The sequence below is a fragment of the Vigna unguiculata genome, chromosome 1, assembly GCF_037176805.1.
Source record: "Vigna unguiculata cultivar grain cowpea cultivar isolate G323 ecotype 2 chromosome 1, ASM3717680v1, whole genome shotgun sequence".
NCBI lineage: Eukaryota > Viridiplantae > Streptophyta > Magnoliopsida > Fabales > Fabaceae > Vigna > Vigna unguiculata.
Window position 1 is genome coordinate 40640102 of NC_140792.1, and position 274155 is coordinate 40914256.

General features: G+C 29.5%; 23 protein-coding genes, 1 non-coding gene and 2 pseudogenes across 36 annotated transcripts; 11 read left to right on the top strand and 15 right to left on the bottom strand.

Moving 5' to 3' along the window:
- The first annotated feature begins 25469 nt into the window (after positions 1–25469).
- Positions 25470–29403, top strand: LOC114184652 (short-chain dehydrogenase TIC 32 B, chloroplastic-like). Its single transcript, XM_028071970.2, has 8 exons — positions 25470–25739; positions 27687–27918; positions 28036–28115; positions 28207–28360; positions 28460–28538; positions 28703–28787; positions 28881–28927; positions 29027–29403. Exons 1-8 carry the CDS (start codon positions 25619–25621, stop codon positions 29198–29200), a joined length of 972 nt encoding a protein of 323 aa, XP_027927771.1. The 5' UTR covers positions 25470–25618; the 3' UTR covers positions 29201–29403.
- A 636-nt stretch (positions 29404–30039) lies between these two features.
- LOC114184658 (uncharacterized) lies at positions 30040–31066 on the bottom strand. Its single transcript, XM_028071976.2, has one exon. The coding sequence runs from the start codon at positions 30691–30693 to the stop codon at positions 30334–30336; it is 360 nt and encodes a 119-aa protein (XP_027927777.1). The 5' UTR covers positions 30694–31066; the 3' UTR covers positions 30040–30333.
- A 151-nt stretch (positions 31067–31217) lies between these two features.
- LOC114184645 (Major facilitator superfamily protein) lies at positions 31218–35595 on the bottom strand. Its single transcript, XM_028071962.2, has 10 exons — positions 35027–35595; positions 34732–34895; positions 34161–34224; positions 33961–34074; positions 33815–33862; positions 32995–33245; positions 32788–32878; positions 32325–32437; positions 32102–32225; positions 31218–31680 (listed from the first exon to the last, which is right to left on the bottom strand). The coding sequence occupies exons 1-10, from the start codon at positions 35273–35275 to the stop codon at positions 31489–31491; spliced, it is 1410 nt and encodes a 469-aa protein (XP_027927763.1). The 5' UTR covers positions 35276–35595; the 3' UTR covers positions 31218–31488.
- Positions 35596–37111: 1516 nt separating this feature from the next.
- On the bottom strand, positions 37112–43803 carry EIF3A (eukaryotic translation initiation factor 3A). The gene is made up of 14 exons (XM_028061765.2): positions 43674–43803; positions 43037–43110; positions 42449–42930; positions 41740–41955; positions 41264–41632; positions 41131–41160; positions 40029–40256; positions 39757–39918; positions 39294–39515; positions 38907–39113; positions 38620–38826; positions 38398–38478; positions 37988–38189; positions 37112–37747 (listed from the first exon to the last, which is right to left on the bottom strand). The coding sequence occupies exons 2-14, from the start codon at positions 43080–43082 to the stop codon at positions 37326–37328; spliced, it is 2874 nt and encodes a 957-aa protein (XP_027917566.2). The 5' UTR covers positions 43083–43110; positions 43674–43803; the 3' UTR covers positions 37112–37325.
- Positions 43804–48412: 4609 nt separating this feature from the next.
- LOC114174173 (organelle RRM domain-containing protein 2, mitochondrial-like) lies at positions 48413–51946 on the bottom strand. 2 transcript variants are annotated; one of them, XM_028058959.2, is made up of 4 exons: positions 51754–51946; positions 50616–50730; positions 48954–49022; positions 48413–48874 (listed from the first exon to the last, which is right to left on the bottom strand). In XM_028058959.2, the coding sequence occupies exons 2-4, from the start codon at positions 50728–50730 to the stop codon at positions 48639–48641; spliced, it is 420 nt and encodes a 139-aa protein (XP_027914760.1). In that variant the 5' UTR covers positions 51754–51946; the 3' UTR covers positions 48413–48638. The 2 variants fall into 2 exon arrangements, with proteins under 2 accessions (XP_027914760.1, XP_027914768.1); XM_028058967.2 differs by having other exon boundaries at positions 51748–51944.
- Positions 51947–57583: 5637 nt separating this feature from the next.
- Positions 57584–61020, bottom strand: LOC114182046 (uncharacterized). 2 transcript variants are annotated; one of them, XM_028068792.2, is made up of 4 exons: positions 60421–61020; positions 59187–59534; positions 58477–58518; positions 57584–58252 (listed from the first exon to the last, which is right to left on the bottom strand). In XM_028068792.2, exons 2-4 carry the CDS (start codon positions 59508–59510, stop codon positions 57830–57832), a joined length of 789 nt encoding a protein of 262 aa, XP_027924593.1. In that variant the 5' UTR covers positions 59511–59534; positions 60421–61020; the 3' UTR covers positions 57584–57829. The 2 variants fall into 2 exon arrangements, with proteins under 2 accessions (XP_027924593.1, XP_027924602.1); XM_028068801.2 differs by lacking the exon at positions 58477–58518 and having other exon boundaries at positions 60421–61016.
- A 1492-nt stretch (positions 61021–62512) lies between these two features.
- On the bottom strand, positions 62513–65654 carry LOC114177142 (uncharacterized). The gene is made up of 2 exons (XM_028062429.2): positions 64951–65654; positions 62513–62757 (listed from the first exon to the last, which is right to left on the bottom strand). The coding sequence occupies exons 1-2, from the start codon at positions 65556–65558 to the stop codon at positions 62739–62741; spliced, it is 627 nt and encodes a 208-aa protein (XP_027918230.1). The 5' UTR covers positions 65559–65654; the 3' UTR covers positions 62513–62738.
- A 4465-nt stretch (positions 65655–70119) lies between these two features.
- Positions 70120–74712, bottom strand: LOC114193130 (soluble inorganic pyrophosphatase 4). Of its 6 annotated transcripts, none has more exons than XM_028082850.2 (11): positions 74529–74712; positions 74366–74390; positions 73874–73917; positions 73376–73520; positions 72169–72197; positions 71648–71713; positions 71459–71566; positions 71149–71214; positions 70936–71056; positions 70723–70804; positions 70120–70482 (listed from the first exon to the last, which is right to left on the bottom strand). In XM_028082850.2, the coding sequence occupies exons 3-11, from the start codon at positions 73901–73903 to the stop codon at positions 70440–70442; spliced, it is 690 nt and encodes a 229-aa protein (XP_027938651.1). In that variant the 5' UTR covers positions 73904–73917; positions 74366–74390; positions 74529–74712; the 3' UTR covers positions 70120–70439. The 6 variants fall into 6 exon arrangements, with proteins under 6 accessions (XP_027938651.1, XP_027938645.1, XP_027938664.1 ...); XM_028082844.2 differs by having other exon boundaries at positions 74366–74431; positions 74529–74671; XM_028082863.2 differs by having other exon boundaries at positions 74371–74390; positions 74529–74657.
- A 19807-nt stretch (positions 74713–94519) lies between these two features.
- On the top strand, positions 94520–97433 carry LOC114187928 (WAT1-related protein At2g37460-like). Its single transcript, XM_028076389.2, has 7 exons — positions 94520–94787; positions 94871–94933; positions 95022–95138; positions 95838–96078; positions 96191–96352; positions 96731–96882; positions 96969–97433. The coding sequence occupies exons 1-7, from the start codon at positions 94591–94593 to the stop codon at positions 97156–97158; spliced, it is 1122 nt and encodes a 373-aa protein (XP_027932190.1). The 5' UTR covers positions 94520–94590; the 3' UTR covers positions 97159–97433.
- A 492-nt stretch (positions 97434–97925) lies between these two features.
- Positions 97926–103859, bottom strand: LOC114176714 (type I inositol polyphosphate 5-phosphatase 8-like). Of its 5 annotated transcripts, XR_014994920.1 has the most exons (12): positions 103672–103859; positions 102687–102743; positions 102513–102594; positions 102346–102420; positions 102132–102210; positions 101931–102035; positions 100444–100753; positions 100047–100243; positions 99845–99953; positions 99623–99771; positions 99151–99508; positions 97926–98377 (listed from the first exon to the last, which is right to left on the bottom strand). XR_014994920.1 is itself a non-coding variant. In XM_028061845.2 (11 exons), exons 2-11 carry the CDS (start codon positions 102714–102716, stop codon positions 99235–99237), a joined length of 1410 nt encoding a protein of 469 aa, XP_027917646.2. In that variant the 5' UTR covers positions 102717–102743; positions 103672–103858; the 3' UTR covers positions 98839–99234. The 5 variants fall into 5 exon arrangements, 4 of the variants coding, with proteins under 4 accessions (XP_027917646.2, XP_085529139.1, XP_027917654.2 ...); XM_028061845.2 differs by lacking the exon at positions 97926–98377 and having other exon boundaries at positions 98839–99508; positions 103672–103858; XM_085673013.1 differs by lacking the exons at positions 97926–98377; positions 103672–103859 and adding an exon at positions 103452–103549 and having other exon boundaries at positions 98839–99508.
- A 14732-nt stretch (positions 103860–118591) lies between these two features.
- Positions 118592–119386, bottom strand: LOC114166950 (zinc finger protein ZAT11 pseudogene; annotated as a pseudogene).
- Positions 119387–124207: 4821 nt separating this feature from the next.
- Positions 124208–124926, bottom strand: LOC114167024 (zinc finger protein ZAT11-like). The gene has a single exon (XM_028051967.2). It carries the CDS (start codon positions 124819–124821, stop codon positions 124354–124356), a length of 468 nt encoding a protein of 155 aa, XP_027907768.1. The 5' UTR covers positions 124822–124926; the 3' UTR covers positions 124208–124353.
- A 2285-nt stretch (positions 124927–127211) lies between these two features.
- LOC114192265 (diaminopimelate epimerase family protein) lies at positions 127212–133514 on the bottom strand. Its single transcript, XM_028081931.2, has 9 exons — positions 133132–133514; positions 132890–133057; positions 132467–132537; positions 132128–132185; positions 131770–131949; positions 131302–131386; positions 130793–130852; positions 130603–130676; positions 127212–127434 (listed from the first exon to the last, which is right to left on the bottom strand). The coding sequence occupies exons 1-9, from the start codon at positions 133396–133398 to the stop codon at positions 127318–127320; spliced, it is 1080 nt and encodes a 359-aa protein (XP_027937732.1). The 5' UTR covers positions 133399–133514; the 3' UTR covers positions 127212–127317.
- Positions 133515–136133: 2619 nt separating this feature from the next.
- Positions 136134–137994, top strand: LOC146888983 (uncharacterized). The gene is made up of 2 exons (XM_085670848.1): positions 136134–136154; positions 137173–137994. The coding sequence occupies exons 1-2, from the start codon at positions 136134–136136 to the stop codon at positions 137992–137994; spliced, it is 843 nt and encodes a 280-aa protein (XP_085526974.1).
- A 9450-nt stretch (positions 137995–147444) lies between these two features.
- On the top strand, positions 147445–148798 carry LOC114177448 (uncharacterized). Its single transcript, XM_028062796.2, has 3 exons — positions 147445–147809; positions 147955–148060; positions 148327–148798. Exons 1-3 carry the CDS (start codon positions 147771–147773, stop codon positions 148467–148469), a joined length of 288 nt encoding a protein of 95 aa, XP_027918597.1. The 5' UTR covers positions 147445–147770; the 3' UTR covers positions 148470–148798.
- An 18260-nt stretch (positions 148799–167058) lies between these two features.
- Positions 167059–168548, top strand: LOC114163322 (Tetratricopeptide repeat (TPR)-like superfamily protein). Its single transcript, XM_028047569.2, has one exon. It carries the CDS (start codon positions 167179–167181, stop codon positions 168268–168270), a length of 1092 nt encoding a protein of 363 aa, XP_027903370.1. The 5' UTR covers positions 167059–167178; the 3' UTR covers positions 168271–168548.
- Positions 168549–179131: 10583 nt separating this feature from the next.
- On the top strand, positions 179132–184812 carry LOC114182338 (uncharacterized). The gene is made up of 5 exons (XM_028069231.2): positions 179132–179508; positions 179906–179994; positions 180217–182124; positions 183042–183225; positions 184054–184812. The coding sequence occupies exons 1-5, from the start codon at positions 179493–179495 to the stop codon at positions 184671–184673; spliced, it is 2817 nt and encodes a 938-aa protein (XP_027925032.2). The 5' UTR covers positions 179132–179492; the 3' UTR covers positions 184674–184812.
- Positions 184813–186529: 1717 nt separating this feature from the next.
- Positions 186530–186612, top strand: LOC114165670 (small nucleolar RNA R16). Its single transcript, XR_003599750.2, has one exon. It is a non-coding gene; the product is annotated as a small nucleolar RNA R16 (small nucleolar RNA).
- A 2206-nt stretch (positions 186613–188818) lies between these two features.
- LOC114173125 (protein SODIUM POTASSIUM ROOT DEFECTIVE 2-like) lies at positions 188819–190988 on the bottom strand. Its single transcript, XM_028057357.2, has 3 exons — positions 189916–190988; positions 189521–189596; positions 188819–189195 (listed from the first exon to the last, which is right to left on the bottom strand). The coding sequence occupies exons 1-3, from the start codon at positions 190507–190509 to the stop codon at positions 189020–189022; spliced, it is 846 nt and encodes a 281-aa protein (XP_027913158.1). The 5' UTR covers positions 190510–190988; the 3' UTR covers positions 188819–189019.
- A 15525-nt stretch (positions 190989–206513) lies between these two features.
- On the top strand, positions 206514–208855 carry LOC114170288 (exocyst complex component EXO70H1-like). Its single transcript, XM_028056044.2, has one exon. It carries the CDS (start codon positions 206801–206803, stop codon positions 208709–208711), a length of 1911 nt encoding a protein of 636 aa, XP_027911845.1. The 5' UTR covers positions 206514–206800; the 3' UTR covers positions 208712–208855.
- Positions 208856–217446: 8591 nt separating this feature from the next.
- Positions 217447–219732, top strand: LOC114190882 (ankyrin repeat-containing protein ITN1-like). Its single transcript, XM_085670015.1, has 3 exons — positions 217447–218052; positions 218203–218612; positions 218702–219732. The coding sequence occupies exons 1-3, from the start codon at positions 217548–217550 to the stop codon at positions 219524–219526; spliced, it is 1740 nt and encodes a 579-aa protein (XP_085526141.1). The 5' UTR covers positions 217447–217547; the 3' UTR covers positions 219527–219732.
- A 7213-nt stretch (positions 219733–226945) lies between these two features.
- Positions 226946–230032, top strand: LOC114185705 (ankyrin repeat-containing protein At5g02620-like). Of its 2 annotated transcripts, none has more exons than XM_028073591.2 (4): positions 226946–227311; positions 227530–228069; positions 228475–228884; positions 228959–230032. In XM_028073591.2, the coding sequence occupies exons 2-4, from the start codon at positions 227775–227777 to the stop codon at positions 229817–229819; spliced, it is 1566 nt and encodes a 521-aa protein (XP_027929392.1). In that variant the 5' UTR covers positions 226946–227311; positions 227530–227774; the 3' UTR covers positions 229820–230032. The 2 variants fall into 2 exon arrangements, with proteins under 2 accessions (XP_027929392.1, XP_027929383.1); XM_028073582.2 differs by having other exon boundaries at positions 227533–228069.
- Positions 230033–233776: 3744 nt separating this feature from the next.
- LOC114181288 (putative membrane-associated kinase regulator 3) lies at positions 233777–235385 on the bottom strand (annotated as a pseudogene).
- A 6989-nt stretch (positions 235386–242374) lies between these two features.
- LOC114183629 (phosphatidate phosphatase PAH1-like) lies at positions 242375–249899 on the bottom strand. Its single transcript, XM_085673045.1, has 11 exons — positions 249574–249899; positions 247630–249428; positions 246962–247548; positions 246797–246870; positions 245895–245979; positions 244838–244924; positions 244016–244088; positions 243312–243355; positions 243092–243220; positions 242905–243003; positions 242375–242815 (listed from the first exon to the last, which is right to left on the bottom strand). Exons 2-11 carry the CDS (start codon positions 249221–249223, stop codon positions 242762–242764), a joined length of 2826 nt encoding a protein of 941 aa, XP_085529171.1. The 5' UTR covers positions 249224–249428; positions 249574–249899; the 3' UTR covers positions 242375–242761.
- A 440-nt stretch (positions 249900–250339) lies between these two features.
- LOC114196116 (protein CANDIDATE G PROTEIN-COUPLED RECEPTOR 7-like) lies at positions 250340–252137 on the top strand. Its single transcript, XM_028086651.2, has one exon. It carries the CDS (start codon positions 250428–250430, stop codon positions 251748–251750), a length of 1323 nt encoding a protein of 440 aa, XP_027942452.2. The 5' UTR covers positions 250340–250427; the 3' UTR covers positions 251751–252137.
- An 8408-nt stretch (positions 252138–260545) lies between these two features.
- On the bottom strand, positions 260546–261340 carry LOC114194952 (uncharacterized). The gene has a single exon (XM_028085356.2). The coding sequence runs from the start codon at positions 261080–261082 to the stop codon at positions 260645–260647; it is 438 nt and encodes a 145-aa protein (XP_027941157.2). The 5' UTR covers positions 261083–261340; the 3' UTR covers positions 260546–260644.
- Between the last annotated feature and the right edge of the window lie 12815 nt (positions 261341–274155).

A 274155-nucleotide genomic window follows, 5' to 3' on the forward strand; every position in this document is an offset into this window, starting at 1 on the left:
AACTTCTTGAATAGTTATTTTTACACTTTCCTTACTTAGTTTTCTTTTCTTAAATTTTATTTTCTTCAACTTTTTGAATTCTTTTTTAAAGTTTTTATGAGCTTCTTGATCCTTTTCAAATCTTTAATTCTTGATCACTTTCAAATCTTTAACTATGTTCTTGAAATGGTTTTTGCAAAATTTTACTCATCATATTGAGTTCTTCGCTTAAAGTTTTTAAAATCTTTTTCTTGAAATCTATTTTCTCACTTTTCCTAATTTTTTTAAATTCTTCATTTTCATTAACTTCTTGAATTACTTATTTTTACATTTTCTTTACTTGGTTTTCTTTTCTTGAATTTTATTTTCTAAAACTTTTTCAATTCTTTTTAAACTATTTATCAACTTCTTGATCTTTTTCAAATCTTTAACTATGTTCTTGAAATGGTTTTTGCAAAATTTTACTCATCATATTGAGTTCTTCGCTTAAAGTTTTTAAAATCTTTTTCTTGAAATCTATTTTCTCACTTTTCCTAATTTTTTTAAATTCTTCATTTTCATTAACTTCTTGAATTACTTATTTTTAAACTTTCTTTACTTAGTTTTCTTTTCTTAAATTTTATTTTCTTCAACCTTTTGAATTCTTTTTAAAGTTTTTATCAGCTTCTTGATCCTTTTCAAATCTATAATTCTTGATCATTTTCAAATCTTTTAAATTTTATTTTCTTCAACCTTTTGAATTCTTTTTTAAAGTTTTTATCAGCTTCTTGATCCTTTTCAAATCTATAATTCTTGATCATTTTCAAATCTTTAACTATGTTCTTGAAATGGTTTTTGCAAAATTTTACTCATCATATTGAGTTCTTCTCTTAAAGTTTTTAAAATCTTTTTCTTGAAATCTATTTTCTCACTTTTCCTAATTTTTTTAAATTTTTCATTTTCATTAACTTCTTGAATTACTTACTTTTACACTTTCTTTACTTAGTTTTCTTTTCTTGAATTTTATTTTCTTAAACTTTTTCAATTCTTTTTAAACTTTTTATCAACTTCTTGATCTTTTTCAAATCTTTAATTATGTTTTTGAAATGGTTTTTGCAAAACTTTACTCATCATATTGAGTTCTTCTCTTAAAGTTTTTAAAATCTTTTTCTTGAAATCTATTTTCTCACTTTTTCTAATTTTTTTAAACTCTTCATTTTCATTATCTTCTTGAATTACTTATTTTTACTCTTTCTTTACTTAGTTTTCTTTTCTTGAATTTTATTTTCTTAAACTTTTTCAATTCTTTTTAAAGTTTTTATCAACTTCTGGATCCTTTTTAAATCTTTAATTATGTTCTTGAAATGGTTTTTATAAAATTTTACTCATCATATTGAGTTCTTCTCTTAAAGTTTTTAAAATCTTTTTCTTGAAATCTATTTTCTCACTTTTCCTAATTTTTTTAAACTTCTTGAATTACTTATTTTTACACTTTCTTTCCTTAGTTTTCTTTTCTTGAATTTTATTTTCTTAAACTTTTTCAATTCTTTTTAAAGTTTTTATGAACTTCTTGATCCTTTTCAAATCTTTGATTATGTTCTTGAAATGGTTTTTGCAAAATTTTACCCATCATATTGAGTTCTTCTCTTAAAGTTTTTAACATCTTTTTCTTGAAATCTATTTTCTCACTTTTCCTAATTTTTTTAAATTCTTCATTTTCATTAACTTCTTGAACTACTTATTTTTACACTTTCTTTACTTAGTTTTCTTTTCTTGATTTTTATTTTCTAAAACTTTTTCAGTTCTTTTTAAAGTTTTTATCAACTTCTTGATCCTTTTCAAATCTTTAATTATGTTGCTGAAATGGTTTTTGCAAAATTTTACTCATCATATTGAGTTCTTCTCTTAAAGTTTTTAAAATCTTTTTCTTGAAATCTATTTTCTCATTTTTTCTAATTTTTTTAAACTCTTCATTTTCATTAACTTCTTGAATTACTTATTTTTACACTTTCTTTACTTAGTTTTCTTTTCTTGAATTTTATTTTCTTAAACTTTTTCAATTCTTTTTAAAGTTTTTATCAACTTCTGGTTCCTTTTTAAATCTTTAATTATGTTCTTGAAATGGTTTTTGCAAAATTTTACTCATCATATTGAGTTCTTCTCTTAAAGTTTTTAAAATATTTTTCTTGAAATCTATTTTCTCACTTTTCCTAATTCTTTTAAACTCTTCATTTTCATTAACTTCTTGAATTACTTACTTTTACACTTTCTTTACTTAGTTTTCTTTTCTTGAATTTTATTTTCTTCAACTTTTTCAATTCTTTTTAAACTTTTTATCAACTTCTTGATCTTTTTCAAATCTTTAATTATGTTTTTGAAATGGTTTTTGCAAAACTTTACTCATCATATTGAGTTCTTCTCTTAAAGTTTTTAAAATCTTTTTCTTGAAATCTATTTTCTCACTTTTTCTAATTTTTTTAAACTCTTCATTTTCATTATCTTCTTGAATTACTTATTTTTACTCTTTCTTTACTTAGTTTTCTTTTCTTGAATTTTATTTTCTTAAACTTTTTCAATTCTTTTTAAAGTTTTTATCAACTTCTGGATCCTTTTTAAATCTTTAATTATGTTCTTGAAATGGTTTTTATAAAATTTTACTCATCATATTGAGTTCTTCTCTTAAAGTTTTTAAAATCTTTTTCTTGAAATCTATTTTCTCACTTTTCCTAATTTTTTTAAACTTCTTGAATTACTTATTTTTACACTTTCTTTCCTTAGTTTTCTTTTCTTGAATTTTATTTTCTTAAACTTTTTCAATTCTTTTTAAAGTTTTTATGAACTTCTTGATCCTTTTCAAATCTTTAATTATGTTCTTGAAATGGTTTTTGCAAAATTTTACCCATCATATTGAGTTCTTCTCTTAAAGTTTTTAACATCTTTTTCTTGAAATCTATTTTCTCACTTTTCCTAATTTTTTTAAATTCTTCATTTTCATTAACTTCTTGAACTACTTATTTTTACACTTTCTTTACTTAGTTTTCTTTTCTTGATTTTTATTTTCTAAAACTTTTTCAGTTCTTTTTAAAGTTTTTATCAACTTCTTGATCCTTTTCAAATCTTTAATTATGTTCCTGAAATGGTTTTTGCAAAATTTTACTCATCATATTGAGTTCTTCTCTTAAAGTTTTTAAAATCTTTTTCTTGAAATCTATTTTCTCATTTTTTCTAATTTTTTTAAACTCTTCATTTTCATTAACTTCTTGAATTACTTATTTTTACACTTTCTTTACTTAGTTTTCTTTTCTTGAATTTTATTTTCTTAAACTTTTTCAATTCTTTTTAAAGTTTTTATCAACTTCTGGATCCTTTTTAAATCTTTAATTATGTTCTTGAAATGGTTTTTGCAAAATTTTACTCATCATATTGAGTTCTTCTCTTAAAGTTTTTAAAATATTTTTCTTGAAATCTATTTTCTCACTTTTCCTAATTCTTTTAAACTCTTCATTTTCATTAACTTCTTGAATTACTTATTTTTACAATTTCTTTACTTAGTTTTCTTTTCTTAAATTTTATTTTCTTCAACTTTTTGAATTCTTTTTTAAAGTTTTTATGAGCTTCTTGATCCTTTTCAAATCTTTAATTCTTGATCACTTTCAAATCTTTAACTATGTTCTTGAAATGGTTTTTGCAAAATTTTACTCATCATATTGAGTTCTTCGCTTAAAGTTTTTAAAATCTTTTTCTTGAAATCTATTTTCTCACTTGTCCTAATTTTTTTAAATTCTTCATTTTCATTAACTTCTTGAATTACTTATTTTTACACTTTCTTTACTTAGTTTTCTTTTCTTTAATTTTATTTTCTTAAACTTCTTCAATTCTTTTTAAACTTTTTATCAACTTCTTGATCTTTATCAAATCTTTAATTATGTTCTTGAAATGGTTTTTATAAAATTTACTCATCATATTGAGTTCTTCTCTTAAAGTTTTTAAAATCTTTTTCTTGAAATCTATTTTTTCACTTTTCCTAATTTTTTTAAACTTCTTGAATTACTTATTTTTGCACTTTCTTTCCTTAGTTTTCTTTTCTTGAATTTTATTTTCTTAAACTTTTTCAATTCTTTTTAAAGTTTTTATCAACTTCTGGATCCTTTTTAAATCTTTAATTATGTTCTTGAAATGGTTTTTGCAAAATTTTACTCATCATATTGAGTTCTTCTCTTAAAGTTTTTAAAATCTTTTTCTTGAAATCGATTTTCTCACTTTTCCTAATTTTTTTAAACTTCTTGAATTACTTATTTTTACACTTTCTTTACTTAGTTTTCTTTTCTTGAATTTTATTTTCTTAAACTTTTTCAATCCTTTTTAAAGTTTTTATGAACTTCTTGATCCTTTTCAAATCTTTAATTATGTTCTTGAAATGGTTTTTGCAAAATTTTACCCATCATATTGAGTTCTTCTCTTAAAGTTTTTAAAATCTTTTTCTTGAAATCTATTTTCTCACTTTTCCTAATTTTTTTAAACTCTACATTTTCATTAACTTCTTGAATTACTTATTCTTACTCTTTCTTTACTTAGTTTTCTTTTCTTAAATTTTATTTTCTTCAACCTTTTGAATTCTTTTTTAAAGTTTTTATCAGCTTCTTGATCCTTTTCAAATCTATAATTCTTGATCATTTTCAAATCTTTAACAATGTTCTTGAAATGGTTTTTGCAAAATTTTACTCATCATATTGAGTTCTTCCCTTAAAGTTTTTAAAATCTTTTTCTTGAAATCTATTTTCTCACTTTTCCTAATTTTTTTAAATTCTTCATTTTCATTAACTTCTTGAATTACTTATTTTTACACTTTCTTTACTTAGTTTTCTTTTCTTGAATTTTATTTTCTTAAACTTTTTCACTTCTTTTTAAAGTTTTTATCAACTTCTGGATCCTTTTTAAATCTTTAATTATGTTCTTGAAATGGTTTTTGCAAAATTTTACTCATCATATTGAGTTCTTCTCTTAAAGTTTTTAAAATCTTCTTCTTGAAATCGATTTTCTCACTTTTCCTAATTTTTTTAAACTTCTTGAATTACTTTTTTTTACACTTTCTTTACTTAGTTTTCTTTTCTTGAATTTTATTTTCTTAAACTTTTTCAATCCTTTTTAAAGTTTTTATGAACTTCTTGATCCTTTTCAAATCTTTAATTATGTTCTTGAAATGGTTTTTGCAAAATTTTACCCATCATATTGAGTTCTTCTCTTAAAGTTTTTAAAATCTTTTTCTTGAAATCTATTTTCTCACTTTTCCTAATTTTTTTAAACTCTACATTTTCATTAACTTCTTGAATTACTTATTCTTACTCTTTCTTTACTTAGTTTTCTTTTCTTGAATTTTATTTTCTTTAAATTTTTCAATTCTTTTTAAAGTTTTTATCAACTTCTGGATCCTTTTAAAATCTTTAATTATGTTCTTGAAATGGTTTTTGCAAAATTTTACTCATCATATTGAGTTCTTCTCTTAAAGCTTTTAAAATCTTTTTCTTGAAATCTATTTTCTCACTTTTCCTAATTCTTTTAAACTCTTCATTTTCATTAACTTCTTGAATTACTTATTTTGAAACTTTATTTACTTAGTTTTCTTTTCTTGAATTTTATTTTCTTAAACTTTTTCAATTCTTTTTAAAGTTTTTATGAACTTCTTGATCCTTTTCAAATCTTTAATTATGTTCTTGAAATGGTTTTTGCAAAATTTTACCCATCATATTGATTTTCTTCTCTTAAAGTTTTTAAAATCTTTTTCTTGAAATATATTTTCTCACTTTTCCTAATTTTAATAAACTCTTCGTTTTCATTAACTTCTTGAATAGTTATTTTTACACTTTCTTTACTTAGTTTTCTTTTCTTAAATTTTATTTTCTTCAACCTTTTGAATTCTTTTTTAAAGTTTTTATCAGCTTCTTGATCCTTTTCAAATCTATAATTCTTGATCATTTTCAAATCTTTAACTATGTTCTTGAAATGGTTTTTGCAAAATTTTACACATCATATTGAGTTCTTCTCTTAAAGTTTTTAAAATCTTTTTCTTGAAATCTATTTTCTCACTTTTCCTAATTTTTTTAAATTCTTCATTTTCATTAACTTCTTGAATTACTTATTTTTACACTTTCTTTACTTAGTTTTCTTTTCTTGAATTTTATTTTCTTAAACTTTTTCAATTCTTTTTAAAGTTTTTATCAACTTCTGGATCCTTTTTAAATCTTTAATTATGTTCTTGAAATGGTTTTTGCAAAATTTTACTCATCATATTGAGTTCTTCTCTTAAAGTTTTTAAAATCTTTTTCTTGAAATCGATTTTCTCACTTTTCCTAATTTTTTTAAACTCTTCATTTTCATTAACTTCTTGAATTACTTATTTTTACACTTTCTTTATTTAGTTTTCTTTTCTTAAATTTTATTTTCTTCAACTTTTTGAATTCTTTTTTAAAGTTTTTATGAGCTTCTTGATCCTTTTCAAATCTTTAATTCTTGATCACTTTCAAATCTTTAACTATGTTCTTGAAATGGTTTTTGCAAAATTTTACTCATCATATTGAGTTCTTCGCTTAAAGTTTTTAAAATCTTTTTCTTGAAATCTATTTTCTCACTTGTCCTAATTTTTTTAAATTCTTCATTTTCATTAACTTCTTGAATTACTTATTTTTACATTTTCTTTACTTGATTTTCTTTTCTTGAATTTTATTTTCTAAAACTTTTTCAATTCTTTTTAAACTTTTTATCAACTTCTTGATCTTTATCAAATCTTTAATTATGTTCTTGAAATGTTTTTTTGCAAAATTTTACTCATCATATTGAGTTCTTCTCTTAAAGTTTTTAAAATTTTTTTCTTCAAATTTATTTTATCACTTTTCCTAACTTTTTTAAACTCTTCGATCTCATAACTTCTTGAATTAGTTATTTTTACACTTTCTTTACTTAGTTTTCTTTTCTTGAATTTTATTTTCTTAAACTTTTTCAATTCTTTTTAAAGATTTTATCAACTTCTTGATCCTTTTCAAATCTTTAATTCTTGATTCTTTTCAAATCTTTAATTATGTTTTTGAAATGTTTTTTGCAAAATTTTACTCATCATATTGAGTTCTTCTCTTAAAGTTTTTAAAATTTTTTTCTTGAAATTTATTTTATCATTTTTCCTAACTTTTTTAAACTCTTTGTTCTCATAACTTCTTGAATTAGTTATTTTTACACTTTCTTTACTTAGTTTTCTTTTCTTGAATTTTATTTTCTTAAACTTTTTCAATTCTTTTTAAAGATTTTATCAACTTCTTGATCCTTTTCAAATCTTTAATTATGTTTTTGAAATGTTTTTTGCAAAATTTTACTCATCATATTGAGTTCTTCTCTTAAAGTTTTTAAAATTTTTTTCTTGAAATTTATTTTATCACTTTTCCTAACTTTTTTAAACTCTTCGTTCTCATAACTTCTTGAATTAGTTATTTTTACACTTTCTTTACTTAGTTTTCTTTTCTTGAATTTTATTTTCTTAAACTTTTTCAATTCTTTTTAAAGTTTTTATCAACTTCTTGATCCTTTTAGAATCTTTAATGATGTTCTTGAGATGGTTTTTGCAAAATTTTAGTCATCATATTGAGTTCTTCTCTTAAAGTTTTCAAAATCTTTTTCTTGAAATCTATTTTCTCACCTTTCCTAATTTTCTTAAACTATTAATTTTCATTAACTTCTTGAATTACAAATTTTTACACTTTCTTTACTTAGTTTTCTTTTCTTGAATTTTATTTTCTTAAACTTTTTCAATTCTTTTTAATGTTTTTATCAACTTCGTGATCCTTTTCAAATTATTAATTATGTTCTTGAAATGGTTTTTCAAAATTTTAGTCATCATATTGAGTTCTTCTCTTAAGGTTTTTAAAATTTTTTTCTTGAAATTTATTTTATCCTTTTTCCTAATTTTTTTAAACTCTTTATTCTCATTAACTTCTTGAATTAGTTATTTTTACTTAGTTTTCTTTTCTTGAATTTTATTTTCTTAAACTTTTTCAATTCTTTTTAAAGTTTTTATCAACTTCTTCATCCTTTTCAAGTCTTTAATGATGTTCTTGAAATGGTTTTTGCAAAATTTTACTCATCATATTGAGTTCTTCTCTTAAAGTTTTTAAAATCATCTTCTTGAAATCTATTTTCTCACTTTTACTCATCACATTAACTATTAATTTTCATTAACTTCTTGAATTACTTATTTTGAAACTTTCTTTACTTAGTTTTCTTTTCATCAATTTTATTTTCTTAAACTTTTTCAATTCTTTTTAAAGTTTTTATCAACTTCTTGATCCCTTTCAAATCTTTAAATATGTTCTTGAAATGGTTTTTGCAAAATTTTACTCATCATATTGGGTTTTTCTCTTAAAGTTTTTGAAATCTTTTTCTTGAAATCTATTTTCTCACTTTTCCTAATTTTCTTAAACTATTAATTTTCATTAACTTCTTGAATTACTTATTTTTACACTTTCTTTACTTAGTTTTCTTTTCTTGAATTTTATTTTCTTAAACTTTTTCAATTCTTTTTTAAAGTTTTTATCAACTTCTTGATCCTTTTCAAATCATTAATTATGTTCTTGAAATTATTTTTCAAAATTTTACTCATCATATTTAGTTCTTCTCTTAAAGTTTTTAAAATCTTTTTCTTGAAATCTATTTTATCACTTTTCCTAATTTTTTTAAACTCTTCATTCTCATAACTTCTTGAATTAGTTATTTTTACACTTTCTTTACTTAGTTTTCTTTTCTTGAATTTTATTTTCTTAAACTTTTTCAATTCTTTTTAAAGCTTTTATCAACTTCATGATCCTTTTCAAATCTTTAATGATGTTCTTGAGATGGTTTTTGCAAAATTTTAGTCATCATATTGAGTTCTTCTCTTAAAGTTTTTAAAATCTTTTTGTTGAAATCTATTTTCTCACTTTTCCTAATTTTTTTAAATTCTTCATTTTTATTAACTTCTTGAATTACTTATTTTTACACTTTCTTTACTTAGTTTTCTTTTCTTGAATTTTATTTTCTTAAACTTTTTCAATTCTTTTTAAACTTTTTATCAACTTCTTGATCTTTTTCAAATCTTTAATTATGTTTTTGCGATGGTTTTTGCAAAATTTTACTCATCATATTGAGTTCTTCTCTTAAAGTTTTGAAAATCTTTTTCTTGAAATCTATTTTCTCAGTTTTCCTAATATTTTTAAACTTCTTGAATTACTTATTTTGAAACTTTATTTACTTAGTTTTCTATTCTTGAATTTTATTTTCTTAAACTTTTTCAATTCTTTTTAAAGTTTTTATCAACTTCTTGATCCTTTTCAAATCTTTAATTCTTGATCCTTTTCAAATCTTTAATTATGTTCTTGAAATGTTTTTTTGCAAAATTTTACTCATCATATTGAGTTCTTCTCTTAAAGTTTTTAAAATTTTTTTCTTCAAATTTATTTTATCACTTTTCCTAACTTTTTTAAACTCTTCGTTCTCATAACTTCTTGAATTAGTTATTTTTACACTTTCTTTACTTAGTTTTCTTTTCTTGAATTTTATTTTCTTAAACTTTTTCAATTCTTTTTAAAGATTTTATCAACTTCTTGATCCTTTTCAAATCTTTAATTCTTGATTCTTTTCAAATCTTTAATTATGTTTTTGAAATGTTTTTTGCAAAATTTTACTCATCATATTGAGTTCTTCTCTTAAAGTTTTTAAAATTTTTTTCTTGAAATTTATTTTATCATTTTTCCTAACTTTTTTAAACTCTTTGTTCTCATAACTTCTTGAATTATTTATTTTTACACTTTCTTTACTTAGTTTTCTTTTCTTGAATTTTATTTTCTTAAAATTTTTCAATTCTTTTTAAAGTTTTTATCAACTTCTTGATCCTTTTCAAATCCTTAATGATGTTCTTGAGATCGTTTTTGCAAAATTTTAGTCATCATATTGAGTTCTTCTCTTAAAGTTTTCAAAATCTTTTTCTTGAAATCTATTTTCTCACCTTTCCTAATTTTCTTAAACTATTAATTTTCATTAACTTTCTGAATTACATATTTTTACACTTTCTTTACTTAGTTTTCTTTTCTTGAATTTTATTTTCTTAAACTTTTTCAATTCTTTTTAATGTTTTTATCAACTTCGTAATCCTTTTCAAATCTTTAATTATGTTCTTCAAATGAATTTTGCACAATTTTACTCATTATATTGAGTTCTTCTGTGGAAGTTTTTGAAATATTTTTCCTGAAATCTATTTTCTCACTTTTCCTAATTTTCTTAAACTATTAATTTTCATTAACTTCTTGAATTACTTATTTTTACACTTTCTTTACTTAGTTTTCTTTTCTTCAATTTTATTTTCTTAAATTTTTTCAATTTTTTTTTAAAGTTTTTATCAACTTCTTGATCCTTTTCAAATCATTAATTATGTTCTTGAAATTATTTTTCAAAATTTTACTCATCATATTTAGTTCTTCTCTTAAAGTTTTTAAAATTTTTTTCTTGAAATTTATTTTATCACTTTTCCTAATTTTTTAAAACTCTTCATTTTCATAACTTCTTGAATTAGTTATTTTTACACTTTCTTTACTTAGTTTTCTTTTCTTGAATTTTATTTTCTTAAACTTTTTCAATTTTTTTTAAAGCTTTTATCAACTTCTTGATCCTTTTCAAATCTTTAATGATGTTCTTGAGATGGTTTTTGCAAAATTTTAGTCATCATATTGAGTTCTTCTCTTAAAGTTTTTAAAATCTTTTTCTTGAAATCTATTTTCTCACTTTTCCTAATTTTTTTAAATTCTTCATTTTTATTAACTTCTTGAATTACTTATTTTTACACTTTCTTTACTTAGTTTTCTTTTCTTGAATTTTATTTTCTTAAACTTTTTCAATTCTTTTTAATGTTTTTATCAACTTCTTGATCTTTTTCAAATCTTTAATTATGTTTTTGAGATGGTTTTTGCAAAATTTTACTCATCATATTGAGTTCTTCTCTTAAAGTTTTGAAAATCTTTTTCTTGAAATCTATTTTCTCAGTTTTCCTAATTTTTTTAAACTTCTTGAATTACTTATTTTGAAACTTTATTTACTTAGTTTTCTTTTCTTGAATTTTATTTTCTTAAACTTTTTCAATTCTTTTTAAAGTTTTTATCAACTTCTTGATTCTTTTCAAATCTTTAATTCTTGATCCTTTTCAAATCTTTAATTATGTTCTTGAAATGTTTTTTGCAAAATTTTACTCATCATATTGAGTTCTTCTCTTAAAGTTTTTAAAATTTTTTTCTTCAAATTTATTTTATCACTTTTCCTAACTTTTTTAAACTCTTCATTCTCATAACTTCTTGAATTAGTTATTTTTACACTTTCTTTACTTAGTTTTCTTTTCTTGAATTTTATTTTCTTAAACTTTTTAAATTCTTTTTAAAGATTTTATCAACTTCTTGATCCTTTTCAAATCTTTAATTCTTGATTCTTTTCAAATCTTTAATTATGTTTTTGAAATTTTTTTTGCAAAATTTTACTCATCATATTGAGTTCTTCTCTTAAAGTTTTTAAAATTTTTTTCTTGAAATTTATTTTATCATTTTTCCTAACTTTTTTAAACTCTTCCTTCTCATAACTTCTTGAATTAGTTATTTTTACACTTTCTTTACTTAGTTTTCTTTTCTTGAATTTTATTTTCTTAAACTTTTTCAACTTCTTGATCCTTTTCAAATCTTTAATGATGTTCTTGAGATGGTTTTTGCAAAATTTTAGTCATCATATTGAGTTCTTCTCTTAAAGTTTTTAAAATCTTTTTCTTGAAATCTATTTTCTCACTTTTCCTAATTTTCTTAAACTATTAATTTTCATTAACTTCTTGAATTACATATTTTTACACTTTCTTTACTTAGTTTTCTTTTCTTGAATTTTATTTTCTTAAACTTTTTCAATTCTTTTTAATGTTTTTATCAACTTCGTGATCCTTTTCAAATCTTTAATTATGTTCTTCAAATGAATTTTGCAAAATTTTACTCATTATATTGAGTTCTTCTCTTGAAGTTTTTGAAATCTTTTTCCTGAAATCTATTTTCTCACTTTTCCTAATTTTCTTAAACTATTAATTTTCATTAACTTCTTGAATTACTTATTTTTACACTTTCTTTACTTAGTTTTCTTTTCTTCAATTTTATTTTCTTAAAATTTTTCAATTCTTTTTTAAAGTTTTTATCAACTTCTTGATCCTTTTCAAATCATTAATTATGTTCTTGAAATGGTTTTTATAAAATTTTACTCATCATATTGAGTTCTTCTCTTAAAGTTTTTAAAATTTTTTTCTTCAAATTTATTTTCTCACTTTTCCTAATTTTAATAAACTCTTCGTTTTCATTAACTTCTTGAATAGTTATTTTTACACTTTCTTTACTTAGTTTTCTTTTCTTAAATTTTATTTTCTTCAACCTTTTGAATTCTTTTTTAAAGTTTTTATCAGCTTCTTGACCCTTTTCAAATCTATAATTCTTGATCATTTTCAAATCTTTTAAATTTTATTTTCTTCAACCTTTTGAATTCTTTTTTAAAGTTTTTATCAGCTTCTTGATCCTTTTCAAATCTATAATTCTTGATCATTTTCAAATCTTTAACTATGTTCTTGAAATGATTTTGCAAAATTTTACTCATCATATTGAGTTCTTCTCTTAAAGTTTTTAAAATCTTTTTCTTGAAATCTATTTTCTCACTTTTCCTAATTTTTTTAAATTCTTCATTTTCATTAACTTCTTGAATTACTTATTTTTACACTTTCTTTACTTAGTTTTCTTTTCTTGAATTTTATTTTCTTAAACTTTTTCAATTCTTTTTAAACTTTTTATCAACTTCTTGATCTTTTTCAAATCTTTAATTATGTTTTTGAAATGGTTTTTGCAAAATTTTACTCATCATATTGAGTTCTTCTCTTAAAGTTTTTAAAATCTTTTTCTTGAAATCTATTTTCTCACTTTTTCTAATTTTTTTAAACTCTTCATTTTCATTATCTTCTTGAATTACTTATTTTTACTCTTTCTTTACTTAGTTTTCTTTTCTTGAATTTTATTTTCTTAAACTTTTTCAATTCTTTTTAAAGTTTTTATCAACTTCTGGATCCTTTTTAAATCTTTAATTATGTTCTTGAAATGGTTTTTATAAAATTTTACTCATCATATTGAGTTCTTCTCTTAAAGTTTTTAAAATCTTTTTCTTGAAATCTATTTTCTCACTTTTCCTAATTTTTTTAAACTTCTTGAATTACTTATTTTTACACTTTCTTTCCTTAGTTTTCTTTTCTTGAATTTTATTTTCTTAAACTTTTTCAATTCTTTTTAATGTTTTTATCAACTTCGTGATCCTTTTCAAATCTTTAATTATGTTCTTCAAATGAATTTTGCAAAATTTTACTCATTATATTGAGTTCTTCTCTTGAAGTTTTTGAAATCTTTTTCCTGAAATCTATTTTCTCACTTTTCCTAATTTTCTTAAACTATTAATTTTCATTAACTTCTTGAATTACTTATTTTTACACTTTCTTTACTTAGTTTTCTTTTCTTCAATTTTATTTTCTTAAAATTTTTCAATTCTTTTTTAAAGTTTTTATCAACTTCTTGATCCTTTTCAAATCATTAATTATGTTCTTGAAATGGTTTTTCAAAATTTTACTCATCATATTGAGTTCTTCTCTTAAAGTTTTTAAAAAAAATTTCTTGAAATTTATTTTATTACTTTTCCTAATTTTTTTAAACTCTTCATTCTCATTAACTTCTTGAATTAGTTATTTTTACACTTTCTTTACTTAGTTTTCTTTTCTTGAATTTTATTTTCTTAAACTTTTTCAATTCTTTTTAAAGTTTTTATCAATTTCTTGATCCTTTTCAAATCTTTAATGATGTTCTTGAAATGGATTTTGCAAAATTTTACTCATCATATTGAGTTCTTCTCTTAAAGTTTTTAAAATTTTTTTCTTCAATTCTATTTTCTCACTTTTCCTAATTTTCTTAAACTATTAATTTTCATTAACTTCTTGAATTACATATTTTTACACTTTCTTTACTTAGTTTTCTTTTCTTAAACTGTTTGAATTCTTTTCTAAGTTTTTATCAACTTCTTCATCCTTTTCAAATCTTTAATTATGTCCTTGAAATGGATTTTGCAAAATTTTACTCATCATATAGACTTCTTCTCTTAAAGTTTTTGAAATCTTTTTCTTGAAATCTATTTTCTCACTTTTCCTAATTTTTTTAAACTCTTCATTTTCATTAACTTTTTTAATTACTTATTTTTACACTTTCTTTACTTAGTTTTCTTTTCTTGAATTTTATTTTCTTCAACTTTTTGAATTCTTTTTTAAAGTTTTTATCAACTTCTTGATCCTTTTCAAATCTTTAATGATGTTCTTGAGATGGTTTTTGCAAAATTTTAGTCATCATATTGAGTTCTTCTCTTAAAGTTTTTAAAATCTTTTTCTTGAAATCTATTTTCTCACTTTTCCTAATTTTCTTAAACTATTAATTTTCATTAACTTCTTGAATTACATATTTTTACACTTTCTTTACTTAGTTTTCTTTTCTTGAATTTTATTTTCTTAAACTTTTTCAATTCTTTTTAATGTTTTTATCAACTTCGTGATCCTTTTCAAATCTTTAATTATGTTCTTCAAATGAATTTTGCAAAATTTTACTCATTATATTGAGTTCTTCTCTTGAAGTTTTTGAAATCTTTTTCCTGAAATCTATTTTCTCACTTTTCCTAATTTTCTTAAACTATTAATTTTCATTAACTTCTTGAATTACTTATTTTTACACTTTCTTTACTTAGTTTTCTTTTCTTCAATTTTATTTTCTTAAAATTTTTCAATTCTTTTTTAAAGTTTTTATCAACTTCTTGATCCTTTTCAAATCATTAATTATGTTCTTGAAATGGTTTTTATAAAATTTTACTCATCATATTGAGTTCTTCTCTTAAAGTTTTTAAAATTTTTTTCTTCAAATTTATTTTCTCACTTTTCCTAATTTTAATAAACTCTTCGTTTTCATTAACTTCTTGAATAGTTATTTTTACACTTTCTTTACTTAGTTTTCTTTTCTTAAATTTTATTTTCTTCAACCTTTTGAATTCTTTTTTAAAGTTTTTATCAGCTTCTTGACCCTTTTCAAATCTATAATTCTTGATCATTTTCAAATCTTTTAAATTTTATTTTCTTCAACCTTTTGAATTCTTTTTTAAAGTTTTTATCAGCTTCTTGATCCTTTTCAAATCTATAATTCTTGATCATTTTCAAATCTTTAACTATGTTCTTGAAATGATTTTGCAAAATTTTACTCATCATATTGAGTTCTTCTCTTAAAGTTTTTAAAATCTTTTTCTTGAAATCTATTTTCTCACTTTTCCTAATTTTTTTAAATTCTTCATTTTCATTAACTTCTTGAATTACTTATTTTTACACTTTCTTTACTTAGTTTTCTTTTCTTGAATTTTATTTTCTTAAACTTTTTCAATTCTTTTTAAACTTTTTATCAACTTCTTGATCTTTTTCAAATCTTTAATTATGTTTTTGAAATGGTTTTTGCAAAATTTTACTCATCATATTGAGTTCTTCTCTTAAAGTTTTTAAAATCTTTTTCTTGAAATCTATTTTCTCACTTTTTCTAATTTTTTTAAACTCTTCATTTTCATTATCTTCTTGAATTACTTATTTTTACTCTTTCTTTACTTAGTTTTCTTTTCTTGAATTTTATTTTCTTAAACTTTTTCAATTCTTTTTAAAGTTTTTATCAACTTCTGGATCCTTTTTAAATCTTTAATTATGTTCTTGAAATGGTTTTTATAAAATTTTACTCATCATATTGAGTTCTTCTCTTAAAGTTTTTAAAATCTTTTTCTTGAAATCTATTTTCTCACTTTTCCTAATTTTTTTAAACTTCTTGAATTACTTATTTTTACACTTTCTTTCCTTAGTTTTCTTTTCTTGAATTTTATTTTCTTAAACTTTTTCAATTCTTTTTAATGTTTTTATCAACTTCGTGATCCTTTTCAAATCTTTAATTATGTTCTTCAAATGAATTTTGCAAAATTTTACTCATTATATTGAGTTCTTCTCTTGAAGTTTTTGAAATCTTTTTCCTGAAATCTATTTTCTCACTTTTCCTAATTTTCTTAAACTATTAATTTTCATTAACTTCTTGAATTACTTATTTTTACACTTTCTTTACTTAGTTTTCTTTTCTTCAATTTTATTTTCTTAAAATTTTTCAATTCTTTTTTAAAGTTTTTATCAACTTCTTGATCCTTTTCAAATCATTAATTATGTTCTTGAAATGGTTTTTCAAAATTTTACTCATCATATTGAGTTCTTCTCTTAAAGTTTTTAAAAAAAATTTCTTGAAATTTATTTTATTACTTTTCCTAATTTTTTTAAACTCTTCATTCTCATTAACTTCTTGAATTAGTTATTTTTACACTTTCTTTACTTAGTTTTCTTTTCTTGAATTTTATTTTCTTAAACTTTTTCAATTCTTTTTAAAGTTTTTATCAATTTCTTGATCCTTTTCAAATCTTTAATGATGTTCTTGAAATGGATTTTGCAAAATTTTACTCATCATATTGAGTTCTTCTCTTAAAGTTTTTAAAATTTTTTTCTTCAATTCTATTTTCTCACTTTTCCTAATTTTCTTAAACTATTAATTTTCATTAACTTCTTGAATTACATATTTTTACACTTTCTTTACTTAGTTTTCTTTTCTTAAACTGTTTGAATTCTTTTCTAAGTTTTTATCAACTTCTTCATCCTTTTCAAATCTTTAATTATGTCCTTGAAATGGATTTTGCAAAATTTTACTCATCATATAGACTTCTTCTCTTAAAGTTTTTGAAATCTTTTTCTTGAAATCTATTTTCTCACTTTTCCTAATTTTTTTAAACTCTTCATTTTCATTAACTTTTTTAATTACTTATTTTTACACTTTCTTTACTTAGTTTTCTTTTCTTGAATTTTATTTTCTTCAACTTTTTGAATTCTTTTTTAAAGTTTTTATCAACTTCTTGATCCTTTTCAAATCTTTAATGATGTTCTTGAAATGGATTTTGCAAAATTTTACTCATCATATTGAGTTCTTCTCTTAAAGTTTTTAAAATCTTTTTCTTGAAATCTATTTTCTCACTTTTCCTAATTTTTTTAAATTCTTCATTTTCATTAACTTCTTGAATTACTTATTTTTACACTTTCTTTACTTAGTTTTCTTTTCTTGAATTTTATTTTCTTCAACTTTTTGAATTCTTTTTTAAAGTTTTTATCAACTTCTTGATCCTTTTCAAATCTTTAATGATGTTCTTGAAATGGATTTTGCAAAATTTTACTCATCATATTGAGTTCTTCTCTTAAAGTTTTTAAAATCTTTTTCTTGAAATCTATTTTCTCGCTTTTCCTAATTTTTTTTAAACTCTTCATTTTCATTAACTTCTTGAATTATTTATTTTTACACTTTCTTTACTTAGTTTTCTTTTTTTGAATTTTATTTTCTTAAACTTTTTCAATTCTTTTTAAAGTTTTTATCAACTTCTTGATCCGTTTCAAATTATTAATTATGTTCTTGAAATGGTTTTTCAAAATTTTAGTCATCATATTGAGTTCTTCTCTTAAGGTTTTTAAAATTTTTTTCTTGAAATTTATTTTATCCTTTTTCCTAATTTTTTTAAACTCTTCATTCTCATTAACTTCTTGAATTAGTTATTTTTACTTAGTTTTCTTTTCTTGAATTTTATTTTCTTAAACTTTTTCAATTCTTTTTAAAGTTTTTATCAACTTCTTCATCCTTTTCAAGTCTTTAATGATGTTCTTGAAATGGTTTTTGCAAAATTTTACTCATCATATTGAATTCTTCTCTTAAAGTTTTTAAAATCTTCTTCTTGAAATCTATTTTCTCACTTTTACTCATCACATTAACTATTAATTTTCATTAACTTCTTGAATTACTTATTTTGAAACTTTCTTTACTAAGTTTTCTTTTCATCAATTTTATTTTCTTAAACTTTTTCAATTCTTTTTAAAATTTTTATCAACTTCTTGATCCCTTTCAAATCTTTAAATATGTTCTTGAAATGGTTTTTGCAAAATTTTACTCATCATATTGGGTTCTTCTCTTAAAGTTTTTAAAATCTTTTTCTTGAAATCTATTTTCTCACTTTTCCTAATTTTCTTAAACTATTAATTTTCATTAACTTCTTGAATTACATATTTTTACACTTTCTTTTCTTGAATTTTATTCTCTTAAACTTTTTCAATTCTTTTTAATGTTTTTATCAACTTCGTGATCCTTTTCAAATCTTTAATTATGTTCTTGAAATGAATTTTGCAAAATTTTACTCATCATATTGAGTTCTTCTCTTAAAGTTTTTGAAATCTTTTTCTTGAAATCTATTTTCTCACTTTTCCTAATTTTCTTAAACTATTAATTTTCATTAACTTCTTGAATTACTTATTTTTACACTTTCATTACTTAGTTTTCTTTTCTTGAATTTTATTTTCTTAAACTTTTTCAATTCTTTTTTAAAGTTTTTATCAACTTCTTGATCCTTTTCAAATCATTAATTATGTTCTTGAAATGGTTTTTCAAAATTTTACTCATCTTATTGAGTTCTTCTCTTAAAGTTTTTAAAAGATCATTGCTCAAAGTTTTCAAATCATCAATTTTGCCCTTTAAAATATAATTATTTATTAAATTTTTAAAAATTAACCGTTATTTCTACAAACTTTTTTTATAAAATGATTTATCTCTGGTTCTTTTTTTTTATTTGTCAACAGTTATTCTCTCATTTTTTTCTGGTATATTTTATTTTATTTTTAATAAATAATTTTATTTTATATATTAACTTAATAACATTACATTATCATCATCTACTATATTTATCAAATTAAAATATTGAATAATTTAGGTTTAAATACATTTTTCGTCCTTATTTTCGTAGTGTTTGTTGCGGATGGTCCTTATTTTGACAAAATGTTTAAAATAGTCATCATTTTTACCGAATGTTTAAAATGGTCCTCATTTTCGCAATTCGTGTTTTATTTGGTCATTTTCTGTGACACCGTTTAAATCAGTAATAGAGCAATGTACATGTGTCACTGTTTGTATTAAGTTGCATTGGGGTGTGTTACATGTACTGTACAGGTGTGGTAATTCATAAACCATAACATCACAACAATCCAAGCACAAACAAACCCCAAAATATAATTACGAAAACCCTAACCTACGAGCAAACACAACCCAGAAAACCCTAAACCCACTTACCTCGTTGATGATGATTAACTGGAAAATTGAAATGAAGAGCGCGACTGCAATCCAACGATGAAATGACAAGTATTAGCTACTTCCTCTGCAAATTCGAGCTCAAGAAAGACGATTATGAAGAAATCGCCTCCAACAATGAAGAGCGCGACTGCAATCCAACTTAAGCCCTAATTGCAAAAATTCTCCCAAATTGAAAAGTTAACATTAATTAGTCATTTGTACAGTACACGTAACACACCTCAATGCAACGTAATACAAACAATGCCACTTGTATAATGCTCCGTTACTGATTTAAACGGCATCACAGAAAATGACCAAATAAAATACGAATTGCGAAAATAAGAACCATTTTAAATATTCAGTAAAAATGAGGACCATTTTATACATTCTGTCAAAATGAGAACCATCCACAACAAACACTACGAATATGAGGATGAAAAAGATATTTAAGTCAATAATTTAAAATGAAGATAGATATGAAAATAGGAGATAAGATAACATACACACTCATTATATCTTCGTACTGTATTTGAAAAGTTAAATATAATTATATTACTAAGTTGGAAAATTTTTGTAAAAATGGAGAAAATTCAAAGAATACCCCATACTCATTTGTTCTTCTGCTTGATTGTGTTTTCAGAATACACTAATTTTAATATTTTAAAATATATTATCAACTTTTATTAATGTATTAAAATTAATATACACTATAAGCGTATAAAACAATAATACTAAAGTTCTACCAAAGAAACTTAACTGAGAATATGTTCTGACAAGATTTGTGGTCTTTGTTTCTAAATATTGATTTTTTTAATTTTTGGGAGTCGGTGGTGCCATTGTGGGTACCCCTAATCGTGTCCATGCTAAAGCCTATTCTGCTGTTGGTGCTGTTTGAAGGAAAGCCATGAGCATGTGGAGAATTAAATGATTTATATTTAACCTGTTTATAGTTCCAATGGCAGATAAGGATAAGAAGAAGATAATTTTTTAGACTCGCTCCTATCTTTTAAATTGAGGAAAAATTATAAATTTAGTGTACTTTTTGTTGTAATTTATTGATATGATAAATATTAAAAAAAAATAACCGTAGGTAATTTGTAGTTAAAATGAATAATTTTCCAATTAAAAAGTAATGTCTCGATGTATAGTTAGCTTATTTTAATTGGATAAATAGTATTTTTCAGCATAACTTCTACTTTTTTTTTAATTTGATATACTAATATTTCACGATTAAGAGGAGTGAATCGGTTTTGACAATCTTTACCCAATTTTAACATTTTCAAAATTGTTTTGAAAAACCTTGTTAAAGTAATTGAAACAATATAATTAGATGTTTAAAGTTTAGATTATTTATACCATGTCAAAAATATAAAGGAGAAGATAAAATTACACAGAAAATATTTATACTGGTTCGATTTTTTAGAGTCTACATCCAGTTTCTCCTAGCAAACCACAATTAAAGAATTATTTCACAACATCTCAAAGACTTACAAGATTTACAAAGTTACATAGCAAATCTTAACTCTAAGAAAAGAAAACTATACAAGCAAAGTTATACCACACACTCGTTTCAAACAAAATAGCAAGCTTAGACCATACACTTGCTTCAAACACAATCAACCAATAATACAATGAATTTCAAACTAAAACAGAATACAAAAATACAACTTAGAAATCAGATTGAATACACATTTGTCAAATTTTGAGTTTCCAGTTCCAAGAAAATATTCAGCCCACTTTCTTTTTCTTTTGGTTGAAAAACGTTAATGCAGCAAGTGCAGTGATCTATTTTTATATGAATCAGCAGCTGTCTGAAAATACCTAGTTGACTAGATTATTTGGCTAGTTGACTAGAATAGTATCTTAGTCGATTATCAAGACAACAAAACAACACTTCTTAACTATCACACATATACTACTAGTCTTTTCGACTAAGTGTGATGCAATTAACACATACATCATGTCATATATCATGTTCACACACACACACACACTTGTATGTCTTATTTGAATTTCAACATTCTCATGCTATCATTTTTTTCTTATGAACATCATAAAAACATTACAGATACACTAGCAATATTTTTAACTTAAGTCGCCCTTAATATGACTTCATGATCACTTTTGTTTATTAATAAAATTGTATTTAGTGTCGTAATATTATCTTTTTCCTAAATTATTGTTGTACTTGCAAATATACTAAACAAACACTTATACATGCAAGCATGATTGAACTAAGAAAATTAAGGTCTAGATTAACTAAAAAATAACTAAAATCGTTGACATTTATTTTTTGAAAGTTACTAATTTTAGCAAATTAAAAAAATACACAAATTTCATAAATTTTCCTAAATTCGCAAGTTGCCAATAAATTAAGTGATGGTTGCGGCTAAAGTGTAGTTAGTGTCACAGCCACAAAGCAACACAGCTTTCATGCCGTTGGCCATTAATATGTATTCCTAACCTCAAATGCTTTATTTTTGCACGAGCATATGGGTGCACCTGTTTTTCTTCCATTTCCTTCTCCATAATTGATCATGGAGTTCTTATCAGTCTTCAGTTTTATATTCAACTAAATGTAATGAGTCAAATCCATAACAGGTTTTATATAATTTTTAATCTAAAACTTTTACATAATATACTTATGAATTTTTTTCTTTACATTTGTTCTAATTGTATATTTTTTTCATACCCCAGTTTTAATAAGTTTACTTGGGTATTTATTTTATTTATTTTCTTTTCATTTTATCACACATTAACACTTATTCCTCCTTTCATTATATTCACAACAAGGTGAGCAAAATCCTCAGTTTAAATTCCCAAAGTACTTTCATTTATTATTAATATAATTTTAAGAAAGTTCATCAGATGAACAATAACTAACACTTTATTAAGAGCAATTAAATACTACTTTTGAAATGTTCACTAAGTACTTTCATTTATTAATAATAATATAATTTTAAGAAAGTTCATCGGATGACTAGTAAATAACGCTTTATTAAGAGTAATTAAATACCATTATTACCTTTTTTTTTTCCCAAAAAAGGTATCACATATTTAAACTTCATTATCTTTACTGAATAAAGCAAGCAACTCTTTATTATTTTTATAGTAATGCATCATTACTACACAATTCTATTTCTTTCTTCCATATCGCTTTCATTATTCTCTCTTCTTCGTGTTACTTAGAATTAAAAAAAAAATACTGAATAAAATCAATAATGGAAATCCATAAACAATTTTTTTGAAGGACAAAATTTGAATAAAATTATAAGAATGTTAATGAATTATTTAATTTAAATAAATATGGTGAGAAGCTTGAGGGTATGATTTTCTTTTGGCTTTTTTTATCAAATTACAAATATGAGTTCTTTTTAAAAAAATTTACCAAAAAGATAAGTCGTGCTTATGAAAAACAACTTCAATGTAAAGATGTCGATATCAAAAAGAAATTAAAAATCGTAAAAGAAATGACAACTTCAATTCAAAAATAAAAAAAATAATTATAGTTTGATTGCCATAAAAGATGATGACTTCAACTTAAAAATAAATTATATTAAAATTGTCATAAGGTATGATAACTCAGAGTGAAGTCCTCTGTAACTTGGCCAACATGTACTTTTTTTTGGAGGAAACTCATATACGTAATTTTAAAATTTAATTGATCCTGTTTAGTAAAAAAGTCAATTTCTTTTTATAAAAAATATATATAATATGGCATGAAGATGTAGTTTGAATGAAGTGGGAGCAGTGACAATAACAATCACGAGTGAATTGATGTCACAATTTTAATGATAAAGTTTTTGGGAAAGGGGATTCTTTGTGTGGTCCATTTACCTTTCCCACAAGGGAAAACAAATAAAAACAAAACCAACTATATCATCATTTCACTTCATTGTATTCTATTGTAGTTTGGTATGGGTCGCAATTCACAAAAATTCAGCTCTACCATCGTAATTCATTAAAAAAATAGAAAATGAAATGAAAAACTAAATAGATATTTATGAGAATTAATTATTTTTCTTTCACCTTGGGAAGATAGCCTTTAGTAGGATTGGTAGAGAGCAATAAATATTGTGATTTGTTTTAGCCGACCTAAGTCTCTCTTAATTGAAAGGACCATTAGATAGATATGTACTATACTATACTACCACGTGTTATAAGATCATGGATATTTTAAATTATTTAAGTAAATGTTGGATGGTTTTGGAGTTAGGATCACATTTAGTTCATGAATCTTGTTGATTAATGTTATTAAAGATAATTAATATTCATTTAATCTTATAAAAATATATAATTAAATTTGATATTAAATAAATTATTAGTACAATTTTATTTTATTTAAAAGATAAAAATTTTGTGTATTTAATATATTTTTTAATATTTATCAATAAAAATAAAAAATATATTTAAATAATAAAATAATTATAATTTAATGTTGTTAAAAATTAAATATAATTAAACATAAAAAATTTAAATTAAAAAGAAATCAGTAAAAAAATAGTGTTAAACATTTAAAAAATTTATAAAAAAAAAATAACTAAAGTAGAAATATTCTTTTTAGTAAAAATCTTAAAAATTTCAAAATACTTATTTTTGTTTTGTATTTGGAAGTTATTGTCTATAAATTTGAAAAAGTATTTTGATCTTTATAAAATATGTTATATGCATTTATGCCATTTTAATTAATATATTTAATTATTTATACTTTTAATATAAAAATGATGAAATCAATGGATATTAATTATTCTTTAATTATAGTATTAAAGACACCGGTTACTATTCTCCTTATTTTATTACTATAACTGTTTTGAACTTATTATTTTTAACAAATTATTGCGTCTCGGTAATGATTTATAATTTTAGTTATTGAAATTGAAGTAGAGGCTTTCGAATGAGGCATGGGTTTTAATTATTGAATGAAAATAATGGTGTTTGTGATATTAGATTTACTTTTTACTTAATATTTTAATATAATGAGTATTTCAGAAAAATAACTTTAAGGTAAATTGCTTCCCAAAAATTACCGAATTATATATTTTATTAAATAAAAAATTGCTTAACTAGATGGTGAGTAATTAACAAATATTTTAGTAAGTTAAAAAGAAAAAAAGTATGTAAGTTACCATTAAATTTAATTCAAAACAATGTGAAACTTTGATTATATTGGAGCAAGTTATTTATTGAGTATAAGTGACTTAGAACATTTTTATTAGTCCTAAGATAGCATCACTAGACTTTGGAGCTTAACACATATAACATACTGTGGGTTAAGAAAGACGTTTGTTTATGAATTACCATTGACCTTGATAACTCAACAATATGTGATTGTAAACTTATCTTAGTGTCCATTTTATATTGTAAATGACATTTAAATATTTCAGTAAACTCCATTTATATTGTACATTCTTTTACTAGAATAAAAGAAAATACTATTTGCCCTTTTTAAACATCATCTTCGATTAGTAATTTTAATTATTTAGCTTTTTCTCTTATTGTGTGTTTTATTATTAATCTCCTATTTTAAAATATTCAAACTAAATTTAAATAAAAAAGTAAACGAGTAAACTTTTATTATGTCGATTATAGCATTGCATACTTTTAAATATAATTATTGTCTACAGTATTGTCTTACTAAACTAATATACATATGTTATCAATATTTTATTTTAAAGTGAAATGATAAAATAATAAAATAGATATTATAAATAGTGCAATAACTAAAATAAACAAACATAAATAAAAGACTAATCAGTAAACCCTTACCTTAATTAAGGTAAAGAAAAGAAAAGATACAAGGTACAATTCATGTGTACATTTTGAAAATGAGATTTAAGAAGTTGGAAGCAGTCACATAGCACTTTCATTAAGCTCCTTAAATAGGTATGTTTACACGAAACTAAACAAGTTTTGTAAGCAGTTCAAAAACTTAGAAGTATTTATAAGCTGACATAACCCTAATTTTGGTGTAACTTACTACAACTTAACGCAATAAAAGGATATGGCGTGTTGAAGAAGTTGTTAAAAACAAGTAAGTTGAATAGTTTTGAGGCACACCTTGACCATAAATGAAAAAGAGTTGATTGGTAGGTAAGTGATTGAATGTGTGAACAGAGTTTCAACGGTGATAATTAAATGCAGTTCAGAATAAGAGAAGGATTTACAATCTGTCATGGCAACTGCCCCACTCTTTTTAGCTTTGATTTTTCATAATCTATTGTCTGCAACTGCATAATGTAATCCTATATATATCTACATATCTGTGTGTATATATATATATATATATATATTTGTAAGACAGTGCTGAGTTTGTGTCACAAGGCTCCGAGGTTTCACATTTTGTTGATACTATGGTGGGTGTTATTTCGTTGGTAACAGGGATGGTTGGTCCAAGTGGATTTGGATCAGCTTCCACTGCAGAACAAGTTACTGAAGGAATCGATGGTGCCAACCTCACTGCGATTATCACAGGTCAGTTTTAACACATATATATGTATCAGAATCTTGTTTTATGTGTTCATGTTATAACAATCTGAGTTCTTACGTGCATATATAGATATTAGAAACGATTTAGAGTATTCCAGCTTCTGCATAACTGCATCTTCTTCAGGGAAGCTTTTGAGCTTTTGTGATATAAAAGTTGTTTCTGACACGGACAATAACCTGCGGTTGAACTGATGTTTGAAGTTGAAATTAGTATATATGTTTATCTCTTTAAGGTTTCACTGACAAAACTGTGATAATAGTTGTCAAATATGTCCGCTCTTAAGTATTTGTGGGAGCATGAAGTTGATGTTGAATTTGTAGGTAGGTGTGTGGAAAAAAGTATTATAGGTAGACTTTTATGAGGTTTTTTTTTTTTTTGTTTTTTTTCAACGCGGCTTTTTGTTATGAGTTGCTTATTAACACAATAATTTAGAAAAGTAAATATATTATTTTGTTTATTGGATATTAGAAGGATGAGAAAATTGAAACATGTATGTATGTACAAAATTTACCTTATCATAATCACTTATTTTTAAAGAGAACTTTTTTTATGGTACAAGGCGATTTCTACACGTATTATTATTCTCCTTTATCACTCTTAACTATATATGTTTTAAAATCATAAAACAAAATTAATATATAAAAAATATAATAAAATATTGAATTATTTTATTTTATATAATAAAAAAAATCATATAAACACTAAAAAATAATGTATATTTATATTATTTATAAAAGATTATAAGATAATTTAACATTTTATTTATTCTTTTCTCTATTTCATTTCTCGTCTAAAAAAAATTCTACCCATCTCTTCCTTTTACTAATATCACACCCGACCAATTCTTATCATACTAATATCATTTCTATATTTTTTTTATAAATAATAAAATCTTTTTTTTTTTCCTTAATGTTTTTCAAAATTTATTTTAAATATTTCATCAAAATTTGACATGTCTTATTACATTAATTTGATCTGCGTTAATATTTTTTTCTTTGTCATCAAATGATAACGTTCACGGGTGATATATAGTGATGTTGATCATTCAATGATTTATCACATTATCCCTGAGAGACTAATGTCCTTTTTAAAGCAAAATATAAAATCGTTCACCACAAATGAAAAAATTTAAAATTAAGATTGGGAAACTTTTCAATTAAAGACTCAAAGATATATGTTTAGTTCATTTTATTTTAAGAAATAATTGTTCCTTTTTTGCTAATTTCTAATGTTTTTTAAATGAGTGACCATTTTTCTTAATTTCATATATTTTTATATTTCTTTTATAATTTTTCATTATCATAAAATATGAAAAGTTATATTTGTACAACATATCTGATAACTTAAAATTTCAATGTTTTAACTTTTTTATCACTTTGACTTTTTACGGAAGAATTTTTTTAATCCAAAAGTATACTTTTAAGTTTAAATTTTATATCTCGGTTTTAAAAAATATCATGAAGCAAAAATTTATAAGATTAAATTACCGTTTTAATTATTTTTTAAGTAAATTATATTAATATATTTTAAAATAATTTAAAACAACGTTTTGTTTTATGTATTTACAAAATAGTTTTTGATCTCTCGCCAATACTAAAACTCGGGATTTTAAATATGTTTTTAAATTAAAGTTTAAAAAACGTTAAATCAAGTAAATGTATCACACACCATTTTCAGAATTCAACATCATACAAACAGAATAAATAATATCAACACAATCACAAAATTAACAAATACATATGCCACTAAATTTAACCAGTTACCTTGTATTAGTGTGATAAAGTTCTTTGAAAGTATGATATTGATGGATAGCTCGACATAAAATTGTTCCATTATTTATAATTGCTTCGAATGTTTGAAAGAAATGAACTTTACTTATATTTGCTGTGATGTGTTGTAATAATTAAGAACTCAAAGTAATTCTCACACAGGAGGAGCAAGTGGAATTGGGTTGGAGACAACACGAGTGTTGGCACTTCGAAAGGTTCATGTGATCATTGCAGTGAGAAACATGGTATCTGCAAAAGAAGCTAAACAACGTATACTAGAAGAGAATGAGTCTGCACGAGTCGACATAATGAAGCTCGATCTGTGCTCACTCACTTCTGTGACATCCTTTGTCGACAACTTCATAGCTCTTGATCTTCCTCTCAATATCTTGATGTTGGTTTTCCTTTTAATGTTACATCACATTCTATCTCATCCATGCTCAATGTCATTGAGTTAGTCATTTTTCAAGTATATGAATCATAAGTTCATAACATTGGCTTTTCATATCAGAAACAATGCTGGAGTAATGTTCTGTCCCTTCAAACTCTCAGAGGATGGGATCGAGATGCAGTTTGCAACAAACCATCTTGGTAAAATCTCAACATTCTTGTATGACATTTTATTTTAGTCCTTAGTGGTAGTAAAAATGATGCCTTTTCTCATCTTTTTTTGACATCTCAGGTCATTTCCTGTTGACAAACCTGCTTCTTGAGAAAATGAAACAAACTGCACAAGCCACTGGAATAGAGGGCAGGATCATAAATCTGTCATCAATTGCCCATAACTACACTTACATAAAGGGGATTAGATTCAATAAGATCAATGAGCGAAAAGGGTATTTTATTTTCACTTTGCTTCTGGCCTGAACTTTCTGCATCATGACAGTGATTTTTATCAGTGGAACATCACAGTTTTTTGTAACTATTGCTTTCAGTTATGGTAACAAGAAGGCTTATGGACAGTCCAAGTTAGCAAACATACTGCATACAAATGAGCTTTCTCATCGCCTTCAGGTCATACACAATGAATGTGTTGCATGCACTTTATGATCGCATTTTGTTTTCCAATGATCATATTGATAAAAGAAACTAGCAAAAGGTTTTTTTCCTTCTTTGATGATACCAAAATTGAGCATGCAATATTTTATCTGTTTGTTCTTCTTGATATTTGAGTGCAGGAAGAGGGTGTGAACATCACAGCAAACTCAGTTCATCCAGGAGTAATAATGACACCTCTTATGAGACATTCTTCTTACCTTATGCGTATGTTAATTCTCCTCAAAAACAGAAACAAAACTACACAACTAAATAACATGCACTTTTTAAGTTGTAACACAATACTATGAATTCTCGCAGACTTCTTGAAGATCTTCACCTTTTACATATGGAAGAACGTTCCTCAGGTATGTTTTTCCGTCATTTTAAAATTCGAATATTGGTTCAGAATTCGAAATATGTTGTCACTAATCATAGGTTAATTTCTGAAAAAACAAAAATCGTAGGGAGCAGCCACGACATGCTATGTTGCTCTCCACCCAAACGTGAAAGGTGTAACTGGGAAGTACTTTGTGGATTGCAATCTATGCAAGCCAAGTGCGCATGCCAAAAACAAACATCTAGCAAAGAAACTCTGGGATTTCAGCAACGAGTTGATCAAATCGATTTTAAGAGTTTGAATACTCTCGCTGCTTCGTGTTTTCCTCCTTAATTAGTGACAAAAGCCTCTTGCAGTCTATGCAATAAGAAGAACGTTACAGATACATATAATTACAGTTTGTTCTCGGAGGATGTTTCTGAATTTGATTTCTTCAGAATTTTCTAGAAGAAATTCATTGAAAAAATTTAATACCAATGAGTCGTTAACAAACCACATAAGAAATCTTGTGCACCTGACTAACTGACTACTAAATTTCAGTGACTTTCATAATCATAAATCATTGATCCTGTTTATAATTTAAATAGTTTTTTTTAACTTAATTAATTGATTAATTATTGTATCATAAACAAAGTAATCTTCGGAGTCTATCTTCATGGAGCTCCAATCATCAATAGTCTAAAAGGTTTTGGATCACCTTCCACTTATGCCCAGCAAACTGTTCTTGAACCAAAAATCATATTCAATGACCTCTATTGTAGACAAGTTGGATTGTAACCAAATTAGAATATTGTTGTCTCGTCAAAAAAGAGAATTTTTTATTGTTTCACTCTAGCATTGGCAGGACCTACTTTATATAATAAGATATTATAGGTTTTGAGGATCTCGTGGCTATTGAGCTTCCTAAGATCTAATCAAGGTACAGAAATACATTATTTTACACCGGTAACCTTGTTCTGGAATTTAAAATAGCATTCCATTTTATTACAGGAATCTTTGCCATTTTTATTCCTTGAAATGAAAATAACAGCTATAGAAAATTATTCGCCGTTAGTATTGAATGGAATATTTATTTTAACTGAAAAGTAAGATTGATCATTGACCTCAATCTAACTCCCCATATGATCAGCATACCCGAAAGACAAATAATTCAGAAATTTATTACGAACACATCATTGCTAACATTTGACAATTTCCTTGTGTGGATTTCAAAAAATAAATAATCTCGTATATACAGAAGCAACCAGTTTAGCCCAGTTTCACAGCCAATCTCCACGTCAGGCCGTGTTCATCAGAAGCTCTTCTCAGCAGCAAAATTATCACATAATCTCGAAATCTGTTAATTTCAGGTGACACATAATCGAATTTTGTTAATTCTTTTGTCTCAGATAGATATGATTTGATCCTAAGAGGAAGACCCAGTTAAGTTGCATCTCAACGAGTTTGATCATGCTCCCACATGCCCGCAGCTCGGACCACGCAAGCAGAAGCCGCAACAATGGCTGCTGCAAAGACGGGTGGAACGATTAGGTCAACCTTGGACTTCACGAACATGTGAGGAGGAAAACACAGGATGTCTCCTGGAACATCCAAGGGCATTCTGATGGACCCATCAGTGCTGCACTTCTGAGAGAACGAAGAGGAGGGGGATATGGCAGAGACAAACGCCACCTGCGGTGAGATAGAAGCCACTGCCGCCGTCAACGTTAGAAGTGTTATCCAAGTGGCAGCATAGGATACAATAGGCCATGTGATGTGCAAACGGACCAAGCTAGAGAACCAGAAAAAGGACATGGTGGGAAGCTCTTGGTGGTTTGATAAGATAGTTGATGCAGTCTTTATAAATAAGACAGGAATGCAGTGAAATTGGTGCGAAACCACCTAATCATAACTTCTTTTCAGTGATTTTGGTATGGAAAAATGGTATGCGATGGACCAATGAGCATTGAAGTGGAGGATGACTTTAGAGAGTCATATGATGGGCTTGCTGACCAAGTTCAGATTGTGGATTTGGCCATACAGACCATGCTTTATGATTATAGCTTCGGTTTAGTTTTTGAGAGACTTTCGCAACATTAAAATTAAGAGCGTTCTACACGTGGAAACAAAACAGGGTAGTTGGCGGATTCGTTGTTTCCGCACTTTAGTTCACAAAGATCAAATCAGAACTCTGCTTCCTGTTAATGTGTTTGGTAGTGAGAAAAAGAAAAATCGATCATGAACTTCCGTGAGAATTTATGAAAGAAGCTGTGTTTTTCTCTTTTCTTTACTTGTTCCTACCTAGGCTATCTTTTAGTGAACAACTATAAATAGACACATTACACAAAGGTTGGGATCCATGTTTACTAGAAAATTTACATAAACAAAAGTGTAAAAGCAACTATTAATTGCTTCCACGGAATCACGTCCAGCCAGCGGTAACAAATGTGTTACCAAACACACTGAGAGATGTCACAGATTATACAGCTCATTCAACTGAAGGAAATTTCACCATAAAATAAAGACAGTCCAGATTGGACGTGCTACTCGCGAGAAGACAGAATGAAACAATGTATACAAAAATCTATAGTGTATGTAGTTGAAGCAGCTTTAAATTCGGAGACTCGTGGAACGTGATGTGTTCCCCACCTTTAGAGCAAGCCATAGAAAAATGCAGAATGAGACGCAAAGGAAAGCAAGCATAATCACAACCACGGATTTGAACGACATGAGCGGGGCGAAAAAGAACACGATAGCAATTGTAGCGCTTTGCCATATCTTTAGCTGAGCAAAAGCCCCTTCCTGCACCGGAAGCAACAGAGACTTGACATTAGAGGCAACTTAAACTAAGATCATACTAGAATAAACTTTTCCATAAATACTTTCGGAGGGAAAAGAAAATGAAAGATAACATCAACTGATATTTTCTCGCATATTAAAATCAACTTATGCATTTCATCTTGTGGAGAAGTTAAATTAGTAAGTTTCTACAAAAGTTAAGTATACAAAACTTTATGGAGAAATTTATCCAAGAACACAGTTGTTAAGCCAAAATGTGGGGGGAGGGGGGGAGGAGGAGGAATAGATTGATAGAGAAAAAGAATCAAGCAGAAAGCATGTGCAATGTGTGAAGAATAAACGAGGAACAAGCAAAATAAAATAACTGAACAAAACAGCAATGCAGAAGCAAGGTAAACATCTTAATAGGGCATCATTTGTATACCGTGTCCTGCTTAAATAGTATTCCAATCAAAGCATTTAGTTGCGTCATTAAAACTCCATCACCAATGCCCAATAAACAAGCCAAAAAGAGTATGTAAAGAGTACCAAGCAATCCGCTACTTATGCTGCATCAGGAGTGGGAAAGAGAGATATAGGCAAGATGAATATTGGAAAATAAATTAAATAAGATCAACTTCATTCAAAGAAAAATAATTACTGCTTACCTGAAGTCTAGCAGAAGTAAGATCAATACGACTGCCTGAACAAAAACACCGACAGAAACTATTTTTGTAACAGACGAGAGACCAGAGGTGAGACGACCAGCAAACAGAGAACACTGACATATTCATAGAAAATAAGAAAATAAAGTAGATCCCATTACAACATATTTTGGTGTGGCAAGGGGCTCTACATGTTAGAACCACCATGAAAAAACATATAACACAGCAATTTCCTTGTCCACATGTTAGAACCATAGTGAAAAAATTTAGAACATGGCAATTTCCTTGTCTAGAAAGAAATTGGTATCAGTTACTCGAAGACATTTCAGAATATAAAATAAGTAAATAAATAAATAAAAAATGAGGAAATAAGAGACAGAAGCTTGTTCACATGATATAACCAAAGCTAATTATTTTAAACAACCAGCAATGGCAAGGAAATATAGTTCTGCATTCCTGTACTTACTATTCCATCAAAAGCCCCGTAGGCTGCCATTGAACTACCCACACCAGAAATACCAATTGCAGGAGTTACAACATACTTGGTAAATTCAGCCCTGCCAAAAAGTATTTCGTTAACAAACAAGGTATAACAAGAATAAAAGGACACTAAATCATAGAACCATTATTGAAAATCCAAAAGAATGAATGCCTTATAATTCATAAGAATTACCACACAAATGCTTGTTGTAGACCTGAATATGCAATAAGGGGTATGAGCAACAACATCTTTATATCAGACAATGCATTGGCAAGTGATTTAGATAGGGACTTCAAGGACGCACATGCACCAGCATCTGAAAGCTCTTGTTCCCCCTTACTATTAACACTCCTTTTGCGCAAGAAGCACATTAATATTGTACCAAAAATCATAATGAAAAGGAATACAATAAACAACAAAGTGGTTCCTTTGGTACTTCCCCCCTGCATTAATGAGAAACATAATCAAATAATGGAATGTGTACTATATTTTAAATAAAAAAAGCTTGTCAAATGAGCAGTTATTGTTCAGGGTACAGGGTAAAACTGAGCTCATATTTACATTTCCTCAAAATTGCATATCATACATATTAACATCTTTTCATGTATTAATAATAAATAAATTGGGAAATTAAAAACAAAACACAGAAATGCTAAATTACAGTGTTTGAAAAATAAGTGTTTCCTTCATTGGTTAAAATTCCTCCAAGTTTCAATAGTTTGGAAATGAGACACCAAATAGAAAGTGGCATGATTTTTATCTAAAAGTGTGATAGCACTTCTTTGATAGAAAAGCTAAATACTATTTCTATTCAACCAATTTGGACCAGGGGTTCCATTATCATCAAGTTAGTTGAGGTTTTTTCCTTTTCCTGAAGATATTTCACCAGTGGCAATTCCTGAAGATATATCTAACAAGGCAAGGGTATGCTTGACTAATATCATGAACTGATGGTTGAAATAAACAGAGTAAAATAAAATTTTGAAAATGGGAAAGGTTAACCACCACAAACCTGCTGATCGTCACTCAGTAGAGCAAATGTAATGAGATTTCCAATAAACTGCAAAACGGGTATTTCCTCAATCAATTTCAAATTCTAAGAGCTTTTTTTTTTTAATGAAACAAAAATAACAGCTGAGTTCAAAATAATATGATCACCTGGTGAAGTGCATACACGGCCCAGAATTCCCCATTCAAGTCACCAATTACTGCACCTTCATGCAAGTTGTTATCTGTAGAATGGCTGCGTGCAGCAGAAGTGAGATATGTTCCCTGACAGGTCAAACTACGATAAGTAAAGATGCAGGTGACCAATGACAAATTGAAGGAGCTATAAAATCTTCACAGGTTACATGTACCTCTCCAACCCAAAGTATGGAAGCACAAAACCCAAGATACACAGAAGCAGGGACCAATGTATACCTGCAGGAATCATTGCTCAATTGTCAAGGATATGCATATAAATTTGTATCACTACATAGTTATAAACCAAAAAGAAATCGTACTCCCATGTATGAGCAACAACCATAAACGATGATAAAGAAACGTAGATTCTTGTTCACATAAGTGTCACTCATTTGAATTTTGGTGCCTTGGGAACCTAGTAAGTTTAAATACATGGACCAATCCCATGGGAAATAAAGACCATCAACCGTTTAAGAATGGAATATATAAGAACTATAATTCAACTAATTGAAAATATAGAGATAGTAAGACTAAGTTTGACTATCTTAGAACCAACAACACATTTTATCCATGTGAAATCCATCATATATATATATATATATATATATATATATATATATATATATATATATATATATATATATATATATATATATATATATATATATATATATATATATGTATGTATGTATATATATTAAGTTTTTAGCCGCAGAAAAATCGAGATAGGTAGATAGTAATTACCAAGTTGGTTTCAAGTTGGCAGCCACATAGAGGACATAGCCAGTAGTCCCAAGAAGCAGAGCGTTCTTAGAGCCGAGAACTCGCACCACCAAAGAAGCAACCACGGAGAAGAATGTGAAAGACAAATACAAGATCCCGAGAGAAGTGGTGCCTAAGCCTTCCTCCTGAAGCCAAAATTCAAACACAATTGAAATACTAAACACTGAACCGAACCGAGACCGTTACTCCGGGACCTCGATTTCCTACCTCGCAAACCAAACCAAACCGAACGCAAAAGAAAACGAAAAATACTGACAGTGTTGAGAGTGCTCTGCAGATTCTGCGCGGCACCGAAGGCGAGAAAAACCAAGAGAAAGGCCAAGCTGAGGATGTGAATATCCCAGGTGTGAGACGTGGTCCTCGCCGCTTGCGGCGGCGAATTGTCGGCGACGAGCGGCGTCTCTTCGTCGCCGGGTATCGCAGAGGCCATTGGTTGAAATTGCAGCTCACGATTGGAGGATGGTTGGATATAAATATTCCCAAATTTGCTTTCGTCAGACGTCATGATTCCATTAAGATCCAAACATGAAAGATATTTGCCGTCCCAACTTCGCACGCTACAAGTCGCATCTGAAACTTTAACACACTTCCATTATTTGGTATTTTTATGACTGGCGGATACAGATCCTAAGATTCCTTTTTCAATTGATTAGCCCAAGAAATTAAAAGACATAAAAGAAAAGTCTTCTTCTTATTCGCTTTGAATACGTGCATCACCATGACGCTGACATCTCTATTGTTGGCTTTCTCTCCGTCTTCACGTCCCAACATTTTCTAGGTGTAAGAGTGTTGCTGGCGTAGCCATTTTTTAATTATTCCTCTCTTGGATTGTTGCTTTCGGTTACTTCTCCTTGTTTAAAGATTGTGGCAAATAGATAATAGATTCCACAATAAAGATTCAAAAAAATAGTGAAGCCTTTGGATTTAGTATATTCATTGAATTTAACGAAACATATGCATGTGAATTGTTTCAGGAAAAATTAAAAAAAAAAAAGGCATTTGCAACCAAAGGAAAAAACAAATACTCAGCACCATAATTCCCGATCTAGCCACATTTAGTGTGCCAGTGTGAATTCCGGTGTGGGTTAACCCTAATATACATACACTGTGTTTTCTTTAAATTTATTTTTTAACTATTTAAAGTATAATTGCTAACAAATAATCTAATGACGTGCTAAATTCAGTAAACAGCGTTAAATTTATTAATTACTTAATTAATAAAAATCAATAATCCCATTTTAATTAAAGTTGTAAATATTAAATAAATAAATTACACTGTAATAAATTTGTCAATGTTATTTGGTTTAGTTTTGATGAAAAAAAACTTAAAATAGGGGATTTTATTACTGATATCGCATGCAAAACAGAATTAAAATTTTGAGCTTGCTTAGGTTGTACAATGAGCTTCCTTGACGACAAATACCACTACCGTATTGGTTGACTGAATTTCATTTCATCCTTTTCATGCACTCCTTCTGTTTGTGACACAATGTTTTATTTATTTATTTGTTTATTCACTCATGAGCCAACCACTTAGTGTTTACAACTTTAACTAAAATGCAGTTATTTACTAACATTAAATTTATATAATTTAATATTTCAAGATTGAATTCGAAAATCAACAAAACAAATTCGGCCACCTCCACCCAAAACAACCTTGATATGACTAGATTGGGAAAATGGGGGTCAAGTACTATAGGAAAATTTGTTTCTTTAATATGCTCAGAAAAGCTAAGGTGTGAATAGGAATAAGAAAATTATTATGCTCAGAAAAGCCACCTACTTAGATTAGATGCACATTTAATCTAAGTGGGTCACCTACGAACTAGGTGAACCCCACATACCGGTGAATTCTACTGTTATACCCACAAATATCTAAACTTCGAATAGAGATCGTGAACACACGGGATACCATATAATCCAACTCAACTATACCTTTAATTTTCCCCTAAACATTATCTCCACAATTTCACTTACGATTTATTTACTTTCCACAAATCATAGACAGTTTGTTTCACCAAAAGATAATTAAAAAATAAAGAATAAAATTAACATTAACGTATTCGTCTCTTTGCACTTAGACTTTTCCTTTATATATTCTACTTCCCAAATTTCTACTATATTTCCAACCAATTTGTTTTCACTTCCCATCTCAACATTAATCAATCGATTATTTAAGAGTTCATTTTACAAAGGCGCGGGAAGAATGACGAGATGTATTTTGCAATGTAATTTAAATCAGTGCAACAGTTGTTGTATTTCGAATAGAAAATAAAGATAAAATAGGACGACAGTAGCAAGGCTACTGGTTATTTTCTACGTAAGAAAATAGGATGAAAGCTGAGTCTAATAAGTTGATACTTCGATTACCATTTTCAATCCACTCAATCATAAATAGAAAATTTTGCTGGCATGTTCCTCGATACAATAGAGGACTTGTGAGTATAAAGAAGATAATAAATTTAACTCAGCATCAAAAAGAATTCTAGAACATAAAATGGGAGAGTACATAGAACTCCAAAAAGTCACCAGCAATAATTCAGGGCACAAAATGTTCAACGCGGATTCCTGGACCAAGAAGATGATGACCTTGAACCTCCACCACTAACATAACTACTTCGCCGATCATCACCACCACGCCACCTGTCACCATCCGGCCTGCTGCTACTGTTACCACCCCAGCGGTCTGTTTCCGGAGGAGGAGCAGTGCCTGTTCTTTCAGCTCTATCTCGCATGAACTTAGGCACATATTTCCCTGGGTTTGGAGCTGCAGCGGCAGCGGCTGCAGCTGCAGCAGGAGCTGTTACAGGTTCCGATTGCCGCGCAGGAGGAGCTGCTTCAACACTTCTGCCTAACAATGCTTCTCTCCTTTGTCTCTCTTTTTCTTCAAGTTCCCGCTCTCTCTGCCTCTGTTTTTCAGCTATCTCCGCCAGTTTTGCTAAGCGTTCAGCCTCTTCCTTCTTTCTCCTTTCAGCCTCTGAATTACAACAAAACATGGATAAATACAAACAGGTTATTACTACATTGTGCGTTAAAGATGGTATAATTACCAGGGTTGCATTTGCATTTCCTTGAGATAAAAAAAAATTATAAAAGGTGAATTGAAAAACAAAACATGACAATCTTGGTGATTTTTTTTTAAAAATATTAAAACTTAAAAAAAAATCCAAACAAAAAAGTATATATTGAACTTTTCCTACAAAGAGCAAAAAAATACCTTCACGTTTCCGTGCTTCCTCCTCCTCACGCATTTTTTGTTGTCTCTCTTCTTCTAATTTGAGATAATACTTCAACTTCCTCATTTTTTCCCTCTCCTGTCTCCTTGACTGCAAAATCCTAGAGATTCGCTCTTCCCGTTCTCTTCTTAATCTATTAAACTCTGCTTGGCGATGACTAACAACTCGGACCTCATATATCTCCTGCATAATAAATTAAAAAATAAGAAATTAGCCTAAGGCAAGACCCTGCTTTACAAGGCTAAACTAAATAATAGTTGATAGTTGTCGCAATTTGATGGCCAATGGCAATAATAGGAAGTAAAAAAAAGGCCTTCGCAATTCATAACCTATAACATCTATCCTCCAAAAGCAAACAATTTGAGAAGCTGAACAGATTGCCCACACTAACCTTATTGCCCATCATTCGAGCAAGCCTCTCCTTCTCCTTGAGATCTCCCTCATGCCTCTGTTTGCTCAGTTCAACTTCTTGCTGCATCATTAATAGTTTGATTCAGTTAGAAGATATAAATTGGCTCAAATAGAGTGTTGTAGGAGGTGATGATAAGGAATGTGCAAAAGCAATGTCAAAGTTACACAAGCACAGATGCAAACAATAGTAATCCACACATACCTGTTGTTCACGCTCATGAAGAAGTCTCTCTTCCACTAAACGTTGTTGATACGCAGCTTCAATAAGGGGAGCAGCTTCCTCTCTTTTCGCTCTTTCCAAATAATCCATTGTTTTCGCTAACTTCTGCAACTTCTTTTCCATTTCCTGTCTTTCCCGGAGTTGTTCAGTCAAAGTTAACTCCATCAAGGTCTGCTTGGTGATTTTGTCCTGCAGATAGTGTTTATAGTCAACATTTGCAGACCAACAAATCAAGAATTTTATTTAACAAAACGCAGACTTCAACTTACTCCCTCTATGATTGGCTTTTTCCCCTTCTTTTTGATACGCTTTTCAGCTTCCTGAAGTAAAGCTTGAGCTTCTTCAATTTCCCTCTCTTCTATCTCCCTAAGGATCCTCTGATTCTTCCTCTGCTCATACTCGGTGGCAAGCCGTCTTTGTTCTGCTTCTTCAGTTATTTTCTGAAGTCTTAGTCTTTTTGACTCCTCCTCTCGTTCCTTTAAAAATAAATATTAAAGAAAAAGTTAAATAATTTCAAAAATATCCAGAACTTATAATATCCATTAATAAAAACTGGTATCTTAGGTCAATTTGTTACAGAAATAATAAATTTTAGAGCTTACCCACAAAAAAAGCAGACAGAAGAAAAAAAAATGTTATAATTCAGAAATGCATACCATTTCAAGAAGCTGCCGTTCTTGTTCTTCTTTCCGTTTCTCAATGATTGATTTTCGAGCAAGAAGCCTCTTGTGTTCTTTGGCAACAACCTCAGTCAAAGTTGGAAGTAAAGCTCCAAGTTTAGATGGTTTCCTATCAGGAGGATAAATCATTTGTCGGGCCTTATTTAATTGTTCAGCAAAATTGGCCAAGTGATCCCTTAAGCCATCTGACTCGAGACTCTGCATTATAAATGAAGCAAATTGCCATAAAACAACAGATAAGTAGAACTGTGGTGACATATAGCAAACTAGATAAACATGATGATTCACAACAGCTGATACTAGACATTTCATAACATTGTTACAAAAACAACTCATTTAACAAGAAACCATTACACAGAAATAAAAATGATAAAAATTTTCTGCAGAACTACCAATTTTAGAGGGGGGGGCAACCACAACAAAAATGAACAAAACATACCGTTTTGCAAAAGATCACAACATTTTTCATGTGATCAACTTTCATTGATACAAACTTCTGCTTTACAGCATCTACGGCAATCTTTTCAACTACGGAAAAGTCAAAGAACGGGATCATCCCAGATAAAGTCTCTATCTTCATTGTCTGGTAAACGTTGGACACCTAGAACACAAAAAGGAAACACATTAACATGCAAAATCACAGAACAGAACGGAAAACATGTTTAATATTCATCCACAACATAACAAAGGAGCACAAAAAGGAAAATGCACCTGCTGCAGCAACCTCATGGTAGCTAGTCTTTCCAATGCTGGGACATATTGAGACAACTGTACTTCGGGAACAGAAGAAGCTGTAGAAAGCTTGCCTCCTAACTTTGAGATTTTAGTTATCAAGGGCAGCGCTTTTACTGCAAGATCTGAGGGATGAAATTCATGTTCCAAAAGATGGTAAACATCTTTCACTTCCTGAGTCACACAAGACATCACTCCCTTGGATGCCTGTAATGGACCAACAGACACAAACTGTCTAAGTTTGGCAGCATTATTTTGTAATGAATGCATTTAACTTCAAAAATACATTTAAACCCTGGTAACCCAGAGTCCACTCAACTTCCAAAATACATCATCAATAGACCCTATGCAATACAGCAGGCTTATAATTGAAGCCAGTATGTTCTGGAAAAACATTTACGACATTGAGTACAAAACAATTGAATCACCGTAACTATGACAGTTAAGGAGAAGTCAAATCAATCAACATCGTCACTTGAGAAATTGAAAATAATTACAATGTTCAGATTCCATTATTTATTGCAAGTCTTTTTAAGTTAGTAATGTTAAGTTGGCAACTTCTGCCACAATTACCATAAACTAAATCATATTCTGTATCTTGCTTTCATTTTATCCTCCCAATCTTAAAGCCATAACGGTGAGTGAAGACTGCAGTTAAATAATTATAATGCAGCAAATATTTACAGGCAGCAGGTGAAACATACAAGTGACAAAGATGTGAAAAAAAATCAAACAAGCTGCAGCAAAGAGAACGAGATCTATTTGTAACTTGGCACATGGACACAATAAGTTGATGAAGAACACCAAATAAAAGTCACTAGAACATCAAATATCAAATATAATATATAATATACAAAGGAAACCTATCCGACAAATGAAAAATTGTTTTTAGAAGTAGATATCCCCAATTCAAAAATAAAACGCATATGCATCAGTGTATGGTAATTATAATTGCAACCACAAGTGTGAACACAATATAAACAAATAAATTCAAAAATAACATTAAATATTGAAGAGCCAAATAAAACGAATTCAAAACTTTAAAAAAGAAAAAAAGATGAACTTAAAAAGAATATCTTACCAGTTCAGCAAGAAGTGATGATCTTGAGAGCTGTGAGCAAACCAAAAAGGAAACATAAGCAAATAGTAAGATTAACAAAAGAGACCTCCATATGCTACTTTAGGACAAGTACAATAGAGAGGAAGTAATATACCATTTCTCTGCTTTCAGGTTTAGTCTCAAGATTAAAGCCAATGAGATTGGCCATCCTCAAATTTCTCTCTTTTTCATGCTCCAGTTCCAAGTGAGACGCACCATGTGTACGGTCATGAGGAGGCACTGAAAGTGCAGCAAGAACAACAGATGAAGCTATTAATTGCAAATCCTTCTGACTCAGGTTCTTATTGAAGCTTTTTTGCAATAAAAAGAGCCTGAACCATGCATATGCATGATAAAGATGACTTGACGATATCCAAAATATTTCTGTCAGCTTCACATAGTAAACAACCATCAAGGATGGCTTGGGAGTTTTCTTGACCAAGCACATCAGTCCATATATATCCTCCACTGATCTGAAGGCTTCCTGCACACAGAATCAAAGTTAGGTTATTGCCCAAAACTCTCAATGCCTTTTAACATTAACAAAACAAACATGTAACACATGCATAAATAAAAATGAGAAATGCCAACCTGCCAGAGTTCAAGTTCAGTGGCAATTTTCAGCTGCTCAACTCTAGTATCAAGATACAATTGTAAGCTTTCAGGTGCTGAAAGGTCAGGCCTGTCTCGTTGGTCACGGTATTTGTTGAGATTAGCCAAATGGTTTCTTATGATTTCGCACAGTCTGCGGAACTCTGTTGTTCGTTTATATTGCTTGCAGAACTGGAAAGCTCGATGAGCTGTCATCTGCAAATAGCATTAGGGTGCAATGGGAGTTCAGGTTTTAAAAAAACAAAGGTAATCCTTCTTAAATTATCATTATTATCTAGAGATGCATGTAACAGCTGAAAAAAAAAGTATAAGAATAGAACAGCAATATATCCTAAAAAAAATCAATCAAATGCTAACAGTTAGAATGCATGCCACTTTTTGATGTCTACATTTAGTACACTGTAGAATTCAGGAACACCATAGTAAAAGAGAGGATATTTGCCAGTCTATCAAAACAAGCCAACCACCCCATTCGAAGAGAAAATGAATAATTAAGAAGTCAAGAACCATTAGTAGTAAAAAAGAATAAATATCAAAACTATATAGCTTAAGATCTATACTTTTTTGGGTTAAGAACCATTAGTAGTAAAAAAGAATAAATATCAAAACTATTTAGCTTAAGATCTATACTTTTTTGGGTTAATATACTAATATAAAACATCAAGTTTTAAAAAAGATGAAGAATTACAGCGTATAATGCTTCCAGTTTTGAGTTGTTTCGCAATATTTCAAGCACTGTCCTGTAAGTTTCCCAGAGAAATTTAAACCATGGGGTAACAAGCTCCCGATCAGATCTGTCCTTCCCTTTCTCACCACTGACATAACTCAACATCAAGTCCTCTGGCCTTTTATCAGCCTCTAAATCATCAACATCAAGGGCTTCTTCCAACGCTTGTGCTTGACTCCGAGCTTGTTCAGCTTTCTCAGTTGACAGGTGCATAAAGTGTTTGATCACCTCCTCCAGTGAACTAACATTGACTTGCTGACATATTATCCTATACTGAATAAGCCCATCTTTTGCAAATCGGCCCTTGCGCATGTCAACACAAAGTTCAACATACTTAAACATAATCCTTTCAAGTGTCTTCTGCCATGCTCTGTATCTCTTTGAGGTAATGAGGTCATGAAGAGTCTGTAGAGCATCCTGCTTCTGCCCAACATTGATTAACTCTGCAAATTTACAAAAATTGTCAGAATCACTCAACTGCATCATTACCATTATACCCAAACGTTATACATAAATCACAAACGTTATATAAGTATTTTTTTAACTAACCTTCGGCCCTTTTGAGAGCATTCTCAGGCTTTAGGAAAGATGTCATATTGAACACTCACGGTAATATGACACCCCTGTCCAGATACCAAAAAAAATACGCACAAATAAGGGTAACAAACAAAAAACAGAATAAGGATAACAGCCAAAACACAAGAAGACATCTAAAGTAAAATTTTCATCACAAAGATTCACAGTTCAGGGTGTAGAAATCAAAATAAATATATTACATTCGTAAACTGAGGAATCAAGTAAATTTGTCTACTTTCCCTAAATCAGATAGGGATTGGATGGATGGTGAAAAAATGAGAAACAGATTCACGACTATCGTAATTGAAATTAACAGCGTCTAGGAGACGCCACACCCAATAAACAGCAGATAAAATGACGAATTGAGAATCAATAAAAGTGCAAAGTGTATTAGGGTTGTAGGAGCGAACAGAACAAAGAAGGATTCACAATTTTCGCGATCTGATAAATCGAAATAGCGAAAGATGGTTTTATCGTGCTCCACCGTCACTCGTAGTGGCGAAGGTGCAGAATCGTCTAGAACGATAGGGTTTGAAATAAGGGTAGGAAAGGTATAAAGAAAAAATAGCGATACATACGGAAAGGAAAAAGAAAGGAGAGAGAAGAAAACCTGAGAAGAGAAGAGAAGCGAAGAAAATGGTTGGATATGGCCGCACTTGTTCAAGTGGCGCCGTGGTTACCCTAGAAGACGATGGGAGCACAAAAGAGTAGAGTTTTGTTTCAAGTGTCTGTTCCAATTTGTTAACATATGGGCCTGTATTTAATACTTGGTTGGGCCTATCTCAGTCCACTCTTATTGTATTTTGTGGGCTGATTATTTTGTGTGATTCGACCCATAACAAAATTGAATATATTTATATATATTTATTCCTTTTTATCTATATATTATTAAGTTTTCTTTTATCAAATCAATAACTAAAGTAATTACCACGAGAATATTTAAACAAAATAATTGTGTAATATTTTTTTAATGAGTAACTAAAGCGATTATAATGAGTATATGATTTGGATAATTCTGTAATATTTGATTCTTCGGTAATAATTTGTTATTAAATATATTAATGGTATTTGAGTACAATGACACTGAAAAAAAAATGCGGCATATAGATATAATAAATAAATCCGTTTTTTATCCGAATTTATTTTCGTTTTAGCGATAAATTCTGGTATTATCTAGGTATAAGTATGAAAAATTTTCGACTTTTTTAATTGGACATGTGGATGTACATATTCCCACCACAATACATATCTTCACTTAAATTATTAAAATATGCACAAATAATTAAGTAACCATAATATATATATATATATATATATATATACTTTCTATTTTTTATTTATTCTAGTTATTTGGTTTGTTATAAAACTCATTCACATATCCACTATATTTTTTATAATATCATGTCCTTTTTGTATGTAAGTATGTTAAAATGATGTATGTCAATTAAAAAAAATATGTCTCACATTTGAATATTTCTATCTTTTAAAATATTTTTATTTATTATATATTTTTCTTTCTCGTAAGAATGTTTAATACTCTCAATTTAAGTGTTTAATAACACAAACCTTTTATTTACTAGGTAATATAAAAAAATTTTTACTTATTGTTATTATTTTTTGTTTCATTTGAAGAATTCTTTTGTTTCGCTATTACAATTTGAGTTAAATATGTTTTTGGTTCCTCAAGTTTCAGTGAATTTTGGAATTAGTCTTTCATCAAAACTTTATACCAATTTAGTCATTCATCAAAATGCGTGAATTTAGTCCTTTTAACCAAATTTTGTTAAGTTTATCTGGCGTTTCAAGCACATCTCATGATACTATTTAAGTTAACATTGAAAAATAATGTGTCAAACAGTATAAATAATTTAAATACTATCATAAAATGTGCTTGAAACATCAGATAAACTTAACAAAATTTGGTTAAAAGGACTAAATTCACGCATTTTGAAAGATGAATGACTAAATTGGTCAAAAGTTTTGATGAGGGACTAATTCCAAATTTCGCTGAAACTTGAGGAACCAAAAACATATTTAATCCTTGCAATTTTGGTTATTTCTCAACCATTGAGTATATATGTTGATATTTGAAAAGTTTTCTTAAATTTCTAAAGTATTTTACATTTTATCATACCCATAATTATACATTTGTGTTTTTCTTTGTGCAACTTTTTTCAATAGTCTCTCAAATTGTTCATAAACATTTGTTACTTTTTTAATATTTTTTTAATTTTCGTCATGTAAAATATTATTTCGACATATTTTATTTAATTACTTTTTATTTTCTAACTCATTATCAATCATCTATAATTTATTCATATAACTATATAAATACATTGTATTTACTACAATATAAAAATTTAATGTAATTGTCATGAATATTTTTTTATCATCATCCAACATATACTGGAGTTTAAAATATACATATATCTATGTTAAAATTTTATTATTATGTTTATTATTTGTTCTTTGCATCATTTTCACCAAATGATGTATTATAACTTTTATTAATGTATAAAAAAGAGATTCATTACAATTTAAAAAATTGAAGTAAACAAACATTTAAAATATATTTTAATTTGAATATTTGTTTTCCTTTTATGTTTTTAAAAAATATTTTTAAAATTTTATCAACTAGATTTGATTAATGTTTGCAAATTTAATAAATGTGTTGGTTATCATGAGATTTTACTTGGTATTATAATCTAAAATGTAAACAATTATAATTTATTTCAAAGTATTTGATATCAAAGAAATAATCATCCGTATTGAATATTTGATAATATTATCTTTCATTTATAACAATTTTGTATTATTTTTAAAAAATGAATTAAGATTAATATTGAAGTAGTAAGAAAACGGGTAGGACAAGATTATATCCGTTACTCGGTGAGATGGGGATGAGACAAAAATTTGATACCCGTTGAATTTGAATATGAAGATGAAGATGAATTTTTTCTACGCAAATGAATATGACATAGCAAAACCCATTCCCGGTCCGCTCCGTCCTATGCATATGATTATATTTTATATCTATTTATCTTAACATTGGAACAAGGATAAATTTGCTAAATTTTCATTAAAAAATTTATTTTAAACCAAGTAAAACAAGATAATGAATATATTATAACAAGATAGATCCATACTATATATTTCACTAATTCGAATTATAATTCTATATTAGTTGTTTTTTCATTACCCGATAAATTTGAAAACTTTCGATTAGTTTCTTTTTCGATTGAGTCTTAAAATAGTAAAAGATTTTAGTAATAACTTTTCACTGTCATTATATTTAATAATTTAATTGTTATCAATAATATTAAAAGATTTTAATAATAACGGTGTCCCAAAATATGCATTATATTTAATGAAAAATATTTTTAAAATAAATTAAAAGATAAAAGTATATTCTAAATTATAAAATATAACATTAGATAATAATAAAATTATTAAATTATTAAATATAAAATATAAAATATTACTTATAATTTTAATTTCGAAACTTTCTGATTATTTAATTTTAAAATTCATATTTTTATATTCAATAATTTTGTATTTTTTATAATATCCTAATACCATGATTTGGAAACTTTTTTTTTTTTAATTTTATAATTTTGTAATTTTATTGTTTTTTTTTTTGTTTTATAATTTCATAAAAGAATATAAAATATTAACTGTAAAATTAATAATTATAAAATTATGAAATTAAAATTATAAATTATATTTTTTATTTTTATTTTTTTTAATAATTTAATTATTAACTATTTATCTAATTTTATATATTTTTTATCTTTTACTTTTATATTTTTTTTATTAGTTAAGCAAAAAATATATAAGTTGTGTTTACAGGTTAAAAAGCAAATCAATCTCCTAGAATGTATCTTATATATATGACAAGAAGGTAGTTGTTACAATTAGACGAAGAAAAGTGTACATTATCCATATCTATGAATAATTGGTTGATTTTTATAATTATATGATAATTGTTTTTGAATATCAATATTTTTATTACTTTTTTATTTTTTAGATTTTATAACTATTTTTAATATAATTATTCTATTTTTATTTTAAAAAATACCTTTACTAAAAAATTTCAAATTATTTATTTTTATAATTACTTTCATAAATCTAATAATGCATTTCGATTATAATACTAATAATAAGAGTGAAAATCATGATCCGTAAACACAACAAATATGTTTCTACTAGTTTATTATAAATAATATCCTTATTTTATAAACAGAAACAGCTTTGACATGTTGTCAACTAATATGTGACTATTTTATTAGTTTTTTTTTTTTAAATTCAATTTTTTTGAAACATTTTTTAATTATTATTTATCAACCAAATGATAAATATAAATATGAGACATGTTCGAACTAACAATTAGTGTGACATATCCAAATATCATTTTCACTTGATAAATAATAAGACACATTCAGATACATTGATAAATAATATATTTCAAAATAAAATAAAAAAATCACATTTTGCTCTCACCAAATATCATTTCACTTGATAAATAATAAGACACATTCAGATACATTGATAAATAATACATTTCAAAATAAAATAAAAAAATCACATGAAAAAAAAAAACTGTAAGAGGTTGTCTTCAAACTAGTGTTATAAATTTAACATACCCATCTTAACATGCTTTTATTTTATCTTTATCACAATTTTAATAGTTGTTACTTTGTCTGCATTTTAGAGGTCAAACCATGAATCGATTCTTTCATAATTTTTTTTATTACAAAATGCATTTATGTTTTCATTCAAAGATTTAATTTTAACTTAACTGTGAATATTTCCCATAACACAAATTTAGGATGTGATCAGCAAAATATTTAAAATTATTTTTGTATAAAATAATAGATTTCAAAATTAGTTGTGTTGAAGATTTTGTGAACCTAATCAAAAGATAAAATTACAGAAATTATTACGATATATTTCAAAAATATATTCTTTTTCATATACATAAAAATAATCGCAATTCCAAAATATATTATACTTTTTTTAAATTATTCTAAAAGTTTGTACCAAAAGAATGACGGTAAAAAATTTCCTGAAGTGGTCAAAGTTGGTTCTTTAATTTATAAACCTGCAAAATGAGACTTTTTTTTTTTTTTAAAGCCAAATCTAACTCAAACGAATTAACTCATTTGCTATGCATTAAATAAAATTTATACAGAACACCATAGAAAATAGTTTAAATTTTCAGTGTTGCGCAGCACTGGTAAAGTAGATTAGAGGATTTATTCTCATATATATTTAAAATTACTATTACAATGTAAATGTCCAAAAGCTCTCCATAAAGGCTTTCTTTAAGGTTTAGTTAGAAGATAAGTATTAGCTTTTAAGATCCGGAAATGTAATTAACTTCCAAGAATTCAGTGCAATTCCTCTCAGATACAGTACCATAGAATACAAGTTGGATGATGCCCAAAATTTAATAGTCATTTTCAACTGTTTGATGCAAATAGTTCTCAAGAAATTGTAGTATAATTGGCTGATTTGAATCACTGTCTAAAAAATCATCCAAATATGGTGACCATAATTAAAGTTGGTTTAGTGCTCAACCACACCACCCAACAGTTTTGTTAACAGTGAAACCTGATTCAGAGGGTTGGGACCGTGATTGCTGAGGAGGTCTGGACTCTCTTGGTTTAGCAGGATCAACAAATATAACCCATCCATCCAAAAATTTAGCATTCATTCCTTCTCTAGCCTTTTCAGCTTCTTCTATGCTTGTATAGGTTACAAAGGCAAATCCCTTTGATCTTCCAGAGGCTCTATCAGTTATCACCTTAGCTGTATAATGAGAATTCAAAATAAACTCAAGATCAAGCAAAACATGCTTCATAGTAAGAGGAAAAAAACTCGTGATTACCTTCAACCAGCTGCCCGAATGAAGAAAATGCTTCCTTAAGTTTTTCATCTGTTGTCAATCTAGAGAGACCTGTCCGTATGCAATAGTAAATGCAGAATCATATAACTACAGCATGTTAGATGAATATATTGACAATTTTTAACCAGCAAAAAGATTTGAAAAATAATTTACTGTAATACTCGTCTTCATACATTATATAATACACGTAGAGATTTCATACATCGAATGGGGCCAAAAGGTATAATATAACTTAATTGAAGTTCATGCCACGTAGACCAGAAAACTGGTCCATTCAAACTTCATGGAAGTTTCCATGATCCATAAATAAAAGTGTAACCTTTACAAGAAAAATCTTGACTGCTGGAATCCAACAAGGTTTTCTGAGGAAATTATACTAAATAACAGCCATAATTTGTCTTCTGCTTAAACTAGCATTGCTTGGAACAGAGATTTAGGATGCAACGAAGATATAATTAAACCAAACTAGATCTGCAGATTGGATATGAACTATCGAGTTCCATAGGTTCTCTTTTCTTTTACTGCAGAAGAAAACAATTTTGACTAATTATTTTCAGTTTTATAATGTTCTAATCCACATTCATCACTAGACCACTGTTTTTTTAAATAAAAAGAGAAACATGTTGGAAGAAAAGAATGAAGACAAAGAAGGATATACAATGCCTTTAGTCAGACAATAAGGCAAATAAAAGCAAACAACACACGCGAGATTTATAGGGCAAGATTTTCACCAAGAAGAAACCTAAAAAAAAGATACATATATAGAAAAATAAAGACACACCATGAAATGGATATTGTGACAAAGCAACTACCGCAGAAATCTCCCTTAAAATAACAGACTGTACATAGAATCTTAACTTGTTTGTTGCCCTCCTTAATCAAAAGAAAGCTTCTAAGTTTGTGGACACACCGATGACCCACTTGTGACAGTGAATAAATACTCCAAATGCGACTAATTTTTGGCAAAGTTTAAAATATGTTCTGTGTGTTCCTGCCTCGGCATATTTGTATCCATATACACACCACCTCAGAGGTGATTCTGTACAAGAAACCCATTCAACATCTAGGTTCCCAAACCAGATAACCAAGAGAAAACAACACTGAAATGAATTATGCTCAGCATACTATGTATTTATCAAAGAGATCCAGCCACTAAAAAATGCACATAAAGATTAATCAAAGTGTATAACAAATAGTCAAGCTTGCTCAATCTCCAACGTGCATTTCCCTAGTTTTAGAGTAACTAGACGTTTTTCTAAGGAGGGCATTCTTCTCTTTTACTTAGGCATAACATTATGTTTAAACAAACAGAGTCGTTTTCAGAAATCATCCACGAATGGATAGCAATTCGACAAATACATAAAACTAGGGCAAGTGAAAATCACAAGTTCCGATTTTAATGTCATGTAAAAGCACGTTAAAATGGGTGCGATGAAATTGCAACGCTAGTTTGAAAACAAACCTAGTAGGGAAAACGAATGATTACCCACACAACAGTTTAACATTACAATATATATAGTAGCAATGGAGTAAGAAAAGACCGATTAGCATCCATAACTAAACAACTAATTTAATCAATTTAAAGGCAGATGAAAGAGGAGTATTTGGAAGATGAAAAGGAATAAAGAAGAGGTAGTAGCTCACCGCTGACGAAAAGTTTAGGGGAAGTGAGAGTTGAGGCTAAACGAATGGAAGCATGGTGCGAATGAAGAAGTGGGGTGTGACGAAGTAGGCGCTGAAGTCCAGACATAAAAGCCATCTGAAATACAAATTCAAGCAAAGAACTTTGAACTTGGAGCGAAGATGTAGGAGAATCCTTAAACCCTTGTTTTCTTGCACTCCCAACAGAATCCCTAAACCCCAAAACAATAATAATGTTATTATATCCTTATATCTTTAGATCTCATCAATGTTGTTGTTTTAGACTTTTTTTGGTTGCAAAGAAATTTACTTTATAATTGTAAGCACATGGGCCTTTAGTGGATTGCGTTGGGCCTATCTCAATTCACTCTTCTCTAATAAAAAAAAATACAACAAACACAAATAAAAAAAACATGAAAGGTGACAAGGTCAGCAACACATTTCAAATTCACAAGAAAATATAATTTTTTTAATTACTCCTTTAAATAATAAATTTATGTATTACATTCTTTGGTGATGTGGTTGTCCAAATTATGTATACTTCCCAAATTTTAAATCTCTCTCATTTTTTCATTTTTTCCTCACCGAAAAAATCCCAAACCACACAGAAATCTCCTTATTCTATTGATTTAAGGAATTTGAGATAGAGTGATCGAGTGGAATAGGGAATATTTAAAGGTAAAATTTATGTTGATTGTTTTTTAAGAAACTTAAATGTGAAATTGAAAAGATTTGAAAACAAAATTTATAAAAGATATGATAGAATAAAAAAAATATTTTAATAGAACAAAATGTAAGATTATTATTTTACTTTTTTTAATTAAAATTAATATATTATTAATAATACTGCAGTTAAAAGTTCTTCGCAAAATTGATATATTATTTTTAATACTACAATTTCTTCGTAAATCATATTATTTCACAGTTAAAAGTTTATCATCTCATTTTTGTTTCCTTTCCACGATTTATATTTGTTTTCATAAACAATAAATACTGCAGGATCCAAAGGCAATGTGTATTTATCATTGAATAATTATGAGTACAAGCATCTCAATCATAAATCAGTGACTTCATCAATTCAAACTAGTATTAACAACAATAATAGAACAAAACAGAGGTAAGAAACGGGATGAACCTTAACCTGCGGGTAATGTGTGTTTAGGATGTCCGTGGCTGCAGCGATGGGACTTTGACAGTAGACGTTGCCTTTGTGCGAATTTGATGAAGAAGAATGGAGGAAAACCCGCGACCCCTTTTTCCTCTTCCGCTCTCCTTTTCTCCTTTTTTTCTTCTTTTCTTCTCCGTTACTCCCTCTCTTTTCTGGTTTTTGTCGTTTCTGTTTCCCCGCCTTTTTTCTTCTGTTAGTGGGCCTGGGCCTGGGCCCTTTTTGTGTGTGCAGAGTGAATTGGGGAGTGAAACGTGATGTGAGGTGTGCGTGCAGTGAGTGTGATGAGAGTTAGATAAGGTGTGTGCGTGAGTTAAGGTGAGTGTGTCAGGTGGTGTGTGTGATAAGTGTGGGTTAGGGTGAATCAGTGGCGAGAGTTTTAGGGTGTAAAATAAGAAAGAGTGAGGGTGTACACATAAAAGCGAGTAAGTGTGGAATTAATTGCAACCAACAAAAATATGAGAACCAAGATTTTTGTATAAAAACGAAAATTAATGAAATATTCTAACCTAAAAAGTATTATTATATTTTTTAAAAAGTAGTTAATTTTTTATATAATTTTAATTAAAAATTATTATTTTTAAGTAAAACAACAGAATAATTGGATTTAGTAAAAAATTATAATAAAACTAAAAATGATTATAGGACAGTTGCTTTATATATATATATATATATATATATATATTATAATATATTTGTAATTTTTAAGTTTATATTTTTAAGTTTATATGTGAAATTAAAATTTGTTCTTAGGTTAAAGTTCACATAAAAGTCATTTCTATAATTTAGAAATGCATCTTAATTTTTTTAAAAGTGTGTATGGGTGGACATATCATTTTTGACTCGTGAAGTGTTGAGAGGGTTATTGGTTGTTGACAATATAAAGATGGTAAAAGACTTAATAGTTGCCAACGTAGAAGAAGAAAAAAAAAACATATTTTTCAATAGAGAGGTTAATACTTTCCAAATTGGAAAGGTATCCAAAAACTTAACTATATTGAGATGTCTACATCCAATTCTTATTTTATTTATGAGGGAATACTATTTATTAGCTTTATCTTATTTTTCTTTATTTTGAAATGTTATGTTTGAGACGATCATATGTCATACTCCATTCATTAATATAAATTTCATTTGAAAATGTAAAAAATTTAAACAGTTAATTAAATATTATTTTTGGTAAAAATTTATTCAAAGATTCTTAAATTTATTGGGTCAACTACGAGTTTAAGCTAACACAGAAAAAAAAAATATCACAACATACAAATTAAGATGAGATTTAAGTTCTTGTAAATATACATCAAAAATAAAACAGAGAAAAAAATTACCAATTAAAATAAAAATAAATAAATATACATTTATATTTTTATTTAGCCTTATAGTTAAAATTACCTTTAAAGAAACTACTTCTATAGCTTTTACTCTATGATGGTAAAGTAGTTAAATGGTTTTCAGAAAAAACAAAATTCTTTCATACTATTATTTTAGTAGAATAATAAGGTGATTTATTGGTTATAAAAAAAAATTCAGTCTCTTCTACTAACAACAACTTGAAAAAATAAAATTAGTTTGATAAAATTTAGAAAGAACAGTGAGAGAAAATGTAAATTCACCTCCCCATTAAAAAAAACTAACTAACAATTGACAATAAAAGAATATTACACACTTCTATTTATATTAAAGGCTTAATTAGACTTTTGATCCTCTACTTTATATGTGAGGTTTATTTTGGTCATCTTTTTTTTCGGGGTTCAATTTAGTCCCTTAGTTTGTGTAGGAGGTTCAATTCAGTCCTGTGTGTTAACAGTGTTAAAAAAATTAACGACAGAGTGATTTGATGTGTTACTGTGGCAATTTTACATGACTTGTCAAGTAGGGACATCAGCTTATGTGGACACTACAGAACGAGAAATTAAAGGCAGTGGTAATTGGAAGAAATTGAAGGTAAGAAATTAGGGTTCGTGGAAGTAAGAAATTAGGGTTCGTTGAAGAAAGAAATTTGGGTGGGAGGAGGAAAGAAATCTGGGTGCGAGGAAGAATTTGGAGATAACGATTGAACAAATTAAGGTTTGAGGAAGAAGCGAAAATCAATCAATCAATATATTAGGGTTCGCAATCTCCTTCGGTGCGACAAAGGTTCGTTGGTGTGTTCATAGTGGGACGAAATCGAAGGTAAGTTTTCTGGTTTTTTTATGGATTGAATGTCGTGTTTTACTTATATAGTATTGTCTTTGTCGGCGTTGGTATTATTTTTTATGTGTTATTCTGTTTGTGTGTGTTTGTAATGGTGTGTGGGTTGTGGTCCCGTTGCTTTGTGGTGGTCCCGTTTGTTTGTGGTTAGTGGGTTGTGGTCCCGTTTTAACTTTTTTGGGGTATGGGATGTAATATGTATTGTATATGTGGGCATTGGTTGTGCGTCGAGTAACTTGGAATATGTATTTTTATAGGTTGGGATGTGTGACGATAGATTTGAGGTGGTGGTCCACCATGGGGGATACTTTGAAAGGAATGAAGTTAGGTGGAGTTATAGTAATGGGTTAACGTCCACGTTGGCGTGTGACCCAGATAGGTGGAGCTATTTTGAAATAATGGGAATACTTAGGGAAATGGGTTATGTAAACATTAAAGATTTGTGGTATAATGTTAGTAGGTCAGAGGTATTGGAGAACAACTTGAAAATTTTGATTGATGACATGGGTGCAATGCAAATGGTTAGAATTGCTAGAAGGAATGGGCAGGTTCATATGTATGTTGATCACTCAATTTGTGAAGCTGAGGTTGTGGACAATTTTTTGGAATACTACAAATGTTGAGGTCCAGGCTGAGGTGGATGGGCATAGTGGTTGTGGCGATGGAGATCACATTAATCCTGTGCAGGATAATAATGTTGTTCATGAAGCTGAAATGCAACAGGATAAAAACGTTTGTGATATGGAATATGAATTGGAAGATGACGCAGATAGTCACCATAACATTAGGGTGGAGCCACAAACTGAATTTGAGGAAACTGGAGCTGATGTAGGCTCTGCAAAGGTTCTGCATGAGGCATTTATATGCAAACTTCAGGAAGAAATTCCCAGGAAAGAATCTGAAAGCTTTAATGTGGGAAGCAGCTCACAGCACATATCCACAACAATGGGAGAAAGTCATGAAGAGGATGAAAGAAGTTAACAACGATGCTTTCAAACATCTGTTAGGAATACCCCCTAGGTAACTTTACTCACCTATGCTGAAACTGATTGTGAAGCATTAATGATTTCTGTGTGGCATTTCTACAGGTATTGGTCAAAGTCAAGGTTCATCCCCAGACCTTTATGTGACACACTCGTCAATAACATGAGCGAGGCATTCAACAACGTAATTGTACAAGCAAGGAGTAAGCCAATAGTGTCCATGATGGAGGAAATACGTCTTTATATGATGCAAAGATGGGCTGAGAATCGATCAAAGGCAAAATCATTCAAAAACTCAATATGTCCAAGAATCAAGACAAGATTGGACATTGAAACAAAAAAATTCCACGAATTGGATTCCCAGGTACATTTAATTTGTTGCACACTCATTTTGATTTAGTCACCATTGCTTCATTTCTGATTTAAACCTGTATTGAATTGTCATACATAGCTGGTCAGCAAATCAGATTTTTGAGGTTAGGCACAAATCATTTACTGGGGAGAAATTTGTGGTGAACATAGACAGCAAGTACTGCACCTGCAGGAGGTGGAGTCTAACAGGGATACCTTGTTGTCATGCAGTGGCTGCAATTAAGTTTTTGAACTTAAGTGAAGAAGATTTTCTCCCTCATTGGTTCAGAATCTCAACCTATGAAGAGACCTACAATTCCATCATATACCCTTGTAACGGGCAGCAAATGTGGACTGAAACAAAATTTCCAGATGTATTGCCCCCTCCTAAACGAATTCTACCTGGAAGACCCAAAAAGAAAAGAAGACTTGAAGCTTGGGAGATGAACAAGAATGGGAAGCAGATTACAAAACATGGCATGACTAAAAAATGTAGCATATGCAAAGAAGTTGGTTATAATCGAAAAAGCTGTCCCCAACAACCTGAACCAGCACCACCAACTGCAACAGCAGCAGGAAGTCAACCAACACCACCAACTGAACCAACACCACCAACTCAGCCACCACCACCAACACCTATGACTCAACCAACTCAGTCATCACAGCAGCCACCACCAACACCTATGACTCAACCTAATCAATCATCACAGCAGTCACCACAGTCATCACAGCAGCCACACCCATGCCACCTTCCAATTCCTCGTCCAACCATATCCAATAGAAGGCAGAAACTGCAGCATAGGAGAGAACGTGTGTGGAAGCCATGAGGATGACTTATGCTTTTTTTGATGCTGCACGATTTGTTTTGGAGCTTTGATGTATTATGCAGCTTTTACATTTCTAAGTCAAGAATGTTTTGTCCACTTTTAATTTACATGTTTTACATTGTAAGTTCAAAAATCCAAAACACTATTGGATGTCTTTTGTGCTGTAACAGCAAGTACAATGATGTATTTCTATAATATTGGCTTATGATTGAAAAATTGTCGTTATTGAATGTTTGTAATGCCTGTAAGTAGGATACCAAACTCAGATTTCTTTAACACCAATTTTTCATTAATTAACTAAGTCATACAACAATTGAGCTTTCCAATTACATATTTCAATACAATAAAACGAAAAACACAAACTGATACCCCCAATACACAAACTGATACACCCAATACAGATTTCAACACCACCGAATATAGATTTAATCATACACTTTTCATCAATCGTGACAACACAATGATGTTCACTACAACTAATAAACCTACTATCCCTAGTAAAACATTAACAAACATTCTGGATCCCTTAAGTTCTTTTTCCAGAATAAATATCTTCCTTCTTTGCCTTATAATAGTGTTATCCCTTTCATCATCAGCATCTTCCGAACACCATTTAAAGTAATTACAACCAATGAAAGCTTCACTTCCCCTCTGTTATTGACAACATCCACAACACAAAACAACCTTCATGTTAGTTGCAAACAATTATTGATCATCGAATCACAGAAAAAGGGTGATGGATCTAACCTTGTAATTAGGACAACCCCAAAATTGCTTCCCACCATTTTTAGTAGTTCGAGTTGTTCTTAACATAGCAACTTCTCCACAGTTGCAAATGGGCGCTCCACCATGAGACAAAACACCACCACCATGATTAGATAACCTTGGATTTTGCGTACCCCACGAGTTACAGGAGCAAGATGAAAAAGAATGGCCCCTAGACATCACTGGCAATTAGGGCAAATGCTTGCCAAATGAAGCCAACTTCAGCAGGACGAAGAAGACGACTAAATTAGGGCAAATGAACACTTCTATCTCCATAAATAACCTTCATTGCCACCTCATACCACATTGATGACAAGGTACTTAGGACTTGCCACGTCCCTGTTCCAGACAGACACAATGGCACTATTCTAACGCCGTTTAACTAAAACTAACAAGAGGGACCATTTTAAACAGTTTTAACAAATTGAAAGACTAAATTAAACCCCGAAAAAAAAAGAGGACCAAAATAAACTTCACATATAAAGTAGAGGACCAAAAGTCTAATTAAGCCTATATTAAATTTTAAGAATTAGAATTTATAATAAAAAAATTAATTAAATTTATTTAACCATTTTTTAATACTCGCAAAACAATTTGTTTTAGACGACCCGTGATCCGTTACTATCCCAAATGAAAGGAAATATAATCAATCACACATGTTATCAATCAACAACAAAAAAACAAACAAAGTACTTCCAAAATCCCTAGTTAAAATTGATGTCATGAAAACAGAAATGACACATCTACCAGAATTTGTCTCATCACATCACATCACAGCATATAAAAAATGCAAACTTAACTGCCCGTGCTCTAAGAGCGTCAAACAACTTTCACCGTCCAATCCTTCTTTTTTTCACAATACAAGCCAACCGTAAAACAGTGCTTATTTATATACAAAGAGAAGGGGAAGAGTACAAAACATTCATAGCGTTTCACTCAAAGCGCTTCTGCAACTGAGTAGTGCACTTCAGTAACAGATTTTTTCAAGAAGCTAGTTCCACAGTTGGAATCCGCGCTAGGAACATCAAGAGCATCTAATTCAGCAGAAGCTACAAGCACTTTATCACAAGAATCCATCGATTTGTAGCACAAACCAGAAGTTCCACTCAGCTTACGAAACTGCTTATCTTTGCTGTTGCCACCTTTAGACGAATTTCCCTTTTGACCCTTCTTTCCATTCTTCTTTTCAGGCTTCTTCTTTCTAGATTTCTGCTGCTTCTTGTTGCTTTTGACAGTGTGTGATAACAATGTAGGTATCGGATCATACACATCGGGCGCCCATTTCACATTTAGTTTCACCTGTGATCCCCCTTGTTTCTCACGGCTACCTTTCATGGCAGATACGAGCTTCAGAGGAACCTGTGGTATAAAATACACAAAAACTGAATCTCCGTAAACCAGAAATGCCACATGCTAAGATAGATATCAGTCCACAATATCTGTTAAAAAACTATGCTTCAGATAATGTGACTCCATCAACTTGTCTTTAATGCATATACAGTAAGGTGAAAACTTTCTAATCTCTTCAAATCTCACTTCTCTCTGGATGGGAAGGGAAATGTGAAAGATAATGTTATACTAACCTTACAAGATACATTTACTCCATTATCAATAGAAACGCAAACCTAACAAAAAAACCACCACACAAGATGCTAAATATAACTAATTCAAGATACTCTCAAAACAATGTAATTAATGAACTGATTCCTAACTTAAAATGGACATTGTCATGGGCATGAACATAATAAGATTGAAGGGTTGAAATATATTCAGATAGGAAAGATAAAAATTGCAGAGTTGGTCTAAATAAGTAACCACAATAAAGCACCAATATTTCAGTTGCAATGAAAAATTGATGGCTATATAGTTAGAAAATGCAGAACAAAATCTTCCTTGTTGATTGTTCGAAACAAAAATGAGAAAGAGGGGAAAGGTAGGCATAAACATCATTTAATACTTAATAAATTTTCAAAATGTGTTTCATAACAAGAAACACTCCGTGCATTCCTTCATAAATTTTCAAATGTGTTTCATACTGCATAATTTATTGCCTCTTGACATAGCTAGAAACGCTTGAATAAAGAGCAGAACAGAGAGCACAACAACCTAATACCCTAGACCGAGTACAAGAAAGCAATTGTCAATAAAAAACAAAGAATTTATTTACAGAAAAAGCCAAACAATACTTTCTAAACCTTTCAGTGTTTTGTCAAATAAATCATATATATCTTACAAAACCACATTCAAGCATTAGTAACAGTGTACACAGCTATTAATGAATCTAGGAACTTACAGGCAGAGATATTGAGCGTGAGTAAGTTTGATGAGCAGAATGCTCAGAGAGTGATTCTGTGACCGATGTATTGGCATCCTCATCAGACGAGCTTGAAGGCTGTATTCTATTAGGAGTTGGGAAGGTTGCAGATTTCGTCAAGCACATCATGTTTACTTTTGTCTCTTGCTTGTTAATTGCTCCACACAAATTTTCGTCACTCTCACTACAGATATCATTCCCCTCGGGATCGTGTAGAGGTTTCTGAGCATCTTCAATACGAAGTGACTCACTAAAAGTCATTCCAAGAATGTTTACAAAATTGTCATGAGAGCACATGTCCATCAATGGTATCAGGTACTGAGGCAACTAAAAGAAACAACATACCAGATCAGATGAATAATAAAACACTAAACTACAAAATAAGAACGAAAAAAATTAAAACATTCCCCCAATACAGATATATTTCACTATTTGTATAGGAATAGTGTGGACCAGAACTAAATAAAAAGAAAAAAACATATCTAATGAACATTCAAATAAATAAAAAAGGAACGGCAAAGTTTTGAATCAATGAACACTGATGGACTTGCAGGTAAGAGCCAACAGCCCCAGACTTTTGATCTCTACCAAGAGGGCTAACTGGTTAGTGTCTATCATGCTTCAAAAAGGAGAATACTTTAACTTTGATCCACTGTCAGTACACAATTTTTTACACAGTTCATCAGTTACAAATCTTGTTACATATGACTACATGACTTTCAAATAACCATTAGAAAAGTCAACAATTTTCAATTATGTGCCAATCCATAATTAAATTACCTCACAATAAGATGTTCACGGTCACTGTTTCTCAATGTATATGAATATGTAAAAACGAACATAACTATCAATCAATAAATAATATATCACATATGAAATAACATCATGATATATTACTAACTACAACTTTAAAGTATAATCAATCCAACCTAATCGAACTATTTCCACAATCGCACTGTTCTAATCTAAATGACCACGCCACGATTCAGATCCAATCATACTAGCATGATTTTAAACACAAAACAACCAGAGAGGCATAGTCATAAACCAGAAACATGCCTTACATGGATAAAATAGGCAAAGCTCGTTGAATTCAAACACGGTAACAACCAACTCATACATTATAAACAAAAGTCTAAAAGCACATGACACCTAAGCTATTACATCCCCAAGGGAAATGTTCCCAAAACTTGAAAGTTGAAAATAAAAATACCTTTAAAAGCGAGGTTTGGAACTGCAACTACAACGCTATCTAAACAGAACCGTGAACAACAATCACAGAAAGAACAGCAAAAACCAGACCCTGGATCTCGATCCGTTGACGGAATAATCACACCTCGTTTGGAGCAGAACCAACAACAACAACGACGATAAAGAGGGAGAGGAAAGAGAAGGGGAGAAAACGAGAGTCGTAGCGTTAACTAAGATTACCACGCCGATCACTTTTTTCTAAGTTTTTCAGACGATGAAAGGAAGATCCACCATGGAAAATGATCAAGGAAGGAAGCAGATGGAGAAGACCGGGTAGCGAAGGCATTATTCTATGCTCTTCGAAACCCCCAAAGACTTACACACCCAACAAATCAAATCGGAGAGTATCTGAGACAGCAATTCCAGATCAAATAACCTAACACGAAAGCGCTTAGATCAGATTTAGATTTAACTTTAACCCATGGATAGAATCTAACAATATATCTATCTATGAGTTTTCGCCTTGACCAGAAACACCGTAAAAGGAGGGGAAAGAAGAGATCGAAGAAAAATGTTGTCGGATGAAGAACAAGGATTTTGGATTAGGTTGTTGGAATAGAGGTGAAAAATGAATTTATATGACGGGAATCTAGAAGGTCAAGCTTTGTGTTGTTTTCTCTTAATTAACCAGACCGAATCTCCAACGTACACGTTTCTTTCATCGCGGGGATCTTAGATATTTTTGACCTCGTTCATAGCTGTCATTACTGGTCCAGGCCCAATAACTTATATTGGCCCAACTAATTATTAAAGAAATCCCAAAAACAACGTCTTATCTAATCTTCACCATACCCACATCAACTTATGGGTTATACATTATATTATATTATCTTAAAGTTAGATATTTGTATCAGATGCGAATCTTTTTAAACTATTTCATTTGGGTTTTATTTTAGTACTTTGTTATTTTAAGGAGTACACTTTAAGTTATAAAATCGGTTTATCTTTATAAATCATTATTATCTTAAATTAAGAAAAGAATTGAACTTGATGTTGTTGGTAAGAATATTATCCTCGAATCTTTTGTTCAGGAAAATACTTAGACTTTTTTTTTTATCTTTTTCTTTTCATATTTTTTTGACATCATTTATTCGTTTTTATCCTTTTTATATTTATTTTTAAATTTATTTACTTCATCCTTTTTGTGTCTATTCTATTTTTATCTCATCTACTTTTGTTTGTTTATCTTCATTTTTATTTTTCGTATTTTATTATTTTATTTTAATTTTATGCATTTTATGTTTGAGCCAGTTGTTTGAGATACTTAGACTTAAAATTAATCTGTCACTTATATGATCACATCTTAAATGATTTTGTGAGATTACGGGTGTGTTTGATTCTATATTAGATAATAGATTCTAGAAAATTAATTATTTTCCTTCAATATAAATTTTTTATTTTTTAATTGATTTTAAAAATCAAGCACACACTAATTATGCGTTAAAAAATCAATTTCACTCGATTTAACGCAGAATCAGACACAAACTACATAACCTTTTTTTATGATTCAACATATTCTCTTGCTGTGAGATATCATACCATGTAATGTACTCAAACCATTAAAATAAAATTACAAACAGAGAACATCAAAAGATACATTAAAATAAAATATTTAAAATGTCTATCCTTTCTATAATAAAATAGAAAATAATAAAGATTTTAAGGATACATAATAAAATGACTTTCCTTATCACAAAATTCAATTTGTTTGGAATTTAATTAATTAAGAAGTTTCAATTTTGCACAATTTAAAAACCTTTTAATAATAATGATGATTTAATATTATAATTATTAGTTTATTTCAATTTTCTTAAAAAATTAACGAATTTGAAATTTATAGCAAAAGTAGTTTGAAATGTGAAGTTTACATTCATTCTCTAGCAGCCTTTCATAAAAAATTTAAGCTTTTAAATAGACTTCCAGCTAATTGCAAATTTATAAAATGCTTTATACCAATTAAATAAAGCTAACTCATTCTTACCCATAAGCCAAGCATCTATCATCACAACAGCTAGCTTTAGTGCAAATGTGAAAAACATAAACTTGCTCTAAGATTAAAAAACTGAGCAAAGATAATGCATTATTGTAAGCATCTCTGTCTCACATCCTTTACAGTATGTAATTTAAAGCTCAAACAGATCCCTAGATGCAGTCTTCTGAAATTTAATCTGTGAAAAGCAGGAGAAATTGATATTTGCGAGGCAAAGGAAATGAAATGCTGGTTGGCTGTGACCTCTGCTGGCAACTCTTTGAACTTGATTTCTGATGAAGAATCAATTCTTATCTTGTACCTGTCAGACTATCGCAGAAAGGGAAAACGTGAGAGAAGTTAAACGTGGATGACAAAACGTTCAATTCAGAAGCAAGCGTGCACTCTATGCAATCAAACAGGAAATAAGAAAGTTCCTCAGTTGCCTTCAGAGAAAACTGCAAAATTGTAGCATAACACATACTGGAATATCAAAAGATATTCTGGGGATGCATAATCATTTTAAATAAGCAGATAGGGTATTTTTAAAACATGGAAGTTACCTACCTACTTATCTAAGAAAGTGCTGGGACAAACCAAACCGACAGCAACTGCTAATTGACTATCGTACAAGAAGGAAGTGAAAATGAAAATTGAAAACTTGTTAGAAATGTTATCTCAATTCACAAAGGGATTTATCTTCCATGGTGTTTCCTAGCTTCTTTTTATAACGACAGTGGCCATTTTATTGTTTGAAAAATACTTGTAAATCTATGATTTATCTGTTCATCAGTAAGCCGACACTTGCAGTATATCTGGACTAGCATCCTTAACAGGCATATATATATATATATATATATATATATATATATATATATATATATATATATATATATATATATATATATATATATATATATATATATATATATATATATATATATATATATATATTCACGTTAAAAACACAGAAACTATATGTAGCAGCTTCAGGTTTGATGGGCGTCAATGTTTAGAGATGGAAAACAAGTATAAACTTAGGGTCTGTTTAGACAAACTTCTTTATAAACACTTCTAGAAGAGAAGTGTATAAATGAAAAATTGATTGAACTTCATCATAAGTTAAAATTAATGTATGCATAAATTAATTTGCAAAAAATCACACATAGTTTCTCCTCTAAACTATTATTTTAAACCTATTTTAGATTATACAGAAATTTGTTTAATTTTTTTCCTATTTTTCTCTTCTAAAAATGTTTTTGGAGAAGTTTGTGTAAATTCACACTTTGGTATACTAGCAAAAGCTTCCAAAAAGAAGGTACTGGTACAGTTAGCAAGGTCACACCAAGTTAACAATATGACACTAAAGCAAGTTATTTACTAATGAGAACATCACCTTTAAACATTAAAGAATTTCAACTATACACAAGTTATCAAAGAAGTTAATATTAATATTAAGGACTGTGCATAACTAAGTATATTTTTGAAGTCAAGGCTTATTTACACTGTTATTCTCTTAGTTTCACTAAAGTTCGACCCCCGCCCCTTGAGTTAACAAATTCAATTATATTTTTTGTCACTCATTGATTTGTAGAATGCCATGTCATATTCGCATCAAAATCATCATTTGAGACTGTCAGGCCATAAAACTTACTACAAAAATCAGTAAAAGAAAAATGCACAGCCATTTAAACGAAGAAACAATTGCATCAAGAACAACCGACTTGCATCAATTTTCAAAACTCTGGGGAGAGGTTACCATAATTGGAATAGGGCAAACCAAAACCAACTCTGATGAAACTAAAAGGACAAAAACTGTAATCCCAGCATTGGGAGATCCATCCCCTACGTTCACGGAAACAGTTTGCAATTTTGCACCCTGCAGACCTCATCTACAAGACTAAAACTCACCATTTGCAATTTGAAGTGGGTATTTGGATTCATGTTAAATCACGTAGAATCATGTTGTTATTCTAGCTAACACACTAACATGATTATTTTTTTGAAAACATGTACTTGTTTTGTTCCAAATCGATATTGAGTTGAAACACCTTTAGCTAGATTTTGCACCGGAAAAAAAAAGTATATCTACAGTAACATCCATCTAAATTAAATAAACCCACACGTAATCACACAATTTGAAAATAAATTTCAACCAAAATCAATATCATTAAAATCCAATTTTATAAACCTCACTGAGGTACACCGCCCGTTCAAACTCAATTTTAGTAACGCTCAACCAAACACACACACATTACGCATATAAAGTCAGGAAAAATATTAAGCTAACTAACACTTGAATGTAGATTGACACGGAAAAAACGATAAAATAGTAGCTTTTTACGAAAAAGCTTGTCTCAGAAGTACTTTACTTCCATGAATGCGTGGCTTGCCTTATACACCCCTCACTTCAAGCAATCAATCACCCCATTAAATAAATAAGCTACTTCAGTAATATCTGAACAATCAGAGCTACCCAAGAGTAAAATGAGATGCATAAAGAAAAGGTATATGGATACAAACCTAGGAGAAGCCGCGTTGATGTTCCTGTGAAGAATGCGAGCATCGGCGGAATCCTTGGTCTCAATCAAATCCCTCAAACCCTGGTTCTCCTGTTTCTCCTCTTCCTCCTCCTCTTCCTCTTTCTTGACAACAGGATCCGCAACAGCAGCAGAGGCACCACCAGGTCTAGGCTTAAACCACTGAAAGTAATTACCGTATATATACTCAGGATTGTAACCGAATTCCTCGTCGAAAGCCATGATGTGGCCGTGCCACTCCCACACGCGATACCCAGAAGCCTCTTCGTCTTGAAACCCGACGCAGATGTGGTGGTCCCGAACAGACACCGCCTGGCCCGAATTGGGTTTCAAGAGGGATTCGCCGTTGCCGCTGAGGATGATTTTGATCACTTCCTTCTCCAGCTTAGCCTCCTCCCTCGCCAGCTCTGACTTCCCTTCGAAGTTCTCTTCGTCCGCGTCGTCCTCGTCGAGGTCGTTGAATAGGAAGTCCTCGAGAGACTGCGTGACCAAAGGGTTGTTGATCGGAGCTCGCAGCTGGAGCCTGCCCATCATGGTTTGTAGGAGCAGGTTGTCCAGATTCGAGTTGGAACCGTTCGGGAACGCACTCATGGTGTTTGATGTGAGTTCGCACCGAACGAAATCAGAATGAGGGTTTTAGAGTGAAAGAGAAATATGAAGAGTAGACTCCGTAGAGAAAGGGTTTATGGGTTATTTTACCGATATTTATACCCACACGCCACATCTTCGATATTTGTGCCATTGTTTATTATTAACTACTTGTTAATGGAGCGGGAAACTAACCGCACAGAACGGGTTTGGGTTGCCCGTTTAAAATGTTTTAGAAAAACAAGTAAAATATATTTACCTTGTTTATACAAAATATCTAATGGATAAAAAACATTTTTTGAATATTCAATATTGGGAAATTAATTATTTATTCATTAAAACATTTGAATTATATATTCTTTGATAATTCCTTTTACGCATCTCAAGATTTAATCTCTTTCTTATTGAAATTGACTTTGAAAAATTACATTGAATATCACTCACTTCCATAAAACATTTATTAGTAAAATTTAAAGAAATAATATATTTTCTTTCAATGTTACGATGCGAGATAGGAATGTACATTAAGTGAAAATTATTTAAAAAAAATCAAAATTCAAGCATGATATATTACTTAAGTATTAATTTTTTTTAACACGTAAAAATTGAAATTATCTCTTGAAAATTTTGATCAAATTTAGCTTCTAATTTTAAAAATACGTGAATTTAATATTTTTAACCAAGTTCATTTGACATTTCAAAAAGTTTTACATTGGTATTTGAGTTATTTATATTATTTGACACATCTTCGTTTTAATGTTAGATGAAAAATACATTTATAGACCGTCAAGTGATGTAAACAATTCAAATATTATCATGAAACATGTTTGAAATTAAAAAAAAAAAATTAACAAAATTTGATTAAAAAAATTAAATATACACAATTTTGAAGTTGATGAACTAAATTGAATCAAAGTTTTGAAAAATGATCATTTTAAAATTTTAGTTAAAATAGGACCTAAAAACATATTTATCCTTGTTACTTACTATATTTTCTAAGATTTATTCGATATTTTTATTGGACTTTTAATATTCTTAAAAATTAATTTATAATAACATATATGGCTGTGAAAAAAAGTTTAAAAAATATAAGTGAGAGTAATTATTTCAAAGTTTCAGTTACAAATAATTACAATAACTAATCACAATTTAAAGTCTAATTAAAATAAATAAACTTTTATTAGGATAATGAAAAGTATATATTTAATTCTATAATGCAATGTATTTAACGCTATCAATGAAAAAAAAAAAATCTCAAACTCACAAAAACACATCTCATTTCAACAAAATCCATGTCAAGATTACAGTTATTTTTCAGATTTTTTTAATATTTAATTTAAAATAAAACTTTCAGTCATAAATAATTATTTAAAAGTTATAACTGAGAATAATTACTCAAAAGTTTCAAATATTATTTAAAAAAAAAAATCACAACATCGATGTATAAATAATTCCAAGATTTTTTGCAATTAATTTTTGTGTAAAAAACGACTACAATTAGAAAACATTTTCAATTGTATTGTTTAAATGAACAATTCATCGTAAATTAACCAAATAATTATATTTCTCGTTCTCTTTTGTTTACTTTAATTCCAATGTGACCCTCTATAACCTAGAAAACAGCTAACAAGTATCACACAAAAATGTAGGGGTGGGCAAAAAATTTAATTTTCTTGATCCAATCCACTTTTGCTCCAATCCACTCCATTTATAATCCATTTTATTAAAAATCTAATCCATTTAAAATTCATTTAATGGATATGGATTCCAATCTAATTTACATTTTATATATCTTATGGATTGGATATCCATTTATAAATCAAGATTTCTAAATATGGATAATCCAAAAAATCCAATCCAAATTTTCAATTTAAATTTTTAGTTGGGTTAGACTAAAGGTTGAGATGAACTATGCTAAATTCAGACTTGGATGGACCTTGCTCGACGACCTATACGGATCGAACAGGCTCGACAAACCATAAGAGGTTGGCTGGCCTAAAGATATGAACGAGATAGGCGAGCCCGACAAACCGAACGAGTCGATCAGGCCCAATGACCTGATGAGTCACACGGACCCGAAAACCCGAACGGACCAGGCAGAACCAGTGACGAAAACAGGTCAGGCAGCCCAAAGACCCGAACGAGTCAGGCAGGCCCAAAAACCTGAACAGGCCTGACAACCCGAACGGGCCCGAAGACCCGGATGGGTCGGACGACCTGGCGACCCGGACGGGCCCGACGACCCGGATGGGCCTGACGACCCGGACGGGCCTGACGACCCAAACATGCCCGACGACCCGTACGGGCCTGAAGACCCGTACGGGCCCGACGACCCGGATGGGTCTAACGACCTACACGGGCCTTACGACCCGGATGGGCCCGACGATCCGGACGGACATGACAACTTGGACGACCCTGACGGGCCTGGCGACCCGGATGAGCCTGACGACCTACACAGGCCTTACGACCCGGATGGCACGATGACACGAACGAGCCCTACGACCTAGACGAGCTCGACGTCCCGGACGGGCCCTACGACCCGGATGGGCCCGATGACTCAGACATGCCTGATGACCTTGACGTACCTGACAACCCAGACGAGCCCCACGATTTGAACGTGCCCGACTACCCGATTGGGCCCGACTATTTGGACCTGTCCGTCCGGATCGTCTGGGTCGTTGGGCCCATTCGGGTCGTCCGACCCGTTCGCGTCGTCGAGCCTGTTTGTGTTTTCGGGCCCGTTCGGGTTGTCTGGTCCGTTCGGGTTATCGAGCCCGTTCGGGTCATCGGGCCCGTCTGGGTCGTTCGGGTTGTCGGGCCCGTCTGGATCGTCCGGGTTGTCGGGTCCGTCCGGATCGTCGATCTCATCCGAGTCATTCGGGCCTTAATGACACAAGTTTTAAGAAATTTAATTTAAATTTCTTTTATTAAAAATGGATTCTGGATTTTAAACTTGATCCAAATATTTGGATTGGATTTAAATCTTGATCCAAATATTTGGATCTGAATTCTAAAAAAATCCGAACTACTTTTGCTAAAAAAATGGATTTGGGTCAAAAATCTAATCCAATTATTTGGATATAAAATGGATGTGGATTGGATCATTAAATATCCAATCAATGCCCACCCCTACAAAAATGACTTACACCCATCATAACATATAAAAGAAGCATAATAAAAGATAGGAAATATCAAAATATAGCTAGTACATGATGGAAAATGGATCCAAACTACAAATATCAATTATAAATGGCTACAGCATGAGAAATGGTTTCTATAACCAAACCATGACTTATTTATATTCACACATTAAAATGATTATAAAGAAATACATGCATCTTGCTTGTATACTAAATTTATTATTATAAGCAAACAGTTTAAGCTTAAATTGTAAATTTAATAAATAAGTGAAGATAACTTAACCCATTTTCATCTTCACACAAGTAAGTTGGAAGCTTGATAACCTAGGAAGCTCCGACACGGCGTCAGAGCCACGCTTCCCCGCGTCAGAGGCGCATCAGACACAGACACTTGCCGAAAGCGCACACGACACGGTGTCAGATGTTTTTTTTTTTGCCGGACACGACCTTCTCTTTGGATGCGAAAAAGACACGTTTGTGGTGTTGCAAAAAGGTGGAACTGGTGGAACGTGGCCGCTGTTGCAGAGTTGCCATCGTGGATGTCGTTGTAGAATTGCAACCGTTTAAGTTGCAGGCAAAATAAATTCACAGGGAAGAGAAGATAGGAAAGAAAAAGTTAGGTGAAAGAAAAAAAATGAAAAGAAAATATAATCATATTCTGATTAATTTAATAATTTAGTTATTTTATATAATAAATTTGTTTTAATTAGTATATAATATATGATTAATATAATATTTTATTTAAAGAAATTTTAATTTGTTTTATTAATATAATATATTATATTATAATTAATTTTAATATGATTATATAATTAATATCTTTTACTCGATACCTGTCCCGTATTTCAAATAAATATAAATAAATTACTTTATATCAAAAATAAAAATTAAAGACAACGAAACTCTTCATGTAAAATATTAGAGGAGATGACTTCTCATTGGAAGACAACGAAATTCTTCAAATTGCTAGTCTATCTCTTAATGAACTAGAAGTATTTTTTAATCAAGATAAACAAACATGATTTACATATATATTTTTTTGTTTTTCTTTTGCTAGACTTTGTTTCTTTTATAATTTATTAGATCATAAAGTATAATTGGTAGATTGATTTTTATATAAATATTAATTTTCAATTTTTTAGACTATGAATTTAATTGTTATATATATATATATATATATCCGTGTCTGTCATTCTTTTAATTTAGACGTCTTCCCGTGTCTGTGTCCGTGTCGTGTGGCTTCATAGGTTTTGAACTGATTCCAAGCCAATTCACAAACCATCACTTATCAGATGTGAGTATCAGCACTGGCTAATGCATACTGTTACTGAGCATATATATATATATATATATATATATATATATATATATATATATATATATATATTTTTTTTTTTTTTTTCTTAACATCCTAACAAAACCAATAAAGATTAAAACACCTTGAACCTGTTCTAGTACTAGAAGAGGGAATACAAATTTATACACGGATAAAACATTCGAAATTGAACACGAAAAGATTATGCATATGCTGAGAGGCAGATACACGTGTGACTGAATTGCAGGGAAACATATTTGAAATGAAGCACATGTAAAAAACGCATGTGCTAAGAGGAAGGAACACCTGTCCAAAGTAAAATGTTTTCTTTTTATTCCAACATAATATTCATAATGCAGCCTTTTTCCAAGCAAATATCATCAATTGTTCCGCCATTCAAAATCCTTGACGTGAATCGTTCATCAACGGCTACCGCCTCAAGCTTTCTACTATGTAGTCCGCATACAAGCTCCTTCTCAACAAAGAGAAGTTTTATAAGAAACTAATACTGTGGTCGGATTGCATATGCCGATAAGATAAATATAATAACTAAAATGTTGGGGAATTTGAAAGACAGTATCTAAATTTAAAAAGCCATTTCAAAGAAAATAGAACATGGTGTACTGAATAACTTAATCCAAAACCTTTGGACCACTTGAGTTTCCAGACCGGTAATGGTTGAAGTAAAATAGTAAAGACGAGTGTTGCTTACATGGATCTCTTAATCGCTTCAAAAGCAGCTGAGGCAGGCAAAAAGTCGTTTACAGCAACTTCCTTGTTTTCATTCTTCTTGTCTATAATCCTTTATGAAGGAAAATGTATAGCATTCATTACATGCTGCACTATGATTTCATTATTTCTATAGACCATAACAAATAGAAAAATTGAGAATCAGGCGACAGAATTCGAAATTTCGGAAGGATACAGTCTTCAAAGAAGCGACGAATTTCAGCTAAACGATGTGGAGGAAGCTCCTTGATATCATTGTAATGACGATACTCAGGATCATCAGCACAGACAGCGATTATCTTATCATCTTTCTCCCCCTTTAAATCAGCACAATTAGTGGATACTAAATATTCAATAATAAAAGACGAGTTATTGGCGTGTGGTAAATTTAATGATTAATATACTAAACCTGATCAATCATGGGCATGAGACCAATTGCTTTGGCCCGAAGAAAGCAGCCAGGAAGAACAGGCTCCTGCCCAAGTACGTGGGAAGTTTAGCATCAAATTTGAACCACCAGTGCATAACATAGTAAAATAAGTTTAAGGTCGTGCTTAAAATGGATTTGAACATTAATAGAGATTACTTCATCAAGAAAATGAGACGTATAAAATCGAAGGGATGTATGTGTCAATGAAGTTCGATTGTTGCCAAGAAGAGATACACGATGCCGCTGATTTTCAAGGAAATGTTGATAATATGAATGGATATATAAATACCTGCATGATGATCAAGACATCCAGGGGATCACTGTCCTCACAAATAGTACGTGGGATAAAACCATAGTTGTGAGGATACACAACTGATGAGTAAAGCACGCGATCGATCTGTGCATAGATTAGTGTTTAGCAACTTGACTAAGTAACTGCAGAAGCAAAAATAACTGAGCAACTATTACAAGTTACAACCTTGATAAGTCCCGATTTTTTATCCAGTTCGTATTTCACCTTGCTTCCTTTCCCTATCTCAATCACCTGCGATATTCAGTCAAGTTACATTACAAAATTGAATCAAATATAAACTTAGAAAAAGATCTTAATTTTCTGTCCTTTGGAAATATAACAATATTACAACTTCACAACTTAACAAATAACATGTAAATTTATATTACCAGGGTAGTATCAGAAGTTGAAGGGGTCAAATTTTGTTTCATTATCTACAACTTAAACAACAAAGTCTACACCTACCATTTCGATAGCATTTGAGGAAAAAAGAAGCAAGAAAGAATAAATGAAAACAGAGCCGAGGACATTTTTTCTTGTTATTTGACCATATTAAACTCATCAGAAAACCTTGGTTATCCAACAAGTTCCTTGGTTCTGACCTTTAAAACCTTTTCTAAAGAAATTTACTCATCTAGGTATATGTGAACTACATGGGCCCTAGACTCTAAAATGTAATGTTTACTTCACTATTTTGTCATTCTTACACAATTGAAGATCGTTGGAGCGCCAGGTCCTGCATTGTGAAAGAAAACAGAGTTAGCTTGGAAACCAATTAAGGAAGAAAAAACGACGAAGAACAACTCAATGCAATAGAAGAACTAAGAAGACAGCCATAGGGACATTGTCGGGTAGGTATCTAAAATTATAATACCAAAGATAGATATGTTCAGGATTCTCTCAAGTGGGAACACACTCTAATGGATTTTTTACTTCCAAGGATGCATATTCCTTTCCAAATTGGTTCGGTTTATAGCTGGTCGAAGGATATATGCTTTAGTATGGAAACTGATCATAACAAGGTTCCTATTGGTGAGGTTATGCATAGCAGCGTCGGTACTTTAGTTTTTATGTCCAGCCATTGCTTGCAACATGATGACACTATGGAGCATTGGTTTTTCTCTGCCCTTTTGCCGCCAGGTTTTGGAATCGACTACCTAGTTTGACAGGAGTAGCAATTAACCCCTCATCTCTTGATTCTATTTTCGGTATTTTACATAAACAATGGAGTGAGAATGTTAAAGTGGTTTTGATGGCTGCATTCATCCATATCTCTTGACCTATGCATATGTTAATGTTGCTGCAAATCGTTGCTCCGACCGTATGCATTCTATTATCAAGGAGTTTGTCATTTTAAAAGCATTTGTTGTTGATTGTCATCCTACAAAAGCTCCAAAGATCCCTTAAATAAATTGGTTACCTCCACCTTGTTATTGATAAAGTGTAACTTAGATCGATCAGCTATTAACTCTCCTACATCAGTGTGGAGAGAAATTTTCAAGATCACAGGGCTAAGGATATGGGCTCTTTTTCAAATTTTATTATCCATCATCATTCTCTTGAAGCTGAATTACTAGGAGTGATGCATGCTATTGAGATTGTTCATAGGAAATATTGGTTTAACCTTTGGATTGAGAGTGATTCTACTACTGTAGTAAACGTTTTTTTATTATTACTGGTGAGATGGTAATCCTCCTTTGTTAGTGCTGATTTTTTTTTTTAATAAAAAACTTAATTTGCCTCCTTTTATATTCTCATAAATTTTTCGTCGTTTGGCTCCACTAGTCCCCCACTTGTATTGTTTTCTTATTCTTGAATATAATGATTGATGTTGATTGGGGTCTAAACTAATTGGATTGTAATAAACATAACAAATCACCATTTTCACCAATTTTTTAATGCTTAGTTGCTTACCAATCTCAAGGTCATGCCACGGGTGAGCAGCAACAGATCTCCTTGTCATGGATGAAATAATCCTTTCATTAAGAGGAGGATGTGAGGACTGATGAGAGATGGGATCACTCTTTGGAGTCTCCTTTGACGAAACCACGTTTGCAGTCTGAAAATAGTAATAATCACCAATACAAAAGTTTTTCCAAATATCAGTGACTAAATAGGAAATTATTTCTCAATTTATTTTCCTCACCAGGCGCAATCTCCGGCGGCTTGGCATAACATATTGTCTAAATCGCAACTATATACTACAGACACTTAAAAGATAAAAAAAGAAATGCTTACAATTGAACCTTTCTGAGATTACCAAAAAGCACGTTACTAAAAATTAATATTATATTGACATCACGAAAATATAATCACACCATATATGTATAAATTAATTAAACATTAACAGATGTCCCTTGCTTATTTTTCCAATCTAATAAAATAAGAACGAAAGCAAAAGATATTACTTACAGTTTGGGTATCCATGTCGGTTTCAACCATCACAGGTGGCAATTCTGAAACGGTAAAGAAAATAAATCTGTCATTCAGCTCCAAAGACTATCACCCACACTTCTTAATCATATATAAAATTTTAATAGATGAATCATGGAATCGAATAATTTGGTTTTGAAATCAAACCAGGACATGTTTTCCATTGTCCAAAGCGCACAAAAGGCAAACAGAAAACAGAAAGAAACCGTCAAAAAAAGAATACGAAAATGACCACCACAGATCTAATCAATTCGAATCCATAATCCACTCTTTACAGAACGGAGTTTTGAAAACCATCACACGCCACCTCATATGGTTGCGAATAGTTTGTTAAAAACGTCGCAAACACTGAAAGTTAGTGATCGGGGACACGATCGAAACCAGAACAAATCCGGCGTAGCCAGTTCCATAATCGCAAGCGAAACAGCACCGTGTGAGTGTGAAGTGAAAGCAGCGAAGAGAGAAACTCACCTCACCTGCGCAAGGGAAAGCTCGTCTGCAGAAGCAAGGTAAAGAAGTGAAGGATTGAGCACAGATCTCGAAAAGGAAAATAGAGCGTGTAAGATAAGTTAATGCTTATGCATGTCTGTGCGCAAAGAGCAGAAGAGAAAAGAGAAGAGATGACAGGGAAAACCTTTGGACGGTGCTTGATATTCTTCTGTGCAAAGGAAAGGAGCACACAAATGTAAGAAAAATAAGAAAACTGAAATTCAATTAAGGTAAGAAAATTCTAAGTCATTCTTGCTGAGCTTGCGGCAGAACAAATAAATAAATAAAAATGCTATGACATTATTTCACTCCCTTTTCCAAAATTTATGTAACTATTATTTTACCTTTTTCAAGGCAAGACATGTTTGGTTGACAAGGTTAAGAAAAATTATAAACTATTTATAATTAAATTTACATATTATTATTTAGAAAATAAAACTACTGATAGACTCAACTAATCCTTGTTGTCTTCATTCGGTTTAGTAGAATGGACTACTCCACTGGAATACGACCGAATTCTAGATTGCACTAATAAACTATTTTGAGTCTATTTAAAAATTGAAAAGAATAAATTTAAAATTAAATAAAATAATAATATTTTTTTAATTATTTAAATAATGATCACCAGCAAAAACTCATCAGTGTGCATGTATATATATCTACATTTTTTAATCTAAATAATCCAGTTTAGGAAAAATATAATTATAATAATGATTCAAATTTAGAAAGATATACGTTAGATATTTTAAGCGGAAAAGTTAAGCGATTACAGTTAAAGTATTTTATCACAAAAAATAATATTTTTATTCGTTAAAATTAAGACTATTTAATTAAAAATCACAATAGATGATAGTTAAAAGATTTATCTTCTTCTATTAAAAGATACAGTTACAATAAATGATATTAGGGAGGATTAAAAAAAAAATCCTGTATTCAATAGTATAAATAATTTTAAGAGGAATTTATTCAAATTCATTATAGTCACCTATTAAATAATGATATCAAAATTGACTAATTTTAACTTACACTATTATTTTTTTTTATTTATTTACCCACATCATTTTAGGAATTATATAATGGCCTATTAGGTGATGTCTATTTACTGTGTTTGGGCTTAATGTATCCTTTTGGAAATATAAATAAATATATTTTATTCTGTCGTAAAGAAAGTCGAAAGTATTTATCAAAACAAAATCATACGTTGAATGATGACGTTGGGGGAATAAAGGCCTCTCTACCTTTTACGTGTCATTCTGTGATTGGGTAACTTAGAGAAAAGGACAGGGACCCCTTGTTAAGAGTGACGGCGTTTTGACGGTCACGCTGCAGCTAAGATATTCTGTTACATTGACGTTTAGTTTGATGCCAAAAGAAACAAAGATATTCCTTTTTATTGGTCTGGGGCAGAGAAGATAGTCACCATCATGTGGGATGCATTTAATTTCTTCTCCTAAACACAGGCATTCCAATTTGTATGGATATATCAAAATATGTTATTTTTTTATTATAATAATAAAGGTTAAATAGTTTTTTTTATTAGTTACTCATCAAAAATTTTAATCAATTTAGTTATTTATTTTTAGAAATATACAGATTTAATTCTTTTAATCAAATTTTGTTAAGTTTATTTAACGTTTCAAACACGTTTTATGATAGTATTTGAATTAGTATTAAAACAAAAATAGGTCAAATGATGTAAACAATTCAAATATTATCATGAAATGCGCTTGAAACATCATATACACTTAACAAAAACTAGTTAAAAAAACTAAATTCACACATCTCTAAAGATGAAAGACTAAATTGGTTAAAAAATTTGAAAATGGACTAATTTCAAATTTTACTTAAACTTGAAGGACCAAAAACATATTTAAACTATTTTTTTTTAAATTAAGTCAATATATTTTCTAGTCCAATTAATAGTAACGATATTAGAAAAAGGACATTTACATAAATAACATAATGTTTTATAATTAAATAAGGTTGACTTATTAATAAAGCATAATGAACTAATTAACTAACATTATATATGTTAGTCTCATATTGTAATAATCTTCTCGGAATTTTATGAAAATAAGTTGTATTGATATTTTTTTAAGAAATTAAAAACTATTATTATAATGAAAATTATTTAAGAATTTGGATGAAATCAAAAAATTATTTATAATGAAAAAAACAAACTATTTAACCAATACGGTAAGTTATAAAAAATCATTTTTATTTAAAAAATAACTTTTCTCTTAATAAGTTTGGAAAAACAAAAATATTTTAAAATAAGAAATAATAAATAATTTTTTTATAAAACCAATAGTGAAGAATAAAATTAAAATTAAATATAAAATTTAGAAAACATAAATATTAATTAAATATTATGAAAAAAAACACTTATAAATTAAATTATAGTTGTATTAATTAATTATATAATATTTTGTACTAGAATTAAAATAATGTTTAAATATAATAATAAAATATTTTTGTAAGTTTTAAAAGGTTAAAATGTAAATGAAATATTAAATATTATTACAGTAAAGTCCATTAAGACTCTTACACACAAACAACTCTTAGAATGAAATATTAAAAAAATATAATAAGTAAACTTAAAGAAAAAAAGTAAATTAAGATTTTGTATTATCAATATAAAGATAATGAGGGTGGAAGCTACCAAATTAACATTTTGTTTAAAATAATATTTAAAAAAAATAAAATTAAAAATTAAATCTAAAAATATCTCAATAAATAAATATTTATAGGATGTATTGTGTTAGAAGACTATGCACCAAAATCAGGTTAATATTCAATAACCAATCAAACTCTTTCATAAACAATCCCCAGTCCTTTTAAATAATAGTATGCGAAAGTGTACCTAAATTGATAATCGAGAATAATGTAAATTAAATGTATTTATCTTTTGACGAAGAAAAGGAAACAATAATATATGTATCTGTTTACATATGAAAACCATAACCTCTCCGTATAACCTTTATCTATTACTTATTATCTCTACAGATAATCTTCCATAACATATGTATCCTTAATCATATATAAATTTAAATTAATTATATCACTTTAATAAATTAACAAATAAAATATAATGAACTAATAATCGTTAACATGGTCTACTTGTGTTAAAAACAATCTCAAACTCAATTGACTATTTGTATTTTGATAAAACATTGAGACAGATGCAGAGATATATAAATAAAAAGTTAATCATAGAGAAAAAGAAAAAAAAAATTAGAGATGGATCATTATCCGTTACTATCTCCAAGTACCACTCAATTAATGGACACTATGGACTTGGACCACCAATTACCAACGTCCACAAGCTGCCACCATCAACCCCCTTTCATGTTACTGATAGTGAAGTTTGTGATGTGGGGGTTATGGGAGAGGAAAAGAGATGGATTTCATAAAGAGAAGATATGGGATGGAGAAGAAGGGGTTGGTTATGGCAGAAAAATATATAAGTGTAATATAAAAACTCTTTTTGCAATACTTCAATTTTCACGTCGATGCATCATAACAAAAACTTAACTAAGTTCAGTTGTGAAATTTGTCATGGTGATCCTTAACCATCTCACAAGTTATGATGTGTAAGATGGTTGTATATTAAAATCTTTTGTTGGAGTCTGTCATAACCCCTGTTTTTTTTTTTTGGACCATTTGCTATGGTCACAATGATAAGAAATATAAGAATGTTTCAATTCCTGTTTGGTTAGGAACAATGTCAAGTTTTTAGGTAATGTATCTTTAGCCAACACGTTTAGTTTGATTGGGAATTTGGTTGGATTAAAGCTTTGTTAGTGGAGTGTCACCCTAAAAAGCTCCAACATATTCAAGTTGAGTCCTTATTGTGTTAGATAAAATGCAATTCAAATTGTGATGGCCATGATGTGACCAAAGAGCTAGATGTGGACTTTAGTGCAAATATCTTTGGGTGTGTGTTACATCATAGAGTCTAGAATCCCATCTTCAGAGAATTCATGGAATGGGCTTTGCTTCCTGCACCCCTTAAATTTCAATTTCTCACATATACTTTCACATTTATAATATGGGAGCCAGTGTGAAGCGTAGTCCTATATTGAATGTACCAAATAAAGATGAAGACTTATAAATTCATCGTTTTAAAATTTTGGGATTAAGAGTGATGTCAATCATTTATGTATAAATTGAGTTCATGTCTTATTAATGTTACATTTTTCTCATGATCTTCTATCGTAAGACCCATAAAACATTCTTTATTGAGGAAAGTGGATGGATAGGGTTTAAGCGCAGTTGATGAGGTTTTGTTAATTAGGTACTCAAGAACACTGGATTTTAACTAATTCTAATTATCTAACAACCATACCAATGAATTAATAACGGTTTCCAAAAATAGTTATCATTTTTAAAATATCATTCCTGATACGAAATAGTTAAAAATTACTTCTAAATTATATTTTTGAAACATGGGAGAGATGGTATATTATTAGAAGGTTGGAGATTTATACGAACTAAGATATCAAATCATAGTAATAAAACAATTTGTATTTCTAAATTTTTATTTACAGTATCAAACAGACATTATTCGTCTATACTTACTCAAAATGTATATAAAATAAATAAATAAATAAATAAAATACTTTCACTTCAAATCACGTTAAATACCACCGCATTATCGAACCTAACATGTCTTTTCCATCATAATCGCACCATTAAAAAAATACACGGTCTATAAATAAAAACATGTAATAGACATTCTAAAAATGGAAACTAATAATATAAACGATCAACGATTAAGTAATTATTTAAAATATTTTAACACATACATATAATTTTTTAATAACTTACTCCATTTCCTGTCCAATGAAATCACTATAATATTATTTTGGAGTATAATATTTTTGATTCTCTAGTCTCTGAGGATGGGGTGTATCTTTTGTATAATAGAAATAGAAAGGTTTGTGCATGCTCCACTTTCCGTTATAGAAATGTTGGGAAGACGTCTTTTCTTTATTTTGATTGTGATGATTCGGATATGCGATGGGGCAATATAGTTGTTTTCTCTTTCACTAACATAGAAATAGAGTTGATGGTGGACACAACACAACACAACACATCCTTAAAGCACATCCAATCCGATTGAAGACAAAGACATGCATGAAAACATTGAGTCGTTATGGTATTAGAAAGAAGAAGGATTATGCATGGAGAAAAGTTGGATTGGATTGGATAAACCGCGTGAACCTGCCATCACATCGATCGCAATCGCACGAACAATACTTTTTATGATTTGGATGCGAAGCCAGGGACATACACACTCATCTCTCTCTCTTTACATATTCAGTCAATGATAATGCAAATCATCACCCCATCAAATATCACACCTGATGTTCAAATCAATATTTTAACAGTTCATCCCAAAGAAAATAAACATAATACCAAGGAAAAAACAACCTTTTCACGTAAGACCTTGTAATCATGGGGTTGGATACATGCAATAAACATTCCTAGGTATAAGTCAGTAGTATCATACTGGTGTGTGTGTAATAAATGTTCTTGAATGAGTGTCTTTAAGATCCTACTCCTTTTCATGCATACTCTACTCAGTCTTATTAAATGACATATTTATGTTCTTTCACTGTACCTTTGCTTGTGTCAACAAACCTTTGGATTGGGTTGAGTGGATAGACTATATTCAACTATATCTGATTACTTGTTCTAGTGTATCTCTTACACTCGGATTCCATAATTTTCATTTTCTCCATTATATACATTCTTAACATTTATTTCTTCTACTCACGACTCCCTTTTAAGCTACTTTCTTTTATACCTTTGAATTGAATTTCGACATAGTTTCATTTTAAAAATCTCATCAATTAAAAACATCTCATGACAAAATTTAAACTATTATAATTGTAAATATGATATATATATATATATATATATATATATATATATATATATATATATATATATATATATATATATATATATATATATATATATATATATATATATATATATAAACATAACCACCGTCTCTCAACATTATCATATCATTAATATTTTTTATCAGCATTATCACATCATTCATATATTATTCTTCTATTGATTAAAACAACCATAATTTATAATTTCCCCAAATTCTATGAAAAGAAAAAAAGTATATAGAATTTATCATGGAAAAAATACAACTTACACAAATTAAAATTATGATTATATATTGATTTACTCATTGTCACTTCCCCAGTTATATAATGTATTTGTAAGAGTATTACTAGTCAATCGATTTTTATAGAAAGAACGTATATAATTTACATTTATAGAAATTTTGAGTTTATGTTAAATGAAAAATTAATTAGTTATATAACAAATAAGTAATTAGTTGAAAATTATAGAAAGAATATAGGGAATTTATATTTCTAGATGAAATTTATATGAATTAAAAAATGGTTTAGTTATAAATTTATTTATAGTTTAAAAAAGTAATTCTTCGTTTACTTATATATTATATTTTTAATGTAATAATCAGGTATTACGTACCCTAAGAAAGACAATGTGAAAAATAAGAATTAATAATATATAAACAATTAAATTTACACACATAACCAAATGAGAATCTGGTTCATCAACAATTCATACATATTATTATAATATAATGGGTGCAAGGTGGTTGTTTTAGTTTGAAACTATTATTTTCTTAAAAGATAACTTTCATACTGAAAGACACAGAGTATGTGTCCGTGCAGGAACTAAGTAAAAAAGCAATTGCACATTGCCGAAAGATGCGAAAGATGCAAAACGAAAAAGAAAAATCACAATAGTGTTATTTTCTTGAATCCGGACCTTTCATTTAAATTCAACCTATTATTCTATTTTGAAATTTTCGCATTAAATATCATTATAAGAAAAATTCTAAATAATGTTTAAAAAATAATTTTTTAATTAGATATCAATTTAAAGACTAATTATTTTGATTGTCAAAATTTATTAATTAACTATGTTAGTGATTAATTTAAATAATAATTTATAATATAACTTATTTTAATTACCAATTTAGAGACTAATTATAATTTTTTTAAAATATTTTAGTTAATAACTTTTAATTTATAAATTGATATATAAATTAATCATCATAATAATTAATTATTTTTTATAATTAAAATTGATTATTATTTAAAAATTTTCTATATATAATTTAAAAAATGTATTATTTTCTGACATTAATAAAACTTAATTTACTAATATATTTTATTAATAAATTTTAGAATTTTAATTATGGATAAAATATTAGCAAGTAATGTATTGATCGGTAAACTAAAACTTTTATTTATTAACAATTTTTTTTATGAGAAATGGTTACGTAAAAAAGTTGCTGATAATTTATAATTTTAATTATCCATTAAAATTCGTCAAAAAACTTTATCGGAAAAATAGATATTAAAATTTCTGGTTTGTATTTTGACCATAATAAAATTCATTGTATTGATTTTTCGATAATTAATTTCTTCTTTAAATTTCATAGATAAATCTATCGATAATATATTCTTTTAGAATTTGTTGATAAGCTCGTTGGTAATTAAATATTGAAAATGATGGGTAATTTCATTAGTAAATTCGTTGAGAAAATGGGTACATTTTTTTCTCAAAATTTAACAAAATACCTATTATAAATTAATTAGAGATGAAAACAAAATCACGATATTCATGGGCTAAAATTAGAGCTGTCAAAACGGATAAACCGACTCGACCCACCACGGGTTGATGATTTAGTGAGACAATCCAATCCAACTCACTTTTTAGCAAGCAAAAAAATTCGAACCCGGCCCAGCCCACCACGGGTTGGCGGGTCAAACGGGTTCACTTAATTAAAAAAATATTATTTTTTATTTATTTTCAGTCAAAACTAAATTGTAATTCTAATTAAAATCTAAATAAATTTTAATACAATCCAAATACAAACCAAAATAAAAAAAAATACAAATTATGTATTTGTTGGATAAAAAAACAACTTAACATGACTCAAATGTAAAATCCAACTTAATAAAGAAAAATAAAAACACTTGTGTAACCCTTTTATCTGCGGGTTGGTGAGTCAATCCCGGCTCACCATGGGTTCAACCCGGATGAGCCGGATTCTAAATGAGCTGGGTCAAAAATCAACTCGTATTGAAATTTGTAAAAAAATTTCAACCAAACCCAGTCCGAACCCGTAGTGAGCTGGGTTGACTCGCGGATTCTAACTCATTTTGACAGCTTTAACTAAAATTCGTTGATATTATAAATAAATATTTACTAATGCATAATAACTTATTAATTTTAGCTGACAATAATTATCGAAAAGATTTTCTATTGATAAAATTTATTAACAAATATTTTATCAACTAATATTTTACCGTTAATAATTTTAATTTACGATGAATTAATCTATTACTAACAAATTTTGCCCATTATTAGTGAATCCATTATTTTCTTAGCGATAAAATCACAAACAAATAAAAGACATTATTAATCAGATCAGATGCAAGAAATCACATAATATATTCTAATTCAACCCTTTATCCTAACTCCTTTTTAGTACTATAATTTTATGGTAAACTTTAATTCCTACTACCTTGAACTCTTTCAACAAATCAACGACATAATAATATTCTCACAATTAATAAAATTTGAAATAAAAAAATGGGAAAAAGGAAAATCATAGTATGCACTATGAATAAGGAGAATCATGGCTATAAAGATAGGATCATTTTGAAGGAGTGAAAACGAGATGATGCTCGAAGCTTTATAAGGAAAAACAACATTTGTTGGAACATGTTTTTCTTGAAGAGAAAATTTCCCTTTTTCGTTGGAACAACTTTACTTAGTATGTTACATGATATAAATTTATATTTTTTTATCGTGTATAGAAAATTTCAACAAAATAACAAAAAAATGTTAATATTTTATTGTTTACATATATTGTTAATGAACTTATATAAACCAATGTTAATATAAGGTATATTTTCCCACTATCAGTATCTATTTTATTTTCATATTTCCTTATGAACACTATAACTATTTATTATTCACATTAAACATTGCACAATTTTCGAGTTACAATTTTTAATAATCTTATTTGTGGAAGTAAAACAACTCACTATTCTTTGTTATTTCAACTTACACGTTAATTTAATAACCACTTATTTGTAAATAAATGAGTATAAAAAAGGATATTCTGAAAACACAAAAATTCCCCAAAAAAAAACTTAACTATTTTTACAAAGAAATACCACATCAAAATTTCAGAATATTAATAATACTAAATTTAATGTCGTGAGCTTAGAAACATCTTCCTTTGTTTCTTATTGTAGTGGATGATGGAATTGAGTTATTTTGCTTACTTCAACGCATGCAAATTTAAAATTTTAAAACAATTCACACCTTTTAGATAATTATGCATCCTGAAGCATAAAATAAATGAATAAATAAAAAGTTCGTTAAATTTGGCGAAAATATAAGAAGAAAAAAAGAGTTCAATTTTGAAAAGTTGTTACTATAAAGATTTCCATGCTTTTAATTAAAAAGAAACCATTTGGAAACGAATTTAGATTCTTTAATAATTTTTTTTATACTACTATTTTTTTATTATACTTTCTTAATATATTGATTATCACTAATTTTAACGTTTAAAAATATATTAAAAAAATATTTAAAATATTGGTGTAATGTATTTTTAATACCCAACCGATAACAACACCAAACAAATAAGTAAAAAATCTAAACTTGAAACGAAACCAAGTAATGTGAAATTCGTGACCTTTAATCGTATGACAATGTATTTTTTCATGAAAAATGAAAATTACAGTGCTAATAGATTGATTTGCAAAAATAAAAAAAATGCAGTAATTTTAATTAAAGAGAAAAATTTTATTCTATACTTTTGAATAATACACCTACGTGTTCACCACTTGCTGGGTCCCGAGAAGGGATGTGGTCACGTGGCAATGTTTGGTAAAAGCATAGGTCAAAATGCAAAGTAAAACCACATTGCGAGGGCTCTACCTCGCTATTGGAGAACAACCATGCTCTTTCCCTACGAAATTACCATATATAAACCCTTATAAAATTTAGAAATTAAGCAATGTGAGACTAATTGACTTTTACAATACCATAACGCATAACATGATCTAGCTTGTGGAATTAGTTCATTGTTGTTCTCTTATGTTTCCATGAGTAGTGAAGTGAGAAAAAGTTATTTGAAACATGGTTTTAAAGAAGGTTTTTCGAAGGAAGATGTAGATTGGCAACAAAATACCGAAGTGGACCCAAAAGGTTTCATGGAAATAAATGATTCGCGGAGATTAATTGTGTGAAGGGACAAATCAAAAATTGGGTACTTGGAATCTTAGATATTATTTGACTATTTGTTTGCCACAATGAAGGTGAATGACTACATCTCATGTGTGTTGTGTCTGGTCCCATCATCCTTAGGTTTTAAAGCTACAAACATATCAACATGGAAATGAGTAAGCACCGATCAACACAACAACAAAAGTAGAAACATTTCAGGTATACGCCACTTACTGTCTTTGGATGTTCAACACATACATTTTACTCATATACAACTCGGAAGTTTATTCATACACTGTTAAGGGATTCCAACTTAACTACTTGTCTTCATATACGTGGATGGAAAACACAAGTATAAATCTAAATTAATAAAAATGAAAAGTTAGTCTTTCCGGTATAGGGACCTAGCAACCGTCTCAAACACTAAATTTGTCTATTTTTCTCTCGTAGTAGCTTCTACCGTTCGTTCTGCTTTTCTCTTCTTCTGCTCGGTTGTCCAAACGATCGAGATACTTATCTATAAGGTTCCAATGTTTAAATCAGTTAAAGTCCGTTTAGATGAGTGCAATTAATGTTGTAATAAATGCGAAATAAAAGTCCTTACCAACTTACCTTGGACTCTTATTTATAGTTTTTGACATGGGCTATGATTAAGGTTTTCTTAATCATGACTCAATTGCTTTGTAAACTTGATTACTGATTTGTATTACTTTAATTGACTGATTTAGTTTTGGTGCAGCCGCCTAACCGGAAGGCCGTGCATTCCGTCAAAGGTCTCCATAATTATGTTATGACGACCAAATTCCACTAGAATGAACAACGGTGGTCGTTCGGGTCGTGAGCTCTCTTTAATCACTCCGGAGAAATTGTCATATCAACAACCCAAGAGATTGTCTGCCTGTAGCGGGCAGCCTTCGACCACTTATCTTTGGACCGCCTGATCGATGGTCTGACTAGAGATGTAAATAAGTCATACGGTACAGTTAGAATATCATATAAAGAAGAAAAAGACTTATAAATTTATTATTTTAAGATTTTTAGTTAAAAATGACATTAATAATTTGAAAGTAGTGGACTTAAGCCTTATTAATATTGTATATTTTCCATAAATTTTTCTTAAAATACTATCACGTGAAAGTGTTCCAAATACTCAAACTAAGAAGACATCTGATCTATAAATATCAGAATATTACCATAACTATTCTAATATATTTTCATGGTTATTAATATTAATGGTAAAATTTAAAAGTACGTAATCGAATTTTCAAACAGAGGAGTTGAGGAATCCGCACCTAACATAACAATCGATACTAAAGTCAAGGAATTGGAGACAAAATTGTGTGTTCTATTACATGTGATATCAGAACCATTAGTTCTAACCTCTCACCAAAGATGTAATACAAAATGTTAATTCTGGTGAGCACATTATAAATTGTTTCACTTTCTTCTTTGGCTAGAACCTAGTACTAAGTTGGTAATCATACAATAGCAAAACAATTATTCTATCACTAATATACCTACAAACAAGAGTATAAAATTTAAATAAAAATATAAAATATACAATCAATTTCGGTGGATTAAGTCCCCATATATATTCGATAAAAATATTATTACTCAACATAATATTTTTATGTTAAAAAGTATAAATCTTTTTCATGATACACCCAATAGATTTATTAAGTTGTAGTACATTTATTAAGTTATGGTGACAATACATGAATATACTCTTTATTTTTAAAAAGAATTTATATTTTATATATTTTTTCATATTATTCGATGTGAAACTTTGATGAATGTGAGCATAAAAAAATAAAAAAATAGTAACTTATAAGTTTTTTTTTCTTGAATTATGGAAACAAGTTAAGAAATTCCTAAAATAAATTTGTATATATCCAAATTATCTAACTTACAAAACACATTAAAAAAAAAACATTAGTTATCCTATTTTATAGTTTATAGGGATTAAGATTTAGGGTATGTTCTTTTCGGGTATGGGTTTGGAGGAGAGTGTGAAGATGAATTTGTGTGGATTTGAATAGATGAATTTATGTGTTTTTTTGAGTGAATTTAGAGGATAAAGTGAGTGAATTTGGAGATAAGTTTGATGAAAGTTAGTGAAAGATTTAATTGATATGATAGATAAAATAAATTGTAAAAATAGATAGATTTAGAAAATTACCAAAATACCCTTAATGAAAAAAGAGAATTATTTTGTAATTTGATGTTATAAAAATAATTATAAATAATAAATACGAATTAAAAATAATATTAAAATTATATGAAATTTTAAAATAAAAAAATTTAAATTTTTATGAATGTAAACAAAACTTATACAATTAAATTTTAAAAAGATTATATATATATATAACTCAGTTTTTCCATCACCACAAATTTAAATTTCTTTTTTATCATGAATCTTTTTTATCATGAATCATGAACTTGAATCAATTTTATTATTATAAAAAGAGGGATATAAAGGTAAAATGTTGAATAATGTACGCAAATCTATAATGGAATTTTGGTATCATCCCGCAAATCCATTGCTGTCATCATTCGCAAATCATCTTTATCGAACACAAAATCAATTTTATACCCATCTCTCCAAATCAGTTGATTTATTGAATCTTTTCAAACGAACACACCGTTAGTGATTAAAATATGTTGAATAACAGAATTAGAGTTATTTTAACTTAAAATTTAGTTACGATGGAAAAATTTAGATCTAAAATCTCATTTTTAAATTTTGTTTTTAATAAGTATTTTTTCTATGAAGAAACAATTTTTTGAATTGGACATTAATGATTCGTTTGTTTTGAGATAAAATATTAGTTTTTTAGTTTTAATTGTCAAATTGTCAATTGATTTTTAATTCATTCCATATTTTTGAAAATTTGGATAAAAAAAGAAAAAGAAAATAATTCCTGATTTTATGTACAAAAACTTACGAGCAAGAGCCAAATAAAAAATAAAATTTCAAAAAATAATTATACATGATGACGAAACATTTTTGTTAAAATATCAAACCCTGAATGTGAATATTTCTGTTAAAATATCTAAAACTTAATTTGGTAGATATAGGAGAACATCATCACCACATCAGAATGTACAAGATAAAAAAGAGTAAGAGAACACGATAAAATGTTGTCATGACTGTCCAAAGTATTCAAATCTTCAATGGATGCTAAAAATTTTAAACAAGATGCATAAACATGACCAAAACAAAAATGCCACAATTAAAAAGACAAACGAAACAAAGACAAGATGAGACGAGGGTACCAATACCAGATAATGGAACTGAATCACTATTAGCCGTTACAAATGACATGAATGACTTAAGTGATAACGAAACAAAAAAGGTAAATGATGTGACATATGATTAGTGATACCTGAATCAATGATCCATTTGTCAAAAGATATATTTGATGATGATGTTCCTTGAGCAAGATTGTGTTAGCTTGCGGCTGGGAAACAATAGAAGAAAAATGATATGACATATGATTAGTGACACCTGAATCAACTATCCATTTGTCAGAAGATATATTTGATGATGCTATGTCTTGAGATTGCAAGACTATGTTGGCTTGTGCCTGGGAAATAATAAACTTTTGAAGTCTAATTTCCTTTGTTAATAATTCATTAACAACATCATCAACAAGACAGAATGCTATGATGAAAAATTGAACCACACAAACTTTCAAAATCATTACGCAAGGCCATAAGAAATTTAACCAAATGTTGATCATTATACCCTATAAGTAATATACGGTACAAAAACCCTCAATTCTATAAGCTCAGTCAAGACAAGTTGGTCCCGTATGGTTGTCATGGTAAAATAAAAGTCATGAATGCTCATGTAATTTTACTTCAGTCCATGCATATATGTCTCAAGTTTATATTGTTTGGAAAAATTAGACTATGTATACAATCGAGATAAGTGATCTCATATCTCCTTTGCTGTATCAATCAATTTTGCTTTTAACACCTGAAACATAACCCCACTGGACCACATAAGCATAATTTACGAGTCGTTATATTAAATCAAATACAAAACAGAAATGTGAACATTTAGTGTTTAGGAAAGAGGAACTATTAAAGAATCTCATCTCAATTATGGATTGTTTGAGACACTATCACCGAATCTTCTTTCTTTCTTAGAGTCACATTTGGATTTCCAACAATCTCTCTCTCAAGTGTGAATATCTTCTTACTGGTACTTCCCTCTCGAGCGAAAACATTTTAAGCCACGAGTTTTCATCCTTATATGATGTTTAACTTTCTTATTTGTACTCGATGTGAGACTTAGACTCACACTTGCATTTCAACAAATTAACATTAACAGAAAGTTTCATTTAGAGTTCATTTAACACTGAACACAACTTTATGTTCATAATTTAGATTATCAAAATTCTTTACCATATGGGTCATATATTGTTTCTGCACTTTGCGTAAATAGGATAAAGTGATAAACTTACGTGCAGAGTTTAGAGAAGCATTAATGAGCTAAAGTTTGATTTTGAGTTCAAAATTTGGAATCTTAAACCAACACTAAAACCAAAAGGAAGAAATTGTATCAGTTTTGGATGTGAAATTCATAAGAATCAGATCGTGCTTTCGGTCGACACCATTTTTTCATCACATTTAATATTAAAAGAAAGATCAAACATACTTTTTTTTTTCTTTTTTTTTGTCCTTTCTTCTTTATTTCAATTGAAAACACGTAAGTTTTGAATCTAACCAATGCCGTTTTTCATTACCCTTCAATTTATGCTAATGCCTTTTCAATCTTTTGTGTTTTGGTCCTTAAAATCAGTAGAAAAGACACCATAAAGTCAAAATTCCAATTAAAAAGGACCAAAGGTATACGTGCGTTCTAAATCGGTAGTTCTAGGTATAAGATTTTATTTATTTATTTATTTGGAACCCCCTTCTCTATCTAATTATTAAATTAAAAATTGTCGGCATTTTAACATCGGACATTACAAATTTATAAAAAAAAAAACATGTCTTATTCATTTGGTTGGTGAAAAATTAGAGAAAAAAAAAACAGAGATAATTGAAAATCTGTTATATTATTTTTCATTCATTTTTTATCGTCTCTTCTCTATTTTTTCTTGTATTAATATTTTAACATCTATTTAACTTTCACATGTTTTCACGCATTTTTTTTATTCTGTTTACCGTATTTTTTTTCCCTATATCAAACGTTATCTTAGTTTAATTGATTTTAAATTAAAATTGGGAGTGAGTACTCAAAAGAATGAAGGTGAATGACATATTTGTAAAGTTAAAGAATAAAGTGATGGTTTAAAAAGATTAAAGAGAAAATAAAATTGGGGCAGAGAAAAGAGGAGTTTATTCCGTTATTATTTGAGGGACCCGCGTTGAGTAAGATTCCAATTTTCATTGACCAGCGCATGAACTGAACAACAGTGAATGCTTTGGGAATCCCAATATCCCAATCTTATCATCCTCTTCCCACATCTCCAATACTATTTTTATCAATTCTCATGTTTTCAATGTTGCTCCATATTCTGTTCTTAACATATTCTGTTATGAATTAATATTTGGATATTTTGAATAAAAATACATGTGTGAAAATGTTAAAAATTATAATGTAGTCTACATAATCCAATTTCTTTGATAAAGACATAGGATTTGTGGAGAAAGCCACTAAGTTATATTAGGGTATACACACGCGAAAAGATAAGTGTGTATGCAATTTTTTTAAATATGTGTGATATTAATAGGTGATAATAATGTAATATTTTTAATAAGTTAATATATAAAATAAAATTATATTTATTAAAAATAAAATGAAATATATCATAAAAGATGGGAGAATAATTGTTGATAAATAGAAAAAAAGAAGAAGCAAAAGATATCAATAATTAAACTATCAATTTTTTTTTTCTCAGGTCAATATTAATTAGTAGATACAAGATGCAAGTACATTGAAGATGATTGGTCATGTTACACTTCAAATTGGACTTTATGAAATGTTTATGGCAACAACTTATTAAATCAATCATCCAATTTAGGTTATCATCCTTCACACTTCACATAAAATTAAAGATATGGATCTTTGACATGGTGTACTTGGGACAAAATCTTACACTTCATTTGTAAATATAATATAATTCTAATATAGGCTATAGCAACAATGAGGTTTGTGATTCTTGTCATTTGGCAAAATCATATAGATCGTGAATCGGAGTTAAATGATTATTTTTTGTGTGTATATCTTTAATTTTATTCTTTAAGTAACTATTGAAAACTAAAATAATTGTATTATTAATTTTACTTTGTAAATAATATTTTTCAAATTTAATAATTTTTAAACTTAATTACTTTTTTAACTTAAAATAATATTTTATAATAAAAATATTAATTTTAGGATAAATAAAAACTATCTACAACTAGTGAAGAAATATGTGTTTCGCCACATGTGTGTCTACTTTTATTTTATGATTATAAAAAATAAAAAATTAATTATCAATATTATTACTAAAATAAAAGATGTTATTAAATTTATATAAAATATATTCTTAAAAAATAAATACGAAAGTAGATACAAAATTTAAAATTTAAAGGATAAAATATATTTTATTAAAAGAGTAAAATTGATAGTGAGCAGTTATAAGAAAATATCTCTTTTATATACACTTAAGTTATAGATAGACAAAATTATAAAATTATAAAAATTATTTATATTTATTTTATTGTTTAATAATTATAAATAATAATAATTTAGTATTTTTGTTATTTATATTAATTTTATAATTGTAAATAATGTTAATTGTTTGTTAGTTTTTTTTTATTGTTATAAGAAAAAAAAAAACCTACTTACACATGCATTTCCACTAGTATTTATAATGCTAAATCAAATAAGGTGTAACTTTCATAATATTTTTGTCTTGAAATTCAACATTCAATGATTGATATTATAATGCGAGATAGACATACAACCTAGCTTGCAAGAACAAATGTGAGACAAGCTAAGTCGTTTAGTTTATTGATCCGCTCCACACAACCTATTGTGCACATGGCATCTCTAATGAATTGATCTACATTTGACTCGCATAGCCTGCGTTGATTTAAATTTCTAAATTTACCACCACAAGAATAACACATCGTGATTGTTTCTTTTGATCAACTTGCTCATTTCTATTTTTTTTAATTCATTCAAAAGTAATTTGTTTATTTGTGTTCAATCTATTTGAGAGTAGCTCTCTCATTTGTGTTTGAGTTCAATATCATTTTTATTTTTAACCTGCTTCTTCTACAAAATTAAAAATTATAAAATTATGAATATTATTTATTTAAAAAAATTGATTTATAAAATTTATTACTTTTATTAAAAGAATTAAATAAATATAAAGTTATTAAAATTCTGCATTCTAATATTTCATGTTATTGTGGCATCCCTTATGAACCCATACTCATTAGGTATTTCTCACAAACTTCCATACTACACTTTAATTCTACAGGGAAGGACAATCTATAACGGCTCCAACAATTAAGTTAAAATGAGTCTTCGAGTGTTTGTACAAATCTGCTATACATACTTCAATGCCTTTTTTACAGCCATCTCCTTCGGAATGTGAATTGATAGAATCATTATTTTCATCTTACGTTAGATCTTTTTCTTCTGTCATGTTAATAGGAACTTTGAACTGTGATTGACAGTTATTATGGGTGTGTCAAGAGCCGTCACAAGATTTAATTACTCATTAAATCTTTTCTTTAGTTTCTTCATATGTTATTTAATCTCTACACAATTACTTTAAAATCCATTCTGAGATTCTGTTCCACGTTGTTGAAAAACCTTAACACAGTTGATCATGAATGATGTGGGGTCAACATGTGTTGTGCTTTGTTTCATTCGCTAGTACTGTATGTTTTATGAGATTCATGATGCATCGGGGATTGATTCATCCAATATATTCCAATACTTAGTTCTTAAACATTGTACGTCTCTCTACATATCTTTGTGCATCAACAATTAATATCACTCATCATGATAACGTAATCATCCTAAAAAGCTTAATTATTCAGAAATCATGGATTAATAGTAGTACTCCTTGATAGCACGATCGTGTTGACCACAATGATCTTCACAAAAAGAAGAAGAAAGAGGGACAAGTAGAATGGGAGGGGATGCTCACATTCTATACAAACAAAAAAATCTAAATAATAAACAATTTTAATAACGAAAAATAATTAAAGATAGTTTCTATTATAAATAATTAATTTATTATAAATTAAAACTTTTTAATATTTAAAATAGTCTCTATTATAAATAAAAAAATATAATTGAATTATGAATTAATTACTAAATTAATCTTTAATCTTAATTATCAAAATTTTGAATATCAAAAGAATTAATGTCTAATTTTGTCATAATTAATTAGAGATTACTTTAAATATTAATTCTTTTAGTCGTTAATAACTAACGTTAGAGATTGATTCACATATCAGTTATAATTTTTTACTCATACTCATAATATACCTATTTTAGTAGATATCAATTATTTTTAGTTTATAAATTCGTCAATACAATGAATAATTATTTTGTTTTAAAATTGGTTGTTGTTTAAATATTTTCTTGCTTCGATGAAAACTTAATGATCTTGTTTGTAAACGTAAGGGGCAATTAAACATAACAATAATGCAAACACAAGAACATAAACAAACACACATAACCATCATGTTAGGGCGACATCATCCACGATTAACAATATTAAGTTTTTTTTAATTGTAGTAACTAAATAAAACTAAAAGTGTTTCATTGTGTTCTGCACTACACACAGATAAAGAATGAAGTTGAAGCATTCTGTAATAGTGAAAGAGATACTGTAATTTTTTTTACACAATGAGTGAAGGTAAAGAGGTCCACTTGTGCATAAAATAAACAGTGAGTGGCTGCACATATTAAAAGCAGAAAGAAACAAGGTGCTTGAAAAGGCATAAAGGTACACAAGCCACAAAGTGGAGCTGAGTGCTTTCCATTGTTTGAAATCTTGACCTAAGACCAAAGTCACCAAAAATTTAACGTATTACAGAAGAAAGCAAAACTAATAACGGAGGATATGGTTATTATGCCTGTGCTAATCATGCTTCATACGTCGCTCTCGACTATTGACTCATTGGTTTTGTATTCAATAATGCATCTGAATAATTCACGATCCTTTTTATCCACAACTTTACATTGTTTCATCCTCTTCCATTAACTCCCTAAGAGGAACCAAAGTACACCTCCTGAATTTGCAGAAAATCGGAAATAAACAAACCAAACGATATTGATCAGGATTTTACGTCCAATTGGTGCTGTCACATAATCAAGATCAGCTCCATCATGGATCCAAATCATTCTCTAAAAGTAAACAAGCACCTCATTGGAAATCATCTTCTGGGGCACTACTTTTCTTCCTCATCTTCTGACAAAGTACACACAAAATTTGTCTACGCAAAAATCTACTCCATAATCATAGTTTATTAGTGAAAATCATGTAAAATAAACGAATCACGAAAGAAGAAAATAAAGAAGAAACAAGTGAACGATATTATTATAAAAGGTACCCCATGATGAGTAACATTCCAACTATGCAAAAAGATAGTAATAATTGAAAGCAGACACCGACATTTTAAAGAATTTGAGGATCAAGTACGTTCATTACTGTGACTCTCCCACTTGGTTACGTGAAATAACAGAGCTCTATTTGAGTGTGTTAATATAATGTATACTATACTATACTATACTATAAATTTTCTATGCACCACCAATTCATGTACACCCCACCCCCCACTATATAAACACAAGCCATCTTTGGTGCACCAGTGTGCTATCTTATTCTTGTCCCTCAAGAAATAGGCTAGTCCCAAGCTGAAACAACATGGCTTGTTATCAACAAAAACTGTTTAACAGACTGAAGCCACTCATAGGTGTAGTTTTCTTGCAGTTTGGATATTCTGGTATGGATGTTCTGTCCAAGGCTGCACTCAACAAGGGAATGAGTAACTATGTATTTGTTGTGTACCGTCATGTTTTTGCCTTTGTTGTCATGGCCCCTTTTGCAGTGTTCTTGGAGAAGTACGTTTTTCTCTTCCGTTTCTGTGTGTACGATTATTTGTGTGAACATGCTTATTGAAGTAATGCTGCAATACTTTTTACAGGAAAGTGAGACCGAAGATGACGTTTTCAATCTTCATGAAGATAGTGATTCTCAGCTTGCTAGAGTAATTCCATGCATGCATGCTCTTTTACATTTTCTGCTAACCATGCAATGTTCATGCACTTAACTGTGTCATTACTTTCTCATGGCAGGCCTGTTATTGACCAAAATTTGTATTTTTTGGGAATGAAGTACACCACAGCAACCTTTGCTGTTTCCATGTACAATGTTCTCCCTGCCATTACCTTCGTCATGGCTTGGATTCTTAGGTAATATTCTCATGCCTTACAATAATTCAGGTTTATGTCTAAAAAGACATCATAAGTTTTGTTGGGTATGATGCGATAACATTTATATGATCTCAGTCCAACCTAACTCAAAATTTCGAACTATTAAATTTTTGAATTTTTTTTATATGATATTTAATATGAGTCATAGATTCATATTTGAATTATCCCTAACGTGTTTTTTTATTAGATATATAAGTAACATTAGTACAAGAAGGTCGTATAATTATTTTGTATAATAATAAGAAAGCTGGAGAGAAGAAAGATGAATATCATGACAGAAAGAAATGAAGAGAAAACAAACTATAAAAAGTGTAACAAGACTTTTGTCATTAAAAAATACTAATCAAAGATATATATATAGCATTCCACTAGACAAATGGAGAGAGTGTAAAATACGTGTAAACCACTTATATAAACAAAACGAATAAAAGATTCTCACTATTTTTGTAGTTGCTTGATTATCTTTTTCTTTTTAACGCATTAGCTTGTTTAGTTTGCTAATAAAACATCTAAAGTATCACAATTAACATTAAAATATACAAATCATGTTATGTGTGTAACTGGATGCATTCGGATTCACTTCAATACTTTTCTGTAAAACTCAAAAATATGTTACATGAAGCAAACTCTATATGCCATTTTCATGAAATCTATCTGAAACTTGAGTGGCAATCCCAGGCTTGAGAAGGTAAAATTAAAAAGCACACGGAGTCAAGCAAAGGTGGTGGGAACTTTAGCAACTGTTGCAGGTGCCATGATCATGACACTGATAAAGGGTCCAATACTTGATCTTTTTGGAACACACGCCAGCAATACAAACAACCTGCAAAATGGTGGGGTAAATCTTCAAAATGCAATAAAAGGATCAGTGATGATCACAATTGGCTGCTTTAGTTGCGCTTGTTTCATGATTCTCCAAGTGAGTCATCATCATCATCATCATCTATCGCTGTTGATAAGAGAATAAATCCCAATCACATTTTTCTTCTGATTTCATGGGGTCACTAATACAGTTTCATCTCTTGCTCTAGGCTATTACCATTGAAGCCTACCCTGCTGAGCTCTCTCTTACAGCATGGATATGTTTACTGGGATCTGTTGAAGGTGGTATAGTGGCATTGGTTATGGAAAGGAATAATTTTTCAGCTTGGTCTCTGCAATGGGATACAAAATTGCTGGCTGCTGTCTACAGTGTAGGTTATTTACTTTTACAGTTGATCAAACATAACAAAAATAAACATTTACAGTTGATCAGAACCACAAGTGTTCATGGTCCAAACAAATTTCTGCATGGCATGCATTTATAGGTTTTCAATTTAGGAGAAAAAACAAAATTACAGACACTTTATGTCATGTGGTTATTAATCAAGAATTTCTTGCTCCCACAGAGGGTTCACTGGATCAGCATTGCCATCCATAAACTATATATTTACTGCAGACACTATGACAGATTAGCTTTAAGATAGAATTTATAAATGGCACCACACTACCTTCATGCATAAAGTATCAAATTTAATAATTAACTTTTGACTATTTTATCATGTCTAAACTTACAAAATATTCTCATGCAGGGCATAGTTTGCTCAGGAATGGCTTATTACATCCAAGGAGTGGTGATGAAAGATAGAGGTCCTGTCTTTGTGACAACTTTTAACCCTCTATGCATGGTCATTGTGGCTATCATGGGCTCCTTCTTTCTGGCAGAACAAATGTACCTTGGAAGGTAATAGGAAATAAAATCACATACCCAGAAAACTCACTAAAAACTCATAAGAAAATCAAACTAAATAAATCTGAAAACTTTTACAGGGCAATTGGTGCTATCGTGATTATTGTAGGACTGTATCTGGTGGTGTGGGGTAAAAGCAAAGACTACGAGTCATCAAGTGCGATTACTGAAGAGAATGTGTTGTCAGCCAAGCAAACAGTAGAAAAGAGCAACAGCAAAGAAGAACATTTCAGTAACTTAGGTACCATAGCACGAGATGAACAAGTATGAGGAAACATAACAAATTCAATCTAAATTTCGGCAATCAGGGATATTTCACCATCCAAATGCCTATTTGACAGAAAAAACTATACACGTTCTTAGTTATTTCATCCTTCAAATGTTATGCAGTAGTAGAGGTTTTTAATATGTACCACACTCTGGTATGTCAAAAGGCAAGTTTTAATATAAGGCAAGAAAATCCCAACAAAAGAAGACTGTACAATTTCGAATACTAGTTATATTGATGCAGAGCTCCATATCAAGGATCAATTTCTAATTCAGAAGCTGGAGGTTTATTTATTCCAACCAGCTCACTCACCAATTCACTTGAAATGACACCATTCAATTAACAAGTGAATCTAATATAGTGAAATTTGATTTTCAATTCTGCATAAGTAATAGTGAATGGCTCAACAGGCATGTATGATACTATAAAACAGAGTTTGGTGAAAATCATTTTTCTACATAAGGAGGTTCAAAAAACCAAGTCAGATAGAAGATAGACCTCTCAAATTCGACTTAATCAATTTAATTAGAATCTTTAACATTATATTAAACTTTGCTTATATCTATGAAAGGAAACTTTGCCTAACACAACTAATTTATAGCTATTCAAATATGTTAGTTAATGAATTAAAACAAGTAAATAGCTCTCTAAATCTATTACAGTAAATCTTATAGTGAAGTTATTGAAAATCAATAAAGAAGAAATAAAACAGAGGTTTAGTTAATCTCATTGACAAGTCCATCGTGTCAGGACTAAAAAATGCACTATGAACAAGACCATTGTGTTAAAATAAATTACCCTAACATAATTAGCTATACATATGTTTCATGGTTCCTTTTTATTCTCAACAAGGATGATTTGTCCACAATTGAGGAAATATTTACACACCAGCGTTGTAGTTGATAATCAATGAGGAAAAGTGTCTACAACCCAAACTATTTACTCGTATCAACACTAATAGAGGAAACTTGTGCTTGAAGATTTGAAGTGCTTGTTGAAGCAGCAACTGGGTCAAATAACTGTTCAATAAAATGACTACAACTAAAAGCATGAACAGTTTTACCAAGAAGTATTGGCTCAGGACATTCCTCTCAAGATATGTTATGAAACCTTCACTGCCTGTAACCTATTGGAAAAATAGATGCACCAGAGAGTTTTCCATAAAAGCAAGGTCTCGTCCTTCAAAAATCCAGGATTCTTTTGTAGCCAAAATGCCTGATTCTGGAAAGACCAACACGACAAAAAGTTTCAAAAAGGTGAAAAGAATTAGACTGTTGGTTCAAAGAAGAGGAGAGGAGGGATTCTTACGTGTGCTTTAGATAGAATAAACTATGACTAGCAAGTATAGCAACACCATTAGTAAAGTGAAAAATTCATTTGGTGATTTAAGTTTATAGAAGTAACAAAAAGTATTTTCATTATTTTTAAACTCCCAAAATAATTACATTTGCTTTTCAATATTTTGTTATCATATCTTTACTCTTTATTAGTTTTTTCATTTGAATATTTTCTTTTCATGAAGTGTAGACTTTATTTTCTTGGATATAACCGGTTCCTGTAAATAGTCATTACGAACAAAATTAATATTTGATTCAAATAATTAAAGAATATTCACGAGAGAAAACAACAACAATAATAAAATAAAAACACCTTTAAAAAATGTAAAATAACCTTTCCAGTGCTTAGTGACAAACATCATCAATGCTTATTCTATACGAATAATACAAGTTGAACATTGTATTAACAAATATCGATACAATAATAATAAGTATTGCTATGATTACAATTTAAAATTTACAACTATTATCAATCAACATTTTCTTCTTCAAAATTTTCTGAGTTATTCATAGTATACTGACAGCTATCCTAGTCGCTTGAGAAGTCGAGGTGTTTGGCCATAGTTCCAACACAAACCTCTTAACTAGTCCCCACAAAAAACATTAGGGGTTGTTAGGGTACACAAAAATGAATACCCAAAAGACATGAATATATACCTAAGTGCACCATCTTGAGCCGCGTTTGCACTTGAAGGTGGTATCGATCCGAAAACTACCTCTGCCTAGTGTCTTCTTACGGATTTAAAACCTGGGAACTGTGTCGATGCAACTTTGAGCTCTCGTTAGCAGGAAGAGTTGTTCTTCTGCTTGGACTTTAGCAGCACAAGAAGTTGATGACAACGCAGTACTTGTCAAGGGTTTTAATGTACAGGACCTGGGAACTCGATTCTTGCTCGTCAAGTCCACTTCAACAGAGAATAGTGAATAAACTGGCCTGTGATCTGAGAACTTGGACTCTCCCCGAACATACCACATCTGATTCAGCCTTTCTCCTTTCCAAAGAATTCGATCGCACCTGATTTCACATCCCGCACAACCAATTTTGTCTCCGTTAAAAGAACTAGCAATACAATAGTAATCATATAATTAATGTTACATTTCAAAGGACTGTAGAATTCCCAAATCTTACCAAGCAGGAGTTCGTCGTTTTTCCCTGGATTTGGAGGATTGTGCGACATAGTGATCAGAATTGGTCAAGTATTTGTAAGTAGGAGCAAAGTATATGTCCCCTTCATTCCAACCTTTGAATACTCGACCAGCCCTCTGCTCTATCCTTAGCTGCCAACAAAATATACAGTGTTAGCAAAGAGATTTTAAGTAATAAACTAAAACACCAGAAATCATAGCAAACCTGATCCTTCTCTAGTAATGCCTGCCAATTATTCTTCTTTAGTAGTTCATGTGTATCCTCATAGCCAGCAGCTAGTCGATAATTCAAGTCGCCGAGCCAAATAATATTACTATACACATTCCAAGAAAATTCAAATGATGATCAGAACAGATTAAAAGAAACTAAAACAAAAAAGTAAAAATTGGATAAGTAAAGGACTCACTCGTGTTCCAGAATACTCTCAGGAGACAGAGAATGAGGAGGAGATTTAAAGGAGTGAGAAAATTTGGTTTTCTTCAAGATTTCCGAGACGTCCAAGTTTCTTCGCAATTCGTCACCAAATTTCTCCCCAGAAGCCAAGTGGGTGCAAACGAAGCAGAACGTGGTGTTGTACAATGTCATGCTAATCGATGTTGAACCCTGTTAACAAGCAGAACAAGTAAATAAAAATTGCACACTCTACTTGTCCACAACTTTTATGTCACATCCCAATCAGAACAAAAAACAAACGTCTAGTGTCCACCACTATCTTACTATAGTAGAGCCATTTTTGAGTGATGAAAAAAATTACGAGAATTGCATGTCATGAGAACGTAATTAGAAACTCGAATTTCAGTCACCTTATTTCCAAGATAACCCATGATGCCTCTGCCAACACAGGACACTTTCAAATTGGAAACATGGTTGCAAAGATCCGCTCGAACCCACACGCACAAGAAAATACCAACCATTTGCTTGCTTGCTGCTAAGCAATAGCGTCGTGGAGTCTTAGGAAACTTTTCCTTATGGTCGTCGTCACGGTTGTTCTCATCGTCGTCGTAGTTGTTGATGTTCAAGGCTTCATGGATAAGGCCCACCCACTTCGCTGCTGGGCCACTGTCCTCCGGCCCAAGCACGTTGCCCGCATTTAGCGGTACGATTTCTTGGAACCTAACAACATTCACGCCAATAAATCAAATGAAGACAACTCCACAAAAATGCTAGTCAAAATTAGTACTACGCCCACTTTCCTTCTTATCTATCTGTCTTTCCAAGTTAATTTTGCACCAACTAACAAATACACAATAATCCTTATTATTGAATTTTCTATTTTATTCATTTATCTTTTCATTTAACATAATAAGTTATTAAAATATTAGAAAATACATGACATTATAATTAATAAAAATAATAATTACTGTATTGAACTTTATAAATAATAAATAAAGATATTAGTTCTACGACAAATTCGACACTGTTGAAGTCTGAAGGTTAAGTATTACTAATACTACTGAGGGAGTAAAACTGATAGCATGAGGTACTGTAGAATATTAAAATATAAAATGTGTAAAGTCTGGTAGGGTTCCAGAATAAGCTAAGGTCAACTTTTGATGCTGTAACCGTTCTGAGATTTCTCATTCAACAATGTTTTCGATAGAAAAGAACAATTAGAAGTAATCACGGTTTTGTGAAGTTGCAAAATTATTGTATATCCAATTTCAATGTATAATTCTGAATTTTAAATATATATATATATATATATATATATATACATATATATATATATATATATATATATATATATACACATACACACACTATAACACTATAGTCCATTCTTTTGATTTTATACTCTGACGGTTTGGTCTTCTTCTATTTGTCACAAACATTTGATGATTTAAGAATTTTAAAGTCTCATTAATAGTGTTTTAAAATATGCAATTATTTAGCAGCAAACATCAAGCAACAAGTTATTAAATAAAGATATTGCAGTTCAAATACGATACAAAGTAATACCTATATTTTTAATAAATAATTTGCAACATGTGGCTGTTAACATTAAATATATGTTAGTATAAAGAATTAAGTGATAATGACTTATAAATAATATAATTAAGATAAACTTTTAGTTTAAATAAAGAGATTTTGATGAATAATACTCAATGAAATAATTTAAAATAAAAAATGATTCGAATTTATGTTAGGAAATGAATTAAAAATGACAATAAATATGTATTTATATATGGTTGGTAGAGAGGAAATAAGTTGGTCAGAAAAAAAAATGTTGAAAAAGAAAAGAAAATAAGAATTATTTGATTAGAAAGAAAAGAAAGAGATATTAGCATACCCAATAACATAGATGTGAGGCTCGGAAGGAGACGTGAGCCAATTCCTCAAACTCAAACCTTCCTTGGGTGATTTCCCTCCCACATTCCACGTTCCCACGAACATCCTATAAATTCCACAATCATTTTTTCACAATTCAATAATTTATTTACTAAAATAACTACACACATTATTTGAACGAAGGGTTTGATGCAAGTATTACCTAAGATTCATAGCCCCAGTGCCACTCCCAGGACTTGATTGCTTCCCAAGCACCAAACCTTTCATCCCACTCTTCCCCTCTTTCAAAACAAATCCACCAATTATAAGTAACAACTACTATTAAACCTAATTAATCAAATTCACGTTAGGCTTAAACTCATCATCATGATTCAAAATCAACACACGACTTATACGTGTGACTGTTCGTAAATTACCTGAGAAATCATCATCCAGTACGGTGACGTAACGATCTTCGTCAGAGCAACTCTTTCTTCTTTCCATTCCAGTTGCTGCGTCCACGCATACAAGAAAACAAACTCAAAGTCAAGTTTCAACACCAAAAGCGAAAACCGATTACAACAATTGAAGAATCGCGTTTCACCTGTTGCATCGTAGTCTGACTGAAACTTCTCAGCACTGTTCTTCGTATTGAGCCACTTCCTCACGGCTAATTTGGGCCAAGACTGCATCCCCAAAATTAGAATTAAAATAAATAACCGTTTCCGCGATCAACGAGAGAAGATGAAAATGAAAAGGAAAAAGAAAGAAAATGAACCTTGGATAACTTCTTCGACTCTGTCCTCATTGCTCCTCCACCTTCGATGACTTAAAACTGAGACAAATTAGAAAGCAATTAAATGACCAAACGATAAAGGAAACATAGGTGGCGGCAACGTTTAAGATCTAGATCATCCAAATCCTAGAGGGAATGTTTTATAATTCCATTTGGGGGATTTTTTACTAATTACGGGATGTCATACATGGAAAACAAAAATAAACAAAATTATGTGGATCCAGATATTTATTTACTTATCCAAGAAAATTATGTCAGTGTTTAAAAATCTTAAACAAGCGGTTTTCAACTGCAATATAAAAGAACTAGTTGCAGGGGAAACAGAGACAGCTTTTGAGCCAAACACAAGAATAAAAAACCATATAACCTACATGAAAAATAGACAAAAGGTTGGGTTCTTTGAGTTACGCAAAGTTTTGCACTTTACAGAAAATAGTGAAGATATGAACTATTAAAGAACCGTAAAAAGGTTTGGGTTTTGGTACTTTTTCCTTCCTCTCTATGCTTGGTCATAATTAGAAGCAAGTTTGTGATCTCGATGAACGTCCATTGAAAAAGTGTAGCTTTTCTGACTTCCTCTTGTCGTAAAGAAAAACTCTTGGAAGCATAATTTGATCATTAATTGACTTGATGAAATACAAACCGAAAGAAAAAGTGAAATCTGAAAGTCTTTTGAGAACGGTGACGAAGAATAAGATGCAGAGAATAAAGAACTAAGTTACAAGCATGGTATTAGTTACCAATTACCATGTGGAACAAAATGCAAACAAAAGGTTGAGTTCGAAAGGTTACTGAAAAGTGAGTCAACGACATTGATAAAAGAGACCGTGCTTCACAATTTTGAAAAGAAAAAGAGATGAAAAAAGAGCAAAGAATGTAGTGATAGTAGTTACTAGTGATGCTAACAAGAAAGGACAACGTAAACCGATGAAGCTACCCTATAAACCAGGGTTGGAAGATGACTTACAAGAATGGACCAAGGTTTGAGTTTAACAGTGGTGATTTGAGCCTTTATTTTTGGTTTATGATGTAATGAGAGAGGGTAAGAAGAGAAAGAATAACTCGGAGTCAGAAGGTCCTATTAACTTTGCTTGGTTCGGTGGATTGAGAAAGAATGCAGAGAAAGCTTGGGTTGGTATTCCCCGGAAAACCAAAGATTTATGCGGCTATCAAAATTTATACATGTACGGAGATTTAAGATTCCAGAGGAAAGAACGAGTGGGTAATTCTTTTTTATGATTTTTGAAATAGTAATTATTAAAATATTATATGTATTATATATATTCAGGCTGCTTTTAAAATGGTATGATTAAAAAAAAAACCTAAAAAAATTACAAGTATTATTGTGATTGGTTTTCATTGGTCTTACAGATTTAGAAATGTGGAAAGAGTAGTTTTTTGAAAGAAGAATCTTTTCGAAATCTGAACTGAATAGAAGAGAGATTTCAGAGATCAGAAGATGAATATATAAAAATGTTAAAACTCTTAATTAATGATTGATTTTGCAGTCGTGGGTGTTGTGGCCTTTACGCATTTGCAAGAGCAAAGAAATGTGGCTGTAGTGGTTAAAGTAACTGAACCACTCTAATCATAACCGTACACCTATCAGCTTTGTACGGTACTGCATCCAACGGCCAGGGGAGACTTTGTACTTGGTAAGGTCCTTTCTGTCTCTTATTATCCTCGTAATCACAATTAATTACACACAATAATACAATTCTCCTGGTAATGACATAATGATTATATATATCATAACTTTTTTATATATTACCTAAATTTAAGGATGAATGAATGTAATATAATTATATATAAACAATAATTAATATTAAAAAAATGGTTTCATTAAAACTTGTGGAAATACTATCCACTTTTTATGATATTTAAAAATAGTAAACGTAACTAAAAAATATATAATTATTATTATAATGAGAAATAATTACTAAAATGTAAAATGTAAAATAATAATAAAAAATTTATACATTATTTTTAACTTTTCATCACTCATTATGATACTCTTTTAAGTTACAAAAACTGAGTAGTTAGCTGACAAATAAGAATATGAAATATAAAAAATAAAAAATAAAATAAAATACATTAAAAAACATTTACGAAAACTAATTCTTATTTTAAATTTTTATAGATATTTTTTTCATAAATATATTACTTTGAACAAGAAAGAGAAAAGAATTAATTTAAGAAAATATTAAAGAGAATAAAACATAGTATTTATTAGAAGATGAAAAGATCAATTATTTTGACATAGAGAAAATATATTTAATATATATATATATATATATATATATATATATATATATATATATATATTATCACTTGATTATCAAACTTGAATCATAAAGAATTGAATTGGAATATATTTTAATGAATATCTGTATTTTCAAAACTGAATTAAATATCTACAACTTTATACATGAAATGAAAAATTACATTAAATTTTTCTACTGATTTAGGTTGGAATAAAAACATTAGTTTTGTCATTGTTTCTTTTTTATTCTTCCATTAACACGTGGTGGATGTTTATTACAATTGAATTCTAAAATTTATTGTTTCACATGGTACTTTGTAAAAAAATTCCAATAAGCGAAACATAGGATGATTTGTTTGGTAGAGAACTAACTCAGTTAGCTTTGTTAAAGGAGAATTAATTTTAAAAGATGTTAAATTTCACAGCATAATTTTCAACTTTTTTAAGTGCTCAATTCCTAATTTAAAAACTTATGTTATGTGATATAAATATATTTTAATAAGACTTTCTACAAAAGAGATTTTTTAAAATTGAAGAGACACGTGGTGTGGGGTTTTGGCTTACAATGGTACCAACCAACTACCCTAACATGTGCCCTACGTTGTATCCTTCTTGGTATACCAAAGGATTAATGTCCTGTTTGGTTAGGGTGTTTTATTACTAGAGTCCTGTACCTGTTGTTCAATTGTGTATGTGTCACCACTCCCTTCTTTTGTTTTCAATTTTGAATGCCAAACAGATCCATAGAGAAGGAAAAGACAAAAATGTAATAAAGTGAGAAATGGCAAATTAAAAATAATAATGAAGTGTTTTTAATACACAGGAACATATATGGTTGTTATAGTGATGAGTCAGAGGTAGTTAAGTGTGTTTATTAAGATTTGGATTGAGCACGTGTTAGGTTGATTTTGCTTGTTGGGAAGGTGAAAGATTAGCTGAGGCTATATCACCTCAGATTGAAGGCTAAGTGCCCTAATCATGCGCCCCATTTATTGAACAAGTAAAGATGAGTTTGAGAATGAAAGAAATATTTGATAGGGTTGAATGAAGTGTCATCTTCAAGCTTTAGTACGTGGTACGTGTGTCAAGCTCTTAGCAGATACCAAGATTCTGAATCATGCCTGCCTGTAACCTACTATATCAATGTGCCAAGTAATTAGCGTGGTTAATTCTTCAGATTTTGAGTTTGTTTTATACTCTGTTGTCAAAGTTATTATTCGTTTTGAATTATGAAGTTTCGTTACAATTTTATCTTTAAAAGACTTTTCAGAAGGTGAAAAAAAGAATGAGTTTTTAAATTATACTTGATTTCGACTCTTAAGAAATATGAAACTATTAAATATACCGGAACAATTTTGTAAATCCTTTTAACCTAATTGAACCTTAAAAAATGGATTTGTATGATAAAAATTGTACATACTTATATATTATAAATTTATCTTATCTCATATTTAAGTAATTTAATTAATATTGTGGAAACCAACATCACGACGAATTAAAAAAATTAAATATTTGAAAAAAAAAATTATGAAATTTTCACTATAATTTATTCTGAAAAACTATAGAAAATCATAAATACACCAAATAACAAATCTCATTTGATTTGATACCATCTTAACCTAATTTAGTCTTACAAAAATAATTTATATGATAAAATTTAAACTCATTTATATATATATATATATATATATATATATATATATATATATATATTGTAAATCTATTTTATCTGGTCTTTTAAGTAATTATGTCGATTTTCCTATCTTTGTTTGATTTCTAAGAAGTCTAAACGTGACGATAGAATTTAACAACCATTGAATCTAAATATGTTTATCTATTAAAAAGCAAACCTTTTTTATGGTGACTTTCAGGTGTATTTTAATTTGAATGAGCAAATGAAACTCTTTTAGTTCAAAAACTTAGTACGACAAATTTGTTCACATTCGTGGATAAACTAGACTCTTTCAACGTAAGCTCACAGTTAATACAGTATTCGTGGATAAATTTCGCGAAGAATGAAATAAAAAAATGACGGTGAGCTTCGTGAGCAAAGTAGATGTGATCACGATGAATGCGTAATTCATCGATTCACAATTATGTATTAACTCACGGATTAACAAGCAACGTGGTACAAAAAAAAATATTTAACTTAATTAATCAAACAAGCTATAGTTTCATGGCGAGGACACGTAAACTAATTAGTCGTATTTTTATTGGGAACTTTGTTGACATACGCACGAAGAATTTAAACTTTTTGACCAAAAAGATCAATAGAAAATTGTTAGATTGCAATATCTTGGCCGGTTCAATGTAGATAGGGTTTGTTATATTTCTTATGCTATGAAGATAGTAACAGAATAGGCAAAAATAGTATATTAAGGTACATTTTAGGATTTGAAATCTAACCTGATGTTAATCCTCATTAATTAATTAGTTGTCTAAGAATTAGGATACATGCCACACAAATGAGTTGTCTCTTATAGAGCAAGAAGCTGAGTTTCATGTGTTGTGCGTAAGGGACTTGCTTTTACAGCTATCACTAACTTTTGGATTAAGTGTTGACGTTTTAATTTCTTTTCTTTTTTTGGATATTACTTGCAAATTTTCATTGGATTAATTGAGTTCTTATTTGTTAATGTTGTAGAAAACCCTATTAAGTAGATAGAGAGTTTTCATATTTGTTATTTCACAGATGGTTGAGTCATCACTTAATGTCCATAGAAAGGTCTTTGATGACTATAAGGTTGTTATTCTCTATATTAATTAGTTTTGTGACACGTTGTAAAGAAACCCTAATTACTACACAGATACTTCTGCCTTTCCTTTTCTTAATATACTTCAAGATCATTCTGGTACCAAAGTTTTTATGACATCCAATGTTGTGGACATAAGTTTCGAACATTGTAAGACAGAAATATATCCTACGAGATTTAGAATGTTATTTCTAATTATTTGGTCCAAAATATTTGGATATTCAGCCTGTAGTACTTGAATTTCAACATATTTAAAAAGCATCTTTAAGATATTAAGAGTAAATTATATTTTTAAAGATTGTCGAACAATTTAAATATAATATGATAATCGATTATCTTTATAAAAATTTAATTTTAAATAAAATATATATATTTTGCATAACTAAATGTTATGGATTCAAAAATACTTAAAAATACACTATAGGGAGTATTCATTCAATTCTTTTTCATCATTCTATTACTATCATACACAATTAATATCTTTTAAACTTTTATGGATGTTAGAATTAGAAAACATTATACAGATATATCTTCTCTCGATTTGTCTTAGAAACTTAGAATTCTTTTACTACGAGATAATAATCCAGTTCTTGAGAGTCTCATCTTCCACACATGAGACACACCATCCAGATATAATAAAACATTATTATTTTCGACTACGATTAATTAGGGAAAAGTGAAATTAATGTTAATAATAAGTGTAAAAGAGAGAATATATAATAATAGACTAATATAGCTTATTCGTGGATTTTTTTTTTCAAAAAAATGCTTAAATGATAAGAAAATGAAAAGGAAAATTAAATTTTAATATTTTTAATAAGTTTATATTATTGTGTATACGTAAAAGTCATTTTCTTAAGAGGAATTCAAATTACTTGATTTTTTTTAGAGCAAATGGGTTGGAACCATGAGCCAACCTGACTCACCATGGATTCGGATCAGGTTGGGTTGAAATTTTCTTACAAATTTCAGTTCAAATTAACTTTTGACCCGACCTACTAAGAACCCAGCTCACTCAGGTTGAACATGTTGTAAGCAAGGTGGGGCCACCAACCCGCAAATAAAGAGTCACACAAGTATTTTTTTATTATGTTGGACTTTGCATTTGGATCATGTTGTTTTGTTTTTTTTTAACACATTGGTAATTTGAATTTTTGTGATTTTGGTTTGTATTTCGAGTTTAACATCCTTTTTGATTGTCTTATTTGGATTGTATTGAATTTTATTTAGATTTTAATCAAAATTATAATTTACTTTTTTTTTACTGAAGAAAAAAATTATATATTTTTTAATTAAGTGAGTCAACCCGTTTAACCTATAACCCGTGATGGACCAGATTCGATTCAAATTTTTTTGACTTGTTAATAAATAAGCCGAATTGGATTGACTCACTAAATAATCAACCCGTAGTGAATTAAGACAAACATACCGAATTACCGATTTTTACGAGTCTAATTTTTTTTTTCCACCAAAAACTTATCCAAAGATTTACGTAATGGATTAAATATGTTTTTGGTCCTAGTGAAATTTGGAATTAGTCCATCTTTAAAACTTTCAACCAATTTAGTCATTCATTTTTAAAATACGTGAATTTAGTCCTTTTAACAAAATTTGGTCAAGGGTTAAGTTTATCAGTCGTTTCAAGCGTATTTCATGATGGTATTTGAATTGTTTATACCATTTGACACATTTTCGCTTTAATGTCAACTCAAATATTATCATAAAATGCATTTAAAATTTTAAATAAACTTAACAAAATTTGGCAAAATTTGGTAACAAGGATTAAATCCACGCATTTCTAAAGATGATAAACTAAATTAGTATAAATTTTCGAAGAGCAACTATTTTCAAAATTCATTAAACATGAGGGACTGCAGTTTTTTTGTTATAAAAGTACTTATTTTATTCTCAATAATTAATTATGGTCCAAAGTTTATTAATTCTATCAAAACTATTTATAAAATAAATGTTTTAAAAATAGATACAATTAGGACTTTTTTATATAATATTTTCTTTTATTTTTATCTTCCTCTCAAAGTCACAGTTTAATTTGTATCTCATATCACCCTCCACAAAGTGTCTTAAACAGATTTGTTATTTTCACCTTTAAAATTAAACCATTTTTTGAAAATAAAATGAAAGTCAATACTATTGTAATTTTGGCTGTATGTGATGCACAGTGACGGAACTATTGAATGACACAGGGGAGCTATGGCTCCCCCAATTTTTTTTTTGGAATTTATTATATATAATATATATATATATATATATATATATATATATATATATATTTAAATTATATTTATATATTATTTATATTATGGAAATTATAATAAAAGTAAAATAAAAAATTTAATGGAGATATTGATTTATAAAAGAGATTATCATGAAAGTGTGTGAGGAGAAATAAATACAAAGAGATAGATTGGAAAACAAAAGTTAGGAAACACATAGATTGAGATTGAAGTATACATTCTGATCTCTCACAATGTTAGTATCTTATTATGATTTATGTATGTTAGATTTATGATTCTTTTAGTATGTTTCTTCAAATTAAGTTTATCCCAAATTAGTATAAACCTAATTATGATTTTAGGGATTCTTTTATGAAATTGGTATGAACCCTAATTATACTTTTTCTCAAATTATTATAATGCTTAATTATGAAATTTAGGGATTTTGTGTTTTCCGCTTACTATGGTATTTTTTTTTTTAAGTTTTGAATTTATACTTATTTAATTAAAGTGGTATGACTATTGTTATGTTTTGCATTGTGGTAATTGTGATTTGTGAATATAAATTTTATCTTTTTCTAAATAGGTGATATGTGATAAATTTATATTAGAAAGATTATGATAAAGAGTAAAAAGTTTGATTATTTTTTTAAAGAAGAAGGTTTGTGATAAAGATGAAAAAAATGCATATACGTTTAACTTTTCATGAGAACCAAGAATTCAACACAAAGAAAAACAAAAATCTCTAAAATTCCTAGAGTTATATATAATGAATTTAAAAATGTATTAGAACGTGATGCAGGAAAAGCATCGTCAAATTTGACAATACCCACTAAATTAAATTGATGAGGTACGAAGAACTTATCTAAAATGATATTCATGGTTTGGTATCATGATATAATAACGAATAATAGTCATATTTTTTTGAATTCTAGTATTATGTGTGCTTTGTTTTAAGAAGAGGAAATGAAGAGAAAAAATGAAATTTTTTTTTTCTAACTAAAAAAATTATATATAACAAATCTAATTTGACACCCCTAAATATTTTGTCCAAGTTCTGCCACCGTTGATGCACTCGTCATTATTACTTAACGTCCACTACAATATATATGTTCAATGGAAAAGTCAACGACTTCAATTCATTACAAATACAACACCTATACCTTAATTAGCATATAGAAACAAGGAAAAGTGACAATCACAAAGCTGTGCAACACTTTTAATTGCAGACTTGTAGCAGTATTCAGGAAAATCGAAATCTAGGTTTGTCATTTACTGATTTTTATAACATGCTTTAACATGATTCTATATATATATGAATTGAAGTTTGAGATCACAGTGATCCATTTCGACTCGTTCATCACAGTAGCAAATGGATTTTCATAATGAAGGAAATAACAATGAACACATGGAATTAATTTGCTAATGGGGACTGCACAACATTTATCCTCTTTATTTTCATGCGACCACTAGTACTATAGTCGCAACCATGTGAAGCAAATGTAAAGAAAAATTCGTCAGCAATGACGATAGTGTATAATTGTTTGCTACCAACTCTTTTTCTTTTCTCTTAATCAAACAAGTCTTTTTGATTAATGCAGATAATCTCACTCAATCAACACCTAAGTACAATAATTGCATAATTTGCTTTTAATACACTAATATTATAGTTGATAAAAATCCTAATTATACTGTTTTACAACCTAAATTCTACTCTTAAACAGTTAACAGTTAAAACGGACAATAAAAAAACGTGATTTACATGGACACGGTTAACTGTGCTTTCGGTGATTCATATGTTGATAAATCTTCATCACTGTTCATTCGATGATATTCATGAAACATTATGTTCATAAATCACAGGACTTGTCATTTAGGAACAAAAACCTGGAGTGCAGTGCCACTTGCAGGATGATTTATTGTTTGAATGTTGGGCATGTTTCACAACAGTGACAAGACCGTTGAAAGGAAATCGACCAACCCATTAATTTGGAACGTTAGTAAGCATGCAAAGTTTTGATAGTAACACATATTCTTAATGGAGTTGTAGAAGTTGACTATAGGGGAATTTTGACTTTCCTCGAATCATCAAGTGGTCTACATGACGTGAATATGAGGGGCTGAAATAGCTTATATATGTTTATTTTTCTCACAAGATTTGGATATCACTGCTCCTGATATCAACCACAATTAATGTTTTTCTTAATGTTATTAACAATAATGAAAGGTTTGGATGAGAACTCAAGGATTCAAATATTCACGCACAGAAAGAGATGTGTGAATTTCTAGCTACATGCATTCCGCAAAAGATTCCGGGCTTATTGAACCATTAACAATATTCAAATTAAATAATAGACAATAATTGTTCAACGTTGTTTAATAACTTTCACAACTCGTGTATATGTTCCTTAACTCATTAAATAAATGATATTTTGTTCATTGTTAGGGTAACTTTCCTTTTTTTTTCAAAGGAGAATTCAAGCTATCATATATAACTTGTTGGATACTTTATATGATTAAAGGTTGAATATTTTATATGATTAAAGATAAAAATTAGTTCATACTATATAAGTAGACAAACTAATTTTATCTTGTTAAACTTATTTTTGTGAGATTTAATTAGATTTAAATTTTAGTACCTATCAAAGTTATTGAAAATCGATTTTGAGTTAAGATTTAAATTTATTATATCACTTATTATCATACTCTCTTCCATTATCGTATTCAATTATCAATAATGATTGTAATTGTTAGTCGAATTGAACTTACAGCTTCTCATATATTAATTTCCAACCTTATCTCTCGGTTAACCTTATAATTCAATGTTATGAAAAATATTAATGCGTCCAACCAGAAATTAGTGACTGGAACAGTGGTAGACTATTAAGTTTGCAACAGAATCCATAAATCCAGGGTGTGCCAAAGTTGTATTAAATTCCAACTTGAAATAATTTTTATTTTAGAGATTGATGATTTCGTAACTGACTTCAGTACTTGTGTCTGATTCTAGTTATCTAATGAAGAGGTTGCCGGCTTTGGCTACAACTAATCATAAACTATGGGAAGAGTTGAAAAATATGAATTCATTAATAGCAGGGTCAATTTTCATCAGAAAATAATAATCATATTCTATCACATTCTTTCACTTCATTAACTTCTATTCAACAAATCATCAATGGTCTAGATTTTCCAGCACTTTGGCTGTATAAACACAAATAAGTGAAAAATAACATCACATACATTTTGCTTTTCAATTCAAATCCATGGTTGAAATGAATAACGTGATTTATATTCAAAGTGTCGGTAAAGAAAGGTTAATTTATTATACGATCAATGCTGTCTTAAGGAATATTGGATTACATACAATGCACCATTCATTTTTTGTTCTAGTCCATTTAAAGAAATATTTATGTTGTGTAACTATTATTAGCTAAGTAGGTCAACGTATGATGGGTTAATTCAAATGATGATTTTTATTATGATAGTTTTGTTTCTTGTTGTTGGTTTATTTTTCTATTACTCATTTATTAACTTGGTCAAAATGAAAGCATGAATCTTCTCTAATTATATCTTGAGTAAATTTGCATCGAATCTTTTTTTTCTGAAAAGATTATCTATTATGTCGGCAAAAATAATCAATTATATCGATTATTAAACTCAAAATTCTCTTTAAAAGAAAACGCTCCTATTCATTGCATGTGTTTTATAGTTTGTGAAAAAGAAAGTACGATTATTTTCTGAAAGATATATTCATCGTCATACATTAGATTTTGTATGAGAAAAAAAGTACTCAAGATCTGTAATATATATATAAAATCAGGTGGCATCATCTCTTTTCGTTTTTCTCGTAAATAGATTATCTTTGTACAATTCATTGTTTTTGCCACCTTTGTAAATTTTCTTGTAAATTTGGTATCCATTAATTGTTATATTGAATTTCTTCTATTACCAATAGGAATGGTAAAACGGGTCAGTCCAGTCCATTTTGGTCCACCTCACGTTTTGACCCGTAAAGTGCAGGCTGGGTTGACCCGTCCTGTAGTTTAATATCAGGTTCACTTTTTTGGTTCCTCCCGTCTCGCAGGCTGACCCGCATTTGTGATGAGCCAAACATTTTTTCTTTGTTGAATAAAATAAATTTTTTTTTTTTCATAATAATTGATATTCATTTTTTATCAAAATAATTCCAATGAGTTTACCTAATCAAAGACAAGAAAAATAATAACGAAAATTACAACTAAAGTATAATAGGAACATGTCACCTTACTAGACATGTACCTAAAAATGCATAAAAAGATATTCCATATTCAAGAACTAAAATCATTATCTTATATATAATGATTATACATAAACATAAAAATAAAAAGAACTTAAAAAAACAATATGATGAATGATGTGAAAACCAAAAAAATGACTAACATATAATTTTGTAAGCGGATTAGCGGATCAGTTCGTCCCGTCTCGCCTTTAGTTCGTGCGAACTGCGGGCCTATGCGAACGGGCCATTACAGGTCAGTGGGTTCAACATCCCAATTTGTCCCGCATTTTTTTTGTGCAGACCTGTGAGCCGGTTCGCCTGGCCCATCCCGAATTGCCATCCCTAATTTTCAATAATTTTAAATAAAAATTTTCTTTTAATTTTTAAAGAACATTTTTTTATCAATTCATTGCCGGATGATTTTAGTAATTATTTGTTTTATGTATGGATATATTCATTTACAAAATTCAATAGACTCGAATACAAATCTTCATTTTTTTAAGTAGAAATTATAAACTAATATAATATAATATAATATGTGATATATTATAATTTTATCTTATATATATATTATATAATTCAAGTATATATATATATATATATATATATATATATATATTTATTTATATATATAGAAATATTTTATATTATAATTATATGAAATGTACACAATCAATTATATATTTATGACTAATTTTTATGAAGTTTTAAATTTTTAATAAATTTAGAGTTCTTAATAAATAAATTTTTGTGGTCAGTATTATTAAATTTAATATTTTAATTGAGTTCTCACGGTTAACTAATTAGGGGTGATGTAAAAGTTAAGTGATTGGGTGATTATTATCTTATCATATGACTTGACCTTATTCAATTATCGTCACACCTCATTTTATTATTTTAAAATTTTATAATTGTATAATTTTATAATTTTGTAATTTTAATATTTTAATTTAAAATTATATAATTATAAAATTATGATTTCATGAAATATAAAATTATAATATATTTTCAATTTTTATTTAAATCATAAAATCATTATTTTATAATTATAAAAATTTGAATTAAAATAATAAAAATATAAAAGTATAAAATATAAAATCATAAAATAAATTATAAAATAAAAAATAAAAAAATAATATGGGATGACAACTAAACAAGATAACATAGGTAACATGACAAAGCATTACCCATGTCAGCATCTTAACATGCACTTCACTCCATTAACAAATAAAGCTAATATTAACAGAGAAAAATGAAGAGTGGAAAACTCAATTAAAAAAAATTATTAAATATTTAATAAATCACCTAAATTTATCATAAACTCAATTAAAAAAATTTAAATTTATCATATACTTACAACATAATAAAACCTATTTTCTATTACACCATCCAAACTAATTGACACAAATATTAGAAACTCTTTTAAATCGGTGCTTCCATAAAGAGTTGTTGAAGTTTTGGTTTACTTAAATGAGGTCAAAAAACAGTGGGCATCAACTACATTGGAACTAACATGAAGCAATGTCTTCTCCAACAACGTCTTTTTTAAAGAGGTCCAACATGCTTATTCAGAATAAAACAAGATGCATTAAATGAATGAGGTTATATTGAAGATAGTGTTGTATTGAACATGACAAATAATTGTAAAAATATCTTAAAAATTTTCTTACAAAACAGTATTATTCTTTTATCTTTTACTTCTTTTATTTGATTTTTTTTTTCATTTATTTAAGAAATATATTTAATATTTTCTATTTTAAGAAAAAGAAATATATATAGTTTGTAATTATTTGGATTATTTGGAAGAATAAAAACTATAATTGTCATTATAATAATGAAATTAGAGATGTGATGTGATAAAGGTAGAAAAAAAGGATGAAGGTAGATTCTCATCTATATTATGCTGGTTTAATGATCTTATATTATGTCTTTCCACTAGTTAAGAAGCAAGTTATTGAAGACATTGAAAGAGATTGCATAAGCTTTTTTTATAGGTAAAAAAGGCCTAGTGTATATGGGCTTGTAAGCCCAATGTTTCACCAGGAGAGAAGAGAGAGAGAGAAAGAGTAGAGAAAAATTGATAAAATGCAAAAATTGAAAAAGTTCACAGATTAATTAGAATTCTCTCAAATATTATCAGTAATTTTCTTGTATCTCTAGAATCAGTAGAAACAAAATATTGTTTTCACTCTCTCCGACTACTTTTTTTATTGTCATATCTGATAATTTTAATTTTACCAATTTAGCTTTATCTCTTTCTTTAATTATTCTAACAACATAAATGTTAATGTTATGTTCCAGCTAAGAAGCTAATCCACCTTGAGTGCATTCAGATCAAAATTACATGTAACTGGTAGAAACTGTTGCTATAGCACTGTTCCCATGTAAGCTTAGCAGCCACCAACAGACAAAATAAAACATAAAAGGAAATTCAAGTAATTCGACAATGATTTTTTTATAAGAAAAATATTCTTTTACACCAAAAGCACAACTTACTTGAAAATCAGAATTATCGTAAAAAATGAACTTTTATATTTGTAAAAAAGTAATAAAAAATAGGTTTAATTATGTTTTTTGAGAACTTTATAAGGAGTCTTAATAAATCTTTATAATAAATCTTTATGAGAAATCTTTATGATTTATTGAGTACTGAGTACTTAATAAATTTATTTTTTTTCAATAAATTTAAAATTTTTAATTGAATCATGATTGATTTTTCTTTTGTTAATTAATGATGTAATGACTAACATAATTATTATTTTGTCATTTTATTTTATTTTGTCCTCACATGTAATTTTATTATTTTATAACTTTATATATTTCATAAATTATAATTTTATAATTTATCATTTTATTATTACATCATCATATCACTAAATCGTCATACCGTCATATCATCATATCGTGATATTTTCGTATCATCATTAATGGTGGATTTTTTTGGGGGCAGAGAGGGGCCCTGACCCCCCAAAATTTAGAAATTTTTTTTGAGTTATATATATATATATATATAATATAAAAATATATTTAAAATTTTTAAAATTTTTTAAATTGTAGGTAATATATATTAGAAATTAATAAAAAAAAAATTATTTCTTTTATTTAATCATAATCTTTAATGTAAATACGTAATAAAATAAAATTAAATATAATAAAAAATAAAAATATTTAAGTTTAATTTATCTTTTGGTCCTTGTTTTAATTTAAAAATAGACACTAGGATTAAGTCAATTACACCAACAAAGTAAATTATTCATATAAAGAGTTTCAATTTTAATGAAGATCATTGATCTGTTTCAAGGGATTTAACGAAATTTATTGTAAAAGATCGAATTACATTAGTTTTTCAAAAATCGAGACCAAATTGAGATTAAAAAAAAAATTGGAGGACCAACTTAACATTGTTAAACGAAAGCATGAATCAAAGGAGTAATTAAACCAAATATTTATTAACATAATCTTATATGTCTTCTTTTTGTTTTTAAAGAAAAAAAAAGTTAGACATAAATTCATTATGTTTCTCATTTATCATCTTCCTTACCCGTCTCTTGTCTTACTTGATAATGAAAACATTATTTTTTTTATTTCATAAGTTTTTTGTGTATTCATTTTTTTTTATGAATATAGAAAAAAATAATAATGAATATATTTTTTCTTTTAATAATTATGTGTCTTAATTTTTTATTAGATTATGATCAATTATTTTTTAGTATTATTTAAAAAATAGGTATATTGATAAAGAATGAAAGAATAAATTAATTGTTTAAGAGTGATGAAAAGGAAATTATTGACTAAAACAAGATGATTCTACCTCTTCAAATATTATATTTTGAAGTATTATACTAATGATTACATATTCGATTAGAGAAGTCATTTTTGAAGCATTATACTAATGATCGAATCTAATGATCTCAAAATTATATTACTTTAGTCCCTCCAACACTTTTGGCCCAGATCCACCTCTTATCGTCGTAATATAATAATAGGATTAAAAGATTTACTATCACAGTATGAACATCAATTCTTGATAGTACGTAAGTTTGTTATTCCTCTATTTTATAAGCGTTTTTCTTTTGTTGAACTCATCTTACAACTACTGATTATGTTTTTGCCCTCATTTTCTAGGAACATCGATTCTCAAATGTGGTTAAGCTTTTTTTAACCAATTTTGAACTTGCCCCACAATTGTTTAGGTTTTCACCCCCTTCTCAAGAACCTTGACCATCAACATTAAGCAATATTTGATTGCTATTTTTACAGTTTTTTTTTATCATTTCCGTAATTTTTTAAGTGTTTTTCTTTCACGAACTTGCCTTACAAATATTTGTCTTTCTTTCTCGCCTTTTTGACAAAATAAATGAAACAAAAATGTGGATAAATTCAACAAAATTACTGTTGCAGCTTTGTTTCATCTAATATTACAAATCACGTTAAAAAAATTTGAAAGAATGCATTACACGAATCCAAAAAATAACAAAAATAAAAATATGCTAACTTGTACAAATTCTGAAAAGAAGAAAACTAAATACAATGATTGCAAAAGAAAAAAGAAGAGTAAAGAATCAGACTAGGGCAGCAGCATTGAGTGGCATTTTTCCAAACAATAACTTGAAGTCATTCTCCAACGGTGTTAGGTTCAAGTCCATGCACATACCCCTACTGCTATTTGATCTTTTCAAAACTGCTACTTCTGCAACAACATGTTTATTTGAAGAAAAATCTTCATTAATGGAAGAAGCTCTATGCCTTCTCATGTGCCCTCCAAGTGCTTGTCCCAATGAGAATTCTTGTCCACAAATGCTACACTCGTGCGTTTTGGGTTTCTTAATTCCCAAACTCAGAGCTATAGCGTGTGCTTTGAGTTCATCTCCCTCAAGTTTCGACCTTTTGTGGCTAGCCCTATGCCCACCCAATGCCTGAAAAGATGAGAACTTTCGGTTGCATGTCTTGCACTCAAATTCCACACCCTCAACATCTTTTCTTTCTAACTTCTTTTGTTGGGGGCATGACAGAAGCATTAGACAATTAGCCAAATCTATGCTTGAAAATCCCTCCATTTCTCTCTGTCTCTTCATATTGATGAGAGTGTGTGAAAGAAAAAAAAAAAGACCTTAGACTAATATGATGTGATCGGTGAGAAGATGAAAGAATATGAAAAAAGTTTTTTGTTGTGGGATTGGTGAGTAAAACATGGACATGGAGGTTTATATTTATAAAGCTCTTCCACACACACAAAAAAAAAAAAAAAAAAGTCAAGGAATTTGACTGATTTAAATAAACTAATTACGAGGGCTTTCTTATATTAGTAGCAATCAGTGGTTGAAATTTAAGAAAAAGTGTGTACTTTAATAGTAACAGATCTAAGACTAGGTGGCGACTGGTCGTACTTTGAAGAGAAAATGACACAAATGCCCTTTTATTTTGAAATATTTCGTTGCGACATTGGCATAAGGGTTTGTCTCTTTTGGGTATTTCCCAAAGAATGTGTGCTCATGAATCGAAAACCGCGTGTTGAGAGGTCGTGGATAGTGAGCTAGCTACCCTACAACAAGAACTGCAACTTTGTCCGTTGATTATTCTTTGAAACTCCTGAAATTTAATATAAAATATAAGAGGATAGGAACACCACGTTTTTATTACTACATTTATAACTCACAAGTCAAATTCATTAACCAAAAAGTACAATCAATAATATATATATATATATATATATATATATATATATATATATATATATATATATATATAATATGAATAATTTGGTTAAATGTGTTTTTGATTCCTTAATTTTCAGTGAATTTTAAAATTAGTCTATTTTAAAGTTTTAGACCAATTTAGTCATCTTTCAAAATATGTGGATTTAGTCATTTTAATCAAATTTTGCTAAATTTATTTGACATTTCAAGCGTGTTTCATAATAATATTTGACTAACATTAAAGCAAAAATGTGTCAAATAGTATAAATAACTCAAATACAATTTTGAAATACATACGAAACATTAAATAAATCTAACAAAATTTTTGATTAAAATGACTAGATTCACGTATTTCGAAAGATGAATGACTAAATTGATTCAAAATTTTGAAATGAACTAATTTCAAAATTTACTAAAAGTTAAGGAATAAAAACATATTTAACCTGAATAATTTTATGGGTACTATTAGTTTGATATGGAATAAATTTTTATACCCATTTTATATTTATTATTTTATTTTGTTAATAAATATAAAAGTTGATTTTTTTTAATAACAAAAATAATTTTAAAAAATGAGTTGTCAAAGTATATCTAATGTAAAAAAATATTTTCTTAATCTGATTTTGATTGTGTAAAGGTTGAAGATGGACTGCGTGCGTTGACATACACTGATTTGGTGTGCCACACACAAAAAAAAATGGGAATTTAAGAGAATGAATGGGGTAAGTTGCTTTTCCACGTGTATATTGCTTTGTCATGCTGCTATCACAATGTGGTAACACACTCATGAAAAAGAAAACAACGTTGAATTTAAAGAAAGCAACGAGATACATATATTTTTATTTTTTTGAAAATAAATATTAACAGGATAGTATTGACCATATGTTTCACTGCTTTTTTAATAAGGTGGTCAAACATTCAAAAAGCATAAACCACAATTTGTTGAACTTATACGACTCACCAATCTAATTCTAGAAAATATCCTGTACTTGATTATTTCATATGTCGTATACAATGGCGTAAAATTAATAATATTTGACAGAATAAAAATGAAAAAAAAATACAAACTTGAAATATATTATCCAATGAAAAGAAATCATTTTCCAAAGACTTTAAGTTGAGGTCCAAACACATCCTTGAAACATTTGCAAAATATGATGTTTGACCAAATTAACATTTCTCGTGCATAACTAATTTTTTCTTGTAATGAAAGTTAGAATCTGAATTGAATTTTTATATTTTGTTTTTCTAGTTGGATTCGGATAAAAAAGAAGAGAGGAAAAAAAGGTAAAAACAAAAATAATATTTACAATTTTTCATTAATACAAATGCGACTTAAAAGTCTGAAACTCGAGGACTTCGTTTCTTTGACTATTTTTTGTACTGAACCGGCTTTTGACTTTTTGAAAAGACAACTATGCCCATACTGCTCAAGTAATTGCTGACGTCAATTTCGACGACGCGGACATTTTCACTTCAAACAAACAAACGTGATTTGATATTTTGAAACTGAGAACAGATTAGAGTATCAACTACAACAAAATAATCAAATAAAAATTTTAATTTTATTATAAGTAGAATTCATGAATCTAAAGTCTTAAGTTTAAAATCCTCATAAAACAGATGCTTTTTTTTTCCTTTTTGGTTGCATAAATAAACACCTCATTAGCTATTTTATTTTAATTAATGATATAATTTTTTAAAATTATTTTTTAATTATATCGATGAAGGTGTGAATCATTTAATGATTATATTTATAATCATGATTTATAGGTTAAATTAAACTCGTTTAATTTAAAGGTTTTTAAAAATGATTGATACGTGATGTTTTTCTCATATTCAAAAGATATTTAATATTTTTATTAAGTAGTAAATTTAATAATGAAAGTCTAAATTGTTCCATTGACGACATAATTTCAGGGAATTCTTGTGAAAAGAAATAATAATGATTTTAATATTGGAAACAATGGCATCTGAAAGCATTCAAAAGAAAGCAGCTTCTGAACAACCAACTTTGTTCATGGTGATTACTATAAAATGTGTTGTTTATAAAAGAATATATATGATAAAATATGATTCAGAAGTGTGGTCTCTGTTCAAAATGTATGTGCTGTGGCCAAGTGTGCATGAATGGATTAAGAAAATTCAGTCACAAAAACAAAATTTTCTTTTATGTTTCACATTTGGTGGGTGCAGTGAAACAGTGCCTCTGCAGTTTTTTTAAATCCCTGTTCGTGTATATATATGGCAAGTCAAACTTCAAAAATGGAACAACTATCTTTTATTAGTTTGAATCAGTTTCAATTTTCAAAATATATTTATTCGATTCCAATAATATGATACAAAAACAATTTGGATCAACGGACTCCATGTTATTTAAATATGTACAATTTTAATTATTTTGAGAAACGAGTATAATTTATCAAAAAATTCGTACATAATGTTATCAATTAATAACAGTAAACATTCAACAATAAGCTTAAAACTCTATGCGGAATAATTTGTCAGAGAAAATTTTCATATCGTTAATTTAACTCGATTTCATTAAGTTTATCAATCACAAATTTGTAATACTCTCCAACTAATTATTGTTAACTTTAATTAATTTAGTTTGGGTTAGTTTTAATTAGGACAGACGACACCCCCAAAACCAACTTTAATTCTCTAATTAATTAGGTGAATTCAAACTAATGATTACCCTAGTCTTCTGAGGGGTATCATGATTAGTAGATTAAAAAATATTAATGAAATTTAATATAAAGTTAATAATTAATTTAAGTGAGAATAAATTTTGCATAAATAAAAAGTACAATATATATACTATTTGTTGTACACAAAATCAATTGTTACCGTTTACTTTTTGGTCAATAAAGATATTCTCTATATATTCATATAATATAAAGGTTTTGAAATCATCAACCACAAATATTTTAAACATGACTTTGAAATTAATAATCTCATCACCATGTTGATAATAATCTATAATTATAAATTTAATTACTCAGATGGTATCTATTTTGATAGAGGTATGTCAATTTAGTAATTGACACTTTTTCAAAAGGTAAAATACAATTAACACATTTTAAAAAAGTGTACCAGATTAACACGCATCTATCAAAGTAGGTACTATTCGAATAATTAAATCATAATTATACTAATGTAAAAAATAGATATACTATATCGACATATTCAAATTAAATTCATGATTTTTGTTAGTTAGGAAAATTATGCATCCATGAATTTTGTCTGTCCAACTTTTAAGTTTAGTTTTGTGAGTCTTGCCTTCTTGATCTTGCTTTGTTGACTTTCTCAACCTTTTTGTCACCTTTTAGACCTTGTCGATCTAATTTCTGGGCCTTCTAAATTTTTGTACACTCATATTTCTCTTGGTCGAGAAATCAACCAACACTTAGCATAATTAAATAGGAATTAGACACAAAACAAAACTTAAACGATGATTAAGTTGTGATAAGCCCCTCCTTAATTATCTAAAAGGCAAAAGCCCAATAAAAAATACTATAAATAAATAAATACCCACAATATACTCTAACAACTCAAGATCGACCACAGCTTTAAAACCGACAATCAAAATGGAAAACTGAAATTAAAGACTAATGATCGAAAAAGAAATCACAACTCATTGATTCTGTGAGTTCATTCGATAGGACTTTTTTTATTATTTCTATAAATATAAAATTTAATTTTTTTTGTAATTAAAATATTTTTAAAAGTGAAATTATGTACAAAAACAATTTCCAAAAAAAAATTACATAACTTTGTCCATCGCACTCCATAATCCAATTATGATCTATCAATATCTCAATATAAATCTAAGTATACTCATGTCTAATATTTATTAATAAAATATTTAATTTGTATGATGATAAATTTATAATTTTTTATGTTAATAACTTTAAAACATTAATTTTAATTTTAATTTTTACAACATTTAATATATTTAAAAGTTATTATATATTTTTTAATATACATATATTACGTAAAATATTTTATTATTTTTAAAATATCGACGACTATTTAAACATCCGATACATGATAGATATCTAATATTCCTACTATGTAGTTTTTCAAAAATATTTAATAAATAATTTACAACAAGGGCAGTGATGAAAAGGAAGAATCTGAAAATTGTATTCCTTTAGTATATGTAGCTGCAACAGACTCATGTGTTACACAGAAGGTTTTTATCTGTCAATGTTATGCAGCAAAAGTGCTTATCATTGGTTAGTTTGTTAGCTATCATTATCATTGTTACGTGTGTTGGACAATAGAAAAATCGTATGTGAGAAACAAATGTATATTAATAAAGAATGAATAGTCTCCAAGGAGCCTAAAAAATTCATCTACAAGAATAAACCGATGAATTTACAGAAAAAGATTGAAAGAATACATGTTAGAAAAAGCATGAGAAGGAAGATGATTAATCTCTACAGGTGTAACTCCAAGTCCAAGCACATAACCCTGGTGCTGTTGGATCTTTTGAGAACTGGGAATTTCGCAATAACTTGGTCGATAGAAGGAATAGGAACAAAGGCTTCGTTGGTGATCCCTCTGTGTTTTCTCATGTGTCCTCCCAGAGCCTGCCCCAGAGAGAATTCCTGGCCACAGATGGAACACTCGTGCATTTTGGGTTTGCTCCACAAGCTAAGACTTTTTCCCTGTTCTTTCAGTTCTTCCCCTTCAACTTTCTGCCTCTTGTGGCTTGCCCTGTGCCCTCCCAGTGCTTGAAAAGATGAGAACTTCCGGTTGCACGTCTTGCACTCAAATTCCAGAGATCCAAAACCTTTCTCTTCTGCCTTGTTACTTTCTTGGGGACAAGAGAACAGCATAAGACACTTTGCCAAATCTAAGCTCTCAGATCCTTCGCTACCACGTTGTCTCTTCAGCGCTACCATGTCGAATAAAATACGGAAAAGGTGTTGTGTGTCTCGAAAGAGTTTGTTATATGAAAGTATGAGATTATTTTTGAAGGCGGTGATGAGAAACTCTGGGACATGGTAAAGTATTTATAAGATTTGGGATTGGCAACCAACGAGTGAACCAAGTTAAGTTTTCAAACTAGAATAAAATCGACATGTTGGACTACGCTTTTGACTAGTTGTATTGTAATGACACAAACGCCATGGCGGTTACGTAGTTGCTTCGCGAATGTTGTTAAATTTGTCTTCTTTGGAATTTGAAGAGCGGAAATATGTGGTCCACGTGAGGCTTGTGCCCCACGCACAGTTCTACTTTTAAGTTTTAACTTCTCGGCCGCGTTAAGTAACGAGTGAACCGCCACGTCCCACAAAAGTTCCTCGAAACTTCGACCTGTCTTTTTCCTAACTAAACCGGAACATTCTCGGCAGTTTCTAGTGTAACGGAACTTAAACAAAAAGGGAAAGGAACTATTCCGAAAATAGATTCGGTTGAATGGTCGAAAAATCGTGTTTTTCTTTGTGTTCCCAACTAAGTTGGTAAAACCATCTGAAAGCTCGTACTATGTACGGTTTCACACGGGGATGTTTGAACTTGCAGCAGAATCCGGCATGTTGTGTGGGTAGTGAAACTTCATACCCAGTCAAATTTGGGCAGCAGATTAGTTTGTACTTTGCAACCATAGTTATCGCTCTAGCAAGTTAACAGGAAAAAAATAATACTTTATTCTCAGCTAATAGAAAATTTCATCCCTTGATTCATTCTCTATCTAGTTCTAAGTTTTTTTTTTTGGTGAACAATAGAGGCAGTTGGTAGGAATTTTCATCCAACTACCGTGAGTATGGATTCCGATGTGCGGTTTCATACTATTCCAACTACTTGTGGAGAAGGTTCAGTTCACATTTAACTAGAATAAGTTCTTAGGTTTGGAATTTTGCTTTTTGCTTGCGGATTATTATATTATGTTTTTTCGCAGACATTCAACTTTTATTCTGATGAACCCGAACAAGATTGTTCATTCCCATTTCACGAGATGATGGAATGCTTGATCATCGTTTAATCTATTTACATTCGGGAAATAGTATTTTGAAAGGTTTATCTTGCTGTAATTTCGAGTATTACAAAAACGCATAACTTTGTCTTCTTTCAAATCGTTACACTCCAATACACTATATTTTTAAAGGTTTGCATTCTTTTGAAAAGGTTTATATACTGAAACACTTTTTATAATTTCGAAGTGAATAGTAAAAGCTGTGGGTCTTGTACGCAAAAACAAGATTGAGTCTTACTTAAACTTTGTATCCGTGGTCGCTTCAGACACCTGCCATCCTTGTTTTATTTAATAATAAAAAGTAAAGGACATTCGAAACAAAAACTAAAATAAAGATCACTTAAAAATTGAGTTCTTGCAAGAAATCTCTTTAAAAATATGCTAATACTACAGACAATTTAAAATTTCTAAGATCATGAATCTTAGAACTATAAAGATATTTTTCCATCTTAAAAATATGAATCATATAAAATTCCCGCATCTTGGCAAAACTAGTAACAAGGGGTAGAGGACATGATAATTTATTATTCATATGCTGCAAACATAAGCATTTGAAAGAACAAGACATTTGTCACACTCTCACCTTGATAACAACATTGTCGCTGATTTGACAAAAAAGTTAAATTATTACATCTAAAAAAAATTAGTATAGAAATCAACTTAAAAATAAAACTTAATAGTAAAATCCTTGAAGATGATCTAGAAGTGATATTTATTTGGATTGGAGAGAATTCCACATTTGACTTGTAATTTTACTTGTAGTATACACTCGCCTTCTACCTTTCTGAAGATGACGTGCGAGCATTCTGACGAAAAATAATCCTATTGGAAGCTTCCTCACGTCAAATTCTGTGGTTAGCTTATATAATACATTTAAAAGATATTTAACAAATTTAACTAAACGAAAAAGTTCCAATAATTATACTATGTTGATTGTATCCAACTTGAAAACATTTTTTTTTTTTTCTACTCAATGGAATTGGATATCCAAGTAGATTTTGAAACAAAATTAGGTATCGTTCACACTTTGAAAACATGACCTATTGCAACAGTTAATTGAAAACAGTGAGTATCTTTTTCTCACCATGTTACATTTAAGCTATATTATCAATAAGTATAATTTATCTATCAAACAGCTACACTACGAACATCATCCCAATCTCCAACAGACCTACCCTAGAAGCACAGCAAACTAACATGTTTTACAATCTTAAAACCTGCTATCATGAAAAGGCATTAAAATCCACACAAGCCAACGCACCGTTCACCTCTTTACTTCATCATCTTGACTCATTCAACCAAATGGGAGGGAAGAGATTAAATTCGTAACTAAAACATTCAGTAAAACAAAAAGTCCGTCCCACGAGGAAGAAAGATTATTCAGCAATTCCTAACTCATCCAAGTATTACAATGGGCAACATATCAAAGAGGCAAAGATCCATAATAAACTAAATCGGCTGAGCCTGTCATATACACATGATTATCTTCCTCCCTCCAATCAATCTGAAGAGGCCCTCCAGGTAGATCAACCGTGCATATCTGTATCAAATTCACAAATTAAAAAGATTATGGCAAAATCAACGCAGTTATTTCATGGGTGAGGAAGAACTTGCCTTTTAGGCTTGTATGTGAATTTAGTCTCTACAAATAAATAAAATATAATTCCCTCTAGAACTATCCATTAAGCCTCTATTTGGATGCTGTGAAAAAAATTTGGGGAATTGGAAGAGATAAAAAGAAATAAGTGGTAAATTGGTGTCAAATGAGATTGTTTTGTTGAAGTGAAATAGAAAGGAAAGAGAGGGGAAATGAATAGAATTATGTGTTTGATTGGGGAGGAAAGAAGGAAAGTGATAATTTGTGATGAATGACAATTTTGCATTTGTCTTTCATTTTTTTTTATAAATAAGACAATTGGATTTATGATTTATGACTTAGGAGTAATCCCAAAGGTGTTTCCAAAAAAAGTACGGATAACCAATTACGTGATTAATATACATAATCAATTATATCACACCACAATCAATTATCCTGCAAAGCCAAGGGCAAATGGCTAGACATGAAGGCACAAATATGGAAACTATCTCTGGAACCGTGCTTCTACTTCAAGGATTTCCATTTCTTTGCCAATTTCTCCAGGGAAATCCCGAAAGGACAAAATCATGCTTTACCCTATGGAAGACAAATCATTTTGGTTTGTGAATGTGTTATGCAAGTAACGGATTACTCAACTAAAAGCACGGGTAATGTGGTCAATTTCACCTAGCCAGATCCATTTCCTCCTCTTTCTCATGTAACTAGCAAGGAAAACATTACATGTGGGACATCCATGTATTTCATCACAAATCATCCCAACTCACTTCGTCCAAATTCACCACTTTCCACACTAATCCATCCTTTCCTCCTCCCTTTCAACCCCAAACAAACAGTGTAAATGCTGACCCCTTTTTTTGCAACTAGACACTGTTATTGTACATTAAATACAGATGTGTTGGGAATTCATTCGACAACACTTGACAATTTTTTTATTATGGCAAAGGACAGGCGTGGTAGCTTCAGACCCAATTACTAACGTATATGTAGAAGGAATAAGAATGGCCTAAAGAAACAATTGAGTCAGGCTACATTAGTTAGTTCTTAAGAGACAGTTCGAGTTTACCTTAAAAAAGTAAAGCGGTCCGAATTTAGGAACTGAAAAATTGTTAGGTTGAGTGGGTCACACGCTCAACAAAAGTTTCCACCACCTTTCCAGAGACGTGTACCAGATAAACTAATTTCTGCAAGGGGAGCTGCCAGCAAGGCAAACTTGCTACCAAGTTTAAGGGATGGGACAAAAATTAAGAAATTCAGTTGGAGACTTGAGTTGATGGTATGGTAATTTCTTCACCAGTTCAACTTAAATATATATTTATGGTATAGCCTCAACTTCTTTGTAGATTTTCTTTTGGTGCACCAACCAATGGTTATTCCATATTGCTACTGGAAGCTTCAATGCATTCATTTGAATCTATCATTTCTGTTAATGTTATACTTCACAAAGCTATATGATGGAAAGTGTTTCATGAGAAACACTCAGAGTGAGGGTGATATCTTCAATATCCAAGTTGGAGCTGACACCAGAAGCTAACTTTCAATCTGTTCCTGTTCTTTAATATTCATTCCTTTTCAATATTGTAACTGAAATAGATATTATTCTTTTTCCAAGTAAACTGGCAGCCATATAGGATGATTGTACGTAAGGTTTATCTCAGACAAAAGGCCTTGAGGAGGTTTGTGATCTTGATCATAGCAGAACTGAACGTCATGGGGCACCAACCATAAGTGGCTTGTCAATTGTTGAATGGGGACCACAACATGGCCATTGTCGATTGGTGATATGCCAACTTCCTGCCTATCCATGTTAAGTGCAGGAGGAGAGATGGTATGAGTTTGAGTAAGGACATCTGGAAGATTTAGGAGACAATTTCACTGCTAATCGCCTACACATCCTGACATCTCAGAAATACACTAGAGGTTCAACATCTGAAGCTACATGATTAGACGCCTTGCCACCTTTGCCAGAAAACCTTTATGCACCACTATCATCAATAACTGAGAACCTTAAGCAAGCTGAATTTTGATACTGAAAACCTTGCCGCACTAGAAAGCTGTGAGGAAGATGGTGGTGATGGGTAAAGGATAGTAGTAAAGAGCATAGTGCCTAATCGGTAGTAGCAAAGGGAAGTGGCCACGCCAAAAAATAAGAGCATATAGCACAACCTCTATTCTAATATAATACACACAGGTATATTAAAAAAAATAATTAACAGTACGTATATATATAACAATAGAGCAAAAAACTACAAAATTGGGCACTAGTCATCATTAATAATACAACTCATGATATTAAATACCCAAACAAAATATAAACTGGATAGAAATAGTAGTCAAGGGAACAAAGGACTAAGCCTCTAAAGCCCAAAGAAACTAAAGTATAAGATAATAAAAAACACATAATATTCTAATAGGAACCTTCATTCTCTTCAAGATTCATCTCACTGTCGTAGTCAAGAATACAAAAAAACAAATGAAGTCGAGGGAAAAAAACAGTTTTTGGCTGCTGCCAGCAAGAAAGAAAAGAAAGGAAAATGAGAACAAAGGAACACAAAGAGAAAAAGAGTATAGGCAGCAGTGGAAAGGAAAATACAAAGCATATAAAAGAGGGAAATCAGAATTCAGAGAAAAGATGACAAAAACTTCAAAGGAAAAGAAAAAGGGACCTAAAAAAACAAGAGGTTGCCGTCAACAGAGTGGTCTGGCTGCCAGAAAAGGTTGCCTTTGTCAGAGAAGAACAAAGGTCACCAGACAAGAAGAATTGTCTGTGGGTTCAAGAGAGAAGGGTGAACAAGGTTAGGGAAGAAATAGAAGAGCTTCTCTTCAAAGGCTAACCTAAACAACATTAAAATCCTAAAATACCCTCTCTAATAATTAAAGATTGAGATTATTTGGGGGCTCAAATGTGCACAGCCACCCTGTTACACCACTATTATGACTCAAACAGCAACACAGAAATGCAGCACAACAGCATTTGCACAATACCAGACTGGAACACCACCATGTTCCATTGCTATACAGCCACTTCGGCCTTATTGACTCCTTCAATTATGAAATTTTTTTAATGAAAAATAAATAGTTTTCATATTGTTACAATTATAGTAGCAAGCTTACCCTCTCAGCATGACCCTCAAGAACGGCTGCAACAACAGTAGCACAAGCTCCAGTTCCACAGGCTAGGGTTGCTCCTGCACGACAAAACATGAACTCATAAAATTTTGAGGCCCCTAGTTCTTACCCTGACAATTGTACAAACAATGGTAATACTAATCTGATACAATATGGCTATTTAGAATATTCTAACCTGCGCCCCGCTCCCAAACACGCATTTTCAGGTGAGACTTAGACAATACTTGCACAAACTCTGCACATTAAATAAGAAATCATATAATTAGTGAGATATACGACAAATGTATTGGTGTGATGATATTTAATTTGAGTCATGCATAAGGAATCAAAACAGCAAGGGAGAAATATGCTGAAAAATAAAGCAAGATATAATTGCAAAATATTATATGCTGTACAAAATGTCCCCAACCTAAGCTACTAATACAGTCCGACCAAGTCCTGGAAAAAACACCAACAATATCATGATACCAAACATTAAAGCAAGAACAATTGAATGTCACTAAATCAGTAACCACCATCTGCCAAACTGTGCATTTAGCCTACCATCAAAGCTATATTGCTCAAGGAAGAAAAATAAATAAAAAACCCCAACTGGAAGAAATTAAAAAAAAAAAAAGTGCTGGGGTCAGCATAGGTAAGAAAGTTAACAAGCATAGTCCAATCATAGAAATAGAAAAATCTTGCCTGTGTTAGTTCGTGCTGGGAACACCTCATGATGTTCGAATTTGGGGCCAATTTCTGCTAGCTTCAATTCATCAACAAGCAAATTCTGTTGCAACAAGGATTAAAAGAAACATGGTATAAGCAGCAAAGGCAGAAAAATATTAATCTATGTAAAGCTGTAGCACAATAGATGAAAGTTGACATCTTAACTTTCAAGATGCTATCAAAAAATATTTATTGACCTTAAAAATTATATTTCAAAGGAGCTATGTTTCTTTTTATACAATTGGTTCCAAATTCAATTGTATGCAAGAATATCCATTCATTTGTATATATATAACATCATTTTATCGATCCCATAGATTAATGTCTTGTCTTCCTACTATTCCACAATATTCATACTTTTGAATAGATCTAGTATGCACTGTGTAATACATTATAAAAGGAAATCATACGTATGAAATATCTACTGTATATCAAAATAAAAACCTGGCTTCCTTCTCTACTGAAAGTTACACAGTGTGGATTTCCCATGCTAACACAGGTCACATGCCATATAACTCCATCCACGACAAGCTCTGATTTAACAACAGCATCATCCTTGTTTGCAGGTAATTTAGTAGGCACATCTGAGGCTTTAAGAACCGGTTCCCCCATGTCAACTCTTACCTGAAACAGTTAGTATTCTCTATCAATCTTGAGAAAGAGAACCAATATCAGATAAGAGACAAGAATATTCTTCCTAACGTTTAACCAATTAAGGCATCTTAGGATCTGCATGAGCCAATGCCTTAAAACAATATCACATATCAATAAGTAAATTGCAAATATTTGCAACATAACGTACATTTCCATCATCTAAGACTTCAGGTATAATAAGACCAGCACCAGTATGAACGGTAAAACTGCAAAGTAAGAAAATACATTATTACTGTCAGATGAAATTTCATTAAGCCCATTAATCCATAACTATATAATGATAATGACCGAGGTGGCAGCTAAACCATCATAAAAATAATCATCATCATCAAATTTATTAAATTAATTTTCAATATTATCTGACAAAAAAAAAAACCCAGAAGAACACGGTCTCACAACTCACAAGACAAAAAAAGTCAGACGCTGAAGCGACAGAAAAGAGCAATTAGGAAACATAACAGAAAAGTTATAGAAAGAACAACCGTACCTATGGCTTCCTTGTAAATTCTCAAGCTGAGAAACAAATTTGGCAAAGCATCGCACTCCATTGCCACACATCTATGGATATGAGCGTCACTCAGATTAGTGACAGCAAACTTGTCAGTGATAAAAAGGCTAAGATTCTATAATTTTCTAAGTTTGTGAGTAATAAATTTCTACATAATTATCTACATGGAAAAAAAAAACAAAGTAAAATGGATTGGTTAACTCTGCTAAGTTAAAATCAACTTAAGTACTTTTTTAAGCATTTCACTTTTTGGAAAAGTTAAATGAGAATGCTTCTAAGTTGATTATAAATTATGAGAAAAATTCAATGTATTTAACTTTCTTATTTTCTACTGCAATTCAATTCAGGCCAAACCCCATCAAACAAAAGCAGACACGAACTAGGCTTGGTAAAAAGAATTACCTCAGGCTCACTACCATCAGAGTTAAAAATTCTCATGGTATAATCAGTGCCATTGATGCCAGGCAATACAAAGATAACTCCGTCAGCTCCAACGCCGAAGTTCCGATCACACAGTTGCACCGCTTTCTCTGCAGTGACCCTGGGCTCGGTCGAGTCTCTATTGTCAATCTATTCAAAACGACGCGTCAAAAACCAAACCGTTATTAATTTGATAAAGGGAAAGCGAAGGGGAATGGACTCACCAAAATGAAGTCGTTTCCGAGGCCGTGGTACTTGGCGAAATGGAGAAAGCCGGTTTGTAGGCGGTTGAGGAAGGAAGCGGAGGGGCTTTTGACGGGGGCGTCGGTGCTCATGGAGGAGGCGACAAGGCGGGAATTAGGGTATTTGAAAGTGCGTCGCGGTATGGGCAAAGTGGATCGGGGAGAGTGGGGGAAGAGATTATTGAGGGAGGCGAGAGTGCGGCGCGTGGGGGATGTGAGAGGAACGGAAATGGTGGCTGTTATGGCCATTCTGCAGCTTCGAATGGCGGTGGATACTTCAATCTGCCACTGTCACCGTCTGGGTTTGACTCTATCGCACACAGTGAAGCGTTAAGGGCTTCCGTTCCGGTACACAATCTCGGCCGTTAAATAGTTGGGTTGATGTGCTTTTTCTTTCTCAGATTTTGCTGGTTCATGGGAAGAAAATTTACTTAAAAAATAAGGGTTAATTATGATATTACTTTCTAAAGTTTAGTTAAAAATTGAAATTAGTTTCTTGTCAAAATTTTGATAAATTTTAATTTTAAATTTTAAGAATGAATGAGTATAGTGTTTTTAATATGTTAATTTCTTTTAACATGTGAAATGTGTTTTATATTAATATTGGAGTTGTTTATGTGACACATTTTCGACTTAATATTAAATACGTTCGAAACCTAACAAAAAATTAACAAAATTAGATTAAAAGGACTATATTCATTTATTTTTAAAATTTAGGGACCAAAATCTATCAAAATTTTGATCAGAAACAAATTCTAATTTTAGGTCAAAGTTTAAGGACTAAATACATACTTAATCTAAAAATTAATTGTTAAAATTTGTGATAAGTAAAATATATAAAAAAAATAGAGGAACTTATAGTTTATGATTATATTTTTAACTATCGTTTTTAATTTGATCAATATTACTATAATTTAATAATCTATAAAGTATACCTCCGTTATTGGAGAGGGACTTGTGGCATGTTTCTTCAAGTTCAAGAACGAAATATATTTAATTGATTTAGATTAACTTAAATGTTGATATTGATATTATTTGTCAAATTTCTAAAAAATTTATTTAACATTTGTAATTATCGGAGCATGATTTATAGCAAGTTTAGTTTATAGTTTAGAATTTCTAAATAGAATCTATGTTTAACACATTTAAGGTTTATCATTAGATGAAAAATAAATAAATAAATAAACCATCTAAACTTTTATGTTAATGTAATAACTAATTGGTATAAGGATACAAGTCCAAATTCACAACCACAAAGAAACAAAAAAAAAGACAGTAAAAAGAGTGATGATGCGTGTATAGTAAGTATACTTTTGTGTCATGAAATGAATACTATAAAGTCACCACCAAACCCAAATACGTAAAACAAGGCACGTACACAATTAATCTGGCACTATCTATTCCCCACTTGACACAAGTGTTTAGCCTCATTTGGCATTTTATGGCCAAATTTAACGTGATGACAAATAATTGATAACGTTTTAAGTGTTAGTATTATTGATATAGATATCATGTACAAACTTTAATAACTAAATTGACAATTCTTTTTACTTAAAATTTTTTTTTTCTCTTAACTTTAAAAATGAATAGAAATAGTCATTTTGATCCAATTTGTTTAATATTTTTGACAATGTCAAATATGTTTTATGTTAACATTTGAGTTGACACACTATCACTTCAATGTTAAATCATCGAACAGAAACAAATTCTAATTTTGTGTCAAGTTAAGAGAATAAAAATATATTTTATTTTTTTATTAATTATAACTCTTCGATTCGATCCATCCATTTATTTAGCCAGAACAACTATTTCACATTACATCAACTCATTACACCATTTGAATTTTCCAAAAGAATGTCACACTAAAACCTATAAAATAAATACTTTATCAAAAGTAACACTCACATCTCGCTATTTTTACCATAGAACCCTAGATAAAAATAATTGACTTTATATGTGATGTGTGTGTGAAAATCTCAAAATTTTAAAAATTAAAAAATAAATAAAACTACAAAATTGTGAGGAAACAAATATGTAAGTAGATTCTAAATATGTTAGAACATCATTATAAACTTGGATATATAAGCTCAATCCAAAGCCCATCAATTATTTATCGGATGAAAATATATAACTACATTCACCCCTGCCTCTAAGTATAGTGTCTAATCTTTCAAAATAAAATATAAAAAAAGTTGTTATATTTTTTCTTTTTATTCACAACTATTTTACAATAAAATGACTAAATTAAATGATATTTCGAAAAATCAAGAATTAAACTCAAAATTAGTAAAATCAATAACCAAAACAACTTATCGTCGTGATTAGACGTTAAAGTTTATAAACGAACTTAAAAAAAAAGTGAAACTAAAAATAGATTACGCACTCAATCGATTCAGTTAAACTAAGTCACAATTGCCAGCTACAATGTGCTAGACCGCTACGGGTAGTTATAGTCAACTCCATTCGTTACAAAACAATAAATGGTCTGAAAACAGAAACCTAAACAACTGAAACATGGTTGACATAAGAACCAATTTTCATTCTTCAGTAAATAGTTACATCTTGTTATAACCAACAACGTTATACAAAATCCAACCGAAGGTTAAACTCACATACATGTTTGGTTGTTTAGTATAATACACAAAGCAAAACTGTAGTTCATCTGTCAAACCCTAATTATGAATTGGCCAAATAATGACTCAAGAATACTTAGGCCCTAAAATAGACTACAATCAATTAACAAGGAAAAGAAGAGGATATCAATGATATATTGGGAACCAACATCCCTATAATCACGGGATAGTTTTTTTACTCAATAACTGTTGAATTATAATATAAAAAATCAAGTTTCTGTTTTTTTTTTTACCAAAATCATATATCTATCCATTTCAACATACATAAAGCAGCTTGTGTTGAACCACAAAAGTAGCATTTCATATTTCAGATTGTATACGTGAATTGTTCGTAGCCAGAGAAACATGAATATGATTTCTTCTGAGAACGAGGTAAATGATTCTCCTATATAACTTACTTTGAATTGCACTTCAATATTTTCAATCGTCTTCCAATTATTAATTTTTTTGTTTACATTATTGGATGGATCCTTACCTTTTAGGGACATATCATAGTCTAGATCCTATGTTGAATTAAGCTAAAACGTTGTTCACAAAATGAAACTTTAGCTGGTATTTATGACGGTAACAAATCGTACCAATAAGATTTACTTAACATCCAAAAATAACTCATTTTGCTAGGACTAACGTAGTTTAGGGAACACAATAATGTATGTTCACAATATTGTCAAAAGATATAATTAAAAAACAGAAAGTCCTTTGAAAAGTTGAATTACCATTGCTTTACCTTTTTGGAGTTGAACGGTTACTTTTGAATCCCTTGCCAAAAACCTTTTAACATTGCTAAAAGATTACTAGAAACACATAATAAAAAGACTCAAATTCGATTCAAATAAGGGATTAATAACTTTTTTGTTTTTATCTTATTTAGAACTAAAGACACTTAAATTTTTAATAATTTTTTTTCGAAAGTAAATTTCTTTCACATTAGTATTCCATTTTCGGAGAGAAATATTTTTAATTGTAAGTTTCTCGATATATACCTTCTTACTCATAACTAGTCATCTGAACAAACCTCATATCACAGATGACTCACTTTTAATCTAAAATTTTAAGACAATAAATTTATATGTATTCATCCTTATATGATACTTAACTTTCTTATTTCTACTTAACATGAAACTTTTACATACACTTAAATTCACAACCGTTATTTACCCTAGCTAACGAATTTATAAGTGAGGAGTAGATACGAGTTGGTTTGTAAACTATATCAACCATGCCGAAAGACAAAGGCATTTTGTCTTCACATTTTGAACAATCCTTGTAGTAATAACATGCTTCAATCATTGAGTTACAATATAATACTGAAAACATTATTGTTTTTGGCATTTTGTTAGTAGTGTATTGTAATATGAACTCTCAGTTTCGCACTGTCTTGTATTGACAGAGCATTAAGGAGGTTAAGCATAGGCTTCTCTGCACCAAGCTTGAACTGGTAGCAGCAAAAATGGAAGCTAATGCTAACATCAAGAAATATGAGGAGACGGTTAAACACTTGTACAAGTTGTTAAAGAAAGTTTGCCAAGAAAGAGATGAAGCAAGAGACCAGCTTCAATTGCTGATAAGGAATTTACAAGCATCAACCCCAGTTGAGACAGTAAGTAATATTGCACAGGTTGATCAATCATGCCTCCAAAACAAAACAAAGCCATCATTGAACAACACCAAGGTATCATATTCAAGCTCCAAAGTCTTATCAGATCATTCATGTGACTTATCCTTGTCAAATCTCCGGTCAGAAGAGAAACATCTCTCCACGAGTTTAATGTCTCAAACAAGAATAGTTGAACCAGACAACTTAACCTTATCAAACAACATGGAAACAGACATGGTTGATAACCCAGTTTGTGGGAAACCCTTACCTCAAAAAGGTAGATTATTGCAAAGTGTTACAAAAGCAGGACCTTTGCTTCACACACTTCTGGTTGATCCAGTTCCACATTGGAAAAACCCTCCCACTTTGTGTTCCCTTACTCTTCCACTCGGTACCTACAAAGATGATGATAAGACAGATGTTAACCCAAATGGATTCATTCCAACTTCTTTGAGTTTGGCATTTCCAGGGAGTTCTCATGGACCTTCTCAGACATCTTCTGCATCAAATTTTGGGTTATCAATGAAGTATGAAATGGTGTCATCATGTGTGGATATGGATTCCAATATGATGCACAATCATGCATTAACTGGAAAAAAGAGAAAGCTTTTGTGAGGATTACAATTGTACTGTTTTGAGCTTTAGTAAAGTGTTGCTAGATAAACGAAGTTAGTACATAGAAAGGAGACTTTTGAATGAGAGTAATGAGCATGAACAAGTAATTCATGCAATTGCTCCTTTCTTGTATTCTCCTTACTTAGGTTATAATCAAATTCAGCATATGTGCTTGCTCTCATATATTATGTTAAATTTATTCTCTAAATTTTGTTTTGCATTTTTTAAACTTATCTAAAATATGAATGTGTGTATATTTGTGTGTCCAATTTGATTTGTAGTTTGAGTCATCATCATATGTTAAAATTCAATATATTAATTGATTTTATTAAGTATAATATTTAATGAAGAATCAGGCTAAGTGTTTTTTCAAATTAGTGCTTTATTCATAACATGCATTTCTTAAATTTAAACTCGATTTCATTGGAATGTATGACATATATGTAGGTGAAGTTAGTAGTTTACTTTATCTTCAATACATCCCATAGTCTTTATATAACTTTTTTCTTTCTAAGATCACGCGTTTAAAAAAATATATATATCCCCCTAAGATATAGATTTCTATATGAAAAAAAATAAATTTTGGTTGGTAACATAGTTCATGCAACCATCCTCTTGGCTTTCGTAATTGTCGAAAAGAGCAAAGGTCTTTGTTGATGTCGTTTCTAACTTAAGAGACCTAAAAAATATATTTTTTACAAAAAGGAAAAAACACGGAATAATGTATTTGATATATGACAGTGAAATTTTGTCTAAACTTTTTACTTCTTTTAAAATCGCAAGTTTTATAGTTGATTAAATCCAATTGTCGCTTAGGTTGGAAATTACCGTGAGATTTTGAAAATTTATTTACATTAAAATAACTTAAATAGATTATATATTGTCTTTACTTTCATTGAATTGTTTATGATTTGATTTATTGTATTTACTTTCATTGAATTGTTTGTGATTTGAGTTATGCTTAATGATGATTTGATCACTCATTTAATTAACTGGTTTGGATTGAGTTGGGAAACTGGTATCAAATTATGGTCCAATCAAGTCATTCACTACTAAAATTTTCATATTACATTGGATTTTTCTTGCAAATTTATTAAAAAATATTTGCAAGAAAAGACTTTTTTCTGCTATTTTTTCTAATAGTCTTAATTGGCAAATAATTCCTTCGTGGGTAATTATTTTCTATAAAATTATAAAATTTGTAATTATTTCCTACAAAATTTGTTGTGAAAAATGTTTTATACAAAATATTTTGCAAAAAAATTGGCAGCAATTTCCTGCAAAATTTTTTTCATAACAAAATTTATAAGTATTTCCTACGAAAAAAAATTAAAATAAAATTGGCAGGAAATATGAGTTTTATTAGTAGTGATCGGACTTATACTAGTGCTTTTGTGCTACCTAGAGCGGATGTTGGATGAAAGAGTCTTACACATTAAAACAATGATTCATTCTACAGGAGTTGAGAAATCACACTGAGTTTGAAGTCCTTAGGTTTTACTGATTCAGGGATGAACCTAAATCTATAAAGAAAGAGTACACCCAGGACATAGAATGATTTGCATAATAAGCAAACAAAATGGTAGTAGTGTAGTAGAAGAAGATGAAATCAATTCATAACCTATACTCCACTCAATCTATATAATTATTATTATCTATATTTACTTGCACTCTTTATCACAATCCAAAAAAAAAACTAAAAACTAATTATTAATATACTTGATAAATTCATGTGGATACAATAATCCACATTCGATTGTTCTACAACTGACTTGATACACTTGTCAATAGGTCACACAATTGGATATCTCTTTTAAAACTTGATTATGTGTCATGTTGAGGCTTTTAGGGCTTAAGCCCAAGAGACTAAAAGATGTTTGGGCTTTTGTGACTCAAGTCCAATGATCAAAAAATAAAAGTTGTTGTAGCTTTTGTGGCTCAAGCCGTAATGTTATAAAATTATTTGTGGCTTTTGTTGCTTAAGCCCAATGGACAAAAAGTTTGTGGCTTTTGTGGCTCAAGCCCAATGTGCAAAAATTGTTGTAGCTTTTACTACTCAAGCTTAATGGACTAAATTCTCAACTAAAGTTTACCCATCACATATATTTATTAATTCTCAACATTCCTTTTTGAACATTGTATTTGTTGGTTAATTATATGACTCTAGTTACTTAGTTTTGTTTTCTCTCACTAATTAGTATCCTCTATTTAAGATGTTGACTAAGACATCTCATATATGGAGGATTTTATATATTAGAGGAGTTAAGGTTCCACTCACTGCAACATCTAGTATATATATTAAGGGTGGACATGGATTGGATTTTTCAAATTCCAATTTATATCCAATATAAATCTAATAAAATGCATTTGACATATAATTCATATCTATTTTTACTAGATCAACTAGATTTGGATTTTTTTTCTAATCAAATTTAAACTGAATTTGATTTAGGTTGAACTCACTTTGCCCATTAGATTAAATCTAGAGAGATAAATCTAATATATTTGACTATTAGGTCTATTAGATATGGGTATGACCAAATAAATAATTTTTTAATTTTTTTCTCAATTTATAAAAAGTAAGTAATTGTAAGTTTTTAAATATACTTTTGTTTGAATTTTAGAACATATTTTAATTTACACATTTAATTAAAAGTAATTAACTCATTGTTATAAGGTACTAATACTTTAATTTAAGATAGATGTTGTCAGTGACAGGTCTTGATAAAAAGTTCTGAAGGGGCCAAAATAATATACTCAAAAATTATATATTTAATCATTGTCACTAATATAACAAAAGTATATATAATATTGTATTGAGATTTTCATGTATATTGTTCCTTTTAAAAATTATAGTTTTGAAGTTCTATTTGATATGAAACCTATTTTAAATAAGTTTTTCTAATTTCATATTTTTTTCTTAGATATTAGATATTCTAAAATTAATATGAAACTTCCTACCTATATTTCCTTTAATTTTAAGAAAGAGTTATCTAATTCAACAACTGAATGCATAGTATCATCGATGAAAATAAGTGAAAAAGTAAATTTGTATTGTTTTCAAATTCACGGGTATCTTTCCTTTTATCACTTAAAAAATGAATCTATTATTTTATTCTTCATCAATATACCCTTTTTTTAAAAAATAAAACTAAAAAATAATTTATCAAAATCTAATAAAAAATTGAGAGACGTAATTATTAATATATATATATATATATATATATTAATTAAGTCACAAATAATAAATGGTTATGAAAAAAGATATAGTACATAACTTCTCTTTCTTCATAACAAAATAAATATACACAAAACTCATAAGAGAAAAAAAATAATAAATATCAAACTAATATTTCATTATCAAGAGATAAAATAGAGTTACATTTTTTATCTTAGAGGAGGAAAGAGAATTGATGAGGAATGAGAGGGAGGATAATAAATTGGGATGACAAAAGTACCTGTGTCCGCGGATAAAATTCGCGGTTGATAGTAAGTACTCACGGGTAGCGAGTATTTTAATACCCGCTTATAAACGGGTCAGGTGTGGGTATCATATTATCCGTACTCGCGGGTACCCGTTATCCGCAAAAAATTAAAATTTTATTTTATTTTATTAAGTTAAATTTAATTAAAATTAAAATTAAAATTAATAGTATATTTTATTATGGCAAATTTAATTATAATTATAATTATAATTATATTTTATTTTATTTTATTTTATTTTTATAATTTTATATTAAAAAATTTATAAAATTTTTTAAATATTTGCGAGTATCGGATATCCACGAGTACCCGCAGATTTTAAAAATATTCGCAAATATTTTTTAAGTAGATACCCGACAAATAAACGAACAGGTAGAGGACAGATTTTTTTTTTGTGGGTCGGGTTGTGGGTAGGCACTATTCGTGCCCGACTCGACCCGCTGTCATCTCTAATAATAAATTTGTGTTTAACTTTTTTTTTGTAAATAAAAAATAAAAGAAGATATGTAAGAGCAAAAACACTAAATGAATACATACAATAAATACAATATGTGAAACTTAAAATGAAAGAGAAAAAAAAATATCTCAATAAATTATATTATTCTTTATTATATTTAATTTTATATTTTATTATTTATTAATATTAAATATTATATTCTATAATAAAATAAAAATTAATACAAAATTAAATAAAAGATTAAAACATTTTGGGGGGCATGGCCCACTAAGCACCTTCTCAGGTCCGCCCATGAATGTTGTAAAGTGCTAATTCTTTCTTTATGAATTCTGATCCAAATTTAATTTCAAAAGGTATTTTTTAAAATTTTTTCCGTAATTTTTCATAATAAATTATTAATAAGATTATGTTATTGTAACTAGTTTATTTTATAAGATATTCAATTTAAATCTATTTTATTTTTAATTAAATATGTTTTAGTTCTTTAATTTTTATCGAATTTTGAAATTAGTTTATTTTAAAAATTTGGACCAATTTAGTCATTCATCTTTCAAAATATGTGAATTTAGTCCTTTTAATTAAATTTTGTTAGATTTATTTAATGTTTCGTACACATTTCAAGATTGTATCTGAATTGTTTATATTCTTTAACACATTTTTACTTTAATGTTAACAAAATTTGATTAAAATAATTAAATTTACGTTTTTTGAAAAATAAATTATTAAATTAGTCAAAATTTTAAAATGAACTAATTTTAAAATTCAATGGAAGTTAAAAAATAAAAAATATATTTAATTATTTTATTTTTTATTTTTCATATCTCAGCTAATTCCAAAAACTTAGTAATCAATGTGTTTGATTTGACTTTACCTATTAAATCTGTTGCTAGAGATGTATAGGGTCAACTAATGCATTGAATTAACTTGGTTAACGTCTTAGCTTGAACAACGTAACTCACATGTGTCTGGGGGTCCCAAAAGTAATTTTGTGAAGTATATAATGCATGAAAGATGAATTACGTGTTTAATTATAATGAAAAAAACTTATTATATTTTTAGAATATGAAAAACACAGAAAGCAATTACTATATGTAACAAAAATTAAGGTACTATAAATTTTTATTAGAATGTGTTTTTTATATTTAATTGAAGCTTATTATACTGTGTATTAAAAAAAATTACAAGCACTTATACGAGAGAGAAAGACAAAAAAAATAAAGGAAAATTAATTTGTACAAAAAATTATGTCGAAAAGTTATTTTGTATTATAATTTAATTTCAGTATTTTTTTTATTCTCCATTTGAACAAAAAAAGAGAGATTTTTTCTGTAGTGCAACAATTATTTTTCATATTGAGTAATTAATATTTATCGGTATATTTTAAAAATACGACGAAATAACAGTAAAAAAAAAATCTAAACTCGCTTAATTCACCACGTTTTTTCAGATTCCTTTTCCTGTTCCGTTTATTCTTTCAACTGTGGTGATGGAGAGAGTGAATAATTGTTGCCGACATGCATTGAACTCTGAAGGTGTTTCAATGGTGGAATGGTGTCAGGTACAAATTCCATATCCAGAGGAGGTGGATCACTCATTAGCGGTGAAGATGTAAGTATCTTCAAAGTGTTATCGTAAAATAATAAAATAAATGTATAAACAAAGAACGAATAAAATAAATTAATACATATAAAAATTATCATTTCATTGTCGACATCTAATAAAATAAATACTGTAAATAGTTTCATGGTTAAAATAATTCCTGTTGTTTAAGAATATAAAAGTAATACGAAATAATAACATTTTTTGTTAGATAAATTTTGAATCACTTTTAGATTATCTTAAAGAATATAATTTAATTTTATAAAATCGTTTTATAAAAAGTATGAAATTAATTACATTTATATGGCTATATATAACGAATTATGGATATATAATTTATAATAGAAGTAGTTTCTTTGCTATGCACATAGTTTATTTTAAATCTATAAAACAAAATGTATAATCAAAAATCTGATATGAAATTAGAAAAATAATATAAAGTAAGAGAACGAAGTAAGTAGCAAAAAATAATTTTATACAAAGTAAAAAATAACTATCATATTACTTACAATTTAACTTATAAAGGTTTGGAATATTTCATTACTTAACTTTTTGTATTAAACTACAATTGTAATAAAAAAATATAATAAATTAAGTTATAATTTAAAAATTTGGTATTTTTAGTTGAATCTTTATTAAATTTTAATGTTTATGGTGTATTTAAAATTTCTATATTTAATTTTTAAAATGGTATCCGATGCTTAACTTTTTCAGTAATTTGAATTATATGACTCCTTTTTCTTCATTATCTTATATTTTGTTTCAGTGTATTAATAAATGTAATTTTTTTTTATATCAATATAAAACAATATTATAACTAACATATTATAAATCAATATTTAATAGTAGAAACCCATATTTTTAATTTTTAACACTTAAAAATAGTAAAGTATATGATGACAAAGTAAGGAAACGACTTAGTTAAGTAAATAATCAAACAGCACAAATTCAATTAAAAGTATTAAAATATATTACAAATTTAAAACTTAATTAAATTGTTAACAAATAATAATGATAAAAAAAAATACAAATTCATAAGCAGTATCTATCATATGTTTAAAATAGTTACAATGATAATAATAATTGATATTACTTTCGGCGATAAATATTATTTAATCATATTATTTAAGGAAAAAAAGTGAATTTTATGATCTCACTCAAATATTCTCGTTGATTTGTCAAACAAAATAAATTAATCTGTATTGATAGAGTAGGTTCAACTTTTAGCCTGTTTTCTTTGATATAGCCTATTAATAGTGATTTCATTTGCCTAGAAAAAATGGAAAGTAAATTGGATCACTTAAAATAATTAAATTTGAATTGAAAAAAAAAAGTGAAAAGGTTAAAAGTACTACATTTTTAACATTCAAAACTAAACTTATTAAAATAAGTCAATATATTTAAAACATTGAAAAAATTAAAAAATTAAAAAAGGAAGATGAAAATAAAAAATTAGAAAAATTGGAAAATCCTTAAAAATTGGTAGGAAGAAAGAAAGTGCTTCCATTTACAACTATATTTTTCTTCTTAAATTAAGTAATGAGTGGAAAAAACTTAATTTTAAATTATCCCAAGTATTGTAATATATGAATATTATAGGATGTAGTTTTCTAATCATAGGTGAAGTTGTTTAAGGTGTTTCACATGCACATTGGACACATCGCATCAACAAGAAAAAAGTGCACATACTTGCAATATTAAATTTTTGCAAACGATCAAGAGATAAAATTGAGAATCTTTTTTCATTTTATTTTAGTTATGTTTGAAGTTCAAAATTTGGATTAAATATGTTTTTTTGTCCTTCAATTTTTAGTGAAATTTTGAATTAATTTCTTTTGAAACTTTTGAACCAATATAGTTTTTTATTTTTAGATTGAGTGAATTTAGTCTTTTAAATCGATTTTTTTAAGTTTATTTAACATTTGAAACGTATTTTTTCGTTAATATTGAAATGAATGTGTCGAACGGTATAAACAAACTAAAATATTATAATGAAATGTGTTTAAAACGTCAAATAAACTTAATAAAATTTGGTTAAAAAAACTAAATTCACACATTTACAGAGTTGTGAGATTAAATTAATTTAAAATTTTCAAAAAAAATACTAATTTCAATTTTCACCAAACGCTAAATGACAAAAAATAAAAACAAAAAACATATTTAACCCTTAAAATTTGACGTGCGTAGTTAATAGACTTACGTCATATAATAATACCTTACAATGAATAAAAATTTTAAAATGGATGGAAATTAATATTTTCACTAACTTAATCCCACATTGAAACTAGTTATCCATTTAGAACAAAACTCTTATCAGGAATCAACTTCTAATTTGATCTTGACACCATATCAAACGTTTATTATTAGAAAACAATTATAAAACAATTCTAGCAGTTAGTCGGCACAATGCTATATATAAGAGTGTAATATTTTAACATATTAAAAATTCAAATATAAATTTAAATTATATATTAAAAAATACGAAAATTAAATACTATATAAAAATAAAAATATTTAAACTTACTTAATATATTTGGTTAGAAATAATTTCAATCCCGTATGAATTGAGCTCAATTCTCATAAAATATCAATGAAAAAGTTAATATCCTTTTATAATATTTGTAATATAAATATATAGTCTACTGTATGTTTATAGATTAAAATATCCTATAGATTAGATATCTATGTCCCAACCTGATATCTTATATTTTAATTAATTTTTTTTATTATAATACAAACTTTTAAGTCATCTTTATCAATTAAATATTAATCATTTAGGTGAGTGGATCATTTTATATATTATCTGTTAAAATATTTGCATGCAATAAAAATAGTATAAACGCACTTCCAGTGAAGTACCCTGTAAAATAAATTTTATGAAATGTATTAATATACATCAATAAATTATATGTGCTTATTGTAAATGTATCATGTATATATAGCAACCACGCTATCTTATATTTTACACAATATACATTAAAAAAAAGGTCTCACTAAAATATTAGAAGTATTAGCATTTAAAAACTAATAAAAATACACATACAATTACGTAAATCGAATAAAAATTTCTAAAAACATTCAACATTCCCTACGTAAATGCACTGTGAAATCCAAATTTGATTATAAAGACTAACTGTCTTCATAATTTTGTTTGTAGAAAAAAATAGTAAATTATGATAGAGACTTTACTAATATAATTTAAAACAAAAACTAATTAGATTAACCAATGGAGACTCTACGAACCCACTTTTTCCAAATAGGTTAAGTAGGATATATCAAAATGAATAAACAGAACGAGTAAGTAAAACTATCAAAGGAAAATATTAATAACATATTTCCGCCGTATTCATTTTACATTAGCGGATAAATCTTGTCATAAAACACACATTTTATGAATCAAATTACACATTTAATAAATGTATTTTCTAATTTTTAATTTAACCAAGAATAAAATATTTGCTAAAATATGAAAGATCGATTATCTGAATATAAATTAATCGAAGTGAATAAAATGAAGGAATAACTTTACCCTGTGGAATAATTATTCTATTTCCAACGTAGCATTGATTGATGACACCAACACAACAATATTTTTCGAAAAAAGAAACATCCAACACATATGGTGTGAGTATGGTACATACATGCATGCATTGAGGTGGTGGCCCCACCAGTGCCACTTTGGAAAGACATAAGGATCTTGGGACCCACGTTTCACGTGAAGGTGGGTCCCACCGCCACGTAAGATGCCAACAACGGCGTTTGGTGTTCCTCATGCAATGCAGAATCTCTTCTAATCCTCTCTCCACCAATCCTCGTTTTCCTCCCACGTGGTCCTGTGGGTCCCACCCTATTCATATTCATTTGTTTATGTATGTGTCGTGCCCTCTTTGTCTAATCTCTCTCTTTTTTTTATTTCCCTCTTTCCCTACCATTATGCCATGCTTATTAGTATTTTTTTTAACACTGCACTGAACCACCTTCCTTATTAACCTACTACCTTTTTCATTTTTCTTTCATCCTTTGCTTTTCTCTTTTTCTTCATCTTTTCTTGTCCTTTCTCCTTCTTCTCCTCATTCCACCATCTCTCCCTCCTTCTCTTATAATCATATTACTTTGGACTATATATACGAAACATAACTTTATATTTATTTATACAACCAGAGAATCCAACCCCCACCTAATATAAATCTCAAACCTCTCACACTTCCAAACTCTATAACAAAATCAATCAACACCCATGGAAGAAGACTCTTCCTCTGCTGCTTATATCCGTCTGGTGAGTTTCAATTCATTACTTTCCCATTTATCTCTGAAACTATTGTTAATTAATTTCTGAGAGAAAAAAAAAGAAGACAGATCTTTCTTTTGTTTTCTCTGGTTGCATGTGTAAGTTTCTGATGATCAAATATATATATGTGCAGGTGCACCGTTTGATAGAGGAGTGTATCTTGTTCAATATGAACAAAGAAGAGTGCATGGAGGCTCTTTCTAAACATGCAAATATCAAGCCTGTTATTACTTCCACCGGTAAATTCAGTCGTTTTTTTCGAGCTAATGAAATTAATAAATTAGAAAATTTGGAAACTGTACATGCTTTTACTATAATTATGACCATTTAGTCTATTATAACTTCCAGACAACAGCCACTGTCACTGTATATTTGACTAAAATAATTAACGTGTTAATCGATAACAGTTATATATATTGATCTTGGTATATGAATAAAATATGTGTAAATCTTGTATTTGATTTGAGACATGTGAATGACACATGCATGCATGTGATGGAAGCAGTTTGGAAGGAGTTAGAGAAGGAGAACCCGGAGTTTTTCGAGGCATACTCGAGAAGCAGAGCAGAGAAAGGTTCGGGTTCTGAGAGAGAGACGAGGCAAAGGATACAGAACATGGTGTTAGATTCTTCCAACCAACGAGTTTAGATTTGAGACGCAATCGAGATTAATCATGAATAAAATGAAGATGAAGGAAGCATGTTGTTTATGTAATAATATCCTAATCTGAGGGTAATAGTTGCAGAACCAAACAATATTAGACCATGGGACAACATCGTAGTATCATCATGTATATGGGCGGCATAAATGGCTTTATTTGATTTGTCCCAAGATGTAGAAGTTTAAGTCAGCACTCTACAGTGATTGCAGAGTGTGACATGGCATATATACAAGTCTTGTTCTGAATAATTTTGAAAAAAAATATTTGTGTTATTATTTCATGTACAAATAAATAAATAAATAAAATTATTTGAAAATGTTAGTCTTGCAAAATATTTTTTCTTCTTCCTTCACTTTTAACCCTCCAGAGTTTTAGAATAATAATTTCTAATTCCAAATATTTATTTTAAGATAAATTAAAAATATTTATATTATGAATCTTATTTTTGTAGTGATTCATTAACATTAATAGGTCACTTAAAACCATTATTTAACTTTGGTTTATTATATTGATAGTTTTATTAGTGTCATATAATAATACGAATAACAATTTTCAACTTTTGAGAGACTAAAAATTTGGACTATAACCATATAAAAATCAATATAATCTTTTAATATAATATACTAATTATATATAATGGAGTGTTACTGTATTCTCTTAATACTTTCAAGTTCGAAAATAAATCAATACATAATTTACCCTTATATATCGAAAAAAGAGAAAGATTTTGATGCGTTTCTCTCATGATTATGTTTCAAGTCCGAAAATAAATCAAGACAATCAACATGATTATGTTTACTGAAACATCAAAACGTTCCAAGATTAAGACCAGGGCAACAGGTCGGGTCGGACACGGATAGTATGATATCCGTACTCGACCCGCTAAAAAAAAATTCGCTTGTTTATTCGTCGGGTATCCGCTTAAAAAATACTCGCAGATATTTTTAAAACCCGGATACCCGTAAATATTTAAAAAAATATGTATTTTATAAATTTTTTAATATAAAATTATAAAAATAAAATATAAATTATATTAAATTATAATTATAATTAAATTTGACATAATAAAATATACTATTACTTCTAATTTTAATTAAATTTAACTTAATAAAATATAAATTAAATTTTAATTTTAATTTTTTGTGGGTAACGGGTACCCGCGGGTACGGATAGTATGATACCCGTACCCGACCCGTTTATAAGCAGGTATTAAAATACCCGCTACCCGCTACCTGCAGGTATTTATTACCCGCGGGTAGTAACTATCCGTCGCGGATTTTATCCGCGCACGGATAGTTTTGCCATCCCTAATTAAGATGATATATTCACCACTCATCCTTGAAAATCTTAAAATTTTCAATTTCAAATAAAAACAAAATAATATGTGAATTTGTTTAAATCGAGTCTCAAAAAAAAATGTTGATATAATATTTAAAGAAAATATTTAAAGCAATAATATTCTAGAGCAACCTATCTTAAAATTGTGCGGTTTTTTAGATCTTTCTTTGTCATGATATATGTAAGCTCTATTTTTCCTTTCAATGGCCAACTTTTATTAGTTAGCAAACCTGAAGCAAGTCTATCTTTTTTTCTATAGATTTTTAAATACACAATAAAACCTCTTAAATATATATAATAATGTTTACATCTATCATAATTAATAATAAAGAAGATATATATCGAATACCACATATTCATTCATAGTAAAAATCAAAATTTTCAATCTCATTACTAAATATGTTACTTCACTTTTTAATTTAGAATCTTCACAAAAATTTGGTAACTAAGATAAAAAAAAAATTCGTATTTGGCTATTAAAATTTTTTCATTAAAAGGATTTCATGAAAAATTACATTTGAAAAAAATTCCATTGTTTTGCATAAGACTCAAATAAAGAATAAATACACGGTAGAGTATTAAAACATGAAGTTACATAAGTTAGAGACAATGAATCAGCTCTACATATATGTAAGACCCCTTTTTCACTTCGGGTTTTTTTTTTTTTTCATTCTATCACTTGCAAGTCTTTTTTTCTTACTTTCTTTTTCCTTTGCCTTTTCTACCTTAATTTCTTGAAATCTCACTCTTTCCATAACGTGATCTCTAGCAGTTAGAAGATTATGAAATAGTTTTATAGTTGAACAGATCATAGTTAAAGCCTATAGGTGTTCAACGTTTTCTCACCTAACCAAATAATTCTTAGTTGAGTCTTAATTAATTAGTTTAAAAATAAAACATTTTCTTTTTATTGATCTTGTATCATGATCCTTTTCTACATGTTGACTCTAAAAAACAATTACATACTATTGACGAACACAATCCATAGGTAATAATAACAATCAATCAATAAGTCATGTTTACCAACACTATTAACAAAAAAAATATGTCAGTAAACTTTATCGATGGATGAACAAATCCGTCAGTAAACATCCATAGGTAAAATGTACAACTAGATCTCCTTCTTTCTTATCTTCCTCTTCTTCTTTCCTTTGTTTCTTCACCATTTCCACCTTGTTGTTATCGATTCGCCATGCTACCATTGTCACTCCTAACTCATTTTCATTCTTTGGGGTTTCATCCTCCTCCTATTTGTCTCTTGGTCTTTGTTTTTCCTCTTCTTCCTCCTCCTCTTTCACCTTCTCCCGACCCTCCTACTCCTTCATATTCTCTCGACAACCACCATCGTTGTCTTTGACATCCTCCACATATCGGCATCACTGTCGAGCCACCTCCTCCCCTACCTTCTCCTCCTTCTACATTTTATTTACGTTAATTCTCAAGTTCATCTTAGTTTTGCATTGTTTTGTATTTTAGTTGTGTTGTGTTGGTTTTACCTCTAACATGTCTTTTAAGTGTGTGAAACAAGGGAATAGGAAGCAATTATGGAGGAAAATAATATAAAAATCAAGGAAGCATGATTAGACAAGAAATCACAATTTTAAGGCAAATACATGCATCGAACGATACTAGAATCGTGCCCAACGCTACAAATACAGAGAAAGGACTCACCTGCATGGCTGCTCGCTCAAGGAATTTCGCCGAGAAAACTTGTAATATTAGTTGGGTGACCAAATTGCTCACGTAGTGAATTGCAAGTCAGAGAGCACCTAATTTTATGCCTTGTTGGGCAAGAGTGTTGACCGTTATACGTGAAAATGGGTATTTAATCATGTTTACACGAGAGGTTTGGATCATTCCTCATTTTGCACAATTATAAATCATCTTAGGTGCTTGGGAGAGGCTCTTGGATGTTGCTAGAGGTGTTGGGAAATTCTTTGTTCTCCTTCTTGGGTTTCCTTCTATATCCGTGGAGGTTTCCCCCCTTTAGGGTTTGAGAGAAATATGGGCTACGAATTGGAGGTGAAGGTGCAATGAGAGACACGATTGGAGCATGGAGTAGCTACAAAAAATCTTGGAGAGGGCTTACTTCTTTTCTATGGTTTGAATTTCTTCCATATCTTTTCAATTTATAAACTCTAAGTTCTACACCATGGAAAAGTAAACCTATTGTTCATGTTAGATGTAATAAACTAAATTCTTGTGTAATTGGTGTTGTTAATATAGATGAATTTTCGTTTCTGTTTTAGTATTTGATTTCTATGCTTAAGGCTTGTTGTATCTTGACAACCTATGGCTTGATTTTTTGGTTCTTAAGGTGTTGGAAAATGTTTTTTGAATCTAGAACTAAAATTAAATACCTAATGGAGATTGTATCTTAGGAATAAAATATGATTCATTAGCAATCTTAAGACTATTGAACTTAATGCAAGTTTGCTTGTTGAGGATTCAAGGAATTGAACTCAATGAATAATCATAGGCTCAAAGTCACTAGGAATAGGATTTGAGTATCTTTGTGAGTTGATTTTAACTAGAATACGAAATTGAGATAATTGAATATGCATGAGAGTGAAGTCGATGGAATCTAGTCTTGACGATTGTAAATAATTTATGTTAATTTTCTATTGTACACCAACTTTTTTATAAAATACCAAAAGAGTTTTTGTGTGACAAGAGTTGTCATGTGTTGCACAAGTTCCTTAGGAGATAACGATAAATACTTATTACTTACTATGTTGCAACCAATGCACTTGCCTTTTCGTGCTAACAGTCATTTGCATATGCCTCTGCCATTACCAAAAAGTATGTAGGATTCTAAAAAGAGGCCTATTGTGTGTGTTTTTGATGTCCCATGATCATTTGTAGAATTGAGGTTAAAATATATATTTGGTCCCTATTTTCGTTCATTTATGTCAACTAAGTCGTAATGTTTTTTTTATTCAATCAGATCCTAATATTCGTCAATTTTGTTCAATTTTGTCATTTTTTTCCTAATGTCGTTTAAATAATTATCGGTAATGAATTGCGACTGCCATATGTCACTTTGTGATTTTTTATTTAATTTTTTTTTATTTTGTTAAAATGTCCACATGTCAGCCTACCAATGTGTCATGTGTCAGAGTTAGTGTTTTATATTCAATTTGGTCCATATATTCATTATTATTGTTCAATTTAGTCCCAATTTGTTTTAATGGAACAATTTGTCATTCTCTAAATTAAGACCCACATTTATTTTTGGCTTAATTATGTTTTGAGTGCATGATAAATTTGAAAACTTTAAATTGAGAGCCTAATAAATTTTTTTGGTCTATTGAGTCCTTCAAATTTTAAAACATTCCAATTCAGCCCCTACACTTAAGTATAGTTGTTAACTTTATGATATGACAGTTATATTGCATTGTCACTCTCCATAAATATCGTCACATAATATTTTATTACAAGAGACCGTGATGACGAGATCTTACCAAATATTTACAAAATGTAAGAAAATATTTTTAAATGTATTAAAATTAAAAAAATTTAAAAATATAAAATATGTAACTGTAAATTTATAAAAACAAAACTATAAAATTAAAAATTAAAAGATATAAAATTACAAAAATTAACAAATTACAAACTTATACAATTATAAAAGTATATAATTTTGATAATTATAAAATTATAAAATATACAAATATAAAAATAAAAAATTATATAATTATATAATTATAAAACTAGGTATAAAAATTAAGAAATTATAAAATTTTGAAATTATGAAAATAAAAAATTATAAAATTATAATTTTTTATTTTTTTTAATTTCATATTTTATATTTTAACAATTTTTTATTTTAAAATTTTATATTTTCAAAATTGTAAAACTAGAAAATTATAACATAAAAAACTTTAAAGTATAAAATTATAAAATTACAAAAAAAAATTATAAATTTTGCAAAAAATTACAAAAAAGTTTAAATTATGAAATTATAAATCATAAAATTATAAAATTATAAAACTTTAAAACTTTAAAATTATAAAATTATAAAACTATAAAATTATAAAACTATAAATTATAAAACTATAAAACTATACAATTATATACCTATAAAATTATTAAACTATAAAATCATAATATAAAAATTGTGAAATATAAAATTAAAAAATAAAATAAAAGTAAAAAATTTATAATTCACAATTTCAGAATTTCTTAATTTTATAAATTTGTAACTAGTTTTATAATTATATAATTATATAATTTTATAATTGTATATTTTATAATGTCGTTATTATCAAATTATATATATATATATATATAGTAATTTGTTGATTTTCTTAATTTTATATGTTTAACTTCTTAATTTTTAATTTTTTAGTTTTAATTTCATAATTTTACAGTTACATGTTTTATATTTTTGTATTTTGAATTTTGTAATTTTATAATTTTAATTAAGTTTAATTTTTTTTTAAACACATCTAATATTTGAAAAAGATCTTGGCATCAAGGTCTCTTGTAACAAGGTATTATGTGATGATATGATGCACGAATACGATATGTGTATTGAATATGATACGTATCTGATACGTCGATACATTTATTTTAAACATAATAGAATACTATACGTGATACATACTTGATATATGAGTATTGAAGAGTGTACAATAATTCTTAAAAATATAATAAATATATAATTGTTATTGTGTGAATCCAAATTAAAACTATATTACTAAAGTTGTCACCATAAAAAATATAAAATATTGTCATTGTAAAAGTACTACTACAATAAAAATTTTAAATAATAATCAATTTTAATAACAAAAAATATGGTAGAGACCAATTTCTTAACGAGAGGTCAATTTAGAGATCAATTATTTTGGTAGCCAAAATCTTGATTGCTAATGTTAATAAACAATTTAAGAACCAATTATTTTGGTAGTTAAAACCTTTATAACTAATGTTAGTGACCAATTTAGAAATCAATTTATAATAAAAACTATTTTAATTATAAATTTAGAGATCAATTTCAATTTTTTTAAACTATTTTAGTTGGCAATAATTTTTAGTTTTTCAATTGGTACCTAAATTAGTCATTATATAATGATTGATTATTTGTTGTCATTAAAATTGGTCATTGTTCCAATATTTTTCTTGTAGTGTATTACGACTTTATAAGTTAGATGTTTCATTGATAAGTATTGATAAAATATCCTAAAATATCATATACGAATACACGTCAGAGACAAGATATGTATCCAATCCAAGTTGAAGAAGTATTGGTGCATCATAGGGAGACATCTATGGGAAGTGATTGTGGAAGATAATTGTCACATCATAAAATTAGTTGACACACTTAAGTGTAGTTCAATTGAAATTCTTTTAAAATTTTAAGAACTCAATAAACCACAAAAATTTATTAGGAACTCAATTAAAAGTTCCTAAATTTATCCAGAACTTAAAACACAATTAAACATTTATTTTTTATATAAATGTTATAATAATATTTTTATTAAAATTCATATTTTTATTAAATATTTTGATTTAAGATTACAATTAGTTTAAAATTAGAACAAAAATTTTAAAAATAATAACTAATATCATTGATATAAAATTGTAAGAGGTTACAATTTTACACATTATTTCTACTTATTTTCACATGTTTTGATCATTTTTGAATAAAAAAATTAAAAGATAATTTCCTCTTATCTCATTTAAGAATATTTCTAATGGAATTTTTTTTACTATTTCTCAAGAAAAATAATTTACATATAGAAAATGTTAAAATATATTTTTATAATTATAATTATATTAAATTATATTTTTATTTTATTAATAATAATAACATATAATTTTAAAATATAACATTTTGACTTTCCAAAATTATTAATCATGATTTATTATTGAATACAAATTATATATATATATATATATATATATATATATATATATATATATATATATGAGTTACCACTCATATATCTACTATATATAACTTCAGAACAACAAATATATACCTCTATCAATTTGTAACAAATGCACACTAAAGACATGCACAACAATGTACACACATGCACCCAAATCTGCTTAACTCAACATCTATGTACACTTTCATTTAAGTCCATATTTTGATAAGAAGAGTTGGATTTAAGTGATAAATTTATTTATAGAATTAGGAGTTATATAATTATGAAATATTAGAATCATATAATTATAAAATATAATGAATTATATAATTATGAAATAGTAGAAATTATATAATTATGAAATATGAGGAGTCATATAATAAATTACATATTTATTGAAAAAATAATTTATCTCATTGTAAGAGATGAGCAGCTAGAAAAACACGGAATACAAATGTCAAAGTCTATAACTGAATGATCGTTAGTCCGTTGTTGGAGATTATTGTTTTGTTGGAGGAAACTAAATTGTAGGTCATGCAAAATATTGATCAACAATACATAATTGATGAAAAAGTCATTCAAAAATTATCTAAAAATTTTATCTTTCTAAATACAAACTATACACGGAAACATTACTATGTACCCTACGTAAAACTATGTGGTAGCATAAAATAACACGACATAAACACATGCTCTCTTTAAGGCAAAATCCATACAACCAAATTAGAACGTATGGACACTTTCCTATCTTTCATTTAAAAAATAATGATTATTTTATTCACAATATTTTATAAAATAGTTATAACAAAAATTATAATTTTTTAAAAATATTTATTATCATAAAAACATATTAATGTAATTTGATTTAATATCTTACAATGAGAAATTATGTTTAGAATTATTTAAACAATACATTTTTTATTATCGTAATGAAGATGAACAATAAAGAGAATGATAAGAGGGAATAAAATGATAAATTACATTTTTATAATTTAATTTACGAAATGATAAATTGGGAATAAAAAGAAGAGAATTATGTGACTCCCAAAAGAGTTTTATATCCTTAAATATATACTTAAAAATAAAATGAAATATTATTGAAAAAAGTATTTGATTGATTTTTCAAAAAATACAAAATCATGATTAACTTTTAAACTTTTACTATCATAGGTAAAATAATTATTTTCAATTTATTAACTAATTAAAAATAACTCAAATTATTATATATTATTATTATTATATAATTTATTGGTGATATTATTTTTGTTTTTTTATTGTTCTTCCACATTAATGTGTGAGAGTGCATCAAAGAACTGGGGTGATGATGTTGTATGCGTATTTGTCGGAAATATTTGTCCCCTTGGTGGTATTGTGTGTAAACAGTGATGCTTACATTTTGAAAGGTTTTATTGTCTGTACCGTGTTTTGCAAATGGTTAGTGTAAAATAATAATGTTGGAACATGAACCATTCTTATTTGGTGGGTCTTTGTCCTATACTTTGTCTGTGTTCGGAATCTCAACATTTCTCTTTCACTTTCACTCTATTCTTTTTTTCATTATTTTCTCGTTTAACTTGTGCTCTTGGAACCATACCAAAATACTCATTATCTCTTCACTCATGCTTCCTATTCATGCATCACACAAATTACTTACTGCTACACCAAACTAAAACATCATGTCTCTTAATCCTTTTCAGTACAATAGATGTTTCATAAATGTCTTAGACTTTCTAAATCAGAGTACTTTCTATTTATATTTTTTATTGTTTTTAATTACATGATTACAGTGTGTTATCTTTCAATTTACTGTCCTTGTAAAAAGACGTTGTATGTTTTTATTAGTATGTTCTAAACATATCTACCCAAAACGAAAATAATTTATTTGAATAAGGTAATTTAATTTTTTTTTACTAAAACATTTTAAGTATCATCAAATACAAAAAATATTATTTTACTTTTACACATCAACCGAAAAAATAACTGCTATAAATTTTTAATAAAATAATTAGGTTGACATCTATAAAAAAATATCATCACTGACATGTTAAGAAAAAATATTAGTATTGGTAATATTAATCGGGATATAAATTTGACCTACAACAAATAAGTAAACTCAATAATGCCCATTGTCAATTATTAAATAATTCAGATTGATAAAAACAGTTAATATTAACCCCCCAAAAAAAAAGTCAAAGATACATTAACATATTTTAAAGATATAACAGATAAACCAAAAATTTCACAAGTCTAAATTCAAAAAATTCTCTCATCAATTGGTTGAGAAAACCATGATTGATTTTGGTGGAGAAAATAATCATTAATGTTAGTCGATAAACAATATTGATTTATGTTAATTTAAAATACCTCGAAGATAAACTAACAATAATATTTATTCATTTTAATATATAAATATAGATTTGAAATCAGTTGAAAAAAACACTATTAACATTGAAAAAAACTAATATCAATTTAGAAATAAAACTAATCTCTGTTGAACCACCTTGAAATGCTAATTGAAAACAATTAGGCTTGATTTTAGTATAAAAAAAAATTCCACTTTTATAAATTAAGAGAAATATATATACTGAACCAATGATATCTAGATCTTTATTAGATTAACCACATATTGTTTGAAGCCGAATGTCAATAATATCTCAATTGAGATTATGCCAAAAAGAGAATACAAATAAAGATGACAGTGATTTGAGAATAATCAAGTATCAAAATTTTCAAATCTTTTTTTTTAGATAGAATTTCAATTTTTTAAATTAATTAATCAAATTAATTTTATAAGTCACTAAATTTTCAATGTAATTTTAGTATCCAAACAAATATTCTAAAATAAACTTAATTATTTTGTAGAAATAAATAACTATTACTAATTTCTAATCCGATTAGTGTGTTCAAGTTTAAGATATTTTTTATATTTATTATCCTCAATCTTAAATAAAAGGTAAATCTTAGATGGTGAGATTAAGGATGTCAACAAAATTTGTAACTGCGAATATCCACATATAAAACTTGCAACGGATAGGAAATGAACATTCGCAGAGTAACGGGTACGAATATTTTTAATACCCACATGTTAATCGGGCGAGTACGAGTATCATAGTATCCGCATTTGTGGATACTCGTACCACTATACTCTAATTTAAATTAAAATAAAAATAAAAAACATGATTAAAATATTAACTTATTGCTTTTGAATGAGTTATTTTTTTATCAATTAGTTTAAAAAAAATTATTTGTTTATAAACTGCCATTCAACACTGTTTAAATGAGTTATTTGGACTTTATTTAAAATTTATGAATGTTATGTATTGTATTTTATTTGAATTTACGATTAAAATATGTTATTAAATATATTTTTTTATTAATACTCGCGGATACCCGTAGATATATGTGGATATTAAAAAATTATACGGGTACCCACATAACGGATAACAGATAGCCGACAAATATAAATACAAATACGAAATAAATATTTATCGAGCGAATATCGTGCAAACCCATTAACATCCCTAAATAGGATATGTTATAAGTTGTTTTAGACAGCAAGATATTTTAACAATAACACCACTTAATGAAAATAAAATGTTATTTTTATTTTAAACCAGTTGGAAACATTTTAATAAATTATACATATAGGATTAATAGTGAAATATAAAAAAACTAAATAAACAAAATAACTTAAATATTTAATGTACAGATAACAATTATAAGAGTATAAAATTATTCAAGAAAAATATAAATATCTCAAAAAAAAACATTTTCATTAATAAAATTGAATTCAATTATCATATAAAACATCACTTAAAATATGATAATTTCAATCATTTTACATTTATTGAATTTTTTTCTTCAGAAAATGATTCTATTAAACAGTTATAATTCAAGAAATTTGTTAACAAAATTTAGTCGTTAACTAATTTTTGTAGTTTTCAAAATTTAATAGAAAATAATTCTATTAAACACTTATAATTCAAACGTCTATTATGATTTTAATAATAAAAAAAAAAAACACATTTTTAGAGAACCAAGAGTATTTTCCTTTCTCTCATATCAAAGGAAGAAAATAGGTATTAATAAGGTAGTTATTCATCATTAAATGATAAGAAGAGAGGTATATATCAAAATAACATAATCGAATTCTTTAAAATAAAACATAGCTAATTTTCATTCTCAAATTTTATTGATTAGGTTAATGAATTCAATATATTTAATGGTTCCTTCGATATTAAAATAATTTAAATACATTTTTTTTTCTTTCAATTTTGAATATGTCTTTGAAGAAAACGATAACAAAATTTCAAAGTAAACGACATATGGAATTCGATAATGAACCTTAACAATATTATTTTGTATCTTGATTAGACTCATAATATGTTATAAGCAGTTGTTAGAGAAGTAGTTTGTATGTTTTAAAAATTAAGATTTTGCTTTGAACACTCAATAAAATTTAACATATAATTAAGGAAGTAAACTCTAATTTCATATAAAACCAAAAAAAGAAAAAAGAAAAAAAAAACATATTTTTGTCTTTTACTAATATATTATTGCAGCCTGTCATGTCATTTTTTGTGGTGCAAGGGATAAGAACGGGTCACAAGAAGCAGTGGCAAATTTGCTTCACTTGTGTTTGCCACTTGAGTTATCGATGTGCAACATCTATTTGCACTTTAAAACAAAACACCTTTTAGTTTAAAGATAAGTTTAGAAAATTATATTATCAATTTAAAAGCATAAACATCTATTCACATTTCTTTTAAGTGAAAAGATTCTGAAAAATTAAAAAGAAAACCCATAAAATGTTTTTCTAAAACTTCAATTAATACTTATTGGAGAATGGATATAACGACAGGTTGAATTTTTGGTGAAATTTTTGGTGCATAGTACAAGTTCGATGAATCGAGAACATTTGTGGTTTAAGAAAACTGTACACAGTTTCATCCACTCATATTATTTTATTTTATAACTAAAACCTTAAATATGTTTGAATAAATCTCATGGTGTTGTCTTCTTCGTCTGGCTGGACACTTAGAGCTTCAAGTTTAAGAGTTTATATTGATGGAAATTTGATTATAAAAATTCAAAATTCTATTCAAATTAATCCTCTAACATAGTTTATATGCGCAGCTTGAACTATAAGGACCTATTGGAAAATTTTATATTCTGATATTAACTAGAAGTCTCAAAAAATTACAAATAAAACTACACAATTCACATTTCATAAAGTTATTTCTATTAATAGGATTACACTCAAAATTATATTATTAGTAACAACATCCATGTGATAATATCAACACTATGAGTTATCCATCTAACGTGTATTTATTTTTACTGAGAATGACATAAAGACTCACAATAATGATTGAATCAAAGATTATCCAATTAATTATCTTTTATTGCTACTAACAGATATTGTAAGTATTCCCTCATATTTTAATGACAAAATATTTCAACAATTACATGATAAATCAACTTTATTATTTAAAGATTTAACAATTATTCATTACAAGAAATTAATGGCATTTTTTCCTTTAAGCATGATACAATTCTAATTAGCAGATATTATGTTATTAATCTCATAAATATATAATACATAATAAATAGCTTATTCTACAAAATAAGTGTATAACATATACACATATAATTGTATATAAAATTTTTTCAAAAAAATCCAACTTAGTATATCTAAGAAGTTATACCATATACAAAGGTTTACACATTTACATTTAACTTAATTAGTAATTTAGTCATTATATTTATAATTTTAATTCATTTTGGTCTTTATATTTGTTTTTTATTCAATTGAGTCCATTTTTTGTTAGTTAAAATCAATGTGATCTTTTATATTAAATTGATGTTAACGTTGTTTGGAAGGTGACAATGAGTGAGTCCAATAAAAGATTTAATTAATAATTTAATTCCTACATTTTCTTTTGATTCAATTGAGTCTTCATATTTTTTACATAGAGATAATGTGATCTCTTTATTCGCTAGCGTCGTCCTCCATTGGGAACGAATCCAAAAACTGCAACTAGGTTCATGTGTCCATCTTCGACAACAGACAAAAACAAAGATCTTGGAACTAAGATTATGAACCTAAAGTAATTGATCTTGAATTTGAAGAGGCGATATAGTGGGATCGTTTCGTCAAAGAGTAAGAGGTTGGAGAGGGAGAAAAAAATTTGGATTCACATGTGGTCACCTTCTAACGATGTTAATATTGATTTGGGTCAATTGAGTAAAAAAAACAATATAAGGACCAAAGGGAATCAAAGACCTAAACATAGGGACCAAAATATTAATTAAGCCATTTACATTTATACACAAAATAAAAGAAAATAAAAGAAACTTTACCTTATTGTTGTTATCACTTGCAATATTCTTTGCTCACATGTATCATACGATACGATTATTATAGGTGGATATCACAACACCACAAAAAAATAAGGGTAAGCCAATAAAAATTGAGAAACACTACAAAAACAAAACTAATATCAATTATCAATCTATAAACCAACAATTCAAGTAATCTTACATAACATGTATCAATTGCAAGCTCAACCTCTCACTCATTTATCACACTCTTATTATTTCTATCGTAAATTTGATTCAACAACAAAAAAATACTTTAGAAACATAATTTGTCTTCAACTCAAAACCACCAATTAATAATAAGAATCAAATGTTTATCATATAATATAACCATCACAACACAACCCTCATGACTCAGATTTCGTAGACATTTGACTCTACTTCCAGAATACCAATGTATTTAGTGAGCTCATGTACATGTCATGATTTAATCACTCCTCAAGAGATTTAGCTATAGATTTAAATATCAGGACCCAATGTCCATCTCGAGCATGACTATGGTAAATTCCTTATATGTGCGAGTTATGGTTCCTTTTCACATTGCACACAAGTACAAAAACCTCCTTCAACTCTCACCCCTAAATATAATCATCTATGTGAGTTTGATACTAGTAGATTCAAAATGTTCTCTATACAAAATCCTTCTCAATACACTATCTAGCATCACATTGATGTAGTACTTCGTCCTTAGGAATCACTACATTCATAACACCCACATAAAACACATATCTCATTCCAAAACAATTAAATTTACTAAACATAAGGTTTAAAAAATTTCAATTTTATTTAACTTTAGTTATAAAACATGTAGCTTCACAAAGCACCTACATTCTTTCACCCAATGAGTTGCCTTGATTGGTAGTCTTGCTTAATGACAACATGGCTCACTCATTGAAAGGCCAAGATTAAAACTCCTTGTTTTCAAAATGAATGTTCTCACCCAGCGAAACCCTAGTTTGCTCAACAAGTGAGTATTGAGAGTAAATTTCTTAAAAATTCATCCAATGAGCCAAATTTCACTTGGCTTGTCCAACGAAAAAAATGATTCATCCAACGAAAGAAATGCCAAAAGCTTGCTAGAACAAAATCCTCGTTTTCATCCAATGACACTGAAGTCTTGCCTAACAAAACTACATATTTCAAAATCATATTTATGAACTTGTATCAAAATATATTCAGTTTAATGTAAAACCTACCAAGACAATCTAAATGATGATACTCATATATCATATATCAATTTACTTAAATTATGTAGTTCAACCTAATAAAACTTTCATAAACAATCATTTCACAAACAAAGTTCAATATGACATATATGTACTACAATATTATCATCACTCAAAAATTTAAATAGTATTATTCTAAATCTTTACCAATTGTCTTTATCTCAAAATAATTATTTCCCAAAGCTAAACTCTTGCTTACTAATAGACAATGCTATTTCCACCGGAGATATAATACAAAACATCCAAACAAAACAAAAAATTAGTATAAGATAAATTAAGATGAGAAGATAATTTCTTTCAATTATCCTTACTCAGTTTGGTGATTAAAATACTACAAAAGCTTGAAAAGAAAAAAATTAATAAAGTAAATAAAAATTTATTCTATTTGAAAATTTAATCGGTTAAGAATGTTCTTAATCTTAGTGCGATCAATTTATAAAATATATTAGAATTTGAGATGGATTTAAGTTAAAGAGGAAGAAGGAAGTATGGGTTTCAAGGAAAAATATAGATCGAATGTGCATGTCTTAATATCTTTGTTTCCTTTTATTCTATCATTTTAATATTATTTTACTTTAACACATTACAAAACCAAAATAATTCTTTAAAGTTGACATGAAGGAAATGAGTTTACATTTAAGAGTGATCATGGATTTTTAATGATTTAATCTAAATACATTTTAGATCCAAATATTTGGATCAAATTTTTAATACAAATCCATTTTTTCAGTAAAAGTGGTCGACTCGACCGAATACGACCAAATTTGATCAAAGACTGATTGAGCTAAATTTTGACTATAATCGACTCGACTGAATTTGGTCGAATACTACCAAATTTTGTACAGGACCAACTCTGCCAAATACGACCAAATTTAAGTTAGTCCATCTCAACCTTTAGTCTAACTTAACTAAAAATTTAGATTAAAATTTTGAATTGAGTTGTTAGGATTATCTATATTTAAAAATCTAAATTTAGATAATAAATATCTAATCTATAAAATATATAAAATATATTATATTAAAATTCAAATCCAATAAAATAGATTTAAATAAATTGACTTTTTAATAGGATATATCTTAAAATTGAATTTGAAAAAAATGGATCTGATAAAAAATTGGATTTTTGTGTTCACCTTTAATCTACGTAGAGTTTCTTTTAATATTTAAAAAAGCACATTAAATGTTGTGTAAAACAGCTGCATCCCATATGGCATGCCACTTTAGGTTAATTAATTTTTTAATAATTAAAAAGAAAACGAACAACACAAGACCAAACACATCATATTTTTTTTATTTGTATATATGTTCTCTTGATCCTTCTATGATATAAAAACAATGATTATTTGTAAATCGATAACAAACATTTCTTAATATTCAAGTCCCTACTCAAGGCATGCTAACGTCAAAAAGTAAAACAGCAACAATTTTTTTTTATGGAAAATAATATTGTATAATTACTTTATGGCTGAATTATTTTATGGATATACAACGTTTACTAAGAATATTTATTCAAACTATTTTACATTGGGAGATTCAATCATTAGATAAAGCGTAACATGTAACATCATACTGGTAGTTTATTTATTTTAAATGAGGAAATTTCATGAAGTATATGGAATACTTAAGGATGTATCTTTTTAATGAATTTAATTTCATCATAAAATTATTTATACTTTTTTACATAATAACAAATAAAAAACAATATAATCAAGTTTTTGATCTTTTATTCGTAGTTTAACAATTTAAAATTAACTTTTAACTCATCAATATTTTGATTTAAAATGATCAATTGTTAAGTTTTTTCTTTTTTCTAATTTCAAACAAGCAATAAATGTTAGTAACATTTCCACGTGTTGGATTAGAGATGGGAAAAATTTTACTTTTTTAATCAATTATCTTTTGTCCTATCCACCAACTTAAAATTCATTTTATTAAATCCAGATTTCAATCTAATTTACGTTTATATAATTATATAATTTATAGAAGAAAAATAACAATAAATTACTCTAACAAATGTTTACTAAAACCATTCCCTTTTAAGTCATCAAAATTTGTTGTTTTCGTCATAAAATCATGATGCAGTTTATGGATTTTTGTTAGTGATCGTTCATGCTAACAAAAACTGCCTGTTTGTTTAAAAACCTCTTGGACAAAATTACGAATTCCAAAACAATCTGAGACCAAGATTGTAATGAGTAAGTTAAATGGGCCTGAGGCCTGATTTACTAAAACTGTTGTAGGGGCAATTTTTCATGCATTTCCATAATTTCTTTCTTTTTGCATCTCCATACATTTTGAAATTCTTATTTTAGTCCTTTTTTTATTTTAAATTCTGAAATATATAATCTGAGAATGTTTTGAAATGCATGATTCAGAATGTAAAATTTATATTTTAGATCTATAATTTAAAGTATGAAATAAAAAAATCATTCTAAATTATGGTTATACTTATGTATAAAAAAAGTATTTTTTGTGTTTACATTTATTTTTCAAATTTACTCTTTAAATTTATATTTTTAAATTAAAATAATTATTTTATTAATTTTATCTTTTAATTAATAATTTCTTTTAAATTAACCGTTTTTTTTATTTAACCATTTTCTTAAACTTAACCACTTTTTTAATAATAAAAATATTTACAAAATAATAAAACTTATTTAGAATAAAATTATAATTTATGTATATTTGATTTCATAATTATAATAATAACAACAATAATAATTTTATTATCATACAAAAAGTAAAAAAAGTAAGCTCATATCTGTGTCTGTATCATATATGTTTTTACTAGCAATATATAATACAAATATTTTATTTTGTTATTCTATTATGCAATCTAAAATATAATTTTGTTTCTTGTATAATTTGAAATGTATTATTTATCCGAATTGTACCATCTATTTTGTATTTAGCCTTCTTTCCTAATTCAAGTTCAGCTTTCTATTTCACTTTTCATTTTTTCTATTAAACATACAATTCAAATTGTAAAATTCGAAACACAAAAATAAGGTGTGTATTACATATTCTATAATTCGAAATATATTTTTTATTTTTTGTTTTAAATCGTATAATTCAGAATACAAAATTTTATTTTTTGGATTATATAGTTTATAATGTAAAAATAAAAAATATATTACGAGCTATAATCAGAAATATAAAATAAAAGATAAATTTTATATTATGTAATTTAAAATAGAAAATTTGTATTATGAATTTTAGAATATATTTTTTATATTAGATTTTGAAATGTGTAACTCAAAATACAAATTTTATATTTTGAATTGTATATTCTAAAGTATTTTTGGATTGTTTATTTCAGAGTTAAAAATGAAATAAAAAAAAATTAAATTGATATTTTAAAATGTACATAGGTACAAGAATAAATTATGAAGTTTCATAGAAAACATCCGGCATGTATATTTCATACATAAAAGAAGTCCTTATAATGCTTGACATAAAAGTGATTTATCCCAATTTAGATATCAAACAGTTTTTAAAATTATGAAATTTTGTTAGACATTTTATTTTCTTAAAAAAGAAAAAGAAAATTGAAATAACACATTCTCTATTTTTCCCTCCCTTTTGTCTTGTTTGTATTTTTTTCAATAACAAAAAATCAAAATTAATAAAATTCATATATAATAAAAATGAAATTACTTTACTGTACGTAATCTGGTGCAATAAATAAAATAATTTGAAACACAGAACAGCACGTGATCCACGGTATATTTAACTTTAGAAAGTAGAAAGGAACTACTTGTCTAAAATTTTCACCAGAAAAAAAGGAACACTTCGATAGTTTTGTTTGTTTGGGTACAATAATTCCTGAGTAAGGGTTTTAGCTTCTTCTTCTTCTTCTTCATCAGAGTACTCCAATGTTCAGTCTCATATCACCTTCGAGGGCTTTACCCATGGATTCTCTTCCAAAACTGCACCATTCTAATATCACTCTCAATCACCACACTTCGCCATTTCCCATTCCCTTATCCTCTTCCCTCTCTTTCCGTTCTCGACCTCCACCACAGTTTTCATCTTCTTCGTCCTTCAGGTTACCTTCCATCAGAGCCTCCACTTCAAGCTCCTCAAACGACCCCGTTTTTTCCTCCTCCAAAAACACCCTCTCTCTATCCCCACTTCTCCAAACCCTAAACTCCTTCCTGGCCCCCCTCGCCCAAACCACCTGCATCGTCATCGCTGCCACCCTCTTCTTCTTCATGCGCTTCCACCACATGCCCGCCATCGCTGCCACCCTCTCCCCGCCCGCTGCAGACTCCGAGACTGCGCTCACCGAAGAGGAAGCCGAGAGAGTTCTGGAGGAGCGGCTCAGTGTCAACCCTGCCGACATCGAGGCGCTCCGCGCGCTCATGGAGTGCAAGATCAAAGCGCGCAAGATTGACGAAGCGTTCGGCGTTCTGGACCGTCTCATCGAGCTCCAGCCGGAGGAGTACGAGTGGCCGCTGCTGAAGGCCAATATGCATATCTACAACGACAACCACGCTGCTGCACGTGAACTGTTCGAGGAAATGTTGAAGAAGGACCCGCTCCGCGTGGAAGCGTTCCACGGCCTCGTCATGGCGACTTCGCAGTTGAACGAGCCGTTGAAAGCGTTGTTGAAAAGAGTGGAGCAGGCGACTGAGGCGTGCAAGAAGCAGAATAGGGACTCGGATGTGAGGGATTTCAGGCTATTGATTGCGCAGATTAAAGTGATGGAAGGGGACTTCCCTGAGGCACTTAAGGCTTATCAGGAGTTGGTGAAGGAAGAGCCCAGGGATTTCAGGCCTTATTTGTGTCAGGGTATTATATATACCCTCTTAAGGAAGAAAGACGAAGCTGATAAGCAGTTTGATAAGTTTCGCAGGCTTGTTCCTAAGGACCATCCTTACATGGAGTATTTCGAGGATAACATGTTCGCTACTAAGTTCTTCTCGCAGAAATTGGAGAGGGAGGGAGCAGGTGCTAGGGACTGAGGAAGGTTCTGAGTTTTTGTTTTCTCCCTTTCCTTTATACTTAGTCTTGTTTTTGATTATATGTTTGTCTTATGGTAATTCAGATGTTGCCTTAGGTGATTACCGGGTTAGTTTATTAGTTTTAGTTTTCTTTGGTAATGGTGGTTCTGAATTACTGCTTGCTAGGTTTGTGGTGGATATAAATAGTAGGGTAACGAAGAGAAGCTATTTTTGTGCCGAAATATCAAATTGATGATTGATTTTTATTTATTATAGCGTTATATTTTATTTGGATTGCAGCCTCAGTTATGTTATGTTTTTTGCTGTTTATCTTCCTATGTTTTGGGACGGTAATATTGGGTGGAAGAATCTAGACACTGTATAGGTTAACCTTAGCCGTTAATGGTAATATAGGGTGATCATAACAATATGGAACGGAAAGCTCTTTCTGAGCAACAGTGTAGGTTTTGAAAATAGTGTTTTAATTGAGAGGGATTATATATCTTTTGTACAATGCGTGTGGTATTTGGACAACAAAATAACATATTTGGAACAGAAAAAGTTTTTGTAATTGTTAATCATAAGCACTACCATTTTTGTTGCTGTTGCATAATCTTATTTGATATGGAACCATGCTGATTCTAGTTACTGGCTAAGTTATGGATGGTAGGTTGGAATGTTTTTCTGTAGGCGTCTTGTGTAAATTCACAGGGTCCTTGACGGGCATGGATTGCTGTAGTTAATATTCAATTCCAGTCCTAATACTTTGGAGTATATCCATTCTACTTTTTCTTCAAAATATCTCGTAATGTTTTATTTTTAAATGAAAGTATCTGCAAAAAAAACAATTAGGTGATTGTTTTGTACGTGTTGAGTTTTAGATGTTATACTCATAAGAAAAAAGAGCTAAGTAAAGCCACCATTTCTTGTTTAGTTGGTGTCACAGAAATGTGAGTGTAGCCAACTGAGACTTGAGATTTATTTAGCTTGCAGGGACGGATTCATTTGTGACAGTTAGCCCAGTTTTTGTGATAAATAATAAGTGATATTTGACATGGTACCTTAAATGAGATTTGCAAACCTATCCTATCTTTATTCTCCCTTTTCTGATTTTAGTGATCTTAGTGGTGATATTAGTCAACTTAGGTTAACTAGCTCCCACTGAAGTTACTTGTGCTTAGTAAAAGGTTGGCAATTGTGATGGTTTTGGTGAGATCTCTAGAGGAGATGGCGAGAGTTGGCATTTACTTTTAGATGATTGGATTTATTATTGTTCTATGGGGCTGGGATGGAGGAATAGTGCTGAAAGCATAGTTATCAAATTCGTGATTTAACTTGTAAAATCGCATGAGTTTACAACCTCACTACCTGTTTTCAAGTTAGGTTGGCAGTAGAATTGTGAGTAAACTAGGTGGGCTTGGGATGACTTGGCTGAACTTGGGCAAACTTACTAGTTTAAGACCGAGCTGACAAACTTGACCAAACTTACGAGTATAGGACTGATTTGATGAACTCAGCTTCAGGTTTTTTGTTATTGAAATAGCTCTCCTCTGTCGATTTGCTTGCGGAAATAGGAAAAAGGAGTAGTAGACCTGCAATAAGGATTATTTGTCATAGCTTTCCTTGGATTCCCTTTCCTTTGTCATTCTTCTCTTTGCACCACCTTTTCCATTCATGATGCTCATCACCACGCTCCTTCGTTGTTCATCCTCTGCGATCTTGCTTTGTTGCTTTACCTCACTGCAATTTGGTTTTTTCCCTTACTCAATGATTTCTCCTTCCTCACTGTGATTACATTGCTATTGTTGGTCTTCTTTGTGATTTATCTGCGATTGCTAACTCTAGCTCCTGCACATGAACTCAGTTCCTGGGAACAACTTGAATTGCATCTCCCTAGAAATTAACTTTCTGTTGTTTGTATTTTAGATCTTAGTTTTGCTTGAATACTCTGTTTTGTCTTTATCCGAATTTGGGAATATGAATTTGTTGAAAAAGATTTTTTTTATTCTAATCTGATGTATGTTTATAAGTAAGGTACCACTAGATTTAGTTACTTTATTATTGATGTTTACCAGTTAGTTTTATTATGGGATTAAAATGTTGAATTAATGTTATCTATAGTTATTTTCATACATTTAGGGTGTGTTCCTTTGTATAGATGGATATGGGGGAGAGTGTGAAGATAGATTTGTGTAGATTTAGGTGGATGGATATTTGTGTTTTTTTGAGTGGATTTAGAGGGTAAAGTGAGTGGATTTGAAGATAATTTTTATGAAAGTTAGTGAAAGATTTGATTGATGTGATAGATAAAATTATATGTTAAAATAGATATATTTATTAAGTTACCATAATACCCTTGTGTAAAAAAAAGAATAATTTTATAATTTGATGTTATAAAAATAATTATCATTAATTAATACGAATTAAAATTATATTAAAATTATATAAAATTTTAAAATAAAAAAAATTAAATTTTTATGAATGTAAAAAAAAAGTTAAAAAAATTTAAAAAAAAAAGTCAAAAGAAGTTAAAGAGAAACGTAAAAAAAAAGAAAAAAAAAATCAACGACACCGGTGTCGTAACCGGTGTCGCCCCTTGTAAAAACAAGGCACCGGTTACGTAACCGGTGCCATCACTCCACTAACACAACACCACACCGGTGCCAACCCCAACACCACAACACCTCACCACCACCGCGACAGAACACCTCACTCACCACCCTCACCTGTGCCATCCACTCACCACTCCAACACCGGCTGCCCCTGCAACACTGCCAACACCGTGCCCACACCGGTGCATTCACAAACTCCACGCTGCGACGGCACCAGTGCCTCCCTCACCACCCTCACAACCAACAACCAGTGCATTATCACCACTCACTCCACCACCCCGCAAGACACCTCACAGCCCACCCGCAACACCACACCAGAGAGACCACCACACCCCCAAGGTAACTCACCTCTCACGATGCTTCACAAAACCTCTGCCTCACAAAATCAAACGATGGCAAAATGGAAAAAGAACCCTCTTTACTCTGTAATCTGCTCATAAGAGGGTGGATCGAAAAACCAACACATCCCTCAAATCCGCTCTCCATAATCGGTTTAAATCCATTCAATGGAACACAACACCATTCAAGAATCCGCGCTCTCTAATTCGTTTGAACAGTGCCATCCTCACAAACGAACAGGCCCTTAGGAAGTAAACTCTAACAAATTTACGATTTGAGCTTAAGGGTCAGCTTTATGTACTTCTATGATTATGGGTAAATTCTCGAGTTTGATAACCTTGACTGAAAAGTAAGATTTTCATGAATTTGTACATTTCATCATATTAGCACTTCAGTAAACTTGGGTGTTTGTTAATAACTGTTGCATAACATCCGGGGCCTGAGCCATCAGTTTAACATAATATTTAAAGTATAAGTTGATGTCACTTTCACCTACTTTATGGCCTTAAACGGGGTATAAGCTAATGTTATTTGAATGTTAGCCTGCTTTGTGCTTGAATCTGTAGATCAAGACAACTTCTGCATATATTGTCTTTGACAAATTTCTGTTTTTGTCAGTACCTGGGAGCTTTTGCCCCGGGTTTTATTTTACATGTTCTTAATTAAGGTATGGGGATTTAGTTATCAGGTCCTTTGTTAATTGAGTTTCGCCCATCGCCTCACAATGGCTTTTTATACCAAATTGTACATGGGAAATGACACTTCACGTATCTGGACTATATTAAGAAAAAGTTCTAGTCGGATCAAATGGCTTGAATGAGAGTATTCTTGCAAGATGGGTATAAGTTTGTTGATATCATTATCATTTGTGTGTAAACATGGATTATTCTTTGATATCTTTGTTTTTTTCGTTGGTACTAGTTTGTTATGGTGTTGAGTTAATAATACTTTGTATACTCTGCGACATTTCGTTGTCAAAATAAATGCTTGTCAACTTTGAGCATGATAACCATTAGATTATGAGTACAAGCTCGATTATCACGCTGGTTCATATTCTGGTCTTATCTGAATTAGACGAGTTGTTTCCACGGCATGCATGCTTTGTCTCAAGTATAAAGGACTCTGAATTTGTTTTGTTTTTGCAGTGTATAATCTGGTTTAGTAAGTGCGCCAATCCAAATAATATATACTTCTATACCTTTCTTTTTCAAACTACTCTCATTTTTAAATACAGTCCGTCATATCCTTGAATTGAAATTCCCCACAACATTGTTTTTTAACAACAGTTGCTCATGTGAGTGGAAGTTGCAGTGGTCAAATAGAAATCTTCTATATTTTGATTAATTTTTTGGAACACCGTGAGTGAGTGAGATGTGGGTGCAAATGGAATATTTACACTTGGATGCAAGAGATTTTTCTGTAGCAAAAGGATGAATTAAAACTTTATAAACTAGTTTTCAAAGAAAACCGTCTAAGATCTGTTCCAGTAAATAAAAAGATCTAAAAGCTCACTGAAGTAGGGTAATGATAGTCTTGAGTTTGATGAATTGCAGTTGGTCAATTCAATGGTTGCTTCTTTATTTTTTTCTTAAAAGATATTTGCACTTTAAATTTTAGGAATGCAGCTAGATAGACCAAAAGCTACATAAATGGACATATAAGTAAAATGGGAAAGTAGAAATAACAATATACTGTATCTGAATAGTTGTAATGTTCAGAAGATTTAAGCTTGACTTTCTTTTGGATTAGCCCATGCAATCCATCAATTTATTGGATCTAATTTCATATTTTGGAAATGAGTTTTTCTGAATGTATTTTTGGGGTTTCTTCATGCACTTCCAACTTTTATTTCTGCACCTCCAACTTTTTCCAAAATTCCCTAAAGGACCCTTGACTTTTTATTAGGTAGAAAATAATTTTTCTCTGCTCATATATTTACCCACCCATTAGTACTGATCCACTAACACTTTTCTTACGGTATATGGAAGAAAACATGTTTATAAAAGTATCAGGTTTCGAAAGTCGATTTAAGTAGGTAAAAAGTTTTAAAATCTGGTTAAAGAAATTATCAGATTTTGAAATTTAATTAAAATAATTACCGAATTTTGAAATCTGTTAAAATAATTACTAAATTTTGAAATTCGTTAAAATAATTATCAAATTTTGAAAACCGATTAATATAATTATCAGATTTTAATAACATATATTAATTTTTGTATTTATGTAATGTATTAAGAAAAATAATAAATAAAAATAAATTAGTATTCAAAATAATATAAAAAAAACAAACAAAAATGAATTAAAAATAAAATTAAATGTGTGTGTGTGTGTATATATATATATATACATTTTCTTTTGTTTTAATTTTTTAAAAATTTTTCCATATAAATTATTAAGAAAAATAAAATAAATAAAAAAGAAATAAAATAGAAAAATCAAGATTAATTTTTTTTAAATAAAACCAAAGAAAATATTTAAAAACAAAATTACAAAATTATATATATATATATATATATATATATATTGCTTTTTATTATTTTCGCTGGTTTTCTATTTTTAACTTTATGTTAGTGTTTTTCAATTTTTGGTTTTTAATTTTTTTTTAAATATTAATTATTTTTCATAATACATTATATCAAAATAATATTAAAAAAATTGAAATTATATATATAATATTAATTTTGTTTTTTTAGTCTTCTATATTAATTTTATAACATTAGTTATTTTTTAATTTTACTTATTTATTTAATACAATATATAGAAACAAAAATTTTATATATATATATATATATATATATATATATTTCAAATCCGTTAACTATTTAAATTGGTTTTTTTAATTTTGGTAATTATCTTAATCGGATTTTGAAATTTGGTAATTTTTGTAAAATATAATTACTGATTTAGTTTTTTAATCTTTTAGTTTGGTTCAATATAGTTTCTTTATTATTTATTGAGTTAATTTAGTTTTTCAATTCTTTAAAAAGGTTCAATTTTGGTATTCTTCGTTAAATTAAAGTTAACACGATGCTAGTACATAAAATGTGTCAAGTCGCGAAATTTTAATTTTTTTAAAATCTCTTTTCTAATTTTTTAATTTTTTTTTCTAAAAATACATAAATTGCCACATTCAAGTTAACGTCGTGCCATGTAACAATTTATCGTCGTTACAAGTGATAGTAGTGGTAATTATCTTCAATCTAGTCCTTTACAAATAATAAAAGAACCAAATTAAACTAAACAAAAACTTAGAGAACCAAATCAGTAATTATAACTTTTCTTAACTAGATTTTAAAATTTGATTATTTTCTTAATTGTGTCTCAAAATTCGGTATTTACTTAAGGGTTAAATATGTTTTTGGTCCCTCAAGTTTTAGTGAAATTTGGAATTAGTCCCTCTTTGAAACTTTATACCAATTTAGTCATTTATTTTAGAAATGCATGAATTTAGTCATTTTAACCTAATTTTGTTAAGTTTATCTGACGTTTCAAGTACATTTCTTGATAATATTTGAATTGTTTATACTGTTTGACACATTTTCGCTTCAATGTTAACTCAAATATTATCATAAAATGCGTTTAATATGTCAAATAAACTTAACAAAATTGGTAAGAAGGACTAAATTCACGTATTTATAAAAATGAATGACTAGATTGGTATAAAGTTTCGAAGAAGGACTAATACTAATTCCAAAATTTACTGTAACTTGAGAGACCAAAAACATATTTAACCCTTTACTTAAATTTGATTTTGAAATTGGATACTTCTCTAAACTTCTTTTTCCTCTAAACTGTGAGAAAAGTGTGTAGGGGTGAATACCGGTGGATGGATAGATATAAGAAGAGAGAAAAATTATTTTTTATCCAAATAAAAAAGTCAAGAGTCATTTAGTTAGATTTTGGAAATTTTTAAGACTGCAGAATAAAAGTTAGAGGTGCAGGAAGAAACCTTGTATTTTTTACATTTCGGACTAAATAGATATCCAATAAATAAAGGAATGTACACAGTCAAATCCTGATTGAGGTGCAACTCAGGCCAACTATAATAGCAAAGATGAACTTAACTCTTGTTTTTCTACTTGTATTATTTTATGTGTATTGGGCATAGGTGTGTTTAGTTTGGGGCTTGGAGTCTTTGATTCAAATTGTAATGTAAAAAAGTAGAAGTTTCTTTTGACTTACCTAAAATCAAACATGTACATAAATTATGGAAAAGATAAACAGCAAAACAAATTATTGTGTCCTATACTGATAGGATCACGACCTAACGGATCAGGCCTGCGTTAGCAGATGCAAGCTGCCACCTATATTTAAAATCGTCTTACAATAATTGGTTCCGAATTTGCCTCAAAACATTATCTTGTTAAATTTGGTAGAAACAATGTTCCATAATGGAGAAGTTCTTTAAGCATATATATAGTTGATGATGTCATTATTTAATAAAGTTGTAGAAAAAGGTGTAGCTTCCTACGTACAGACAGAGCTACACAAACGGATCTCTGGTTCATTATTTATGAAACTACTTCCGCAGAGAATGAGAACTGCATATTGCTGAGTTAAAAGTGCAAAATTACAGTTAAAAGTTGAAATCAATTGGACTAACGTTATGCTTGGAAATTACTGCTATTGATACCAGTAGACCATTTTCTTGCATTGCAATAATTTGAATCTGAAGCACTTTAATCTCCTACTACATGAACAGCTGGCATTTCTGGGTAGACAATGGGAAAGTCACTGACAGCAGACAAAAGTAATGGTCCTATAAACGATGATAAACAAAGAGACATAGCAGATATAGCAGACAAAGTTTTCCCAGTAACCACACTTCAAACTCACCACACTTCCCACACAGATACAATATGGGAATTGCGGCTTCATCTATACTTTTTACAAAAGTGAGCTTCGGTCTAAGCACTTGAATCTTAATTCATGTGCATCCCACAAAGTTACATTTCAAATTTTGTTTCAGGCAGCAAAATACTCTCGTTCCTGTGTCAAAATTTTAAATGTTTTTCTAAACTTGTAAGTGTAATGTATTTTCATTTCTAATTTAAATGTTTTTCTAAACTTGTAAGTGTAATGTATTTTCATTTCTAAACTCTATGGAAGTAGTCTTCAATATTTAACTGTATTAAGTATTTTGACATGTCAAACTTATTTTAAGATGATGTTTGAGTTGTTTATACTCTTTTGATATGTCCGAACTCAAATGTTAATATAGAATATCGTTTAATAAGTCCAAAAAAATTAAACATTTTTAAAGTTTAAGGATCAAAATATATCAAAATTTGAAATATCGATGAATTCTAATTTCGTGTTTAAATTTAAAAACTAAAAACATATTTAATCATCTTTAAGTTATATAGTTTATATGCCCTTACTTAATTTAAAATATTTGTAGTACATTTTTACACCAAAACATTTATCTCATATAAAACTATAGATCAACGTAATTTAAACACTACAGACCACCGAACAAACAATAAATTTTATTAAAACAAGTAAATTTTAAATTATTTTGATATTATATTAAAATATAAATTTAAAGTCTAACAACATAAGATGAAATTTGTATCATTTATAATCATTTATATAATATAGATTTATTTTATTATGTCCAATAAATTTTAAAAAATCATTTATGTAACTGATTATATGTGATTTAACTCTACACGGTACTATTACAAGTGAATCTTGTTGAAAGCCTCAGCATATTATTGTTATTATTTTATCCATTTATTTCATAATTTACGCTTTATGGAACTGATTAAGAGATACATGACATGTGGTGTACCTACTACTAGTTGAGGCAGCTCTGTGGTCTAAGGTTTCTCATAAATAAAGTTTCCAATATTGCTGATTGGGTGTCATGACTCATGGGCAAACGTCCAAGTTTAATTGCAGTACCTACCGATTTAGATCATATGTCGTCAAAAGTTTCTTACTCATTCAAATCTCATAATTGTTTGGTCCTACATAACTTTAACTAACCAACTTGCTTTAAACTTTTTTTTTTTTTTTAGCTTTTCCTATGTTCTTAAAACAATCTTGTTAGAAAAAATTAATTGAAATGATACAAATATAGAATAAACAGGGTTTACGAAGCTTCAAAGAAAACCATTTTATTATAGAAGCTCCGGAATCATTGCCATGCCGCAGAACTTTATTCTCAATGTGCTGCGGACAAACAAAACAATCATCTTTTGTTGTCATGTCTTTTCCTTCGGATCCATAGGGACGACACTGAAACCATCAAAATATGAATTTACGAAGCAACGTGGGCAATTAGATTAGAGCTCTCAAACCGGATAATTTGACCTGATTCGATTTATTATGGATTGATCATTTAATAACCTGACTCACCTATTAACGAGTAAAAAAATTCGAATCTGACCCGACCCACTACAGATTGGCTCACGAGCTCTCTTAATTTAAAAAATATAATTTTTAAAATTTTTTTTAGTCAAAACTAAATTATAATTATAATTAAAATCTAAATAAACTTCAATACAGTCCAAATACAAACTAAAATCATAAAAATAACAAATTATCATGTGTTGACTAAAAAAACAATCTAATCTGACCTACATGCAAAGCCAACTTAACAAAAAACACTTGCGTAACACTTTATTTGTGGGTTGATGAGCCAACTTGACTCACCACAAATTTAACTCAAGTGAACCAGATTCTAAGTGAGTCGGGTAAAAAATGAACCCCGTATTGAAATTTATCAACCTAATTCGAGTCAGATTGGCTCGCCAGTTTCAATCTATTTTGACAACTCTGACTTAAATATTATCCATTAGTTGCTTAGATATTATCCATCAGGTGGCTATGAATTTTGTTCGAATGTTTAAGTTAGAATTAGCTTTAAATCGTCAAATTTTAGCAAATTATAAATTTAGATTAATACCGAATAAATGTTTTTACATTGAAATATGTGTCTCTTTTGTGAAAAATAGGCCTAGCCCTTGAAAATGGTTTTATTGTTTCTGCTTGATTTGGATCAAACATGTTTATGGTACTTTAGCGTAATGATTGATCACAATATTTTACCGACACTGCAATCACTCTTAAAAAGTAAACTAAATGAAGAGAGGAAGAAAAAAAAAGCAAAAGAATAAAGGTGTAGTAGAAAGAAGCATGCACTTGTTAGCCTTTTTGACTTGTCTGTGTAGAATTCAAATATTCATCGATCATTACGTCTATGCTGCTCCCTATCAGCTCGTAGTTTCTTGTCCCTCCAACATTACTTACACACACAAATATTCACCAATAAATATATTATTTTACAATTTTAGATTAAAAACAATGTTCTAATATTTTTATATTGTGACAGGAGCAAAGGAAATAATGAAATTTGAAGTCAGAAATTTATTATACACACAATTATGGGGTATGTTTGACCGTCAATGACATTGTGGAGAGGCAATGTCACTCATGAGTTGCCCTATTATCAAGTAAAATCGCGTGTCATAATAAATTTTACAATTATTATATTTGCTTTGTAGGCACATAAATGGAAAATTTCCGGTCAAACACGAAGTGACAAACTTTAATGTGACACCGCTAAGTAATAAGATAACAACTTAGAATACTATAATTTTCTTTTAGAAAATTTTACAAACAAGTGGAAAAAGAAAAGAAAATAAAAACACCTAAACTTAACAAAACGCACGAGATTTTTACATCAAAAGAACAAATACACCTTCAATTTCAGGAAAATATTTTGAAGTAGTGAAAATAATTGGTTCAGTATAGTCCATTGAGTTGGGCAGTGTTAAATTCATCTAAAAATTTTACCAAGCATAGAATCCAGTGCCACATAAGAAGGCTTTTGAGCCTACGTGGTGCAACCAGAGATGACCACGTGTCGTGTAGCATGGACGGAGGATCACACTCCTATACTACTCTTACTAGTTCCCCGCGCAGAGGGTGAGGCCTCCGGTGTCAGTGTATCGGTATTTGAATTGAAACTTCAAAAAATGAACACTATCCCATCGCATTCCCATCACACCTCTCTCCGTCTCTCTCTCTCTTCACGTTTTCTCTCACACTGTTTCAGTTTTGGCTTCTTAACTAAAATCAATCACCTCGCACAATTCAAGATCTGTGCATCTTCACATTTTTTTTTCCTACTGTGCTATTTCTTCATCTTATTTTTTCGTTCTGTTTTTGGTATCCTGAGCATAACATCCTAGGGTTTGTTATCATTTCGCAAACTATTTCTTCCATTTCACGTTTGTTTCGAATCACATTCTCCTGCTTCTTCAACCGATTTAGTGCTTTCAAATGCAGAGACCTAAAGGTGGTGGATCAAGTTCCTCCTTAATTTTTTTTTTTTTTGTGTATGCGCTTTTGAACTGCTTTCTAGCTTTTGCTCAGTGCTGTAGTGTAATAATGCTGTTCTGTTTTCATCATGAATTTCTTGTGTTGTTGTGATGTCTTGTTACTTACGCTGCTTCGCCTTTGATAATTATTTCCAAAGCGTTTTCTGTCGTTCTCTTTATCTCATGCATGATTGAGTGGGAGCCGTTTCTTCTCATACTCTTTCAATTACTACTTTTTATCTTAGATCGTCACAAGTAGTGTGTGTCTCTTTTTAGTATTTTTGAAGAATTTTAGTAATCACTTCTCAATTAAACCCTTTGCCGTACGCGCTCTTGAATCTTCCATCCTAATTTTGTTTTTTAATTCGTTTTCAGGAAGCAAGCAGGTTCATAGACGTAGAAAACTTCAGAGATTTTCCTCTGATTCTGGTTCTTGCAGTGATGGGGTTGCAGATAGAGATTCAGTGAGTTTTCTATTTCTTTCAGCTTTCATCTCTAGACGCTTGGTCACGATTTACTTAACTGCATTTCAGAGTCATGAACCATAATTTCTTAATTGAAGGCTCTATTATGTTCATACAACTCATTGCATTACGTACACCTTATGTGTGGTTGGAGGGTGCGTTTTCTTGTAAAGAAGAATCAGAGAAACTGACTATCGTGAGAAAATGCATTGATTTTTGCAGGGTTCGTTTCAATTGGGGTTCGGGTCCTCAAAGCAACCGTTTGGAACTCCCATGAAGAAGCTATTAGCTGAAGAACTGTCCCGAGAAACTGAACCCAAAAGAAGAGCTCCCGGTGTCATAGGCAGATTAATGGGTCTTGATGGACTTCCGTTGCAATTGCCTGCCAATAAGCATCACAAGCATCTGTCAGAAAATCATGTGAAAGGAACAACACCGGCAGCGAAAACTCGAAGAAGTGGTAAATTATACGGCGGTCGAACGTCTGGAAGAAGTTCAAAGAATCAGCAAGAGTTTAAGGATGTGTTTGAGGTCTCAGAGATCTCAAACATAGAGAACTGTAGGTATTCTTCCCAGGGGTCTGTAAAGTTGAAGATCACTGATGATGAAATGTCATTTGTTGAACAGAAATTCATGGATGCCAAACTCCGTGCAACTTATCAAGATTTACCGTCTTCCCAGGATTCCCATGATACACTCGAGATTTCTAATAATGATCTTTTGCAAAAATACTTTAAGCGGCCAGATTATTTGTTTAAAAGTCATCTAGATGATCTGCAAGGTTCCCCTTCCGAATCACATTTTGATCACATCAGAGTTACCAAATCATCAGATATAGAGAACTATGAACATGGTGACTTAAGCCCGAAGCCGGGCAGGGAGATAAAAGGGTTGAATTACAGTAGATCTCATCAGAAGCATCGTGATGGTTATTCTTCCCATGTAATCAGAAGACAGGATATTCATAGTTCGCCAAAATCATCAAAGCTTCAGTTTAAGGGAAGAAATGAGCCTGATGCAGTCCCAACAAGGATTGTTATCCTAAAACCTAATCTTGGAAAAGTGCAGAAAGCTACCAAAATTGGTTCATCACCTTGTTCTTCACATACTTCTCTGTTGGATTATGGAAAGTATCCTAAATTTTCAGATAGCAGATTTAGGGACTCTGAACTGAATCAAAGGAAAAATTTGCCTGATAATGCCTGGCATTCAAGGCAAAATTCTTTGGAATCAAGAGAAATTGCAAAGGAAATCACAAGCCAAATGAAAAATAATTTGGGTAATGGCTCCATGTTATTATCAACTTCTAGATTTAGAGGAAATACGTGGGACAATAGCTCATGTAGTTTTTCTGGGAATGAATCTCTTGAGGAATCAGAGGTGACACCTGCAACTTTGGGAAAACCATTTTACGTAAGTAATACTATCAGCCCAGCATCATGTTTTAGTGAGTCATTTGTGACTAAAGAGGCAAAGAAGAGATTATCAGAGAGGTGGAAAATGTCACTAAAGTCTCAGCAGGGTCATTCTGTATCCAGGAGTGGCACTCTAGCTGAAATGCTTGCGAAACCTGATAAGGAAATGAAAACAGCTAATTTTGACAGCAGCCCTAGTGGGGAAGGTTTACGTGATAAACTTTCTAACAACGGTAAACCTGCTGGATGGGTTGAACCATTGGGTATTAGCAGTAGGGATGGATGGAAGGATGGATGTATTGGAAGTTTACCAAGGTCTAAGTCTCTTCCTGCTTCATCTACTACTTCCTTCGGAAGTCCTAGAACAATTTTGCGCCATGAAGCTCTTCACGATGATCGATTTATGATCCCAAAGGTAGCCTATAAACGAGAAAGGAAGAAAGTGGTGAAGGGTCTTGATCGGAGACAGTGTATGAATACGAGAAACCTAAAAAGCAAGAAGTCTCGGTGTTCCGATCCATCAAATCTAGAAGGCAATGAGTCATCCCAAGACTTGAATACAATTCAAAATAAAGTGAGGTGTAATCTTGAAGAGGATTTGCCGAAGCAAGAAATGTTGGCCGCTGAGATCGACGGAGAAACTACTGCAGTTACTGAAGCTGTTGCAAATGTGGCAGATGAAAATGCAGTTGTTTCATCTGAATCTTATATTAAGGTGCTTCTTGATCCGAAGTTATTTTATTTTACTCAAAGATGACACTAATGCAGTTTTCAAAGACAATTTAATGCTGCTGTTTAAGCTTTTAGCTTTTTCATTGGTATCCTGATTATATGCTTATTGACATGTATGAATGCCATATTATAATCATAATTGTTTTACTGAACAGGTCAACTTACAGTAAACAGTAAAACACTGACCTATCTTCTCTCAGTTGGCATTGATATTGTATCACGTTAAATTAAGTAATCAATTAATTCACTCGACGCAGATTATAATCAAATTGGAAAAATCCATTTGCTAGGTTGAGACTTAAGTCTTAAGTTAGAAGTATGGAATAATGGTGTGGTGTGGGGTTTATAAGCCCTGGGCTCTCCAACTGTAACAACTAGTTTTTGTAGTATGGTTCTTCCAAGGCTCTTGTCAACTGAAAACCTCATGTTCTAATTGACTTGAAACTGGCTATGAGCGTTGCTGAAAACAGGATGGGATCGCATGAGATGTCTTTGTAATTCGGTGGAAGTGAATAAAGGACAGCTTTGTGCCAGCTATTTTACATTAGTTTATATAGTTTGGTTAATCCTTCTGTATGTGTATTTGTGGAAAATTCCTTTCAAATCCGTTCTCTTAGTTCTTCCATTTGCCATTCATATTTTCAGTAGATTTTCACGGTTATTCATACACTTTTGGTGCTTAAATGAAATGCAGAGTTTTTGGAAACATCTAAATCTACTCAGAAACTATTAGGTTATCCAAAATTGTTTAGATGCTGTAATAATCTAGTGGGTAAACTTCTAAGACATTAGCTTATGTGAGAGTGGTTCTTTTGTCTCAGCATGTCCAATTAATTTGGCCAGTAATTGTTAAACAATCTTTAAAATTCCATATCTTGCTTGACATTTGAAATATTTCAGGAGGTATCAGTTGGGTCTTCCGCTGAAAATTTTGTCCCCTTGCAAACACCTGTATCTGGACTTGAATCTTCATGCTGTAAAGATGCGGATCAACCCAGTCCAGTCTCAGTGCTGGAACCTTCTTTTACTGATGATCTGTCATCATGTTCCGATTGTTTTGAAAGTCTCAGTGTTGACATACAAGGTAACTCCCTCAGACATTTATTTGTATTACTGTATATAGGCAATGTTTAGTTTCCTTGTTCCATCCTTTGTATAGTTCCTAATTTATTCCCTTTTACTCCCTTGATCCTAGTTGTCTGGCATTCCTTCACATTTTCCCGTACTAATTACAGGATTAGTTTAGTATGATGGTTTTTTGTACATACATTTTATCCGTAATGTAATCAAGAAATAAATAGCAAGAGCTCTTGCTAACTGATAGAACCTTGAGAGATTAAACCATTAACTGAAAAGATGTTTTTTGTGATTTGCATTGCACTTGGTCAATGAAGAAACTGGAGATCAAATGTAGTCTCGTGCATGCCCTAATTCCGTTCTAGTTTAAGTGAACTTAATATTTAGCATGGCATCTTTTATAAAATTAAATAAGATGATTTTGTGATTATATTTTTTCCCATGCGATGGCATTAGTGCCTTTTAATTTAACATATAATCTATTAAAATTGGAATTGATGGTTTACCAGTATATTTTTATACATTCTGACTTCATAGCTGCTATTCAATAATAGATTTTGGGCGAGACTCTAATTTTTCATCATGATTGCCTCATTTCCTGTTTTGCATGATGTGAATTAAAATGTCAGACGGGTTGAAATGATAAATGATGAACATGAATGAATTTGTCCCTCATACTTGCATCCATGCTTTGGTTTCAAGCTTTTTTCAATTACCTTGTTGAGCTTAACAGAAAAAATGATTAGAGATTGATTTGGTTTCCTCCTAAACATATTTGTCTTTGATGCTTTTCCTGTTTTCTGATTCCTTGGTTTCATGTGCGTTTCTTATTCAGGGCTTCGAATGCAACTTCAGTTACTGAAGCTAGAATCTGAAGAATTTGTGGAAGGATCCGCGCTAATTCAAAGTGATGAAGATGGCGGGGAAGCATATTCAGGAATATCAGAAGACAATGGATTACTTAATGGAGATAGCTGGGAGTCCTCCTACATGATTGATGTCTTGTCTGAATCTGGTATTGATAGAGCTGTACCTGATGCATTTTTGGAAGTTTGGCATTCTCTTGAATGCCCTGTTAGTCTTTCAGTGTTTGATGAGCTTGAAAAAAAGTACTCTGATTGGAGTACTTGTCCACGGTCCGAAAGGAGATTGCTTTTTGATCGTATAAATTGGGGAATTATCGACATATACGAGCAATTCGTTAGTACACAATCATGGGTAATCCCTTCGAGAGCCACAAATCTTTGTTCTAGTTCTAAATTGATTAAAAGTGGACTCCAAGACTGTTTGTACAGAATGCTGTGGAGTCAGGGAAAAGTAAAGGATACGACACTGGGGAAGGTGTTGGTAAGCGAATTGCAGTGGTTGAACTTAAGAGATGACATTGATGGAATAGGTAGCGAAGTTGAGAGCTTGCTACTTGATGATCTAGTGGCTGAGATAGCTGTTACATAGGCATTTTTGCTCTACGATGTTTCGTAATACATGAATCAAGTAGTAAAATGGTAATTTCGCAAGATGAATAAAAATTGTGAGACAGTATTATAGTGACTTCCAATATGCATTTAATAAAATGAAAATGTCAACATTTAAACATTAGGGGTAAAGGTTTTTGCCTCCACTGTTGTCAATTGTAAATACAAGGTGACTCCATATTTCTTTGGCACGTAAGTACGAACATATTCTTTTGGTTGGTTTTACCTCTCTAAACAACCCCATATCCATGAAAATGTTCAAATACGTATAAAAACAAAAACTTTAGAGCATGAATTTTGTTTTGTTTGTTTCCGCCAACACGTGTGTTCCTGTCACCAAGAGGAAGATCTAAATTCAGCGTGGAATATAACAAATAGAAAAAGATTTTGATTCCCTTAAAAATAAACAAGGGAACCGTCACGCGGTCTTCAGATAGCTTATGCTAGCGGTAACCAAAAAAGGTGATATTAAAAGCTGATAGTCGATGCAAAATCATCCACCATGTAGCTGTCAACATTTCATCAAATATCATTTTTTCTCTTCGTGCCTTCTTGTTATTTTCACGCTCGGGGAAAGGCAATTCTGTATTGGATCTCTCTATGGGTCTCTTGTGCTATATATGGACGTAAAACTCATCACTGTATCTTTCCTTGTATATAGCTTAAATATAGTTTAATAAAGATTAAAATACTTTTTTTCTCAATTTTTGTCAAGTTTTGTCAAATAAGTCATAATTTTGGTTTTGTATTCAAATAAGTCTTAATTTTCGTCAATTCTGTTCAATTAAGTTTTTTTTTAACACCGTTTAAATCATTAACAATCGGTCATGAACAATGACTGCCACGTGTCACTTTATGGTTTTTTTGAATTTTTATTTTTATTTTATTTTTTTAATTTTTTTTTAATTTTTTTTAAATGTCCACATGTCAATTCAATAGCGTGTCATGTGTCAAAATCAATATTTTATATCCAATTTGGTCCCTATATTTGTTATTATTATTCAATTTAGTCCAAAATTTATTTAAAATTGACCAATTTTGTCTCACCAAATTTTATTTTTATATCAAAGTTATAATGATGTGAATTTTAATATATTATATAAAAATATTTAATAAAAAATGTAAATTTTAATATAAAAATTAAATTTAGTTTCATTTTGGAGAGGGAATAAATTGATTCATGTTAACAAAAATTGAGACTAAATTGAACAAAAATAACAAATATAGGGACCAAATTGAATATAAAACATTGACTTTGACATGTGGTACGCTAATGGGTTGACACGACATTTAAAAAAAATAAAATTAAAAATTAAAAATTAAAAAAAAAACTACAAAGTGACACGTAACGGTCACTGTTTATGACTGTTAATGATTTAAACGGTGTTAGCAAAAAAGGACCCAATTGAATAAAATTGACAAAAATTGGGACAAAAAGTATTTTAACCTATAATAAAATCTCTGTGGTGTGGTTATTAATGAACAGTTAGTAGATTCAAAATTCGTAAAACTATTGTTTGGGCCAAAACTTTGTCCAGATGAACATAAGAGTACTGGATTGGGTCTGGGTAAGCCCATGTATTTGGGCTCTATCACTTGGACTAAATGCAGTTATGCCTTCAAGCCCATGTATGCTTCGGGGATGCAAAACTATTACCTTTGAGAGGTATAAATACAAAGCAACGCAACGTCTTCTTAATCTCACAGTCGATTAGGGTTTTGTGCCATCTATGACGAGCGCCATGATCTACTCCGTTTAACTTCTTTTCTTCTTAATTTACTATCAAAAGCGTGTGTATGTTGTTGTAGTCATATTCGTCCTCTGTACTTTTCTGTTTTGGCAAGTGATGAAAAGAATCTTATCCTACACACCGAAATTACTGTGTGGATTTCAACTCCGCTTATTATCTGATGCCGATCATTTTTATTTTTTTTTATGTTGCAACATGTTAATTTTTTAGTCAGATTGCGCTATTTGTTTTACTTAAGTGCTGATTGATTTGATTTGAGATTTTGTTCTGTTTTTTGTTTTGAGGTGTATATATTCTGGTATGATGAGTTTTTCATATACGTCTGCAAATACGAGATTCTTCGATGAGTGTATATGCTCTCTCTGACCAGAATGCACATCTCTTTTTACACCAGTTTCGTTTGGCCTTTTTTTCTTTCAGTAATTTTTTTTAATCAACGGTCTTCAGGAAACTTTCATCCCTCTTAACTTTTAGAGATGAATTTTTCTGTTAGGTATATAGATACAAAGTCTTGACGCAGCAGTCTTCCACTACATTGGGAGGGGATGATTTTTAGATCATCTCAATTTTTTAATTTTTTTTCTTAAATCATTGTTTCTTTTTCTTCCTTTATTGATTATACCATTCCTATAAATTTTGATTTGATTAATTATTAATTTTACAAGAATTTCATTATTTAAAACATTTTATATAAGGCATAATAAATAAATTTATTAATTATTGTTATAATCTAAGTTTAAGAAAATTATTCATTTATATATCTTATAAAAGAATTTTGTAATTCAAAATTATTATTAACCATTGTATACACTATTTATATCTATAACTTAAAATTGAAATTTATTAAAGATCGCTGTACATATATTCATTTATTTAGTGGCAACAGTATAAAGAAGATTAATAATCATTGTTTTGTACAAATTCATATAATGTATTTGTTAGTGAAGGTGAATAGATATTACAAGGTAGCATACAATTTGCGAAACGCTTCTTCAATATCATATATAACTTTTGAAATTTAATTTAATTTTCTTTCTTCATTAATTATAAATATAGTTTTGTGTTACTTTTGTTTTGATATCGATGGCTAAGATGAAAAAACCGAAAAGTGGTATTAGTTTTGGTAAAATTATTTCAATATGATCATTTGTTAGGAATGAATTTTAGAATATTCATTTGCTATCTTTAATGTTGGAATAGTGACAGAAATTTACATGGGAAGCGATTATTAAAATTAAATTAGATTAAAATCAGTGTATGATAAAATGACGGTTCATGTTAAATTATATATGAAATACATAAGGATTATCGTTATCTAAAAATATATATAGCTTTTATAAATAAAGAATTGTTATAAAAAATTTATAATTAGATCTAACACTCACAAGTTAAGTAAAAAGGCTGTACAAACCAAATTCTACTATTTGTATAATTGGTCAAATAAAAATTAAATAAATTTTAAAAAAAATTTAACTCAATTTCATAAAATTAATTTATAATAAAAAAAATATATTATGAATTGAATTTATTTTTAATCATTATTAAACAACATACGATATTAAATATAAGATAAAATAAAAAAAATTGAACTAAATAAAAAAATAGAAAATTAAATTAGTAATTATTCCTTATATTTTTTTCTCAAAAATAAAATCCCAACTAAATCCCTTTCAGGTTTATTTTCCTAACTAACTCTGTTTCCCCAAAATTCGGTCATGGAGTGCCGAATTGAGGAATTTTGTTCCAGAACACGTAAATTGAAGTGAAAATTCTCAACATGAGCTACCAAGTGAAAACACATATTTCACCGCTAATGATTTTTTTTTTTCTGTTTCTCACACAACGTTGCTTTTGAGCTCGTTCAAAGCCAGCTCAACGAGTAAATATTCTGGATTTTGGCGTAAACAGGTAGAAACGCATTCAGCACAAACGCGGAAACAGGTATTGCTTCCTTTTTTTCTTCTTCACTTCGGTGAATATATGCTAAAAAAAAAGCCTTCCAATTGACTAAAACAACAGCCATTATAAAACACATCTATATAAAAGATGCATCCAAGGATCAAAAACCACTTGGGTGCTAAAATGTGGTTATAAAACTACAAACTTCAAGTTTTTGATTCAAGTGTTTTTATCTACACTTACACTATCCTTATTAAATTAGTGACATGATTTATTGTCAAGTTTTTTTCTCTCTCACAAAACAGCAATCATTCCTGTCATCACATTCGTTTATGAAAAAGACAAAGATTCTTGATAACCTGCGCATAACCCCATATTATATACTGGAAAAAGATACACAAATCATTTTATTTCTTTATGGATGCTGATGATTTCCCTAACACATTATTCTTTCATATTGCAGGTAAAAAACAAATGGCAGTAGAGTAAAATTTTTAACAGAAATTAGACCAATACAAAACTAAGGTTCCTTCCACATAAACTCTAATATCTCTTCAAAGCCAAAGTTACAGTACTTTCTAACATTTGTATTTACACTAATTAAATTACTACCCAGTTCGAACCTTGAAATTCTAACTGAAAAAAAGAAGCAGCAGCACAATAATGGCATTATGAATTAGATAAAATTTGTTTTCTTTGTTTCTGCATAACCGGATCCAACTACTGAAACAGGTTCTGGCCAAAATTGTGCATTCTTCACCTTTGATATGCTTGCCAATACGCTCAAAGGAGTCACATCACCAACCACTGTAACCTTCTTTGCCGCAAAGTCTATGTTGAAGGATGTTACTCCTGTCATGTAATTAACAATACAGGAAAACTAAAATCAAAAGACTCCATACACATGTCTTCTCAATTCAAGAAACAAAGTCCCTTTCATAATTAATCACAACTTTAATGAATTTATGCTAATTGTGTCAGAATAGATGGAGAAATCAAGTTTGATCATTAAAAACAAGGTTTTTAAGTCACTTTAGCCTCTGTACATTAATTTTCATCTGTAAGCCAAGGAACTTTAATTCTGAAACTTTATCTACTCTTACAAAAATGATGACAAAACATCTCGTGTTAAATTTATGGTTCGAAAGAGAAGATTTTACCAGAGTGATTTTCATACCTCGCATTCTGGAGAGATGTTTTCTCACCTTCCCTTCACAACCTTTGCAGTGCAGAGAAACCCTCAAAACTACAACCTGCAAGAAAAATCATTCAAATCACACCCCATTTGAAGTAGTTAAGATTCCTTGACACGAAACATGAGCACATAATTCAGATAGAAAAATCCTAGATAAGTGTTAAGCGTCATGTATGTATAAGTACTAGAATCACAAGGAAAAAACTAACTTTAAGGGTAGATTATGCTATTCTTCGACTGTGATTGAAGTTTGTGATTGACATAAATAAATTTTGTACTGAAACAATTATGCAGATGAGACTTCATTCTGATGGAAGAAGGTTCCAATTCAAACAACATCTAAGGAAGAGTATATAAGTTTTGTATAAAAATTGAACCTGGTCTGAGGAAGCAGATTTTGGAAGAGAGGAGCTAGAAGAGGGTTTATCATGATGAAGGACTTGAGCTTTCTCCTTGTCAACGTTAGTTAAAGCCAAAACAGGATCATAAAGTGATGATCCACCATGGAAGGAAGGCATGTCACTGAGCAAATATCTTGAGGAACCAGGAGGGGTGATCAAATCAGTAGGTGGCCTAGCCCAACTCCTTCTCAAAACACTATCAATGGGTTTTGAAGAGTAATTGTTTGTGATGTGTTCAGTCAATTTTTCCACACTACTTTTCTTCTTTTGATCAAGACCCTTTGTTGCATGTTTCTTTTTCTGGCCACTTGGCTTGGAAGTGGAGTTTTTCTTAGGCTTGGGGAGATGATCATGCAGAGGTTTGGAGTCGATGTGGGGCTTAGGAGAAGAACTGGGGACAATGAAGTCTCTGGAAGGTGTTCTTCTTGGATCTGTGATGATGGGGTTGTGGCGATCAATGGCTCTGCCACCAAATTGAGCAGTGTTGGAAATGGAAGAAGAGGGTTCATCCATGCTAAGACATATGGCTGTTGAGGCCTGTGATGCACAGAAGATGTCTATGCCTTTCATATCTCGATGATGAAGGGTAAGAGATTTTGGTTTAGAGAATGAATCTGCAGTGTAACAAAGGAAGAGATAGAGAAGAAGGTTTGAACCAGAAGGAAAGTTGGTACTCACTGCTTTTAATCTTCAATTTGGAGTGAGTGAGTGAAGTGAGGTAGGTTGAGATATAGAACAAAGAGAAAAGATGTAAATATTTTTAGTATCGTGTTTCTGATAATTCTCAAAAATTAATTATCTCATCTGCATATTTTATATAATACAGAAATAAGTGGTGCAAATTCTTCAAAACATTCCATATACTTATCTTATATCCTAATTGAGGCTTTGTCATTCTCTTAAAAGGGTAAAGATGCAGAGCGAAATCATCAAATTTATGGAAAGGCAGAGAAAACCAGAGTGATTTTTATGACATGCAACCAACATTACTGTTGCTTTAAAGAATGAAAATGACACAAAATAGGTACACTGAAATTGCCTTAACTCTTTGTTTGTTTTCATTATGCAGAAAAAAATAAAAAACTTTCAGTGCATCTATTTTTATACATATAAAAGTTTAATTTCAATGTATTCTCAATTCATCAGAAATCATTCTTGAAATAATTTTGAAAATGGTTATGATTCATTATTATGAGTGCATGTGGTGTTTATTTACCCAATTTATATATTCCAGGCATAGTACTTTTTGTGTCTTTTTGCACGGGTGTCTAAATGTTTGTGATTATGATTGCTCCCATAATAATACTACATGGTAATTATTTCTTGAAGTAATGATTTTGTGCAACAACATATGCATACATGGAGGTGCAGACATGTTTTGGAATGACGTGAAGTTGCAGCGACATGAATTTTCATTTTATGTGGTGGCTTGAATTGAATGGATAAGAAAAACGAGGCACAAATTACTAAAGCACAGTGAATTTGGGTAATTTTCTGTTGCAGTGTTGGCTTGTTGGGCATGGCCTACACTATTTACCTACCAACATGCAGTTGACAGAAGCACTTTATAGAACATTGAAAACTTAGTCAGAGGAAACAGCACAACCATTAAGTACATTCAGATAGCAATTTGTGTTTATTGAAGAAATAATAATGCTATCTGTGAGACACAAAAACACACCAAATCAAACAATTTTAGGGTTGATGATAAGCATGAACATTTGATGCTGGGACACAGAAACTGTGCAACTTGAACACAATGCGAAGAGGAAAATCAAAAACATAACACATTATAAGATTCTAATGGAACAAATTCTGCCAGTTAGTAAACCATTTCGAATTTTGCTTTCTTGTGGATGGATGCGACGCAAAGTCGCTTTTTTTTTTCTCTTTTATCAACTGGAAAAAAAATGAACGAAATTCCCTTCACATATTCATGGAATCGGATGCTTCTGTGGCTCTCTTCCTCTTCTTTTTTCCTTCTAACTTTATTATCTTCTTCCCCCATTTTTGAACGATAGCCAATGTTCTGCACCCACTATTCAAAATTCTCTCTTTCTTTTTCCCCCTTTATTCTGTTTTCTCTTCGATTCCAATCCTCAAAGGCTTTAGAGATAGAGCAGAGCTTTTGTTATGTGTCACAAGGGGTGGAGGCAAAACTCTTATAATAGAATTTAGATCTAATTAATCGGATCATGTGTGGACGTGTTAATTTAGATTCAGATTTTATAAGAAATTTCAAACGAATCTCAACCTTTAAAAAAAATGTTTTATTTAAGTCGTTGAAAAAAATAATAACGTTATTTGTTATTTATTAGTCATTATGTCTGGTATGAAATCTGACATTATTAGTGTTGCGTGATAAGATAATGTCACGTGTCAATATCATTATCAATGGTTATTATCTTCATTTAATATAGTCCTCCTATATGTATATTTATTCTAACTTAATCTTCACCTATTACTTTTTTATTCAATTTAGTCCTTTTTTTTTTAAATAAAACAATATTGTCTCTTTCTTAAATTTGAGACAAAAGTTATTATTTATACAAATGTTATACTGATTTCTTTTTATTGAAAATGACGTTTTAATATATTACATTTTTCTTAATCGTTAACTCATGTTTTGTTAATCATGATTTTTACCACTTAATTTTGTAAGTCATGTTTTAATATATTACAATTTTCTTAATTATTAACTCATGTTTTTGTTAATCATGACTATTACCACTAAATTTTAATATAAATATCAGTACTTAATTTTGTAAGATACGTTTTAACGTATACATTTTTTTTTCTTGATTATTAACCCATGTTTTGTTTATCGTGAATCTTACCACTAAATTTTAATATAAATATGAGTACTTAATTTTGTAAGTCATTTTCAATAAAAAAGTATCAATATAACATGTATATAAATAATACATTTGGTTCAAATTTAAGAAAGAAACAACATTGCTTTATTTTGAAAAAAAAAATATATTGAATGAGACTAAATTGAAACATTAATACATATATGATGACTAATTAAAACCAAAATGATGTCATGTGCAATGATACTAACACGTGGTATTGTCTTTCTACGTAAGACTACAATGCCACATGTCATACCAAACCAAAGATATAACATGTGACATTTTTTTTTTCAAAAATAAAATTAAAATATTAAAAAAGTTATAAAAAGACATATATTAACATGTGACACGTCATTAACTTCATTAGTTTTTTTATTTTAAAAAATATCGTATTGAAACATTTTTTGAAAATTGGGACACAATATTAACATTTTTAAAGGTGAAAACTAAATTAACACATTTACACCTGAGTGAGATAAATTTAACCTAGATATTTCCTTCAATTTGAATCAAGTATAAAATGACAAATTAGAAAACAATTCATTATAATAACATAGATTATTCAAAAACTTAATGTATATATACAAGAGAATAAATAAGAATTATCTACAAATTTATAAATTTCTAATTCAAAATTCAATTAATTTCTTTTATTTGTATAAAAAAATTATATTTTTTAGTTGAGTAATTATCATTTATTTTTTTAATTATGTGACTTGATTATTAGTGTTAATAAATATAAAGTTTTGTGGTTAATATTAAATAATATTGTAATTAATATAAAATAATTATTATTTTTAATACTTTAATATTAATTTATATTGGTCACGATATCTCACGTACTTCTCAATCTATAAAGACAAAAAAAAAATATAATCCAGACTAGATAACATTCAGATTATTTAATTAAAAAAATAAACAAAAAATATTTAATTAAAATATTTACAAATTTATAAGAAAGTTGAAACTTAATCACCTTTCTCTTTTATTAGTTAAATAATTTGATTACAGCTGGAATCACAATTTAGTAAATTAGCAATTCATTCGTTAAAATAATAAAAAACATATGCACCAAAATGACAATAAAAAATTATGCTATCAATATACATTCCTTTAAAAAAATGGTTCATGGTCTAATATACAACTTTAGAAAATTACTCATACGTACTTATAATATTGATTAACATCTTAATATAGAATACAATTTATAAATTCATAAGATATATGATGTGATAAAAAAAACTAATGTTTAATAGATGTCCATAAATTAAAATAAAGATATAAATATTATTGTCTTAAAACTTTATATAAAGAGAAAAGACCGAATGAAAAAAAAAAACATGTAATTTAATTAAATAGAATAATACATGTTATAAAGTTTTAGAAATTTCATAAAATAAGAAGAATTTAAAATATATAAATAAAAACTTTATTTTAATATTTAATTTTATGAAATTGAGTTAGTTTTAAAATATACTATCAAAATCATAAATGTGGAACTATCTTAGGTTCATCATGTCATTTATTAATATATAAAATATTTCAAGTCATATTAATAACATATTAAACGATTTACATAAAAAAATTATTTTCGTGCACACTATTTTTTTCTCTAGTAATTATCAAAGATCTATTATTTTATATTTATATAATGATATCAGATAATAAATCTTATATGATAACAAATATATTACTTTAAAAACAAACATTCCAACACATGATAATCCTCGGTACTAATAATGAATTTAAAATAAATATTTAAAATATGTAATACAAACTCTTACGGATAAAATAAAAAAATGTTATATAAAAATTATTAAAGTTCATTGAAATATTGCCTCCACAATGGTCCAAAACAAGTTGGGGGCTTCTCCCTACACCTCCAAGAATCTCGTCTGTACCCCCAAAACCAATTTTATTCCCATAATTGCACATGATTAAATATAAATTTACTGTGTGTTTTTTACCCCATACCCCTGCACCCCCAAACCCTGACGCTGCACCCCTAATAAAACTCCAAGAACGCATACCCCTGCACCACTGCACCCCCAAAACAAACCCTTAGGAGTGCACTTCCAGAATGGTGAAACGGAACACACTTGCTTTGCTTTTTTTTTTTCAATTGTTTGTGAAACGGCTTTTGTAAGCCGTGTGGGAAGTGCGAAACGGAATACACATTCCGTTTGGGCTTTTTTTTTTGAATTGTTTGTGAAACGGCTTTTGTAAGCCGTGTGGGAAGGGAGAAACGGAATACACATTCCGTTTGGCATTTTGTTTTTTTTAAATTTAACTGAAACGGCTTTTGTAAGCCGTGTGGGGAGTGTATGAAACGGAATACACATTCCGTTTCATTTTTTTTTTCAATTTTATTGAAACGGCTTTTGAATGCCGTGTGGAGTAAACAATGCCTCAAAAACCCATTCCCCACGTGCTTAAGAAGTAAAGGATGGTTCTAAGAAATTGTCCCAACAAAAATGGCAGAAAAAACGTCACCATGGTGATTCTTGGTAAACCGTAAAGTAAAAAATGGAATGAAATTCATATGATTGGAGCAAATGCATACGTAGGGAAGTGAGCCAAAATACAAAAGCTAATATTTAGGATAAATTTAAAAAAGTTTTAAAAGATCAACAAATAGCAATATAGTGTGTTCCACTCCATTTTTTTTTTAGTTTCATCCATCTGTAATTTTTGCGTTAATTTAAAAATATTCTGAAAATGAGAATTTAAACCTTGGAGCAAAATTTACGCACATTAAGCACTGTTTTTTTTATTAAAAAAATAGTATATAGGTAAGTATATACAACGGAATACGCATTCCGTTTTTTGTTTTTTTTGTTTTTAATTTTGGTGAAACGGATTCTGTATTTCGTTTCTAAAAAAATTTGCAAATTTTTTTATGAAACGGAATACAGAATCCGTTTCATATAGTTTTGAAACGGATTCTGTATTCCGTTTCCTATAAATTATGAATTCCAAACGATCCCTTCAAACAAATTCCATTTACAAACTTATGGGTATGGGTATGAAGGCTAACCTGGATTGATTGATGGAAATACCACTGGAGAGAAGGACTGAAGAAGCAATGAATGGATGATGGAGAACAGACGGAGTACAAGGAACATATAGTAACGTTTTGGGGGTGCAGGGACGTTGACGCAGTAAATGAAATTTACTGCGTCCGTACCAACTTTCACCCATTCTCACAGGATATTAAATAAGGACAGAAACGTAAATTTTGGGGGTACATGAGATTTCTTGGAGGTGCAGGGAGAAGGCGCCAAACAAGTTTAGACAACAGCGTGAGAATCGCCCCCACAATGGATCGTGGCCCATTGGCCCATTTATACTTATGAATGACCAAGATATGTGGGAATTGTGCTGTAGGGATCACCAAATAAATCTCCTCTTAAATATCTTTCTATCCTTCTTCTAAATGTTAAATATTTAAGAATTATTTATTTATTATTTTAAATTTTGAAATAATATTAATTATTTTTCAATTACTCCCTTATTTTCAACTAGTTTTAATTAATATGTACCTATATATTTACTATAATGTAGAAAGGAAAAGATAAAATAAAAAATTTCATTATCATGTTAATATCAATATAATTTAAGATATTTCATTTTTACTCTTTTTTTAAAATGAGTTATAATTAGTGCACAATGATTATTTTGACCCAGCTTTACCATTCAACACCCTGGCTAGTTCAGATTAATTCACACTCTAATTTACAATAAATAAATAGTCTTTTAGAGATTTAGTTGAATAACTATTATATTGGTAAATTCATGAATGGTTATCAAATGTGCATTTGGAGTAGGGAATTCATTAAAGATAAAAGTGGTAGTTTATTTAAAATAGATTAATGTTAAAAAATCATAGATATTCCACACTAATGATATAATATATAGAAATATATTTTCGGATAAATATTTCTCAACTGTATTCTTATTGGTTTTATTTGTTTTTATTTAATTTTATGTAAAAAATAATAGTCACGATGATTTTTAAATTTTTGATATAATAGCTACGAATCTTAAAAATTTATTTATATTTCACGATAAGATATAAGTACACTTAATAAAAAATAAACAGGAAAGAGTATATTTGTTTAGAAAACATTTAATATAAATATAAATTTTAAATATCCTACAAAAAGTAAAAAGAAAAAAAAACTTTAAAAAATGATAATTAGAAAATGAGTGGTGTATTAATTTCTTGAATGTGTAAAGAGTCAGCATTCATTGCATGCTTGAACATAATGTTTTCCCTAAAATCTGGAGTGATGTGTCTTTCAAATTTTGATTGAATTCACCAATGCCCATTAACTGTTACGTGTCCCTTTATTCCAAGACACTTTCTCTTAATTGTTGCATTGATTTTCCCTTAAAATATTCTTAATTAACAATACTTTCCATCATAAAATTACAGATACTATAAATTTGTACATAGACTTTTTCTTTCTAATTAGAAAAGTTTCGCACATATTGCATAAACGTCATTCGCTTTCCCAACACTGATACTTCTTAATAAAGCCGTGTCCGACTCGACTCGACCCACCACGAGTTAATGATTTAGTGAGTCAATTCAACCCAGTTCACTTTTTAGCAAGATAAACAAATTCGAATCCGACCCGGCTCACCACAGGTTGGCGGATTAAACAGGTTGGCTCACAGGTTCACTTAATTAAAAAACATATATTTTTTTTTCCGGTCAAAACTAAATTGTAATTCTAATTAAAATCTAAATAAACTTTAATACAATCAAAATACAAACTAAAATATAAAAAATACAAATTATTTATGTGTTGGATAAAAAAACAACTTAACATGACCCAATTTAACAAAAATAAATAAAAACACTTGTGTGACCCTTTTACTTGCACCAACCCGGTTCACCACGAGTTCAACCCGGATGAGTCGGGTTCTAAATGAGCCGAGTCAAAAATCAACCCGTATTGAAATTTGTAAAAGAATTTCAATCCAACCCGACCCAAACCTGTGGTGAGCCAGGTTGGCTCGTTGGTTCCAACCCATTTTGACAGCTCTACTTCTTAAACTTAAAACAATTAAGCGAAAAATTAGTTAATTTAAAAAAAAATATTTTTATTAAGATGCGTAAAAATATGACTTTTTTTCTTATAAATATTTAATGTATCTTTAGGTGTTTCGAAATTTTTAAGCCATATTGCCACTTGGGGGAGTATATTAGCAACATATGGCATATCAATGTGTGCATGCATCACATGTGTGGTTGTCAACACAATTTATAGAAACACACTTCCAAATAACTTTAACTTATTCATCTTTGTACGCAAACAACGTGGTTCACATTCCAACTTCAAAATATTTTTAATTAATTAAATTTTTTATGTAAATTAATTCACAATTTGTGAAGCTTATGTTTTCCAATGTGGTCATTTTCAGTATACGTGCATGCACAATAGCGTATTTGGCGCATGAAATCATCTTTGACAAAAAATATTAATATGCTATTTCTTTTTTTCAACTTTTACTTACCACACCCGTCTCATTTATTTCCCCTTCCACCTTCTGTTCCCTCTATCACTTTATTTTCCATATTGAACGAGGCACATGAAATACCAGTATATGAAATATGTAAAGTTTAATTTAAAATTCCATGCCTTCACTGTGGGTTAACTAAATAAATGTATACCTTTTTGGGAAAAAAATTAAAAGCGTTAAGGTTTAATTACATTTTTGTGATTTCGTAATGTTCACAATTCAAAATTCTCACGTGATTTACATTAAACTTTCCGACATACATTTTCTCATTCGTTAATTTTTTCACGAGGGGTGACGTGTTACAATAGATTAAGAAAAGTGAAAATTTTCTACTGTTGTTTGAAGTTTCATATTAATTAGAGATAAAGTCAATTAACAAAATATAAAATTAATTTATAATATATAAATTAGTGTAATTTTCATTTTCCAAACTGATTTTATAGGGTTAAGTTAGATTTAATATCCGCTTTTAATGATTGTTTCATTCTTTGGATCTCTTTTTTCGTAACTAGTTTTCGTTAACTTAGAAAGTACATGAATTAATAAAATATACAAACAAAAAAATAGTATTAATATTGTTGTGAAATAAATTAATATTAATACTGAAATAAAATACTTAGTTAAAGCAAAAGGATTGACTTGATTTGATATGAAAGGAAATGTTACAAATAAAAAAATATGAGAAAAATGTGAACATGTATGGCTTAAGTTGTATAAATATACGTCTACATCACGTAGGTTATTTATTTTCAAAGTTATAGACAATTGATATGATGTGATTTTGTTGGGTCGGTCATCTCTAGAAAATTGGAGGACCTTTCATTTGCATTTGCTTGACTGCAAAAACATTTGAGGTTAGGGTTATGGCATGCGTGAATACCTCTAGATTAATTACACACTCTCATCTAATTGGTTACTTTGCAATACAATAATCAAACCACATGAGAGAGAGTGAAAGTTGCTAAAATTTGATTGAGTTTTAAGTCTATGTAAGTCTTTGATGGAAGTTTCTATTATGTGTTTAGGAGTGTTTTTCCTATTCCATCACTTTATTATATTCCCATACACCAAATTCCAATCACCATATATATTTTTTAAGGGACCTTTTTTTCTTTGATTGATCAAGAATTTTTTTCATCTTTCTGGTTAATTTTACCAGTTTTGAAATCAAATTAAAAGTACAATGTTTGAAATTTCATTTTCTTATCTTTCTTTTGGACAATATAAGAAAATGAGAAAATATGGTTAAAATTTTCGTATCGACTAAAAAGTAAAGTGAAATTATATTATATAAAATAAGTGTAAATTTTATCTTATTAATTAATTTTGTGAGATCGAGTTAGAATTAAATTTATTTCTTATAATAATGTTAAAGTTATTCAAAATTTAATCCAATAAAATTTGTTGTTTATTTAATCTATCGTTTTATTTTTTATTAAGTTGTTATTTGACCATTTATTAATATCTAGTTGTATATCTCAATGTAAATAATATATGTTATAGATATGTGCAAAATTTTCCTCTGAATATTATAAAAAAAATGAAAACAATCAGAATGAAAATAATATTGTTTAATGAGTTGAAATATAATGGAAATGAAGGAAAATAAAATTTCTTTTATTTGCTATTAATTTTTTTTGTTGTTTTGAAAACTACATTTTAATTAGTCATTAATATCATAGTATAAAAAAAATACTTATGATTAATTACGGATGTTCATGGTCGATTATAGGTGTTCTATGATGGATTACGAATACAAACACTCATTTGAAAAAGGTAATTGAAAGAAGGATATTTGAAAATCTGTGTACTGCAATGTTTAGAGCCTATTGAGAAGTGGTTTAAGAGTTGTTTTAGAAATTTGAAGAAACTTATTATGACAGTGTTAAAATTGTTTAAACAAAATTTTGATTGTTTTTCAAAACAATTTTAAAATATCAACCTTAAAGATAATGATATATTATTTTGCTCATTCCAATAATATTTTTTCGTATACAAGATTATCAAATTTAAATTAAAAAATTATAAATTATAAATTGTTTTAAATCATTTTTTAATTTTTTTCATTAAAGTAAAAGTAAATACAAATTACATTATAATAATATAATATTCTGGACATTACAAATTACGTTATATCTCATTGGTTAATTATTCAACTTCAAATAGTTCTCACACGCTTCATTTATTTTCATATTGTGTGACAAAATTTAAAAATAAGACTGAGACTTTGTTTTTTCGCATCTCATTAATATTGAGTTTACTTTGTATATCCAAAATAATAAAGAAGGTCAAGTCAAATTACTTGGTTCAAATATTACTTTGACCTACCAAATCTCCCTCTGTGGGGCCTGTAAAAACAAATTAAGATTAGAAAATTATGGGCACGCGTGTTTTATTCTTAATGACACTATATTTGGGCAAGAAAATTCTCCAAATGCTTTTGGTATATATAAAAATAATATTTTATTTAGAAAGACGAGTTAAAAATCATTTAAATTATGAAAAATTAGAATAATTTATTATTAGTTTACATATTTTGAAATTATTATAATTTAATCAAGCTATGTATGTGTCTTTATGTTTGGAGATAAAAAAAAAGGAGCGATGATAAATAAAATTTAAAAGTGTGATGATTATAAAGTTTTAATTATAGTGGTGGAAAGTTTACGTCATGTGAGTGTGGCGCGTGTAATTGGTGAGAAGTCATTTTTGAAAGGACATGGCACTTAATCCTCATCGAAAGTTCTCGGTTTGTTCACCCCAACAAGGCAACCACAGTAACCATTTCCTCTAATTTTTGTGAAGACCGAAGAGTATTCTCTTTTATAAGGCGTTGTTAATTCTAACCATTTCAATTATTATTTCACCTTCATCAAACTATCACCATCAACATACATTTGTTTCCATATGAAGGATAAAATATCAAACAAGTTATTTTAGATATTGATAATAAATTTCAATGAATACAAAATTTAATGTTTACCTTATAAGAATGTTAAAAATGAGTTTTAAAACACAAAATCAATTTGTGAGGTCAGATTTGTACTTCAATATTATAAAATTGTCTTATCTTTAGTTAATGAACAAAATAATATTATGTTATCATGAACAATTGAGTTTTTTGTTTTAGAAAAGAATATTTCACTATTATATAATTATTTGCTCTTCACAAAGGGAAGGCCAAAATGATTCCACTTTATCATATATTTGTTATTAAAGTGTGATATTCAAATATATTATGGTGAGACATAATTTAATGTATATCGTTAAATACCCCACTTTGTACTCTGTTTCCTCGGTACGCACGAATGCAAAGGCTTGAAATAATGTTGGAGATTGGAGCAGTTGGCAATGAAATTGATATGTAAATAGTGACGGTCAAATACCATATATCTCAAAAAGACAAAATTAAGATTGTGAAACATTACATACAATAACATATCTATCTACCTTCAGTCCCTTTCATTTCGTCTTCGTTAAAACCACCACACTATAATTCTTCGTCAATTCACATCGAACACTTCATTTTTATTTAAATTTAGATACCACACCTCATGTTTATTCAAACAAATAAAAAAATTGCCTAATTAGAATCACAATTTTTCCGATATACCCAATAAGTCCCACATCGCTTAAGAGTCGATGTCAAATGAAATTTAAATACTCCCTTCACCTTCTGAGGTGTCTTTTAAGGACAAAACCGTGACGGAGCTCAAAACGTTCCAAAACATATAATACATCGAAAACGCGGTGATTGTTCCTAATGATGGCTGTCGTTCAAACTTGTGTCGGAATCGAAATATTGACACATGTGATAAAAAGAACATAAATTTATTATTTATTAAATATATAAGAAAAATTTAATAGTAATTATTTTTTTTTCTACCAAACTGATAAGTCCTATCACCTGTTTTCTAAGTGGGCTAAAATAAGTAAGAGTCAGTCCAACAGGAAATTGTATTTACACCCCCACACATTTGGTTGACGTCACTCTTCATGTATATCTACTTTATGTTTTTTTTTTTTAAGATAATAAATGAAATGGAAAGCTGAATATATTTAGTATTTTCTCTTTCAAAAATGGAAATTTGTAAAAGAGAAGAACAATAAAGAAAAAGTATGATATATAATGCTATAATTATTTTTATTTATTTAATTGAACGTGTAGAACCTTATTTTTCTTGGTCATTTTTTCCAAGTCAGGAAGAATATATAAGGATATATCTTTTACTTTGATAAATTCATTAGTTATGACATATATAATATCTAAATAGCTTATGTAAGAAAAAAAAAAGAGAGTCAAGTCTTGCTATCATGTATATTTACTATAAATAATTTTAATATTTCACATATTTTTTGACAGTACATATTAAATAAATTATATAACTTTAAAAATTAAATATATTTACATTTTTGTTTAATCCATAATAACATAATTTATAGGAAAATATATAATTATTAATTTATCATTAGGAATCTTCAGTGTATACCCGTTGAGGCACTGAAGATGTTATCTGTGGTGTTGAGCTAATGTGAAATGTTGACAATAGAAAAATACTCTTAAAAAGTATGAAGAAATGTTTAGTTGTTTTTTTGCAGTGTAGGAAAATAAGAAACAATAAGAAGAATATATGAAAAACAGCTAAGATGTTGCGTCCTAAGACTTCCAATATATCATCTGAAAGATGAGACCATAAAACTTCCAAAATATCTGCATGACTGACCTTATTTGTGTCAGAAATAAGGGTGGAATTAGTTTTGTAACATCGTGTGTTTACATTAGCCATAAAATTCCACAATTTTAAAAGAAATACAACAAACATTTGTATACTAATTATGATTATAACTTTTTGGTTTAAAACGTCATCTGAGTTAATAAACTTATACATTTATCAAACTCGATATTTCTCCACCTACAATATTCGCATTCATTTTTTAATGCAAAACAAGTAAGTTCAACAAAGTCCAAAAATTTATTAGAATAAATATAGCTTCCTTTACTAGAGTTTCTTTCTAGAAAATCTAAATCTTTAATCAAACATATTGTACTACAGATCAAGATTAGTATAGATGAATATATTAAACTCAAACCTCAAATATATTCGTATATATGATTGCTAACAATTAGTGGGTTTATTATATAAGACTAAACTTAAAAAATTTAAAAGTAGATATCTTAATGATAGATTAAAATTAAAAAATATACAAATATGATTAGTGATTTTTAGGAGTGTCAACGTGGACTTGGCTTAGCAGGCCACCCTGTAGACCCACCAAAAAAATGTGAGATGGATTGAGATGTTGAACTTGCTGGCTCACAAAAATCCGACCCGCATAACCTGCAGTCTGCGCGGGTTGCCTGTGTCTGCTTCCTTCTGAACTTTTACATGAACGTTTCAAATTCTTGTATGAGTGGAAAAGACAAGTGTTATGTATTTTTGAATGTGATGAGATTTGAAGAATATGCCGCGTGTGTCAAAGTAAGAATGTGAATATGACAACAATATTAATTATCAATTTACCATTCAATTCCTCAAAGTCTTTGCTTAATATTGTGAACTTATTAAAATTCAAAACTTATGTCAGATAGGCCAGACTTTTCAATCCACATTTTTAACACGGGACGGGCTAGCCCAACTTGCATTTTACGGGTCAAGTATGAAATGAGCCTAAATAAATCAGATCTTACATTGTCACCTAAACAATTTTTTATAGGAACCCCAATAATTAGATAGAGATCAATTTTTAAGATCATTTTTTTACCTGCAATTTTTTGTGTATAATATATTTTTGTATTATATATATATATATATATATATATATATATATATATATATATATATATATTGTCGGATTAAATATAATTGAGTGTGAGTAAACGAAATTATTATCAAATATCTGAAAAGAAAATATTTTACCTTCTAATCTCTAATTTTGCATTCCTTTTATTTCTTTAAAACCCGGTATTACTTTAAAAGATTGATTGTTAAATTGCATGACATAATTATTATTAATTTATATTATTTGGAAATTAAATTGCTCTCAATTAATTTAGGGTATTAGGTGGTATATATATATATATATATATATATATATATATATATATATATATATATATATATATATATATATATATATATATATATATATATATATATATATATATATATATATATATATATATATATATGATAAGTATGAAAAATACTTATTATTCTTGTTTTATTGGACCTCTTAATTGTACTCAATCATGTGTTTTGTGGGAAGTTTTAGGTTGTTTTTAGGTTTTTTTTAGGTTAGATATATTTTGTGTTTTCTTGGAGATTATTGTATAGAAAAGTGAAGGATTGGAGAAGAAGTGAGGTTATTCTGTCAGGACCCAGTCGCCCAGCGAGTGTGCTCTGTCGCCCAACGAGTAAGTCATCTCACCTAGTGAGAGGACGGTTTTCTGAAGTGGTTATAGTTTCGAAAATTACACGAAACTGTTGTGCTGGAGTGTGGGAACGCGACAGGACCAGGAAAGAGACGAAAAAGCGCCATTCTAGGGCAAGGAGACTTCACATCAATTCATCCATTCCATCAAATTCATCCATCCTTTGTTCTCTAGATGCTTAGGAGTGATTAAACTCCTCCTTCATTGGGGTTGGATGTAATGAACCTATACTCTTTGTAATTTTCCTATGCAATGTAATCTCTTTCGTTGTTCATATGTTCTATCTTAATTATAAATATGCTTGATGGAAATCTTTGCTATTTGGTTATACCTAATTATTGGAAAATGAATTGGAACTTAACCTTGGATAGAACAACCATGAGATTGGGTTCTAGGAATAGACGTAATCTCTAGGTCATTCTATACATCAAATCTTAATGCAAGTCATGTGTTAAAATAGTTAAGGAATTAATATTTTGACATATTTGACTTAGAATTTACTTCTAAGGAATTAGGGGCTAGTAAGCTTATGATGAGGATGTTTGAGCAAGATAGAGAAATTGTGTAGGAAATATTATGTTAGTATGGTTCATGAAATCCAACCTTGGTGAAGTCTTTCCTAATTTCTTTTATCACTTTCATGTTGTTCTTAAATTAAACCAATCGTTTATGTTGACTTATTGCTAAAATTAGTAAATAATCACATCTAGACAAACGAACACAAATCTCTTGAAAAAATGATACTTGAACTTCCATTTTAATTACTTGTAACGAATCGATACACTTTGACTTTTTATATTTATTAAAGAATGAAATTGTCCTTTTTAGTGACCATGAAAAAAATCCACGGGTAAGTGTGTTATAGATATTTATAGTGACGCATGCCTTTCCAGCTTAGACTTTGGGTACACACTTTTTTTATATTTATCATACATCATATGTTAATTATTTATCAATAAAGGAAGTATATGTTACTGTGGGAATGGAATAATAAGCGTGATAAGTAGTATAATAGTTAAAGTAAAGGGAAACGAAAATTAATTAAGTATAATTATTAAAAATAAATTAAATAATGAGTAGAAAAAAATACTCTTTTGTTCGTTTTCGATTAAATGAAAAATATATATGAAGAGAGAAATAATATAATATTTTGAAGTGATTTTTATGGTGAAAAATAATAAATAAGGACCAATTGTACATTTGATAATTCTATCTCAAAAAAGCAATGACAAGAATAATAAATATAAACAAACATAAAATTTTTAAACATTTATCATCACTATAATAAAAAAAAAAATATCATTTGATAATTTTCTTAAAGAGATGTAAAAACATGTCTTCTCCAAAAGTGATATTAATATGACGTTGGCAGGTGACAATACTAGGAAAATGCCATGTACACAGGCGCGTATTCTTTTTAATGACATAGAAAGTTACATGTAATATGGCAAAAGTTAGTTAAAGTCACCCAAAATAATTAATAAGTTTTTATTAAATTATGCTAATTCAATTATATATATATATATATAAATAAATTAAACTCTTATAAAATTTACCCTCAAATTTTAATTTTAATTTAATGGTTGATCATACTTTATCTATGATTAATGTGAGTTTTGTTACGTGGCAGGGTTGTGTGGATGGTGGTGGGCGTTAATTGTCTTTGGTTGAAATGAGGTTCCCAAAATCAACATCAGTGTGGTATCTTAATCTTGGAGGGAATGTGACGAAGGGAGAGGCTCACGCGTAGCTTTAACCGAGTCCATAACCAAACTCTTGAGGATGGAAGAGATCAGTTCCTGTTCCATTTCCTGACCTAATCAACAGAACCAAGCATTTAAAATTCAACGTATCCCTGCTCCCACCATCAGACCCTCTATATATACGTTCCTCCTTCCACTTCCAACTATCTATTCTTCTCTCACGCTCCAACACAACCACTATCAATATCGCTTTTGTTTTCTGTGCAAGCATCAGAAAATACACTTCTCACTTCCCTACTTCCAAAATAAGGAAACCATTTTGATTTTGAGTTCCAAATATGAGAAAGCTGTGTTTTAACCCCAAGACGCCGTCGTTTGCCATGGCCCGCAATTCTCCTTCTTCACCACTATCTTTAATCTCAAGCCCTACACCGCCCAGGCTCAGTTTTTCCGAACCTAGCAGCGTCGTCGACGAAGACAGCTTCATGGAGGAAGCAGAGGCGCTCATACTCAAATGGAACCCTGACTCCTCAGCCTATGCCAGAGTCACTTCTCTGTTTTACGAAGACAAAATCGAAGCCAAACACTATATTCACTGCGTTAACCAGCTTCACCAAACCATGCATTCCTTGATCTCTCACAACCCTTCCTCCCATAAACTCATCCTCGCTCACAACCTAATGCAGATCGCCATGAAGAGACTCAAGAAAGAGTTCTACCAGATCTTATCCATGAACCGCGCTCACCTTGACCCCGAATCAGTCTCCGCCAGATCCTCTCGCACCTCCGCTAATTCCAGCTCCTCCGATTGCGACGACGACTTCGCGGCGGAAGACGATGATATCCGTGCCGCCGGCGACTCTATCACCGAAGTCGAGCAGGTTTCCTCGGGCGCCATGGCGGATCTGAAATTAATCGCCGACTGCATGGTCTCTTCCGGCTACGCGAAGGAGTGCGTCAGCGTTTACATCATCATCCGAAAATCCATAATCGACGAAGGAATCTATCGCCTCGGCGTTGAGAAACTGAGCTCCACGCGCGCTAACAAGATGGATTGGGAAGTGCTTGATTTGAAAATCAAGAGCTGGTTGGAGGCAGTGAGGATTGCCGTTAGAACGCTGTTTAACGGGGAGAGAATCCTCTGCGACAACGTCTTCAGTTATTCAGATTCCGTAAGAGAATCCTGCTTCGCCGAAATTTCCAGAGACGGCGCCTCTCTCCTTTTCGGATTCCCCGAACTCGTCGCCAAAACAAAGAAATCGTCGCCGGAGAAGCTGTTCCGCGTGCTCGACATGCATGCTGTGGCCTCAGATCTGTTGCCGGAGATCGAGTCCATATTTTCCTCCGATTACAACTCCGCCGTGCGTTCTCAGTTCCTCACTTCACTTCAACGACTCACCGAGTCTGCGCAATTCTTGCTCTCTGAGTTCGAGTCCACGATCCAAAAAGACTCTTGCAAGCCTGCGGTGAACGGCGGCGGCGTGCACTCGCTCACGATTCAGACAATGAATTATCTCGCAATCCTCGCAGATTACGTTAACGTTCTCTCTGACATATTCCCGCGCGACTGGCTTCCTCTGCCGAAGTCTTCGTCGCTGCCGGAGTCTTATTTATACAGTCCGGAGTCTGATTACTCTGCGTCGACGCCGGCGCTGACGGTGCGCATGGCATGGCTGATTCTCGTCCTCCTTTGCAAGCTCGACGGCAAAGCGAAGCATTGCAAGGACGTTTCACTATCTTACTTGTTTCTCGCGAACAATCTCTGGTACGTGGTGGCCAGAGTCCGAAGCTCGAACCTGCAGTACGTGCTTGGCGACGATTGGATTACGAAGCACGAAGCTAAAGCGAAGAGGTTCGTGGCGAACTACGAGAAGATGGCTTGGGGAGAAGTGGTTTCATCGCTGCCGCAAAATCCGGGCGCAGCGGAGGCGAGGGCGGTGTTCGAGAACTTCAACCTGAAATTCGAGGAAGCCTATCGGAAGCAGAACTCGTTTGTGGTAGCTGATAGAGAACTACGAGACGAAATAAAAGGTTCGATCGCGAGAAGTATTGTGCCGAGATATCGCGAGTGGTATAATGCGCTGCTTGCTTCGGTGGGATCAGTGAGGGACTTGACGGTGAGGGAGATTGTGACGTTTACCCCACAAGACATTGAAAATTACCTTGCTAACCTCTTCCTTTTTGGAACGTCATCCAGTTCTGTATCGTCCTCTTCGGTAACTTCGTCTCCTCTCCGGCGTTGGAGTTGAGTTTTTCTTGATTCTAGTAATGATTATAGAGTTTTTCTTTTTTTAGATAGCCAACAGAAGATATAACGACTTTCTCAGTTTTCTGCCTATGGCAAATGTAATCATGACTTAATCATACAGGTTTTTTCTACTTTTTACGTTCCATTTCAGGATTTCATCTGCTACATTACTAGATAAATTTGTTTCATGCATCACTAACCCGGAGTTCCTTACCCATCTGTCTTCAGGTGAACATAAACAAAAGGAAAATAAGTGAATGCCATATTTTATTATTAAAAGAAGTTTTAAACTAAATGTAAGTGAATATTTGGGAGGGAAAGGATGGGATAGAAATATTTTTTCTTTATTTCATTAAAGAATAAATAATTCAAATAATATTCATAAAAGAGGTGATCAAATCATGATTTATCTTAAATTGAAGATTATATTTTTGTTTTTTATAAAAATATTTGTTCTGATATCAGTAAATAGATCCTAATTTACAGGACTTCACCGCTAAATTTATTTCTGATAATATGTAAAATAAAAAATTATTAATTACTAAAATAGTTATTATTATGTTTTTGAATTTTTTTATTTTTATTTATTTTTAATTTTTTAATTTTTTTAAATGTACACGTGTCAACCTAGGAGTGTGCCACGTGTCACTTCGTGGTTTTTTTTGAATTTTTTTTTTAAATTTTTATTTTATTTTTTTAAAATGTCCACGTGTCAACCCAGTAGTGTCACGTGTCAAAATCAATATTCTATATTCAATTTGGTCCCTATATTTGTTATTTTTGTTCAATTAGGTCCCAATTTTTGTTAACATTAACCAATTTGGTCCCTATCGAAGATGTGACCAAATTTAATTTTTATATCAAAGTTATAATGATGTGAATTTTAATATATTATATAAAAATATTTAATAAAAAATGTGAATTTTAATATAAAAATTAAATTTGGTTTTAATTTAGAGAGGGACCAAATTGAATTTAGAACATTGACTTTGATACGTGGGGTTGACACGTGGACATTTAAAAAAAAATAAAAAAAGACACGAAGTGACACGTGGCACAGTCATAGGTTGACACGTGTACATTTAAAAAAAAATTTAAAAAAAATAAAAAGAAAACCACGAAGTGACACGTGACAGTCACTGTTCATGGTCGTTAATGGTTTAAACGGTGTTAGCAAAAAAGGACCCAATTGAACAAAAGTGACGAAAATTGAAACCTATTTGAACACAAAACCAAGATTAGAACTTATTTGAAAAAAACTTGACGAAAATTAAGACCAAAAAGGTATTTTAACCTTTATTTATATACTAATTTAAAAACTAATTTTTTGGTTTAAAAAATCTTGATAATTAATGTTTATTGATCAATTTTCTTTTGTAACTAAATTTTAGAAATCAAAGACCAATTATAATATTTTATCTCTCTCTATATATATATGAATAGATTATTTCTTTTTATGTTCACAATTATTATTCTTATTTTACCATTTACAATAAATTATTTATTATTTTTTAAAGAATAACAATTATTTTTATGTGTTTTTTTATAAAACAATCTTAATAATTTTTTTGTTTTTATTTGTCAACAATTATTTCCTCTTCCTTTCTTCATTCATTTAACTCTCTTAATAAAACTAAATTTTTTTTGTATGTTAACTCATTATAATATCATCACCTATTAATATATATATATATATATATATATATATATATAAATAAAAGAAGTAAAAAAGAAAGGAAATCAAATTAATAAATTATATAAAGTTATTTGTATAATAAAAATGATAATTTGCACAATGTTCTTTTACATTTAAGTTATTATCTTACAAAAATGTATTGGTAAAATAAGATTGATATATAATTTCCTCTTTTGTTAGTTTATTATAGTTTGAGAGAGATTTTTCTTCTTCTAAAGAGTCCTAATGAAAAAAGCTTTGCCTATCGTCTCAAACAAGGAACTTTGACTTTTTATTTTATTTTTTTCATTTCTATTCGTTTCACTCCATTTCTGTGAAACCAAGAGTAACGCTTCTTACATTTTTAAGTGAGTACAAATAATCTTAAAATGTCAAAGACTGAAAAATTTACAATTAAAGTGTGTTTTAATTAAACTAATTTTATTTTCCCCATGCCACATTATTTATCATAATTCTTATTATTATTTTTGTATCTTTCTGTTTTTTTCACCCCTTGCAGCGTGCTGCGGAGATATTTATGTTTTTTTTCAGCCCTTTCATTCATATATTCGCATTAATCTAGGATTTAAATATAATTTAACATTTAATAAGATAATATTTAGTTTTATGTGATTTTGACATTTTTTGTTTTGTTTTTCCATATGCATTTATAATTGTAATGTCTTTATCATTTTCCATTCATTTCATTCAAGCGTTAGGTGAGAGGAAAATTCGTTGATAGGAACTAGCGGTCCACTTTTTCTACCTTATACACCATTTTATATCATTTTTAAACCAGTAATTGAAATTTTGCCATTTTATTTTTTACTACTAACCGTTTAAATAATTCTTTATGGAATTTATAAGCCTTTATTTTTTTAATTCATTACATTTTATCTTTTCTCTCTCTAAATTGTTTAATATCATTTTCCGGACAAATATAAGGCTTACTTTAAAATAAATAAAAAAATCATAATATTTTGTATGCTTGTAATTTTTCTTGTATATTCCTCTCTATGTCTTTTTTTTTTTTATGTGATTCAATCTTTCTTACGTGATTCAGCTCCTTTTCTCTTTAAAATAAAAATGTGTATAAAGCGTCGTAAACGAAAGAAGAAAAAACAAAATTTTAATGTGGAACAACCACAACTTTTGTCAACGGAAAACAAATTTGAGTCATTGGATTGAGAAAAACAGTGATTAATCATTATTATGATAGCGATTGAAATTTAAAGAGGAAACAAATAAATAATAAAAAAGAAACACGTACTAATTTGAAGTAACGGACGAACAGATTGCACATGACGTGAAATGGACACATTGAGTGTTAAATATCATTACCAAACGAATTCAATAAAATAAAGAAATGAGTAACATATATAAATGATTTGATCGAAAAAAAAGAGTAAAAATAAAAAAATAAAAAAAAATGGGTTTTATTTATCAGTATTTATTACTAATATTATTTTATTATAAGTAAATCAAATTATAAAAAAAAATCATAATCAAACATATGAAACATTATTTTGATTGTTAGCTTTTTTTTCTTTTTCTTTTTCTAAATTCTCATTTTCTCGCCTTTTTTACTCTCCTTACAGAAAAAGCAAACCAACCCCTAAATATGGGTAAAATATTCAATACTTACCTACCAGTATTATATGAGATAAGATTTTGTTTAGTTTAACAAAATTACTGATGTAATTATATATATATATATATATATATATATATATATATATATATATATATATATTAAAATACTTTAAGTTTTGCATATTTTTTTATATAACTTTAGAATCACATGTAATATTGTAGGCATTAATGAGTAGGAGTTTAACATATCATATTTTTTCATCCAATTTCAACTCAATAGATCAAACATATCAAATCAAAAATCAATTGAAAATAAAGTGTAATTAATAGTCTCCCTGGCTTAATTCCTGTTTTCTTCGAACAATTGTTTTTAAAATTTAGAAAAGTTAGAGATTTAATCTAACATAGATCATCTATTTTTGTTTTAATCTTACATATGATAACAAAAACCTCCACAAACAACTGAAATAAAAAATGAAGAAAAACAATTACTCGAGTAAAAATTTCGATCGATAAAAAATATATACCCACTTCTATAAAAAAGAAGAAGATAATTGGCTTTTAAAAGTTAGATAGAAGTTAAAAAGAAAAGTATTCAATTTGAGAATATGAAAGCTTTAATAGAATTCTTGAACATAAATAAATTTTATTCCATAAAAAAAAAATATTAATTTGATTATATTTTAACGCATTAATAAAGCATTATGATAAAATGTGAATAAAACGTCAATTATATCTTGAGTTAAATATCACATGCAGGTAAAATGAAAATAATTGATCCAAATAGATAATAAGCAAATTAATATTAAACTATTATAATTGTGCTAATGGTATGAACAAAAAATATGAAATTGAAATATACAAATCAATTTTTTGTTCAAGATTTTTGATAAAGAACTGACGTTATATACGAAAATACATGTATTATATGTAAGTATTTTTTTTTTCATACTTGATTAATCCAATGAGTCTAATGGTATCTCACTTTTCATGATTCTTATATTATAGCCTATTTACATTAATAACTTATTAATGATATTTTTATTAAATTTCGTAATACATACATTAAATATAGTATAATTGTCGTTATCAATATTTAGTAAAATAATTATATAAAATGATGTATTTGTATTAACATAACTATGGATTTACAGAATTATATTACTTCTTAATTTCAACTGTTTCAAAATGATTGACATCTGTTCATTTAACGACAACTTGGAATTTTTTGCATCAACTTTGTCAAAAAAAATTCCAATGATAGTAAACAATTTACACTCCTAAAAAGAAAAGTAGAAAATTATACCTTTTACACTCTTGTTTGGATGCTACGACTAAAGTAATTGAAAATGAATTTATAATGAAAGTACGAATACCATGTAACTTAACACGAAAATCAATACAATTTTTTTTGAAAACTTTCTTGCAAGCAAAGATTTGTGAATAAAGACGTACAAATATAATATATATATATATATATATATATATATATATATATATATATATATTTTGTTATATTAATATATAATATTTTTATAAAAAAAAATTTATATAATAAAAAATAAATTATGATAAAATATTTACTTTTTATTTTAATATAATAAATATTTACAAAACATTAATAGACTATTTTTAAAAATATTTTTTGTCTCGTTTCGATTTCGAATGTGAAATGACATTATTCCTTCACACCAAACCCAAATTCGCATAAATCTTCTGAAAAACACAACCAAAACAAAAGGAATTTTGATTTTTGTTTTATTGTTTCTTTTGGGTCACTCTCATATCCAGAACCGGATTCCCACTAAAACTCTATTGGTAGAATTATAAATAAATATATATATATGATAATAACTTTTAAACGTGTAGAATTATAAGTGTGGATATAAGTTGTTGAACTCGTAATTTTTTAAGATATTTCCTTCCGATTCTGGTAGATATTTAAAAATGCATATTATCCACACAAACGCGAAAAATAATTTTGTCTTCAAACTAGTGACTCCAATAATTCCAAAAGTAGTGGTTTTATAATTTGATACAACACCGGGTCATTTCCGATCATATTTTGAGCCATTGAAGGTGCATTTTTTCCAACCATCACGTTCATATGTTTTATTTTTAGCCTCATTTCTATCTTCAATCACCAACCGTGGAAGTGGTAACAAGTTTTTGTCATTTCAATGTGGTCCTTAATATATATATTGCAATAGCTATTCCAATTAATATATTTTATTTGTATTATCAAACTTCAAACGTCTTGAATCATTGTTCAAAACTAAAATTGTTTTAAATCCTCAGATAGTTCTAGATGATGATGATGACCCGAGCTTGATAGTTCAAAATAAAACAACAGAAAATTTACAATTGAAGGACCAAAGTTTTGTTGTCCTCCTTTACTTGAAGTTCACGTATTTGCATCAGAAAAAAAGGAAATAAAATAATTGAAATAATTATGTGGATTCAATGATGATTTTTTGTGTATATATTGTGTTTTGTTAATTTCAATATCTTTTGGCGAAGGCGACAAAGTGAGTCTCCAATCTATTAAAAATTGTGGCTTAAGTTGGTATTTTTAACTTACTAACATGCTTTGATCCTTTTTTTTAATTTGTCAAATTAATAGGTTAAAGATGGAATATGTTGGTATGCTAATTTTTTTGTATTATAATATTTATAGGATAAAGATATATAATAATATTATAACTTAAAGAATAAATAATTATAAATCAAATTTTAATTATTAATTATAATAAAATAATTTAATATATAAAGTTAAGAAATATATTTTGAATCTAACTCAAATTAGTGAGATTAGACATTAATAGATTGTATAGATTAATAGATTTAATAAACAATAAATTTTCTGACAATATATAATACAATATGTCAAATAAATAATTGTTGAGATTATTTCTAATTCATGATTTTAATATAATGTTAAAAAGTAAATTTTAATTATTTTAATTGGTCTGAAGACATCAATTAACTAATTAAAATATAAAAAGAATTAATTATTATTTTAATTGGTCTGAAGACATCGATTAACTAATTAAAATATAAAAAGAAATAATCATATGATTAAATTGCCACATACATATATAAATTGTAAAAAAAGAAAAATTCGGAGTGGGCCTATCGTCCATTAGCCCATTAGCCTACCTTTTGACAGGAACAGATCAAATTTTCTGACCTATTTTGTTATGATGGACCATTCCACATCCCGTTTTTTGACGAATTAACGGTAAATTGGGCAAAAATTGATTTGACTTATCTGTTTTTGTCATTCTTACTTACTTTGATAAAAAAAAGAGAAGTATAAAAAAAAATGAAAATGAATAATAACATAAAAATTAATAAAAGATTAACCAAAATGTATACGAATTATTTATTAGCTTATTAATAATTAATTTTTATAATTTTTTTAATATATGTTTGTCATATATAAATTTTAGTAAGAAACATTCTTTCTATACTGACATGAAAATTAACCGGTGTTGTTGGGTAATTGAGAAAGGATTGGGCCTGGGTATGGATTTGTTTTGGGGACACTCTGTATGGGTTAAACTATGTTTCTCGGGGTTTCTTCTTGCATCTTCAATATTTCTTCAGCACCCCAAAAATACTTTCCAAATTAAAAGAATCTTGATCATTTGACCATAACAGCAGTAAAATTTTAAAAATATTCAACCTCACCCCTCTTTCCTATTTAATGTATACGAACCTTATCAAACCCTAACTGCGTAGACCTCACTCCCAAACACCATTAAACGTATATGAACGTCGACTTCTGGAGAAGAAAGTTCCAAATCTAAACTTCTAGTGTATAGTTTTCTGGAACAAATTGCCTTTAGATGTTGACTTTTAATAAAATTTGTTTTTGAATGTCTGACATCCGGTGAAAGTTGTGTGACTTCAGGATATTAAAGATTATAAAACTTCCAAATATCGATATTTGGTGAAGGTTGAGGGACTTCTGGATGTTTACATCCTCTTGTTTATCTATGTTTGGATGTTTAGAGATTTAGATGTAAGAATAAGGAAGCTCACATAGGGGTAAGACGATTAGAAGAGTTTATATGTACATTATTAGAAACAATTGATATTTTGACAAATTAAATTTCAACATTTTTCTTTTATAATCTATGATGGTCTTTTTTAAGTGATTTTGAAATATATAAAAATGAGAAAATGAAAAAGTAAAAAGTCACTTAAAAGATGACACTTTAAATTATAAGAGAAAATTGTCAAAATTTAAATGTTAAAAAATTATTTTCCTTATCTCTATTGTGAGAAGTGTAATGATCATTGACGGACTTTAGATATGATTTAGGGAAGTCACAACTCTTTCATTTCCTTTATTCAATTTTTAATATTTATTTTAAAATTATTTTTATATATTATTATATTATTTATATTAAATTTTTAATTTTTTTTAAAAACTTCGTGCATAGTTTTTATTTTCTTTTATTTTTCGTTTCTTTCTTATACATCTCCACTTCTTTCTTCCATTTTACTTTTTATTTTAATTTTCACTCTCAATCCCACATTAGTTTTAAAATAAAATTACATCAAGGTGGACTTAAGAAGTTAAAAGAAACATTTTAGACGGATTAATTTTTTTTTAACTTTTTTTAAAACAATATGTTTTATTCTTGTATGTGATAAATTTGTTTATTGTGTATTACTATGTGTATCACTTGAAAGTGATAAATTTATCTTTTTCTAAATAGATGAGTAATAATAAATTTATATTAAAAAAATTATAATAAAAAATAAAATAATTGATTCTTTTTTTTAAGGAAAAGACTTGTAATGGAGATAAAAAAATGCATTTACGTGAATAAAACCCGAGAAATTTCATGTAAATCTAAAACAATTGAAAACAACTTTCTAAAATTATTATAATCTGATATAATGAATTAAAAAAATATATATAATTTGAAACCTCTGAATATTTTGTTCACATCCAGGTCTAATAATTGAGATATAACTTTTAAATTTATGGAAGTCTCATCTGATTCTATTACTTCCTTAAAATTATGTTTTTATTTATTTATTTTTTTAAAGAATTACAACTCAAATTGTTATTTCTTTTAAATTATTTAAAAAAAAAACTACAACAAAACTGAAATCAAACAATCAGTTCGTAATTGTTGAATTTAAAAAACCGTAAAGTTGAATAAGTTAATTATATTTTTAGCTCTTAAAATCATAACTGAATCTAATTTTAATACTTAAAATCTAAAATACAATTATTTTGAAGTTTAGTTGAAATTTAAAAGACTAAAAAGATAATTAATTAGATTAAAGTGAATTAATTAAAACAGTTGAAGACAATAAAGTAAGATTAAAAATAAGAAAATAGTGTTAATTGGTGTGTGGAAAGAAGGAAGAAAGTAACGAACAAACAAATCAACGATATTGGGGAAGGGAGTTACCGCTTATGGTGCAACTCATCAAACGAAGACGATGGAAGCGGTGTTGTGTTGAGAGCATTGTAGAATGGGGGTAGCCACCACCACCTCCACCACCACCACCACCACCACGTTGGTTGTTGGTGCGGCCAATCATGGATCGCCGTTATCACCTTCGCCGACTCCACCCTCATCAACGCGACCCTCTCTCCGAACCCATCACTCCCACCCCCTCCACCACCCCGAGCTCCACCTTCTTCCTCTCTGCCTCCGGAAAGGCCCTCCTTCTCTCCAACTCCAACAAACGCCCCGACACACCCCGCCAGAAGTATGTCAAGCAGGTAACGGGCCGCAACAACGACACCGAGCTCCACCTCGCCGCTCAGCGCGGAGACTTGCCCGCCGTCCGCCAGATCATCGCCGAGATCGACTCCGTCTTAGTGGGGACCTTCGAGTTAGACTCCGAGGTTGCCCACATCAGGTACGCCATCTTAAACGAGGTCAACGACCTCGGCGAAACAGCACTCTTCACCGCCGCGGAAAAGGGTCACCTCGACGTCGTCCTCGAGCTCCTCCCTCACTCCACCGCCGAATCCCTTTCCTCCAAAAACCTCTCCGGCTTTGACACTTTGCACATCGCCGCTAGCAAAGGTCATCTTGGTACGTATACGTGAATGCATGCATGCATGTATGCCCTCACTGTTCATGCAACATTGGTTTTGAACCAATGAGTTTCAGTACACCAAGAGAATTTTATTGAAGTTTATTAAGAGAGACTCAACATTACAACTGTGGATTTTATTGTGGCAGCCATTGTGCAGGTGCTACTAGAGCATGATCCTGGGTTGATTAAAACGTTTGCTCAGTCAAATTCAACGCCTCTGATCTCTGCAGCTACACGAGGGCACGCGGATGTTGTTCAAGAGTTGTTGTCTCGGGATCCTACTCAGTTGGAGATGACAAGGGCCAATGGAAAGAATGCTCTGCATTTAGCCGCACGCCAGGGCCATGTGGCTGTAGTCAAGATACTGCTGCAGAAGGATCCACAACTTGCTCGAAGAACTGATAAAAAAGGACAAACTGCACTGCACATGGCTGTCAAAGGGATTAGTTGTGATGTCGTGAAGCTCATTTTGGATGCGGATGCAGCCATTGTCATGCTCCCTGACAGGTTTGGCAACACTGCATTGCACGTAGCCACGAGGAAGAAGAGGGTAGAGGTATATATCATAATGCCTTCACTTCAAGTTTTTCATATTTCTGATATAAAAACTGTGTTTGAACTAATGACTTACGAACATTGGTGCAGATAGTGCAAGAGCTGTTACTTCTTCCTGACACCAATGTGAATACCTTGACAAGAGAACACAAGACAGCTCTAGACCTTGCGGAGGGGCTTCCGATAACTGAAGAAATTCTGGAGATCAAAGAGTGTCTGATTCGTTATGGCGCAGTTAAAGCCAATGATCTCAACCAACCGAGGGATGAGCTGAGGAAAACCATGACACAGATTAAGAAAGATGTCTATTTTCAGCTGGAACAGACTCGAAAAACAAACAGGAATGTGAGTGGGATTGAGAACGAGCTACGCAAGTTGCACAGGGCTGGAGTCAACAACGCCGGCAACTCAGTAACGGTGGTTGCTGTGCTATTTGCGGCGGTTGCATTTGCAGCACTTTTCACAGTTCCCGGTGGGGATTATGATAATGGGATGGCAGTGATGGTACACACTGCACCATTCAAGGCCTTCTTCATATCTAATGCGTTGGCGCTGTTTACATCATTGGCAGTGGTGTTGGTTCAAATCACCATTGTTAGAGGGGAGGTAAAGGCTGAGAGAAAGGTTGTGGAGGTAATCAACAAGATGATGTGGTTAGCCTCTGTATGTACTTCTGTTTCATACACTACAGCTTCTTACATAGTAGTTGGTCGGCGCAGCCAGTGGGCTGCAAGACTCGTTACAGTTATAGGAGGCATCATAATGGGTGGTATTCTGGGTACCATGACATACTATGTGGTCAAATCCAAACGCTCCCGAAGAGAGAGGAAGAAAGAGAAGAAGTCTAAGAAAGAAGGAACGTTGCGTCTTTCATATTCTGATGAGTCAGAAATAAATCCAATCTATGCCATTTGATGTTACTGTGGATTTCGATGTTGGTTTGACGCCTCTGTTCAATGATTTTGTATATGTCGAAGAACTCTTAGCTTAGTATCGTATGTAAATGGCTCCTTCTTAGTGAGTGTTTCAAAGGGAACAATCTAAGGAAGCCGAGGTTGTTAGTTACACTTTTCTTATAATGTTTGGTTGCACATCAGATATCAGTTGTCATGTATGTAGTCTTTGAGAACATTAATATTTTTTTGTAGTTTGTTTCTGCAATTTACATTCAATCTCTTCAGAGTTCTGAATTATGAAGAATATGAACGTAATCATGTGAAGTCTGGTTTTCATTCTTGCCTTCTTTAATTCTCGAGTTGTGATTAAAATCTGTGTACCAATTGGTTTTGGTGTTCTTCATGTTCTAAGAGTTTGAACTCTTAGCAGTCAAGAATAGAGAAGATTGATTGATCATGGTTTTGTTTGATATTCTGTCATTTTCACTTTACCCTTTAGTTTTTTGATATTTCTGATTTTCAATTCAGTTTCTGTACTTTTGATTCTGTTTTCAATTCAATGCATTGCCCTTTACTTCCTTTTATATGCGCGTGTACTCTTTATACCAGCTTTCAATTTACATTACAGTTTATCTTCATTTTCGTTGTGGTAGTTAAAATAGATTTTACAGTTTATCACTGTTCTTACATTTCTGCACTGATTTTCTCCAGGCCAATTTCTGTTTCTAGCTCTGTATTTCAGTTTTCTGTGTTGAACCACATCAGTATCAATATGTGAATCTGATCCCCAGTTACAATTCCAGTTCTTTGTTTTACAGTTTTTTTTTTTCCAATTTAGAAGTCAGGTTTTTCAGTTTTTTTTTAGATATTCCCACATTAGCTTCGGTTTTGCACTCGGATTCATTTTTAATTCATTAGTTCAGATTTCAATTTGCATAGTTCTGTATCAATTTCGATTCTGCAATGTTCCTTTCAGTCAATAAAAAATCACAATGTTTAGTTCTGATTTTAATTTCTCTGTTTTGGTCTAAAGCTGTTTACATTTGTGGTTCCACTGATTTAGTTTTTGATTCCGCACTTTCTTTTCCGTTTCTATAGTTTAGCTGGAATTAACATCTTGTATAAATCTGCATTTACAGTTTCAATTGTTCAATTATTGTCCTATTTTAATATTATTGTTTAGTTTCAAAAGATTGCATGCATTTTCTGATTTTACCATGTTCAGTTTTAGTACAATTCATATTTTGTTTTAATTTTCAGTTTACATACACCAACACAGTTTTTCTTTTTACTACCTTGTTCTAAATTTACAGTTTAATTGCCCATCTTTTGTTTACTGTTTTTAATCACAGTCAGAGTGATTTAATGTTGTAATTGATTCCATAATTCCTTTGATTGATATCTGGGTTGACCTATAGACTATAGTGCATTAGGGCTAAACAGGTTTATCAATGAGTTCTTAAACTTTTATTGTTAGTAAAACTGCGGAAGCAAACAAGTTTATGTTCATAGTTTCTGTTAAAGTTTCTGTTAAGTAAAAAAGAGTTAATTCTTAACTAATAATTATAACTTTTCTCATCATTCGATCAAACACATAGGCATGACTTTTTGTTATTTTGATCAATTATCATTTAAATTATCATTTAGTAAACATAAACCATTAAAACAGAGAAAGTGTCATTTGAATGTGTTATTTTTGTTTAAGCAATATTTTTTACTTGAAAATAGAAAAATTATCTACACTCTCTCATCCAAGTTGTGGAATATTATACTTGACTAACATACTTATTCATTTAAATGTCTCAACATTATTTGAGAGTGATAATCTTATAGGGGAAAAATATTGTTGTCTTCTTTATTATTCTAGAGATCATTTGTCACTTGATTTAGTTGAACGTGAAAACAAAAAAAAAAAATTGTCCTCTTCCACATTTGAGCACTTAATTTTAGAGAAGATAAATGGTTGTTTTGACTCTTCACTCAAACTCAAATTATAAGTTATGACTTGAACAATAAGCTCTATTACTTAAGGAACTAGATAAACAATCTGTCGGTAATTATCGATCGAAAAATTTGTCGGTAATTACAAAAAAATTTGCTGGTAAATTTGTTGCACTGTTCATCTTCTTCCTTGTCCCTCTTTCAATTCTTTTTTTCATTTTCTTCTTCGCCGTTGTCATCTTCTTTTTCTTCCTATTTCTTCTTCTTCTCGTCTTCTTATAAGGTGAGCTTTGGGCGAGAAAATTTCCGCTCTTTTTACCGACAAATTTATCTGTCGATAAATTCGTTGATAAAAGAAAATTAAATTATCGACGAATTTACCGACAAAAAAATTCGTCGGTAATTCAAATTTGGGCAAAAAAAATTTCGTTTCTTTTACTCACGAATTTTTCTGTCAGTAAATTCGTCGATAAGAAAAATTAAATTATCGACGGATTTTATCGATGAATTTTGAGTTATGTAGTACCGACGAATTTATCGACGAGAAAATTTGTCGGTAATTCAAATATGGGCAGAAAATTTTCCATTTGTTTTATCGACAGAAAAATCCATCGGTAAATTTATCGGTAAAAAAAAGTTGAATTACCGACGAATTTTTTTGTCGATAAATAAAATCTATGTTACACACAGATTTTTCTGTCGGTAATTAAAATTTGAGAATCCGTCGGTAAAATCGGTAATTCAAATTTATAGACAAAAATATATTTGTCGGCAATTTCAAATTTTTTTGTAGTGTACACATACCTTACCTGTAAGTAATTTACAACACTTACTTTTTTTTTTTTGCAAATTTTGAGATTAATTACCATGATTAAGTTATTTTATTATCACACATATAAATGTCCCTTTGTAATTGTACTATACTTACTCAACATTATCTTGGACTCTATACTCAAGATTATTTTGGCTTAAATACCCAAGATCATCTCAAATTGTATAAATGTTTATCTGGTATAATCTCATTTTGTGTCAAAGATGACCAAGGTCATATCGGACAACACCACATAATGTTGGATATGATATTTCGGTCAAGGTTATAACAGTCAACTGTAATTAACATAGGTTAAAACATAAAATAGATAAGTGGAATCCTAAACAAATTAACTAAGGTAATCATTTAAGTTATTCATGTCTAACAAGGTAAAAACCCATATACCTAATGTAAATAACATTGTTCACGAGATGATAATCAAGTAACATTCGTTATTACAACATTTATTATCATTTGATGCACATATCTCACTTGAGCTTCAAAATATTTTTTACATGCACAATCCATCTCAGATTTGAATGATATTAACATGAGCTGTTTGGAATTAAAGATCGAATCGTGAAGTAAAGAGCTTTGTGATTCTCTGAACTTTGGTACTTTAAGGTCTTAAAATAAGTCAATTTAGTTTATATGGATTAGTTCATCTTGGTTGAAGTTAAAGTAAGTCAATTTAATTTATTTTTTTAAGCTATAAAATTTTATAGTTAGTTTCGATACATATTTATTATGGTACAATCAAAGTAAATTGTTTACTTGACTCCTCTATTTATAGAAATAAAATAAAAATTTTAACCTATTTCATCAAACATTGTAATTCAAAAGTGATATTATAAATATAGTAAATAAAAATCAAAGTGTGAACCTCTATAACTAAATTATATAATTGAAAAAACAAATATTCAAACAATATTAAACAACATTTAACTATTTAAAAATATAAATTTTCAATTTACATAATTAAAAATAATAAATAACTGATGAAAAAAATATTATAAAAAATTATTGTCGATAGATCACAAATTAACTTATTTTCAACTTCATTTAAACTCGTTTAACCTGCAAATTACGTGAATCATATTTAATTTAATTCATAATATATATATATATATATATATATTCCAAACATACTCCAATCCAGATAAATTGAATTTATTTACACATTTGAATTCATTTTAAAATGTGGAATAATTTATGAACATAGTAATTATCTACAACGTACTACTTTCCTTGGTGTTGTTACGTGCCCCTAATCCTATTCTTTCGTGCATTTTCAAAAGTTTTGAATTAGTGATTAAACATCAATCAATCACAATATGAGAATGTTTGCAACCAAATCTCATTTAATTCAAACATTTATATTTTTATAATATAATTTGTAACGTGTTCCCAACAAACCACATTGTTCCAACTTTTTGTCATAAAAAAATAGTATATCATTTCTTTGGATGGAAATAGTTCCTTAGATTTTTTTTTTTTATATTTGCATCATAATATTTTTGGGAAGATAGGGATATATTTATAAAAGATATTCCGCACATACTTATTTACTTGTAAAATAAATATTTCATAGTATGTATGACATATTTATAGTTAATATATAGGTTTCATATAACTCCCTTTCTTAGTTTAGTAAATAACTATATCTCTTTCGAATTATATCGATAACTATATCTCTTTTAAAGTATATTGGAATTACATTTGTGATACTTTATACATAAGAATTTTTATTTAGAATTCATATAACCAGATTTAATATAGAGAGAGAATTAGACCAATAAAAAGAAAGATTTTTATGTTTTTTTTTGTATTACTTGATCATTCATCCAAAAAAATGTAGATATTAGTGGGCCTTATATTTTATCCCACCAAGTAAAGTCTTTCATAACGTGTGTTTTAAGTAACTGTCTTGTTAACGTGTAAAAAATAATTTTTAATTATTCTTAAGATTGTATTATATTAAAAATGATATAATTTTTGAAACCAAAGGATTAAAGTCCTAAAGATTATAAGATAAAAGAAATGATGGGTAACCATCCATGCAGTTATACAATTTTTTTCCGAAAATATATTGTTGATTATTCCAAGTTGTGAAAGATGTTTGGTGGGTGTAATAAGAACCCGTCAAAGAGAAGAAGAAAGTTAGTGTGAAAGGGATAAATAGAAGAAGAAAGTTTGAGTGCCGTGGTGCTCTCAAACACCCTTACAGCGATACCTGTCTCTGTCTCTCGTACACATTCTTAACCCTATCTTTCCTTTCCATGTTGTTGCTCAAACTTTTGTTTCGTGTCTTTTCAACCCTTTTCTTTCCTGTATTTTTCTCAACCAATCAAATCAATATCAAGCGTAAACATTTTGGGAAATAATTTCTTAATAATTAAATTTTGATAATTTTTTTAATTTGAGTTTACATTTTCTAAATAATTTTAAAATTTAAAAAAATTAGAAAAATAAGAAAAATAAGAAGCTACAAACTCGTGTTGCAAGAGAAAATTATAAAAATTTAATTGTTAAAAAATTATTTTCTAAATATTTTTCAATTAGAAAAATGATTTTTTAACAGTCAAATTTTGACAACTTTATGCTACAATCTAAAGTGACATCTTTTAGGTGACTTCTCATTTTTTTCATTTTCTTATTTTTTCAATATTCCAAAATCACTTGAAATATGATACTCAAATTACAAGAAAAAGTTGTCAAAATATAATTTTCTATAGAATTATTTTAAAGTGGAAATGATTGTTAGGAACAAAACAATAAAGGAAAAAATAAAGGAGAGAAAAAAATAGACACGGAGAATTTAACGTGGTTCGGCTTACCATGTGTATGCCTACGTTCACGACTAACTAGGAAGTATTTTTATTTCTCATGTCAATGTCCTATGTGGTTGGGCTCAGGGTCTCATTAATGTTTGTTCTTCTCGGTGAAACCCCCTATGTAAAATCCTAACAAGTGGTATCATAGTCGATGGTTCAAACCGGCTTAGATGAGTGCAGTATGGTCCTAGTATCGAAAGTCTTCCTGGTAAGGGTTCTAGGTAAGTGTGTCCCGTTAAGAAGAACGGTGGTACAAAAAATGGCAGAAAAGGAGTATTCGTGGTTGGGAATGCTTCCGCTGGAGGGGAAGTGTATCAGAGCACTATATAAGAATAAAGACCCGTAAACTCATTGCCTTAAGATTTTTGGCTAAGAGTGGTGTCAATGCCTTATGTGATTGGACTCAGGTCTCATTGGTATTGTATCTCTCTAGTGAAACCTTCTCCTCTGTAAAACTAGCAATGATCCTTGACACACTCATTACTATTTGGCAGGATCTAATTATCCTTGACACACTCATTACTATTTGGCAGGATCTAATTTTAAAAATAAAGAGATGAAAGAGAGAAATAAATAAGCTAAGAAGCTTTACTAAAGAATGGAAAGAAGAAGAAGAAGAAGAAATGGAATCAAATGGATTAAGGTTGATGGAGTTTACACTTCTGATAGTCAAATGTTAGTGAATGATGAAACATACTTAATTTTCGAAAAATGTCAAGTGTTAATGACTACACTGATTCATTGCAAAACATTAAAGATTCATACATTTTTAGTTGAAAGTGATTATATCATAATTTGTTAGGTTATGTGGAGAGTATGAGGATATTGATATATGTATATGTTGATTGTGATGTTTGTGTGAATTAATATGATATCTCCACCCGAAATAATATTGTAAATGATAAGAACCGAACTATATATTACTACTAACAATAGTAATATGTTTTAATTTTTCCAGACTTGCTATACATTTTTTTTGGAAACTTAATGTTTGAACGATGCATAAAATATTATATATATTGGAGATTGTTATATTTATCATTTAGTATATAAATATTGAATGGGATATTATATAATTAAATTTACCTTTTAGTTTTCTTTTCATTATATTTTGCAATTTAAATGGTAGAACAACATTTCATATCAAAATGAGTATCATGCTCTTCTTTGACTTTTCAATGTTGATATGATTTATCTGAATATTTACTTCTACTTTTGAAAGAAGGAGAAATCAGTTTGAGAAGCACTTATACCGTTACGAAGTTCTGAAATGATGACTAAAATGTAGTCATTTGATTAAGACTGGGAAAATGATTTTTTAACAGTTACATCTTATAATTTTAGATATCATCTTTTAAATAATTTTCTATTTTTTTATTTTTAATATTTTGATAACCATCTAAAAAATAACACTTCATAATATAAAAAAAGTTATCAAAAGTAGTCAAAATTATACCTTCAAAAGATTCAGCAATATCTGTGTCCTACAAACAACAACTCTCTGATCGTTTAGAATTGTAATTTTTTTTTTGGCCATAAATTATTAGAAATCACATTTAAATTATTTTATAATTTATTATTATAAAAAAATTGTGTATTTTTTAAAAAGGTTTTCACTTTAATTTTATTACAAATATATAATATTGTTCCATAATATCTCTTGTACCATTGAGTGTATAAATTAAATGGTGTTAGATTGTTTTTAAACACGAGAAGAAGAAAAATATAGAAACCTTAGTTGTCCCTATTCAGTGGAAAATTGCAGTCAAATATTGAACATCATCTTGCATGTTATGTCATGTCATCATGTCGTGGGACCACTGCATTGTATTGTATTGTATGCAAAGTTGAAACTGGCAAACTGGACCTAACTCGTGCATTTTGTTTTCCGCGTTTTCCGCACCCATCCTCCATTCACACTGTTCTTCTTCTCTTCTTATGTTCTTCTGTTCTTCATCTCTTAATTACTCTTTTTTTAATCTTTTTTTGAAGCTTACTTGAACTGCTTCCGCAAAGGTGTTACCTTTTTCCTCCGTTGAACATGGGGTAGAAGGTTTTTCATTTGCTTCTTTGCCTTTTCCCACCTCAACTTCATCCAAATTCCCCTTTCAAGTTTTCTTCTTAATACTATTTTCCTATTTAGTTTCGACGTGTCTTAGGAAGAGAAGCATATAAACCGGCCCTCTATCAGCTACCACGTCTTATTCATGAATTATTGGTTGGTTGTTCTTTTCTTTTCCCTTCAATTAAATATTGTTGCTTGTTGACCCATTTATTGAGTTGATTTTCTTTTTTTGTTTCAAAAGATCATATTTTTTTTTATAGATTTGTTGAAGCAATATTGCGTTCCACCCCTGCTGAAAGAAGTTATGCTTTGAATCAATTTTGGGTTCCTACTATTGCTCACCCTTTAGTTTTTGTGACCTCTCTATGTAGCAGAAGCTAGAAGCAAGAAGAAGTGAAGTCTGAACAGTGAACTCTGAAATGGTGAGGATGTGTTTTGGAGTCGAGTGGACCTTGAGTGCTTATCCCGTTCTGTACAATTTTGAATTGCCTTCGCAATATTGGTTGGTGAATTGATAGTGAGAGATAATAAATTGTTGTAACTTGGGTACGTCTTGAGGAAATGTAAACTTGATAAATTGGAGCTCCATTGAAGTCGTGAAGATACGTTGAAAAAGATGATGAAGAGACAATTGACAGGTATACGGGGTGATTCTCCCCTACAATCTGCAATCCGAGCTGGGAATTTAGAATTGGTTCGGGAAATCATCTCTCAGAGTCCCGAGGGTGAATTAAAGGAGCTTCTTTCAAAGAGAAACAACTCGTGTGAAACTGCTTTATATGTTGCAGCTGATAATGGTCATCTTGATATAGTGAAGGAATTGATTAGATACCATGATGTTGGGTTGGCTGGCTTCAAAGCTCGAAATGGATTCGATGCATTCCACATCGCTGCTAAGAATGGACACTTGGGTAAGTCTCTTAATGATCTCAAATGGGTAGGTGTAGATCCTAACTATTGGTTACTACTTTGTTGGTTCACTTGGCATTGCTATACCAGTACCAGATTAGGGTGTTTTCTAAACCCTTTTGAGCATACACGCACTGTTGCAGTAATTTAACTTCATTTTTAGGAATGTTATGATACGTATTTTAACAGTTCTTGCTTAATTTGTCAAGAAGCTTGGTCATGTACTGATATGGTAACCTATATGTATTATTTATCAGAGTTAAACGCTTTTTCTTTTTCAAATTTGCCAGAATCTTTGTAAAAGCTAGCTTTTTAGGTTTAATAGAGTCTTATTTCTAAATTATGTCATTATTATCAATTTAAACTTTGGATTTGTCTGAATGATTTTCACTTTTACTTGTGTGCAGATATATTGAAGGTCCTCATGGAGTTTATTCCTGAAATTTCGATGACTGTTGATCTGACAAACACCACTGCGTTGCATACTGCTGCAGCACAAGGACACATTGAGGTAGTAAATTTTCTGTTGGAAAATGGTAGCAGCTTGGTAAGTATTGCGAAAAGCAATGGGAAAACTGTGTTGCATTCTGCTGCAAGAAATGGTCATGTGGAGATAGTGAAGGCCATTCTGAACAAAGAACCTGAAATTGGTCTGAGAATGGATAAGAAGGGGCAGACAGCGCTGCATATGGCAGTTAAAGGACAGAATCTTGAGTTGGTGGATGAGCTTGTGAAATTGAATTCATCTATGGCTAATATGGTAGATGCCAAGGGAAACACTGCACTGCATATAGCAACCAGAAAGGGTCGTCTACAGGTAGAAAAAGATGCTTTCCTTTTTATGTTTCATCTCTTAAGAAACAACTTAATATTCAGGTGCTAATCTCGCAGGTTGTTCAGAAGCTACTAGATTGCAAAGAAACAGACACAGATGTTATCAACAAATCTGGAGAAACAGCCTTGGATACTGCAGAGAAAAATGGTCGGTTGGAAATCTCCAACTTTCTGCAACACAAGGGAGCTCAAAGTGCCAAGTCCATCAAGTCGCCTAATACAAACACAGCCCTTGAACTGAAACGAACAGTGAGTGACATAAAAAGTGGGGTTCATAACCAGCTGGAACACACCTTCAAAACACAGAGACGCATGCGAGGTATAGCGAAGCGAATTAACAAAATGCACACTGAGGGACTCAACAATGCCATCAACTACAACACCATTGTTGCTGTCCTAATTGCAACGGTTGCTTTTGCTGCCATATTTAATGTCCCGGGCCAGTATCCTGAGCAACAAGATAAACTCTCTCCTGAGATGTCTCCTGGGGAAGCATACATTGCTCCTGATATTGGATTCAAGATATTCATAATCTTTGATTCTACTGCACTCTTCATATCACTGGCTGTTGTGATTGTCCAAACATCAGTGGTTGTTATTGAGAGGAAAGCAAAGAGACAAATGATGGCAGTTATAAACAAGTTGATGTGGGTGGCTTGTGTGCTAATTTCTGTGGCGTTTATAGCAATGTCATTTATAATTGTTGGAGATCATAAAGAGTTGGCCATAGCAGCCACTGCTCTAGGGACAGTGATTATGGCAGCAACTTTAGGAACACTCTGTTATTGGGTTATTGCTCACCGCGTTGAGGCCTCAAGATTAAGAAGTCTTCGAACAACAATGAGCAGTAGACAGTCATTGTCTTTGTCCATGATGTCTGGATCGGAGAATGAGTACAAGACAGTGTACGCTATATAACTTTGATTTCTACCATTTAAGAGTTCTCCTCCTTTTTTGTCAAATTACACTAACATTGATGTAGGTGTTTGTTTCTTAGCAGAACAAACATTAACTAATGTTACAAAAGCATACACGCCTTTGCAGAACACAGGCAAAATGTGTAATCATTGTACACTTTGTACTTCAATGATCATTCTAAATTGCAAGTGTTGGATGATGCTTATTTTCTCATTAGCTTCATCATAAAATAGATATCATACAAACTTATTGTTTCTTTGTGGTTTTTCATTTGTAGATGAATTATTATGAACTTCTGTTTTAGAAGAGAGTATATCAATTTCCTTAATTAGCACCAAATAAGAGATCATAGTCACCACCAAAAAAGAAAAAAGGAAGAGTGAAGTAGGTTCACTTCTGCATCTTGCTCCAATCAAGTGATATTTTAATAATAATATTTTATTATTTTTATTATTATTATTATTATTATGAATGAGACTACTTACTTTGGCCACCTGATTTGTGTATATATAGTAATAAGACAAAGGAAAAAGCAAACAGAAAGATTTGCTTTAGGGATTACTGGCAAGTTCCAAAGACTGCCATGTGTACCACTTTACGTTAAATGAGTGTCCACTTTGTATGATTTGGGAAATAAAATAATACTGTGGCAAAACATGTAATTTTCTGAATATATCAGGTTAAGTTTTCTTTCCTTCAAAATAAACTTAGGAGAAAATGAGGGAAAAGAAATTCAAAACTACCTTCTGGCACATGGTTCGTGCAGAAATCAGTGTAATTTCTTGTCCAAACCTCTGTCCTTGCTGATATATTTAATATATTCATGCTTATTGTTAGAATCTACTATTTGTCCGTTGTAAGCAAAGAAGTAACCAGGGAAGATAGAAATAAATAATGATCTAAAGTTCGAACATTATTGGAATGTAAGTGACTAAGTAATGCCAAATTATAATATTGTTCAACTTAACATCTTCATCATAGTACAATCCTTGAGAATCTGCATTGTTTTCTGAGAAGGAAAAAAGAGACGGCATTCATTATTTAATTCTGTGGGCTAAAATCCTAAATGGGTAGAAGCATGATGTGAGGTGTGTTAGCATCAACTTGATATATATATATATATATGTCGGGTAAGAACAGGTGGTGGAAAGTTACGTGGGAAAAACAAGCGTAATTTTTTCTTTCTGTTGTTCTGTCTTTTGCTAATTTTTGAGAAGTTAAACATTGAAAAGAAATATTAAAGGGAAAGAATGAATATACGACAATAAAGTAGCAGAAGATTTCAGTGCAAACTATATCCACATGAAAATAATGATTTTGAGGCTTTGAATATCCGCTGACATTACTGACGTGTTCCACTTGGTCACTGACCCAACAGTGGCACCTTCGTATTTTTCTCTGGAAAGGGTCAAAAGGATATGATCATTGATCAATATTTACTTATGCGTGTGCTTATAATGCTTCTTTTGTTGTCGTCTTATGCATACATATTTTGACTTTTCTATCAATAGTTAAACCAGAGCTTACGTTGCTATGTGCTAGCTACTTGGAGGTGTCTGGTTCGATAAATGCAAAGGAAGTGCTAATAATGCATTGGTATTGTCGGGTACGAGGATCATAAACACTACAGCATGCAAAGGTTTATCTGTTAGTTGAAATTTTCTTGAGTTGGGATTTGTTTAGGGGAATTGAAGCAGCATTATTTTTCGTAGGAGGAACACGAATCAAGACTAGATCAATGGCTTCACAATTTGATGTGACTAACACAACTTGCAACTCTCAGATGATATGTGCAAGATGAACACAAAACAAATCATTTCTCACAATATGTAACTATGTCTCTACCAGTTAAGTCACACAATATCGTTAATGTTAATAAAAAATAAAGGTTCCGTGCTATTTTGTAGCTAATTTTTGCAACAGGATCGATATATAGATGCAAATTAAGGCTAATTAATAATTCATTTATGGTGTACGAGGAACATAATAACCACCATAGCAAGGAAAGGCTTATTCCTATATTTATGTGTTTATGGGACACCAATCAACACTAGCCATTGGCTTCACAATTTGACGTGACTATTGCAAGTTGCAACTCTTGGATGCTATCGATGACACCCACGAAGATCTGTTCGGTTGGTGCTTTCTTCTTCTTCTTCTTCTTAAACTACCGGGACCCTTGAAATACAACAAATCACTTCACAGAATACGTAAATGTCTCTAGAACCTTCTGCTCAAACAAGTTGCAAAACATATCAATGCAAACCTATAACATTTTTATCATATTATGATATTAATCAGACATTAAACATAGTACAAATTTGAAAGGTTTTACCTTTAATATCGACACACAACCATCCATTTGCATTGCCTTGCCACCGAAGTACACATCAATTTAACTGAACTTTGAGCTGTGGAATAATCATGTACTTTGGTTTTCTACATTTGATTTAATATGCATTTACCTCTGGGGACAGATTCTAAGTTAGGACTTCATCTTGTACGGAATGTAAACAAGAACAGTGGTAAGAGCTTAACAGGTTTAGCTTTTCTGGAAGATTCTTTAAATATTTATCATGAAAAAAAGAAAGAGTACATGAACTTGGACAGAGGGAGCGGGAGAGAGATACGTAGCTTTATCCATTGACCATTAGGACTATGAATGAATATGAAGAAGCAACCCCATTGGCGGGGGAAAATAATTGCTTGTTCTTTGTGTTTTGTTTCATGTGTTTGTCTAATCAGTACACTGCGTTACAACATTCACGTATTGGTGCAACTTCGAAGTCCCCGCATGTGATTCAGTTTCATGTTCATGTGTAGTTCAAAACCAAAAGAAACGAAGAACGGAAGAAGTGCACGCGTAAAGGTTTAATTGTCTGCAGAATAATTGTACACTAGATTATTTCTTTAATGTGACATCTGCAGAATAGTACATGCCCCGCAATGGCAAGTTGTGATGTGTTTGGTGGTAGCTTTATTTGCCCTTTACAGAATGAAAATGGGAATTTCTTACTTTACTTTTGTTCTAAAATTGAATTAAAGGGAGACATATATTGCATTCTCATCACAATTTTGTGACTTATTTACTACACTTCCATTACGAATTTACGAATTTAGATTCTCTCTAATATCTTCAAAATTGTATTTTTATAGGTGAGCAGAAGATAACACGAAAAAAAATTTAGTAGAGAAACTGAACTCGGTAATTACATTATACAGATGAACCATTTTAGCTGTACACTGCAGTGAAGTATGCGTGTCTGTGGTGCTTGGCTGGGGATTCGTTGTTAGTAATGATGCTTGTTTTTAAAAAGGGATAAGTCGGCGAGGAAAAGGTTTGAGGCACCAAATGTACCATGATTTTCACATCTCACATTTGAGACTACTCTTTACCACTTTTTAGGCTTTTTCTTCCTCCAAAAAGGTGAATGGCTGTTAGTAACCTTTTTTGGGTCACTGTTAGGTTATTCTAAATGACTTTCAACTTTTTCCCTCCCTTCTTTTCACACAAAAGCTTAAAACGATTAAACAAATCTGAGAAAAGGGAAAGGATATGAACATCGCATTCATCATTTACATACACTACCACATCACCTATCAGTTATCTCTGTCGAACTCTGAAGGAATAATTGCTGGGAAAGCCTGAGGCAGTCATTGAGAATCTAGTTCTGGGGAAAAGAGTCAGATTCAGAACATTAGACTTGGCAGTTGGAAAAAAATTCACCCTTTACAGTGGAACCAAACTAAGAAAAACAGTCAAAAAATTCTGAGGAATTTTCATCATTTGGGTGCGGTTAATTCATAATATACAGTATCTTAAAGGAGCTATGTGACAGCTTAGGATATCTGAGACAAAGTAACTACAATTAAGTGAGATTTGTATGTGGGGGCTGCGTTTTAGTGTAAATTGTTGAACAATCAAATCCACAAATCTCGTGGAGTGGCACAGGAGGGTTGATTGAGAAGTGTGGACCAATTTCAAATTTAAAAAGACAAGAACACGGTATCCTATCATGGCGCTTTGTCATAGAGAAATCTCATGACGACTTATCATAACTATGCATTATTTAAAAAACCAAAGTCACTTTCGCTTGAGTGAATTTGCATTCCCATGGACTAATAATGGCAACTGTTACAGCTAAAAGATTCAACTTCACTCAGTATGCAACATGTACAAGAATTCACAGAGAGAGAGAGAGAAGCTAGAGTACCCATTTAACAAATTAATGCTGCAAACCAAGCTATTTACTCAAACATCAAACTCCCTTAACACACAATTGCATTTCAAATGAGAAACTCGTTCTTTTTAACAATCGCAATTTCCCTTCGTGCTTCTCATCAATTCCTTGTTTCCACAAACTGCAGATTTTGAACAAAAATTGGTCGAACCACCCTTTTCCTGGGACTTTTTACAATGAGCGATGGCACTCTCGATTGAATTCTCCAGCTCCACGCTTATACTCTTGTTGAACAACTGCAACTCATAAGACCCAGCTGAACTGAGTGAAAAAGACGAAGATGAAGAGGACGACCCAGAAGAAGAGGAGGACAAAGATGAAGCCTTGGAAGCATAATGCCGTTGAATCACCCCAGAGAAAGACCTTCTGCTGCTGTTACTGAACCCATCTTCAACCACGTCACTGTTCTTGACCATACAAGATCTCTGCCTACGGTGCTTGTTGTCACAATAAAGCTCAAACGCTTTTTTGTTTGTGTTTCTGTTTCTGTTTCTGTTTGTGTTTCTGTTTCTCCTAGCATCATCCATGTTCTGGCACTCCTTGCATTTGGGTTTCTTCAGTGCCCCCATTTTGCTTGTTGCATCACTGGCACAGGTCTTATCTGAGCAGCCAGATTTGGTGAACAAAGATTTGAAGTAAGTTTTAGAAGCCCTGAGCCTTTGAGCGAGCCAGAAGTGCTTGGTTTGTTTCTTTGGAAGATGGTGATGATCACTGACCAAGCCTTCTATCTCAGAGGACCAATCAAATTGATACTCAGAAGAAAGCGTTTCGCAGGAACTAACCCTGCGTGACTCCGAGGGAGAGATGTTGCAGGATTCAAGAGGGGTGATGGCATTTGTTGAAAGGAATCTACTTTCTTCCAATGAAGACTGTGATCTTGCGAAGCCAAAGGTTGCATCAGCGTTCTGGAGGAGCTTTTCCACCATTTCTAAGCGAGGAGGAAGGTGAAGAGGAAGGAGTTTTCCCTTGTAGAAGAGTTCATCAGCAGGGGAAGTTGTGGACTCTTCCTTGTTTTGGAACTCAAATTCTCTGTTGTGAATGGAGTAAGAGAAGTTGGGCGAAGATCTTAGTTCAATGTCAATGAAGTCTTCGTCTACATGAACCGAGGGTGCTCTTTTTGTGGCCATTTCATGTGACTCTCTCTGTGGGGTGCTTTCTCTGTTTGTGTGTCGCACAATGGAGATGCCTTTCGGAAATTGAGCTTTTATAAAGGAAAGACAGAAGTGAAGAGGGAAGGTGCTCCCAAACCTTCTTATATATTACCAATATTTCCTAATTTATTTATTTATAAAATAAAATCTATATTTGTAACGACATGTATGCATTCAGAAATAAAATTTATGAAGAATTATGACAAAATTTAGATTATAAATTAATTTAAGTGAGTGAATTTTAAATCTAACTCAATTTTTGTAAGAAAGGACTATGATATTTTGAAAAACTTTTTTCTTTTCTTTTAAATCACATAAAACCTTTCTTTTATCCATTGAGAGTGTTGTGACGTGTACATTATCAAAAGTTTTAGTTAGACTTAAATATCAATCTTTAACATGATATCAAAGATATTTAAAGTCTATTATATTAAAATTTATTATTTGTTAGACTTATCATGTCATATGTTATCAAACCTCTTCAGATTTAATTTTTAGTCTTATGAAAAATATATATCTCTTAATATAAAACATATAATAAAAATAAGAGATAAAATGAATTTATACAAGTAAATGCAAATCAAATTAATTGAAATAGGACCTAATGTTTAGTTCTCATGCCTTTGTAATATTACCTTTTGAACGAACTTTGGAAGCCTCCTATCTAAGAACACGTCTTGCGTTATTATCATACACAGACAATATTGCTTTGATTATTTTAGTTTCAACTATTCTTTTATAATTGTTAAGATTAAATTTTCTTGCACCCTGACTCTATTAAATTACAGTCTTCTAACATTACAATATTTTTTGAATGAGTTACTATAAATATTGATTTTTTTTACTAGGAGTTATTCAAAATTTATTACTGTATTTATTATACCATTTACTTTAGTATAAAAATTAATTAATTTCTTTCCAAGCTAACATAAAATACAGCTCAGCTCATACTAATCTTAGTACATATTTTAATAATATTTTGAGTCATGCATTTTTTTTTTCAACAAAAAAAAGGTCGAAAAAATGACAATTATGCCAATAAACAAGCCTTTTGATAATTTTAGTTGCAAGAGAGTTGTATATAATGGATTTGATAAAGATGAAAGAAATAGGAAAAAAAAAGGTAAGTGAAAACAAAAGAAAAGAAGAAAAATAAGTGAAAATTACTTTTTTTTAACTTTTAATTTGTTATAAATAATTATATTTTTCGTTATTAATGTTATTTTATTTATTTACTGTTATTGCAATATTCTATATTAGTTATTTATAATTCATTATCACACTTTAAATACAAGTCAATGCTTCATAGTTTTAGATAATATTTATAATGTTGGACAATCATTAAACATTTATTCTCATTGAATGTTTATTTTCTTATTTTTCATGCACAATTAATACTAATACGATAAAAGTTTAAACCCGCTGATTTTTAAATTTTCTTTCTTTTTCTTTTACTTTTATACAATTTTTTTATATAATGTAATATTTAGACAAAACATGTTTTATATTGAGAACTCGGTGTATAAAAGATCGTTAATTCAATTAAGATTATTAATTGAATTGGTAATTATAGAAGAAAACAAATTCACCCGCAAGTATTTGTCATAAGTAAAGAATTTTTCAACTACCAGACGGTGGTGGGGTTAGTTTACCATTTTTTTAAAATAAAATGTAATAAAAAATAATAAATAGTATTTTTTTATTTTTTATCATAATAATTTAGAAAAATAAGACTCAGATATGCCAGCGAACCTTATTAAGATCCATCGGTGTTGACAGGTATAATGATAAAGTAAAATGAAATAAAATGGAAAACGATTAAGGTTTCCTTATTCAAAGAATAAAACCACTCTCTCTGCTGTATCATTTATGAAAAAAAATTATATCGACCTTGTATTTATGTTTATCTTTAGCAGGTTATTAATTTTAGGGTTAATTATTATTTTTTTCGTTAGTTCTAATTAAAATTTTAAATCAGTTTATTTTTAAAATTTTGATATAATTTAGTCTTTTAATTTTAGAAATATATAAATTTAATCAAATTTTATTAAGTTTATTTGACTTTTCACACATATTTCATGATAATATTATTTACATTGTTTAACACATCTTCGTTTTAATGTTAATTAAGAAACGTATTTAAAATATTAAATAAACTTAACAAAATCTGGTTAAAAAGATTAAATTAACTTATTTCTAAAAATGATGATTGAATTGGTCTAAAATTTCAATAAAAGACTAATTTTAATTTTCACCAAAAATTAAAGAATCAAAAATATATTTAATCATCAATTTTGATGTGTCTTGTGTTTTCATTTATTTGGTTTTTTAATAAAATATGTAAACCTAAGTATAATTTCTTGAAAAATATCTTAATATCTCAACGAATTTATATAATGAATAGATATCTATATTATGTTATTTATCATTCTGTTTTTTTTTCTCACAATTGTGAGAAAAGAATTAATAATCATATTGTTTTCAAAAGTATTGGATCGTGGATGTTAAAAGACTTTTTCTTTAAACTCTTAATTGATTTTTAAGTTAAGTGAGTTAATTTACATTTGACTTGTAATTAGCTTAAAGAATTGAATTTAGAACATGGGACTTGTAATTAAATTTTACCCTTTATTGTTATGAGAAATTTCCCATACTATTCTCTCTCTAATCTTAAATATCAGAAACATATGATGACTAAAAAAAAATATATATATATATATATATATATAAAACTATATTAATAATATATATATATATAACTATATTAATATTAACAAAAAAGGGTGTATTATCTTAAAGTCAAACTTTTGAGATGATAACATAATGGTAGAGAATAAACGACATGATATAATAAAGAGAATGGTGGACATGATATTATATATATATATATATATATATATATATATATATATATATATATATATATATATATATATATATATATATATATAAAATAAAGAGAGAGAATTATGGCAAAGAGAAAAAGGAATATGAAAATGAGAGATATAAGAGAAACCTTTTTTGAAAGAGGGTAGGATGGGACTTATAGAGTTTTTGTTTATTATTTTAATATTTTCTTTCTTTTATCTTTTTTTATTATTATTATTATTTTATTTAAAGCGTTTTGCCATGCAAGTTTGTTTATTTTTTTCATATTAGTACTTTTTATTTTTTTATTTCTTAAAATATGAAAAGAATTTAATTTTTTAAATATTATTTTTATTATTTTTATTCTTTGATTTATTTTTCGAAATTTATACTTTATATATTTATATAGAATACAAAAATTTTAAAATACAAATTTAATTATAGAAATTAAAGAATAAGTTATGTAGTAGTATAAATATTATATAGCAATTCTGAACTGATGAAATCTGGTGACAGTGATACTTAACATTGTACATTAAAGATTTTCATGTCTCTTCATAAAGGATTGAAAACTAGTAAGCAGTAGTTGTTTGTCTAATACCAATACTAATATAAGTTGAAATGTTGTGAATGTTGGTTTGTTGTCAACCATCCAACACCTAATTAACATTGATATGACGCTAACATGAAAAGAAAAGAAAGTTGTATCTACGTTGTTTCAATGCATCCTCATTATTCTTTCACCTTGGACATGCACTGCTTTAATCATTCTTTTTTGCTACACACCACCTATTAACGGCTACTTTCTAGAACAATTATTGTTTCTGTTTAGAGCAATCTTCTCACTCAATTATAGGCTCTCAGTCAACCAATATTTGGTGCAAATTAAGCAATTTCAACTCAAAATCATGTTAGAGGTTTAATTCCAACAAAATACATGGGCGTTACTTTTAAAAGGAGTTTTTGGTGTATTTATACGTCGATATAACGAAGATATTTTTATGTGACATTTATTTTAGTTGACAGTTAAAATCCCATTTAGTTATGAGAAATGAAAAAATACGTGTTATCACCTATCTTTATCATCATCCTACAACTATATTGTGTGGTTCGTCATTTAATCTCATGTCGGCCACACAGTTCTTGCTAGGGATGACGACTTTTAATCTTTTCTAGTTGTCTTTCAATACCTATGGTTTGTTGTCTTGTTCAATTGATGCAGTAGCATAGATGCATGGAGGCACAGAGATCAAAGGTGCATGGAGGCACAGAGATCAAAGGTGCATGGAGACGCATAAGACACATGGTGTAAACAAAGTATGACAAAGGTGAGGAAGGGAGGGTAAAACCGACAAGGACTAGATGACCGACATTAAATTGAACGAGAGATCACACAATATAGCAATATAGTTATGAGTCCAGATTCTCTACTTGTTGTTTTGGTATTGTTCTATGCTGAGTATTAAAAATATACTGTATTAGTATTTTAAATATCTTTTTTAACATATTTTAAAACGTCAAAATTAGTGAACTGTATCATGAAGGCATAACAGCACAACAAATCTCAACAAAAAATCCAAATTCTATAGTTATAGAGTGGTGGTGGAGGTGGAAGGTAACACCTACACTCTCTTTATCTCCTGTGACTAAATGAATTTTGACCGCGAACTAAAATAATGTCACATTTTATATTTATATTGAATTGAATTAATGTGGGAGGACACCAAACCTACTTCTTTTACAAGGACACCGGATTAGTGTGGCATCCATAATTGACACAATCATGCATATGTTTCATTCATTGATAATAATATCCTTATTTTTGTTGTCTTCTTCCATTTGAATTTGATACACGTTAAGTACAGGTTGAGAGTCTCCAACTCAGGACGATGTTGACACTAACGTTGTTTTTTTATTGAGTTTCAATGGAAGTAACACAGTCTGAGCCTTGTTGTTCGTACCATGAAAATGAAACTAAAGAATGATTCACAGACTAGATCGAATCTAGTACCGAAGTAGGTAAATGATACATCTACTTTGGGAGAGGTCTCAATAAACTGAATCTTCGCGTCCTTATCTTTGCGTGTTTCAGTAATCACTCATTAACGTAACACTGCCATGCAACAGTGACTCATACTAGCACTTTCATGCATGTAAAAAATGAGTTATAAATAGGTGCTTAAATTCAACATTAATGACAAGGCAAATGAAATGAAATGGCATTTTTTTTTTTTTTAATTTGTTGTTACACACCGACGTGCTTCTCTGCCACGTCTTCGAAAGAACATAAAACTTCACTGTATGAAGACATGTCTGAAAGTGAAGAACTCGTTTGGAATGGCGTGTCTAACTATCAGAAACCTAAACGCAGCATCTCTCATGGAGGAAGCTTGTTTTGTCGATTTTTCAATTTTTCCTTTTGTGCCTACTCTCAATTTTATATCAATTAATCATGTGTACACCCTTTTATTTATCAACCACTATTCAACAAAAAGGGTTTTTATTCAAAAAATAATTTATTATCTTTTTCAATTTTTTTCATCTCTACTTGTAAATTAAATTTCAATATTTAAAAAAAAACTGTTAATTTAAAAATAATTTTATATGAGATTATAAATTATTTATCATAAATATAAAACACTTTATTTTTATAAATTTTAATTAAAATACGTAATTATACATGTATTATAATAAATTTAGTTATATAAAATAAACATTTATTCTCTATATTACATTATCTATTATTATATTTAGATTGATGATTTTTTAGAAGCAAAAAGGTCCTGAATCTGAAACCTCAACTTAGGTTTACATTTTCCATTGAAGGGGCTAAGAAAGGTGCTTTAAAATCATTGTAGAAGTTCTTTTTATATTATCTCTGTTTATTTAGAGAAAGATTAGTATTTTATTCTTAAAGATTCTCTAAATAATTATGATCTCGTAATTCTAAGACAGAATTATAACTTTCTTATAATAATTTAGATAATTAAGGAGAAAAAATCTTTTTAATCTGGTCTAGCCCTTCCTCTCTTAATTTAATTTTATAAACTCGTATTATGAAGGAGGGAAATAAAATTTAAAATAAAGTAAAATGAGTCATGGGGAATGATGTGATGTGGTAAATACGTTAATTTATTTTGACTTGGTCAAATACAAGTGTTCTCCCTTTTAGCATTTGGGTTTGTTTATGTCTTTGGAAGTTCTAACATGTTTGACCTGATGAAATGAGGGGGTGATGATGCAGTTGGTATGTGATTACCAAAGAGCGTTGGTTTCGAAAAATAAAGAATGAGCAACAAAACAAAGCTCGAAAGCAATTGCTTTGTCCTTCACGAACTTCCTATTCTCACTAGATTCTCCATCCAACTTGAATAACGTTAGGAACTATAAAGACATGTTAACATCTGCCAAAACAACTTCAGAGATATTCAAAAAACCTGTTTCTCTCATTTTTTAAGGTAAAAATAAAGTTATGCTTCTAAATTGGAACACTGGGATTGGATTCTAGTTTTAATGCTGCTACAAAACTAGTTAAGAGGGTAAATTCGGTGTTACTCTCATTTCAAAATGTTTTTCACAAAGGGCAAAAACAGTACAGTGTACAATATATTATTTATCACTGATAAAAATATGTTTAAACTTAAAACTTAATGACTTTCTTCGAACAAAAGTTAATTTTTATATTTCTGGATAAAAAAGAGAACGAATAATAATGAAAAGTAATGTCAAATAATAGTAAAAAAAATGTACTGTTAAAATATCAATGTACTTTATTTATACGTGAAACAGCAAGTGCAAAAGCAAAAACTATAAAAGCCTGTGAATTATAGGCTCTGGTTTTCTTTGTTAGTCTCTTAAGTACTCGACAAAAATGTGGATGCCACTTCACATGTTGAATGGACAATTGTGACATGTACTGCATGACAGGTACCCGTATTAAAAAGGGGAGTAATTGCAGTACTAGCTTGGTGGAATTCGTTACCCCAGTATTCTGCATGTTTCAATTTCCGTTTAAAATGTTTCAAAAACATAATTTGATGTGCTATACGTACTCATACAGTACTTCACCGTACCTTGTACGAGTTTTCATTTCACTCGTGCGGCCAGGTGCAACGAATGGAAACTAATGTAGATACAGATACATGGGTGAAGACAGTTTCTTATTGAATCAGTCGGTGGATGCATTTTTGAATGCAATGGTTTCAACGTTTCTGAACTTGGCTCAATATTTGAAGTAATTGATATGAAACTTGTCATGAACTGAACGTGAGGGAGGAGGGTTCTGGAAAGAAAAGGATAACCCAATTATTTGGGATAACATGTTTTTTTATGACAGTGAATATGTTGTACAGATGTTGGCCTGGACAATATATTGGTCGGGAAAAAATGAGTATAATACATGTAAACCAAATGTTATACAATGTGGATGATTGATTAATGGGTAATGATTAATCAAGATTCAATGAAGATCAAAAAGAAGAAAAACAAAGGCGTGTTGAATAACGTTCTGCGAGATCACTTGTATGCAATCATCGAATTCCCGTGTAGTAGGACACTTTCCAATCATGTCACAGTTTTGTGCCAAGTAGAAAGGACATGTTGCATTATCGATCAACATCTTGGATGGTCCCATACCAACGGATCCTTGTCAAAAAAGGGAACAAAATACCTTAAGCATTGAACTAATCCACTTCTGGAAAAGGCATTCTCCAATAATTCCATGAGTTGAAATCCTCCTGTCATAATTGAAAATTGCAAATCAAATCTTATTAGTTGTAAAGTTCATAACTTGCAAATCTACAAGTTTTGGAGACTCTTTTATCACCTGCTCAACCAAGGAAGTGGGAGGGAACATGTCATTGACGAGTGTGTGTAATGATGTGTAGGATTTTGAATCAATACGGTGACTTGTTGCGACTTCACCCTATTTGTTTTCATGGCATTTTGTTAGTATACCCTGTGAGAACAAAAGAAAATACTATGGTAAAAAAACATCAATCCAGGATTCACACCTTGGGATTGATGATAAATATCTTGCCCTTCGGGATTCCAATCTTCCTGTAACTAAGTTCATCAGTGTCTCTATTGCCAAACCCGGCATAGAATGGGTTATAATCAGAAGGGAAAAGTCTTTTGATATCCTGCAAAACATTATTATCAGAACAGGTGTGATGTCATTAAGGAAAATACATTTTGATCGCACTTCTGAGTTGCTTGTGTTTTGGAAATTACCTCTAGACAAGCAATCTTGAACTCATGAGGTGCCCTTCTTATTACTTCCATCAGTCAAAGTCCCATAATAATATAAGAAGTTAGATGTGTATATTCAATAAAATAGGATGGATGTCATAAACACATAATTGATAATTGACTATAATGTTTTTTTTCTTTAAAGCTTTGTAGTGTCTATCAGTACAGATCAGGATTATAGATAATCCAATGCCAAACAAAATAATAGGAGTCCATATTCTTTTTGCTGTTGATAAACCAAGGAAAGTATATTAAAACTTTTAATAACATCGTAATTCAAAATCAATACATAAGCCCAAGCAAAGATATACCCAGCCACTTAACACACAACTCCAAACACATAATGATGAAATGATTAAATATCAAGAAGTCCATTAGCCTAACAGTAGTCAAAACTCAGAAAACACTTAATTTTGCTGAAATCATGTATTTGCATCACTCATATGTCCTATAGTCACAATAGATTCCATGCTTTGGTCCACCATACCGTTTACTGTCTAGCTCACTTTGGTGATATTGACAACATTATACAAGTCTTCACAAAAATGGAATCATCATATGTAAGCATGTGAACATCCGCGGAAAGAGAAGTCATTATATCATCCATGAATCACAAGTGGGGCTACATAAACTAAAATTGCAATACATATTCAATCGCAATTGCTCTAACATTAAAAGTGTCTCACCTTCTCGGTAAAGAGAGGGAAATAGTCCGTCTGGAGAAATAACAACAGGTCCATTGGGTAAGGTCTTGCCATCCTGCAAATATATGAACTTTTAGTATCACCTAGAGGTGGGGGATGCACTAGCTAGCAGAGAGGAATTCTATAATTCTGCTCTGACAAGGGAAAACCCCCTTTACACCATGAAAACAGTTTAGATCAATTACAAAAGCATTAGCCTTGTACAATATACAATGATATTTATTAATCCTTCTCTTAATTCCCCTAACCTACGAAGAGGCCCTCCTAACTACCCACCACATCACATTGGTTCTTTTGCCTCCTAGAATTGACCTTTAAGATTGGAACCTCTTGGTACCTAACACAATTTTTACAAAGATAACTATCCAGTCAAGATGCAAAGACATAAAGAAACAGAAATTACAAAATTGAAGAGTTAAAAGTGATGATATATCCAATTTTTAGGTATGGGACTTGAGTCCCATATTGGAATTATAACATTCTGATATGAGGTTTATAAAGTCTTGGACTCTCTGGCTAAACTGGTTAGCTTTTATTGTGTGGTACTCCCATACTTCTTATCAATTGATGTCAGATTGCTTCAACACGTCTTTCAATTGTCAGTATGATGTGATTTTCATATGCCAATTTGACAAGACTGGAAGAATAATGAAAGTTGATAACCCACAGCCCTACACACTTAACTTTATGCTAAACTATTCAAAAAGAAATCCCATAGAAGGGTTTCAGGCATCAACACTAGAAACAGAATAATCCTACTATAAAAAAATCTTTTCTTGTTTACAGAAGAGCTTGGTTCAGTACCTGTTTCAGGTTAACCAAAAAGCTCCTGGTAAGATAAGCTTGGACAATAGCACGGGCACTCAAAAACAGTAGCTGGTATCCATTTTCCTGACATAAAAATAGAATCTAGTATGAGACATTAATCTTCTTGGTATAAAATACAGTGAAATAATGGGAAAACATGATAACATCAGGCACACTATGTTGCCTTTTACATTATACAGATAGAAAAAGGTCAGCTCATACCCACTACACGTATCTGCAAAAAATTCCAAAGCAAGAGAAGGCAAGCAGAAAACAAGTACTGAAGCAAAAAATAATAATGTTGATTAAGTGTGCAAACCTCAAAACGAAACAGTAAAAAAATCGTAAATGTCATTGAAAGAGGCTTGTGGGCATTGTCCATTACCATTTTAGGTGCATGGTATTCAAGTATATACATTAATCGGCTGTATACCTCATACTTTTCAGGATCTCTGTAATAAGTTTGTTACAATTTATTAGCTTAACTAAACTTTGTTAATTACAGTTTGTTATCCTTACTACAGTTAGCCTCTGTACCATAGTTTGTTCACTAGCATAGTTAGCTCATCTCTGTATAGTCATAAATAGCTGAAGCTTAGTGCAGTGAAATCAATTTGCATAATATATATAAATTGCTTGCGTCTACATGTATACATCCATACACACACAAATTAGCATAAAATCTCTCCAAGTATTTGAAAAAACCACTCCAGATGCAACAAAAACTCTTGATCTATAGTTTATCATCCTTAAAATAGAACTCCAATTAAGTAAATACCAGTTACTGGGAACTGAATGTTCTTTTCCTTTTCTCCAAAGCCAAACTCAAATATCGTTACAAAAGTCAAGCCACCAATAATTTGAGAATCATGTAAAACTTATGACTGTTGAAAACATTCAGAAATGACAGCAACAACAAAGCAGATATTTGATTACATGTCCACTACACAAGATTCCTTTTACAGGATTGACCTCATTAAATGTAGACATTAACAACCTTACTCCATCTCATTTGACATAAACTTCAATGTGAAAGTAAAAGAAATGTACATACTTTAATAGCTGAGAAAAGCCTTGCAACTCCAGACTGTGTCCAATCTCTGCCAACTAAAGGCATGACCTGCCCTAAAACGTCAGATCTGAAAGGAAGAAAATAGTAAAGCACTAAGGAGTTGATACGAAATGAAATCAATGCCATAATAATGCAACTCTGTCTTCTGTTCTAGCAGGAATTTTTTTTCTTATTTTAGTTTCATGTTTCATATGTTTAGCTAGCCATAAACTCTGTCTATGGTTTTCAAAGGCTGGGTAAAGGACTGTTCATCAACCTTTGGCAGTCAGCATAAACTAGTTAATACGAACCCATTCACCTACTCATAACCGCAAAAGCATTCATTTAAACAACTTTTTCTAATTACATTAATGTAAAAACAACCTAATAATGATAATAAATTTCATAGTAAGTGAACATCACTGGAAAGAAGTAAAAAAAAAAAAAAAGACATGACAATTCATTTCAAGATTTAGAAAAAAGGATTGCCCTAATATTGTATGCACACAAGCTAATGATAGAAAGGTTGTTCATCCCAACCCGACAATCTGAATAAACATAATGTTAAGGTATCATAAGACTACTCAAAGCCTAACCCTGTACCATAAACCATAAAAAAAACGGAACTAGCGTTCTCTTTTATATATTCCTTCATCCAGTAAAATCCAGAATTATAAATTATTATTAAAATTAGCATTTTAGGACCACACTCTGATTTCATCAAAAGTAATGTCCAAAGCAGGGAGCAGAGGTATTGTAATGAATTAACAAAAGAACCATAAATAGCATAAGAAATTCTACCACTGGTCTTACTAGGTAATTGTTCCATGTACATGAGAAATTACAATTGTTCCGTAAGTTAAAAGAACATTAAGAAGCATAAGTAGAATTATCTCTAGTCTTACTTGGTAATAGTTCCATCTACATCTGAAATTACAATTCGTGCATTCCACTTCCATAAGTAAATATGAGCATCAACCTGTAACATGATTAAACATCCCTGCTAAAGTAAGCAAAACCTAACTGTGTGAATAGTCACATGGAACTCAGATTCACAATTAATGCCAAACCTGCTGTGTTCCAAGAACCCTGGAAGAGAAACTGAAGGTTACCAAATTTTGACCATCCTTGAGATTTAAGGACGCTATCATCTCATTAGATGGAACATTTGTCCTCACGAATTGCTTGCGAGGAGACTCGTGCCTAGCAGATGTTGGAGAAGGTTCAACAGTAGAAGTTTGCCAATCAGACTCGGAATCTACAAATACATCCTCATTTGATTCACTATCAGTGTGCTCAATTGTCTTGACTCTTCTAAAAGGAATAGGCCAAAGTCTCCATCTGCGTCCAGATGAAGCTGGCCCAGAACCTTCATTTGTAGCCTTTACTGCATCATCCTGTCCCACTGGAATTGTATCTCTGGGATCAACAGGTAAGTCTAAACCAAATACAGTCTTTCCAAGGACAAGAGGAGCAGCCTTTTCCCACCGCAGATACGTGTCTCTGAACTTCAAAACCAGATTTTCATTCTTAATTATGGATGATGCTGAACTTCTAAATTCCTCTGCAGATATCCGATGTGCTTCAAAAACCTCAGCAGCAGCAACCAAACCCATACCCACCTTAAGTTCGTGACCACAAAGTGAGGCCTCAAATCCTGCACATATTTTGAGAAAAATAAAAATTTAGTTGCCTAAAATAAGCCAAACTAATTTGAAGCGCAGTTTTTAGTTCTTACTCAAAGCAGAATGACATTGGTCCTCGTCAATGGAAGTTACAATTTGAGGTTCAGTAAGTTCAGTTTTCTTACTGCCATCTTCAATTGCAGGAGTTCGTTCACTATCATCTACCTGATCATTTGTTACCGACTCTCCAACACGTTCATCATTACATTCAATAACATCTTTAGTGCCAGAATGACTGTCAGAACCAGTGTCAACGTTCACTGATGCATCTCTATCAACCACTTGAGGTTCTACTTTTAATTCTGGAGAACTATGTTCATCCAAGGAAGAAGGCGCACTAAGGGGAGATAACTTGTCACTTTTTCTACATTGTTCGATGTTTCCTTGTTTATTTTCATCAGTAATTGAACCATTTGCAATGCATTTCTCTGCAATATATCGAACCTCCAGTGAAGAACCTACATCTTGTATATCAACCTGAATGTTTTCGTCTTTATTCTCATCAGTAATTGAAATATGTGCATTAGATTCCTCTGCTGAATTTTGAACCTCCAATGAAGAATCCACATCTTGTAAATCATCGTTTCCAGCCTGCTGAGTAAACTCACGTAATTCCAAACAACTTTTGAAGACACTCTCTCTCTTCATACAAGATACAGCCTCTTCTGAATCAGTTTGCAAAAGATGATTTTCTTGATTTTCAATCACTAAGGTTTCCTCAGTGCTACAATTAATTTCCTCCTGTCTTTGAGCTTCCAACAAGAGCCCGGAAGTATCATCATCTACCTTAGTGTCATAACTACTAGGAGCATCCAGTGGAGTAGCATAATCAGCAGTCCAAGCATTTTCATCAGAAATAAGTTCCCCATTGCCCTCAAAGAAGTCAGTCTCTTCACCTGGGCCTAGATGAAATTGAGGATTTTTTAACTGAACATTGTCCTCATTCTGCTCCGATTCTGAGATAGGGGCCGTCAATACATGACCATCAACACTGACCAAAACCACCTCTGGATGGGAGCCCTGTGTGTCCATAAAATTATCCGCATCTAGATTCTCATATCTTGTAGAATCATATTCCGAAACATCAAGTGAACCTTCAAAAGATGATTGATCATCTGGGAACTCATAAAACCTCCTATCGACATCAGATTCTGCCCTTTGAAGTTGTGACAAAACCGAGGAATGGCCTTCACCAGTAAGATACCGCACCCCTGAATCAGATATGCTATGATCAAATCTGTGACCAACTCTATCATCCATGCTCAGATAACTATTATTTTTTTTATCAATTTCGACACCACCGTTTTCTTGACTAGACTCAGAGTTATCAGCAGTCCCATTTGACTTTATTCCTTTATCACCACCATCATCATCCACCTCTTTTACAAAATAAGCCTCCCCCGAATTATCAAGATACATGTGGAAGTGTGCTTCAACCCCATTGACGTTTATCCGAACAACCTTTTCAGCACCTTTGAGCACACCTTGAAACTTACCAAAGCGAACATACCACGGCGTGCAGCGGAACGTGCCATCTTGCTGCTGAACAACAATGACATCAACCGCCCCACCAAATGGATGAAAAGGGGTCGCAACTGAATAGACACCTTGGGTTATCAAGCTTCCAACTTTGCCCACCACATTCATTCTTGGGCAGCAACCAATGACCAAATCTTTTGGGAGGCCCGAAACTCAGACCTCAAATTTCTTGAGTCTGATCGTGCTTTGTTAAAATCGCAACAGGTTGATACAACCATATACTTAAATTACTCACCAACCCACCTAACCCAAGATTATCCTAATTTCTTGTTTTTGTTTCCCAGTGATTTCAAATTCTTGTTCAAAAACAGCACTGCATGGCACTCGACAAAATTAACAAACGGAATGAAGATTAAGGTGATGAAATTCGAGCAACTCAATTTCAAGTCACCTTTTCAACGTTTGAAAATAGCAAAAACTAGTTCAAGAAAGAAGAAGAAAAAGGCAGCGAGACTTACAGATTGAGAAACCAATAAGAGAGCTGAAAAAAAATTAAAGACGATTTGCGTTGTTTTAGCAACAAGGTTTCTTGAGATTCTTGCAGTGCGTTGAATGCTGTTGGGTTTTTTTCCTGGGGGTTTCCAACTGAAGACTTTTTTTTATTGGGTTTATTTATTTGTTTTGATGAATGAATGGATAAAGAGAGAAAAATCAGGTATTAGAAGTTTGAACAGTAACTACAAAGCAGAGCAATAAATAAATCGTGCCAACCCAGATTACGAACCGTGTGAGGGCTCTTCCGCCATTTCATACTAGTTAGTTGCCGTTGGAAATCACAAGTGTTTTTCACGACAATTTTATGTTTATATCCAGATCATGTTAGGAAACAAATTTCGTGTAAGAACTTCTAAGAACTAGAACTGTCTCGTCTTTAACGATCCCTACAATATTTCTGTGAAAAAATTAAATTAAATAAATATTTATTTATTTATTATTTATGAAATAAAATTTCTGAATTCAAAATGTATAAAAAACCAATTTAATAGAGTATATCGTGGTTCAATGTGTAAAACTAAATTAAAATTAAATATTTTAGTGTTATAATCACAAGGAGTCCTTTTATACAAATGTTAGAAGATCCATGATCATGATGCAATGAAGAATAAAAGTAATGGGCCAAAAGAGGGAAAAAAGGCCGTATTGGGCTTGAATAAGAAAACAGTAATTGTTTGTTGAAGGCCCATGGAAGGTTGGCTCTGCGTAGGTGGCAAGTCATCGTCGTGAAGAAGGAGTTCAGAAGCAGATTCAGATCTATGAATATGATAATATGTTGAGATCGAATTTGCACACATTCTGAACCCAAACCAGAGCAATGGCCATGGCCGAAATGCGAACGGCATTCTCGCTGCTCATCCTCTTCTTCCTCCTCTCCCCCTCCACGGCGGAGATAAAGTTCCTCACCATAAGATCCGACACCCGCCCCATGATCCTGTTCGAGAAATTCGGGTTCACGCACAAAGGCCATGTGTCCATCGCAGTGTCCTCGGTGTCCGTGGGCGTGCTCTCCTCGGCGGTGCAACCGGAATCGTCGCGGTTGGGATTCTTCCTCCTGAACGAAGAGTCTCTCCTCCAAGTGCTGATGGAGATCCAACAGAACCCTTCCTTCTGCGTCCTCGACTCCCACTACATCCTCCGCCTCTTCACATTCCGCGACCTCTCCCCTCCCCCCTTGGCCTCCTTCAACCGCTCATACCCGGTCACCTCCCCCAACGAGTATAGCCTCTTCTTCGCCAACTGCGCACCGGAAACCTCGGTCACCATGGTCGTCCACACCGAGGTCTACAATCTCGACTCCGACGCTTCCCGCGACTTCCTCTCCGCCGGTCAGACCCAGCTCCCCTCCCTCTTCTTCCTCTTCTCCATAATCTACTTCGCATTCTTCGTCTTCTGGCTCTACATCTGCTACACCAACAGCCGCTCCGTTCACCGCATTCACATCCTCATGGCTCTCTTGCTCCTCATGAAGGCCTTGAATCTAATCTGCGCCGCCGAGGACAAGCATTACGTGAAAGTCACCGGCCTCCCTCATGGCTGGGACGTGTTGTTTTATATATTTCAGTTCATCCGCGTCGTTTTGCTCTTCACCGTCATCGTTTTGATAGGGACCGGATGGTCTTTTCTCAAACCCTTTTTGCAGGACAGGGAGAAGAAGGTCTTGATGATTGTGATCCCGCTTCAGGTTCTGGCTAACTTGGCTTCCGTTGTGATTGGGGAAACCGGGCCTTTTATCAAAGACTGGGTTACTTGGAACCAGGTGTTTTTGCTTGTGGATATTATCTGCTGTTGTGCTATTATTTTCCCCATTGTTTGGTCTATAAGGTCGCTGAGAGAGACCTCCAAAACCGATGGGAAGGCTTCGAGGAATTTGGCCAAGTTAACACTTTTCAGACAGTTTTATATTGTTGTTATTGGCTACTTGTATTTCACCAGAATAGTGGTGTTTGCTTTGAGGACTATTGCGGCTTATAAGTACCAATGGGTGAGCAATGCTGCGGAGGAAACTGCTAGTCTTGCGTTTTATGTTGTCATGTTCTACATGTTTAGACCTGTGGAGAAGAATGAGTACTTTGTGCTTGATGAGGAGGAGGAGGAGGCTGCGGAGATTGCTCTCAAGGATGAAGAGTTTGAGCTTTGAAGATCTTGTTTATGGAATGCTTACCCTTTTCTCCTTTGTTTTACTATACCCCTTTAAACCTTCTGCTGCTAGAGAAGTGTCCACAGGGGAATACTGCCTCTATATTTAGCTTCTTTTTTTCTTGGTTAGCTTTTTGATGATGATGATGATGATGAATTCCGCGGCATAGAAAAAGGTTTTCCACTTTCCTTTTGTCCATTTCAAGCTATATGTCATTTTGAGAAGTTGTACCGGTGAGATCTTCTATTGATCGATCATTCTTGGATTTCTTCCTTCAGATTTGGCGGCAACAACAGGTGCTCTGTACATTTCTCAATTCATTCATTAGTTTCTTACTTTATCCAAATTGTTCCTAGTCGTATAATACTGTTGCTTTACTTTATATTACTCATTTGTGTGCAATTATATCACGTTACATTTATATAATAGGGTGTTCCTTTCATAATTCGTATTGCTTTTTTATTTAGTTTTGCTCTACAAAGACCCTGATTAGAGAATATTGGACAATTTTTTCAAAAAAATTACTTGAAGGAGAAGGAAACAAGAAGGAAAAATTCATCGACTAACTGATGTGCCTTACTTATGACGTAGTCTAGAATAATAAAGCAATTATGCTTCTTTAGTTGGTGACTGTGCTATTGAATAGAGCATTTTTTTGAATTGCCTGTGGATGGTTCCATAATATTACCAATTATTCTTTTTTGAAAGAGTCATTTAGGTCTAATTGGTTGATCCTTGACAGCTTGTGGAAATTGGGTGGTTTCGGTTGGTAGATAATAATTATCGCACACCAATGTTTCTAGCTCCCAAGTATCTATGTATAATAATGTGTTAACAGGATAACCTACTTCGAATGCTTTCAGTTAATAGTGTGTCTATAAGCCCATTTAGGAGTTTCTAGTTAGTTTGAACTTCAATTTTGATGTGCAATTTATTTTGTGCGAGATTATTTGAAAAAAAAATGAAAAAAATAGAAAGCAAAAGTGATAAAAAAAAAATGGCCATTTGTTTAGAGACTTTTTAGACACTTTGAAAGGGACAAACGAGACTAATAATTCTAGGGCGATCACCTTAGCAAGTGGTCCACTATACACCATTCATAAATAATAGCCATTGAACTGAATCAGGATCATGCAACGTGGATTATGTGGTACAAGTGGTTTTTCTTTTTTCTAATGTAACTATATTAAAAAATGTTTAAAAGAGTATTTCAATTTTATTAAAATGGTTACGATACGTGGTAGAGTAAATAAGCACAAATACATATATTGTTCATTTTATCTAGTTTTAAATATTTAAAATGTTTTTAAGCTTAAGAAAATATCTATAATTTTACCGCTTGAGATAATACCTAAAATTTGAAAAAAAAAAAAAAAAAACTGTTCTTACAAAGCTAAGAAGTTGTAGTTTTTATTTATTAACAATTTTTGTCCTTTTAAACTTCATAAAAAGTGTAAAAGAAGTTCATAAAAAAATAATCTTAAAACTATTTTCAACAAACTTAACCAAACAAAAAACTTATTTTGATTTAAATAATTTAATTTTGGGATATTAAATTTTCTTAAAAAGGTATAAAAAAAATAGTTGAAGAAAAGACATCTTGGATACATATTACTGAAAATAAATATATGATAATTTGGTTGGGTTTTGAAATCCACTTTATTTCAATGGCTATAATTGCACAGAACACTCCTGTAGTTATTGAATATATTTTAAAAAAATGATCCTTTGTGAAGATTCTATTCTTTGTGATCTTGAAATTTTAGGTTTTAATATTTTTGAGAAAGTGACAAGAGAATAAAAGTTGCCCCACCTTGAGTAAAAAGGGATAAACATATTTTCAGTGTACAATATAATCTTTAGGCATATTCATTTTTAAATTAGTGGAGACAAAACCTTCTTAGCTTCGTAGGTGAGAATAAAACTTCTTGTCAACCATCATCTGGAATACAACAATAATATATTGTCACTTCCACTCAATTTATGCAACTAACTGAAATTCAATAATTTTCTTTTCTTTATTTTTTTACATTTATAAAGATTTATTTTTTCTAATTATTAAAGATTCTTTGAATGTAAAGAAAAAAAAAAATCCTTTTGAAATAACAATCTAGACAAAGTATGCAAAGCTAACTTGGAAATAACAATGTAGCCAATATATGTAAAACTAATCATTATTCAATTGGAATCTAACCTATCATCTAATTAATTATGAATTATCTTTCCTTACAGAAATATATAATATATTACATCGTCCAATAAACAGGAAACTGTATTTTCTTAAAAATAAAAAACCTAAATTTATATGTATTAAAAAAACAAAAATTGACAAGTTAGATTGAATGTATGAATGACAATTAACTCCACACATTAGCATCATTGCACGCAGATGAATGAAAAAAAAAAACTGAAATAAGAGTGGAATAATAATTGATTTTTACTTCTCTATATTTATGATTTTCCTTCGGTAATTAGTCTTTTCATCAACGTATTGAGAAAAATATAATTATCACATTAATCTCAAATATAGTTGTGTAAAACATACACCATTTAATGAATTGGGATTCAACCTTTCCAATGTCATTGAAAAAATTTGAAACCATCCCTTTAAGTTTGTACGTTGAACACAAGCCACAACAGAATAGACAAACAAATGTGGTTGTCATGTCACTTGGATGAAAATAATTTGAATCATGGACGAAATAATAATTTATTTTTCCTTTGTTGTACTTTACATTAGTTTTGAGATATTTTTCTTGAAAAAATGATACAATTGATATTTACATGCTGCAAAATATTATAACATTAATTCTAAATATAGTTGTGCAAAACACTGATACTTTAATGAAACCTTTAACTTATACCTATTTAATACATTCTAAATGTAGTTGGGTAAAACATGAATAACTTCATGAAAAACCTTTTACTTATATCTATTTCATACATTTCAGATTAGTTATCGGTATAAAGAACATAGGTGTTATATTTTATGCCATAAAATAAAATAAGTGTGTAAAATAACTTAAATTAAATATATTGTATGCTTAAGTTTTAGTATAATTAAATTGTGTGTTTTAAAGTATGTGTGGAATTTGTATGTTTGTGTAGACATTATTAGGGATAGCAAAAATATTTGTGTCTGTAGGTGTTTGCGAATAAAATTTATAATGGATAATTAGTACTCGTAGGTAACGGATATTTTAATAACTATTTATAAACGGATCAGGTGCAGGTTAGGATTGAGCGCTTACCACTAGACCAAAAGATATAGTCATTATTCAGGGCGCAACTCTTTTTACTTAAGAGTGTAAGCATTGCGATTCGATTGTGATCCGACCCACTTGGTCTCTGTCACGGAACAATTGATGTCATATGCAACACAGGTATCATATTACATGTGTCTGCGGATTCTTGTTACCCACAAAAATGGATTATAGTTTAGTGATATGATTATAGGTGAAAAAATGGGTCTGGCTCGACGGGCCCGTCCGCCAACCCGACAAAAAAAGCGACATGGGTCAGCCATTTCAACCCAATGGCCCATAATAGCCTGGCCCACTAAACCGCCAACCCATAGGTCCAACCTGCATGCTAAGTCGACCTAACTCACAAACCGTGTTTAAATAAAAGTAAAAACTCATTAATTGCTCATTGGGTTAGGTGGTTTAAAAACAAAACTCATGAACTGCTATTTAGGTTGGGTGGTAGGGTTTGTTAACAAAAATAAAGGTAAAATCCATGCCTGCAACTTAAAGTCGTTGCAATCCACAGTAAAGCATAGAAATCGCGAGGAAGAGTAAGACCTAAAGAGGAGGTGTACAACGCTCGCAACCACCACCTTGAAGCGAGGGAGAGTGAGCACAACAATAGTGACTACCATCTCAACACGAGGGAAAGCGAGATCAAGAGAGGAGGCACTAAACAACGACGATCATCACCACCTAAATGCGAGGGAGAGCGAGATTAGGAGAAGAGGCAGACAACGACGACCACCACCACCTTGATGAGATGCAGAGAGAGATCGAGAGACAAGGCTCATAGCAACGCTGGTTCCCACAACAACAATGATTCCCACGTTTTGCATTGTTTTTTTCCTAATTTTGTTTTGTTTGATTTTGGTTGTAGTGATTTTGGTGTTTCTTCATTTTGATGATTTAGGTTCCATGTTGTTTCATTATCTTTCCAAATACAAGGTTTCTATTTTCTCTGTTTTGTATAGTAATGCTTAAAATATAAAAACTGGCAAACCAAACCACAAATCCATCTTGTTTTGAAGTAAATGACACAATTCAACTTGTTTTTAAGTCGTGAACTAATCCGACCTGTTTTCAACAAACCAACAAGTTGTGTTAAAGCGAGTTAACGATGCATTTTACCATCTTTAAATATGATAAATGAATAAGTGTACCTTAAAATTAATCTTGACAGATAATTTTTGGTTTGATTTTTGCATTAACTAATATTGTATCCTAGATTTTGGAGTAAAATATTTTACTCACGACCTTGTAATATAAAATTGGAGGATAGTTTGGAGAAAATGAAACATGATAATAATGTTAGTCCAACACAATCCTATTTCAAAAGTTTTTGATCAATAACATTCTAATATTCACCAACAAGCAATCTTGGCAAGATATTAAATTATTTTAATCATAACAAATAACATATGGTTATGAGAACTGATCTTTTAATTTAAGTATGATCATTAAACAAATCAGATCATCAAAAGAAAATTAAGTATAATCTTCACATTATCACCAAAATTTCCACTCTATGAAAAGATTTATGATGACTTAAATGACACTCATCAAAAGATCATTCAATAGAAGACAAAACACTTGAACGTGACAATCTTAAAAAGATTAAAATTCAATTTTTAATGGTACAAGTATGGGATTACTGTATAACTTTAATTTATAGATTTAAAAAAAAATTAAAAAAAAATTATTTCCAATTAGTGATTTCTAAAATCATATGCTAATTTCGGTTTTGTAAGCCCAAAACTATTGAAAATTATATTTGTACACAATTATAAAATGAAAATATATAAATATACATGTCTCTATATTAGTAAAAGCAGTAAGATATTTATAATTAAATAATATTATTTTAGTTTATTTTATCTATCGTAATTAAAAATACTTAATACGCACATAAATAAAATAATCGAAATATAGCTAGAAAAGTAATTGCTTCCACAATATTGCACTTTTGTTATTTCCCCATTCCTTAGTTTTACATTAATCTAATTGTGGTAATTACGTTACAGAAATATCATCACGTCATTCCTTAAATTTAATCGTGTAAAACGTACATAAGTAAATGAAAGGGACTCATTCTTTCTAATGTTGTTAAAAAAAACTATGGTCGTTGATTTTATTATGCATGTTTTAATTAAACAATTTTTAAACTTTTTGCACGAACATTTTCTCAATAGGTAAATTAAAAGGCTAATGCAAAACTAATGGATAAAGAAAGGATCAAAACATATAGGAAAAAAGAAAAAAAAAAGTATAATTATCATGCTACCATTGTTTTGGTCTTTCCATTTGTGTGATGTAATAACTACATATGTGTATATAATTTATTGACACTCAAATACTTAGCATAGAATTTCAATCTTTTTTAAGATGAGATCTAAGTTAATGGGAAAGAACGAGGTGGTTGGCAATTTATAATTTAGGAAATATTATTATTATCTCTCTATATATATAATTTGGAATAGATAATATTATTTGCATATTTATATTTGTATGGAAACCGTAATAATTTAGTTATTTTAACCACGATAATGGTAGTTTCATGAACAAATAGAGTTAGCATATTCTTTCACTATTTCACTTTCCTAAATTAACTGGTTCAAGTAGTGAAGTAGAATGTAATTAAGAGTATGTTTTGGTAAAACATTTAATGAAGAATCTTTGGATAAAATTTCAATAAGTGGTTTACGAAAAATAAACATTTATGTTAAATTACACATTTAAGTTTTATAAAGTTATTTGATTTAAGCTAAAATAGTAACTTCATCTTATTTCTAGAATCTTCTTTCGATTTGATTTTTTTTTTTCCTACTCGATTATGTTGGTAGAAATGTATAAGCCATGAGAGAAAGAAGAAAGGATGCGTACAAAAAACGCACAAAAAAAATTTGGGTAAAAATCAACTCAAAAAGTCAAATCAGGTGATTAATGGAGTATGAATGCGTATCTTTAATCAGGGTCCACACGTATTTCTAGAATATTAATTATGTTTGGCTATGTTATGGACTGGACCCTAGTTTGGGCTGTAGGGGGGCCTGGGCCCTAGCCCAGGCCCTTAGTTCGATTATTGTGGGCTCATTGAATATCAAGGGGCTTTGATTTCGCTAAGTCTTTTGGAATGGTCTGATCCGGTTACTTCCCTAGTTGGCTTATGTCGTCCCTGTTCGTGTACTGTCCTAGGTTGGTCGTTCCCTTTTGCGACCTTTGTTATGAGTTTAGGCCGGTTTAGGTCTATGTCGGCCCGAGCCGTGTACTTTAGTTGTTTCCGGCATATATGTGGTTCCAGATTTATTAGAACCTTTTGTTCAATATATAGAGTACAATGTCCCATCATATAGAGGGTAAAAAAATGAAATAAAATAGAATATTTGATAATAATAATAATAATAATAATAAAAGAGAATCAAATATATGATATCTCTATCCATATAAATAAAAGTAGGAGGTATATAATATCTTTACCATATGTCTCTATTAAAAGAAAAACAAATCAATTGAGTTTTTATTTTTTACAAAAGACTCAATTAAATTTTTAATATATTTTTTTTTAAATGTAATGTGATTTTTTTCATTAAATTAGTGTTAATATCAGTTCAAAATATTGTCATAATTTGGGTGTGACACACATATGTCAAAATTTGGGTCATGTCTTTGAAAGATGTTACATCATTACAAGAAAATGTTTCATTAATAATTAATTTTGATGATCAAAATTTGTTAATCACTATAGTTACCAAATTATATATTGATTACTAAAATAATCACTATTATGAATAAAAAATTATAATATGTTTCTAAATTAGTTTCTAAAATTTAGCTACTAAAGAAAATTGATCACTAAACATTAGCTATCAAGGTTTTTGTTACTAAATTAATTGATTTCTAAATTAGTCTCTTGTTACTTAATGACCAATTATAATTTTGTATTCATAGTAACAATTTTTTTTTTAATTTATGAATTAGTATCTAAGTTAGTAATTACACTGAATAATCACTTTTGTTCATTAAAAGTGACTAATCACTTTTGTTCATTAAAATTGATTATTAATGAGACATTTTCTTGTAATGCAGGTCAAATAAGAGGATTTCCAAAGTAAAAAAATCTAAATTTTAACATGTAATAAATCATAATTTTGACACATGACACTTTCATGCATTATTAATTAATGTTAATTTAATAGAAAATATCACATTAAGTCTTTTTATAAAAATAAAGATTAAATTGAGTTAAAAGAAAATATAGAGACAAAAACAAATTAAACATCTAAATATAGAAATTAAATTACTTTTCCATTAATATGAGTTTTTAAGAAACGATAGGACAAATGACCATGGGACAATTCCTCCTGATAAAACATAACAATAACCCTTACATTGCATCAGTGGATAGACGTGGATAACATAATCATTATCATCCACCAAACTTTTATGTCAGACTCATACTTGTCACAGTGGAAGTAAACTTCAATTCTAAGCTTCAAATACAAAATTTTAATTACTATCTATAGCTTCAAAATTAGTTTACAAATACTCCATCAATGGAGAGAAACAAAAAAACATAGGTGACGAAATTCACGATAACTATCAAATCATAAAATAAACCATTTGACAAATTTTATGTGATGCATGACTCTTCAAATAATCCAAAAATTAGTAGTCTCTAAACCTGCATGAAATGTGTAGTGAAGTGAGATGAGGACGACAAGGACCATAAAAGGTTACAAGATAAAAGAGTTTTTTTTTTCTTTCTATAAATTGGTCGTATTTAGATTCATTTCATAGTAGGTTTGAGAAAATGAAAGAGGAGAAAATAAAATGAAAACGTGAATAAAAAATCGTACATAAAATTTTCTATGTTCGAAGGGACAAAACTGGCGAGAACACCGCTAGGCGTGGAAGACAACAAACTTTCTATTTTGGGGAGTACATGACAAAGAAACCTCTAACATGTGTGCTTCATGATTTGATTTTGAAGAAGAAAAATGATTTTTTATTATTAAATTTTAACAATTTTCTTTTATAACATAAGTGGTCTTTTTTAAATATTTTTTCATTTTTTTATTTTTTCATTTTCTATATTTCAAAATTATTTAAAAGATATCATTTTATATTATAAAAAAAATTCAAAATTTAGTAATTAAAATATTATTATCTTTTGAATAATGATTTACGCAATGCCATACTACGAGAGAGAAAATAAAATTACAAGAAACGCATCAATTGATGAATACTATATACCGTTAAAATATACATACATATTTATTTGTCTGCAATTTTTTCCAAAGAAAACAGTTAAAATATGAAAATCCAACATGAACTAGGATAAAAACTATGTTTCTGATATCCAAATATTAAGCAAAAAACATATACATTTTTCTGTATAAGCCCACAAAAGAAGTTGCCACAAGGCAAACACAGCATTACAAGCAGAAACAGTGGTAAAAATCATCATAAACCTTTCTCTGTAAGACAAAATTTTTACATAACGCACTCTTGTACAAAAGTTAATAAAAGAAAGCAAATTGAAAAAAGATAGGCACTAACAATTTCTTCTCACTGGATCATAAATAGAAACAGAGTATATATATAAATATAAAAAAAAGAAGAAGAGGAAATTGAAATAAAAAACAAAATTCAATATTTATCGTGGACAACATCTACACTCGCGGAGCAGAACAAGACCCTTCGGAAAATCCGAGAGAGAGCAGAACACGAGATCTCCTTAGCCTTACTCCAAACGAAGCACTTTGTTTGGCCGGTGTCGGGCTTTGAGTTGTTGTTGTTGTGACGTTTCTTCTTCTTGGCGCCAAAACATTTGTGAGGTTTGTCGGCGTCGTTATCTTCTTCCCTGGAGAAGGTGTAGCTTCTGAGATACATCTGCCTGCAGGAGATACTGTCCACCACTCTGGGGTGTCCGTACACGTGGCAACCCCTTTCTCTGTTGCAACTCACTGACCTCACAAACTCCGCATCCGATTCCGGCCACTTGTAAAGGTTCACGTACGTCGCCCTCACCGGAACACGTGGGTCACGTGCGTCGTTGAGGCACTGCGATATGCAAACCGAGGTCATCGTATCGTATCGTATCTTTTCTTCTTCTTCTTCTTCTTGTGACCTCTCTCGGGTGAGAGTGGGTATAAATTGAGAAGAGTTAAATGAAAAAGGAGAAAGGAAGAAAGAAGAAAAAACTTAGATTAGAAGAAAGGGGTGTGGAAAGGAAAAGACTAATAATGATTGAATGGATTTGTAGTGGACATTATTTGTGAGGCTATCATGTGCCATGATTTGCAATGACTGCGTTTTTCGGTGTTAGTTGTTGTGTGTGAGAGAGTATGTGATGTTGAAGCCTAGTTTTAAGTGTGTTTTGAAGCTTCCATACGCTGCCAAAACACAAGCCAAGTGGGGGAAATCATGTTTTCTTTCCTTCTTTTTTTTCTTTTTATGCTGGATTTTCTTTTCTTTTCTGAACCAAAATGGTGATGAAAAATATTTATTCACCATGTTTACTAAAATCTCATATAGAGTAATTAAAAAAACAAAAACAGTAGAAAAATATTATAGAAATAGCGTAAATACAGGGACTATCGCGGATGTGTGTACGCATGTTTTATATATGCTTGATATTACATTAGTAGGAGATGATATTATAATGTTATTAAGTTAATATATAAAATAAAAAATTATATTTATTAAAAATAAAATGGAATATATCAGAAAATATGAGAGAATAACAATTGATAAATAGAAAAAAAAGAAAAGAAGCAGATATAGACGATTTTATAAAATGTTTGTAAAAATAACGGTCAATTTTTAAAAATTTAATAAATAATTACATTTTAAAGAGTAAAATTAAAATTTTGAAATGTGGACACAAATGAGAAAATTATCTTTATATATTGTTATAGATAAAGAGTTATTTTTAGAATTATCAAATAAATCTTTTGTGTGTATGGAAGACTTGGATAATTATATATCATTGAAAAAATTATAATTTTTAATAGAAAAATTGTACTATAAAAAATTTGTAGTTATGATAAAAAAATTGAACTATAAAGGTTTGCATTTCACAAAAAGAATTAAGATTTGTATTGTTGGTCCACAAAAAATTATACTAAGAAGAATTTGCAGTTTTTATTTTATTAGTGTGTAATTTTCCAAGAAAAATAATATAGGAAGAGTTAGGTACAGAAACACTTGAATTATGGGTTCAACACTCCCTTGTGAGAATTTTGGTTTGGGATTTAGTGAAAAAGAAAGATGGATTTGACACTTCTGAAAATACAACAAAGGAGAACCAAACAATTTGGAGCATCTCTTGACTTTTCCGATATGGGTTCTTATTTTGCTTTTTTGTGTGCTATAATAATGTCACGTTAGATTTAAGAATTCCTACCAAATTTCACTTCGATGTTAAAGTTGTTGACACAAATTTTAACTTATGTTGTTTTTATAATCGATGGTTTCGCATCTTTGTATGGTGCATGACATGAGAGAGTGCGATTCATTTGTGGATAAAAAGATATATATATATATATATATATATATATATATATATAATAACGTATAAAAATAATCAATATCAACGCGACTAGCTAAATAAAAAACATACGCACGCAAAATTATAGAGATAGAAATTATGTATAAGAAATGTCTCAAATATGTGAAACCGAATAATGAATCAGCGTAGATTATTTTGTGAGATGTTGTTGTTTATATTTTATTTATTTATTAGAAGATTTATATTTTTTTTAAATCAAGTTTTTTAAGCGTTGTTAAATATTAAGGTGAGAGAGATATAGAGTAATCGTTTTGAAATATAAAATTACTATCTTAAAAAGCAAGCATAATCATTAACACGTTAATGTTATTAATTAATTGTGTAATGCATGAGATGGACGCTTATTTTATATAACTAACGGTTATAATAAATTAATATTTAAAATATTACTTTCTATTGTATACGACGTTATTATTTGTTTTTAGTTATTGATAATTTCTTTTGAAAACTAAATGGTAATAAGAATCACAGTTTGAGAAAATAAAATGGTTGCTAACTGAAATTAACTTTGAATATAAAAGTAAAAGTATATGTCAAAGATTAAAAAAAGAAAGAGTGTTAACAAAAAAAAATGAGTTTTAAAAATTATCATTTATAATTAAATTTATTTGTTAATTTAATTACATAAAATATGAAATAATATATGCATATATACGAAATTAAACTTACGATATATTGTTTGTTCTAACTTATTCATGCTAGATAATTTTTTTTTTTGTTAAATATAAAAAATTATTTTAAAATTTAATTATTATCTTTAATTTTAGTCTAATAACATTTGCAATTTTATTTTATCGAAATAAAATATGAAAAGAAAATTTAAAATAAAAAAGAAATAAAAAAATCTTGAAAAAAATACAAAATATATATTAATTGAAAATGTTAACATTTTACAAATATTACAATGATTTTAATAATTTATTAAGTCGATAATGTAATATATGAAGTAATATTAAAAGTTAAGTATGATGTAATTAGTAATAAAATGACATGTTACAATTATTTATTTTTTAAGTATATAGTATTGCTAACAATTATGATTTTTTTGTAATGAAATTTTTAATTTAAAAACTACAACACTTTAAATAATTTATTGGAGAGAAAAATAATTGATAGCAAAAATTGAAAAGTTAAACTAGTTATGTAGGTTAATATTGTGGATATTAATTTATTTTTTTCATTATTAAAAATTAATTGGCATTAAAATAATTAAATTGAAATTTCAAATGAATGTTAAAAGTATTATTTATCAATATGATGATATGATAAACCCACAAATTCAAATTAAAAGAAAGGGATGACTAGTAAACATAAAGTAGCTAAATGAAATTATAAATTTATTAATAATTACATATAGTAGTTATTTAGTTAATATTAATTAGTTAGTTTAATAGTTTGTACAAAATTTATTAATAAATAAAAATAAATATTTCCATTTCAATTTAAAAAAAATTAAATGACATATAAATAGCCAAAATTTGACCATTTTTTTTATAGTTGATGAAAATGAAAGTTAGAATTCAGTTTCACCATATTTTAAAGATGAAAGAATATAAACTATTTGGTAAGTATTATTGAAAGCTGTAAAATCTCATTTTTAATAACTTAAGACTAATAAAATAGTTAATCTAATCTATAAAGTAAATTAATATAATCTTATAAAAGATAAAATTATACAAATATAACGTTTATATATTTAAACTAAACCAACAAACTCTATCTAAAATAAGATGTTTACTAAAAAATTTTAAGACCTTTCACTAAAGATGGCAAATAAATTCGTCTGCGTGGGTTTTGCCCAAACTCGTCCCCGTTTTGACGGGTAATCCCCGCATTGACTGGGTATGGATATGAGTATGGGTATGGAGAATCCCCGACTTTTTAAATTGGGTATGGGGATGGGAATGAGGATGTACGTATTCCCGCCATATCTTCATCCCATTTAAATTATTAAAATATTCATAATTAATTAAGTAACCATATATATATATATATATATATATATATATATATATATATATATATACTTTATATTTTTTATTTCTCCTAATTATTTGATTTGTCATGAAACTCATTCGCATCTCCAATATATTTTCATCTTATCATAACCTTCCTATATATAATTATGTTAAAATGATATATGTTAATTAAATTTTTTTATGCCTCACATTTGAATATTTCTATTATTTTTTAATGTTTTTATTTATTATATATTTTCCTTTTACATGAGAATTTTTATATTCTCAATTTAAGCTAATATAAAAAAAAAATCTTTATTTATTATTATTAATTTTTGTTTAATTTGAAGAACTCTTTTGTTTCGTTAAAATATTTTTCGTTACTTTTCAACCATTGAGTATATATGTTGATATTTGAAAAGTTTTCTTAGATCTCCAAGGTATTTTTCATTTTATCATACCCTTAATTATACATTTGATTTACTTTGTGCGATTTTTTTCAATAGTCTCTCAAATTATTTCTCAGACACAAATTTGTCAATTTTATAATATTTTTATTTATTGTTTATTTCATCATGTAGAATAATATTTCGATATATTCTATCTAATTATTTTTTATTTTCTAACTTATTATTAATCATACTGTAATTTTTTCACTTTAATTGTATAAATAACTTTTATTTACTACAATATAAAAATTTAATGTAATTTCTATGAGTTTTTTTTGTGTCACTATCCAATATATATTGAAGTTCAAAAGATACAAAATCTATGTCAAAATTATATTATTATGTTTATTATTTCTTCTTTGTGTCATTTTGATAAAGTGATGTATTATTGTAACACCTCATTTAATTAAGTACGTGAAATTAATGGAAGCATTACAAAAAAGATAACATAAAGGCGCGGTCTGGGAGTTTTAAACTCAACTCCATACAATCCATGGCACACCATGATGCCCAAGAGAAAACGAGATGAAAAGTTAACCAAGGTACATAAATCTATGAAAGAACAATTACGTGGGTCGCATCCCTAGATAAACTCATACGGAAATATAAACTAGTCCACGCGGACTATGCAGCGGAATCTCCACCCCCTGTTGCCTACGGGTGTCCCTCGCATCTGCTCACATCAACAAGTTGATGATCATCGCAAAAGAGAGTACCACACAGCAGATCACACAACAAAGAAAGGAGGGTAAGCTAAAGCACAAAAGAGTTCATTCATTAAATCAGATATAATTCCACAACACCATACATTTAAATCAACCAAGCATGTTATGACTGTTCATGCAATACATTACGACACGACTCGACTCATCCGGATACATATAACCATGGTCGGATTCAGCGGACGCTTGCACTTGTGGTGGATACCTCTGCTCACCCCCGAGCTATGTGTTATGAGTGTTTCAATGAATCAATTTCCCTCACCACAAGGTTAGCCCTTAATGAATTTCAGGCCTCCTGCTACTCTCACCACAAGAGTCAGTCAGCTCTAAGTGAGACTAACTGACCCCTTAGAGTGTTAGGATGCATTCCTTACCTTGAATCCTTACCTAGTTATACAGATGGGGCACCACCATGGGCACCCACTAACAGGGGTCATGGAATTACGTCCCGACCACTGAAGCGCAACCCTGAAAGTCTCACCTAGAGACCCCAAGGAATTATGCATTGACACAAACAAAATATGATTACACAGTCAAATAGTATTCACCATGCAAGGATATAACCAGTATGTCAACCTTTAAAGCCAATCTTTTCACTTTCCAGGTCCAACTCATTCCAACTCATCATAATCCATCCATGCACATAGGAAGCAACTCGTCTCGTTATCATGCCACTTTAATAATACCTATCTCATTTAGTTCACATGCCAACTTTCATACCAAACCCATCATCTACAATTCATGATTCATGCTAAGCATACATAATATTCCATTATATACATATTTCTCATCATAACATTCATACCCAAACCAATACCAATCATCCAAGGATAAACAAGCACCCAAACAGCGTACTGCCTCGCCCAGCCCCTCGCCAGGCTGAAGGGTCTCGCTCAGGCGAGACGTGCTCGCTCAAGCAAGCCCCTTTCGCCTAGGCGAGGGCTCGAAAGAGCATCCAGAAGCCAACGCGGGATCTCGCTTAGGCGAGACCCCTCTCGCCTGCGTGAGATGTTCGCTCGCTCAAAAATTGAACAGGTCGTCTGGGCGACCTTTCGCGCAAACGGGTTTGGGCGAGTCCCTGTTCATCTCACCTAGGCGAGACTGACTCGCTTGGACGAGATTAGCAGGTCTCGCCACCGTTTTCCTGCAACAGTTACCCACGCCAGCTCAACCCACATATATTCATGCATTCACAGCTTATCACAACATCATACCAGCCACAAAACTTCAAAACGACAGTTTCATAACAAGACAGAAACAAAACACGAGAGTGAGCTAGAGCTTCCCTACCTGGAAATGGGTTTGTACGGGACTTCGACACTGAAACAAGGAGCACAACAGCTATAGAACCCGACTCGCAAACTAGAACAGCGGGTAAAACGAGTTAATACAAAGTTTTCCCACTACGACTACGAAACTATACTAGACAGAGGTGATAAGGAGAAGAAGTACTTACGTGAGCAGAACAATGGCCAAGCTAAACGTGAATCTGGAGAACGTTGGAACCCTAGCGGAAGACGACAATAGTAGCAACTTTAGGAAGTGGGGTTTCTATTTTACGAAAAGTGAGCTTAGGTTAGGGTTTGGGACGGACTAGGTCTGTTTTTCCTTTCTGGGCCAGCCCTAAGGCCCACTGGTTAAGGCAGCCCTAAGAAAAAGGGGCAGAATGGAAAGCGGGCCTTACAATTATAACTTTTATTAGTGTATAAAAAAGAAATTCATTAGAATTTAAAAAATTGAAGTAAAAAAATTTTAAAATATATCTTAATTTGAATATTTGTTTTCCTTTTATATTTTTTTAAATATTTTTTAATTTTAGCAACTAAGTTTCACTAAAGTTTGTAGTTTTCAAATTTAATAAATGTTTTGGTTCTCATGAAATTTTATTTAATATTCTAATCTAAAATGTAAACAATTATAATTAATTTCAAAGTATTTGATATAAAAGAAACAATCATCCTTCTAATATTGAATATTTGATAATATTCTGTTTTCTTTGTTGTAATTTTTTGTTTTACAAAAATTAATATTGAAGTAATTAGAACGCGGGTACGGGTATGGGTACGAGATTATACCCGTTACCCGATGGGAATGGGGATGAGACAAAAGTTTGATACCCATTGGATTTGGGTATGGGGATGGGGATGGATTTTTTTGCGCGGATGGGTATGAGATAGCGAAACCTGTCCCCGCCCCGCCCCGTCCCGTTGTCATCCCTACCTTTCACTAATTTAATTGATGACTCCTCATTCTCAAAGATACCTCTAAACTTGCAATTTCATATGCTCAAACCGATAAGGTGATCATTGCAAAAGAAAAGAACACAACACGAAACAACTAAGAAAATAAATATAGTTAGTGAGTTGAACAAATGATACAAGTAAATTTTAAACACTTAACGTATATATAAATTTCATGCAGAATAAAAATAATGTATTTTAAAATAATAAAATTCATTTATAAAAAAAAAATTATATTAAAATAATTAAATTTCACTATTATTAAATCATTGTTACTCTTACTTATAAAATGTCATTTTTATGTCGTTTTATAATTATAAATACTATTTGAGATTATTTTTTTTTCAAAATTACTACATTAAAAAAACTTGGGTTTTGTATATGAATATGATTTTCAATAAAAAAAATCATTTTGATTTTGCATAAAATGTTAATTATATTTTGATTTCTATAGTTGATCGACGGTCATTAACTAATAAGTTAGCGATAAATATAAAGGATATTTATTTCTTGGATTCTAATCAATGTTTGCATTTTGAATTTGGTCTTCTTGTATGTTAAGTGTACATTATTCCTTAAATGACAATGCCAATGACTATTTGTTTTAATCGTTTTAAGATAAATTATATTCAAATGCATGTTAAGCGAATGATACTGTTTACGCAATATTATCTTTTTAAGTCAAACAACACAATTAAAAAAATGTGGTCAAATTTAGTTTGTCATTACAATGTGTTCATTTAACAGACAACTAATTGATAAAAGATATTAATAAACGATAAAAAAACAAAAATAGAAATAGAATTCCATATTATCATTAGAGCTTAAAAAATTCAAAGAACCAAAATGTTAAGAAAAAAACTACTCTAATAAAAAAAACGACACTTATATCCCATTTATAACTTTTTATTATTATTATTATATATATATATATATATATATATATATATATATATATATATATATATATATATATATTTAAATGTCTTTATTTTATCAAGTCTTATAGCTAAAATATATTTTGGTAAGCTAGTACTCAAATTTTTTTTAGTTTCTATTTGAAAAAATAATGTAATTTGATACTTTGAGTTAATTGCTTGAAGTAAAACAAAGACTTCTCATTGATACTAAGACCAAACAAAGATTTTTTTTTTCACCAATGAAGTAAATATCATTGTTAACAACTCAAATTTTTATGAAAAAATCTTAACACTTTCAAAAAATTTAACCCAAAGAACCAAATTTGACAAGTTTACATCCATTTTTTAGAAAATTTAGACTAGATTAAAACTAAAAAAACTAAGAGATCAATTTGACATTTTTGACCGAAAAAAAAATATTTTTTTATCAATATCTATGCAAAATTCACAAATTTATCTCTTATTAGTTATACAAAATATGTATTATTTATTAGTTTTTATTAAAATACTATTTTACTATTCATAAATACATAATTGTACGGGTCTCGAGTAAAAATATAGATCTAATTTATTTATATTAAATTAAAGTTTTGTATTGAAAATTTGAAAACATTATTTATTCTTATGGGATGTGAAGGGTGAGGTTCGGATAATCGCTTAGTGGTCAGTATAATTGAAATTTCACCTCTTGTTATTCGAGTGAGAGAGTTTCACCTACAAAAGGCTTTATGATGCTTAAGTTAGTAAAGGAATTCATATCTGTTTAAAGTAAGAGAATGTGAATGTTTGTTTATCAAGTCAAGTGAATTACTCATATTTATAGTGTCATTTTAACTTGAGATTTATGTTGGTCGTGTTATACCTGTTTAGTCAAATAACAACTGCCTTACTGTGATATTTTGACTAGAGCTTAATATCTCTCTAAACATGCAAAGCTATTATGATTATGCTAATGAGATTAACATATGTATGAACGTTCTATTTAGTAGAGATGTGCTAGATGTGTTGGATCTTGTTGAGCTACGTCCTCTGTTGAATCGGATAAATAAATTATTAATTTAAATTTTCTGAAAAGATTAAAACTATAATGTATGATTTTACTTTACTATTACACCAGCAAACTGGAACAAATTATATACATATATAAAGTACCTCAGATATTTTTTATTAATTTATTTTCTACCGATAAAGAAAAGAGAGCCACAAACTATAACATTCCTACTAAGATGTCAAATGAGACTCAGCTGAGAAGATAAGCATGTACCAATACAATTATATTTTCATCATAGATAGCAAATACATCATTTTAACTAAAATGGAATTATTTTTGTCCACTGTAGTCGTAAATGAAACAAATTATGTGGCATAGATTTATGCCATTGCCACATAATTAGTACTAGACACATTTTCTAGTATATTATATATTTATTATTAAATAATTTATGTGAGTTAAACTTAAACATACGACGAGGCTGGTCCTTTTTTAAACGAGATCTACGTAGACTCATCCAATAATATAGAGGGCATGTGAGAAAAATATTTTAATATTTCCAATAAAGATCACTAACTTTTTTTTTATTGCAAACATCATTTTGTTAATGATAATAATGGATATCGAGTATCGGTTCATTTCACAATATTACCACTCTTTAGACAATAATTAAACAGAAGACGAAAATCATAACACTGCATTAATTCTTTTTAATATGAACGTTTGAATAGACAACATAACATTTATTATATTGTCATATGCAAGTAGACAAACAAATAATAATAGCAAAACTTTTATGGATCAAACAACTTACTAGAATACTTCCAAAATGAAAAAGTATCTTTATCTCCAATCCTTCAAGATAAATATTTAATACGTTTTTTTTCTTTATTATTTCTTACAAATTTTGAGAATTTTTATAATTATTCATACTTTTTTTTATAATATAACTCTGATTATTGTAAATAATACCCAAACATTCAAAGAGATACTAAGGACATTATTGTATAAAAAAATAGAAACAACATTGTATTAGCTAAATAAATATTCATTATGTTTGTTTTGTTCTCTTTTTCTACTTTTGTCCTTGTAGAATTTAGATAAATGGAATTTGTGTAAATGTTTAACTTAAATTAAATTAAAACGAGGTCTACTGTAGGGTTTTAAGTGGAATAAATTAAACTAAAATACATTATAAAAATAGGTAAGAAAAATGTAAAAGAAGCACTGAGATTTTTTTTTACACCAGTTGACAACTCACTTTTAGTAGTATTTTAGTCAGACTATTGTATTTATAAAGTATTTATAAAGAAAGAGAGAGAAGAGTAAAATAGCAGATGTAAAGTATGTGTAAAAATTTGTTGGATGTCAAAAATTACTACCCTTTAACAATATGACAAAAATTGTTTTTGATGTACCTCATTTACGTATGAAAAAAAATAATATACGTAAAAAATATAAAAATTTTGTAAATAAGTAGAATGATTTTATGTCAGAGAACTTATGGATCGATGTAAATGAAATGATTTATGTCAAGTGAATCAATATGTAACATAAATTATTTTTATTTACGTCAATCCGTAAGTAGTATGATGTGAAATTCTCTTTATATTTATAAAGGTTTTGTTTCTCACATCGGAACCCTCTTACAACTTAGGGTTTCATCTTTGATAATGAAAGGGTGATGATTTGGTGGTATTTTTTGGTCTAAGTGTTGTGTGTATTTAGTGATAGACATATTACGAAGAATAATTTTGTCCTATTTATTTTGTCGTTGAGGTTTATTTAATAAAAGTTTGCATTTTTGTTTGTGATCCTGATTGTTTTATAAAACTCAAGGCTTTACATAAATGCAGGGATGAATCTTCTATCTGATGGGAGGGGCCATGTCCCTTCAAATGTTAAAAATTTTGTAAATTTTTATATTGAATTTTTAAAATTTTATAATATTTTGAAATTATATGTAGTATTTATGAAAAATCAATGCAAATTAAATCAAGTATTTTTTTATAAAATACATACACCATTTAATGTTAATAAATAATAAAATGAAATGAGTTTGTCAAGGTCCACCATTGCATAAATGTCCTTTTTTTTTGTATACCATATTCATCAAAATCAAACCTTGGTTCAATTACACTGAAATGAGTATTTTTTTTAAGGTATCTCAGTTTTCTGTATTACATATCAAATGAATGATTTATGATAAAGTTGAAAAAGAGTTGGTGAATAGAGAAGTCAAATTTATGATAGAGGTTGTGCCACTAAGAAAAAGATTGAGTTATACAAATTCAATGGTACTTAAGCGAATGATGTTAGACTTCATTGCTCTTGAACTTGTAAAATTCAATCGTCTTATTGAGTGGTTCAATCTCTGTCACAAATTTGACTTCTCTATTCACTAACCCCAGTTTTAAAAATGTTCATTTCATTACATATTTTTTTATTTGATGCAGAACATTTTATGTCAGTTTTCGTAAAAAAATGACACAAACTTACATCAGTCATTAGTAAAACTTGACATAAATTTACCTAGACCATTAATAGGGTTTGACGAAAATTTTCGTATTCCATTATAATGTTGGTCTTAAATATTTATTATGTTATAAGTAAACATTCACATCAGTAAAAGAGTAACAATTTTAATTCTGATATATATATATATATATATATATATATATATATATATGTATATGTATATATACATATATATATATATATATATATATATACATATATATATATATATACATATATATATATATATATACATATAAAAATGTATATATATATATATATGTATATATACATATACATATATGTATATATACATATATGTATATGTATATATATATATATACATATACATATATGTATATATACATATATATATATGTATATATACATATATATATATATATATATATATAAAGGGAATTTTCTTTTTTGTGTCCACTTTTTAATATACCGATTTTACCTTTTAAATAATTTATTAAATTTTTAAAAATTGACCGTTATTTTTATAAACTTTTTATAAAATCAGATGTCTCTACTTCTTCCATTTTTTATTTATCAATGGTTATTCTTTTATCTGTTCTAATATATTTCATTTTATTTTTAATAATATATTTCATTTTATTTTTAATAAATATAATTTTAATATATAACATTATAATATTATCACCTGTTAATATAATATCACACATATTTAAAAAAATGGATACACAGTTGCTAGTATATATATATATATATCTATCTTTGTGACTTACCTGTGGAATATCTTGTTCATAAAAAGAAAAAAGAATTCATTAATACTTTAGTTGTACAACATTGATTTCTTATGGTGTTTATCATCAGCATTTCTAATTTAGAGTAAATTTGTATATATGTTCTTTAATGTAAGTATACGAACTTATAGGTATTAAGCATTATAAACTTAGTAACTTAGTAATAATATGAAAACAAAAAATCAAAACTGTTATTCCAACTTTGGATATATCCTGGTCCTAATGTTTTACCTCTTCGGAGATCTGACTTTTCAGATAGAACAACGATGGTGATGATGGAATTTTCTATTGAATTATGATTTTTCTTTCATTTTATGAAAGGGGAAGAGCTAAAAGTAGAAGTAAAGAGAAAATGATAATAATAAATAATTGAATAAATAAATTGTTTTAAATACTCTTAAAATTTGAATAAGAATATGAAGATTTAGTAGGTGAGAACCTAAACTTTTCCTCAAAATCTTTGAGATAATAATGGAAATATTAAAAGAAAAGGTGGAGGAAAAGACGATACTAGCCCATACGGATCCAACTTTATCGGGGCAATTGCCCCCACCAACGTTTTGGTTTCTATTAATACAAATAATTCTTAATTATTCCATTAATTAAAAAAAAACTGTCAATTGGTAATTATTAACATTTTTCTCTAAAAATTTACTAGTTTCATTTTTTTACTGTTTAAATTTTAAATAATAAACTAAATTACTAATATATATTATTTTTTTTTCGCACCACCACAAAACTCATAGTCAGCCCCACTGTACTATTTTCATTGGAACAAAAACAAACATAAATGTTGGTATAGGTCATTTTGTTTGTTTATATGGAACCTATTTTTTAATGTTATCTTCCCACGTGTGAAGAAAGACCAAGAAAGATATGTTAAGAGTTTTGTATAGTTTTATTAATATTTTTATAGTTCATAATTGATTAAATAAATTTATATTTAGTCTTTTGTTTCAATATAAACTTACACAATTAATTACATATGACATGTAATAAATTATATAAGTCAAAATTCAT

Bases quoted from the DNA above. Each gene is read 5' to 3' on its own strand.
- LOC114184652 (XM_028071970.2), top strand. From the start codon at position 25,619: ATGGTGGGTGTTATTTCGTTGGTAACAGGGATGGTTGGTCCAAGTGGA. The intron at 27,919-28,035 runs GTTGGTTTTCCT...TTTTCATATCAG, and splicing joins CTTCCTCTCAATATCTTGAT to AAACAATGCTGGAGTAATGT. The intron at 28,116-28,206 runs GTAAAATCTCAA...TTGACATCTCAG, and splicing joins GTTTGCAACAAACCATCTTG to GTCATTTCCTGTTGACAAAC.
- LOC114184658 (XM_028071976.2), bottom strand. From the start codon at position 30,693: ATGTCCTTTTTCTGGTTCTCTAGCTTGGTCCGTTTGCACATCACATGG.
- LOC114184645 (XM_028071962.2), bottom strand. From the start codon at position 35,275: ATGACGTCTGACGAAAGCAAATTTGGGAATATTTATATCCAACCATCC. The intron at 33,863-33,960 runs GTGATCATATTA...CCCGTTTTGCAG, and splicing joins CCGTGTATGCACTTCACCAG to TTTATTGGAAATCTCATTAC. The intron at 31,681-32,101 runs GTATACAAATGA...CTTCCGGTGCAG, and splicing joins TACTATTTAAGCAGGACACG to GAAGGGGCTTTTGCTCAGCT.
- EIF3A (XM_028061765.2), bottom strand. From the start codon at position 43,082: ATGACATCTTTCCTAAAGCCTGAGAATGCTCTCAAAAGGGCCGAAG. The intron at 39,114-39,293 runs GTATGCATTTCT...TTATTTTTAAAG, and splicing joins AACGGCAGCTTCTTGAAATG to GAACGAGAGGAGGAGTCAAA. The intron at 38,190-38,397 runs GTTAGTGTGGGC...TTTATTATGCAG, and splicing joins CTCGAATGATGGGCAATAAG to GAGATATATGAGGTCCGAGT.
- LOC114174173 (XM_028058959.2), bottom strand. From the start codon at position 50,730: ATGGCTTTTATGTCTGGACTTCAGCGCCTACTTCGTCACACCCCACTT. The intron at 49,023-50,615 runs GTGAGCTACTAC...GCATACGGACAG, and splicing joins CCCTAAACTTTTCGTCAGCG to GTCTCTCTAGATTGACAACA. The intron at 48,875-48,953 runs GTAATCACGAGT...CTCATTATACAG, and splicing joins ATTCGGGCAGCTGGTTGAAG to CTAAGGTGATAACTGATAGA.
- LOC114182046 (XM_028068792.2), bottom strand. From the start codon at position 59,510: ATGGACATGTGCTCTCATGACAATTTTGTAAACATTCTTGGAATGACT. The intron at 58,519-59,186 runs GTAAGTTCCTAG...TTTTTTTGTTAG, and splicing joins CACGCTCAATATCTCTGCCT to GTTTGCGTTTCTATTGATAA. The intron at 58,253-58,476 runs GTTAGTATAACA...TTTATACCACAG, and splicing joins GAGTAAATGTATCTTGTAAG to GTTCCTCTGAAGCTCGTATC.
- LOC114177142 (XM_028062429.2), bottom strand. From the start codon at position 65,558: ATGAGTGCGTTCCCGAACGGTTCCAACTCGAATCTGGACAACCTGCTC.
- LOC114193130 (XM_028082850.2), bottom strand. From the start codon at position 73,903: ATGGTTGAAACCGACATGGATACCCAAACT. The intron at 73,521-73,873 runs GTAAGTAATATC...TACTATTTTCAG, and splicing joins CCGACATGGATACCCAAACT to ACTGCAAACGTGGTTTCGTC. The intron at 70,483-70,722 runs GTAAGCAACACT...TTTGTTGAGAAG, and splicing joins GAAGCGATTAAGAGATCCAT to GAGCTTGTATGCGGACTACA.
- LOC114187928 (XM_028076389.2), top strand. From the start codon at position 94,591: ATGGCTTGTTATCAACAAAAACTGTTTAACAGACTGAAGCCACTCATA. The intron at 94,788-94,870 runs GTACGTTTTTCT...TACTTTTTACAG, and splicing joins TTTGCAGTGTTCTTGGAGAA to GAAAGTGAGACCGAAGATGA. The intron at 95,139-95,837 runs GTAATATTCTCA...TGGCAATCCCAG, and splicing joins GTCATGGCTTGGATTCTTAG to GCTTGAGAAGGTAAAATTAA.
- LOC114176714 (XM_028061845.2), bottom strand. From the start codon at position 102,716: ATGAGGACAGAGTCGAAGAAGTTATCCAAG. The intron at 102,595-102,686 runs GTTCATTTTCTT...TTGGGGATGCAG, and splicing joins AGTCGAAGAAGTTATCCAAG to TCTTGGCCCAAATTAGCCGT. The intron at 102,036-102,131 runs GTAATACTTGCA...TGGAATTTATAG, and splicing joins ACTGGGGCTATGAATCTTAG to GATGTTCGTGGGAACGTGGA.
- LOC114167024 (XM_028051967.2), bottom strand. From the start codon at position 124,821: ATGGTAGCGCTGAAGAGACAACGTGGTAGCGAAGGATCTGAGAGCTTA.
- LOC114192265 (XM_028081931.2), bottom strand. From the start codon at position 133,398: ATGGCCATAACAGCCACCATTTCCGTTCCTCTCACATCCCCCACGCGC. The intron at 132,186-132,466 runs GTACGGTTGTTC...CTTACTTTGCAG, and splicing joins AATTTACAAGGAAGCCATAG to TTTTACCGTTCATACTGGTG. The intron at 131,387-131,769 runs GTTTTTATTTTG...TTGTTGCAACAG, and splicing joins TCAGTAGAGAAGGAAGCCAG to AATTTGCTTGTTGATGAATT.
- LOC146888983 (XM_085670848.1), top strand. From the start codon at position 136,134: ATGATTTCTTCTGAGAACGAG. The intron at 136,155-137,172 runs GTAAATGATTCT...TTGTATTGACAG, and splicing joins TGATTTCTTCTGAGAACGAG to AGCATTAAGGAGGTTAAGCA.
- LOC114177448 (XM_028062796.2), top strand. From the start codon at position 147,771: ATGGAAGAAGACTCTTCCTCTGCTGCTTATATCCGTCTG. The intron at 147,810-147,954 runs GTGAGTTTCAAT...ATATATGTGCAG, and splicing joins CTGCTGCTTATATCCGTCTG to GTGCACCGTTTGATAGAGGA. The intron at 148,061-148,326 runs GTAAATTCAGTC...TGATGGAAGCAG, and splicing joins GCCTGTTATTACTTCCACCG to TTTGGAAGGAGTTAGAGAAG.
- LOC114163322 (XM_028047569.2), top strand. From the start codon at position 167,179: ATGTTCAGTCTCATATCACCTTCGAGGGCTTTACCCATGGATTCTCTT.
- LOC114182338 (XM_028069231.2), top strand. The intron at 179,995-180,216 runs GTGAGTTTTCTA...TGATTTTTGCAG, and splicing joins GGGTTGCAGATAGAGATTCA to GGTTCGTTTCAATTGGGGTT. The intron at 183,226-184,053 runs GTAACTCCCTCA...TTTCTTATTCAG, and splicing joins TCTCAGTGTTGACATACAAG to GGCTTCGAATGCAACTTCAG.
- LOC114173125 (XM_028057357.2), bottom strand. From the start codon at position 190,509: ATGAAAGGCATAGACATCTTCTGTGCATCACAGGCCTCAACAGCCATA. The intron at 189,597-189,915 runs GTTCAATTTTTA...TTTTTCTTGCAG, and splicing joins AATCTGCTTCCTCAGACCAG to GTTGTAGTTTTGAGGGTTTC. The intron at 189,196-189,520 runs GTATGAAAATCA...ATTACATGACAG, and splicing joins ACATCTCTCCAGAATGCGAG to GAGTAACATCCTTCAACATA.
- LOC114170288 (XM_028056044.2), top strand. From the start codon at position 206,801: ATGAGAAAGCTGTGTTTTAACCCCAAGACGCCGTCGTTTGCCATGGCC.
- LOC114190882 (XM_085670015.1), top strand. From the start codon at position 217,548: ATGGATCGCCGTTATCACCTTCGCCGACTCCACCCTCATCAACGCGAC. The intron at 218,053-218,202 runs GTACGTATACGT...TTATTGTGGCAG, and splicing joins CGCTAGCAAAGGTCATCTTG to CCATTGTGCAGGTGCTACTA. The intron at 218,613-218,701 runs GTATATATCATA...ACATTGGTGCAG, and splicing joins CGAGGAAGAAGAGGGTAGAG to ATAGTGCAAGAGCTGTTACT.
- LOC114185705 (XM_028073591.2), top strand. From the start codon at position 227,775: ATGATGAAGAGACAATTGACAGGTATACGGGGTGATTCTCCCCTACAA. The intron at 228,070-228,474 runs GTAAGTCTCTTA...ACTTGTGTGCAG, and splicing joins TGCTAAGAATGGACACTTGG to ATATATTGAAGGTCCTCATG. The intron at 228,885-228,958 runs GTAGAAAAAGAT...CTAATCTCGCAG, and splicing joins CCAGAAAGGGTCGTCTACAG to GTTGTTCAGAAGCTACTAGA.
- LOC114183629 (XM_085673045.1), bottom strand. From the start codon at position 249,223: ATGAATGTGGTGGGCAAAGTTGGAAGCTTGATAACCCAAGGTGTCTAT. The intron at 243,356-244,015 runs GTGAGACACTTT...GACTGATGGAAG, and splicing joins TCCCTCTCTTTACCGAGAAG to TAATAAGAAGGGCACCTCAT. The intron at 243,004-243,091 runs GTGTGAATCCTG...GAAAACAAATAG, and splicing joins TATTTATCATCAATCCCAAG to GGTGAAGTCGCAACAAGTCA.
- LOC114196116 (XM_028086651.2), top strand. From the start codon at position 250,428: ATGGCCATGGCCGAAATGCGAACGGCATTCTCGCTGCTCATCCTCTTC.
- LOC114194952 (XM_028085356.2), bottom strand. From the start codon at position 261,082: ATGACCTCGGTTTGCATATCGCAGTGCCTCAACGACGCACGTGACCCA.